Genomic DNA, 206759 nt, shown 5'->3' with positions numbered 1-206759 from the left:
ACCCTCTCTCTCTCTCCATCTGTCCTGCATCTCTCTCCCTCCATCTGTGTGCTTTATAACACTCAACATCCTCCTCAAGAATAAATACACATAGGTGTAATATGAGTGCAAAGCAGACAATGAACAACAAAGGGCTTTTCTTTAAGGACCATTGTCTCTGATGTCCACTTTAGTACATTTGAACAAAACATTTGATCTGCATTCTCAATATGCATCAGCATTCTGATCATTTGTTATGATGTCAATTAGAAAATGATTACATTTATTCATGTGGATAATAATCATATTAGAATTATTCAATAGTATAAAACTCAACCAAAGAGGAAGGCAAAATAGTTCGAGCTCAAGTTAAATTTTCAAGACCCTGTGATGTTGATCGCTTTGACAAACATTTACTGTATTGACCTATTTGAACACATTCCTTTTTTCAGGTAATAGCTTTTAGTTTACATCACAGACATGAACAGAATTTGGCGGTTGTTTTGGTGGTCACAAGTGTTGTTTTATTACCATCACTGTTTTCAATGCATTAGACAAAATGAGAACAAAATAAACACTTCATAATTTTATATATTGAGTCTTTGCTCTATAAATGTCAATACTTAATGAAACAAATAACTTCACAAGGATTAGATAAGAACAGCAGAAATAAAAGATCAAATCAATTATTTGATAGGGTCTTTAAGCCCAGAAGAGCAGTTTATCATTTAGTTCAATGTGCTAAAAATGCATCTAAAACATAAAACCGATGATTTTTATCTGAATACACTGGCAGTCTTACCGGTCAGTCAGATGTAGGCTACAGCTGCTCCATTATGTTCTTCTGGAACTTCTCATGCATACAGAAGAATCGCCACAAGAGTGTTTTTTACATCCATAAACTTTAAACTACAAGTTTAGAGTCCTATAATATAACTGTAATAAACAAAAAATGTAAACATAAAGCCTGCAAAAGTACCACAGTGACAAAGTACGGGAACCACCTGGCTTCTATGTTATCATACACTGAAATTCTATTGGTCCGTGTGAGGAATCCCTTCCCAGGATACAGCAGATTAAATTGGATTGTGGGGAATCTGAGATCATCCGTGTGACACAGTCTTGCTGTAAATCCCTGAATGACACGTATTTTCAGTCATATTTCAGACAGTAAGTGAATGTCAGGTGGTATAATGTGTGTTTGTTCTATTTATAAGATCAGGTAGGGATTATCTCTTTGTACCAGGTAAAAGGCCGGTTTCACGATTGGAAGAGGTGCATCATGGGAGTTTGAAGCAGACAGACATGGCTATAAATAATCCCAATCTGTAGACACCAGCAAAAACTCAGACACGTGAGCATTCACAGGTTCGCCTTTTTTTTGAGGGGCTATTTACACGGGGTCAAAGGTCAGAATAATGCTGTAATAATGTATCATAATGAGTGACTTTGTTTGGAATGAAAACTAAACTTGTTTTGGATTAACAAACGTTTATCTTTATTTGGGAGTACGGGTATCTAGCGCCATCTACTGGAGTGTCGCTTTACTGCAAGTTTTGACTGAGGGTTCATTTATTAAGCATATCCAAAGGTCATTTGGCGGAGAAATAAAAATAAACAGATACTGTAACAAAAACAAATATAATACAAATAAACACATATCTAATGTTAAACCGTTTAAAAATATGAAAGAACATCAACTAGTAAAGAAAGCAAACGTCAGAGAAAAACTTCATCCATCTAACTCTATATATATTTAGCCTACAGTACATACAGTGTCTTGGCATTTTAGATTGAGTTCTTACACGAATATAATTTAATCCTGCAAATATCCTTTTGCAGATTTCACCTAAAAAGTTTTACTTCTATTATAATAAAAAAGCAAGAACATGGTTAGACGAAACTATGGTTAGGCCTACTTTGGTGTGCCACTTTGCAAGATGTAAACACTGGTGAATAAGCATTTATTATTTTAAATCTTGCGTATAGAATTAAATACTAAAGACATTGGTTTAACATTTTAAATTGGTCATAAATATTATGTTGGATGTATTCTGTTCAAACATTTGTTTAAGTTCATCTGGACCAGCGTTAAACAAACGTTGATGACGTCAGTGTTTTCGTTAACATGTTCCAAGGGAAATTGTGTCTGAGAATCCCAGAATTTTGTGTTTTTTACTCATTTGGCAAGTTGTATGGCAATAATAAAGATAGTAACTATAAAGATTCCTCTCATTTTCATTTCATTAGCCTTCCATGGAAAAAAATAACTTGGTGTGGAAAGAATGACTCAAGATAATAAACAATAAATGTCATATTTGGTTGATTAACAGTCAAACATTTCAAAATGATTTCAAAGTGTAATTTATTTAAGAATAAACAGAATGATCCTCTGGAAATTAATTTCGCAGTGGAATCTTGAGGAGCTGATGAGCTAACAGGCCTAAACTCTGAGAATTACAACATTTATCCTATGTTTACTCTTCAAGAATACAGTCAGCACCCACAAATCAAAGCTGGCAAGACTTCAAAGATTCTACTTCAAATCTGCTCCAATAAGCTTTGCGTTATTTATAAATTCTAAAAATAAGCTACATTTGTCAAAATCAAAATTCTTCATATTTAAAATGTGTTGAGCATTATTTTACATTCAGGTTTGGTTGAAAACATATAGCATTATACCAACTCAATCTGACAGCTAACACCAGATATCAGCCTATTACTTAGAGAAAATTTAGATGGAAATATTTTTGTGTAAAAATGGAATTGCTTAAAATATGATTGGGATTGTACATGATACATTGAGTGCTTATAACCAAACAGATCTCGACACCCATTGATTGCCGTAGTTGGAAACACAAAATACATTTGGAAGAATTGAGGGCAACAAACAGTTCTGGGGCACTTTTGACTACCATTGTTTTTTTTCCTACTACGGTTGTCAATGGGTGTTGAGATCTGTTTGGTTATAAGCATTCTTCTAAATATTTTTCTCTTTGTTCATCAGAACAAAGAAATGCATACACATTTGAAACAACTCAAAGGTGAGTAAATGATGACAGAACTTTCATTTTTGAGTGAAGCATCCCTTGAACTAGCTGAGCGATGAGGTTTTGTGCTTGTGGGAAGTCCCGAGTCCCAGCACGGTGTGTAAGTAAGACACTAAATGGAAGTCTGTTGAACGATAATAAAGAACTTTTATATCTTCATGGTTCAGATGTAATTCAAGCATGACACTATTGAGTGAAATCTTGATGGTGATGATGCTTTAATTTTCAGGGCTGTCTCTCACTAACCCAGGGACCGCTAGCTTGTCAGGCCAGGACTCTTCTATCTGTCAAAGACCACAAACAAAAAATGTATATTAAGAAGATGGACTTGAGACATCTGAAGATCATTTAAATGTGTGGAACAATGTACAGACAGGGTGATGTTACCATGATGTCATTCCTTATTTAACTCCTCCCCCTCCACGTTCTCCGAAAGGGTCTTGTGCTGACTGTCTTGCTCTGTTTACCAACACATACAAACAAAATCTCAAAAGATGATTGCACAACATGTTATATTCTCTATTCTGTTCAATTCATTTACTAAAAGACATCAAGTGAATATTTACCTGGTGGAGGCCCTTCTACATCTTCCAGCAGATTAATGGTGGAGGTGGCGGAGCCCATAGTGGGAAAGTCAAGGACAAGATTAACTATAGGAGTTTGTGCGACATCATTTAAGCATGGCTACAGAAATAGACTAAAATATACCTAGAATGGACCTTGAATAAAAAATGCACTGAACAATGCATGAAAGTCGCAACAGCTTGTGAGTGACCGTCCAACAAAAAAGAAACAATGACAAACAGATTTGTGGTGTTGATGTTAGATGTTGAGGATATGAATGGTGTTTGGGTGGAGCTTTCTTTTTGGACTTCTTCCTTCTTGTCTTCTCAGAGAAAGACCTAGCAATCTCAAATAGCTTCTTTCTCGTGGCTGCAGGGAATAACAACATGTGGTCAGAAATAGGTGTGGCATTTCCAAAATAGCTCCACTGCACACAAAAAATTATTAAAACAGCTGAATTAAATATTCTTAATCAAAAATCTCGAACTCTCTTTTATATGTATTAAGGATGCACCAATACTATTTTCTCGTAGAGAGTACGAGTTTTTTCACATATTTTTATGTGAAATAATTTAAAGGAATAATGATGATATGTGACCGTCACAAACTTTCAAAGCAAATTTCACAACAAATTTCAGTCAATTCTGTCACAAGAGGTTTAGGTCTGTGGTATACTGATATCTGTGATCCCCTAATATGTATAAATACTTAGTATCACTTTAATTGGGGACATATTAGGAAAAATGTTCTGCGTTTCATATTACACGAGAAGAATAGAAATCAGTACAGAAGAACGCTATTGTATAATCTTATAGGCAGGGGCGGACTGGGAAGCAAAATCGGCCCTGGCTAATTCGGTCCAGATCGGCCCTCAACCATTTCTGTTGACGGGGGGGTTGTGGTTCGGGTGCTGTATGAAACGTGTCAGTGCATTACAAGCATACGTGTCCAAATCGCTAATGCCTTCGCCTTGAATGCTTTTCGCGTTTATAATATGTAGGCCTTCGGTGGGATGCCCATTCTAGACCACCCCTGCTTATAGGCCTGATAGAGAAGTTGATGTGTGTTCAAGTCCTGCTGTGTTTTTCTTACATTTTCCCATGTGCTTGAGTTTCTCCAGGAATAAGGCATCATCAGAGACAGACGAGCAAGCCTCCTCAGAGCCAGAAGCACAATTATCACCTAAATAAAGAGTCATACTGTTTGCACACAACAGAACAAGATGGTTGTCAATCCTGTTTCAGAGATCTAAATGCAGTTACATTCACACACAGCGACCAAACTGACAGCCTTGCATTTTTAGGAATCACATATGTGCTTGTTTTTATGTGGTTTTAAGTTAGAGATTAAGGTAAAAGATTTAACAACGTCCTGCATCAGGTATGTAAAATGATAACAAAAAGGAAATTCAAATCTTCGATATTTTATTTAGTGGCTGTCACTAAGGTAACAGATTCACATTTATCATGATAAAATAAAGGGGTCTGACACTATTCAAAGCTCTTCTGTAGCTGCTTTATGAAGAAAAAATCTAAATACACTGTTCATATATACCCGTGCAAACAAAGTCATTCTGCAAACCCTGAAGGATTATGTGTTATTGTCTGCGTGGATGCACTGACTAGTTTAAATGAAGGTGGCAAAGCAGACCACGTGGCCGATGGATGAAGATGAAAGGAATCTACCTTCGATGGAGTTCTCCTTGCAAGCGGATGAGTGACCGCACTGTGTTTTCTCGCACCTCTGACGATCTAAAACACAGCAGGTAACAGCGTCACTGACAGCAGAGATGAAGTTCAGCCACTCCTGAATGAGCAGTGTGTTACATATGAAAGCCGTTCACAGACATACACGCAAACACACAATACTGCAGAGCATGACGTACATGTAAAAGAGATGATGGATTTGACTGAAATGTTGTTGCATTTCTGCTTTCCTCACTTTGAAAATAATATTTCATCCTTAATTGAAGTGATGAAATATTTATGAAAAGTGAAGCAAATGACTGTGTGTGACTTTGGCGAGTGAATAAAACAAAAAAACGACTGCTAATTAAATTTGCTTAAAACTAACCTAATAAAACAGCAACTTCAGTTAATGTAAATGAAGGTTGTAGAAGTGTTTCATATTATTTTAAGTTTACCCGAAAAAGCCTTTTAGAAGTATTTACTGTTAATATTCAGGTGTGTGGCAGTCTGCACTGTGCAGGTGTGGTTTACCTATCTCAAGAGCTATGAGGAAGTCTCGGTTCCGCTGGAGTTCTTTCATGAACTCTTGATTCTGCAGAAAAAGAGCGATTCGTTCATCTCCCAAATACTGCTTCAACTTTCTGTCCTGTTCAGATGACCATGTGCCACCCGACGGGACGCCGCTGCTGGACGAGAGCTTCGTCAGAGATGACAGTGAGGAAGAGGACGAGGACGAAGGCTGGGACAAAGTGCTTTGAGATCTCTGTGAGAAGATAAAAATCCCAACGCACACTGTTACAGACACGACACGCAAAAGAGTTTTATATAGATCAAACCTGATGTGCTTATCTTAAAGGGACAGTTGACCCCAAAATGTCATCATTTACTCATCCTCAAGTTGTTCCAAATCTGTATACATTTCTTTGTTCTGATGAACACAGGGAAAGAAATTTGTAGGAATACACGTAACCAAACAGTTCTTGACCACCATTGAAAATAAAAATGAAAATGGAAGTCAAAAGTGCCCCAGAAGGGTTTATTTTTCTACATTCTTCAAAATGTCTTCTTTTGTGTTCAACAGAACATAGACAAATGTGTAAAGGAAACAAAGAAAAATGCGAAATTCTAAAAAAAAAGAAAAAGTATTGTTGTAGTGGACGTCAGAGGAAAATGGTTAATTCCACAAAAGTGAATAAACCTATTAAACAATTGTAATTTACAGTGAGGCTGTGACCGCTGGTTAATTCTTTGACAACTAAGTAAAATGACACAGTTGTGTTCTGGAAAAACATCCTATATCTACACGAATCATAAATCTACCTGAAGACTCCCTGACTGCTGAGGCAGGATCCGCAGGAAGTCATCGGGCAGGTTGCCTAGTAACGGTGGATTCCAGTTCCTGTATCTGCCAACCTGCTGATGCCCGGGAGGGGGATAGTCGTGGAACCTACCGACACAATGAGTATATAAAAACCGATCAAAAGAAAAACACTTTATATTGTTTCAGGTTGGTTCAAATCACAATTGGTGTTGTTATTTTAGAATAAAGGGCTTTTACATCCCTAAATAATCAAAGAATCTGCTTTTCAGCTACATCCAGGTAATTTTCTCAACAAAAGCAGCAATTTAACATGTTTACACTACTAGACTGACTCAGACTAAAAAAACATTTTAACAGAGGGAACTTTTCTTTTCGAGGAGACACAACATCTCTCAGAGTGACCAAATTGTCTGCCTTCCGTTTTTATTAGTCATTTCCACAAATAGAAAACACAGTTCAGCTTGCCTAGGAGGTGGAGTGGACGGCACATCTGCTGGATGTTTTCTATCGTAGATGTGCATGTCATAGGAGGGTGGGGCGTAGACGGGTGGGGGCTCCTCATCCGAGCTGTCCGGCTCTAGCGTTCTCTCGAGGATCTGAGATGAAGTTTAGAGGCCACAAACATAGTTTGGCAATAGCGTGACATGATTCACACTTACAGGAAATCCATTTAACAAGCAAACAAGCTCGGATCTCTCTCCTTTGGTTTCTAGACTGACCTCTGGAGGAATGCTGTCGTCAGAATCCGAGCTGTCATCTGTGGTTTGGCTGTCCAGGCTCATTTGCAGGAGCTGGTCAATGGTGGAGTCCACGGCGCCATTGTTGGCCCTCAACACACACTCGATAACTTCATGCTGCATGCTGGGAAACATCGTCTTAAAGTCGTCCATAGCCTGGCTAAACTCAAGCCGTCTGACTTGACGGGGAGGTCTCCTGTTATTAGGCTCCGACGAGGCAACGTCGCTGTTGCCATGGTTACTGTTCGCGTTACTTCGGCGAAAAAGGCTGGTCATCACTTACGGAACCTCCCTGACTCCTCCCACGCAGAACTGCCCCGCCCCTTATCCGCTCATAATGGCACTGGAGCTGAGCATCAGTATATAAAGAGGCAACATGGGACGAACTTTTACACTGCTGGTGCTGGCGGAGACACATCCAGGGCGGGGACTGGGATTCCCAGAATGCCTTGCTTTCACTCTCACCCTCAAGGCAAAGTACGAACTCAAGGCAAGCGGCCCACGCTTGACCTACATCACAAAGAAATGTTAACTATTGATATTTCAGTAAAAGCAATGATGTTTCTATATGAGCAGTAAGATTTTAGGTTGAAATAATTTGGAAAGATTGGAACAGTTTTAACAGGTATCTCAATGTCAAAACATGTCAACATGTTTTGAACTATAATATCACCTTCACGTTCATTTAAAATAGCCCTTCAAAGGGACAAACACCTTTTCTACAGTACAACTATTCTATGTAGTCTTTCAATAAATTATGAAATTAAAAGGAACATGTACAGTAATTAGAATAAAATCTAATGCTTTTAAGGTCAAAATGTAAAGACATATCAACTTTCCAAATATAAAGAAAGTCATATACCCATTTATTTTAGAATGACATCACTTGGTACATAAAATATAAGGCAATGGATTTCAAACTGGGGTCTGAAGACCACCAGGACGTTCTTAGGGGTCCTAAGAATTTTTTTATTAATTTATCTCTTCTTTCTTGAGACATGAGTACTTTCCAGTATTTATATATGTTTTGTATTTTTCTTGCAATATTTACTAGTTCACTTTATCTCACTCACTGGCAGTCTAAGGCAGTATTCTCTATGAAGCTTTATTGTGAAAGGTGCAACAGTGCAAATACATTTAAATTGAAAATGTTTTTCTTCAGGTTTATACATCCGACACCTTTGGACTTATGTATTAATGTGAAGAGTTTTATGCAAGAACATATAACTTCGTTTTTAAAACTTTCAAAAATATATTTTTTTATTATATTATCATGTTTTGCTGTGTTTTATTTTGTTAGTTAGCTGTTTTTTTGTGTATTATTACTCGATACAAACGCAACTTGATTGATATTACATGGAAAGCACAATAAATAAAATTATTTGAAAAAAAAAACCTCTTCATTTGTTGTCTTCCTAACACAGTTTGATGGTTTCTTTATACATAATGGTATATATTGATCCAAATTTTAATAGGGGGTCCCTAACAAAAGGATCATCACTGGGGGTCCCTGGCATCATAACATTTGGAAAAACACCAATATTAGGGAATCAAACTGCACATATGATGATAAATAGTATTGAAAATAAACAGGTTTCATAGACAAGGCTTAGTTTAAGCCAGGATGTTTCCTTAGTTAAATTAGGATCTTTAAGTCGCTTTTATTAAAATGCCTTAGATAAATGCATTACTTGTGTGCGTCTTGAGACAAAATAATGGCAATTACATATTTAAAGATGATTAAAGATTTTTTCTTTCATTTTAGTCTGGGACTAGTCCTAAGCCTTTTCTGTGTAACCGGGCAACAGTGCTTGACAAGTTACATCAACCGAGAAAAAAAAGACATGTAACAGGCTCAAAACAAACGTATTTAAACAGTGTCAAACTGAGGTATGTGCATGTAAGAAATATACAGTATATTTGTTAATCACCACAGACACACACAAAGTACAGCATGAGTCATTCAGTGGTTGTTCCCCCTAGGAATTCAATAGATCCGGGTCACTACCAGAACAAGGTTTCCCATGCGTGAGATTGTATTAAGAAAAAACCCTTTAAAGTAGACACATTCATGAAATACATCCTCTTAAATAAAGAGCCTCTTTCAAGACCGAACACAGTGCCATAAATATCATGAAGTCATAAATGTACAGAAATACATATGCTCATATATGTGTATTAAGTCTCACGTATTTCACACTGACCGTCTGTCTACGCAGAAAAAACAAGCTCACATCAAACGGTCCACCAGGAACCAGCTACAGCCAGCCGGGTAAACCTTTAACTTCCATCATAGGCTGCGGGTTGCTCCGTAAAATCCATCATCGGAGTGGTGCGGATCTCCCTCGCTCCCATTTTCATCTCTTCACATTAATCTGCACCTAAAACCAAACAGGCAGCGCTAAATTTAGCCACATACTCAGGCGCAGTTGCACTGTAGCAGCTTAGTGATGTGTTTCTGAAGAAGGGCGGATATGCCCTTCCGATTAACATACATAGAGCTGACGTCATACTTGGCTAATACAGCCACTGAGCTGATATGAGCAGGGGTCCGTCTGACCTACTGAGATGGATGAGAGCCAATGAAACCACAGGAATGCCGTACAGCGTCTACGGGATGTGATTGATATTTACGAAGGGGATCAAAATGAGGGCATCTGAAAGGATAACAGTCGTATAGCTTTCGGTGCAGCACGGGGAGGCTTGTTATGTCAAATTACGAGCATCACCGACAGCCAGCGTGATGCGAGTCCTGCCTCCCGTCTCCATGGCAACCACAGGGTTTATCAATCTAGCTGTCAGCGGTTCCTCTGAGCAAATGATTTGTTAAGGAGGTTCAGAATAAACAATATAGTGCGGTCGAACCATCTCGACCCATCAATATGAAACCAATTAAACTAGGTCAAATTGTTCGCTATTGGTCCTAAATCTATAAAAGTGTAAAGCTTTTAAAAACACAAGTGAATCTGAATGAATTCAATGAGATGAAGGCCAAATCCGGGTTTGCGAAACCGCTCACACTTCAGCACATTAAATGGATGATCAAATTGTTACTGGCATTTTTTGGCACAAGGATCGAGCGTCACGCTGGCATGTACACGACTGCCCCGTCATTTAGAACAAACATCCATAAACACAATTTTTAATGAAAATCTCAAAGTTGCTACTGCCAAAACCGTCAGACTTCGCTTTTCTGTGTTACTGTGCCAAATTATCATGCGTGTCTGGCCTATGCAGCCGCCAAGTGGGAAGTGAAATCCAAGTGGGCAGATTGTGGCGTCTGACAAGGAGAAGTGTTAACACTACAGGAGTTTTCTGTGGGTTAGTGATAATGTCAGAGGACTCGCCTGCTGTCTCTGTATAAAAGTAGCAGCACATTCACAGGCACCTCTTAATGTTACGCTATCATTCGCTGTAATGGGGGAAAGCAGACGGTCCAGTATCGTCAAATCAAATTGAATTAAGTAAATCCATAGCCACCTCTTTGTGATAAATGGTTCGCTGTGCTACATAGTAAATATTAAACAAGGCTTTTTGAGTTCAGCAGAAAGGAGAACAGTTGCACCGTGTGCGATGAACCAGGACCAGGGCTTTGGATAATGTCCTTGTTTTTGACCTGGTTCTGCTGAGATAAAATGAGCAGGCAAAGGATAAGAGTACAGCTGAGCTGAGAGACAGTAAACTGTGTGCTTTAACCGAAACTTACAATGATACAAAAGATACATAAATCACACATACACTACACACTATAAACACACACAAGGGAGAAAACGGCTCCTGTCCCATCCCAGAATGCTTCGGAATGAAAGGCATCAGTTCAAATACATTATCATTCCTGCTTGAACATCATATGCAACAAAAGTACTGACAGCACTTATATACCCTAATAAGAAAGCACTATGGGAGTAATATGGCACAGGGACAGAAAACAAACAAACATCATGATCATAATAATATGGTATTATTATAAATCTATTACTTTTTCTTTGTGTACACAGTCCAGCTCCTAAGCAAAATAAACATGGGTATGACGATCTATTGAACTGTAATGTGTAAGAGATATTAAAAAACTACTGATGATAAATACCTATGAAAGCAGCTAAACCATTGGTGAAGGTGAATGTGCCCATCACCTGTCGTCGAAAATTCCAGACTCACTTTGACAACAACAGCACCAAAGCACGTGCATGATACATAAAGACCCACAAAATGACGCAAACAACAGATCATTGGTCTTTTTTGTTAGAAAATGTATTTCAAGAAACATCTACAACAATTTCATAAATCGTGCATTTGAGTTGAGACTATATGAGATTCAGCATACAGTGGAATAAGGATGAGTGAGATCTTACCAGATGAACGATCTGCCCTTTACACATTAATCGACTCTTCTCATGCTGTTAATACATTAATGACGTTTACAGTAGCGTTTCGATGTCCAGATGGGTCTTTGAGCGCTTGAGCTGTGGGCAGATTATCATCCTCTCACCGTGCCCGAGAGCTTCCTAGTGGATACCGGCGAGTAAAGCATCTGACGTCACACTGAATTCATGTAATGACCTCCTGAAAATAAATAAAAGATAAGGCATTGGGGTCTAGGCTATTGTTTGTTATTTGAAACCATAATTACGTCATTCAGTATATTTTAAGACATACAGATAGACATTTGATCATCCTTTCGTTATTTGAACGCACGTCCTTTTTTTAGGGGTCCCTTGACCCCAAGCAGTTCCGCGATGCTACTGCAGGGGTCCTCTAATTATTGATATCAAATTATTCAAAAACAAATTAATGAATAAATTAGGCATGCAACAGAGTTACCACATATGTATAAATGTATAAAGCTTATTATAAAATCAATTAAGAACAATTAAAATGTTTTCTTTATAATGTAAACATCAAAAGTAGCCTAAGTAAACCGGTTATATGGTATTAGGACAGGCTTAAAATTCTCAATTTGATCAAGTATGTTAAATATATTTCTCTTTAATTTCTCCGTTATCGTGTTCTTGGCTTAAAAAATTTGGCGACCTTTTCATATTATATCATACTAGTATAATATATTAGCCTATAATATAATGACAACGGTTGCCTAGCAACGGTGTAAGTGATATATTCTGTTTTACAACAGCATGATAACTAATTATAATTTTAAGTTAGCAGTTATAATATAAATCTATATACAATCTTTAAAATAAATGTCTGATGAGCATAAATGAATGTCACCACAAATCTATTAAGAAAAATTAAAATGTTTTCTTTATAATGTAAACATCAAAAGTAGCCTAAGTAAACCGGTTATACGGTATTAGGACAGGCTTAAAATTCTCAATTTGATAAAATATGTTAAATATATTTCTCTTTAATTTCTCCGTTATCTTGTTCTTGGCTTAAAAAGTTTGGCGACCTTTTCATGTTTTATCATACTAGTATAATATATTGGCCTATAATATAATGACAACGGTTGACTAGCAATGATGCAAGTGATATATTCTGTTTTACAACAGCATGATAACTAATTATAATTTTAAGTTAGCAGTTATAATATAAATCTATATACAATCTTTAAAATAAATGTCTGATTAGCATAAATGAATGTCACCACAAATCTATTAAGAACAATTAAAATGTTTTCTTTATAATGTAAACATGAAAAGTAGCCTAAGTAAACCGGTTATATGGTATTAGGACAGGCTTAAAATTCTCAATTTGATAAAATATGTTAAATATATTTCTCTTTAATTTCTCCGTTGTCGAGTTCTTGGCTTAAAAAGTTTGGCGACCTTTTCATGTTTTATCATACTAGTATAATATATTAGCCTATAATATAATGACAACGGTTGCCTAGCAACGGTGTAAGTGATATATTCTGTTTTACAACAGCATGATAACTAATTATAATTTTAAGTTAGCAGTTATAATATGATATAAATGTATATACAATCTTTAAAATAAATGTCTGATTAGCATAAATGAATGTCACCACAAATCTATTAAGAACAATTAAAATGTTTTCTTTATAATGTAAACATGAAAAGTAGCCTAAGTAAACCGGTTATATGGTATTAGGACAGGCTTAAAATTCTCAATTTGATAAAATATGTTAAATATATTTCTCTTTAATTTCTCCGTTGTCGAGTTCTTGGCTTAAAAAGTTTGGCGACCTTTTCATGTTTTATCATACTAGTATAATATATTAGCCTATATATAATGACAACGGTTGCCTAGCAACGGTGTAAGTGATATATTCTGTTTTACAACAGCATGATAACTAATTATAATTTTAAGTTAGCAGTTATAATATATAAATGTATATACAATCTTTAAAATAAATGTCTGATGAGCATAAATGAATGTCACCACAAATCTATTAAGAACAATTAAAATGTTTTCTTTATAATGTAAACATGAAAAGTAGCCTAAGTAAACCGGTTATATGGTATTAGGACAGGCTTAAAATTCTCAATTTGATAAAATATGTTAAATATATTTCTCTTTAATTTCTCCGTTGTCGAGTTCTTGGCTTAAAAAGTTTGCCGACCTTTTCATGTTTTATCATACTAGTATAATATATTAGCCTATAATATAATGACAACGGTTGCCTAGCAACGATGTAAGTGATATATTCTGTTTTACAACAGCATGATAACTAATTATAATTTTAAGTTAGAAGCAGTTATAATATGATATAAATGTATATACAATCTTTAAAATAAATGTCTGTTGAGCATAAATTAATGTCACCACGAAAAATTGAGGATAAATGACCCGTCCGTTGTTTTTTATTCTAATAACACAATTTATCGTGCTAGATGTCCTTCAAAACGACAGTGTTTTCTGAAGGCAAATGTGAGAAAAGAAATGCTCCTCAAACTAATACAGCTGTCTGTACTTACAGACACAGGCAGATGGTGAACAGCGGCGCGCTGGAGAAAAAGAGCAATTGTTCTTTCAATGGAACTCATTGTCTTTTTTTCCCCGTTGTGAGGCGACAGTGAGGGGTGAAACAAAAGAACTTGAACCCGGAGCACCTGCTCACGGACACGAGATTAAACCCCGGGCTGATTGTATTGGGATCCCGGGGGCGCGTCACGCCTGATCAAATGATGCGGCAAGCGTGAGGCCGTGAACGCGCACCAATGGAGCCAATGCACATGGAAATGAGCCCTAACGACCAATATGAGATTTCTCCAAGAAATAAAGGCAGCACATGAGATTAGGGACCGGGGTGGGGGAAGGGAAGATTTGAACAGGGCCAGATGGAGAGCCATGAATTAGAGATGAAAAAGGATTTTTGGGGGGTTGAGGGTCATGCACATTGAGAAACCATTTACTTAGTTTAAGTTTTGTTGATGTGAAACTGTTTGTGTTGAGCAGATTTGTAGACCGAGAGTGTTTCTATTGGTTATGGCTGATTTCCAGACATACAGACAGACTTCCAGAAAAAGATATGTTGCTTCGGATCCAGATGTCAGAAGTTTGTATTTCCATGATAGTTAAACATTTTCTATTACTAAAACTGGGTCAAATCTGTTCAAACATTCATTGAAATAGTTTTACGATACAAAATCTTACAGAAAAATGACCTGTTTTTCAATGCAAAAACAACTATGATGCATGCACATTAACTATTATTGTGAACAAACAGAAGTGCACCAAGTCATGTTTTACAGTTTACTTTTATTTAGACAACCCAAATAAAAGGCACATAAAACATTGCTCATGTTTACATAAGTATTTCTGACAAACTTACATTTAAAAAAAATGTAGGAATGTTTTTTTTCCTTTCTGCTACTCAGAAAGCCTAGTCTTCGTATATACAAAATTACCATTGTTAATGTACTAATACAAAAGTTTTATAAAAGGTTATTCTGCTCTTTTTCGCTCACGTGTCTATCTGTAATCTAGGTTCTTCCAGCTAAACAGTTCTGTACAAACATATACATTCAACCGCTTTCACAGGGGCTCCAAAATCATCCAGTCCAACAACTGAATTAAAACGACATCAGACTCAATTATAAAACGTTCACTTGGTTGGATTTCATTAATTGGTTTGAATTTGGCAAACATAAGAGGCAATTGCAATGCATCTACTAAAGAAATGCATCGACACGCCTTCTCATTCTCCAACAAACTAAGGAAAGATGCTTTGTTCTGGTGTGATGGGAGACAAAAATGCTTCACATGCACACATGGGTTCATCGTGTTTGACCAGGAAAAACATCTTCCTGAGTCTCAGTGCGGGCGAGGACGGCATCCGTTCACAAGCCTCAGACCGTCTCAAGCTTCAGAGGCTGTGGCGGGAAATCTACCCATAAAACTGCATACAATTCAATCAAATATTTAGTGTTTTTAATTAGGGCTGTTCAACGATTAATCACGATTAATCGCATCCAGAATAGAAGTTTGTGTTTATGGTGATATAAGTTTGTGCACTGTGCATGCTAGTTATGTATTTATAAACAGATACACAAGTATATACTTATACATGATAAGTAAAAAAATATAAATGATAAGAATTGATAAATATTTATATATAATTTAAATTATATATAAATATATACATGCAAGTATTTCCTAAAGATATACATGTATGCGTTTATAAATACAAAATAAGCATACACAGTGTAGAAATGTATAATATAATCAAAAACTTTATTTCTGGATACGATCAATCGTTGAAAAGCCCCATTTTCAATACAGCGATCTCTTCTCACTGGGACGAGCGAAGTATGTAGAGAAAGTGACTGAAGTAACGTACCTAAAATCAGTCAGGTGGGCTCTTGTTTTGACTCACAGCTCGCTCATTCTACTTGTTCTCACTAACACACACATTTTAACTCTAAACAGACCAGCATGTGACCAACACAGTGTAAAAATTTGGCCTGTAAACATTCATTGTTTCAAGCGGAGGAACATTTTTTTTTACACTATATCTGTGGGCTTTAGCTACAGGAGAATACTATAAAACCACTATAGCAGATCAACGTTACTTATTTAAATGTAGTAATGAATAGGCGGCGCCGTCGATCAAGATGTGCCAACTGAGAGATGTCTTTCTACTTCCACTCACTAAACGAAAACTAAACCAAAAAGGTAAAATATTTACACACAAACATGAATTATTCGAGGGTCATGTCATGGGTTCCACACGCAGCCTTTAAAAACGGAAAACATGGAAATTAATACAATTTTACCAGACTACTCTCTGCACACTTCCTGAGCAGAATTAATAAGAACAGGGTTATAAAAAACTTTCACCTACAAACTAACTTAAAACTTCATGGTGCATCAACGCAGGCCTCAAATCATTTTATAAGCTGGTTATCGAACACTCGCAGGTCCTGTCGCAAATGTGCTATAAACGCAAGCATTTAATAGGATGACTTACTTTCTTCTGCAGTACACAGAAGAAGATCATTTGAAGAATGTTGGTAACCGAACAACATTGGCCCCCATTGACTTCCATTGTATGGACACAAAATCACTGAGACATTTCTTGAAATATCTTCTTTTGTGTTCCACAGAAGAAAAAGTCTCATAAGTCGGTCTGGCACACTGTTGGCTTCTTTACAACACTGGGCTCCCAAAAATGCCCTTGTGAGTCACACTTTGGTGATGTAACGTGGTTTAGACTGTGGGGTAGTAGTCGGCTTTAAAGTCCACACCAGGCATAAAGGTTCATCGAGGGCACATAATTGTGGACGTGGAAACGCACGTATACTTTACAGACACACAGGTCATGCATATCAAAATATTCACTCATTAGATAATACTGACTCTTTAGGGAAATGCGTTCAGTGCAAGACTCTTTTCTCTATTCCTTAAGAAAAATAAAACCTATGACACCGTAAAAATAGCCACGTAAACAATAAGAGAACAAAGACGGCCTCTGCTCACAGAATAAAATAACAGTTGTAAACAGTGTCGTGACAAACACTATTCATAAAGAAAACAAAACACGTTCACAGCTGATGGTCAGACAACTGTACCTCAGCAAAAGTCCCTCACACGCATCTATGAAAAATCCCCCAAAAAAACGTTTGTTTACAAAAAATAAAGAAAAATATCATCTCTCCCAATGGAAGCAGTTGTCCCTGTCGGACTCATTTCCTTAAATACTGATAGCAGGTAACGCCTCCATAAAGTAGGATAATCCATCGGCCCTCTGCTCATTTAAAAAAAAAAAAGTTCAAAGATGCACGTCAATTATTGCATTTGTCTATTAAAAACTTGTGAAATGCCCTGCTACCGAGCTCACCATGTGCAGAAAACGCAATGGTACAAGTTCATAAATCCAAGGATGGGTAAATCAAGCCAGGCAAATCTTCCTAGTGTTGCGATGCAGCTGAGTGATGGGATTTCTCGCAACACACGGGCGTCAAAGGTCAGTGTGAAAGTCAAATGGATGTCAGGACAGTAGGCTGGTCGGTTCACAGTTGCTTCTACCAGGGCGGAGAAGATGGCAAGACCTGGGACAGGAAGGGCATGCTGTCCATGGATCTCATGGCGATGTTGAGCGGAGTGCCGATGTTCATAGACATGGGCGTGGAGATGGCCATGGGATGGGCGATATTCACGGGCCCGGTGATGGTAACCGGGTGCTGCAGGCTGATGGGAGATGTGATGTTAACAGTGTTGGTGGAGATGTTCATCTGGGCTGCTATGGTAACGGGGTGGCTGGAGTTGCCACGGTTCATCGCCGAGGTGATGGGGGCTGTGGCTGTGACCGGTGTGGAAGAGCCAGAACTGCAAACATCCGTGTTGTCTGTTGAGTAAAGAGAGAGAGATGAATTAGAGTGATGAGGGTTTGTGTGTATTGTGCTCCCGAACTCTCTGGTGTCTAGACTGATGTGTTATATTTATTTGTAATATATGGTCTCTTTGTTAAGGATTAGCATCACCTATCAGCTGATCATTTTAATGTTTGTGACATCCCCTAGATGACCCTGTAAATACATGCCAGCATTTGGGATGTGAACTTCCCTTTCGACTGAAGAGACAAAATTTTGTTGAATTGTGTGTGTATCTACTGTTCCACCTGGGGTTGTTTTGTTCCGTTTTTACCTTTTCGGAGCCCTGAGTGGTTCCACTGCCAGTCTCCTATTTAGAAACAGATAGAGGGTTATGACGGGCAGGCAGATGCCTGCAGTGATGCATCATGGGATGCTTTTCATCGCAGCGTTCAATGTGAATTCAGACATAACTATCATTTCTAAATCGTAATATATTTCGGCCTCTTGTTCCAATACAAGGGAGAATCGAAAAAATATAAAAACAGATAATTTATCAATGTAAATACAACAAACATAAAATATTGAGCTAGTAACTAATAATGGAGCTAAAGAGAGGGAAGATGTGATAAGACTAAACTACATGTCAGAAAAAGATGGATCATGACTGATTTAGAGGTGGGCCAATCGGGTAATCAATACATTTGTGCATTCAGAGAATAATCAGAGAAAATACTAGATTAACAAAAGTGGGAAACGCAATGGGACCTACCACTGAATAGCACATATGCTGAGACTTTGTGTAGAGATCAAAATTAGTACTGTTTAATTGATGAATCGATTCCAAAATGAAATGAGTTTTTGTTTATATATTATATGGGTGTGGCATGTATATTTCTATATAAATGCACACACATACATGTGTATATATTACAACAAATACTTAAATAAATATAAATAAATGTATATTTAAATATAATATAGGCTATATATATTTATATTTCCATGAATCACAATTTGACTAGTAAAAACATTTTTCAAAACGTCCCAGTTGGGCCTTTATAATTCCACAGGTTGAGGGTCATGCCCACCATCTGCCATTTGTTTGATAGCAATATATGGACGGAAATCTTGGTAAACAACAAACTATCATAGCCCTTAAACAAAACAAATGACCGAAACTTTTGTCAAACATAGAGCAATTTAAAATGCAAGTTAAATGCTTCAGTACCCAGGTAGTGATTCGTACAAATCATAATTTCATAATAATCATAACTGCTTAGGTTAGCTAACGCGTTAGAGATCACAGCCAAATATGAGGATAACACAAAGCTCAAATCTTTGTGTAAAAATATATTGATTTTTCTATTAGAGACGACGTTGAACAACAATAACACAATGTTAAAACAACGTCAAAACAGCTACTCCATTGTCCGGAACGGTGCACTAAAATACAGCATAATAATCTCAGCTGGGAACTGTTTCAAGATCAGTAAATCTGAGGAAACTGGTTTGTGGTACTAAATAAGTAGCAAAAACTCTAGTCTCAATTTGGCCTCTGTAACACCAGAATAAGTGGAACAGCCTGAGGACGGAGTCACCTCTAATAAACCAGAGAATTTGGGAGCTGACAAGACAGCAAAGAGCTCTGAGATTTAGAAGAAGGAGGACAGAATGAATAGAGTATTAGTAGAATGATGTCAGCACTAGTTATAAGAGCCACCCGGAGGGGTGGGCAGAGTCGTCGTCCGGGCTGGTTGCGGATTGGCCGTCGGGTCGGCCAATCACAGTTACCTTTGTTACAGACGTTGTTGTTGAAGTTGCTCTGGCCGTGTGTTTTTAAATGGCTGGTGATGTAGGCGGCGCTCAGCATCTTTCCGCAAACGTTGCAGGTCACTTTCCCCTCGTGTCGTATCATGTGCGACCGAAGTCTGTCTTTGGTGGCGAAGGCTGATGTACAGGCCTGCAATGAACATGAGAAACACAACATCATTACTAACAAGCCAATCTGAAATCTGATTGCATTGATCCACATTTTCCAGATACCTTCATCTCCAAAGAGATTCACAGAACATGCAGCAGTGCTTTGGTTAAGGGGTCTTGGGGTTTGAAACTACCATCTTTCAATAATCAGCACAGATATTTAAGCACTAAGCCATACCGGTTAGTCAGATCTCTGTAGAGGCTCAATTTCTTTCATTCAAATAAACAGGTTGTGATTCTTACCGTTACTTGGCATTTGAAAGGTCTCTCCGATGAATGAACATGCTTCACATGGCAGCTGAGATGATCTGGCCTGAGAAGATAAAACAGTTTAAGATCTCATTTCATTTCTGTGACAAAACTCAAATTATAAATGATTATATTATAAATTAAAGGAGCAAAGTGGATATTGTTGGTTCGGAACAACACAACGTGTGAAAACAAGCCAGCAGTGAAGGGGAAATAATCCAACCCAGATCCAGTAAATGTGAATTTGACACGACTTTCAAAGACTCTGTCTGCCAAAAGAGGGCTGTACATTTTGTGCTCAGGTGACATTCTCAGAAACAGTCAGAGCTCTAAATACAGCTCTTTTTCATCTCTGTGCTTTGACGTGTGTTGCTATCCCTGAAATTAATCCTCAGATTGATTATTAGTCACGCATTGGCGGTTACAGAAATAGGATGCAGTCAGGATACCTATGTGACCCAACTTCTCTGTTTAAAAGGATAGTTCACCCGAAAAATCTTTGATTAATTCCTCATCCTTAAGTTGTTCCCAACTTTCTTTTATATGCACAACACAAAATAAGATATTTTGAAGAATGTTGTTAACCAAACAATATTGGCCACCATTGACTTCAATTGTATGAATACAACATTTCTCAAAATACCTTCTTGCATAGGACGAGTCACTTAGGTTTGAACAACATATGGGGGAATAAATTATGACAGATCTTTATTTAAGGTGAAACATCCCTTTAACTGAGCCCAAAAAGTTGTTATAAGACTAGCTTGGACCGACTTCCAAAGCAGCCGTGTGTATGAGGCCCCTGAGTGACTCAAAGGAAACCCCAGTGCTGATCCTCTAAGACAGAACAAACAGGAGGGAAAAAAAGGAATAACAGCGGAACAAGGCCCCCCCTCTGTTCACGCAGACCCTCGGCATGCTGAGCTCTACAAAGGCAGCCAGTCAGATCCATTCACAGGAACTATAAATCAGCCAGCGGCAGCCAATAGGAACGAGACGACATTAACATCATCAGAACAGCAGATGGTGGATTCGGCTCGAGCTTTGAACACATATTTTAAGAGACAGTATTAAACACACTGACATCATCACAATCAGACAGAGCTTTGTGTTGGATGAAAAGCGATCTTAAACACTTATCATCTGTCGTTTTTTTAAGCATTTTTAAGAAAGATGGAAATCTGTGAGATTGCGAATAGAAAATAGAAAATTGTTGATCAGAATCATTTTCATTTTTCAAACAAACTGAAGCCCAAAGACTAAGTTTTACTAATGTACAGCACACTAGGCTAAAATCCTTGCTATTGAAACTAAAGCTGGAAGTATGGTCCGCCCATACGCTAGCCGTCCGCATGACGCAAATTTCGTCATCAGAAGGGTCAGCGGTCAGCTGCACACCCCGTCCGCTTGCAGCCCATTTCTTGAGACCGCACGGACATGCCGCATTCAACAGCGCATGCGCAAAATAAGTGACCTAGTCCACTAGGGGTCAATACAAACACAGAAAGTATGCAGTGTGCCATTGTCAAAGAAGGAGGATACAAAACCAACAAGCTGAAACCAAGAACAGTAAGCTTAGAAGCATATCCTTCTCCAAACTGTTTGGTTGTAGTTCGCATTGGCGAAAACCCTTCCTCAATCATTCATTTTCAGTATGTCTGTAAATGACGCGACTCAGCGTTGCCCTCGGACGGTCTGGTAAAGCACACATCCGCGCTTAACCCATGATGAGTATGCGCAGGAAGCTGTGCGGACACGTTTGTGCATGAGACGGACAAGGACAGTCAAGTATGCCATGGCCTTTAAGCATCACAGCAACTTAAGCAGAGATAACACTACAGGACTGCGAGACTACTTTAATTGCTATGGCGCTTACATTACACAACAAGGTTTCTTGTCATCCTCCAACTTCTTGTTGTAGCAGCACGCACACTACAAAACACAACGCAGACAAAGTGCGCTAACAAAAAGACTTTGGTCAAGGACCAACAGCGAAAACACCTCCCACATCGTGAAAACTTCCAGTTTGATGTTTACGCCATACACTGGAATGGAGTGTGAAAAACTAAAGTGTTTTCTATATTCCATTATACAGACTTGTTGCTTTAGGATTGTTTAAAATAGCTTTATGTCTGTTATACTGGCCATTTATCACGCTCTGCAATGTTAACGAATATATGGCGGCAGTTTTTAATTCCTCCACGCAATAATTTGGCACAAATCTTCTGATTTGGTGATTACACATCTGCCCAATTAACCGAAAATATATATCACTGGATTTATGCACAACTTATGAGTGATGTACGGTAAAATGCTGCTGCATCCGAAAGCCAGAGGGTGCTCTCGTGCAGAAACTCCAAATACGCACTGCAGAAGATTACCATAACACACTTAGTTCTAGGAAATGCCTAAGGACATGTTTTTATCACTGTTCCTCAAGCCTCCTCAGGTATTTTCATGATAATAAAGTATATGTATAATGATCATGTTTGACGGGTGTAGCTTTTTTAAATGCACGTTATAAGCGGCTCAAACTCGCACTGCCTTTCGATTGAGCAGCATTTCCTACTGATCCCAGAGCCGTGCTTCACGGACAAGCTACGCATAAATAAAATATCAAAACCTTGCATTATCGCAGCCAGTTCGGATTCAGCGGTACCCGTGATTAATCGTGCACAAGTGTATATTGCCGATCAACAGGTTTGAAAATAAAGTAGCTTCTGGGATAGCTCGAGACAGGTCCAGATCACATTGATGACCTGCTTTTACTTAACAAGCTTCCATGACCGAAAAAAGCACCGATTTGGTTGCGATCCGGAGGTTTTGTCGCAGACCTTAGAAATCTGTCCGCAAAATCCAGCCAAAAATCACACAGCGTGAGCTTGCCATTAGTTGCAAATTTTGATCTGATGCACAACTACTGACCCAAAAATAACCACTGCTTGAAAAGAAATATACAATATGAAATGGCTTCAGATATGTCTTATGACTATATTCTATATTGCATAAAACTCACTGATAATTTTTTATAAGAGCATATTATTCACATACCTCGAGAAGCCCTTTCCGCACACGGAACAGACATACGGTTTGTGCACGCCTCCATCGTGCGAGCGTACGTGGTACGTCATGCGATCTTTTCTCTTGAAACGCTGCTGGCATATGGGACATTCGAACGGCTTTTCGTCCGAGTGAGACAACTTGTGGCGGTTCAGGTGATAAACATCCCGGAAAGCTTTTCCGCACATTTCGCAACCGTGATTCTTCTTCACAGGCTTGGGGGGTTTTTTGGGGGCGCTGTGCTGGGTCACATTGGACATGGATGACAGGGACATGACGGTGGACGAGGAGGATGTAGAGGTGGTCGCCGTGGAAAACATCCCGGCAACGGTGGAGATGTAGGAGGGGTCTCCCGAGGTCTCGCGAGACATCGTGGAGATGAGCGAAACCATGGTGGGTGCCGCTTGTGCCGTCTTTTTGGGTCTGGACACCATTTTGATGCCGGTGTGGCAGGACTCGTGGCGTCGCAGGTGGTAACTGTCACGGAAGGCTTTGTTACAGTAACCGCAGATGAACGGGGTTTTGCTCTTGTGCTCCTTCTTGATCATGGGCATCTGGGAACCGCCATTCCCGCCCCCTCCTCCGCCCGCCCCGCTGACAACGTTGTCCTTGAGGAGCTCAGCAACACTTACGGGGGGTTTGTGGTCCAGCAGAATGGGCATCACAGGTTTTTGGTCGGGTGGCTCAGAGTTGAGAAGAGGCAGCAGGCTATTCGGAGCCACCTGGTGCTGGTGGTGAAGGGCTTCATTAGCCTGCTGCAAGAACAGGACAGGGATGTTAAAAAACAAGTATTGCAAAGTATGATTTTTTAACAAAATATTATATATTTTTATCAGGACTTACCACAATGCCAACTCGGAAAATTTGAAAGTCTTAAATATTGTTATTTACAGTGTTGCTTCATTTTTATCTTAATATATTTTATATACAAGTACATTTTTTATAACAATGGATTTTATTGCTTTATGGATATTACTGTTCTTTTATTTGCATCTTAATCAATTTTTATTTATAACTGTCTTAATCGTTTATACTTGAACAATACGTTTTTTTTTAAGTTGTCATTCATGTGATTAAGAGGACAAAACTGAAGTTGTTCAACCCGCTTGTGTAACACAATACTGTAATAATATGGCAGGCCACACTAAAAACGTATTGCTTATCATGATATGAAAAGTCAATACCATCACAAACCTACTGAAGATGGTGGGTTATTCTTAACCAAGGGTTGGGTTAAAAGCAAGAGACTGGGTTAAATTAAAACAACAAAATGTTTATATTTGAGATTTGACCCAACAAAGCATTTATGTTGAGACAACCAAGAAAGCATACATGGATTAATTTATAAACAGTAGGGTTTGTACCTTTTGACCCGGCAAACACATGAAAAAACAAATAAATTGTAGAGTCCGACGTAACAAAAAAAACACACAATTTCCTTTTTTAAGACATAAATTTAGACTTATTTACAAATGAAATGTATAAAAACACACATACTGACAAAATGTATATCTTTAAACGCAAGTTGCTTTAGATAAAAGCATCCGCCAAATGCATAACGCTAATGCAGCACTGCTGGAAAATAGTTATGATTTATTGATAAATAACAGCCCTAGTTGACACCAAATCTCAAGTTACTTAATAGAGAGAGAGCGAGAGATAGAGATAGAGAGAGGGCCATCTATTTGATACAAAGATGTGTGAGCGATATCAATGGACCACACAGCAGGTTTAATGGCAGTGAGCTCAACACCTCTGTTGTGCCAGAACATTACAACTCTGACCTCTGTAATACAACACTATTCTATAGGCCGTCTGAGTTAAAAGTGTTCTGCGTTCCGCACTTCCGCCAGCCTGTGGGATGACTAACGATGAGCAGAGGTTGAACACACACGTTACATACATGCAGACACACACACTCAAATGCTGGACAGCTGGCAAGAAGAAGAGGCACTCCATTCAAAAACTGAAAAAACCCATCTCATTAAATCACATGAGTCAAGCTTCCCCACTCAGAGCACAAAACTTTACACTGGGCTAATGATTAGATTCCGAACTCATTCAACATGATTCACGTAGTTATTAAAAAGTGTCATTTGGAGCCCAAACTAATGACACGGATCTGGTGATTACGCAGCAGTCGTGTTAGAGCACACGCCAGTACACAAGTAAAGGAAACGCTGCCGTAGAATCTAAATCTGTCCGGTGTAAACCAATCTGCCGACACGCTCCCGCTTCGTCATGTGACTGTGAAATTAATCGTATCTGAAAAGAGATGATTCAGCGGGACGGGCCTGCGAACAAAACTACACAGACTTTAGCTGAGAGAACAGAAGAGAGAAAAATGTCATGGAGTATTTGACGGGGGAGTGTTTTACAATATGGGTCAGCGATTTGTATTTCTGAAATCAAAACGGGACCCACATGTCTAAAATTCTCAATACCCCACAGTCCTTACAACAGAGGTGGGTGTTTGTTTGTTTACTAAAGCTTCTGGGAGGCTGGGACGGCATGCTTCAGTTCTCTCTTACATCAACCACAAGTTTATAAAACTTGTTTCACCGCAACTCTCCATCAGAACCACCTGCACCAGCAGACGCCGATTTCTGCCAATTTTAAGACATACCGTCCAACCAAAACAAACATCACATCAGGACAAAATAAGAGGAGCCTGACTACACAGCAATCACAAATCTGCTAAAACGAATTGGATGCTGGCAGAAACACTCGTCTTGCACCCCTTAAGAGAACTAATAAGTGCAGCAACCTGGTAAACTATTCACCCGCTATTGATGTTCAATGGAGCATCCAAAACATGCACAGCCCCCACAAACCAAGAAACAGCCCCAACGCAACAAAACCCTTAACCACCCCACATCTAATGAGCAAGAATCTTACATGGATTTCAATCCGGAACAGCGAGTCAACGAGAGGTCAAGGCGGTGTTATTAGGGCTTGACCCCTGAGGCCTGTGTCTTCCTGTGCCTTGATAAGCCGTCAAGACCTGTCATTCCTCATAGTAAAGAGAAATGCACACAAACACACATAATCTTGAAGGAACGGGGATGGATGACTAGTCCCCCAACAAACTATTTCATTATGTTTGCATTTAAAGGGATACTTTACCCAAAAATGAAAATTTCTCGCATCATTTACTCACCTTTGGGTTATTCCAAATCTGTTTAAATTCTTTGTTCTGATGAACACAGAGAAAGATATTTGGAAGAATGCTTATAACCAGACAGATTTTGCCCCCCATTGACTACCATAATAGTAAAACTGTTTATCACTTTCTTGTTCTGCTGAACACATAAAAAAGACATTTTAAAGAATGTAGGACAGTTCTGGGGCACTTTTGACTACCATTGCATTTTTTCCTACTATGGTAGTCAATGGGAGGCAAAATCTGTCTGGTTTTAAGCATTCTTCCAAATATCTTATCTGAAATGTATACAGACTGGGAATAACTCGAAGGCGAGTAAATGATAACCGAATTTTCATTTTTGGGTGGAGTATCCCTTTAAGCCACCTATATAATAGTTGTTTGCCAAAATTGATGTATAGCTATAGACATAAAGGGATAGTTTGCCCCCTCAAAAAATTACTCATCATTTACTTACTCTTATGTCATTTCAATCCTGTATGACTGACTTCTGAACAACACAAATTAACATAGTTTGAGGAGCCCACGGACATTGGACCCCATTGACTTCAATTGTATGGACACAACACAGCTGAGACATTTCTCAAAATCTCTTTTGTGTTCCACAGATGAAAGTTAAGTCATGATATAAATGGGCCATAAGACATTAAAATAGTTAAAACTAACAAACAAATAGTTAATAGCAAATAATTGCATCTACTGTTATGTTTCCAGACCCTAAGAAACACTTCGTACTATACAGAGTTCCTCCGTTTCATCTAAAAACTAGTCAATATAAAACAAGTGTGCAATAAGAACAAGAAATAATGTTTTTCTCTCCAGATACTGCAATAAAGAGGATGCCGCAATTAAGATGCGTGCGCTCTGCTGCAATCACAGAGAGGGCGAGGTTAAATACCTGACCCCTTGCATTCAGCGTCATCCATCCATCTCGCGGGCCTGACCGCCGCAGACGCAGGACAAGAAAAATGAACGCTTCTTTCTGCTCCTTATTTCATCTGCTCTATTGTGACGGACATGAATCTGAGCAGGGATGCCCTCGCGGAGACGCAGGGGGTCTTTGTGAGGGAGTCTCGTCTGATTTGGTTCCTCTATTCATGAGGAGCACTGCATATCTCCACACACACACCTGCTCGTTCACTTCCTATAACATCCCAAGTTTCTGGGTATGTCTACGGGACGTCTGGGGCTGTGAGTCTAGACTGTGTGTGTGCGCGCAAGTTTGTTAGTGTATATAACTCGCAAATGTGTGCGTCACAGAATGACCGTAGCCCTACTGCGTTTTCACGCCGCTCTGACAATTTTGATACAAATTGGCTCTGAAGGCTGAGGTCAGTGTAACGTAAATAACAGAGAAAACGAGTGCAGCGAGAGAATAAGAGTTTTGAAAAGCCAGCGGTTGCACAATGGAGATCCCGCACCGGGCTCGGGCTGAATGCTGAAACACATGGTAATTCATCTTACACTAAATCTTTCTTAAATTTGAATTTGAAAAGAAACGGCAAAGAGGACAGTATTATTAAACGGGCAAAAAAAAAAACATGACAAAGGAAACAGGGCGCTTGTGGGAAGGACAACAGCTCATAACACACACAACTCAGCCGTTTACAACTATTAGACCCTTAGGGACAAAACCCAGCACATAATCTCTCCTGCGGTTCACACGTTTTTCTCAGGCGCTCTGACTTTTAAAGATGGCTCATTGATCCAGACTATCTTGATGTTTTCTTGCATCTTAGCTACAAAACAGCCTTTTAAAACCCTCTTAGAAATGTTACATCTTCAATCTCAAAGGTATTGAAACAGACGATCAGTCATCTCTAAGAGCGAAAATACATAGCTCCTCTTATCCATAATGACTTTATAAAACAAATCCATGCACATGGATATCTCAATGCAAACATTTTCCCACCAATTTGACCACTGACTCCAGAAATACTCCTCAAATGAGCAATCCTTGTGTCACAGATTGTCGGACGTCACCATATTCATTCATCATAGACAGTTCCTTCGACTTAAAATGAGAAGGAAAAAAATAGGAACGAAATTCCAAGTCTGTTCCTCCAGTTTTAACTGAATGGTTCAGAAGGGGCTTCATTTGATAAAGAAACGAGGGACGTTTTTCATGAGTCAGCGGCTCATGAGTCATAAACCAGCCTCAGTTCGGTGATAAAAGGATTACAGGAATTTACACTTTCCCCGGTCAACAGGAACCCCTTGAAATGACGACCACTGAATTAATGTGATTCACTCTCAGACTCTGTTTCTCATGCTGGTGTTTAAAGTTCGACTGAAGAACTTAAACACCACATCATATCCTTGACCATAATGAATCACAAAGACCCAGACTGGATGTATTAAATAAGGATAAGTAAATAAATTACGGCACCAAATACCCCCATGAAAAGAATTTCTGACCGTAACTTGAACTGTACGTCACTACACGCAAGACAGTTGAGAAAGAGGTACTGAAAAGGACAAAGACAAATAGAGTAAAAATTGGAATAGCTTTCTTAAAAAGATAGAAACATACACATCACAAAAAGACTGCATGCGTCATATTTAAAGGACAACAATTATTTAAAGGACAAAATAACTGGGAATCAAACAAATCAAGACCAAGTTGTTTAACCAAATATTAAAGAAAACTATTCATTCTTAATCAGCAACTCTGGATCGAATCACAATGTATCGAATGATGTGGCTTACACTAGTAGAGTCTATAAACAACCTATAAAGAATACAAAGTAGACCACCGTTGTGTATTAACCATGCAAAACCCACCCTGCTCATGGATCAACAATGCATGCATCAACCCAGTTTATAAACCTATATATTGCCCCAGATTAACTATTGCCAGTACAAACAATAAGAACCATCCTATAAACAATAAAAAAACGAAAAAGTCTTTGTAAAACACCATAAGGAACAATGAATATTGTGAGGATCAGCCGAATAAGATCACACAGAGAAATCCATTAGTTCAACTGGACATTTATAAGTTTTAGAAATCACTGGGCAAAAGTTAAGAGGAAAAGCAAAAGTTAAATCCTGGAGGATATAGGCGATTAAGTAGCGACACAAACACCTCATGAATTTCACTTTACATGTGAACTAATCCTCAAGGTTTGAATCACTATAGTGGCTCATTCATCTGTGTCTGACCCGGTCTGTCCCACAAACTCACTGATAGGGACAAACAGAGAAGTATAACGGGTTATATACAGATACTGACTAAATAAAATTCAGGAGATCCAAATAGAAAGACTGCGGGGTAAAAACAGACTGGAAAAGAGGTAAATAAAGTAACGTGAAGTAACGTTAGACCGCGAACGAGCGATCTAGAGAGGGAGGGAGAAATGGAGGCAGATATGGAGTAACAGACAAGAGGTCTAAAGGAGGAGAGATAGAGTACATTACAAGATAGTGAGATAAAGGAGTTATTAAAACAGTTAAATGAAGGGATATACGTACATAAAAATGATAGAGGGATATGCACGTAAATAGATGGTTAATAACGTTTAATCTCGGAGGGAGCGCAGCTGGGCGCCAGGAACTCATGTACTATTGTTTTGCTCCAACTGCTCAATTTCAAAAATCTCCGCTCATAAAGCCGTCTGAAGTAGACACACGGCCAGCATGAGTTGAGCGACGCGTTAAATGTGTTTAAGATATATCGGGTGTGTGAATATGAGAGAGAGTTTCTCACCTGGAATAAGAAAGAGCTCCAGCTCTGCTCCATCATCGCGACTCACTTACAGAAACAAAGCGCTCAACATGGCAGAGCGAGACTTCCGCCACCCCGCGGAACACACCACGCGTGAGATGGGGGAGGGCAGTATCGGTCGGAGTGATTTACTTTATAAAATTCCTCTCAGTATTATAAGAGTCTAGTTGATGTACATGTTTTTCTGTAGTTTGTGAATTTAAGTAATATACCGATGATTTGGTTGTAGACGAAATTCAAATCCGAGTTTGTTTATTTTAAGATCGCCCCTATTTTCGTCTCCTGTTTAATAGACTCTCGGGACGCTCGAAAACAGGAGTGAAGTTGATGAATAGCCCGCAACTGTCGCGAGACTAATCACAGTCGCTATCGCTACACGAGACTACTGCGGGATTTATCTGCGTCTACCAAACGTGTATTTTCTGCAGTGTTAAAAACAGAACTAAATGATACGTAAATTACACGTACATCAAAAATGTCGACAAGTATCAATTAACTGCTTGGAGATCTATAATTACGTATCTGAACTGTAACCTCACGCATCTGTTCGGCGCGGCGCTAAAAAACAAGCGAGGCATGGCGAGAGACCGCAAACCTGTTTATGGGATAGTTGTCTGCAAGATTAGCAGCTTCGTATTAAGTTTCCCTTCCGTTTTTCAGAAATAATTTGGTCGTTTTTGTTGACTGGCTAAAGTTACCGAGCAGGATTACAACTAACTATCTGTTTATAAACACTCTTGCAGAAAGATGAACGTAAAGAGGAGTGTTTGTTCTGATGAAATCAAAAGAAGTACTAGTAATACTCAAGGTCCTATACCATCCATATTTGTTAACAGATTATATTTGGTTACATCATATTGCCTGGAAAATGTCCTCTTAAAGTAATGGGTGACGGATGATAAAAGCGAGGTCAGGCTTTGTGCAAGTTACGTTAGCAAATATAAGAGGCTAGTTAGAAAGAAGCCATTTTCTGAAAACGTTTTTTGGTTATTGCTTAAACATGTTTAAAATGTCGTAATGAATCCTTTAGTTTGGTCTGTACCTTTAGTATCTTTTTTTTTTGAGATTTTTTACTAGAAGCGTTTTATTACTTCAGTTAGTCCTAGTAGGCGTCTCTGCAGGTTGGAGAAATGGGCGTGTCGAAAGGTAGGGGGCGTGTCGAGAGGTTTTTCATTGGACAACGGTGCTCTATCTTCAGCTTTAACCACACACATACGTCATTTCTTAAAACTGCATGAAGAGCGCAGTAAGGTGTGTGATGCAAAGGTTTGAAATTGTGAATTTGTGATCATAAGCCCTTAAAAACGTGTTTTTGCTTAATTGTTTAATAATAAATTACAGAAAGTAGGCCTAAGTAAATAGCTCCAACTCATCTAGAAGCAACTGTTGTTATGTTTTATGAGTACTTAACAGTCTTTTTCCGAATGTTGATACAAACATACTAAATCATAGTTGTACTAAAACGGTAGAAATGCCTTTTACAGTATGACCTGTTGTTATTCTATCATGACAAATTATAACGAACTTATATATCGCTAGTGCAGTTGTAAGTGTTATTATTTTAGAGACCTTTGTACCACCCTTTAAATAATAATTGTGATTCACATTTGATTGTGAAACTTATCAGGTGTCCTATTTCTAAATAGTTCAAATCAAATATGTGCGTCCCTGAACCTTCATTTTACATTTGCAATAAAACACATGACATTAACACCTGCTTCTTTTCGTTTTTATTTTAAATACGATTAAGGTGATGCGATCATTTTCATTTTTAATCAAATACTAAAAAAACATTTTATTGTTAAGTGTAAGAAGTACTTTGCACAAGAGGGAAAAACAATATAGTCAAAATAACGTGAAAGAAAGTGACAGTGACCTGTATGTCAGATTCGGTGCCAATTTTAAAATAGGCTCCAGTTTCTTTATAAATATTCTGCAGATTATAGTTTCATTTTTTAAAATCTTCGATACAAAAACACCACAGTGAAAAAGTGGCTTTAGATGTAGGCCAATAGCGTTTAAGATGATGTCGAACAGGCAGCTTTCATGTCCAATTGAAAAGACATTTCGGCACGCCCCTACCTTTCGGTACGCCCAGTTCTCCACTGCAGTTACCCCTGCTTCAACAGAATGGCAAAAACGTTTTACAAGTATAAAGGTTTGTTGTCCAGAGGAGGGCGCTATGACCCCAAAAATTAAACAACCCCAAATGAGCGACACAAGAGAAGAGCTATCACTAACCAATATGTTTGTGAACTTAAGTGTTTATACATAACAAGAGTATGTTGTATGAGTGAATTCTTAAAACAGGTTTATAACAGACACTCGTATATAAATTGATAAATTGATTGCAGCTTGCAGAATAACTTTTTGTTAATGTGCACCTCTATGCTGACATACGTAAATGATATACATATAAAACACGTTTAACTTTGATGTTGCATTCAGTATGTCAACCAGAACAATGAACAGTATTATCAAGTTTCCAAAGCACCTCAGTCATGCAGAAGAGAAACTCATATCCAGCAGGGGTCAGTGCGCGGGTGCGCGCTCAGCCGGTGAGCGCGTCCCACTGAGTGACCGTCAGACGCTCCAGAAGCGTTTCCACCGGACCGGTGCAGCAGTCTATTGCGCACCGGGTATCGCCAGAGTGTTCCAGCACTGTTTCAACGGTAAGTTTTTTTTTAATCTTTATCAACCATTGTTTGTATTCCTCTGTACAGTTGAACAGATTGTCAGTTGGGTGAATGCGGAATAAAGAGGCTTAGAAGCGCATTACGAGAAGCAAAACATTCCCAAAGCTAATTTATGTGATATATTCAATACAAGATCAAGGCATTATTATATATATATATATAAATGCCAACATGTCATGTAATGCAATAGTGGCATGAATGCAGATTTATATTGAAAGCTAAATCAGTTCCATGTAGTTTAACACGAAGCGAAAGTCCAATAAAAGAGCGGGTCTAGTGAGATCAACAGTTCTTTCACCACAGATGTACAAATGAAGTGTTAAATACGGTTTTGGTTCCGAAATAAGAGTTTTAATTTCAGTGAATGAGGAAGACAGGGTGCGTTTCGGCGTTCAGCTGGAGATGAGTTTCAGGAAGTGACTTATTGAACTCGCTTTGTTCGGATGAACATTGAAAATCATCGATTTAAGACCGCTGGAGATACTCTTATATTATATAATTGCTATTTCATTGATTATTGGATTTAGTATTTATTGTTTATGTTATAACCTCTCTGACGTTTTCTCTATAGCTTACCTGTTGGGAAAGGTGGGAACCGCCAATGACAGCGTGAAACGTCACGCGCAATCTTTTGTCAAGTTTACGTCGATGTTTTTTGAATAATAAATTATGTTGTTTAGTTTATACAAGCACAACCTCCACAGTTTCACAGAGAAACAAATATCGTGATGGTTTAGGTGATTTATTTATGTACTTATTTTTGGGAAAGTAAAGATAAAATATATAAAGTTTCCATAACTATAAATATATTACAATTTGCTGGTACAGATAATACGCGTTCAATAAAAATGTATTTTTGTTTTATATTGATTATTATAAATATGTGTTTTATTGCAAACGAGTAATGTTTTTTGTCCAACAGGTGGGCTTCAGCTGTTGCCGATGTGGTCTTGTTGATGTTGACGAGGTGCAAGGAATGACTGAATACCAACATTGATTGTCAATACTAACATCTCATTTGTGGATTCCCTATCTTGGTCAAATCATGTTCCATCTGATCAAAAAAGACAAAGATGGCGCGAAAAAGGAGAAAAAGGAGAAGAAGGAAAAGAAAGAACGGATGTCTCAGGCTGAGATGAAGAGTTTAGAGGAAATGAGCGTCAGGAGAGGTTTCTTCAACCTTCATCGCAGCACTTCTAAACGGGAATCAAAAGGGAAGCTGGAGATTTCCAGTCCCATCCCAATCAATGTGGTGAGAAGCACAGAGCTCAGCCTGACAGATGTTGACACCGGGAAGGTCGGATCTCAAGGTCACATGTCTGCCGCAAGCTCTGTTAACTCTGTCAATGACATCAAAGGGGAGAAAGATAGCCACCATTCGTCATCTATCAAGGAAAAGTTGGCCAAACTTGGATCCCCAGCAAAGCAAAACTCCCCAGTCGGCCAAATCATAAAGCGGTTTTCTTTCTCGCAAAAAAGCAAAGAGCCAAGTCCCTCCGGTTCTACCGCACCATCAGCTCAGAACTCTGCCAATCCCTCACCTCTCGTTGAGGTCAAACCATTCAATCCACAGCTCCTACAGGTAAATGCGTTCCACCAAACTTCCCCTACTAAGAAGGTCCAGATCCCTGAGACGGGGGAGAGAACATTCGCAGCAGATCTGCGCCTACCTGCTTTGGCACCTCCGCAGGTTCCCGTGCCCAGAGAGTTGGAACTTCAACGACGCAACACGGGTGATTTTGGCTTTTCTCTCCGTCGCACGATTGTGGTGGACCAGCAACCCGATGGGTCGCCCTCCCGTAGGGTGGTCCACTTTGCAGAGCCCGGCACTGGGAACAAGGACCCCACTTTGGGTCTGGTGCCAGGTGACCGTCTCGTAGAGATCAACGGACAGAACGTGGAAAGTAAAAACAGAGATGAGATAGTAGAGATGATCAGGCAGTCTGGAGAGACGGTACGTCTGAAGGTTCAGCCTATCGTGGAGTTGAGCGAGTTAAGCCGATGCTGGTTGAGGAACACCAGAAGCCGTGACCGGGAGATTTGCGAGGTGAGTGTGTACCTGAGATATGCAAGTGTGTGTTGCAGTTGTGTCTGTGACCTTGACAGTTGAGTACTGCTACTTTCAGGTGAACTGATTTCCTGAGTTTATGGGTATATTCTGTATGATCAGAAACGTCTCAGGCAAGAGATCGGTTACATCCTTGAGGTATTCTGTGAATTGAGAGCAATATGTTGCTTTCCTGTTGAAACTGAAACGGCCGTTGCTGTTGATATCATCAGTGTAGAATTTCACAGAGTTTGCCTGAAGGGTTGGTCTTTCCTTCCCATAATGCATCTGCTTCTGTGTAGAGCCCTTAATGGAGGATTGTATGAACTGAACGTGACAAATAGATCAAACACTATAGATAGAATATCTGTCCGTACTGTTAAATAGACCACTATGTAAACACTGTACCAGAAGAAGCATTTAATTTCTTTATTTTACTTTTTAAAGCTTACATATACAGTATACATCTTAAGATAAAAGGATAAGAGAAAATAAGGCCACATCACAGTAACAAAAAATCTGATGTAATTCCTTTGCTCCGTTTCCTGTTCAAATACTTGCACATTTTGGTTTGGCACTGTTGTGTTGCAAAGTCCTCTTGAATGTTTTGATCTTAAATATGTCTTTGTTATTATATACATCAGAAGGTCGGATACTTTGGGTTGAGGCAGACCTGTGTCGCCAGCTCTGTCTGTTTACTGATCCGTCTGTCATCAAGATTCTTCTGATATTTCAAGACTTCAGCTCCCATTGTCTCATAAAGTACATGTTGCAAGCTCACGTTGAATGCCACAATGATGGTTACACTTGATTTAGTGCTTGACATTTGAGCAAACAATGGAAAAAAGTAAATTGATCTAAAATCGTGAAATTGTGTTTTTTAAAATATACATATGTTTTAAGACAACAGTGAGGGTTATTGAGACGGTGAGGATAGGAATACAGTTTAAAATCTAATTTTCTCATCTCTTTTAGAATTTCAGTATTTTGATTTAATTATGTCCTGGCTGAATAACCAAATTATAATAATCTTCTCAAATAGTCTGTGACGTCTAAACCCTGTTCGCTTGATCAAGCTCAACACAGAACCAGAGCACTATGTGAAGTCAAAGTTGTTCAAAGGGAACGTTTTGGTCAAGCCAATCAAATGAGTCTGGGTCACATGACCCCAGCGCTGGTCTGAGTCAGTGATCACTCCAGCTAAACCTGTTGAAGTGGTGGTTTGCTCATGTTTGAATGGGTGTGTGTGTGGACAGATCTCGGCTCTATACACAATCTCTGCTAATGGATAACCAGAGAAATATCAGTGTCAAAGTCTGTGTATTCTTTCAGAACACCACCCATACGGGACTGGATCTCACTTTTATGTGTTACTAGGTGCGAAGCAGGGCAAATAGCTTAGGCTAGATATTACAATTACAAAATGTATACGCAAATAAGAACCTTTTTGGCCTTAAAGAATCTTTAACATCTTTGTTGTGGAAAAGGTGTTTTTGGAAAGAAGATTTGATGACGCATACAATAAGATTGGATTTGGTTTATAGCATTTCAAATGTGTATTAATATAAATATACTGTGTTTATTTTATTTCAAAATACATTAAATATGTATAACTGAACAACTCTGTGTTAGAAATACATGACCATAATCTAAACGCTTTAAAAGTTGAGCTTTTCATGTTAGCTTTTGTAGTTACTAAGATTACCCTGTTTTGAAATATCAAAGAAAATGTTGTTTTATACAACACATTTTATTTACAGACCCCTCTGGTTGCGAAATCCTGGGCCTTAATCATATAGGCTAGTAACCTATATGCAGAAGCATTTATGAGCCCTAGATTTCGCCTCTGGCAAAGAAATGAGAACACATCACATAGACTAGAAGTGAAAAATCTGGGGCAATTACATTTCTTAAAAGCACTAAAACCCAATATTGATATACACAATAAAATGATTTAAAATGTCTTCAGCTTTAGTTTAATGATGTCATCGTGACAGGGGTAGGAGACATCAAACCTGCCTAGTGGGCCCAGTTTGTGGAGGGCAGGAGTCCCGCTGGGGTTTTTACTGTCCCACTTTAAAGCATTCTCACTCGGAATACAGAAAAAGACCTGACATATTTGGGATTGGCCTAGAAGCACTTACTCTATATAAAGATTCAGCTTCTACAGAAATCTAAAGTGTGCCACTGTGGAAGGCTGAATATGTTACTTGTTGAAATGAATGTTGTAAGTGAAAGGCCTTCATTTCCAAATTTGAACACAGGGGTCTCAAGATGCGTTTTCCATCACAGAATACAGAATCACACGTCCTGTAAACAGCCTTTTGTTCCTTAGACGGTTTAACAAACTCAATTGAAAACTGATTTCTGTGGGTTGAAAGGCAGCCAATGTTTACTTACAGAGAAGTTACATCAACTTTAGATAATGTAGACAGATGTTACGAATGTTTGTGATTAATAGGCTTGTTTAATATAATTATATATTGTAATTGACTTTATTAAAAGTATAAATTATGTCACAAACCTGTTTATAATCAGACATAGAAATCAATAGCAGGTGCTCGTATGTCATTGAATGCCTGTGGCTGTGTGCCAATAGTATGTCAGGTATTTTTCCAATGACAGGACAGCTCTCAATGAGACGTGAAGTACATGTGATTTTTCTTAACCTCTTTTGAATGCTCGTGCTGATGGTTACCAGATGAACGGGTTTCAGCTGCATTTCTGTGAGATTAACAACACTTAAGAAGACACCGTATCACACTCACACCCTGTCCGGTCCTCTTAACCGAGGGATTGGTCTCCTACTGAATGAATCTGTGTGCTTTTATCTGGCTTTTGTATGTGTGACTGTTGGGAACTATGATGCACTTAATGACAGAGAGGTACTGGATGAGCTTGATTTAAAAGAGCCATATCTTGGAAAAGCTTATTTGTTCTTTTTAAATGAGGCGTACTGTAACATGTGAAACAAAGCTCACTAATCTGCAAAAATCCACCCTGGTTTATATTTCAACATCTATTCATAAACATAACCCGCCCTGATGATTGACAATGAACTTTGGGTTCAAAAGTCAAGCTTGGAAATCTAAGATTCAAAATCGAATTTAACCTCGCAAACAACCTGAACGTTTGAGGATTTCGATTAAAAGAAATAAACAAAGAAAGAGGTTCAATGACATATGTCACTAATCAAATAGATCAGGTTTTATTGGTTTCAATAAAGCACACAAAATGTTCTTTTAAATATTTTCAGGTCATGCTGGAATGACAAACTTATTTAGGTTGTAATGGAGTATTTGATTAGTAAATGCTGTGAAATGGCCCTTTAAATTTGAGGTTGGCGTTTGCATAACATTATGCATTAAGAGGACTACACTGCATTTCACAGACCAATTCATGAACAGTCACTCATCCTCTTTACCCAGCATGCCTCTTTTCTTAATATCCCCCATTGTGTTTCTGCAAAAACTGTCCTGTGCGATTTTTGGGGGGCTCTGCGGCTCTCTTTTCAGGGTCTTGGCAGCCTGCAGACTATGAATGTCCTCTAACTGCTCTGAAACAATCCGTCACTGAATGGCTCTATTAGATTAGATTATGTAACGGATTAACTTGGCTGCACGTCATCCACTGAATACAGGAAGTGTCTGTCCACTGTCATCAATGTCTGCATGCCCTTCATCTCTGTCATGTATCCATTTTTGTCTTGACTTTTTCCTGGCTGGTGACCCAGAATTCTTTCTTTGGCTGTCAGTTTCCCACTAGTGCTCATTTGAAGAAGTCTAGCATAGGTGCTGGGCAGTGGGCAGACTCGACCCTCCACGGGTGTCTAGGCAGTGGCTTCAATTCAAGCCAGAGGGCGACGATCAGCCTGATTTGGATTGCCGGGTTGGATCTGAAGCTCAGTGCGATATCCAGTTGATGTTTTTGAGCTGATTTGCGCTGGTATTTGGCAGCGGGACTGTGCAAAGCTGTGTTTAGCAGGTTGGAGCTCTGGCTGAGCGCATTTTGGAGGTTGGCACAGAGGATTCTATCTCTGCCAGTTTACCAATACATGAATAATTTTTCAACCTCATGTCGTTCAAAATCAGTTTTCTTTTTTCTTCTGTGGAACAAAAGAAGATATTTCGAGAAATGTCTTGGTGGTTTTTCGTCCATACAATAGAAATCAATGGGGGGGGTCAATGTGAATTTGTTGCCAACATTCTTAAAAATATCTTCTTTTGTGTTCTGTTGAAAAGAAGTCATACCGGTTTGGAATGACATGAGGGTGAATAAACGATGAATGAATTTAAATTTTTTGGGTGACTTTTTTCCATTTGATCAGAATATAGCACATTTTTTGGCATATCTTGACATACATATTGCTTCTTGTTTTTAAAGACTAAAATTACATACAATTTTATTATTTATCCACTATTTTGATGTCTACATTTAGCATGGGACACATTGTAATCTGACTTTTACATAACACGCGCTTTCCTCAAAGTCATAATGTAAATGTTATGGAAATCACTGCACCGAGAGAAGCAGCGAGACCAGACATGCTCCTTTTATCTGTCCGCAGGGCGACGCCCTCCGGATGTTTTTGAGAGAAACATCTGTTTTTATGTATCTGTGTGCAACACTGTACAAGCAGGTCTTTAAATTGGTCTGTAGTTCTCTGAAAAATGTTAGATAGTTCTTCCACCTTCTGTCGTACCGTTGATGCCCTGGGCTTTATTGCCATCAGAGTTTATATGTATACAAAGTCCTCAAAGTCAGTGGTTCTTTGCCGTGCTTTGACCTGTCTCCGACTATCCAAGATTTTATATCATTCTTAATGAACGTCCACAACATCAAATGTTCTTTATCATGCTGTATGGTTTCATAAAAATGTTTAACACCCATATATGATTCTTTTAAAAAATGGTACTCGGTGAAAGATGCATCTACTCACTTGAAAAATATTTGAAACAACTGGTTATTTTAAGAACCGTTGATTTTTTGGATATTTTGGGAACAAGAAAGGAACCCTTTTAGAACCTTTTTTAGGAGTATATGGATGTATGGACTTTTTTGTGCTGCATTAACATTTGGATTAGCAAGAACTGCCAAGAATAGAATCATCCAGGCTTTAAAAAAGGGCGGTGCTACAATTCATTACCATAGCAACGGTTAGGCTACTGGGCGGGGCTTAAATAGAATTTAGACCTACCACTGTGTAAAATTATGCACTTGTTTGGAGACCCTCCTAAACTCCATACTTCAGCACGCAGGTACTGTACATTTTGGTCTGTATATGTTTAAGTGCACCTGTAATATATAACATTAAGTCCCATCCCCTCTGATCATAGTGCCTGAAGTTGAGAAATGAGGTTGGATGGAATTCATGTCAGTCTTTGATTGTCTAATATATGAATATTGCTTATTGAATGCTGTTTAGTGAAAGCAGGCCCTAAGAAATGAACATGTACTTTCTAGAAAGTCCACTCAAAGATCCATCGGCACAAGAGAGATAATCAGATTATGGAGCCCACCACATCACCACAACCTATTTCTATCCTTTATGGGAGAGCTGATATGATTGGCCGAACTCCACCAGTGTTTAAAACCTCATTGTGGGTCTGTGTTTTAATGGACCATAGATATGTATTGTGTGTGTTAGTAGATTTTCACATTTTGTAATGTCATTGGTGTTCAAAGACTTGCTATTAAATGTTGTTTCTTAGAAGTGATAAGATGGTGCTTCTCTGCTGATACCAAATAGAAACCATCCCAGAAATTCTAATAAAGGATTTAATTGGAATTGTATTGGTTTTAATGGAAACTATTATTGTCTCTATTGGTAGTGTGTAGGGTTGTATTGGTAGGATGTTATCTTTCAGATGGGATTTTGTATGATTTTACAGTAATAGTTTCCCCCTCTAAATTAAGATTCTTTCATCATTTATTCACCCTCATGTCATTTCAAACCTGTAAGACTTACTTTCTTCTACAGACACAACAAAAGATATTTTGAAGGATGCTGAATAAATACATTGGACGCATTGACTTCAACTGTATCTGAAATCTGAAAGATTTCTCAAAATATCTTACTCTAAGAACGAGTCCTATACAAGTCTGAATGACGTGAGGGTGAAAAAATTTGTTCTAAATTGTATTTTCATTCAAATGTTATGTTCTGGGGCCAGATTCACAAAGCAGTTAATAAGACCAAATATAAGATTGTTCTTAAGATAAACTATAGGAAGCTTGTAAGAACGTTCCTTCTACGGAAGCTCTCAAATATTATATATCTGATCACCTCCTCTAATCCTCAGTCATCCCCGTAGCAACAATGAGCAATGAGTTCAGTTCATATTACTAAACATATTTATGAGTAGTAATGCTTGTGGTTTGACTCTGCAAACACAACTAATTAAGCTTGGCCAATAAAACGTCACTTATCAAGAGTTGTGCACATACTGCCCTCTGGTGGATGTGTAAGCAACAGCATGTTTTTTCCCAGTTTTCTGTCTGCCCTCTTTAGGTACATTTGCGCTTGTATCTAAAGTATGAGTGCATTAAAATGATACATTTTCGAGGCAAGTTTGTGTCTTTGATGCTCATTTGTCAGTTACAGTGAAATGAGACAGTGTGTGTGTTTTGGGTGGGGACGCTCTAGGGGTATGGGGTTATTTATAGCCTTGGTGTCCTGCAGCAGCTGTTGCCCACCCTGCTCTGCTGCTCAATTTCTCCATTGTGCTGTTCTGCCTCGCGTTGAGTTGGTTTACTCATGGATGACTACCTGACCAACTGCTTTACCTGACAGGGGATTTGACGTGCCCACTTTGTGTTTGACAGGTATCAGTGAGAGTTTGAAGGCATTGGACAGACATTTGTGTGTGTTGGTTTCTTCCCAGTGAGGCCTCTTCACATTTAATCTATTTATAGGGAATGTTCTGGCTTGTCATGAAAGCGTACTTAGAATCGGCTGTCGTCCTGACCCGCACTTTTACACCGATTGTTTTTGCATGAAAGGAGGTCTGCCAATAGTTTTAATACATCAATACAGTAGCTTGATTTACTAATTTGAAGTGATGTTTTGTGTGATTGTTAAACAAACTCACTGTTGTGCAATGTGCCGCAGTGTTTGAGGCAGGTTGTTTCTTGATTCCAAAGCCTGCTCTCTCTATTTGCCTATAGTTTAGCCAAGAAAGTTCAGATACAAGGTGTTTTAATTTTAAAGGGAATAGTTCATTATAACTTAAAGGGATAGTTCACCCTTTCTTCTGTGACACAAAAGAAGATATTTTGAGAAATGTCTGAGTGGTTTTGTGTCCATAACATGGAACTCAATGTTGTTCAGTTACCAACGTTCTCCAAAATATCTTCTTTTGTGTTTGAAGAAGAAGGAAAGTCAGACAGGTTTGGAATTACATGTGGGTGACTAAATGAGGATAATTTTGGGTGATATCATTCAGTAAAAACTTGCCGTTTTTAATGTAATGCATTTTAGGCACGTGAAACTCTTTCTTTTTTGTCCCCCTGTCTTGTTTTTTGAGTGCCACAATGTGAGTGTCGTGATCTTTCTGTCCATCTAACAGATCTAATCTTCATCCCTATTTGTCTTCTCATAGCAACTCACACACCTGTTTACCGCCAGTCCTAACACCCCCAAACCTCAGTTGAGAGGACCTGCTGATCTCTTTGCCTCCCTCTCCTCCCATCTTCCCCGCCGCCTCCTCTCCTGTCCTCTTCTTTCCTCTTCTTCTTTTCTTCTTTCCTCTCATCACTTGTAGGTTCTACCTGCTGAGGTCTTCGTCCTCCAATGGCATTCTCGTCTCGTTTCTCATTTTGGGAGAAAAAGGAAAGTACAATTTCCTATATGTCCGAAGTTATTGTCTTCACAAGTTTTTAAATGATTTCTCCACTTTCAGTATAAGTTAATTTGGCCTTTTAAGGAGTCCTCAGTCTGACAGGAATATTGAAAGCACCAGTCTGATAGAGGTCAAAGGTCACTTCCATTAGAACATCAAAGAGGATCTGATCTCTTGTTTAAATGTATCTTTGTCTGGATCTGCCTCCCTACAGGTGAAAGATGAAAATGTACCGAGTGCAAAAAGCTCCAGTGTAAGTGTTTGAGTGACGTTTTTGATGCTCAGATTTCAGATGGGTGTCTGATCTGAGATCAGATGAGCTCACGTGTCCCAGCAGTCAGCAAAGTTTGTTATTGCGATGTGTGGTTTTACTCCTAAAGACATGTGGCTTGTTTTCATGTAGCATCAGGAATGTTCAAGACAGGGTTAGTGAGAAATGTGCATTTGTGTCTTTATCTTCTGGACATCTGCTGTATATAAAACGTCTCTTAATTCCGATGAAATCAAGCTTTGAAGATAAAGTTACTGGGAAAATAATGTCTATGAAATGTGAACTAAGAATCAAGCTTAATAAGAGAATCATGAAGGTGAGAATTATATACTTGGATGTTGGTGTGTGGAGCTGTACTGATGCTTACTCCAGTGGGCGGGGCCTGATGACATCATGGTCTGCCCTCTTCTTCCTATCACGGCTGTAGTGGGAGGGGCAGCTGAAGGGGAAAAGAGAGCGTAAGAATGATGCTGAGCTGAAGATGTTTGTGTGTGTATGTGTGTCCGAAGCAAACGTGTGAGGTTTGCAAGTCATCATGGAGTTCCCGGGCTGGAGGCCGGTCCGTCACTCTCAGAGCGCTTCTGTGGCTCACGGTTGCACAAGGGATGCTGTGCACAGCTGGAAGAGTACCAGTGTCATCACCTTCAGGATAGACATGAAGGTCTGTCTCATTTGCTTGGGTAACTTTGCTGATAAAGATATTAGTTGGTTTGTATGTGAGAGTGCAGGGTCCACGTGGATGTTCTTGCAGAGTTGTGTTTGAGGGCTTTGAGCCAGCAGTGCACTGCAGTGGCCTTAATAACTGTCAGTGTGCTAAGAAAATATTTTTACAGTACCTGCTCATGCGTAAGAAGCGAATTAAAGAGTTTTTCATGTTTAAGTGTTCAATGCGTTCAGAACTGCTACTGGGTTCAAGAGTGTCTGATATTCAGAACAGCACCCATCGGAAATCTGTCATCTTTTTGGAAGTTTATTTTTGTGTGTGTGGCAGCCAGAAAGGTTCTCTATATTCATTTTCGTATTTTCTGGTCTCATCTGTATGTTCTGGGTCATGTAAATAGTCGGACAGTGAGAACAGCACAAGTCAGACATCCGATGCAGCAGTAAGTGGCGCAACCGAGCCACGGAGAGGGCCTGAGCCTCCGGCGGCACCAAACAAACAGCGTTCTCCGATCGTAGACCAGAGAAGCAACGGTTCCACAAATACACGTAATGGCACTTTGGAGTCCGACCCGTTTGCAAGAAGAGGGGTAAATTTGGTTGCACAGAAGACCGAAGAAACAGCCACTTCGGTTCCTAAAGCAAGTCGCCCCCTGCAAACCGGCAACACTGTGGATGGAGACGACATATCCGTCGGGCTCACCAGCCTTATGGGTCGTGCGAGAACGAAAGAACATCGCTTGCGTGTGAGGGCTGCCGAACGCAAAGACACGGTGGAAAGCCAACAAAGGAATGAGGAAAGTGAAGAGCCAAAAGAAGAACCCAAACCATCCTCCCCTAGTGACGCGTCTAGTCCACCTGCTTCTAAAGCTGACCCTCTTGCCCCTCCTTTAGGCTTCCTGCCTCCAAAGCCACATTCTTTGAACCCTCCTTCTGGTTCAAAATCAGCCGCCAAGCCCAACCCATTGGCTCCGCCTCCCGGGTTCATTCCACCTCCCAAACCCAACCCTTCCACGCAAGCCATGCCCAAAACTGATCCCCTGGCACCGCCGGTGGGATTTATGCCACCCCCAAAGAGAGACCCGTTCGCCCCGGTGGCAGGGTTTATCCCCAAGCCCAAAGTCGACCCACTTGCGCCCCCTGCAGGCTTTATTCCAGCTCCACGAATCACGGCTGTTAGAAAGTCAGAGGTACAGACCGCATGTTTCTGATGGATTGTTTCTAAAGGCACGTTTGCTCAGTGTGGTCAGTGGATAAATCTGCATAGATGACATCAGAACTAACTTCTTAATTCAACCCCATTAAATGGATGCCTCCTATAACACAACATGTAACCTTTATAGATAACTCCTGATGATTGATAAGATCGTTTTTGAAGTGTTGGGTTCTCCTTTTAAACAATCTGCTTGCTAATATTGCATGAGCGTTGACCATGACCTAAACTTGAATATTTTGGTGATGTACTTGCTGTCAAGTGATGTCAGGATTCATTGCTTTACGGGTTTCATTGCACGTGAGGGGGTTTTGAGTGATGGATGCTCACCTTAGATCTTTCTAAAGTGGTTGTGTAGTTCATGGTTGTGTTGTTCATGGTTATGTTGTTCGTGTGGGAATGTTTCCATGCAAGCATACTGACACTTTATGTGCGGTGTCTGTGAAGGTAAAGGGACTACCGAAACCTTCTGCTGCTCCTGCTGGGAAACTTGCATCCCAAAGTTCCTCTGCTGCAAACCCACAGGTGTGTGTCTCGTAACAACCAACCTTTGTGTGATAGAGACATTCAGATGTTGTTTTCAGAGTACGTCTGGAAATGGAAATCACGATTGCGTTCACTTTGTCTATCACTGAGCCTCTTTGACTCCATCTGTAGGGTCCACAAGTGATGCCTAACCCAGAGAAACCACAACATCCAGAACAGAACGTTACCGCAGGAAAAACACCTGTAACCAAAACTTTAGTTCTTTCGTTCATTCTTCCTAGTTATTACCTGCATCTATCTGTATTTGCACTGTGAGGATTTATATATTTATGACATAAATTGATGTCCTGATCTCTTGGTTTTCTCCGGCATTCGTCAGGCTAAAGCACCTGAGGATCCTGTGGCAATCCTGCAGGCTTCCCATGAAGCTGCCAGTTTATCTAAGGTTTGCCCACTGCTCTGCCTGTCTGACATTCTGTGTTTCAATTTATTTAATAACCCAATTTTTTTCTTCCATTCTGTCTCAGTGAAATGTCTTTTTTCATGTGTTACTATTTGTTGATGTTTGTGTTGTATGAAGTGTGTTTGTATTAGTCCATAGTTGGTCTCTAGGCTTCAGTTCAGTTTGCTAGTCAGTGTTGTTGTTCTGTTATTTTACGTTGAATATTGATGTGTAGATGTGTTACATTGCTGGAGCTGTTTGGTTCTGAAGATGTTTGTAGAATGGATGGATGTTTATGTATGCATCTCACAGAATTTTTTTCTTTATGGTGTTCAGTTTTAAAGTTCAGTTTTCACAGTGTATTTCAAAATAAAGTGTCACTAGACATAATGTTGCTAGACATTAGCATTGTTTTCATCTCGGTGGCCGTCAAACATACCTTAAGAGATAGTTCGCCCAAAAACGAAAGTCATCATTTACTCACTCTCATGCCATTTCAAACATGTGTGACTTTCTTTGTTCTGCAGAACACAAAACAAGATATTTTGAAGAAAGCACTAAACAAATGCAAGACATTCTTTAAAAAAGCGTACTTTCTGTTCTACAAAAGAAAGTCATATAGGTTTGAAATGAAAAGAGGCCGAGTAAATGATGACAGAATGTCTATTTTATGCCTTTTAATGTTTCAGTAAGATAGATGCCTGTGTGTGTGTGTGTGTATACGTGTGTGTGTTTGACTTTTTTCTCTGTTTCTGCGGCAGGTGAAGACAGAAGAGCAGCTTATAGCAGAGAAGGCCTGGTACAACACTGAGAAAGTCTGGCTAGTCCATAAAGATGGCTTCTCTTTGGGTTAGTATTTTATCAGTATACTGTAATATGTTAAAATACAAAATCCAACATACGACTCCATCAAACAGTTTATTTAAAGCTTCTGAATTAAGAATAATTACTACACAGATCTCTTGTATTGTTGATTCAGTTTTAATTTGTCCAGTGGCGTAACTTTAAAAAAAAGAGGTGACAAAAACAATACTTAAATTGTTTCTGTAATAACTAGTTGGGAATATTTATCATATATAGTTCATTGGCTAATCTGCTTTTTGACTCCAGCTCTCACCATATGTTGTTTCCAAACTGTCCTTTGGAGAAGGTCACTTGGCTGTTGCAGTGCATTACACTTTAAAACAGTTTGACTAAAAATGTCACTTCTTCGTTGGTTTTCGAAAGAGTGTGGATGGTGCGCAGATTTTTATACCGGCTGCGTTTCTGTGGTCACGTCTCTCTGTCTTCTGCAAATATAACTTATGAGTGTGAACAACGTGAGATGGTTAGAAAGTGGTGCATCCTGCGTTTTCCACGGGTTTTAGATGTTAATCGCCCCTAAACAATACACACCTTCCGCAAGCATTTCTTCATTTCTTGTCCCACCTGTCCCACCCGCAAATTACGCCTATGAATTTGTCAAGTTAATCAAATATTTCAAACCAATACTTTGTGTCCTGTTACTTAGGTTTCATGTTGCTTACTTTACAACAGAGATGGTTTATAAACTTTTTAAAGTTTATAAAGTTTTTTGTTTTTGTTTGTGTAGCAACACAGCTCAAGACGGAGGCAGGGTCTCTTCCAGAGGGCAAAGTGAAAATCAGACTGGAGCATGATGGGACATTGCTGGAGGTTGACGAGGATGATGTGGAGAAGGTGGGTGGACATTTCTGCATTTTGTAGACACTTAAGAAAGTTTGATTTGAATAGTTTGTGTGTTTACTGGGACTCCTGTCCATCCGTCTGTCAGGCGAATCCTCTATCGTATGATAGAGTGGAAGATCTCTCCTCTCTTCTCTACCTCAACGAGTCCAGCATCCTTCACAGCCTGCGTCAGCGCTACGGCGGAAACCTGATTCACAGCTACGCCGGATCCAACCTGCTGGTGATCAACCCCCTCAGCACTCCTGCCATGTACTCGGAGAAGGTACAAACCCGACACAACGGTCCTACACTCACTTCTGTGTTTTTTTAAGAATTGAGAGGGTCTGTTGTCTGTCTCAGGTGATGCAGATGTTTAAGGGATGTCGCAGAGAAGAAACGGCTCCTCACATCTTCGCCATCGCCCAGTCTGCGTATCGTCAGCTGTTGACCACCCGGCAGGACCAGACTATCGTGATGCTGGGGAAGAGTGGCAGTGGAAAGTCCACCAGCTGCCAGCATCTGCTGCAGTACCTGGTCACCATCGCTGCCGGCAGTGGAAAAGTCTATTCAGGTGATTTTTTTGGTTGGAGGTAGATATGTATCTTTGAGTTTTATGCCTGTATCAGCCTACAATGTTGTGAACTCTCTGTCCCCACAGCTGAGAAATGGCAGTCGGTCTACACGGTCCTGGAGGCGTTCGGGAACTGCAGCACGGCCATGAACGGGAACGCCAGTCGCTTTTCACACATTGTTTCTCTGGACTTTGATCAGGCGGGGCAGGTGGCCTCTGCATCCGTTCAGGTAGACCGAATGATTACTTGTGACTATTCATGAGGGGAGTAATGTGTGTTTCTCATGGGTTTATGTATTTTATTCAGACCTTGTTGCTGGAGAGGTTCAGGGTGACCAGACGACCAGAGGCGGAGTCGAGCTTCAATGTTTTTTACTTTCTGATGGCAGGAGCAGATGCATCTCTAAAGTGAGTGGACTTCGCATTTTATTTTATTTTATTTTATTATTATTTTATTTTATTTTATTTTATTTTATTTTATTTTATTTTATTTTATTTTATTTTATTTTATTTTATTTTATTTTATTTTATTTTATTTTATTTTATTTTATTTATTTATTTTATTTTATTTTATTTTATTTTATTTTATTTTATTTTATTTTATTTATTTTATTTATTTTATTTATTTTATTTCATTTTACAATGCTATCAGTCAAATTCATATTTTGTGTTTACTCTTTATGGCCATGAATCACAAGCAAACTAAGTTTAGGGATGCCGGGAGAGAGAGTTTGTAACCGGTCTGGCAAAATGTTGAATTGGTGATGAAATATTATCGATATTATCATCATGTTTATTATTATCACAGTGATAACGGTAATCATAGTATTTAATTTTGCGATTATTGACAATACAGTACAAGTATATTGTGACACCACTAATCAGATATATCAGAATATAGCAAACTAAATTGCGTCTGAAATGTATTATTGCTTAACTTTTAGCTTCTGTTAGTCAAACATTACTTGGCCATAATTTCTTTTGTCAAAATCTACGTTCCTCCTCCTGGAGACCTGCATATGGTCTACCAGCCTGTTAAAATCCATGAGCCTGGTCTATTTTGTTGGTTTTGAAGAAGTTTATAATAATGTAATATTTATCTCTTGCAGGACTGAACTTCACTTCAATCACTTTGCTGAGAACAGCGCATTTGGGCTTCACCCTCACTCCAAGGTAAAATGCAGGTTAAATAACGCTCTTCTGATCATAAAATGACAAACCTATTCTTCACACTCGCATTGTGTCTTTTTTGGTTGTGCAGCCTGATGACAAGCAGAAAGCCGCTCAACAGTTTACCAAGCTACAAGCAGCCATGAAGGTCCTGGGCATCTCCATTGAAGAACAGAGAACAGTTTGGCTGATTTTAGGGGCTATATATCATCTGGGTGCCGCTGGGGCCACCAAAGGTAAAACCACCATCTGCTCCTGAGTCTAAAGCAATGCTAATGTCTCTGTGCATGTATTACAGAGAATAATAGCTGCGTAAGCTACTTTTGCGGTACTGTATTCAGAAATTCATTTAAAGAGACGTGTGCTCCATGCACATTGTTGAGTGTAACTAGTTATAAAGTCAGTAGTTATTGTAATGTGATTACATTCCCCTTGAAAAAGTAAAGTAAGGGATTACTCTAATTTTGTCTTTATTTTAATTACAGTTATTTCTAATGTAATTAAACTAAATGCTTTGTGTAATATATGCGTGTGTGATAGTGGAATTGACATCGAAATTCTAAGTCTAATTTTACAATCAGTGCTTCAACGTATGATTCTCACATTCGTAACACTTTGGTCATTTAATTATACTACTTTATGTAGTTTTATATTAGTTATGTGAATGAATTAAATTAGCCGTTTTATGTCTATCCCTGAATCACTTAACTAATCAAGGTTGATATAGGATATGGAAAGTTATAAGTAATGAATAATTAAATACTTTTGGAGAGAGAAATTTGTGCAGTAATCTAATTACACTATTGGAAATGTAATAAGTAACTAGTAATTAATTACTTTTTCAGAGTAACTTGCAGAAAACTTTCCATGCAGCACACTGCAAAAAATACTGTTGTAGCAAGTGTATTTTTACTTCTGTCCACTAAGAGTCAGTAGAGCCTTTCCAGTCATATGACATAATAAGCATTTGAGTTTTTGGCCGTGTTTTAGATTTTTATGATCATGCATCATTTATTCTTTAGTGATTAACATCATTTGTCTGTGTCTAACAGTTGTTTTTTGTTTAACCACTTTAATTGTTTTTTTTATTGCAAATGTTGCATGCTGCTTCCCTCATAACACAGAGGCAGACACAGGTAATCTCTCTCTCTCTGTCTCTCTCTCTCTCTCTCTCTCTCTCTCGTTTTCTCTCTCTCCCTTCACCCTCTGTTATGGACTGACAACGGGTGGTTTTGTTATTTTATATTTATTTTATATCTTTTTATTTATTTATCATAATTCCATCTACCTTCCCGCTTGAGTCTGTGTGTTTCCCCTTTCTGGTGTTGAATGCCAATACAATTGTTAGTTGTCTTTTATCCTCATTCCATTAGATGAACTTTTCTCCTAGTTCTCTGGAAACTTACCCAGAGAGTTTTCAATAGCTGTAAACTTATTGCAGTTTTTGCTATACTTGTGTGTCAAGTAAGTTTTGTGGTGACACTGTAATGTCTGACCTCATCAGCGGGACGTAAGCAGTTTGCTCGGCACGAATGGGCGCAAAAAGCTGCGTATCTCCTGGGCTGCTCTCTGGAAGATCTCTCGTCCGCTATCTTTAAACCGCAGGGCAAGGGCTCCCTTCCCCGTTCAGCCAGCGTGCGGCCAAGTACAGATGATACGGATATCTCAGGTATCAGATTTTATTTCATTTTCTATTATGTGATAAATACGTTTCATACTTTAAAGTTAAAAAGCAGTGTTTTGGTGTGTGTCCAGCATCCAAAGCGACTGCAGCTGAATGTTTAGAGTCGATGGCGTCTGGTTTATACTCCGAGGTTTTCACGCTTCTGGTGTCCCTTATTAACAGGTTAGTGATCTACGAACACCACAGTGCACCGCAGTCTGTTTAATATAGACAAAACACTCATTGGGTTCTCTCTTGATGTATCTTCAGAGCTCTGAAGTCCAGTCAACATTCTCTCTGTTCTCTGCTGATCGTTGACACCCCCGGATTCCAGAATCCACGTCAGGTGAAGAACCAGCGCGGTGCCACGTTTGAGGAACTCTGTCATAACTACACACAGGAACGTCTGCAGATGCTTTTCCAGGAGAGGACTTTTGTACAAGAGCTGGAGCGTTATAAAGAGGTAAACGATTAAATGTAAAGAACTTCTGATAAACAGAATCTGGTTCTGGTTGTTTGTTCATATGATGTATGGATGTTGTCCGTGGTTAAAGCTATGATCTGTTCTCCTCTAGGAAAACATTGAGATCACACTGGATGACCTGGAGCCAAGTCCTTCTCGATCGGTAGCTGTTGTTGATCAATCCTCTAGTCAAGCCCTGGTAAGACGGCCTTTATACACTTCCATAGGCTTGAAAATCAGTGTGTAGAAGAGAAAGTCTTTGTGGTGATAACCTAATTGAAACTGTCTTGCTGTCATTTTTGTGTGTGTGGGTCAGATACGCACCATATCCCGGACAGATGAGGCGAGAGGTCTGTTCTGGCTGATGGAGGAGGAGGTTTTGCAGCCGGGAGGATCAGAGGACACATTCCTGAAAAGACTGTTCAGCTACTACGGCCCTGCAGAAGGGGAGAGCAAAGGTCTCTCTCTCTCTTTCTCTCATGCATTAAAATAGATAGTTAAGTACTGCCCTAGACCAATGGATGTGTGTCGTCTCTGCAGGTCACACAGTGCTTCTGAAGAGTGAAAACTCAAATCACTTCCTGCTAGGCCACAGTCATGGGACAGATTGGATAGAATATGACACGAGTGGTTGGCTAAACCTCGCCAAGCTTAATCCCACACCTCAAAATGCGGCCAGTCTACTGCAGAATACCCAAAAGTAAGATTTACCCACTAGATTTACACTAATAAAAGAAATAAGAACTGCTTATAATAGCTTTGCATTTGCATTGTGTTTTTATATTCCTCGTAGCACTTTACAGGATTAAATAAACAGAAAACAGACTGAAGTTTGTTCTTTGGTTTTGACAGGAAGAGCATCAGTGCGATGTTTGCGGGCCGCTCTAACAGCTCAGCGGTTCTAACCGGCTCCATTGCTGGACTGGAGGGGGTCTCTCAGCTTGCCATGCGTCGGGCAACCACCATGAGGAAGACCTTTACTACAGGCATGGCTGCTGTCAAGAAGAAATCCCTCTGTCTTCAGATTAAACTTCAAGTGGTGAGAACATTGTGCCCTAATGCAGAGACGGAGAATGTTTGTTGCATTGCTTTGTGGCCCCCAAATAAAGACTTATAATCTTAAACTTTGAATTTTAATTAAAGCAAAAACATATCCAGTTAAACAATGCTGGAACATCAATTCTTTTGGTTGGTGGTCTTAGTTTTCTGATGTTTGATTGCATAAAATCGATGATAAATTTCACAAAATGCCACAAAATCTCTGCCCCCGCTGGATCCATCTAAGGGCCCCCCAGGGGGACCACGGCCCCCAGGTTTGAGAACCACTTAGGTACTAATAATGAACAATACTTCTACAGCATTTATTAGTTCAATTTCACGTCATGTTGATTTCGGCGTTTACTAATACCTCAAACGTTGTACTATTAACATGAGATAATGCACCAACTAACATAAATAATTGTATTGTGGTAATCTGATAATTGGTAAGAGCATGGCGCTAACAACGGCAAGGTCGTGGGTTCGATCCTAGGGGATTGCACATGCTTAGAAACAAATGTAAAGGATAATGCAACGTAAGTCGCTTTGGATAAAAGCGTCTGCAAAATGCATAAATGTAAATGTAAAAATGTAAATATTGACATTAAGTAACATGAACTGTATTGCTCATTGTTAGTTAATGCATTAACTTAACAAATATGACCATTGTGAAGTGTTACAAAATAATAAAATCAATATCTTCCATTTTCCATCAGGATGCACTGGTGGATACAGTACGAAGATCCAGGGTCCACTTTGTGCATTGTCTCTTACCCCAAGCAGATGCCCTGCGGACCGCCGGATCCCCGGAGACCTCTGGGGAAAGTGACCTTGGACTCATGCAGTTGGATGTGGCATTACTCCGGAGTCAAATTCGTGGCTTCAAACTGCTGGACAGCTTGAGGATATATAGACAAGGCAAGAAGAGCTAATCACAAACACCATATTATTCCTAATTTTGACATTGGATTTAGTTTTGTTTTTATAGCGAGAACTGAAGCCAACGAACTGAACCATGGTCTGCTATTTGCAGGTTACCCCGATCACATGGTCTTCTCTGAGTTCCGGCGACGCTTTGATGTGTTGGCCCCTCACCTGACCAAGAAACTGGGCCGGAACTACATCGTGAAGGACGAGAAACGAGTGAGTCTGTGTTTATAATATTAATAATAAGCATGCGAGCAATAATTCGTGGAGAGCTTTAGGAATGACAGAAAAAGTGCTTACACTGTTGTGTTGTGAGTTTGACTAGGTTATTGTGATGGGTTTATCGAGAAACCCCAGCTGGGCCTCTGACTCGAATCAATACACACAGAACAGACATGAAAAAAATGTAGTAATTGCTTTGGGCTTTAGTGCTCGCTAAATGCCCAAACGTAGCGCAATTATCAGCTTGAAAGATGACTGTCCAGGGGCCTCCTAATCTCATTTTGGCCCTATGTTTAGGGAAAGGGGTGTTTTATACAAAAACCAAATTGTAATATGGCCCTGGGTGTGTAAACTGAAGATAGGCTTCCAAATTCACAGTTGCCGAGGTGGTCTAAAGGGACAGTTTACCTACAAATAATAACTGTGAAACACAGAATAATTCTGAGAAATGTCTCAGTGGTTTTGTGTCCACACGATGGAAGTCAATGGGGGTCAATGTTGTACCAACATTCTTCGAAATATCTTCTTTGTGTTCTGCCGAAGAAATGACATGAGTGAGGAGGTCAGTCTCGAAACTCCCTTGCTGAAAAGTGAAAGATGCAGAGAAAGAGCGGTACCCCTTTTCTCTCGTATCAGCATCTCAGAGGAGGGTTTCTTTACAAACGGCTTCAACAATGACTCTTTAGTTGTCAGGGGCCAGTTTCCCTTTAGTGCTGTAATATAGATGGGGCCTTTCAGATAGCTCAAGTTCTCAAGACCTCTCTGCGTGAGAGAGGGGTCGGCCGGACAGTTTGGGGACTGTTCAGCTGTGTGTGTTCTGTAGATCTACACAGAGGTCAGTAGTGTTTTAGTCGTGTAGACTAATGTGAACTACATGTGCGAGGTGATGGTGTGTGTGTTGTTACAGGCAGCAGAGGAACTTTTGGAGTCTCTGGAACTGGAGAAGAGCAGCTATCACATGGGCCTGAGCAGGGTAAGCACACAGACACACACTTCAGTTTGTTCGCGTAACGCATCGTGGTATGCAGGTAAGTCAGAGTTTTATTAGTAATGGATGTTATTATTTTATTGTCCCAGTTTTATTATTTAAAATCCTGTTTTAATTTGATCTAATCCATAAAATATCAGACACTTTACCTCAAGATGATTCACAAGAGTAGGTTTATAATAATAATTTATAATTTGAGCTGTTTGGCACGATGCAATTTTTTTTGGCAGTTGTCACTTTGGCATCCGACCTCAACCAATATTAAATAGAAATGCAATGATATATCGGCCAATAATCGGTAGCAATTTTTCACACTATAGGGAATCGTTGTAAAATGCGATGAATTTGTGCTCTGTATATAGAAAATGTTAAGAAAAATCACCAGTTTGATGTTCGATATTAAAAATCATCTTATGAATTAATAACATTCAGAAAGTTAAAAAATGATAAGTATTAGTATTGGTGCATCTCTGATGTGAAGGATAAGCGTCTAAAGTAGCCAGCAGTTTTATGTTTCAAACACAGATTGCGATAGAGAGGCAAAAGTTACCTTAGTTTAGTTTAGTTGTCTTTAGTTTAGTTGTATTTTATGTAGATTTATAATTGAATGAGAAACCCTCATTGTTTATGCGTCATAATGCTGTAATAAAATAAAATTGTGTTTTAGCATTGCAGAAATTGTACTGGTTTCCATTAGAATGCCATTAGCTTTTTCCATCAAAACCATTACAAAATTCATTTTTGTAGTGTTTAGTGTGTATCTGGCATTATGCCATTAGGATTTATCTGCCAGATAACATCCAACCAATAGAATTCCTCACATACCAGTAAGACACTATTATAGTTTCATGAAGACAATTCCCATTATAACTATTAAATGTATTACATTTTCTATTGTGTTTTGGGCAGGGTTCCATTGCTTATTCAGCAGGGATTTAGTGTTTTTTTAAGTTATATAAATATTAAATACATATTTGTATAGGCATTAAATGACTTTTCTCTTTTAAAAGGGTATCTACAAATGATTGGCCTGACTGTAGGATAGTTACATTAAATTGACTCTGTCGCTTGTCAAACTACAAACTACAAGCAATTTAAAGCACACCACTGTGTTGTTTTTTTGACCAGACTCAAGAAACCCTTCATCCCAGCGTGAGCTGTTTTGATTGTCCGTATATTTTGTTACAATTTTTTCTAGTTTTATGGCGTCCTGCTACGCCGCTAATCATTCTGAACAGATGCTGGCACGCCGCAGTTTAATCCCATCAGCTGGAAAATAACGGACTCCAGAAAAAAAACATGAGCATGTGTAAACAAGCCCCGCCTGACACACTCCCAGAAGAATAGGGATTTATTTGACCGTATAAGAAGTTGGAATAGTTAGTAATTATTTTGTGGCAGCTGCAATTGGCTTCAGGATTTGCGGCAGCTGAAGCGTGCTCAGAAATGGATTGCAATGTCAAGGACCCTTCACGGAAGGATTCGGGCAACCAAACAAAGCGATTTACAATTCTTGTGACATCGCTTGTCAGTTTTGCTTGGCTTCTGCTGTTATTCACGATAAAATAAGCTCAAAAACACATTAAGTGGACATTGATTTACTGAGTTTGGTCATATTGTGTATACAGCCTGTATCACATAAATGAAGAACAATAAAATATGTCACCGTTTACTGACAAAAAAAATTGGAGTCGTTTGTGCACAATTTGAACTTTAACAGCCTTTACGAAACAGCCTCTTTTAGGGAATGTGATGCTATGTTTTGTTTATACATACTTTTAATTGTACACTGGCATTTTGAGAGTATCATGTATGTGGTTGTTTTTGTGTGTCAGGTGTTCTTCAGAGCTGGAACAGTGGCTAAACTTGAAGCTCAGAGAGATGAACACACCAGACAGAACATCACATTGTTCCAGGCAGCCTGCAGGGGCTTCTTGTCCCGACAGGCCTTTAAAAAAAGAAAGGTAAAGAATGTAAACATTAATCTCTCTTGTATTTGTTATTGTACACTGACAGCTATCAGTGAGATTTGTCTTTTTGGTTGATGTTTTAATGACGCTGAGCGAGATCCTGAATGATTAAAAAGTGCATGAGGTATTCCTCAAAAATCTGATTTTAAAGGAACAGGTCACCCAAAAATGAAAATTCTGTCATGTACTCCCCCTAATGTTGTTTCAAATCTGAACAATTTTCGTTGAAAAGAAAGATATTTGGAAGCATGCTTGTAACCAAACAGCCACCATTGACTACCATAGTAGGAAAAAAATATATTTGTAAATTTCTTTGTTTTGTTGAACACAAAAATTATATTTTGAAGAATTTAGGAATGCAACAATTGTCTATTATATAACCGTTATCATTTTTAAGGTTACCATTGTCATTTTCCTACTATGGCAGTCAATGGTGGCCAAGAACTGCTTGGTTACAAGCAATCTTCCAAATATCTTTCTCTGAGTTCATCAGAACAAGGATATATTATACAGATTTGGTTCTCGTAAATTAGTAAATGATTCCTTTAATCAGGTTTAAATATCGAATTTCATGTTTTTCTCTGTCTACAAAACAACTTGGAAGTCTTGCTTTTTAATTAAAGCCTCCAATTCTTACATTACGTTGTGATCTTTCTGTGTTTGCGTAAGGAACATTGATGTTTTCATAGAATACCGAACTGTTTCTGTATCTGTTATCGTATGTAGATGGAGATCTATTTCATTAGCCTGTTTGTTTGATGTTCGTTCTGAACCACATAATGCTAAAATGTAAATCCCCAGATATAGACCCTCTCTCATCCTCTCTCCCTTTCTCTGAGCAGATCCAGGACATGGCCATCCGTTGCATCCAGAAGAACATTAAGAAGAACCGTGGCGTGAAGGGCTGGCCCTGGTGGAAGATCTTCACCAACGTACGGCCTTTGGTGGAAGTTCAGCTCACGGAAGAACAGATTCGAGGAAAGGATGTGAGTCCTTTGAGATGTTTTTATTTGGTAACTTGGTTTGTTCGCTATGCAGAGCTTTGGAGAGCTTATGAATTTTTGAACAGATTTTAAATGTAGTCCTGTTTATTAAGCCAGGATATATTTTGGTTAGTTTTCTGGTCCCAGGCTTGAAACTCAGCATACCAGATCTGGCTGGAGATGAGGAAAGTGAGAGTCTTCTGTCTTTTTGTGTGTTTGCCTCAAAGATGACATGATGTAAAGACTTATTGCATCAGCTCTATACCTGAGACATTCCTTTGATTTCTGCTCCGTCACATCTCAATCTAAGCTCAAAGTCTTTGTTTTATAAATTCTGCATTGCTGTCTGGCCCGTTCCTGAACTCAGCTGAGGCAAATAGATAATCCGATAAATCACAATATTAGCTGAACAAAACTTCTTGTTTTACATATTTAGCGATGTTTGTTTCACACCGCTTACTCTTGTTTCTCATTGACTCGTAGGAGGAGATCATGCATCTGAAATTGAAGCTGGAAAAGGTGGAGAAGGAGAGAAATGAGCTGCGACTGACCACAGATCGGTTTGAGAGTAAAGTAAGAGATGAATCACGTTTGACTTCGAATTGCAGGTTTTGACAGAAAAATCGAGCGAAGCAGAAGTGAATTTTTGTGTTCGATTTAGTTTGTGTTTTAGAGACAAAAATGTTCCCCAAATGTGACAAAACTTTCCTTTGAGAAATCCTGAGGCCCGGACAATCTAATTTAGGAAAACATGGAGCAGGGGGGTAAGAGACCCCATCGTAGCCACCTTATTCATATAATAACATCAGATGTATAGTAGAGAAAAGCAAAACTCCGGGTCGACCAATCAGAATTAAGTACTCTAGAGAGATGTAACACTGCTTTCAAACTAGTTTTTGAGGTTTGAGTTAATGTTTGTCTGTATTTTTATATGAAAAGAATAAATTCAATACTATGTACTCATTTGCGATAGATGATGGCATAAATAATGTTTTTTTTACATAGATAACAGAGCTGACAGCAGAGCTGTCGGATGAGAGGAACTCTGGAGAGTCAACATCACAGCTGTTGGAGACGGAAACCAGCGAGAGATTACGTCTCGAGAAGGACATGAAGGAAATGCAGGTACATCAACTCTCAGCTCAACTTTGTCGGAAGCTCAGCTTCACAGCAATGGGAATTTATCAACAGCTGGCAACATTTCACCTGCAGGACGTTACGGTGTAACCAGGCTGCTTGTTGAAAACGCCTCATTTTATCTCATTATGAAACGTAGGTGAAGTTTGACGCTGTGAAGAAACAGATGGAATCGCTGGACATGGAGATCATGGAGGCCAGACTTCTCCGAGCATCAGAACTCAACGGCGAGATGGACGACTGTGATGATGATTCTGGTAAAAAATAAACAACTGTGTGGAAATAGTACTCTAAAATCTAAATTCAATTCAAGTAAATAAGAGTGGATTTGTGTAGTGCATAATCTACAATAAGGATTTTGTTAACAAAGGTAAGGAACACAAAGAATGGCTATTTGTATTTACATTTATGAATTTGATGTTTTAAAAAAAAAAACACTTGTAGTCCATTCAAACTGTGTGTTGTCTCAGAAACCTGCTCAACACAATGAAACAACACATGTATCTGTTTGTGTTTGGATCTGTCAGGGGGTGAATGGAGATTGAAATATGAACGTGCTATCAGAGACGCAGAATTCACAAAGAAAAAACTCCAGCAGGAGGTGGATGACAAGCTGGAGACGGAACAACAGAATAAGAGACACTTGGAGAGAAAAGTTAGTCGAACACACACGTAAACAATTCACCAGAATCAGATGTTTAAAATGTTGACCTGTAAAACTGTAAAAATGTATTTTCTCTTTAAATTCCATTTCAATTCATTTATATAGCACATGCAGTATACAACAGTCTCATGACCGACCAAAGTGCTTCACAGGGGTAAAAGCAGAGTAACATAGAATGGTTAAAAACAGCACGAAACATAATTTTGTCTTTTTTATGTAGTTAGCAGATCTGCAGGCTGATCAGGAGGAGACTCATCGATCAGTCCAGCAGCTGAAAAAGAAATGCCAGCGGCTGGCAAATGAACTTCAAGACACCAAACTGCACCTGGAAAATCAAGAGGGACGCAACCATGAACTAGAGAGAAAACAGAGAAGTAAGAGCCAATCACACACACCTGTTTGTGTAACCTAGTTACCTGCAGCATTATAATTATTCAGATTATTGTTTACCTTTATGTTTGTTTACTGTTTATTGTGTGCAGTTTGTTTCGTGTTTGGTTGTTTTTTGGGTTGTTTGTTTGTTTGGCTTTTTGTTTAATCTATTTTTTGCTTGATAGTTTGCGCTGTTTGTTTCGCGTTTGGTTGGTGTTTTCGTTGTTTATTTGTGCTGATTGTTTGGTTGTTTTGTTTGTTGTTTGTTTGATTGTTTGGGATTATTGTTTAGTGATTGGTTGGTTTGTGTGTGATGGTGTTTGTTTGTTTGTGCTGATTGTTTAGTATTTGATCAGTTTGTGTGTATTGTTCTGCTGTTTGTTAGTGTTGGTTGGTTTGTGTGTTGTTTGTTTGGGTTTTTGTTTAGTGTTTGGTTGGTTTGTGTGTTGTTTGTTTGGGTTTTTGTTTAGTGTTTGGTTAGTTAATGTGTTGTTTGTTTGGTTGTTTAGGCATTTGTTTACTTATTTTTTTTTTAATGTGTTTATTTACTATTTGATTGTTCTTTTTGCTTGTTTACGATTTTTTTTACCGTGTGCTAGTGTTGTTTTTTGGGCTATTTGTTTATCTTTGGTTTTGTTGTTTAGCATTTTTTTCTGATTAGCAGTTTTTTAAGCTCAGGTGAATTCTTAAGCAATAAAATAACAATATACATGAAGCTAATATGAATGAGAACTCTAGGTGACCTCGTCTCCAACAAAAGTGAAAGCAACATAGATAACAACTCTGATCATGTGAACTTGAGCTAACAATACAGATTCATGTTTGCAATCTGAAAGTCCTGAGAACCACCAATCAGCAGCAAGACTTCAACAGACAGAGGAAGTTCACGCACCGATACCTATTGATTGAACTTCTCTTCTGATAGCAGTTTATGTCACATATGAGCAGCATGTTATGTTTCTTCTATCATACTGCAGTTCACACGGCTCAGTACCTGTTTGTCTTGTTTCCTGCAGGTTTGATGTGGAGCAGAACCATGTTCATGAGGAACTACAGAGAGAGAAGAACCTGCGAGAGAAACTCAACAGAGAGCGAGACATGCTGACCGGCGAGCTGTTTACAGTCAGACAACAGCTTCAGGTGTGAGCGTGTGTGTGTTTAATTTTGACTTGTGGTCGTGGGTTCGAATCTCTCACGGGCATCTGTTTAACAAGTATTTAGTATTAAGGATTTGTATGTGTGTGTGTGTGTGTGTGTGCAGGATAAGGACACCGAGTTGTGTGCGGTCAGACTAAAGGTAGAGCAGCTGGAAACGGAGATCCAGGACCTCTCCTCACAAGAGACCAAAGACGAGGCCTCACTCTCAAAGGTTAAGAAACAACTCCGTGACTTGGAAGCAAAGGTCAAAGATCAAGAGGAGGAGCTTGATGAACAGGCTGGAACCATTCAGATGCTGGAGCAGGTAAAGAGGGAGGGGCTTAAAGTCTGATTTATGAAAAAGTGGATATAGCCTCTCATATGATCCGTGTTTGTTTCAGACGAAGCTCCGTTTGGAAATGGAGATGGAACGATTGAGACAAACGCATTTAAAGGAGATGGACAGTAAAGATGAAGAGGTGGAGGAGATCAGACTGTCCTGCAGCAAGAAGGTGAATAAAGATGAGAACGCTCTGCACAGTGCTCGGCTCTCACAATTTCAGACATTTCTGTTTGATGATGGCTCTTTTGAAATGTGTGTGTGTACAGCTGAAGCAGATGGAAGTGCAATTGGAGGAAGAATATGATGATAAACAGAGAGTTCTGAAAGAAAAGAGAGAACTTGAGTCCAAACTGATAGCGGCTCAGGAACAGGTACTAACACAAGCAACACAATGCTCCACAGTGCCATTTAACACACACAACACCTACACAAAAGGAGACAACTCAACATTACCAAACACTCAGTACACATAACAAAATGCAGCCCAACACAGCTTAACATTATATAACAAAATACACAACTCTAGAGAGCATAATATAACATGCAAAAGAAAAACTTTTACACAGCATACTGTAATATAGTGCACAACAATATTGTAAATACCTGTTTGCAGCACACATCCATTGTAAACACAATACACAACTATGCAATGCACAATATAACACACAACTCTAGCACGCAGAATATAAAACACAACCAAATTAACTGTATGCACCAAACAAGCACAATTATACAATGCACACCACACACAACAAAATATAACCATAGACAGCACACAACCACTGTACACCTCAATGCACAAATGTAGACTGCACAACACAACAAATACTTGCAGCACAGAACTATTGTGTGAAACAATATGACACAACTTCTCAACACAATATAAAATGCACAACAACTACTGTATCCAAACAACATATGGCCCATTACGTAACATCACAATGGGTGTGTGTTTGAATGTGTGTTTCAATGCTGATGTGTGTGTTTGTGAACTGAATGCAGGTCGGTCAAAAGGATGTCGAGACTGAAAAGCGTCTCAGGAAAGATCTGAAGCGCACAAAGGTTCTGCTGGCTGATGCTCAGATCATGCTGGACCACCTGAAGAGCAACGTACCCAGCAAAAGAGAGATCTCCACGCTCAAAAATAAGGTAGAATCTCTAACTGTATTTTAAGATGACATTTAACGCTCCTTGCTGGCTCAATGGAAGAGAAAAGGGAGTCAAATTTAAGAACAGTTTAGTCTGAGTATGCACATGGTTTTTTGGTTCAGTTGGAGGAATCCGAGTTTGCCTGTGCGGCCGCTGTTAAAGCGCGCAAGTCCATGGAGCTGGAGATCGAAGACCTTCACATTCAGATGGATGACATCACCAAAGCCAAGATGTCTGTAAGTCGAACTGCAATCTTTACTCATACACAAAGTAGGTGACACAATGTGGATGCTGGATGTTTTATATCTGAGAATGTAGTCTGTGCATTATACACAAAATTAATATATAAACACACATACTAACGTAAAGAAGTAAGAACTAAATTGAATGGATGCATTATTCCATTTCCTCTCATGGAATAAACCACATTTTTAGACAGCAGACAAGTTTAATTTAGTTCCTCAAGTTTTTGAGCAGTCCACTGTGTGCTATTGATCAGCTGTCATTATAGACAACATGATTCAAAATGTACACAGGAGAGGATTTGCCTTCCTGCACAACAAAAGAAACATCTTTTGATGGGAATCAGGCTGAACAAATAGATGAGCAGAAATAGATGAGGAAGCTGTAGTTCTCAGGCTGAAATATTATTCAGAACAAATATTCAAGGAGATGGAATCTTAAACCGGATCAAGAATCCCTTAATCATATCAGTTTCACTTTGTCCTATCACGACCAATCTATCGGGTTAAAACCGTATCTGTTCTGTTTCAATCTGAGGGTTTCAAATCAGCCCTGACCACCTTCTGTATCACACTGGTTAGCCCCACCCACATTGAAATCCTATTGGTACAAAATTAAGTTCTGAACAAGTTTGGGAATTGTGTGGAAGTCAAAGAGTGTCATTTTAAAATGTCTAAACAACTGACTGACCAGTGGCCACCTGGTGACAAAAATTGTGATAGTTGCACCAAATAATATGATTAATGATTAATAATAAAATAAACCTTTGTGTTTTTAGAAAGCTTGCTACTCAATCCATGTTTCTTCTTTGTTAGCTGGAGGAGCAGGTGAGCCGCCTGCAGAGAGAGAAGAATGACCTTCAGTCTCGCTTCGAGGAAGATCAGGAGGACATGAACGAACTGATGAAGAAACACAAAGCTGGAGTTGCACAGGTGACCTCACATCCTGTTACCAATTCTCGCACCCACATACACACAGGTGTTGTCTATATCTTTATCTGACTGTGTTATGTGTTTGTAACTGTGTGTCTGTAGTCTACCAGAGATCTGGCACAGATTAGTGACCTGCAAACACAGCTGGAGGAAGCCATGAAGGAAAACCAAGAGATCCAGGAAAAGGTACCAGAGAAAAAAACACTGAACAGCTGTTACCTAGTGAGCTAGCTTGTTGTGTACTGTCTACATAGAAAATGCTTTTAAAGGCTGAGAAAGGTCAATAAAGGTCAAACATGAACGTGACCCTAGCGTGTTTTTGTATGTTTTCTACCTGCAGCTTCACTCGCTGCAGTCACAGCTTGATTTTCAAGAACAATCCATGGTGGAGAAATCACTGGTTAGTCGACAAGAAGCCAAAATCCGTGAGCTGGAGACCAAACTAGAATACGAGAGGACCCAGACCAAACGTCTAGAGGTGAGGCATGTAGCACCCTCTACTGTTTCATATTTTGATCTCATTCAACATTTTCTTAATTTGTTCTCCAGAGTCTGGTTACTCGTCTGAAGGAGAACCTGGAGAAGATAACAGAGGAACGAGACCAGCGCATCAACTGCGAGAACCGGGAGAAAGAGCAGAACAAGCGCATGCAGCGTCAGATCCGAGACATAAAGGAGGAGATGACCGAACTGTCCAAAAAGGAAACAGAAGCCAGCCGTAAAAAACATGAGCTGGTGAGTTCCACGACGCCCCCTTTTGACTGGACATATGCAGTATTTATTTAGAATGACTGTAACGTTTACACCAATAGTTACTATAGTAATAAGGAAATGACCTTTCTTTGAACTTTGATTGGTTGACCCCGAAACAGCAAATGGATATCGAAAGTCTTGAAGCAGCCAATCAAAGCCTTCAAGCGGATATGAAGTTGGCCTTTAAGCGGATTGGCGACCTTCAGGCCGCCATGGAAGATGAAATGGAAACAGAAGACGATGAGGATCTCATCAGCAGGTATGAGGATTTATTCTGCATTCGGAGGCAGCGGTTGCCATGGCAACTGTTTTCTATAGTTTATCAGGAGCTGATAGAGATGACCACTGTATTACTTGCATAGGCTATTTATTTTCTAGTTCTTCACTGCCTTTATCTTTTCTGTTTCTCATCTGTGCCAAACTCCCAAGTTTTTTTGAATATTGACTCCTCCTTTTTTCCTCTGTTTCATCGTTTGGAAGTTTGCAAGACATGGTGACAAAGTATCAGAAAAGAAAGAACAAAACGTGAGAATATCGAGTGGTTTTTGTGCATCCCTTGTTGTTGGTTTGAGTTTTTTGTCTATTTTAGATGATAGTGTTGTGTTGTCGAATCAGCTGTGATCTCACATGTCAAGCGCCATTTCAGCAACTGAAGTATTTATCCAAGAAGTCATCTGACTTTAAAGGAACAGTTCGCCCAAAAATAGACATTCTGTTTTCATTTCCTCACGCTCGGGTTGTTCCAAATCTGTATATTAGTTTTTTTGTTCTGATGAACACAGTGAATGATATTTGGAAGAATGCTTGTTACCAAACAGTTCTTGGCTAACATTGACTACCATAGTAGGAATAATGACAATAGTAGTCAAAATTGCCCCAGAACTGTTTGCTTTACAAAATATTTTCAAAAATATCTTCTTTTGTGTTCAACAGAACAAATACATTTATAAGCAGTTTTCCTACTATGGGAGTCAATGGTGGCCAAGAACTGTTTGGTTACAGGCATTCTTCCAAATATCTTTCTCTGTGTTCATAATAGCAAATTTATACATATTTGGAACCCCATCATCATGCATGTGTCACCATATCTTCATCTATCATATTCAGGATTCCTATGAACAACTAGAAATATAAAGGAATTGTAAAAAAAAAGTGTTAACATCTCAAAAGGTTATACAATATACATTATAAATATATATATATATAAATATATTATAATATTATGGATACATTATGACGGTTTATATACGTTTTCTTATACAGGTGTAATTTCTTTGATAGTAGTTACCTTCATTTAATAAAAGAGTAGAATATGACTAGAATATGGCTGAAATGATCTTGAAAAATCCTTATCCAGATAATCTTATGAAGTTAATCTCATTGTAAAGTTTTAATTCCTAGAGGATCTTGCTAAAATTGTTCTTAACTGGGATCTGCGATCATCAAAGCAGATTGTAACGGTGGATCAGTGTTTGATGTGAGCGCCGTGTTTGTAATGGTTGCCGCTCTCATGACTTCTGGGAACATGTGAGAAGTCATGAGGTTTTGTTGGTGTATTTTTGTTTGTGTCCCTTAACATAATGGCATCGTTCTGCTAACAATGCTGAGACTATTTGAGGCTATGTGATTGTAGATATATTTCCATAGATGCTTTGTTATTAGCTTTTTCTATGGGCTTCTACACCTAAAGCAAAAACCATGTGTGGTACTAACAGCTACCTAAAGTGTTGTCTTGTTCTTGTCCAACCAAAATAAATTCTGTATTTTCTTGCTATATCTGAGTGAAATTCTGTTGTTTTCAGTGGTGATGACTCTGATATGGACTCAGAAGTGGAAGACCGGGTAGATGGAATAAAGTCCTTGCTCTCCAAGAGTAAGGGATCCACAAAGACGGTCTTGGATGAGGGCAGTCAGAAGACAAGGTATGTATGAAGTATGAAGCTTTTTTAGTTCCTGGAGATTCATCATAAGAGTTGGACTCACAATTGAAGTCTCCGCAGCTTGAGAAATCTACTGTACTTTCTGTGATTATTATAAATAAATCTTAAAGGGATAGTTTACAAAAAAATAAAATTCTGTCACTTATTTATCCTCATGTCGTGTAAAACCTGCATATGACTCTTCTTTGGAACACCAAAGAAGATATTTTGAGAAATGTTTTAATGAAATTGAAGTCAATGGGGGCCAGTGTTGTTTGTTTAACAACATTCCTCAAAAAATATTATTTTATAGGAGATGCGAAAGAAAGACATACAGGTTTGAAATGACATGATATGCTATGCTATTAAAAGACTTAGCTTAGCAAATCACGATTTCTGTCATCATAAATTGGTTACCCATTTAACTTTCTTTCTTCCACTGATTGATTCACAGATAAATCTTTTAAAGTGTTATATATAGTATAGGATTAGTGTTGGATTCATTACACTAGTATTAGTATGGTGCTTTAATGTAGCCGCCATTAGGAGAATAATCCCTTTTATTTCTGTCTAAATTACCTCTCTGATCTCTTTCATTCCTTGAATTCCTGTCTATCTCTGTCACGGCTCCCATGCTTTTATATTATGTGATCGTAATCAAATCTGTCAATGTTTTCACGGTTTTTTACATCCGCCATTAGACACTCCAATGCTGCTAATGCAGATTCGAAAAATTATAAAGAAGGGAAGGAGGGAAAAGAAGAACTAAAAAAAGATTCAGACGAGAGCCGCTCGGTTTCTGTGATGAGCTCGCTTAGCTACAGGAAGCGCTCTCATCAGAAGGACTGGAATGGAGGTGCAGGGGACGAGAACTCCCTCTTCAGTGCCCTTCGGGAGCAGTCAGACGGTCCGGACCGGCTATCGCTGCGTAAAGCTAGGAGCAAATCCACCGATAAGCCTCAAGTTGACGATGATATGGATGACCGTAGTTCTGTGATCTCTCAGGCGTACTCTGAGGCCTCCAACAAGGCCAGGAAAGGCCTGGATCGACGCTGGACCAAGAGCAGTCCAGAGTTTGACAAAGAGTCTACGGTGTCCTCACTGACCCCAAGCCGGGTTTCCATCCGTCGTGGGTTGGACCCGGACGAGGATGCTCGGTCGGGTGTGAGCGGCTTCAGTTTGCGCCGTAGTACCTCATGGATGGATGACAGCCGGAGTGAGTACAGTACAGGTTTGAGCCAACGATCTAGAAGCCGCAGTCCCGGGAACACCAGCGTCAGTTCTCGAATCTCTCTGGCGCGTAGCACTCGGCTCAGTGAGTTCGGAGTTTGTGATGATGATGAGGATGATGATGACGTTGACTCTGTGAGCGTGGCCGCGTACAGTCCACACTCGCTTGGCCGAAGTCTGTCAACCTCCGCACAGCTGCAGTCCTCTGAGAATAAGCCGGATACCTCTGACATTAAACCCGTGAGTCATCGCAACTATCTAGACCCGGATCTGGAAAAAGCCATCAACGAAGTTTTAAGCTTTAAGCCGATCAAATTCAAACGTCACAGCCTGAAAGACTCGGATGAGGAAGAAGATGCTGCAGGAGAGGATCAAGACAAAAAGAGTTTGCTAGAGGACAAGGATGATGAAGATCGGAGTCGTGCTGGATCCAGCCTAAGACGTTCTGCTTCAGATTCAATACGGTGCAGCAGCTCGCTCAGTTCCTTAAGCTCAAAGAGCAGCAAGAAGAAGAACAAGAAGAGCAGACGCTCGGAGTCTGACAGCTCTGCTTCTGAGGGTCGTTCTCGGCGACGCTCCAAGCAGAAAAGAGCCAAAAGCTCAAAGAAGAGGGAGTCACGATCGTCCGAGTCGGAGTCGGAATCGTCTTCAAGCTCTGCATCAACCGTCTCGCATCGTAGCTCGAATAGCGTGAAGAGGATGCCAGCCCAGAAGGCTTCCGACGGAGATCCGGACAGTGCGGAAGAACGGCCCCCGAGCAAAAAAGAGATGAAGAAACAAAAGAAGAAGGTGGACAGTTTGGTGATGAAGTATCTCTACAAGCCTGACAGTGATTGAGGTGACGATGGAAGAGTGGTTTTATTAACATGTTACTTCGGACAAACCAGAATGAAGTTTGCTAAAGCATTTCTCTAAATGCATGTTGTGTTCCACCTCCAGACTCCAAACATGAGGTCAAAAGAAAGTCTAATGACCCCCAAAGGCATGCATTGACCATGCAGATAGATTCAACCCACATACTAACACGCATCTGCTTATTGATTTTTTGTGAAAGTGGTTTGAATGTTTGTGCATTTGTGACTGGTGAAGGACCTTTGCCATTTTATCGATCTGTGCATGGGATTGTGCCCATTTGACCTTTCAATGTCATGTTTTATCCTTCTTTTAATTGAAGCATTGTTTCTAAAAAAAAAACGTTTTGTCTTTTCCAGCCACATTTTGTATAGATCCCACACATTGCAGGACGGAGCCGATGCTGGATTGGACAAAGAAGCAACACAGACTGAGAAGACGCTTAATGATGGGGATGGTGATGCCCGGCCTTCAGAAAGCGCAGCATAGATCTTATCATGCACTGAAAACGTGTTTACATTTTCCCCGGTACTGACACTTTAGTCTGTTCATAACTAACAATGAGCGTTTTTCTGCTAGTCTTTATGAAACATCATGTTTATTCATGATTTCTGCAGCTTATATTTATTTAGATCTCAGTCTTCATCAAAAACGCCTCCAAGAAATGAAGTAATATATTGTGAAAAAGGTCATCTTTATCTAATATGTATGTTTATTTTGTTTGATTTTGAGACATTTTGCCTTGAATTTGCTTGAGTGAACGTGTAACGCTGTCTTGGTTTTAAATTAATGAAATAGGCCATTTATCCTTCTCTGTTTTTCTCTTCAGACATCTTAGAAGTTAATTTAGCACTGGTTTACTAAATGGCAGCATGAATACATTTTATTATATTGAGGGATGCATCATGTTTTGGCCTTAAATGACATTTAAGTTAAGGCAGCAATAATTAAGTCATACATATTTGAACTCTGCCAAAGTACAATATATTATTAATGAGAGTCTAATACTTTCTGACGTTTTGTTTGTGTGTGAGTGGCGTGTATGTGTGGTATGTTATGTGTGTCCTCTCTTGGTTTTCTATGCATTAAATGCGACTTTTATTATGGAAATACCATGCAGACAAGATACTTTTATCTGTGCAGTGGCTTATGCAGTAACAAGAATATATAAGAGCGATATATACTGTATAAATGCAAGTTTTGCATTGGTTTTATTGTAAATAAAACACATTGACACGTTTTAAAGGTTGTAATGTATTCTATTTTTTTTGATTCAATAAATAAATAGACTTGAATTACGTACATTATAAAAAATCTAACACTTTTAAGCCTTCAATTTTTAGGTTAAGCAAAATTGACTTGTAACAAAATATTAAGTTGGCTGAACTAGTTTTTTTAAGTTACACAAAATGCAACTAGATTTTAATGTCAGTTCAAATTTGTTTAATTTCAGTGCCTCTTAAAGCTTTCAATTCGTTTTAAGATTTTGTGTAGCTTTCAGACAAAGGTTTTTTGAGGTAGGTGAAATTTGTCCTGTTTAACTTTTACCAGGTTATTTGTATATTTTCTTTAAAACAAGATTTATTCACTTTGGTCACTTTCCTTGTCAAGTAATTGTCTTTTTGTTCGATTTTTTTACTGCAAAACAAAAATACTAAAAGAATTTTATTTATAAAAGAAGTTTATTTTTTGCAGCGTAGTAAACAGACTCAATTCCTTTTACAATTGCTAAACTATCATCAATCGCTGTTTGGAAAGACAATGGCGTTCATTTGGATTTAGCTTCTTTTCAACGGTTTAAAAGAACATCTGTCTGGCAGACTAGAAAGAACGCAGTGTGCAAACACAAGAATAGCATTTAATCCCTGGAGTCTCTAGGGGGTCCTGGATAAACAGTGCGATATGAATGCACAGGAGAGGCATGCTGGGGTATTGAACTCAGTATGAGTTCGGCCTGTGTCTAAAATTTTATTTCTCGTAAACACCGGCTTGGCTAGGCTTTGCGTCCAGCTAAGACCACTTGGTTTAGGCAGTTTGCATTCAGCAGGTTTCTTTACAAGTTCTAGAGAATCCTTTGATTTAACACCTGTCTGTTGCCCTCCACTGACTGCCAGACTCCCAGAGTTAATTAACATGTCCCTCTCTGGACTTACAATAGATTTCTTCTGCTTTGGCTAATGGTCTTTTAATGTGGCTGTTGTCAGACCAAGTCAATATAAATTCACTTTATTATTCCCTTAATAAATAGGCTCTGATCTTCACGCTGCGTGATTCCCGCTTGAAGCCGGTGTTGGGAATGTCCATTATGTGTTGAGTGATGTCACTGAGACTTGGGACAAAGACCATTCCAAGCTGATAATAGTTTTTTAACAGCTTGATTTGATTGTAACTAGAGGGCTCAGAATATGTTCATACTTATACTGATACTAAACTTTATAAGTATAAGAGTTATACCGACTAAAAATAGTTTTTCAGTATTTCGATTATAATGATCTCCACAGTATGCAAATCATCAGTCCCCCAAAGACATACATTTCAGAAATGCTTAAACTGAAAATTAATTATCCATTTAATTCCTTAGTTCATCAGCAGAACAGATGGAATTAATTCTGTAGGGGAAAAGATGCATTTGCCTGCAAAATACCTCAATGCACTTCAATTTGATAAGATGACAAAAAATTCTTCATTTTTATAAGATGACAAGGGCTGATTCTGAGAATAAAGTAATTTTTGATGCAAATTGAATAAAACATAATGGTGCATTGCAAAACATGTCTTTAGTTCTGAACACATACTCCCATAAAACATCTGTGCTGCTGTAAATCTGTCCTTATGTTACTGAAGCTGTACATTGCAGAATACAATGACAATGAACGTCGACTCTCCGCATCCTACGCAAACTGCACAAATAACTGCTGACAAAACGTTCCATTCAGATTTTGTCTAGTCCTGCAGGCAGCGTGCCAAACCTTTCCCACAAATATCAGCTAATTAAAAAGCTGTTATGATTGCTCCTATAGCCACTTCGCACATTCTCCAAATAGCAAAACTCTGATTAATAAAATATTAAATTAAACATTTTACTGCCCTTTGCAGCAGAAAATCCTCCAGTTTACAGTTCGTACAGTATAGTGATAATTTGTGAGATTTCTGACACTGTGAAGGTCATTTTTAATAGAGCGGAATTCTCTTTTGGTAAGTGAATTATCAGTGCTATGCCATCACTCTTAAATGAATCTTGGAATTATCTTACAAAAACTAATAATGCCTATCCAACCGCATGTCACATGTCTTGTGTTTCCACAAAGATCATTGTTTTTGCAACCAACCACAACACAAAACTAGATGCTTCTATGTAAAGTGATGAAATTTTTACAAAGACAGAAAACTTTTAAATGTATCCAATAAAACAGATTTGCTACATAGGCTTATGCCTAATTCTACGTTTTATATAATGTGATATACATATTGACATATATAGTCCAATAAAGCTACTTCCCATAATGTAATAAAGCATACATGCAATACATGCAACCCAAGGATAGTGTGGATTATTGTGTTATTGTGAGACTGCTTGTTTTTCTAGCTAGAACAATCTGGTTTGCCTGTATATTTCACTGGATCCCTGAGGTAACATTTTTTTTTATTTCATCTTGTTTCATCATGTTTTCATATTTTGAAATTGCCTTGATGAAAAAATAATTATTTTCCAATCAAAAAATTCTGTATTGCTACACTTTTAGTAACATTTTCGTTAATCAAGTGAAGTCAAATGAACGCTAAAACAGGGAGATGTTATTATTTGACTGGGTCTTCTGTAGGTCTGTTGGAGCGATTACAGGGACTGTGTGTCATGCAGATATTCTGCTTATTAATGCCAATGCAGGTCTGCTGCAGGCCCCTGGGTTTAACTGAACGCTTATGGTGATGGGTGCTCTGTTTGCTCTTCATGACTGTAACCTGAGGGAACCCGTGGGTAAATGTGGGCTTTATTCTCTTTAGATAAGAACCCAGAGAAGAAATTTTAAAAAAGGGGATCACACTTATTAGGATTTATACACATTCTCAGTATTTATAACTAGACGGTAATTATTTTGAACGTCTTTATACCACGTAATGATTGAGGTTAAATAAACTTTGCTGGAATAGCATAATAACAAAGACCATTATGGGCAGGAAAGTTCCGAAATAAATTGCGTTGAAACATGAGTTTGAGCTACAGGAAGGCGCACGTTCATGAGCAGCAGTCGCCTGCTAAAAATGTTGCTTTTGTCAGATGAGTTTTGTCAATCGCAGTGTAGATATAGTATAAACTCTACTTCAACCAGAAGTTCAATTATAGTTTTTTTATAGACATCAGTCACGTACACACACATGGCTATACGCACAACAACAACAACTTTAGTTTGATTGTAAGATTTGTTGTCATCTGAATTATTAATATGCTATTATAATATACACGTGACCGCGAACATGAACGTTGGTTTGTTGCTTATTCCACATTAGTTTTGTTGCAACTTTAAAGTGTTTTGTTGTTGTCCAAACCAACCAATAGATAAATCATAATATTTGGCTTGAGGCAGAAAATGTAGGCTACATAAAAAGTTACTTCTACTGTAGGTCGTTTGCTAATTCAATCTATGATCTCTGGGGTAGTGTAGTACTTGAGCAGGTAGGCATATTCTTAAAAAAAATTGATTCAATTGTTTTTAAGTCACACTTAGGCTCGTACACAATTAAACATTAAAAATCTTCTAAGAGTCTTTGACATTAGTTTACAGAAAATCGTCAGAATTATATAGGTGGAAAATCATTTAAAAGCAGAAAATGCTATTTGAATATAAGAATATAACTATTATACAAATAAAAGTTGAAATATAGAATGTCACATTGCTGAACGCTGCTCGAAATGTCATGTCAACTCACCATTTGCTATTAAAATGACTTCTTAGCAGTCTGAGCTTCAGTCCTCCCTCATGAATATTAATATTACCACCCCTACATGCAAACAGTGTAATGTTTGTTCTTGCCTTCTGAATAATTTACTCTGTCTTAAAATTGGTCACAGGTGTGTGAATATGTTCTGAGATGCAGAAACCTTTAAAATCATGCTTTGGACCCCAGAACTGAACTGAAAAAAAGTCTTTATATAGAATCATAACACGTCTGTTACACAAGCTCATGCGAATACCATCTCAATAGATTTTCTAGAAAGCGCACAGGCTCAAAGATAATGGAGGGTGTCATGAAGGTAAAGAAGCGGAGTTCAAGTATGCTTATCTCAGACATGTGGCTTTCCTTGATATATTTTGTTTTGGTACACGTGAGGGATCTCAGCTTACCTCTGAAAGAGAACAGAGAATGCTGCATTTGTGTGTATCTACAGTATCTGATTTTGCCTACAGTGAGGGAACATGGACATACATACTAAATAAACCGAAGTGCAAAAGTCTTTGTGAGAGGTTTACGAACTCTTTTAAGTTTATTAGGAAAATATGAAAAGTGCATTTTGATTGCATTTTGCATCTTCAAATTCAATATCTCAGATTAGGTTAATGCAGAAAACCCTTTACAATAACATTGTTTTTCTAATGATTAATATATTCTGGTTATGAATAGACCTGTAAATAAAAAGTCATCCAATAAACTATAGATTTATACATAGAAATGTTAAACTGTAGCTTATTGTCTGTGTAATATTATCTTAATGGTTATTTAGTCAGCATCATTCTAAATTATTTAAAGCCTGTGAGTTTGATGTTGGCGTCATTGCCTTGACACCGCGGCCACTGTATTTCACAGCCTTGATTTTCATTAGCCAGACAGACCGACTCAGCAGTGCTGTGGAGCTGAAATCACTGGCTCAAGGTCTGAGCAATGAGTTACAGGCATTTGCCAAACAACACAAAGTGTAAAATAGATCCTGCTGATGCAACTTAAGGATCTCCTTCATGCTTCAGTTTTTCTTCTTGTGTTTTATTGCTGTTTTCGTCTTACTTTCGAAGATCTCCTGTGGCCCCAAAAGTATTTAGCTATTTAAATGTTTGGAATTCAGTGCATTGTATGACAAGTTTATCACACCATGTGGCATCTGCTAATGCTTGAAACCATGTGGCATCTGCTAATGCATGAAACCATGTGGCATCTGCTAATACACGATGCTAAATCTTTTCCGTTCCTTCGCCGTTTTCACTTTTGCAATTAACCAATTTTTGTGGCTATGTTTACTGAACTGAACCCAAGGTCATTTTAGTTGACGTACAAAAAAAAATGTTGGTGGCTGACACAGAACTAAGATGTCGTCGCGTATCATTTCTTTGCCAAAGGATATACACATTTACAAACCGCCGTTTGTTCCTTAGGGCTACTGTAGAAAAAAATGGGGAATTCCATGCAAGGATGTTTGTAGATAGAAACAACTCATTCTAAGGTAATACAAACAACACAACGCATCATTATTAATGTCTTCATTCACCTCTGAACACATTGATATTATATTGCATTTCTTTCAATAGATCCTCCAAAAATTGCACACTTGACCTCTAAGATTTTGATGTTTCATCTTGATGCATGTACGATTGAAAAATGCTTAATGCTCACCAACTTGGAATTGCTCAAACTCAACCAGAACTGATTTACTATAAGTACTGCTGTGACTTGAAGTTTGCATACTTTTTGGCTGCTTTTTTGTTTATAACTGTGAAGCTGCTTTTTCATGCAGTCTGTATTATAAGGCACTGCAAGTGAAGGTGGGCTCACTTATTTTCTAAGTAAATCCCTTTCGTTTAATGATATTCAGTGCAATGATATTAATACATTTTGTGTTTCTTAAATACACAGAAAACTTATTGTCACTGTGCATTGCTGCTGATAACTTGAAAACGACCTTCTCTTGATTATTATAGAATTGAAACAAAGACGTTGGATATCTTTCGTCCCCATCCAACAGCGCTGAAGTGTTACTTTGTCTTCTTGTTATATTAGGAAAGCATATCTCCTCTCTCTATCAGATGGAATACTGCTTTGTACCTCCCCGCACACAAAAGCTGATGTCTAACAGAGTCAAATGACGCGCTGCTGGATGATCGCCAGGCTGCTGTCCGAAGTTTCCAGCCGTGTCGCGGTTGACTGGAGTGCGGATGCGGTGGAGCTGTCCGTGGTGCTGAACCTCTACATCGATCAATCCGCTTATAGCAGCCTGAGATACATTCGTACTCTTGCAGCTCTTACCGATTTGTAGGCTTACAATACTTTACGGGCATTTTATTTGACCTTTGAGTAATTCCGATTGGATTGTGTTACGTCAGGACATGTTATACAGTGTTTTCAGGAGTCGTTGCAGAATGTGCGTGCGGATTGTGCTCCAGAAGAACTCACTGTTTGTGCTGCTGGTTCTGGCCGTCTCATTGAGTCAAACGCGTTGTCAGGGTAAGTCGTTTTAGAGTTTTAGAGTTGTTCATCCAAGTAGGCTGCACAGAATTTATATTGACATTTACATGTTTAAGTAATCTCGTTGCAACCCCATCGTTACGATATATCGGATATATCTCAAATGAGCAGAAACAGACCTTTACAAGTCAACTCTTGCGTTCAAAACCGATAGATGTAACGAAACGGTGCAGTTCACACGGAATGTCTTTGACAAAAGTTTACCTGTTTAACTTAACGCGCCGTCTTATAAACTCGACTGGAGACACTGAAGAAATAACAGCAAGACGCGACGTCCATCTGACGCATATGTACAATTGAAGAAGAAAAACACTGAATGCTTCTTGTGTAAATAACCCACATTGTCATATCGGATATTTAAGCGTTTTCCAAACACTGAATTAGTACAATTTGATGAAAACAGTTTGTTTAAATCGTTTATGTCACCGTAGTGCTATAACAGAACAGAGTCCCTCTTGCAGATAAAGACACTAATCCTTGAGATGAGATTATCGTCGTACCGTATACAGCACTGCTTATGAAACAGTTGTTTTCACAGTTTAAAAACGCAGAAAGTCTGTCTCGGCTTGTTCTTAAAAATAACGAATATACGACAGATGGGAGCTTTTTTAATCCAACGTTGTTGTTTTTATTAATTAAGTGACACAGCATGTTTGGTCCATATGTTGAGCTTGGATAATGTACTGTAAACTGTTTTATCATGTCTTACAAAATATGGTGAATTGAATGCACAGAGTTGAAGCAGCATATTGGACTCAAATATTATTTCAAGGTGTACCTACCCTTGTAAAACAATAGTACTTTAAATCACAGCAGAGGGCAACAATGGCATTTATTTAATAAGGTGGTAGGTTTACTATAATCCCTATTTAAGTTAATTGCCTCCATTTTCTAGATTTTATAGAAAAGCAAGGAACATTTTTGTGTATGTCTCACGTAAAGCCCATGGGATTACAGGTAAAAATGTGACATGTAATACATGTGTGATCACGTGGAAAATGTAAAATAAAAATGAGATTTTCAGCGATTTTATCGCTTCTGTGTATTGCGAATTGTCTGACCAGTGCTTTTGAGTGTGTGATCTCTTTGTTTCTCTCTGGCTGTTTCTCACAATGTGATCTTAAACGATCTTGCGTCCTTGTGTTCACGCTTTATGTCATCATGAACCGCCAAAGTCTGGTTCCAATGTTCAAGAACAGAGAGCCCATGAAAGTACACAAGTGTGTTCTTGATATCAAGGATGCATTAATGCAGACTTGCTCGTACCAAACCTGATTGACATCCTAGAAGTCATTGCGGCGTATCCATCCAAGTTTCTTCTTCCAAGGTTACCCCGCAAGAACGGACTCCACAAGTCCTTTGAGAAAAGACCTTTGACCTCAGTGTGTCACATAACACTTCAGTGATAATTCTGTGTATTTTATTATTGTATATCATAATGTAATTTCACGTTTGGTCTGTTGTTGCCATTTCTATGGCTAGTCTTATTTTGGGTGTCCTCATGTGTATTTCTGCTTTATTTATCACATCTATCAGCTCAAATCCCTTCTTTGTTAGTCAATGCTTTTTGAAGATAATGAAATTAGATTTTTGTCATAAGAAGGCAAATTTAGTTAATATATAGAGGGAATTTTGCATACAGTAGATGACTTACTGAGCTCTGAATCAAAGCAATTAATGCGTGTGCTAAAATGTTTCTGTAAAGCTGCTTTGAAACAATGCACGTTGGGAAAAGTGCCATAGAAATTAATTTGAATAAGAATTTCTAAGATGCGTGAATGAGTCAGAATTATCCAGTCTCACATTCAGCAGTTCTGTAGTGTGTGTTGTAGTGTTCATCAAGGTCTTGAGTGTCTATTTCTGAACTCGTTTTAGCGTTTAGCTATCAGATCTATTCAAAATTTCATGCAACATTCATCCTCTTATTCTGGCTATTCAAATACAGAAATCGAATGAGGTTTTAATTTCCGCCTTTCATAGCTCTGATTTCAGGGGCGGGGTCTGAAAATGTTCTACACCTGTTTTACTGGTGATTAGCTTGATCAAGGGCTGTTCACAAGCTGCTAGTTGACATAATTAGTCTGGCTCTTTGTCGGTTTATGGGTTATAAATGGGAGACTTTAGCACAGAATGCTCTCTGATAGTCTCGTGTCTTATCCGTGCAGCTACAGCTGGGATATTAACCTGTGCTTTAGTGTCTCTCAAAATCAAAGTCTTTGTGAAAGATTATTTGAAACTGAATGTTTCAGAGTGGCTTTGGGTTCTTTCACGAGAACTTTATGTAGTTTATGCACGTATATTGTTCGGCATGTGGTCAGATAAATGTGAAACTTTACAACGTTACTGTCTGCCGCTCCTGCAGAGCTCGGGCAAGAACTGCAACTGTTGAACCGGTGATATCTTGTGCAAACAACTGATATCTTAACATCCTGTTTGTGTCGCCGCTATATTGATCTCCTCAAGCATTCGTGTGTGATATCTTTTTTTTGGGGGGATGCTAGACCACTCGCAGGCCTTGGTATACAGATCTGTTGGCTGCAAAATAAGTTTCATCACAGCGATTATGCACAGAGGTTTTGCCCCAATAGCGATGGTCGGTTTATATTAGATTCTCTGTGTGTGTAAAGAATACAGCTAGGCTATAGATATAAAGATGTGAAAGAAACTGTTTACTGAAGCTTTTTAGAATAGAGTTGGGTCTCTATTGGGTCATACAATAACTTGGTGTTGAAAAATAAAATGAAGAAACAGGCACTGAAGATTTGTGCATGTTTATCTCCCTAAAAATAACACTCTAGAAGAAAAAGACCAACAAATATAAACATCAACTTTTAAGGGTAGACCGTTTTAGCTTTAAATTGGAGTCTTTAAAGTTCATAAACTGTGGTGTAGTAAAATATGTGGGATCAAGTTTGGCTTGTGTGATTTCCCAAACCGGTTTCTGTCCTTTACTTCTCATTATCAATAAAAGCCACAAAAGTCTCAGAATATCTGATTTAAAACACTATTTAATCCGTTAGCTATGCAATGTATTGATTCCTGCTGTCTTAATTTTAACGTGAAGGGTGGCAACATCGATTTTCTGGGCATCAATAATCCCTGATCATCTGAAAGTACGAGTCGATGCTCTTTTCATGCCTGACACCTGCGGCCAAAATACCATAAAATTGGCATATTTAAGTCGAAGATTACAAGCTTACATTTTGAATTTTAAAAGTTCACCGGCCTCCTAATCCACCTCTCGTAATGTGTGAGACATTTCATTATTCAGTAGGATGATGGTTTTCCTTTGATTTCTTCTGAAATAGCACCCTGTTATTAATACACGTGAATCAATCTAATCTTCTCACATTAAACATCTCACCAGCCCTCAAGCTTTGATTGACATTTGCATAGCATGAACAAACATCTTATTGTATCGTTTGCTATGGCTTTTGCAGTGCAGTTTACATCAGTCATAAATAATGACAGAATTTGTTGTATTAAATTGGAGTTTTGCCATTTAGAAACAAGGCATGTTTTTATAATAAAATACATTGTTTATACAATGTTTCTGAATCAATTGAATTTTAAAACGTGCATTTATATTAACGTTTGCACTCTGCAGGAAGCTTGTAGCTAAACCTATAATTATATGCCCTAATTCTAAATAAAAAAATAAACCAAAAATGTTTTTTTATATATTTGGGGTAGCTGGAATTGAAGTGTACTTATTTTCTAGGATTAGATAGGGTTTGTGATGATCACCCTGAGAGAAGTTCCTATGTGTCTTTAAATATCGGAAATAAATTGGCAGGAAATGGTGTTACGCGGATCCCCTGAGCTCCTTTGTCAAATAAAAGGCTCAGTGTTTTGGCAGGATCAGAGCACAGGGCACTGAGCCCTCAAAGGCACCAGGACAAATGGAGGTTTCATGGCGTCCCTCTCCCGCAGTGCTCTGTGCAGCTGGGTTTATTTGAAACAGCTGCTGTGATAGTTGAATGTGGTAACAGGAATCTCAATTGAATGATGGGTTTATCCGTCAAATGTTGATGTAGATAATTATGAAATTTGTAGATCAAAATTTAATAGAATTTTCTCTTTGTGTTGCTCCTTCGGAGGGACAAAAACTGAAAACTGATTGCATTGTAAAATAGTAAAATCTGAATACAGCATACCAAAACGTTTTTTGGTGACTTGTCTTCCGATGCAGTAATGTAAGCAGGATTTAAAGCGGCCATTCCCTGCGATGCCAATTTTCAAACTCTAGTTAGTTGCTGTTAGAGCAATGTTACTTTAACATTGGCTGTGAAAGCTGTTCTGTGTAAACACTGATATTGTGTGTGTGTGCCCATACCTCCAAAGCACTTCTGTGAAGCGTCCTTTGAAGTCCTGCTTGCAAATGTCTCCTGGTCAATCTGCTTGTTTTATTATCCAACTTGGGTCCAATATAAAAAGGCAAAACTAGCTCTTCTGTTATTAGTCTTAATTAATATAACCGGGCTGACCCAATGGGTCCGGTGTCATTTCCCTCGCTGTAGTAGGAAAAAATGTGATCTCTAACTAAGATTGAGGTTTGCACATGCACTAGCAGACCTCCGTTACACTTCAATAGATCCGCATATGTTTAACTGATGAAGTGAAGTTGATGCCATTGTTACTGTTTATTGCTAAAAGCCAAAGCTTATGAATACACGCACTGAGAAGGGGACCGACCAATCACAAAAGCCTGAGAAGCATAAGCTCGCTGATATGGTATGGGTGGGACATCTTCAGACACACGCTTTAAGCGGGTAACCAAACACGACAGACCTGGTCAGTTTTGACAATCAGAGCGTTTCAGAAGGTGGGCTTTTATATGGAACGGAAGAAATCCAGTCATTTTGTTAGAAGAGAGACAGCGGTGAACAATAGACTTGAAATATAAAGCGTTTTTTATACTAGAAACATGAACATACATTGTTAAACACCAAGAAAACATAATTAAAGCTTCAAAAATAGCAAAAGAATGGTTCCTTTAAATGATGTACAAAAGAACAGAGATGAAGAAGGACAGTTTCAATCAAGTTTTAAGTTCTTAAATGCACATGTTTTGTTTAGGTTTAGGTAAGCTTTAGGTTAAAATTGGTCCTTAGTAGTTCAATCTTTTTTATTTGAGAGCAAAACAACCCTTAAAGAGTTTTTTTATTTAGCATATAACGTGATCCATTTTAGAAATTGACTACAAATTATAATTTAAGGAAACGCTTCATTATTTATGTTCATAAATAATACTATCATTTGTTGCTTATTTCACATTTTTAGATTTATAACTTTATATTTTAAGCATGTTACTTACTCATTTATGTAATTACTATTAAAAATGTTAGACTTATTCCACCTTTAAGCAGCAATAAAGACTGGATTGACAGTTTTGACATTACGTTACATTTTACAGCAAAACCACATTCATATGGAATTGTGAAAATCACTATAAAGTGCACTTTAGTAAGAAACTCATGGGCGTTTCCGACGTTCAGAGATTTCAGTGCTAAAAGCAAATATGGCCAGTTAACAAATCTGAGTCATTAGGCTCTGTTAAGGAGGAACTCGACTAACATGGTGAACGTAATCCAGGCAAGCTGCTGTTTGTGAGGTTGAGTTGTTGTGTTGTTTACATTTGCACTGGCGTAATTTGGCAGGACAGCGAAGGCACTCTCAGATGTTTAAAGCTCTGCTGTTGCTATGGGAGACGTGTTGCCAGATGCCACGTTGACGGCTAACTGAATTTGACAGAGCTGTTTTTCCGCACCAGCCCATTCTCTCTCATCCGATGAGGAGAAAGAAATCTGTTTTAGATGAGAACTGTGAAGGCTATGACTGTGTACACAGATTTATTTAAAATCTGTACTTAAAATGTCTGAATTAAAGATGAATCTTTATTTTGTCTTTAAATAAACTGTAATAAACTGACCTTCAAAATGATGATCACATTCTCAGATCTTGATGTGAGTATATGACATTTTGGAGTTCAGATAAGCACGACCTAACGGTTCTGATATGAACGAGGTTCGATCGCAGAGTGAATTGGCAGTTAGGGTCTCTGTTGGGAACCTCTGTCCTGGTTCTCCATGCTTTTGCTTGCATGATTGCATGGACAAGAGAAGCTGATTAAAGAATGGAGAACTGAGTCAATGCTTCCAATCACAGCTGGGGTTCCTCACATCGCCTAAAGCCAACGAAAGGAATGAAGAGAGAGACTTAGTGAGCTGATTACTGAGGCAGCATTTTAAGTATCATACATATGCTCTTGACACTTCACTAACTATTTTTTTTATAAATTGATTGTGCCATTTTAAAGGAACAGTTCACCCAAAAATGAAAATTCTGTCTTCATTTATTCAACTTCAAGATGTTCCAAATTAGTATACATTTCTTTGTTCTGATGAACACAGAGAAAGATATTTGGAAGAATGTTATTGACTTCTATAGTAGGAAAACCTTTTTGTAAATTTATTTAGCTGGTAAACAGTGAAACGTATCCAAGTATTAATCATAGCACCTTCGCTCACCCAAAAAGAAATCAAAACACTTACCTTCATAATGAAACCAGTACTGTTCAACAAAGAATTTGTATCCTTTATCTAGCTTTGATCTTGTCCTAAGAGAAAATTTGTCCGCAAGATGTTGTACATAATCTAGCCGTATTTGTGGCAGCGATGCAAGGGACTTGGTAAAGACCATTCTGAGGCGCTAGCGGAAGTAACGCTACACTGCTTCGCGGCAGAACGTAAGATGCGTGACGTCATGTGAAAAGGGCCTGTTATTCATACTATATGAATAGTAATAGTAATGGTAACTATATTACTTTATTAACCAAGGAGTGGGCCAATTTAGTCCCATGTAGTATTGAAATAGTACTGGTACATTGATATTAATACTTACCACATAATGGATACTTAAAATATGCTAAATATACTAGGATACTTTTGTTTTCTAAGGGAAGTGAACACTAAAAGTTGAATATGTCTTAATGTATTAGATTTCTTGTATTTTACACAGCGTACAGTTTTCAGTAAGCTTTAAGTGATATTGCTTTGGTGTAGGCCTATTTATTTTGAAAGTCTCATCCGAGGCTAAATGAACTTTCTCTTTTTTGACTTGTAGCACTTAAGGACTGCCTGTTTGAACAAACATTTGCTTGAAAGCATGTTTATTTCAGTTCAGACAATCTGACCGGTGTTCCTTCAAGTTACAAAGTGTCCCGATATTTCGAACGGTTGTAAAATTAGTTTTCTGAATACTGCCGCAGCTTAAGTCCTTTCATTCTCATATTTTTAGTGAGCGCTTGGTGAGCAATCTGTGAGTCGGAGTGTTGCAGTCAATCTCTTATTTGTTTCATATTTATGAAGTCGGTGACTTCCTCGCCTGCCATGACCTATACAGCGAAATATCTGTATGTTCATTAATCATTATTCATAGCATAAATTGAAAAGATCCGGCAGGGACGTTTCTTGAAGTTGTTTCCATGGTAATTCAGTGGAGAAGAGGCGCCCAGCGGGAGCTCGGAAATAAACCGTGAAAACTTGAGAACCTAACAAGACACAAGGGGAATACAATCTACTCCATTACCATCACTTTTCATTCTGTCTTTCTGTCTCCCTCCCTGTCAGTTGTCTTACACTGTTTGTGAATGAAGATTTGGAGAGATCAATACTTTCTGTGTGGAAAGAAAAGAGCTTAACTTCTTGTGTTAGACTGTGCCCTTGCTGGACCGTAACGGTTGAGTCAGATATGCAAATGCAAAAAGTTTGTTGTTTTGCTACTTTAACATCAAGCTAAGCCACCTCTTGATCCTTATCCTCAGTTGGACGTAAATAGAAGTATTTTCTTGTCTACGGAATTCAAGGGACTGAACAGTAAACATGCTGGACTGCAGGTCCTAAATCAGAAACAACATGATTTTATTCAAAATATATCATGTGCATGAAGTTTAGCCGGGCTCAGAGAAAATCCTTCAACTTAGTTAAGGTACTATTGAGAGACAGCATACTAAAATTCTGTGAAAACCTCAACGTATATTTATGTGTGTAATATAGAGATTCTTTTTTTCTTGTCTGTAGTTTTCACTCTGGATTGTTCATCAGAGACCAACGGGGTTAATATGAGAGAACTAGATATGGAGCAAAGACTTCTGGGAATTTTGAGCTCATCAGAGAGCATGTAATCAACCGCACTGTCTTTCTCTCTAGTTTTAGTAACCCTGACCTTTCTTTTGCAATAAAAACTGTCAATCACACATGTCCATCATCTCAGAAGAGAAGGGCAGATAAACTAAAATACAGTACAAGGACTGATAGATCAAGCCAATGATTCATACATCTCTCTCTCTCTCACTCTCTCTCTCAGATATACACAATTAAAATGTTGAATACTTCAGGCTCTTCAGAGCCACAGTCTTATTTTAAGTTTTACACAATCACAATAATATTCTTGGAGTCTAATGCTCCAGAAAATTTAAACAGAAATTGAAAACATGATTCTTGAAATGACAACGCGAGCAATAAACATAGATTGACTCACGAAGGAACATGTTTCAGGGTTTTTAGTGACCCTCTCTGACATTTAAATTAACACTGTCTGCATCCATATTGAGAGAGAGCGAGAGAGAGAGATAGAGAGAGAGTGTGTGTGTGTGTGTGTGAGTAGGTCAGGATGTTAATGGTCCTGTGCGAAAACAGTCTTAAGGACCCAGTAAAATCAAAATGAATGTTTTTTATTTTATTAAAAATGAGTCGGCCTTAAGGATGTCAATAAACTCATGCTATTAAGCTCTGACAAAATTTGCATTTAACCGTTCAAAACTGACAGTCTTGCACGTGCGCTCAAACAAATCTAAAAATTCCATGACATCACGCCACACTTCAGCCTCTCATCAAAGTTCTTGTCAAATCAAATCCGCATTAGAATCCGAAGAGTCCCACCCCTTCACTAGCGGAAGTGGCGCGTTATATCAGCCACTAGTTCGACATTTGTTGTGTCCTACATGGTGAATGACGCACTAGACGGGAGATAGGGGATGATCCAGACAGTGTAAACATTTACACTAAAGTCTTAGTTTTGCATTAGTGTCACGCAAGCAGTTGCATGTGAGTGTGCTCCAGTTAAGAGACATGAGAGCTGATCATATGCGGAAATCCGCCGAGAAAACAAAATGCATCTGACCCTGTTTCAAGTCTATACAGTGTGTTGAATGTTAAGACTCTATGGAAGAGATCAGACAAAACAGCCTTCGTGAGGAAAGGAGAAGAGAAAGGGCAGTGTCACTCACCAATGTAAATAAAAAGCTTAATGTAAACATAACGCTATTGGTTATTTTAAAAGGGGAAGCATTTTTCTGCATTTTTCGTAAATAATGCTGCACGTTCCAAAGCGATTGAGTGCATCCTTATAAATTTTTGAGGATCTAATGGCAGAAATTCAATATAATATACATAACTATGTATAGTCTTCAGAGATGTATAAAGAGCTTACATAATGAAGCGTTATGTTTTTATCAGAGGTGGGTAGAGTAGCCCAAAATTGTACTCAAGTAAAAGTACTGTTACTTCAGAATAATTTGACTCAAGTAAAAGTAAAAAGTAGTCATCCAAATAATTACTTGAGTAAGAGTAAAAAAGTGCTTGGTTAAAAAACTACTCAAGTACTGAGTAACTGTTGAGTAACGTCTGATTTATTTTTTAACAAGCATTCAATCAGACAGACACAAATACTGTGTGTGAGAGAGAGAGAGAGAGAGAGAGAGAGAGAGAGAGAGAGAGAGAGAGAGAGAGAGAGAGAGAGAGAGAGAGAGAGAGAGAGAGTGTGTGTTTGTGACAAAAAATGCAGAAACAAACAACTTCACAAAAGAATTACTCAGTGATGTCTATTAAGCTTCAACAGTAGTTGGTTCTCAAGGTTCTTGCTGTGAAGCTGTGATCGTTTTTCAGTGAACAGGAGTCCTTAATGACTGAAAAGTCTAAATTAAATTAAAATAACAATTAATTTGAAAGTTAATTTGCTACATTTCAGATTAATATATTTGTTTTCCTTAAAATTTTATTTAACAGTAACTTCAACACTTTGCAGTTTGAATGATGTCCTGCATAAACAAAATGATGGAAAATGTTTATGTTTCCACTGTTCGATCTTACCCACGCCTCATACACACACACACAGATATAAGTAAACACTTTGTGACTTTTCGATAGCGCCCACGTCATTCTCTCTCTCTCTCTCTCTCTCTCTCTCTCTCTCTCACACACAACATACTAAAACATTGCAATGCAAACGCAGCCTGCTTCAGAGCTAAAGCGGGACTACAGATTAAGTGTCCCTAAAGAACCCACGTATCTAACAGTAGTTCTGCATTATATTAATTAATTTGCACGCGAGTTTTATTTATTTTTATACCGTGTAAGTTATTTTCTGTGTTAGTTAAATGTATGCACCGAACCGTGACGCCCATACCATTTCGGTTCAATACAAATACATGTACCGTTACACACATAATATATATAGGAAATGTTTAAAACATATGTAACCTAAAAGACAAACATTCGTCTATCCACAGCAAAAAAAAAACGATTTTAGAACACAAACCGCTACATGTTTCCTCAAATTAGATGTTGAGTTTTTGAATGCTGAAATGTCCGTTTGTTTTGGGAGACACAGAAGACACCGCATAATGTAGCTGCTGTTTCGCACTTTTATTAAAGTAAACATGCTTTCAATATGAGGCCAGGGGTGTTCCTCCTCGCCTGTGTCTGCATTGCCGATGGTTGATTGTGACATTTTAGTTTTGCTACGACTGTAAACTAACCCGTCCCGCCGAACACCGCTGAGATTGAGTATGGTCACGTGACGAGACTGCGCAACTACGTTTGATTGGAGAAACACAGTCACATGGTAGAGCCTTTGGCAGAAGACAAAATAAAACAATGACGCGTAGAATTTTAAAGAGGTCAAAAGAAAAGTAACGAGCTTATTGTAGCCTAATGTAGCGGAGTAAGAGTACAGTTTCTTCTTCACAAATCTACTCAAGTAAAAGTAAAAAGTATAGTGATTTAAAACTACTCCTAGAAGTATAATTTTTTCAAAAAGTTACTCAAGTAAATGTAACGGAGTAAATGTAACTCGTTACTACCCACCTCTGGTTTTTATTACATTAGAACGTCTCGTAAATACATGATCTCCTTCCGCAAAGAAGCAAAAATGTGATGACATCTCAGTCCTGTGTCAGCCACAGTAGTGTTTCGAAAGTGAGGGAGGAGCGTTGGAGCGAGCCGTTGGTTGCAATTCGCAACCTCATCGTGTGTTTAACTGTGCAACTGTCAATCTCCAGTCACTAACAGCCTTTTAGAAGTCCCTTAAATATACAAGCAGATATAAAAGACATGTACGAATTCACAGATCCAACAACTGCAGTCTGTTTATTTTCCTGCAGTTTCTTTGCTGTTGCGCCTCATGTTGTGGTATCTTCCCTGTGGTTGTGTCTATTCCTGACAAGCTGTCATATTCTCCCAGGCCTTTGTTCTTTCAAACTGCACGAATTGTGCTCTCTCTCTCTCTTTTATCTCCCTCTCTCTCTCTCTTTGTCTCCCTCTCTCTCTCCGTCACTCTGATCAGGTGTGATCTAAAGAGTTTGGTGCTGAATGAAAGTGTCTTTAATGAGGCTGCCAGTGCGAGTTCTCCTAAGATTCCAACTGTTGTTAGTGAGAAACCTGTAAAACTATTGATCACAAGACACCGATATTTTATTATACATCTTAGAAAAAAGCTAAAAGACCAGTTCTTATTGTTAATGATCCGTGGCCGGTTTTTATATGGGACTCATTATTTTAGTTAGATATGATGTTTTTTTTTTGGTTCTGATCATACTGTCATAGTTCACAGTGCTTTGCTGTTTAATCCGTCTGTGGGTACAGATGAAAGTTACAGCTTTAAACAATAGAGGGAAAAGAGAGAGACAGACAAATAGAGAGAGAGACCTTGAAATAGAGGGGAATTTTTTTTCCAGTAATTCTGATCTTATAACAATGTTTCTTTGGATCTTCAGATAATTGTCACCATGGCTCAGGAGACAGACGGACAAATTTGATCATTACTATTTCCTTGGACCTGTTCTCTCCCAAACTATAGCTCACATGCGGTCAAAAACAGTGTCAGTGTATAGTCTCTTTGAGAAACAATTACATTGTAAACAGCCCATACAAATGTCTGACATACTGTATGGAAATACATGTCAAACATTACTGTATATAATTAGTTCATTTTTTTATAATTTCAAGTTTTTGTCTATTTTTCCTTTATGTATGAGAACTACGGTCTACTTATTACCAGGGAACACTTTGGATAAAGGTATCTCTATGTAATATAACGTTGGCGAACTGATGATGGACCAGCCTTCATATGTTCAACAGAGGGCAAAAGTCCATCAAACTGCCTGATTTTAACTAGTTTAGGTGATACAGAAAGGGGGTGACCTCTCTATTCTGCACGTAGCCGAATCCTGCCTTACAGCAAGATAATGCATCACTTTAACATATTCCACATACTGCAAACAATTAAACGAAGAGCTTTCAGCTATAACGTTTCTTTCTGCTCAGCTAAGCTATGTGTCACAGAAATGCCACTGACGGTATAGGAGTTCAGTAAATGCCTGCTGTTGCATAATGCACACCCACACACACACGCTTTATTTTGTTTGCTTAGGCATGTGTCACATTTTGCCTGCTGGCTGCTGCTCATCTCTGACCTCCGAATGTGTTTGATTATGAAATTTTAACTTTTAAAAAGTTTCTTGACGCATCCCAGTTCTACCAATTCATATCGAGTATGTACTGTACACTTTTGCAGTCTTCATTTTTACGCAATTTTGACTGGTTTCAATTATTGTTTAGCGTAGCATCGCTAAACTCCTCCCTCTTGCAATAAGTGAGAAATAGAATGTGTGGAAGTATAGAATCTGCACTGAAAACTAGAAATAGTGGTCTGTCTGGGTACTTTAAGGATACTCATATTAACAATTTAAATATGCTTTGGAGCTTTTGATCTGTAAATTCCATAAAATGTGCAACTTAATATATTATTGTGAGCAATGCAGTATACAGTATATTTAATATTTATCAGTTTCATTTATAGTGTGGACAGACAAACTGCTTGTTTCCTTGACACTTGTCGCATTGCGTCTGCTTGCCAGACTGTGAGAGCAGGCCGTTCTTTATCTTAGTAGGCTACAGGTACAAAATGTCCCATGTCTATCCTCTCAAGGCTTCTATATTCTCAACAACCTGTAATCTGAAAGGACCCATTAAGATCTATGGGTCACTGTCTTCATCCCGGGACTAAACAATCATACAAAGTCTGTCACCCACTCTTTTTCTCTCTCTCCCTGCGGAAGAATCGAGAGCTGCAGCTATCAGACCTGCTCATGAGGTCTCATCCATCACTGTCGGCTGTGATGTTGTGTTTCCTGCTGATGTGCGTTGGGCTGGTTGTGCGTTTGTTTGGTCCGTTTATGTTTCGAGACATGTTGACTAACGGCACGCTGCACCCTGACACCTGCCTGCCAAAGCGAATAAAAGCAATTTCAGACTGTTTATGGGATTTTCTGCATGATTTCTAACAGGATTGACAGTATATCATTTATCTTATAATGTGTACGTGAGATAATCTGTTGCATTGGAACAGCTTAAAACAGTAAGGACATATTTTAAACCATGTCAGCAGGGTGGAAAAGAAATCTGCTTATAGTTAAAGACCTCTATTAAATTGTATCCTTTATCATTTTTTATTGCTTTTCGTCAGTCTCTAATTCAAAGTCTCAGACGTGTTTGAGAGGTTAATGTCAACCTCTGTTCCAACTACATAGAGCTCAATTGTCTTATGCACTGAAGGGCAGTTTGATTGAAGAAGCACGCATGGATTAGTCTGCTCTTATGAAAATATCTCAAGACCGCTGAATGGCCTCATTTAGAGATTCATGACTTGTCTTCGGTCTGCTTGTCTGACGTTGTGTGGCTTTGTGAAGCAGCGGTTCATTGCCATTAGAATGATCTGTTCCCACTTTCATTTTACAGAGTGTCATCCTGATAAATAAGATTCGCACTGGACTGACATGTGCTTTGTGTGCTTTTAATGGAACAGTTTGAGGTCAGCGCTTGAGATTCAGAGCTATTTTCAGACCTGTGCGTGATATCAATAGAGAGATTTCAGCCTTAGCACAGACAAAAAGGTCTTATTTATCTGTGAGCATTTGTGACAGCGTGAGGAATCTTGATCTCATATATTCACCTGGTTTTATCTTGTGATGTATGGTCAAGAGTACAACATTTTAGTCAATGGTTGTGCGGCTGTAACGACATGTTTGAGCAAGTGTTCCTGTAATGTTAAGGGAGTTGCTATCGTGTATCTTTCCTGTGAGAAGACAACATGGAAAGCTATGTTAATAAAATGTGAGAACATTGAAATAAAATAAGACAGAATGGCAAATTGCACATAACTGGGGGACATGAAAATTCAAGGTACCCAAATGGTACCCTCAGGCATTTTGGTCTACACTTTGCCTTATGGACCGTTCCCTGATTACATCACTAAACTCAACGGCCAATTTAAAATTCAGCCGTTTTCTCTTTTGTAAAAATATGATTGATCTGAACGATTAGTTTAAAAGCTGAAAAGCTGCTGCGATCTCAGAGGAATGTTTTTATAAACAGACAGATGATCTGACAGAGGTTTAGTGTGGTGTTTCCAAACATGTCTCAATAATCAACATTTTCTGCCAGATGCATCAAAGAACCAGATGTTGTTTTTAGTTTGATCATTTTAGATAAAAACGGGATTTCCTTAGAGAAATAGTGAAATATGATTAATCCCTAATGTTGTTACAGCATGTGACTGAGGAATAACAGCCAATAACAGAATTTATCGTTTAAAGCAAAGAAACGTTGGGTATGAAATGACCAATCTTTAATGTGTGCTTTGTTATTTTTTTATCTTTAACAATGATGCACATTTATAAACAATAAATTATTTTAAAAATGTATTTGATTCAGATGAGATCATTATTCTTGCAGTCCAGAGTCAGAGACACAAGAGCTGCATAAAACTGTGTGCTTCCACCTCAAACATCCTCATAATGACTGTGCTTGTGATCAAACTAGACTTTATCTTTTGATTACATAGTAAATGAAGAATGTTTGTATATAAATGACTCATTCCTCTTAGTGTAAATGAGGTCTGTCTTTATCTCATCAAGTCAGAGGCAGAGTGTTCAGATGTGAAGTGATGGCTGTCAACAGACATCTTGCTCTCCCTCTCTCTCTCTCTCTCTCTCTCTCTCTCTCTCTCTCTCTGAACTCTTCTAAGAGTTTCCAGCACTGCGAGGTGTGTTTATCTGCAGGAGATGAAAGAAGTTTGAAAGTGAAAGTGCCTTTGCTGCTGTTTTTTGCATATCTTGTGTCACTCTTACACTTCAAATAATTTAAATGTCAAAAACAATCTGCAGGTTATATTACATTTTTTCAGGATCATTTTACACCACAAATATTACCCTTCTTTTTTGCCATTGCATTTAATGTAATTTAAACTCTGATTATATACAGTTGCGAAAGAAATAAGTCAACATTTTCATTCAATCGACATCTCTATGTATTGTGGTCATTCAGTATCACAATCCTCAGGAGTGACAAAAAGCCAACCAACAGCAATGTGAGAGACTGACAGCATGACAAGACTTATGAAAACTGTGATACAAATCAAGATTTTTTTGTGTAAAGATTTTTACTTAATCTCCAATATAAATATTTCTTTTGTATTGCTTAAAAGTGACATGCTTGTTTTCTTCGCAGTATATGAGGTCTGAAAAAATACAAAGAATCATTTCTGTTATTTCTAACATTATATATTAATAATTTAACAACAATTTTTTCCAAAGAATGAAACCATCATTTCACTGCTGGTTGTATATTGTCTATATAACTGTATGTGAAAAATAAAATCTTGACTTTTGATGCATTCAGCGATTTCATATTTTATCAATATATGTATTCTCTTGAAAATTAAAACCTATGACCTTGTTTTTATTTCTATTTTCATCCTCCGCCATATGAACTAAAGGAGCAGTTTACGAAGCCGGTGTAATCTTGTTCTAATACTCAGTTTATTTTTTAATTTGCAGAGGATGAAGCACAAACCCAGAGAGGAGGAGAATCAGAATCAGAGAGGGAGTTCAGCCCTTTCACCAGCAAACAAGTCCCACCGACTGACATCCAACAGCTCACAACAGATACTGTACCAAACCTCACGAACCTGAGACTGCTAAAGCTACACGCGGCCCTGCTGACCAAGAGCTTTGAGGGGGATCAGAAGTTCTTAAAAGAGGCAGTACAAACCGTGCCAACCTCGCCTAACTCATCATCTGACAGTGAACTTTTGCATCCAGTGCCTGATGAAGACACCACTGAACCCACCACTGCGACCGTGACCGCTGCCACTCCTTTAAGGTCAGTCACTGGCAGCTCTGTGGGCCAAAAAAAACACAGCAAAAGCCGAATGTCGAAGATTGTGTCGACGACCAGCAAAGCTCAACAAGCTACTTTTACTACGGTAAAAGACAACTTTCACCGTCAGAGAACGTTGGACAGGGAGACTACTTTGTCACCACCGTCTCTGTCAACTTTACGTGAGAAAACCACAGGATATCATTTTGACACACCAGGTATGTCTGTATATATTTGTATTTCATAAAAAACATTACATTATATATTTGCCTCCACTGATTTACCTAGTTTGCAAAAATTCTGTCAAACCCATGCAGCTACTCACATTCACTCTCTCTCTTTCTTAGCTGAGTGCAATATGAACTTCACTGATGCCGAGGGTTATATTGAGATTCCCCCGGACATCTCATTTGATTCCCACATAAATTGCATCTGCCTTGTTACTGTATATCCGGGCTATGGAGTTGAGATTCAGGTCAGTATTTTTCATCTGACGCATTTATGATATGCAGATTAGGACGAGCATCTTAAAATACATTATTGTCTCTCAAGGGCACCAGAGATTTGTGCTGATTTCTTTGGCTTTACTACTGAATAGGTACACAGAAATGATAATGCTCCTGTATAGTCTCATTCTTTTTCAAACTGGGGCCTCCAGAATGTTCTAAGATAAATAAATAAATATATATATACTGAGGATTATTACAATTTAATTTCTACAACCAATATGTCGTCTCTATAATATCACACTTACAATTTACAACAGTTAAAATGCTTCTTTATACAAAAAGATATGTTTTTTTTAAAGGGGGCCCCTTTGCAAAAGGTTCAAAATATTTGGGGGTCCCTTGCTTTACAGAACAACCAATTATCTCTAATGTCTATGATCAAAATCACATACAAGTCAACAAGAAGAATAACTTCGGTGCCACTCACTGCTTTTATTGACATACATAAGAATATCAAATATGGAACATCAGATATGCAATTTGCAAGACATTTTATACATTTGAGTATTTAAACAAGGAATACTTTTGAGTATGTTGAGTTTATGTAACATGAGCTATAGGGACAGGATAGCATTAGGCCACATTGTTTAGAAATAAATATATTATCACAAACAAAAATTTTAATGATAGAATATAATTATCCAACTTTATTAGTCAAGCTACACAAAGAACAAAATCTTTATCCAGAGCCATTGAAGCTTTGCAGGGAGGATGCTGCATGTATTGTGAGTTTTATCCAATCAGACGGAACTTGTTTTCGTACCTCTCGGAGGTTCAGCTCGATACGGATCTATTGACTGCACGGCAATTTCTCACAGCCCTAATTTTGCATTGATCAGCAGAGAGAGAATAGCGTCTAAACAGATTCCGTCTCTTCTCTCTCTGAATACTGACGTTTTAAAAGTTGTTCCAAAAGCATTTCCAGGCGGATGTTCAATGTCCTTGACTGCTTTGCAGCTGTTGTTTCAAATAAAACAAACTCTATTTCAAAGATGCAACAGAGGAGATGTTGGTTTTCTCTGTGGAATAAGAAGAGAGATTCTCAGTTTTTTAATGCAAAACTTATGCAGTAGCGTCCCACTGAGACTTTCATTCTGCTGGGTTCTGTGTTGAATCATAGATGTGATGCTCACTTGACTTTTTGAGTATATGAGATGTGATGGCTCCATCAGGATATGTGCACTTTTGAAGCAGTGTTTACTGTATTCTCAATGCTGTTTTGCATTCGATGACAGTTTAGTTTCGAGTTATGATATGTTTGCATTATTTAGCAAAGTTTGACTTCTTTTTTTATTTATTTGTAAAACTGATGCTAAAGCTTTTTTACTCGGTTTGACTTTTTTTATCTGGGGAAAAGGAATTCACTATAGCAATGTACGTTAATGCCCGTCATGAACTCTTTGAATGAAGTGAAAGTGAAAAAATAAAACATAACGGACTGAATTTTTCCTAAGAGTTCACTTTTTAATGATTCTTTTTCAGTTGTTTCCTCCTGAACTGCCAACCTGTTGTTTTTATTTCTCCAAGTGACCAATTTTGAGCAAATGATTTCGAAATGCGCACCGTCTGGATGGGATGCTAAAGGCATTCTGGCTGCATGTTTGTTTGAATATGGATGTTGTTCTCTGTGGGCTCCTCAAAATATTGGAATTTTTTATGGTAATGCCTCATATCTGGAGGCTCATATTTTAATACATTTTCATACGTAGACACAATTAAGACAATTTTTATCATGCAATGCAAGTATAAAGCTAGAAAAATTATGTTGATGAATGATCTCATAAGATTTGATCAATTTTGAGTGTAGTTATTGAGACATTATTAGATCTCTTCTTAAACTCTAGATGAAACATGTGTACACATAAAGCTGAAGTTTGAATTCATTGTATTACAAGAAACTAAGACTAGTAAAGAAATGGTCTTGGTTACGGATGTAACCTCAGTTCCCTGATGGAGGAAACGAGACGTTGTGTCGAACCGAACCCATCTGTTGGTTCAACACAACATCGAGAGACAGAAAGGAAAGTTATGTTTTTTGACACATCGGTTTGCTGTAATTAGAAGCACGGTACCATCAGTGTTTTCTCTCCAGGGTCTTGTGCCCTGACTGCTAGACCCTCATTAACTTTACAAAACCTGGTCTGCTGGAGACCACACGGGCCCTGTGAAAGGTCACGAGTCATTAAGATTCCCGACACTGTTTCATGTAATTGCTTGTTGACCTGATGACCATGATGGCTTCCTTTATACAATGCCCTGATAACTGTCGTCTATTCAGAGGTCAGAGAACATTAACCCATAACATCTAATGAAGATTTTCAAGGGTTGAGGTCCAGGTTATGGGAATAAAGATGCAAAGAAGGCCTTTAAATACTACTTTAATTTTTATTTTCACTAATTTATTAAACATTATATAGATAGTGACTCGTTTTCATTAAAACCATCTTTACTTTACTCACTGGGGTCAATATAAAGTTGCTATTGAACTATATTTATTTTGAAAATTGCTGTACAATTTGAAAGATGTAGAAGATGTACGTCATTTTGTAGTATAAATAATGTGAGAAGTGCGTTCACAATCGAAAATTCTCCAAAAAGAAGTGCACTAAAAGTACCAGGATAAGGCGCTTATTCAACCAAAAATATAAAGTGTGGAACTCGACGCTTCACGTACTTGGTGACTGAAGTCATGCTGGGCAAATCAGATGGAAATTACATAAAATGTACAATGTACAAATTTATTTTATTGACACACATTGTGTTGCGCGATTGGCGTCATTTGCCTTCGTCTGAGAAACAGCATATATTTCCAGTTAGAATAAAAGCAACTAGTATTTCATTTTGGACTACGCTACCCTTCCTAAATTCCCACACTAGATGGTTGAGTGTATAGTGCATAGTGTTCACAGTATTATGCCATTTGGGACACAACTATAATTCATCTAATATAATGTGATCTAATGTTTCATCATATCCTCTATATGAAAATATGTATGAAGGCCCATTCATATTGATATCCACATGAATGGGTCATTATACATGAAAATATACATTAAAAATATATTAAGCTGGCTTTATTTTTAATGAAGTTAATCCCATTTGGGGATCGCTGGCATTATACATTTAAATCCAGCAAACTGTGAGTATTTGGGTTAGTACTTCAGGTTTTGTACCGTTTATAATACTGTGATCTCTGGGGACAGACAAAACTGAATTAATAAATGTCACTAGTGTCAAAATGACCCACAATCCCGATTTTCAGTTTTAATCACTGTTCTGTCTTTAGCACTTCCCTGCTGTGTGCGTCAGGGCTCATTTGAATTCTCATGAGATCTTATTGAAATAAATGTGATAATAATAGCTACAGTTTCAAGCTATAGCCATCCAGAAGCCGGGTGTTAAAGTCTGTGAGTTGGGTAAATATGGACTGATCACTGTCGCAGTTCTTTAAAGATTTGGAATCCAAAATAAATGTATGAATAATTGTCATTTTTACAGATTTGCAGAACAAAACCTTACATTCAATCAACCTACAATACAACTTAAAGGCACAGTAACATGATGACACAGAACCTCAGATGTTCGGCACATGTTTGCATTTTCTTCACATTGACTGTTTTCTTCTGTTGCAGGTGTTGAATGTGAGTGTGGAGGACAGGGCAGAGGTGTTTCTTGAGGATCTGGGTGGATCTGTGCCCTCTGTCCTGGCCAACAGCTCTATGTTATCCAAAGGTCTGGTGTTACGGAGCTCCAGTAACCAAATCTCTGTACGCTTCAGCAGCGAACAGGCTAATCGACCTGGTTTATTGCTACTGCGCTACAGAGGTGATGTTTAAATCTTTCCTAAAACAATAATTTTTCTATATTGCAAAAATTTTAAAGCAAAATTGTGTGAAAGAATACTGTTTTTAAAGAATGCATTTTCTACACCATTGGCAAATAGTTCTTTTTTTACGTATAAATCCAAAATTCTGTATTTAGCCAGTGGGGTAAATATGATTTATTCTGAGTCACAGGTTGACAGACAGGTCATATAATAACTCCATGAAAAACCATGACAGAAATATAAATAGTTAGTGATGAAGTAATCCAAGCCTTTGATTCAGTTCTCCTTAGTGAAAGCATCCTTCTTTTACATTTACATTTATGCATTTGGCAGACACTTTTATCCAAAGCGACTAACATTGCATTATCCTATACATTTATACATAGGTATGTGCAATCCCCTGGGCTTGAACCCACAACCTTGCGTTGTTAAATGCTCTTACCACTGAGCTATAGGAAAGCTATTTTAAGCTTTTCCACGGTTACAGCCATCTGTTAAACTAAAAGATATTAAAAGATATTCATTATAGACATTTATATTCAGGCAGACAACTCATAGAGAGCTGTATTGTTAGATGGATGGCACTTTGCCCGGTGTAAAATCATATAGTGATTGACCTTGACAATGAACTGACAGGCATAGGGGCGATTCACATTTTGTGTCTTTTGCGCACGCAAGTATGTAGACACGCGGCAGGCGCGCGCAAACAGGGAGGCACATTTTTCTGAGTAACGTCAGTGCCCGTTGAGATGAAAATAGTTCAATTTTAAAGAGTGGCGTGCATCATGGCATTGGTCATTTGACTAGAGAAAGCGGCACATAAAACATATTAAGAAGTCACTTTAGTGCACATCCTAGTAACATCCTTAGACATCCCAGCGTCCTTTGATTTTGGCAGCTACATCATTTAGAGAGTTTCAAACCAAATGCCTGTTGAGTTTTAATTCATTTGAAGAACACGTGAACTCTACTAAAGAGATCAATAGCGCTTCTTTCAGAGAGATTAAACCAGAGAGAGTCATAATGCATCGCTGTGCTCTATTGATATTTATGTGCTGCAGTTAAATGCTTCTTTCAAGCGGTCAAGGGCTCAATAAATTCTATTAAAGTCAGAGAGACGAAGCTCTGGACCACGAAGAGCACTGACACGCTCACCAAAGCAGTCAAATTAATGAAGCGATTGGCACTTGGTGTCTTCTCCATGATGGCAGCATTTTAACAGGCTAAAACAAGGTGCAAATCTAAAGGACAAATTCGTGAGCCCGTTAGAGTTTTGCAGTGTTTGAAACGGCATCTTTATTATCCTGAATTAATTTATCAAAATCACAAACTGCATAACATTCGGTGCCTTACATCAACTCTTCAATATAACTTACTGATACTGATGTTCAGGGGACATTTCATGCTTCAATACTGATTGTCACTTTTTGAGATTTAAGTCTCCATTTTTTTTAAAAGTCAGTTTGTTCTGCACACACATTATTTCATTCTTACAGCAGATATAAAATTGCAAATCGCTCTAATGCAGAGATCAGCCAAAGGAAATGCATCGACTTCCAAAAGCAGACCTCTATCACGGACCATTACGTTTCTTATTGGACCGACCCTGAGAGCTTCCATCCCCTGTGATTTAAAATCTCTGTAAAATCTAACAGTGTCCCCCTGTTCGCTGATAGACAGATTGGATTAGCGTTATATAAAGTCCTGGCAGATCTGTTGGCCGTAACCCTCAGCCACAGATCTGCCCTGCTGTGCTTGAACTGAGTCATTTTTATTAGTACTAGCTAAACAATTGGGCATTATGGAACACTAATCGCCATGGAAACAGTGATGAGGGGACTGGCCGGATGTTAAATGTGGTTTCAGCACAGTCAGCCATCACTTTAACAATTGAACGAAAAGAAGTCTATCTCAGATTTGAGCAGTTTTTATTATCAACCTCTCAGGGGACAATGTTATTGCTCAGAGTTTGCTCTTTCGTAGTTCGGGAAAGTTGATGGAGTTCATTTGTGTTTCATTTCACCTTGTTTCTCCTAGAATTACTTAGGAGAAATAAAAACACAAAGAAAATGAGACAATTGTTATAGAGTGCATGAAGGGATGGAGGTGTAAAATAAATGTTCTCTGTATCTCTATCTTCAGCTTTTGTTCTTAGTTGTGTCTCTCCACTGACTCCTATTAATGGCGACATATCAGTCACTAGTCTCAAGGTAGGGGGCGTGGCTTATTTCTTCTGTCTGAATGGCTATCAGCTCCAGGGTTCCGCCTCCCTCACCTGCAAAAATGCCAGCACGCCATTCTGGAGCGGCAGAGAGCCCACATGCCAAGGTATGAGATCAACCCAAACCTTGAAGTTCACTTTTAAAGCAGTTTTTCAATGTTTCGCCTCGAGAATTCTTCACGTCAGAAGGTTCATTTAAATGAACCGTTGTGACTCCTCCAGTCTCATTAGTTTTTGACAATCTGTTGGCAATTTGTGTCAATGCATAATGAAATAAATGGAAATTAATGCAGCAAATTCACAGCAGTTCCTCTCTGTCTCTTGTCTAGTTGCTTGCGGGGGAACGTTGAAGAATGCCACTCAGGGTCGGATCATCTCTCCGGGGTTTCCTGGAAACTACAGCAACAATCTGACGTGCCACTGGGTACTTGAGGCCCCTGAGGGCCATCGGCTACATGTTCACTTTGAGAAAGTTGCTCTGGCAGAGGACGATGACAGGCACGTGCTCTGTGTGTGTTTTCTTTGTTGTACTTTGAAAACAGAATTTTCCCCAGACATTAAATCTAACTTCTGACAAAGCCCCCAATGGTGAATGGTGTTTTTTACATGAAAGAAATGCAAAAGTATGGTTTGAATTGAAGTTGGCCTACTGTCATTATTATTAAAATAACAAAGTCTATTCATCTTTTAATAATAGAAAATAACAAAAACATACATTGTGGGATGATGTCTGTTGTTTCAATAACAATGAAAATGTATAGATCATATTTGTAAGTAATGCATGACTTCAAGGTTTTGTTGTTCTCAGGCTGTTGATAAAGGACGGGATGAACATCGAATCTCCTCCCCTCTATGACTCGTATGCAGTGGAGTATCTGCCCACCGAAGGGGTGACCAGCAATGCCAGGCATCTGTTTGTGGAATTTACCAGCGACGAATCGGGCACATGCACTGGCACGGCCATCAGATATGAAGGTACGAGGACCCATATAGATTTTCTGAAGGCACGAACATGATCAAAGTAATGCACAGAATTCTTGCTATTTCATTTTTTTTGCGAACCTCATACGCTAGAGATTTTTTAATTTCTGTGTCCTACAGCATTTGCGGAAGGCAGCTGCTACGAGCCGTTTGTGAATTATGGAAATTTCTCCACGAGCGATCCGGTGTTTAGTGTGGGGTCTGTGGTGGAGTTTTCCTGTGAACCGGGTTACACACTGGAGCAGGGCGCTGTTATTTTAGAATGCGTCGACCCCAACAATCCCCGGTGGAACGAGACAGAACCGGCCTGCCGAGGTAACCGTGCATGTGCAGCTTACAGAATTAAAGCCAATTCATTTTTTCGTTCATTTGTGACAACAAAAAGTCGAACAAGCAAAAGCTAAACTTTGGGTCTTACGTGTTTTACAGCTGTGTGCAGTGGAGAAATAAGCGATTCGGGTGGCTTGGTGCTCTCTCCGAACTGGCCTGAAGCATATGACAAAGGTCAAGACTGTATCTGGGGTCTGCACGTGGACGAAGACAAAAGAATTATGCTAGACGTCCAGGTGTGAGTATCAGTCCTTAAGTATCAGGAAGTGAAAGAAATCCATACAGTGATTGAACAAAAAAAGTACAAACATATTCAATTCACGATTGACAGAAATGCAATATAATATGCATAACTATGTCTTCAGAGGTGTATTAAGACCTTACATAATGAGCCACCTCAGTCCTTAAAAAGGGAGGGGGGGGGAGTGAGCCCATGGTTGCAATTTGCAATGTTACGGCTAGATGGTGCTAAAATCTCCACATTGCTCCTTTAATATCTGACCTGCTCTTCTTTAAACATCCTGATCCATTATGACAACAATTTAAGTGTTTCTGATAGAGGGGGTGTTTAAACCTGATAGACATTATTTGCATGTCTGCATGTATTGACAGATGGCAGGCTGTGTATTTTCAGCCAGACTGTGTGTTGTTGTGTGGAAACCTGTTTTTCCTCTAATGAGAATGCTTTCGCTTCTCCATTAGCATTCGGTGCAGTTCACCAGCTTTCAATTACAGGGGAACGGTGTGCATAATGACAGCAGATTAATTGATTTAACACAGACATGAAGCCACCCCCGGACTCATTAACACTGAGCGGTAATGGGCCGGCACACAGGTGACAGACTGTGCACCTGCGCGGACGGCGTCACACCTGCACATGGTCCTCCATGAGAGGGAGGCTTTCTTAGAGGGATAATTTAGTCAAAAATCATTTATTTACCCTCATTTTGTACACCTGTATATGACTCCTCTTTCTTCAGTGGAACACAAAAGATAATTGGAGAAATGTGGTTTGTGTCAATATAATGGAAGTCAATGGGGGACAATGTTTTTCTTTGAAGTATTGAAAAGAAAAAACAGCATATTTGTATTGTTCAGACATTCAATCCCCTCCAAAAGTTAAATCCAGACATGTAACTCTAGTCACTAAGCCAAAGCTTCCCAAAGCCTCTATGTCCCAGCATGCATCATTAGCACAGATGTACTGGCTTCAACACAACAGCATCTTCTAACACACCTGACAGTAGTGTCCTTCGGCTTGATTGTCTTAGGTCCAGTGTGTAATTTTTTGGAGGATCTATTGACAGAAATGCATAACTATGTCTTCAGATGTGTATAAAGACCTGGCATAATAAAGCGTTATGTTTTTAATACATTAGAATGAGCTATTTCTATCTACATATACAGTGGGTCCCCTTACATGGAATTTGCCATGTTGCCCTAAATGGACAAACTGCTCAACAGAGCAGAGCAACAGAGCAACAGAGCAGATAACGTAAATACGTTATCTCCTCCAGCAAAGAACAATAACATAAGGAAATCTTTAGTCCTGTGTCAGCCACCGTAGTGCTTTCAGAGGGAGGGGGAGTGAGCCGTGTGATACAATTCGCAACTTAACCACTAGATGCCGCTGAATTAAAAAAACGTGTTAAAGCACCTGGCCTTCTCAACTGTTGATCATCTTTCTTGTTTAATTCACACGGTTTGAATCCCTCTTCATTCCTTGAGAGAATCAGGCTTGTCTTTTCAGGATTTCTACATCTGTGTTCCTCCCACTACATTAAATAAATCTTGTTTCTTTGCAGAAAGTCACCAACTGGCTAAACGCAGGCCCCCGATAGATGAGCGAATCTAAACGTTGTCCATTATTGCCATTTAGCATGACAGAATGCAAAACATGATTGATTCTCGGCGTGAAGACTGCATAATTTGTTTTTCCATTGCATTAGGCATGTTTGTTTGGAAATGAAGATGAATTGCAAAAGGACATCGACAAACCATCTGGAGAGAACGGGGCTGGTCACATGATGCCTCATTCTGCTAGAAATGCCTCATACCTCTCAATTAAAGGGATAGTTCACCCAAAAATGACCCGGGGTACAAGTATAAACACAACGTGTTAAATAATATACATGCATGTGTGTTTCTATAAGTCTTCGTCTGGGAAGGAATGACCTGCTCACCTTTTATGATGGGGACGACCTGACGGCCAACATCTTGGGTCAGTACAGCGGTTTCCTTCCTCGATTTAGACTCTTCACCTCTACAGCCGATGTGACCATCCAGTTTCAGTCTGATCCGGCTTCTAACATCTACGGATACAACAACGGCTTCGTGGTACATTTCTTTGGTAGGTAACACTATAAAGACTTCTTGTGAAAACCGTGATTGACATATCTGTTTAGCCAGTGCTTGTATTTCCCTAAATGAATCATGTCTGAAAAGAGGGATGGGCTCTCGATGATGAGCCCCCAGTGTAATGGAGATGCCAACCTGCTTGGCAGTGCCCATCACTGGCACAGACTCTGATGGATAACTGTTGTCTCACAGCAGCTTTATTTAGATGCAGAGCTGAAAAAATGTGTTCAAAGCATTTTTGCATATTGTTCTCTCCTCATTACCCGAATATTAGAAGTGCCACGTAATGACACCTGCACAGAGATTCCGGAAATTCCTAATGGCTGGAAGAGCACGTCTCATCCCGACCTGACCCACGGAACCGTGATCACCTACCAGTGTTACCCAGGGTTCCATCTGCAGGGCTCAGAGATCCTGATGTGCCAGTGGGATCTAACATGGAGTGGAGACGTACCCTTCTGTGAGAAAAGTGAGAGCTAACAGTACATTTAAAGGTCTCGCCAGATCAATAGTGCCTCATTCACACTGGGAAAATCTTAATGATGTGATTTTAATTGCTGCATAAAATTACAAGCAGTTTAAATGCCACCTATTGGTGAAATGCGGTAATAACAGCTCACTTTTAGAATAGATGCTAAAATACATACACTTGGCATCATACACTGCATCAATATCATGACATGCATGGAAACATGCCTTAATGGTTTACATGCTCTTACATCATATATTTAATCTCATAATTTATAGTAAACTCTTACAATTTGTACAATTGAAGAGTTCCAAAATGAGATTTTTAATTTTAACCAAACTGCAGTTGGTTTGCTTTGATTTAAGTCATATCACAAAAAATATACAGCTAACTAACACTATAAAAAACAATAAAAACATGATAGCATAATAAAAAACGTAAAAACGGAGTGATGGAACCAAACTCTTTACTTTTACCCTCCAAATGACCTTTATGCAAGTCACATAAATCTAAGTCTCTTGGGCTCTTATATTGAGTTTATTGGGTCTTGTGTTCTTTCTAAATGTTTAGCAGTGTTGGGTATGGCTAATTTATGAGTTTTATGATACGTTTTTGTTTATGATGTCAGTTATGTCATGCGAGGATCCAGGGCTGTTGGCGAACAGTCGCAGGCTGGTGAGCGGCTCTCGTTTTGCAGTCGGGTCCTCGGTGGAATATATCTGTAATAAAGGTTACTCACTTTCTGGCCCTGGAGTTCTCACCTGCTACAGTCGAAATACAGCAGACCCCAAGTGGAGTGAAAGACTGCCCAAATGTGTTCGTAAGTGAATATAACGTGGCATACATACTTATTAGTGCTGTCTTAAACAATGCTATGTGGTTGTACAAAATCTGATCCAGCTCAGAAGCTTAAACAACCTAAACTTTATTTTTCCAACTTCAGTTTTTAATTTTACTGCCACCTAGTGGACTTTAGGACTTTGAGGATACATGTTGAACCGAATGAGATCTCTGTTTCTTTTCTAGCTGAGCGATATGAACCCTGCAGTAACCCGGGTGCCCCCTCCACGGCTATCCAGAGCACAGAGAAAGCTTTCTTCCAGACGGGAGAGACTCTGAGTTTCACCTGCCGTAAAGGCTATGAACTTCAGGGTGAATCTACAATTCACTGCCTCCCTGGACATCCCTCTCAATGGAGCAGTATGCCCCCTATGTGCAGAGGTATAAAGTGCACTCTTTTAAATCCTCAGGTCATCCTTAATTCCCATTAATGAAAGTGAATCTTGTAGGAGATTTCATCTCTCTTTGTAAATGCTAATGTCTTCCTAACCTTTTATTTTTATTGGTCCTTGTTATTGCCGTTTTGCAGCATCGTCTGGAAACACAGATGAATACAAACTAAATGGTAACAGTTTTTAATTTCATATTAAGTACTATCCATTGATTTAAAAATACATCACATCCTTTAATGTCTCAAACTAAGTGGATCACATTTAAAACCTTTGGTGTCATTTTCACTCTATAGCAGCTGCAGCAGAATTTGGGGTGGAGGGCATCAACATTGCCATCGCGGTTCTGATTCCTGTAGCTGTGGTGCTAATACTTCTCCTGGGCGTTTTCTTCTGCGTCTCAATGTATGTTCCAATTTAGGTTTCGAAGAACAGATTTTTTGCTTGATTTTGGTAATGAGGTTGTCTTTGTCTCTAGAACTCAAAGCAAGACCCTTCAACCCCCTGGGTCTTCATCTCCACCGTATGACAACATGACTGAAGAATCAGCATTTGACAACCCAGTTTATGAGACAGGAGTAAGTATGGACGACATGTACCTGAGAGATGTGGGGTCACACAACACCATCGTCCTGTCTTGATCAGCCCTGCATGCCATTCTGTCATTAACCAGCAGAGGGAGCCATTCTGACATTAACCAGCAGAGGGAGCCATTCTGTCATTAACCAGCAGAGGAAACCATTCTGACACACTGCCCTACCATTCCATTCCATCATATACCGTCCTGATTCTCCTCTCTGTGGAACCAGTTGTGAGAAACAAAAGAACAACATTTCAAACAGTTAGATGGCCTAACAGAATATACAGAAAGTTTAGTCTGGTCTTTGTTGCTATCCTGTGAATTATCTGATAACACTATGTGATCATAGTTTGAGTGTTATATAAAAACAAACTACTAAGGGGAACTCTATATTTATAAGATATTTATTAGAATGTCCTTTCATTTCTTAATGTTGTTCCTTTGTTTTCAGTTTTTTGGGGTTTTAATTATTTTTCCAAATAAAAAGCTACAAAATACTGTATTGTAAAATAAATCTGTAAAGCAGATGCTGCATATTTCTCAACATACGCTTTACCAAGCCTGAAGATCGTCCTTAAATAACGGGACTAGATCTGTATCTTAAGGACCTAATTATTATTTTCTAAATGTATTTGTCTCATTGAAACTCATTTCATGTTTGCACATTTCATTATGATGTTGTGCATTTTTATTCAAATTTTAATGAAGTGCAGTTTTTTATATTCATGTTAATGAATATGATCTAGAAATATGTATTATTTCACCCTAAACATTTTATTTGTCTGCCAAATGCGTATTTACACTGTTCTGACAGCCGACTGTACACTGTACATAACTGGACGGTCGTGTAATAATTTGTTTATCTTTCAGGATTCAAGGCAAAACGAGGTGTGTATGTAAATCATCTGTCACTTGAAACCTCTCCTCGATGATAATATCTCTACATTCCCTTTTCCTGCTGGCTCCTGTATTGTTTCTCTAGATGACTTTGGCCAGCACATAAAAGATAACGGACAGTATGATGTTATTTCTGTAGCACATCGGAGACTGGGCCCTGTTCTGTACTCTTTTCTTGTTTGGTAAAACAGCCCAAGGCTCATGCTTTGAGCTTGGACATTATCAGAGTGTGCTGGGTTCTTTGTTTCACATTGGGGGACAACGAAGGTGAAACCTGTTTTTATCCACATGCAGCAAAACCCTTGGGACTCTGGAGGGGGTGTGGCTAGAGGTTCAGGATGGTGATAAAGCCATTGGAGGGTAACACTAGCACTGATGATTGTAACTGCATGGGGACTTCTTGCAGAAATCTTTGTAAATAAACTTTCAAATTACAAGATTTCTGGTGTTTGTTTATTATGGAATTTTGAATGTAGCCATCATTACACCTGAGAGGCAACAAGTCAATTTGATCTTTTTTATATTCTGCTCCTAGTTGTATAACACTATATCGCATTGTCAGTTTGGAATAATAGAGTAAAAATACTTGATTATTTATATAAAGAAATTAAGATGAACAATGGACATGAATGAATGAATCTTGCCTATGATCCCTAATGGTTTTAAACATATATTTTGTAACTAGTCCAGCAAAACAATGAACGATAAACACAACAGTTTTAAGCATTGCATGCATGCATCTGCTTCAAATTTTGCTCGATTTCCTCCCTTTCCCGTATTGGTTCATATCCCACCGGTAACGACACGAGCCAATCAGTAGCTAGAAAAACACCACAACACAAAGAAGCTCGAACATATAAACAACATGGACAACCACCTCTGTTTTCAATCATGGCCGGCTGACTTGTTCAAATGTGCCTTAATTTCATAAAAACGAGACATCACAAGTGTCCAAAAGTGTCCAGAAAACATCGACCCTGCTGTTAGACAAGATTTAAAACGGAGAAAATACGCAAGATGGCTCCGCTGCTGACTGGTCGAGTAGTGACGTCTGGCTCGCGAATGAGTCGTTGTTTAGAATCGGCTCTTTTTAATGATTCGTTTGGATCAAAACTCTCACATCTGCATCGTTCACCATTAATGTAAATGTTAAAGAATTAAGTAAACTAAAATGCCAGAATACGGATTTACACGAAATTAAAAAAGTAATACATTAATTCTATGCTTAACTATGTTTCTTCAAAAAGTGTAATTTGTCAACCGAATCTTTTGAATCATACCGGTTCACTGAAACGAACTGTCCAAATGAATCAATTCAGAGTCCAAACTCTTCAGACTGGGCGACGCATGCGCACACAGCTTCGTGCGTCAGTTAGCGCGAGCGTTTCTTCATCACAACAGAGACGCTCCTCCGTTAAATCCGCTCTTTCACCGGGAGAAAACGGTGCTTTTCTGCCGCTGCCAGCTCTTTGGAAGAGTCGTTCTTAGTTTCGCTTGATGCTTGACGTTCTCACATCATGGGTTCGATGAACCATTACGTGTTTTTATTATTCTGTCTCGTAACGGGCCGGAGTCTCGCTCAGCACCGGAGATAGAGGCCTCTCCGCGCCTGCTCGATTAACGGAGAGCCCGCGCGGAGCGACGAGACGCACGGCGGGAATTCTGAGGCGATTATTTGAGACTCTTCTCTCCTGACAGGAGTCTTAAAGGCCCCGGTAACGTAAGACTGTGTGGAACGACCGAAAGAGTCGGAACCGAATCGACGTGCCGGTGTTGATGTGGGGTAAAATGGAGACCCCGACGATCATATACGATCTGGATACCTCCGGCGGGCTGATGGAGGTAAGAAACACACATAAACACTCGATTATTTCTCTCCTCGAGTGCTTCTATCAACAGGTTTAACGGTTAACGTAACGCTTTATAACCGTTAGCTTGCTGTCGCTCCGAGTCCGTAATGTCATCCATAGATGCCCCTCACATCGGCTGTCATATCACTGTGAACCCAAACCGGAATTTCCGTTGTAACGTATGGCGCGCGCACAGAGCCCAACAATGGCACGAGAGCGCGGTTGATGTGATGATGCCAGGCGCGTGCAGATGTTCACTAATGACTTTCTGAATCTCCCGCAGCAAATCCAGACTCTTCTGGCACCGCCCAAATCTGAGGATGGAGAAAAGCGGAGTAGGAAACCGGACAGGAGCACCAGGAGAGCCGGCAGGGCCACCAATCACGACACCTGCGACAGCTGCAGGGAAGGAGGAGACCTCCTGTGCTGCGACCACTGCCCCGCTGCTTTCCATCTGCAGTGCTGGTGTGTGTGATGTTTTGTTGGTTTGTGGGTGATGCTTATGGCAGGCTGGTGCTTTTCTTGAATGAGTTCCTGTAGGTTCGCTGTACCACTAGGGATAGAGCATTGTCTGAGCATAACAGAGGTTTGGGTTTTGATCCCAAAGACCACGCAAACTGATTGTTATGCAGCTTGAATACATTGTCAATCGCTTTGGCTAAAAGCAGTTGCATAAATGGAAATGATAACGGAGAAGGGTTTAGCTCTGGATAGGAGCTGATTAATAAACATAGCATGCTGTGGGCCGTCACCATATACCACTATTGACAATAAGTATCCTGCTAAAATCCAAAATTATCCATATTGTGGTAATTCTACACTAATGGTAAACAATTCAGCCCCCATTTAATGCTTTGCCTAAAAGGAAAAGTTCATCCCAAAATGAAAATAGTGTTAATAATTACTTGCATGTTCAACATGTTTTTAGACCTCCCGGCTTCTTCGGAGCACAAATAAAGATATTTTAGGTGACATCCGAGAGATTTCCAGGCCTCCTCATAAGCATCATGGACATAGTTGTTAAGGTCGCTAAAGACATCGTTAAATTAGTCCATCCACTCATAGTGGTTCAATTGAATTTTTTTGAAGCGAGGACAATACTTTATGTGCAAAAAGCAAAGTAAAATAAAGATTACAATCAATATATTCTCTGTCTTGTCAGTCTATGGTGCGCGTTCAAGAGAGATGTCTGATGATTTCGATATTGAGGAAGACTTTTGCACATCCGTAGTAACGGAATGTGCATGTGTCGAAGTGCTCTCGTGAACACGCAGCATAGACGGAAAAGACAGAGGAGAATATATTGATTAAAGTCATTATTATAAAGACTATAAAGATTATAAAGACACTATGAGCGGATGGAACAATTTAACAATGTCTTTAGTATAACTATAACCTTGATGTCTTTGAGGAGGTCTGGAAATCTCTCGGATGTCTCCTAAAATATCCTATTTGTGTTTCGAAGACATTGCGAGAACTTAGTTAAAAGAAGTTAAATGTCATGTGGGTGAGTGAAAAATAACACAATTTTGATTTTGAGATAAACATTTCCTTGTCTAAGTGGTAACAAACTCTCTTTCTCTCATTCTTACACCAGTATTTTATGTTATTTGTTTTGTACACCAAATTAAAGGTGAATTTTAACTGATATAATTATTTGTTCACTTTAAAAAAACATTTACATAGATACTGTGATAATATTGTTACTGTATTAATTTGGCCATGATAACTTTGAAGTGGAAAATCTGATACTATGAAAGCCCTTATATGGTCCGTTGTGATTTTGTCATTTTGAATTTCGTGTTGAAGTTTCAACCATACATATTTCCTCATTGTTTATTCTGCTCTGTGTTTGGGAGCTAAAATGATTCCATGTGTGTTTGAGGGTAAAGGCATGCAGCTGATGCTGTGCGGTCAATGGGTTTGTAGAGTCTCACGATATCGGTTCTTGGATTGACTTTATTTAAGTAACTACAATGTCTGTGGTCTGTTTGGACGATTTGGTGAATATTGCATTGTGGGGAAAGTTACATTGATTAAACTGTAGGAACAATTTTCTTTGTTTAGGATGTTTAGTTGTAGAGAATATGACAGCCTGTGTTCTGTGTTTGCTACCCTCGCATTGCTTTTCTTTTCTTTTGAAGCAATGAGGAGATGGGAAGAGCAAAAGTGCTTTGTGCATGGAACATGTGTGCATACTATAGTGCATTAGAAAACAAAGATGCCTTTCTTATAGGGTGGAGTATTGATTTACCCTTTGAAGCAGTTAAAGTACCACTTCCTCTTTGCTAAAGTATGCCTGACTTTGGAAGCTGTCACATAGAAAGTAATTTTTCTCACTCATAAAATGGAATATAAAGGCCTGCCTGCTGTTTATCTACTCGTGTGTTCACGTCTTGTTACATTCAATTGCTTTTCTTGCCACTGTGTAACTGTGTTAGCCGAAGCCTGTAACCTCTGACTTTGTTTACATTTCCTCAGTAACCCGCCATTGAGCAGAGAAATGCTGCCCCCTGGTGACTGGATGTGTCATCGCTGCTCTGTTCGCAAGAAGGTTGGTGCATCTATGTAACAACTATTTTGATTGTTCTAGATTGCAGAAAGGTTTTGAATTGGAATTCTTTCTACAGAAAAGGGAACAAAAGAAGGAGCAGATAAATGGTCTTTTAGAGCATCAATTGTCGAAGCAGTCGCCATCTCCAGAGCCAGACTGTGGTACGTTGCGTCTAGACCCCACCTTGGGTACGGGTGGCACTGGATTACAGGCCGCCGTTGCTAAGGTTCGACTCCTTGAAAGACCAAGCAGTCGACCCGCGACTCCCAACTCCAACACTTCTTCCACTGACACGCCCACACCGTCCGAACAAAACGACATGGAGGAAGACCTGATGGACGTGGATGACGAGGCTCAGGGTTCTGATCCAGAGCTCTCGACTACGCCAGTTACCCTCAAGAGACCTTTTGACCTCTTAATCGCAGCTGCCATGCAGAGGAACCCCACGCAGTTCCAGCTTCCAAATGACCTCACCTGCACAACTGCACTTCCAGGTATAGGAGAGGCTGATTTGACTGAGGAAAATGGAAGCTGATCGTCAGTGTTGTGTGATGGCTGCATATGTTTTTTTCAGGCACCAGCAAAAGAAGACGGAAAGATGAGTTATCGGGAAGAAACGTGAAACGGCCGCAGCATGAGCTGGACCATTATGGACTGGTTCCACTGCCAGTAAAAGTGTGCCACACATGCAACAGGTACAAACTAAGCTCAAACTTAATATGGGGGTAGTGTAGGGGTAGTCGTGGTGTAATGGTTAGAGAGTCGGACTCAGACTTTTCAGGGCCGGCGGTTTACTACTGAGGTGACCTATAGCAAGGCACCTTGACCTTACCCCCACTTGCTCCACGGAAGCTGCAGTGATAGCAGCCCACTGCTCCGGGTGTACGTGTGTTCACTACTCACTGGATAGGTTAAATGCAGTGATCACATTTCGGGTATGGGTCACCATATCTGACAAATAGGTCACTTTCTTTCATGTACTGACTATTCATTCTTGTGGTTCGACCTTAAAAATAAGTTAAGAAAAATTATATATATTTTAATACAAGATAAATATGAAATATTGTAACATTTAAATAGTAATGGTCAGTGGTTGGTTTACAGAGTGTACATCCACAGTCTTAAAGCTTTAGGTCAGATGATTAGCTATATATATATATATAACGTTGTTAAAAACGAACACTAAACATACATTTTCGCTTTTTCCCAGGAGCTGCAGGTTGGCTCCATTGGTCCAGTGTGATTATTGCCCTCTCTTGTTCCACATGGACTGTTTGGACCCGCCTCTCACTGCCTACCCTACAGGCAGGTGGATGTGTCCCAACCACATCCAGCACCTGGTAGTAAGGAAACTTTGCATAGCTGTTCTGTATAGTGATCTTTCACACTTAGGTTGTGATATTTATACACAAAAAATAATCTGAACTTACATTCTCACACAAGCACACACCTCATTCATTCTGTGTTTCTGTTGCTCACAGATGAACCAGAGGAGCCTGACCCTTAGCAACCGCTGCCAGCTCTTTGACCAGTTTCAGGACTGTATATCCCAGCACGCAGTGAAGCTCGACTTTTTGCAACGGGTACATCGCCAACACCCACCAATTCCCCGAGCGGGTCACGCTCAAAGCAGGAGGACTCTGAAGGTCATATATGTTCTTATAAAATTACCGTATAGCATCAGTGATCAGCAGCAGTGAATGCTCATTTAGATTTTCTGCTGACTTCTTTTAGGTTCCTGATGCTATAAAGTCACAGTACCAGAACCCACCGGTCTTGATGCCAACCACGGGGATTCGTGATGGGGAAATGATCTGTACTGGTATTCCAGACACTGTTGTCCCACAACACGTAGCCAGTGAAGAAGAACAGCGTCAGGTGCGTCTATGTTTTCCGATTAAGTATTATTTCTAAACTTTTTGTGTGATTGCTGTATGTGAAGTTGATGGAATATTTTGTAATGCTTTGGTGCAGTGGCTCACAGACGTCATCTCGCTGCAGTGCAGCATCATGAGACATTTATGGAACATGCAAAGTTCTCCCTGGGATTCGGAACAGATGGAAAAGACTAATGACAGAGACTCTTGTCAGAGCACGCAAAACCTCGGGCCCAAAGCAGTTTGTAGCTCATGTACTGACGGACTTTGTCAGAACTGTCGGACAACCAATGGCCCTGTAGATGGTTTGGTCAAGCCCAATGGGATGCAATGTCCTGTTAGAACCTCAGATAAAACCACCTCTGCTCCACCCAACCACGCCAGCTCCAATGCTTCTATTAGGTCGGAGGTTTCCATCTTAAAATCCTGTAAAGCAAAAGACGTTGTCAAATCTGAGCCCACCACTCCACCATGTGACCACAAGAAAACTCCGGCACCCTCGGACACCCATTCATTAGACAAACTCACAGCTTCTTCTGTAAGTACAGGAGTACATATTGTAAAGCCACCGAAAACGACCGCAGACACTGGGTCTGGCCACCAGAAATCTTCATCTTGTGGTGAGGACATACCGGTGTCATTTTTGTTTGATTCACCTCCCACTAAACGTAAAGAAATACTGAAGCGCTGTTGTCTTTCCTCAGATGGAAAGACTGGTTTCAATTCAGCAATAGCAGGAGATAGGGAAGTGTTTTCTTGCACAGATCTACCTAACGTGTCAGAGCTGTCAAGCTGGATAAAAAACACCATGCAGGGCAGCGGAGGTGTGTGTTTAAGAGAAATCATTTCTGTTTGACCATTCAGATTCAGTCAAATCTCTTGGCTGCAGCATTCTGATTCTTTTAAAACACTCATTGTTGCAGAAGTTGAACTCGGCTCTTTGGATGAGAAGTTTATAAAGCTCTTGGCCTGGCAGCGGATTCAACAACTCTTTGATTCCAAATCCTCCCCTGTTCAGAGTAATTCTACGCTGTCTGTGTCACACGCTCATAAAAAACACAGTGAAGGTATGAAGCCACTAGTCTTGCTAACAACTGCTTTTCTACTCTGTTCATTGTCTTGAATAATTCTAAGGTTGCTATACAGGTATACTGTTAGCTGTGTGGTTCAGATACAGTGTATTTGTTTTATAATTTTTTTTAAATCAGATTGACCAATAATGTTTGAATGTTTTTGTGTATAGCACAAAACAAGGAGGTGCAGGCGAGAGCTTCATTTTGCTCAGTTTCGGGAAAGGGAGCTGTTGTCAAAATGTGCTACAGGAGTCTGTACATTGGGACAGGTGAGAATTATTCTCTGACGCACTTAAGTGCTGCAGGAGATGCTTCAACTTCACAGTGTTTGCTTTTCTCTCCACAGGTGCTGATATGGACGTATGCCTTACAAACTACGGTCATTGTTACTATGTTTCAGGGAAACATGCCTGTATTTTTTATGATGAGGTATATGTTTAACATTAAACTGATATAAAGAAGAAGGATAATTGTTTTTGAGTTATTAAAATTGTAATTCTCTTTAAGAATACAAAGCAGTATGAGTTGCTGAACTACAGCGAACACGGGACGACTGTCGACAATGTATTATATTCCTGTGACTTCTCTGAGAAGACGAGCCAAAACCCATCCAGCAGTCTGCTGGCCAAAGTACAGAACATCATTCGTAAGTTTTTGTTTTTAACTAATTGTAAATCAAAGATCATGAATATACAGAATAGTAGGCAATAGTCAGTGCACACTGTGCAGTAAGTGCCATACCATAGTTACATTATAATATGGCCATTAATGCATGTGTGTTTGCAGGCCGCTGCCGAAAAAAAGAGCAGCAAGACTCTGCGGCAGAGGGCGGAGTTATGAGGTGCCAGTCCCATGATGCTCCCAATCCTCCATGTAACTGTAAAAACAGTGGCTCCAGTTTTATCGGAGGTAGCAGTGCCGGATGGGAAGGTACTGCGCTCCTCCATCATGGAAGTCACATCAAAATGGGCTGCTTGCAATTTGTCTTCAGCATCACTGAGTTTGCCAACAATCTGCCCAAAGCAGAAATCACCACCTGCAGCCTCGCTCCCACATCTGTCCAACAGGGAGAGCAGCTGAGCAAAGCCACTCCACTCCAACACAAGCTTGTAGCTTAAACCCCTAAAGCACCTACCAGCCTCTTTCGCAACCTGTACATGATGTAAACGGTGTGCTAATTATTTAATTGTTTATACACTTGCATGAAATTACGTTTTTTATATATAACTGTATATATATATCATTTCATTTGGCAGGTTGCACATAGATTTTGTGTTCATTTCAATTATGAAGTTATTGTATCTTGCGTTTTTAAAGGGAGACTATCATCACTATCTATGCCCGCAGAACCAGAGCCGTTTTCATGTGTAAAAGAATTCTATTTTGTGCCAGTAACGATAGTTTTTTATATGAAAATGCAGTTTTTTCCATGAAACTGAAGCTTTTATTTATGTACTCTATTGGGAGTATAGTCATACCTGGTGTTTCTGTAGCTCAAGCAAAGTCACACGTGTAAATATGTGTATGTATCCTTGTAAATAACATGAGAACCACTTGACCCCGTGACATAAGTGCACCAGTTTGTATTATTTCTGTTAGTGCGTCATTGAGCTGATGTCCAGATTTGTATGTTTGTTTAATGTGCCGTGTAAATACAACTTTCAGCAGGTTCTTGTGTCAAACCATGTAAATACAAAACAGATTTTAAATAACATACTTAAAGCACTCCTGGTTCATGTTCATTCAAACTTCCAGCGCTTCTAAAACTTTTTTAAGTCAAGAATTGCCATTGTTTTTACTATTTTAGGGCAGTTCTTACACTTTTCTTCAAGTATTAAATGTAGGTGCATCATATGACTTAATTGGTGGGTGAAAAATCAATTCGATTCAAACTAAAGGAGGGACCAGAAGTAATCACGAGAGTGACATATAATCGTAGGCGTTTTCTTCACAACAGTGCAGATATTTATCAATAACCAGCAGTTGAACTAGGGCGGGTTTGCATTGACTTGGACGGGATTTTCTCAAGTAGATACAACGTTTAGAGATCCATTATAATACAATGTTTTTACTTATTTGCGGAGGAGTCGTCGCCGTTTACCTGCTGTTATGCGTGACGATTTTAAAAATACCCAAATGTAAAAGCACAGCCAAACTGCACGGGAAGACGGTTATTGTGACGGGTAGGTGCTTTTGTTTATTCTCGTCAAACCGGCTCCTGCCTTCGTTTACCAAAAGAATGTGTTTTAAGCAACTCTTGTAAATCATTACAGATCTTGTCAACAGAAGTGTTGCACATCGCACAAGTTGCTTAATTAGATAGTAAATTAAACTCATGTATTCGTGATAATCTGAATAGATCACATGTTTTAGGTGCGAACACGGGTATCGGCAAAGCCACAGCGTTGGATCTGGCGAGGAGAGGAGCTCGGGTGATATTAGCGTGCAGGAATGAAAACAAAGCCCAGTCTGCGGTCGCGGACATACAAAGGGTAAAACCAAAGACTTAAAGCTGTGTCTGATTTTGCCCTTTATCTCTTATATATAGTGCACTCTATTGGGTGTCCGCCATTTTGTAGAGTTGTCCGAATTCAGAAACTGTCCCAATTCGGGGGCTGCAAACGAGGACTTTGTCTTCATAGGACACATCCTCAAAAGTCCAAGAAGCGAACTGAAATGAGACGGCCTAGACTCCCGCAGGATTTATCAATTGCGTCACCTGCTGCTCCTGTTGAGTGGCGAGAGCAGAGAGGTTTCTGACTTTTTTAAACAAACACTGAGCCAGAAAAATTCTATCTTATTTGAGAGAATATGACACGTTTATGTAGATTAAAACAGCCCGACAGTTTTTTAAAATAAATCCCCATAATGCACCAATGTTAAAGAACAACATCATATATAAAATAAAACACTGAAATTGACCGTTTATTTAATTACATACTTTATTTAACTAAAGTTTTTAATGTTTATTTAAAAATTTACAGGCGCGCAATGAATACCGTCTATCCTTAATGTAACTGTCACCGTCCCGTGTACGGGACAACTAAGTTTGCGTCGATATTGTGCATGTCATTTCTTATCGAACCATGACAAACTATATATCATTAAACGGTTTAGGAGATTAGAATACAGATTATTTGGTATTTTTCCAATCATTTATTTAGGAAAATTAAGTGTTTCTTTTTTATAAAGAGTTTGCTTAGATTTTTTTGTCCTTTCCCGTATTCGGGACACCCAAGTTTGCTAACATATTTTTGTGAAAATTCTGATCTAATCATGACAAGCTATATATCGTAGAAAAAGTATGAGACTCTAAAATAAATTTTCAACAGTGTTTTATGAAATAAAGTATCAAGGAAGTGTAATTGATTCATAAATGACAAAAATAAATTGATCCTGCGGAACACCTACATTTACTTCAATACTTTGCTTGTAAATTCTTATCTAATCATGACAAACATTATATCGTTGGAAAAGTCTAAGACTCTAGAATACACATTTGATCGGTGTTTCAAAGAATAATCCATTTAGGAAGAGAAATTGATTCATACATGATAGTTGATTCATACATTTGTGTGCATCAAAAGTATAGTTTCATACAAATTGTCTGTTGTGGTCAAATTTCAGACCAAGGGGTAAAACCAATGGAAGCCTATGAGCCCCCTAGATGATTTTGGTGGTAGAGCGGTTAAATAACTCATAGAGCCCTCAAAATTTGGTGTATAATGACACATTTGTTTTTTTTTTACAAAAAAAACATTGTGAATTGGGACACAGCTCCATTGTGAGTCACACTGCTATAGGGGAAGGGGCTCTGTACAGTGGCGAGTTGTGCAATTTGAACTTAAGAAATAAAATGTATGGTACAGTTGTTGACAAGTTTAATTATTGGTCGAAATCGTGTTGTTTTAATGTAACCTTAGCCAGCAATTTTAGAGACATCGGTTTCCCCATTTTTACCAGATATGACTTTGCCTTGTATTAGTGAAATAGCTGCCGGATGTGTTGCAAAAAGCCGCCAGGTGCGGATACTTTGCTTAGAGGGTCTTTCCTATTCTATGTATAATAACCATTTCCAACACTAGGGGGCGCATGTCGGTTACGAGATGAATACGCCTCCCGAGCATAATTGAAATCCTTTTTGAAAGTTTGTAACAAGGTATTCTCTGTAAATAAATATATTAATTTAAATATTTGGTATCTGATATATAATATCCTTATTGAAACCGATCATACTTGAGGCAACGTCCGGTCTAGTTTTTTTAAATGCTTTGTAAATGCATTACCTTTTTTGATAAATTTACATTTAGTCATTTAGCAGACGCTTTTATCCAAAGCAATTGGGTCAAACATTAGGACAACAAAAAGCATAAGAGTAATTAAAACATGTCTCACAAAGCCTACTAAAGTGTACAGAGCCTTGTTTAGTTTATCTAAGCTTAAATAAGCATGCAGTTTGTTTTTGATAATGTAGAAAAGATAATGAAATCACAGATGATCAGTCAGGTGCAGACGGAAGAGATGTGTTTTCAGCCGATTCTTAAAGATGGCAACAGAATCTGCTGATCTTGTAGCTGCAGGCACATCATTCCACAAATGTGGAACCGATCCAGAGAAGGCTCGTGAGAGCGATTAATGCATTTGATTTGATGTGCACATAGGAAACAGGAAACAAAGAGGTGTTGTATATGCACTTGGATCTGGAAAGTCTGCAGTCTGTGAGGTCATTTGCTGAGAACTTTCTTAAGAAAGAATCCAGATTAGATATCCTCATCAACAATGCAGGTATGTGAATATCTTCTTTTCAATGATACAATTACTAGTATGTTTTGTAGCATTTTTGCAAGCGTTTTTAAAACCGTCTCATTGTGTTTGTAGGACTTTTAATGGGCGGCAAGACTAAAGATGGCTTCGGAATGATCTTCGGTGTCAACCACCTCGGTCACTTCCTGTTAACTGTGCTGCTATTGGATCGTCTAAAAGAATGCGGCCCCAGCAGAGTTGTCACTGTTTCTTCATTGGCTCATCTGTGGGGGAAGGTTGACTTTAACTGCATCAGCACTCATAAAGATCTTGGATTAGGAAATTCAGATTTTGCCTTGTTGAGGATGTACAGTCACAGCAAGCTTTGCAATATACTCTTCACTCACGAGCTGGCCAAGAGACTCAAAGGCACTAATGTCACCTGCTACAGTCTTCATCCAGGTTTACACTCATTTTTAACAAAGCACATGAAGTTTTTGTGTTTCAAGACTCATATGTTTCTATTGCTGTTTTATATTCAGGAGCCATCAAAACTGACATCAACAATAACAGCACCCTGTTGTGGCGGCTCGTAATGACCCCAACTATGCTGCTCTTCTTTACCGATGTGGATTCTGGAGCTCAGACGTCTATTCATTGCGCAGTTCAAGAGGGTCTGGATCCCCTGAGCGGATCCTACTTCTCTAACTGTGCCGTGGGTAAGGTTCCCGCTAAAGCCAGAGATGATGCCACGGCCAAAAAACTTTGGGAAGTCAGCGAGAGGCTCTGCGGTTTAGCATAGGCTTACTGTGTGCCACTTTATGTCCATTATATAGAACTGCATTTATTTGGAGTTTCATGTGTAAATCGTCAATAAAACAAACTTTATGTCTCATTAAATAATCGTGCACAAATTGCGTACTTTAGTCAGAGCGGTAGCCTAGTGGTTAGCACTCCACACACGTATACATGAGCTGTCCACTGTCTTTCGGAGAAAATCCCCCCACCCAAAAAAATACGTACTTTAGTTATTTTGCGAAATGTTTGATCTGAGTCGCAATAGGTATGCACAAAAAATTGAACATCTTTCCACGAAACCTCCACACACATCTATTTGTTATTGTGAAGTGTGAGCGGGTCTTTGCATTCTCTAAAGATGAATTTGAGGGCAATGTCTACAAATAGTCAAATGGTAGTTTTTTTTTCAAAACCACTTATACTTATAGAATGTCTTATATCAAGTCAGACTATGCAAAGTCAGATTCAATACAGTTTTATGCAGAAACTTTAAAAAAATTCAGTTCAAGCTATAATGCATTCTTTTTCTCAGTTACTTTTTGCAGAGTCACCTAATTTAGCGATTTCTGAAATACATGAATACATAAATATTTTTGGTTAATTCTGTGCTTCTGAGATCACATGAGGGGTTTATTTACTGTTGTTGTTTGTTCATAATATGTACTTCATAGTTTTAAGCACTGAATAAAATTATAGTGTTTAGTAAAGGTTGTGTGCGTCTGACATCCGGATGTGAAAGTAAGTAAATAAGTGTGCTTTCTATTGTACTATTGATAACCTTTACATACAGTATGCTGCAGTACTTTTTGTTCAATAAAATACAAGAAATGCTCTTTTGTCGTACACATTGTGTTCGTATGATGTGTAACTTGTTGAAACCCCTGGGTTTATGTATTAGTTCATGGGTTTATGTATTAGTTTGTATTTGTAGATTCCCACTGCAACATCAAATAAGGTTGTTGTCATACCAGAGTGTAGACTAACAGGTGAGGTCTTTGCTTTGCTTAATGCCACCTCTCCCTATCCAAGAATTAGATAATTATGGTGATCCACTTTGTCAAGGGAACCAATTTCTTCTGGGTTGCATCTCAAAGAATGCCAACAATTCAATGAATTACTCAATATGCAAGACTTTAAATAGTTTGGCATTGAGTAATATGGTGATGGCACATCAGCTTTGCATCCTGTTTATATGCATGTAAGAAAACATTCAAAGAACATTAAATTAGTAATATTCTTAATATCTAATAAGAATGAAACACTCTCAAATACTGAAGTTTCTTAGAATAGTAAACTGTGGTAAATTGTAGAATACTACGTTACATTTACATTCATGCCTTTGGCAGACGCTTTTATCCAAAGCGACTTACATTGCAGTAACCTATACATTTATACTTAGGTATGTGCAATCCCCAGGGATAGAACCCACAACCTTGCGTTACTGAGATAAAGGTAAGCTAATAACGTTAATTGATCAAATTAATACTTTGGCACGCTTTTATACATATTTACTAAGGTAAGGTTCAAAACAATATTGTTTCTTAAAATTTCACTACATTTTGGTTATTCTAAGTAGGTGCAACGCTAGCCAAATTTTGATGGTGACCAATTTAGCTTCCTATTCGTGGAAAGTGTTCTGAACACAAAAAAAAAACACGTAAAGACAAAACATCACTTGGCGGTCTTTTGTTCGCTCGAGCACGCGCAAACCGGTCCGGTGAGAGCGCGTGGCGTGATGGAGAAACCGTCGACCGGTTTATCAGGCTTCGAGTCAGACGGAGCGCATAAGAAGGGCTCGCCGATTCGTCACTGACTCCTGCAGCAGACCACAGCCATGCTTCATCTCATCATCGCCGCCGCTCTTATCGGAGTTCTTTATGTCGTTTTGGTGGAGACTCTGTTTAAGAAATCGAAATGTAAAGGGACCGCCGATGTCACCGGAAAAACGGCTATAATTACAGGTGAGAATTTAAATCAACTTTATTTAAAAGTCAACATCACAACACACCTGTTCCGGTGCGCGTGCGTTTGTCACGCTGACTTGTCCTATGTTTTATTAACAAAGCTCAAAAATCGCTGATTGTTGAACCTGTTTGTTTATAGTTTATTTTATATTTCATTTTCGTTTTGTTGTTTTAGGTGGAAATACAGGTATCGGTAAGGCCACGGCTATGGATCTGGCTGGCCGTGGAATGAGGGTGATACTGGCTTGTAGAAACCAGCAGAAGGCCGAAGCCGCAATAAACGATATTAAGAAGGTGAACAAAGCATTTCATCACGCTGTTTGTTTGATAATATAAAGTATCGGCTGTTTGTTGACATTGTGACAATATAAAGTATCGGCTGTTTGATGACATTGTGATAATATAAAGGATTGGCTGTTTGTTGACATCGTGTTTGTTGTTCAGGCCACATGCAGCAACGACATCGTGTATATGGAGCTTGATCTCGGGAGCCTAAAATCTGTGCGATCTTTTGCGGAGACTTTCCTCAAGACTGAGTCCAAACTGGATCTGCTCATCAATAACGCAGGTCAGCCAAACCTTACGCTTTATATAAGAACTGGGCTGCGAAAACATGACCAATTCTAATGGTTTACATTACAACGGTAACTTATCCATTAAACGCATCACAAAATAGCTTTATTTAGTGCGTCTTGGGCCTTAATTATTCCAGAGAACACCCCACCAACAAAACCCATCGCATTACAGCATAGAAACCAACACACCCAACCAGAACTACTGTGATGGTTTCTATTGTTAACATAATCCTTGGCTTTTTCTGTGTAGGTCTGGTGGCTGATGGTAAAACCACGGATGGCTTTGGAATAGAGTTTGGCGTCAACCATCTCGGTCATTTTCTTCTCACCTGTCTTTTGTTGGATCTTCTGAAGGAGAGTCCTGCATCCCGAGTCATCACACTGGCCTCCATGGCTTATCGCTGGGGCAAGATTGACTTTGATTCTCTTATTTCCACGAAAGATCTGGGATCAGGACGATACAGTTGGCAGTTTTTCCAGGCATACTGCAACAGCAAACTGTGCAATGTCCTATTCACTCATGAGCTGGCCAACAGGCTGAAGGGTTCGAATGTGACTTGCTACAGTGTTCATCCAGGTAAACCGCATTTATGGGACAATGTCATAGAACACAGATGTCTGAAGACGTTTCTTATTTTAACAGTTCGTGTCGCTGTATTTCTGTCTAAGTATTCTCTATTAAAGAGGTTAATCACAATTTATGTTTTGGGAATAAAGGCGTGTACAAATTTTAGATGTCGAAACGAGGTTTGCGGTCTTAAAAGTGCTTATTCTCTTTAAAGTGCAAATATGTAGCGCTTTTTTTTTTTTTTTTAGTCAAAAAGGATTTTTTCTGTGCAATACATATTTGAAGGAAAGGCGTAGAAAACAATAAGATGCTCCAGCAACTTAGCAGCATTGTTATTGTATGATGCATACCAAACACAAATTTACTATAAATATCACAAAAAACGGGTTTTGTTTAAATATTGAGGTTCATTTGTTGACTATTATTGAGTTACTCTTCCTTTTTTTCTTACACATTTGAAGCCACACGAAAGCATCTAACCGAATCCTCTTTGAACCCCTGTGCAGGTGTCGTGAAGACTGAGCTGTCCCGCCATGTGAGTCTCTGGCAGAAGGTGTTTATTGAGCCGATTGCTAGACTTCTTTTCCTGGATCCAAAGACCGGAGCCCAGACGACCCTCCATTGTGCCGTTCAGGAAGGAATCGAACATCTAAGTGGACGTTATTTCTCATGCTGTGCTGTGGAGGAAGTCTTTGCCAATGCCAAAGATGATGCAGTGGCCAAGAAACTCTGGGACGTGAGTGAACAACTCTGTGGACTGTCGTGAACCTGTCGAAAGCATTTTAATTCTTGTGGATGGAGACCCTGTACACAAATGTACTCCAAGTATGAAGTGATGAAAGCGATTTCGAATATTCTGTCTATTGACACATAATTGTTATTTACAAAGTTTACAGTGTTTTAATGTACTTGTATAGATGTTGTGTTGGCGTTTTTTATTTTGTATTAAAGTATGTAATGAAATCATCAGTATCCTTCTTTCTTTAATTTTAAAAGTATATAAATTGTGACACAGTGACAACCGAGGAATCTCACCTAAGGATACAACTTCAGGCTCGCTGTATGCGTAAAAAAACGGGTAATATACAAAATCCACTTAACAAGTTAAAAAAAATCTACATTAGATTGTATCTCAAACAGGTCTTTCCAGATTTCCTATTTCCATGCAATCTCTTTACAAACTCATCCCCACAAGGTGTTGACTGGTGAATTCTGCAGGTTTATGAAACGCATGTCCCACTACGTGTGGAATGAAAACATTTCTTAAAGTTGAAAGACTTTGCATGCTGTAGGATTGACAGTGGCTGAGCGTGCACCTACCATCCATTTAATTTACATTTATAGTCTCTTTGTTTTTCCTTCGAAGCTACAAATTTCCCAAACATTTACTAATTTTATTACTTTGAGTGTTGGATTGGAACAATGCTGAAGATGCATATTGCAGTTTTTGAACCACACTGATAAACAAGACCTAGAAATCTGACAATTCGGAAAATTGTAAGCATCGTCCTGAGCAAGCGGGAAAAAGTAAAGCTCTGAACTTTTATGACACATAAAATAACTCGCAAAACATACACTGTAGAATTATAAAGGTTTTCTGTCTATTATGGACCGAATAAATTACACTAAATAAGTGAAAAAATTAAGCACGCTTCATGAACTAAAAGATAAACTAAGTGCTTGTGTTTTGCATCCTGGAATATTCTACAACAGAACAGGAAAATATTTCTTTAAATGATAAGACTTGAAAGATCTCGAATGACTCGTGTAAAATACTGATTTGTGTGAAACAAACAACTTTATACTACTACATATATATCGTTTAAGTGCTTGCAGAAAACTTTGCAAGAAAGAATTCATAATATGTATACATTCTAAAATGTCTATATGTTGCTATTTTAAAATTGCCACTTCCCTTATGAAGCCAACATTTCCAAAGGCTTTTTGTTTATATCTGCCCAAAGTCCAAGGTCTAAAGTGTTAAGCGGTATTAACATCTCCACGTCATGGCGAAAGCTGGGTTGTCTCCAGAGAAATTACCCTGCATCCAGTATCTTTCATCTGAATTTCAACAACATCAAATTCATGCATTCTATCATGTCATCCTTGTAAATTCCCCCTTTAGGACGGCGCTCACACCAGTGTAATCTCCACCTCTTCTCTCTTCTGTACCTGGCCCTGCGCCTGCTGTTTCGGTGGGAGAGGTGCAACTCGTACCTGGAGAGGGCAAAAACATCCATAAGACCTCATACCAAACTGGACCTCAGCATCATAAAGGACTGTGTATTCTTACTGGTCTCAGAGCGCCTCGCCTGCCTTCTGCTGGAGATCTGTTTGATGGTGTGTGGGCGTGGCCTGCGGAGAAGACAACAGATATGATTGGAGGAGCTATGATTGGATATGATTGGAGCTTTGCTGTCTTTTATGTGCTTACTGAGGCTTGAGACTACTGGGGTTTGGAAACCATTTAAAGTGTGTGTGGTAGCGAGGGTAGACAGCGAGTGGGATACTGGGCTACAGGTTGGAAATGGTGGACAGGGTGGAGGATCCTGAACTGATGGAGACACCTAAGAAACAATTACAAAAAAGATATTAAAGCATTAAACGTTTTATAAGATTTCTCTGATTCTTCCTTGAAAACCAGCAGAACCTGCACACTGAAGCTCCGGTGCGTCCGTGGACACTCTCGTCCACACGTGTCCTCCACTAACACCGCAGGAAAGACGCCCACCGCACCATTAAACTCGCCCTCCCAAAACCCATCATCCTCCTGGTTGTGTTTGCTGAGGATACGAATAACTGCACCTTCAGGAAATGACAACTCATCCTCGGTCTGGGCTTTGTAGGTGTATAGAGCCCTCGCCAGGTTTATAGCTGTGTAGCAAAGCAATAAATCTGAACATTTTAGGAACACCGAGTTTAAGGCATAAAGAGATAAAATTTATTTGTCTGTGTAGGTGGTCTCACCGCTGGATGGACTGTTCGGGCAGCTCAGGTTGAGTGTCTCTAACTCTGGCTCGGGGTCCGCAGAGGTGCCGGAGGTCTGTGACTGGGCGTCCATACTGGAGAGAGACTGGAGCATGCTCAGTACAGAGTTGGAGGACGGAAGTTGCAAGTATTTCTCAGGCACATACCCAACCTGCCCTGCTCCATTCCTAGCCTGAAAAACGCCAGCTGGTCTATTATACGACAACAACGTGACAACGAATATGTGTGTTTGGATGCAAACGTCTGCTAAATGGAGAAATGTGATTGAACCTTAACCCAGTCCTCCATGTCACCATCATCAATAAGCTCCAGTACTTCCTGTCCCTGGATAGTGAGCTCATCAGGTTGGGACGCCTGTGGAACAGCTCAAGTAAATGACAGAATGATGAATAAGAATACGATGATGGTAATGGGTCTTGCGTGACCGTGAGAGCGAGCTGTACCTGATAAGAGTAAAGCACAGAGCAGGTCAGGGGGTAGGTTCTGTGAGTGCTGGAGGGGCTTGAACTGCTATCATCAAGGGTCTCTGTGTCCTCTTCATCTTCTCTGTCATGATTTACAGAGGGCTGCAAACACAAGAAATACAAAGTTGTTCTACAGAACCTAACATACTTCACAATATAATATAATATAATAATTACTATTCAACTGTGGTTGACGTGTACTGACTTACAGAAAATGAAGCATCATGGGTATTGAGAGCAGCCCATTTCTCATTCTCCAGCTCCTCCATCACTTGATTCATGGCGCTCTTGAGCCAGACGTCTACAGCCACGCCCACGTCTCTGAGCTGGTTCAGACGAGCCTCTGCTTTCAGTTTCACTGTCTACAGGAAGTGAACACATCAACTTCCTGTCCTGCTGCTCTAAACCTGCATGATGTTTGTTTGGATCTTTCCAGCAGATGTAACGGGCAAATTTAGATCTGGATATATATACCAAAGTGTAAACACAATTCACCTCTGATTTACGAATGGATTCTCTCGCATCGTCCATTTTTATTTCCAGCTCGTTGTTATTCTGGTCTTGCTGATGCGATTCTTCATAGTTTGACAGAGTCTAAAATACCACCAAACACATCAGGTTACACTAAACAACCACATCTTTAACAATACATGCTGCATGGCAAGACAATCCAGTTTTCAAGTAAGATTCTCTACCAAAGTATGACATGCTTGACCAGAGTTTGCGGTGACCTCTCACCTTCTGCGTGAGGATGATGTTCTTGTGTTCTTTCGCCACACGTGTGGCCCACTTCCGTGCTTCTTTATTCAAACCGTGCTCTTCGACCGTGCCAGTCTCACTTATAAGCTCAGTAACCTAATGAGAGAGAGAGAATGTTGATGTTTTTTTAACACATGAAATTAAGTTCTGTTTTGCCGTGTTCGATCACGTCTTCTCATGTATATGCATTGCTGCATGTCAAAAGTAAGATAAAAAGCAAGACTTACGGTATTATGTCTGTAAATATTGAGCAATGAATTTTAACTACTGAATAAAATGATGTGGGTTTATAGAACGGCCCCTTTTCACCATAAACTGAATGTTATGACTATTTCTGGAGGAAATGGGTTCAGCGTTATACAAATTACTAAAGCACCACATCATCCATCTCACTTGAAACACAGAAATACGCTTGTTAAACACAGCACGCATAGCAACAGTATATAGCTCACAGTCATAAAAATACATCGTTCTTTACTGGTGTAGCGCTGCAACACAAAGATCAGGGGTTCGATTCTCAGTGAACACAAAAACGTATACAAACAGCAAAAGACCAAATGTAAAAAGAATAAAAATAACATTTACTTTTGAAACTAAAACTAAGATGTAACTATGTTCCTCAATTGTTACGGCGTTGGGTTTGCACAAAGATTGTGATTACTGTAATTGTATTAAAATCAAGTATTTCCTGTTTTTAAAGCTTTACATTTTTAAGGACAGGGGAATGTTTCAGAGGGGTGTGGGCAGGGTCACTTCTCAATGCCCTCTTTTCATAGGGCGTGCTGCTTCCTGTCCGTTTTTTCTCAGCCCTTCCGCCCCACCAGCGCCGAGGGCTGCATCTCTAATGTTTTTATTAGAAACAGACTAATGCTTGTTTGATGAGGAAAAACAAAAAGAAAGCAAACAAAATAGCCCCTGTGCTGGTGAGCTGAAGAGCGAGAGCAAACATGAGCAGCAGGTGGCGCTGTTGCACAGCTGAAAAAAAACAATGGCACAGTCATAAAAAGTCTCTTTATTTTTAGCATTTTTCTTCATTCTGTTTTTACCTAGTATATACTTTTGCTTAATTTTCTTTTTAATTTTTGGTCGAGATTAATCATAAAACGTAATGTTTAGCTGCAAACATCATTGCAGTCATACAGTGAATTGCTTGTCACGTTCACATTTGTAAGTTTTGGATTGGCGTGTCCTAAACGATTAGAAATAAATGTGTGTGTATATATGTGAAGGTTATACGTCTTGGGTTAGGACTGTATGTTTTGTTAATATAAGTAAATATTTATTTATATATTTACAGTTTTACTCACCAGTTTGTCAGAATTTAAAAAGCATGTAGTATGAGGAAGGAGCTATTGATGTGTATTAGAGATGTGTGTGCATTTCATTTTTTGTGCAACTCTTTCAAAGGTTGCGCTGTTGAAAGCAACATACCGAATCGTTTTCACAGGGCTGGTACTGGAAAGGGGCGGCTTTCTGAAACACAGAATTCTCTTGAATGAAGAGCTCCTGGTGAATATCCTGAGTCACCTACAGACAGGCCACACAAACACACACAAAATGACTTTAAAAATTAAGATGTCATAGTAACACAATATAATAATCTCTTAACAGAAGGAACTGCAGTCTATCAAGTCAAATCAAATTCATGAACAGTCTGTGTGTGCAATGTGTGCTGTAACTTGACGCTGAACCAGAGACATTTAACCTGAGACAGTGTCTCATGAAGGTGAACGGAAACATTGTGAGAATCATCAAATTACAACAACAACACAAAACCACAAACAGACCTAAACATTTAGCGTTATTAGCAACACACTTTTTAAGCATGCACTTTTTTCTGATTGACATATTTATGCATACTAATGTCATTTTTTTATTTATAAATGTAGCATCCTTCCGATATTTTTACCTCAATAAAGCTTAAAAGGCAATCTTCACTAACACAAAGGTCTCTAAGGAATCTTTTAAAGCGCCACAGAGCAGGTAAATTTCTCTTTTTCTAGCTCTGTATTGAATGCTTGAGCTGGGATTTGATCCAATAACCCTCCAGTGGCAGATCACATTACCTGCTCTACATTTGGCTGCTGTGGTTCAAGTGTTTTTCCACAGCGGTGTATACTCAAATGTGTGTGACTCACTCCACTGGACGTCTCCTGCAGACACTGGAAAGTGTCCCGAATGCTTTGAGATGTCTCGAGCTCCATCTGACACAGCGAGATCAGAAAACTCTGTACGTGATCGTAGAAACCTCCATCTAGAACCTCAAGACCAACACATGTTATTATTAGACATCATGGAAAACCAAAGTTTTGCTTGAAACCAAAGTTGAAGAATGTTGAGGTTTTACCTTGATGCAGTTGATCAGATCTGTCTGATAATATCTGTTTTGATGTGCGTTAGCTGCCGCCAGCGTTAGCAGATAGTCGTTCCTCGCTTGAGTGGCTTTGGATTTCCATTCGTTTCTCTTGGTTTTGAGCTTAAATGCATAAAAAACGCATGCGTGTGTTGTCAAATTATGCAAGATACCTTTGTATGAAATTCAGTGTATGAAATTTAGCGCCATATAGTGGTGAGGTTGCGAACTGCAACCAACGGCTCACTCCACCCCTCCCTTTTGAAGCACTACGGTGGCAGAACTAGGATGTTGTTACGTTTTCGCTTCTTTGCCGAAGGAGATAACGTAATTACAAAATGCGTTATGTGGAGCAGTTTGTCCATATAGGGCTACTGTAGAAAAACATGGCGCATTTCATGCAAGGGGACCTGTGGTATATTTAGCTCCTTTTAATGTAATAAAAACATAAGGCTCCATTATGCAAGGTCTTGATATATCTCTGAAGACATAGCTATGTTATATTATATTGAATATCTATCTAAATCACACATTGGACCTTTAAATAATAACCTTCATCATATCATACTTTTCATTTCCACTTTTTGTGTTTTGCACAAGTCATTTGGAAATGTTATGGTACTAAAATTGACAGTATGTTTTTGTAGTATACAGCATGTAGCAGAAATACATTTTGTCTGCGGTTTTGTGCTGGGTAACCACACCCACAACAAATCATGTTGTGTTTGTTTTGGACACGTGTAACTCTTACCTTCAAGCTAGCTCTCTTTAAACTGGACCGTGATTGGAACAGGCTGAGCTTAGACCTTGCAGGAAATAGCATGAAAAAAATGAAAAAGAAAACATCTTTAAGACTCTGCCCTGTTTCTGGGACAAGTGACATCACTCACTGTGCAGGTCAGCGAGTACATACTTGGCTTCCATGTCAGCTTTCTCTCTCACGGCCTGCGCTGTCTGTTCTGCCTCCTGGTAGGTCTTTCTGGTCTTTGTCAGGTCTCTGATGGTGACCTGCAGATCGGCCTGAGCTCTGGCCAGCTGTTCACAGCACTGAGTGACGGAGCGCAGATGAACAAACATTTTCATGCACTGGGAAAACTGGCTTTCAGCTCTATACATCTGAGGTCTGGTCTGTTTACCTTTTTTAGTTTTAGATCTTTCTGCACTCGCAGAGTTTTAACAGGATCTGAGATTTGATTTCTGTAGTTATCACATCCGTTGATACGAGACTGGCTCACTTTCATCACACCCTCCAGATAGGACCTCCATAGAGCCCAAACCTTTCTGTACACAAAAACACGCTTGTGAAGGAACAAACTCAGATAAGTTCACTAAAACTAGCTGAAAACCTAAGCGCTAAGGTTATGGGTTTGATTCCCGGGGAACACAAATCCTGTTTAAAATGCATTTATTAAATTGAAAAACTGTAATTCCCTTCAGATAAATCTGACAAATGCATAAATAAAATGTTATGTACTCTTTCTTTTTGTGGAGTTGTTAGGTCAGGTCCCCATTTATAAAATGTTAGTCTGACCAACAAATCGAGACTCAAAACGTGAATTTCTTACTAAGCATGTTCGTCTTGTTCTTAGTACAAATATCTAAAACGCCTTAAATCCACAGACAAGGAATGTGACCTACGACATAAAACAAGTCTTGTTTCATGAAAGAAAATATATTTTTTAAAAGCATCATAAAAGACCAACAAATGGAATTAGGTTCCTTGAGAAAAGAGTAAAACTAAACAAATTGGCAGATTGTTTTGACTGTTTTAAATATAAACTTAATTCTTATATTTTATTTTATAAAACAAGACAAAATGTTGGTTTTAAAGTAAATGTATCTTAAGATTTTTTTATATTTGTACTAGAAAACAATACTTAAATACTTCAGAAAAAAATCATTCATCTTTGAGTCAAGTAAATCAAGCTTATAATTGATTAATTTTAGTTCACGTTGTTGCAGTTTTCAGACCTGATGTCTCTTGGCTCTTCTGAAGGGGCTCCGGACCACTCACGCTTCAAATACTGAGAAGCAAGCTTATGCAGTCCCTGCAAATGAAAATAAAAAATAACACATATATCAATATCATATAGATCCATATGTCATGTCATACATCTTGATTTCTGGTCGGGGGATAATATTAGTAAAAATATATATATTTAGAGTCTCCCACTAGTATTTTACATTTTCACTCCCACCACCACAGCTGTTGAGTACAAACACGACAGAACAAAAACAGAAGTGAAAATGGAAACAGAGCCAAAACTTTCTGTAATAGATCTTGTCCCTCCAACTCAGTGCAAATGTAAAAATCATGGAGAATGCTTTTTATTTTTTAAATCTGAAATCTTAAAAAGTACCTCTGCCTGTCAGCTTGATGTTTGAATCTGACACATACCAGACAGACAGCATTGCCAAAGTGCAATTTTATAAGTGAGTAAGCAAAGCTTGCATGTAAGGCCAAAGAAAGTACACTCGCTTTCCCTTCACAAACAAACCAGCAAATCACACAATATTTGACTGATCCACCAAATTCATGCAAAGCATTTCTGCAAACCAATTCTGTTTTTCTATTCTGGACCATAATAACTAGGTTGCTTATAGGAATGCAAATACCCTTCTTTGACATGCCTAAAACCTTTGAATGCCCGATAAGTGACATTGTTGTAGCTGCAAATACACACATTTTTCAATGCGAAACCCGCCATCACCACAAATAAGCATCTGTCTAGTGTGAGTCCACAACAGTCTACTAACAAACTTCAGCAAACTTTAAAGATGAACAAATATCCTTAAAATCCCAGAGTTTCAGAAATGACTCAAAGGAAAGACGCGACTCGGATTCTCTAACACACAGAGAAGCCCGAATCCGGATGCCTCCTGACCCATACACCACAAGTTGGCATTGTCACACAAACCTATGGGCTGCCAGCTCTACTGATTCGACTCAATGACTCTGAGGAAGAGAGACGGATTCCTGTTTTCACGAGCCAATCAGCACGCAGCAGCCCTGCAGGTGCACAAGATTCAGATCCAACAGCACAGAATCTCTCTCTCTCTCTTTCAGACAGCTGGCCTCGCTTACTGATCTCTATGATCTTTTGAATATCGCTCTAAAATGCTCCATCAGCATATTAACCTGCAAGTACAAGCCCTAGGTTTACAATTGCTCACATCCCATATTAATATTTCATACTTTATGTAAATCAGGGTTTGCGGTATGTTCATTTACTGTATAAATATGTTTTGAAAAGGATGTTTTAGAAGTAAGCTTCAGTTAACATGCAAAAATTAACATCAAAACACAAATAAATGTGGTCAACGGCTTACCTGAGAATACTCTTTCTCTATCAGAGCTTTCTTCTGGCTGTAAATCCTGGAGGTGACACAATAAAACTGCATCAGATTAGACACTCAAGCAGTTTAACGACACATATGGCTAAATCTGAATACACGTTTAAATAGTTTTTGATGGATATGCCAACTAGGCTGAAAGATGAACAGTCAAATAATTCAAGCTTTGTACAGATATACCTCAAATCTTCTAGAAATTCCCAGTCTGTTTGATGTTTGAGTTGTAGTCTGTTCAGCTGCTCTGTGTGAGTTTGTTTGACCTCCTGTGTGACTTTTGCCTGTAATACACACAATCACACAATATTTACAAGTGATTCTGATCTATTCATCCATCCCTCCATCCACCCATCCCTCCATCCATGTGTGTGTTTATTAAACAAGTAAGCAAGCCTTCTGGCTTATAAAAAATATATTTACAAAAGACAAGAGAGATTTTAGTATTGTATTATATACATATAAAATCGACCTACCTTTCTTGGAGGAGGAGGCTGCATGTCTACTTTAAGATATAAACAGGAGAAAAGTTTTGGACATCTGCAGGTCGGAAAAACTGAGCTCGAATACTGCTCATGGAAACAGAGAAGACAGCTGAACGTGTCGGTCGACCCAGCCGCGCACACGCACTTTAGTGAAGCACAATAAAGCAGAACAGCGCCATCCAGTGGCTGGATTAGAATATATCAGTATTTTTAGTTTTCTCTATTGCTTTGGTGCAATTCTTATTAAAACAACATTAGCGGATTACATCAGCTATATCGCTAAACATTTTGAAGTGCTATACCTATTTTTTCAACACAAAAAACCCTTGGCTACTTTTGGGAGATGAACATTAGTGTGTAGTCAGCTGTGTTAGTGGTACTGTTTGAATTACTTGAGAAATTGCTCTTATTATTTTGTATATATCAAGCATGATTCGATAAATGCACCAAAGCAAATGAGGAAAATGTAAATGCTCTCCATTATTAAGAGATCTCATTATGTTTATTGGTGACACGACGCCCTCTAGTGGTAAACTAAGGGCTCAATGAAAGAGAGTCCATGCACGGTTTTACAGTTTTTCTCAATCGTTTTGGCTCATCTCTCGAAACTAAGTTCAATCGTCACAACTGTTTGCCGGAACATCAAAGCTCAATTTCATGTCTGCAAAATTCCGCGACCTTAAAGGTTGCAGCCCCTGAATTGGACACAGCTATTGAATGCTGCTAAAATGGTAAACCACATCCATCAATCTATTGTATTGATATATTCAGCATGAAAACGCTGCTGTCTTTATAGTAGAAGTAATTTATACAGACAGATGAAAGCTACAGAAAAGAGAAGCAAACAAGACACGGTGATTTACAGAAACAACTGGAAATGAGAAATAGCAAATGAGAAAAATGCTAATGCTCTCAATGAAGAGATCTCATGATGTATACACACTAACGTGCACCTGGAAATGTTGTAGGAATGGTTTAACTGATGTGGTGATTTCGATGAAGTGTCATGAGATAAAACAGTACACTGGGAATTCGTCAGTTAAAATAAACCTCAATATCATTATGCAGATTTAAAAGTATTGTTATTGCAGGCCTCTAAACAGGTTGAGACGGATTATGATTGTGCACAAAAGAGCTGTGATTACAATGGCACATGCAATTGTTTAAAAAAATGAAATGTGTGTGTATAGAATGCAGAATTGGTCATTCACAACGACAACATTTTTTGTTTGTCAAGAATATTGGACTATCATCTGTGCTGGTGGTCCAGTGGACTGTGCGCCGAAATGATTTTGAAAATTATATTTCGACTTTCAAAGCTGTCAAATGTTGTTTGAATATAAAAAAAAAACTATCAAATCTGGATATGGAGAGCCAGCACCTGCAGGAGCATGTCTAAGTTATTTGCATATTTGACACTTGTGTTTTGAATTCTTTGGCTACAGAAGGGTCATGATAAAAGTTTAGTTCCTCTTGTAGAGGCAGGCATTGTAATGATAAAGGGAAAAAACAATTGGCAGGAGAATAATCTATGATAGAAGTAAATAAAAATACTGCATGTGGTGATTTCGATGAAGTATCATGAGATAAGACAGTACCTTGGCAATTCGTCCAAAAGAGTTAAAGGGATTTATGGTATTAAGCCTCGCCCTCACGCAAGCAGCAATAATTTTCAATATTCACAATTAATTCATGGTGCAATACTGACACAATTCAGAGGAGTTCATGAGACTGCCTAGTAAACTGGGCATGTTTTGAGCTGTACAGGTAATTATTAACATCGTAGACATGAGCAATCCACCTAGGAATTATTTTCACCAGCATGCCATATACCCAGACATTATTGCAGCAGCTATCTTATTCCAAAGATCAAGGGCATGATTTCACAATGACATTATACAGAAACACTTTTATGATTAGTTGTTCCGTGGTATAGGCTCAGGCTGGACCAAACTCCCAATTGGTTGTGCCAGGCTAAACCTGGTCCCCCTTGGATCCCAGCCTCATTAATAGACCCTACTCAGCAGCTCTAACAGATTCCGGCACGAACATTTTATTACCTCTAGTTAGATTAGTTATAGATTTCTTTAAGTCAACCATTTAGGCACAACCAGCCCTCAGGAAACTGTGTGGCTGAAGGCGTTTTGGATCAACGCTGTTGCACAGGTGAGCACCCTGAAACTCTTTATACCCTGACATTGAATAATGTAAAACCTTTAAAATAATACCTTTATTTCTTTTAATTGTTTCTGTAGTATTAAAATGAAAAGTGCATGACCCACTGTTAAATCAATTTCTTTAAATAAAATTAGATATCAAAATCAATAATAGACTATACAATAGATAGACCACTGCAAAAACTGCACATTGGATAGACTTTAAAAAAAAAAAAAAAAAATCCCTACAAACAAGTTTATTTTATTGCAATGAAAAACTCATGGTTGACAAAAGATATATTCTCTTTAGGTCCAAAGAACTCAAAATGATATACTTCAATTATTGGTTAGTTCAACAAATCAAAACTAAAACTGTATATTTTTGGGCAATAATTCCATCATTAAATATGCCATATCGATCTATCCAATTATTTAGCAAATATTTAATAAAAATACATTTATTGTTTGAAACATGTACAACTAATTTTTTTCATGAAACTTTCATAATAATAGTCTGAATTTCAAAATGCAGGCTTTTTAATGAAACAGTTAAGGTACTTTATTAAACTTGTATTGTAACTTTAGAATTTTATGTGTAGACAGCAATGTAAAGAAGCTTTTTTTCACAGTTTGTGGACTCTTAACAGTGATAAGGTATAGACCAACCTTCCGAAATGTCTGACTTACAGAATTTAACTAAGAACGTTTTGGGAAACACATATTAACGATAAGGCACTCAAAAAAAAAGGACTGTCACTGTTGTTAGTTTTACCAAACCCATCCTTGTTCACAGAACAAAGAATGCAAGTAACTAGATTAATGTAAGTTAACTATGTTATTTTATACTAAAAATGTATTACTGTCGACTTTACTAAACAAGTGCTTGACTGGTCAACTTAACAATGTTGAGTAAATGCATAATATCGGACCTATTGTTGAATAATATCGGACCTATTGTTGAGTTTACTCAATATGAACAAGTTAATTCAACACGACTTGTTGAGGAGGGTTTTAGTTCCCAGTATGCTTTGCGTAAGACCAAATTTAGGCAGGAAATTTCAAACCTTAGTGTTATATTAAGTGTTTTTCAGGAAAGATAAAGAATTGTTTGTGCTTAATGTTCATTTATGTTTGAGGTTAAAAATAGTTTGTTGTACTTTTGGGTTTTAGGGTTGGTACATGTGCTTAGTGTGTGAGAGGTTTCAACGCAGTAGTGATGTCTACTGCATCATTCAAGAAGCATTGACTGTGTTATTACCAGTGTTGAGATGCCTCATCTGATTTGCTCATTGTGTCTCATTGTCTTTTTATACATATTTTATGTATGACCATAAAAGGTAACATTGAGAAGGATAAATATTGAGTTTAATTAACTTAAAATTACTGGTTCAATCTGAATGGTTTGGATTTTCCCAAATAATATTTGTCAACTTTACTCTTATTTAACTGAAGGATGTTTTGACACATCCCGCTATCAATTATAATAATGCACTGGCAATTGGATGTGGTCATTTGGTGTGAGGCGTAAGTAGATCTGAGTGTCATCTTCATTGCAGTGGTAAGCAATTTAGTTATTTTTGATTATTTGGCCAAATGGGAGTGTATACAAATTGAACAGGAGCAGAGCAAGAATTGAGTCCTGTGAAATACCACATATGATGGATGTCCACTCAGATTAATGGTTGCCTATGTTCACATAGGAACCCCCCCCCTTAAATGTAAGACCTGAACCATTTAAGGACCAATTCAGGTTTTCCAGCCTATGTAGGAGTATGGTGTGATCTACCGTTTCAAAGGCAGCACTGAGATCTAGTAATACCAGAAATGATATCTTGACTGATTCAAAATATAATCAAACATACTTTATTATCTTTATGCATCACTGTCTCCTTGCTGTGATGCTGATTTAAACCAGACTGATAATTGTCCAGATAGCCATACGAGAATGAGATATTAAGAATTTAGTCAGCTGATTGAAAACAACATTTTCAATGATCTTACCTATAAAAGGAAGATTTGAAATTGGTCTGTAGTTTCACAGTAAGTAATTTTCTGGATTGCTCTATTTTAGTAGGGACTTGACAACTGCAGTTTCTATGGAATCTGGGAAATAGTTGGGGCTTTTAAAAGTTGATATTGTGAAATATTTTTAACAATAATAACAATATTTTTTAACAATGTATTTATATATTTATGCAAGAGTGATGGAAATGTATATTTACATTTTGAAGATTCTTTCGTTCTCCATAAGATTCAACCATCCCCCTTTAAGGAAACCACTTGGCCTGCCATTATAGGGGTTGTAAGGCACCTTGGCACAAAACCAAATTTTGTTAAGATTCGAATTATAGTTTAACTAAAATTCTATTTTTAATATCTTACCACACACTTTGCAGTCTTTAAATTGGCAGGTTATAATTAATGCTATTCTATTTTCCATCAATATTAAATACTGACAATTGTTTAATGTTTTAATGTAACAGAAAATCCTGAGTAATGGGTGTCCAGGTTTCAGTCGTGAATCAAACGCCTTATGCATGGTACTATGACAATCAGGAGAGAAGAGGGGTAAGAACTTTTGCTGCATCCACTAAACAAGATAAACTATAAAATCTATAATAATAATATAATATACATACAATGATATGCTTATTTCCTAACATGTCTGGTTGTTGTAAAACTGGTTTTACAATAAAAACTGATGTAGCCAATAATTCTGCTCTCCAGTACACACGTGTCAATCCCGGGGCCACACTCACTTACAAGGACAACAGAGAAATCCATCGCTACATCTACATCAAATATGAACATCACACATGGGATAGTTTTAGGTATGAGTTCAACACCCATAAAGGCGACACCTCCTTTATCTTGAGGGAAACCTTTGACCGTTCACAGATTCAGATGCACTGCACATCTGAGGGTGGCACTCATTACTGTTCCAACTATGGTACGTTCCTGCTTATCAGTTCTGCACAACACTTCACAGCCAAAAGTTGTTACCATTGTTTAAAAGCTTTGTGTTTGTGTTTTTTTCCAAAATACTCTTTATTTTATTGTGTCCGTTTTAAGGAACCATATTGATACAGCTATTAGGCTACTCGATTCAAAGTATAGCAAAATAAGTATGTCATTAAGATATCGCTGTTCCCATAACTAAATTGAGTAGATATAATATATTTACAGTTTAGTATATTAAGTTCACACACACTCTTATGGCTGCACTACAACATGTTCTTTAACAGACAGTGAAAGAAATAGAAAAGAAAGTAAAAATGGAATAGAAGTCAGTATCTTATCGATCAGGTGCTGACAGGAGAGATGTGTTTTACCAATCGTACGAATCATCTAAGACTTACGTACTGTTTCCCAAAAGCTTCGTAGCCTAAGTAATTGAAAATCGTTGAAGATGTATGGGTATCGTATATCGTAAGTCTTTTCCGCGTGTATATTCGTTATTTTGAGATCCGTGGCAGGCACACGAAAATAGGGGACATATATTTCTAGGAGCGTCTGCGCCACATCGAGATGGGAAAAGTTCAACTTTTCGGAGAGCCACGCACTCACCCCGGGTCATGTGAAGGGAGAAAGAGGCACAGCTAGCATTTTTCCGCGCCGTTTTAGACGTGAAAATTGATTTAGACCTTACAAACTTTCATTTAAATATCTTTGTTTGTGTTCAGCAAAACAGAGAAATGTATAGGCCTACAGATTTGTAACAAAGGCAGAGCAAATGATTAGGGATGTAACGATTCACTCATCTCACGATTCAATACGATTCACAATTGTGAACTTTTTTACAGTTTACAGCAAATAAAAAACGAACAACTGCCCATTCATTATTTCTCAAAAGAAATATATCTTTAATATAAACAAATGACTTTGTCTGTTCTTTTCCTGACTTTAACTTTTAAAAGAAATATCAGTTTATCCGGAATCCAGCAATTACATGTTAATCATAACTTTCTTAAATAATGCTCATTAATGCCAGGTCAGACACAATAGATGTGTTGTTGTTACCAAGTTAATGCCTTCTAATCAAAGCTACATTACAAATTGTTTTCAGTAAATCTGTTCTAAGGAAATGATCTAGTCTTCAACACAATGGTTACCTCCTACCAACATAACACAAACTTCAACACAAACTCATCCAAACTAAATACTTAATATCAACAGGCCTTAAAACACAAATTAAAAAGCATTTTCCATCAAACAATTAAGGCTTACACCAACTGTTCCATAACTTTTGTTTTGCTTAAAAAGGTGCGGTGCCTCTTTCTCTCGTCAAATGATCGGGGGTGAGTGCGTGGATCTCCGAAAAGTTGAACTATTTCCATCTCGATATGGAAATGTATTTCGCTAAAACGGATGCTAATGTATGATGATGTCCTTAAACAGGAAAAATGGCAGAGGATGAAAAACGGAGACAGCAAGAAGAGGAGCGCAGCGAGGAGGCATGACGTCTTGATCGTTTGGAACGTGAGCAAAGAATTTAACAGGAGATGGACAGAGAAGGTGAATCGTCCAGACAAAAGCTTTATCGAGAAACAGAGCGCCTTCGTGAAAAACAGAGCTTTGGTCACCAGATTATTTGATTATTCCAATCAACACAACTAAGGGGAAAATTTCGATATTTCGTTTATCCGTTTTTCTGTAGGCCTATGCACATTTTTTTAAACGATGTTTTTCTTATTATTTCATCTGAAAACGGGAAATCCAATAAATAAATAAACCAAAACGAAATAACGAACCTAATTCTAACGTTTTTTTTTTCATTTTTGGGAAATTTGGCACGGACTTCTGCGTGTGCACGCTGCGTGTGCACGCTTCCATTCCAAATCATAAACATCTTACAGATATCTTCTAGATGTCTATATGACGTCTGACAGCAGACATATCCGAGACGTATTGCAGATGAGCAAACGATGTATTGTAGATGTCTTGCAGATGGAAATGCAGCCTTCAAATAGACGTAAACCAGATGTATGTGTGCTGTCAGGGTATGATCTCTGGGGAACACTGCAACATTGTTATGGTCCGGTACAGGTTCTGGCATATTACCTAAAAACAGTAGCCTAATGCAAGCAAAATTATTCCCTAGATATAAGCAGATGACTACAATCATTACTAGGTTAATTTAGCTAACACTTATGTAATGTCATAATGCAAATGACTACATAAAAACCTCACAGTTTCAACACAAACTGAATAATTTTATGAATTACACCATAGCAAAACTGTAGTTTTTGCTGGGGGAACCTAATGAACTCGGTCGATTGAGGTTAGTCATCACATATAAATTACAACCATAATTTATGGATTTACACCAGCTGGCAGCTGTTATAAAATGTGGCTAAGTTCACTTAAATGTCACATATTAAAAGCAATAATGCTAACAAACGTCGACTGTAAGGTCTGGAAAGTATTGTTTGTGAACGTTAGGCATTGTTCAACATTATATTGTTTAGATATTTTCCTACGTCATGTCCTCCTCTCTCAGTGTGACTCTTTTAATGGGAGTGAAAAGTGAAAACGAAGCATATGTAAATGCATGCATTTCGAGCTTCGCAAGTTCGCATGAAGCACTTGATGCCGGTACTTCACCCTAATCCACAAACCCTAACCTAACTTTAACCATATAAACTACCTATGATTGTTAAACTTGCCAAAAAACAGTGTTGCGTGGTGACGTCAGACTGGAAACACCAAGGATTTAGTGAGAGCCGATCACGGTAAATCACCCAAAAATAAAAAAACAGATATATCGATTTGGTTTATTTTCTTACTCGATTTCCCGTTTAGAGCTGAAATAAACATCGTTTTCCCCCAAGAAAGTGCATAAAGAAAACAGAAAAAACGAAATATCGACAGTGTTTTCCCCCCGTTTGTTGTATTGAATGGAATAATCAAATGGTCAGATAATACACGGACCGCACACAAGCTCTCCATCAGCAAATAGAAGATGATGCTGCTGCGAAGAACCATCGACAAAAGATTTAATTCTACGTGAGAAAGTGAAAAATTAGATGAGTGCTCTAAACAAGTATAACCACTGTCTGCCCTACCTAATAAGCGATATAGGCAGTTGCATGGGGCCTCCGCGGCCACTAGAGGGCCCCCTGCCGTGCATGAAAATGCTCGTTGTGTCAGTGTCAATCATCATGTGCGTTAGCTTTAAACTGTGCAAAGATTAAAAATGAAAAGGCGGCACTATCAGTATGGTGCAGAGAAGATGAAAGAAGACGAGAAAAGAAAGGATCAAGAAAAGGGTAAGTTTTCAATTAAAAATTTAATCAATTTAAACAAGACGCTGTATATAAAACATTGTTGAAAATAAGCTGTGTATACTTGTAAAGGTTCTGTACAAGGACTATCCGCTCAGTAAACATACTAAATGAAGTTTTATTTTTAAATAAAATATGCTTAATTTGTTCCGTGAGGGTCAGTGTGGAAGGGGATAATAATTTGAACAATGTGCGTGTGTGTTTAGGTGTGTGTGTGTTTTTTCCAAAGAATGAACTTGCAGCTGGTGAAGATGCAGGTCAGTTAAAAAACTTTGTTATAGATCTCACTTAATTGAAATACAACCAAAATAGCCTTTTTATATAAATAATACTACTTGTACAAAGGTTTATTAGTAAAACATATTATACAAATATTAAAATGAACACAAAAGTACTAAATTATCATCATTTACTTCTGTTTTTCCATCTATTTTGTGCAGCAGCTGCCTCCTCCTCACATGACAGTCTTGGCCCTGTCTCAGCCTACATTGGCCTTGCTTCCAGCTTATCTGTTGCCTCCACCACATCCTCCAGTGTCTTTGGAATTTTATTTGAAAGATTAATTTACCAATTCACAAATACAGTAAAACTGACTAAAGTGCATGTTATTACTTTTGATGTTCTGCTTGTAACCTCTATCTTTTGAATAAACTGATTGCACACTTTAAGCTTTCTAAATTATGTTGTGTGTATTTACAAATCAGAATTTACCTTTATGCATTTGGCAGATGCAAAGCGAAGTACATTAATTGCATTATACTGTACATTCTGTGTATCTGCAATCCCTGGGATCGAACCCGCTATCTCCTTGCTAGAACCATGCTGTAACCACTGAGCTGCAGGAAAGCTGTAAATGGATAATATTGTGCTGTTAATTTGACATTGTCAGATTGTCAGTGTAATATTATCTGTGTAAGGTTAGTCAGTTGTGTACATTAGATGATGGGGGGCCTCATTTTGTAATCAGTTTAGGGCCCCGAAAAAGCTAGGTCCGGCCCTGATTATGACTGTTATTTCGCAAAAAATATTAGACGGTTTCATCGGATGCACACGCCTGGCCCAAATCTATCTGTCTAGTGGCTATATTTCCTGTAGCTAGGAGGTAAAAGCATTTGCGTTAACAGTGTTGGGTAAATAACTCTGAAAAAGTAATGAATTACTAGTTACTCATTACATATTCAATAGTGTAATTAGATTACTGTCCAAATTACTCTGTCCAAAAAGTATTTAGTTACTCATTACTGATTACTTTCTATATCCTACATCGACCTTGATCAGATTCAAGGATAGACATGAAACGGCTTATTTAATTCATTCAAATAAATAATATTATTAACTGACCAAAGTATTACAAATGTGAGCACAGATTTTAAAGTAAGACTTTGAATTTTGATGTCAATTCCACTATTGCACACGCATATATTTCACAAAGTATTTAGTTTAAGTACATCAAAAGTAACTGTAATTAAATTACAGAAAACATATGAGTAATCCCTTACTTTACTTTTCACGGGGAAAGTAATTAAAATACAGTAACTAATTACTTAGTAACTAGTTACACCCAACACTGTGCGTTAACAACGCAAGGTTATGGGTCCGATCCCAGGCGATTGCACATACAAATGTACAGGATAATGCAATTTAAATCGCTTTGGATAAAAGCGTCGGCCAAATTCATAAAAGTAGATGTACAAAATGTAGTAATATAACAATATATACTATATTTAATTTATTTTTACATACATTTCTATTAATATTTTATTATATATTAATTGTTTAAATAAATAAAAAAATAATTTCATTTTAAATTAATTGTTTTACATTTAGTAATTTAGCAGGCGCTTTTATCCAAAGTTCAGGGAACAATAAGCGATATGTCATACAGAGCAATAATACAATAGGTTCTAATAAAATATTCTAGGTTAAATAAACAATTTAATTTGTTGAATGGGTCTTGAAACCTTGTCGTATTTAAATTTAGCCAAGTGACGGTTCTTCTACTGGTAACCCCAAAAATAATGGCAGGACATTTCTTTAAATATGTAATTGAATTGTTATTTATTTTGCTTGTTATTAGAACTAATCTACATGGATTCTATTCTTTGCGGAAGGTTAGCGGAAGTTAAATTTGGGCCACAAAAGTGTGCATAGCTTTCCTGTAGCTCAGTGGTAAGAGCATTGCGTTAACAACGGGTTCGATCCCAGGGGATTGCAAATACCTACGTAAAATGTATAGGATATAGCAATGTAAGTCGCTTTGGATAAAAGCGTCTGCCAAATGCCTAAATGTAAATGCATGCACATTAATGCTTTGAAACTGCCTATACCTTCTTTTACCCACATATTTTAATACAATAATAATAAACACTGCTGCAGTGAAAGTTTGAGAAGGATGAATCAATGCAGAATCAACTGAATTTAAATTATTTATATAAGTTAAAAGATCAAAAGATAATATGTATGCTTCATTACTTTAAAATGCTTTATATATTGAAGTTTGTTTTTATACAAATATAGTTATATTAATTTAATTGCTATGTTTAATATCAATAATTAATATTGATTATCAACTCATATATCAGTTTTAAAAGTAGAAACACATAACAGAATTGAAGATAAGTTAAATTAAAGTATTCCTCTACACCAACCCGGGACAAAGACACTGTCCCAGGCACGGCAAAAAGAGAGTGAGAGGGAAATCACGTGAATTAGAATGTGAATCAGCACGAGACTGTCTGCTTTTATCACCACATTTATATATACTTTAAATTACGCAAAATAACTAACAGATCTGAAATCATTTGCTGACAGCTTGGTCCCCCCAGTTAAATGAGCAAAATCTCATCAACCTCAATCAGAAGCTTGCCAATATAGTTAAGAGTTAAGTATTTCTCTTGTGACCTTAATACTGTTTAATAAGAGATTACATTTAATCTAACACCGTGACAAGAAACTGTGCAATTTAAACTGTTCTTGACTGAGTAAAACTTGAATGCCCAGAGAGAATATTCCAGCGCAGACTCACCCAGACCTATAATCTGAGATTACTGGTGAAGTGAAGCTGTTCACATGATTAGAGATTAGAGAAAGAGTCATCAAACTCTTCCAGTACTTCAGAGTGCCGAGACTCTCACAAACAAACTCACCAACTTTGCCTTCTCATCCAACAAACACACCAACATCAGGAATATTATTCCAAACTTTCTTTGATCAGTTGGCTGGTCAGACCAATGAAATCTGGCTGGCTCTGGAGACAATGTAAGTTTCAGAAACAGGTATTTAAACATAGGATAGCATAACCTTTCAAAGTAATGCTGTAACAGAAACACCACTTTTACTTCCGTTTAACCAGTGAGTTTATACATAACAAAATATTGAGTAAAATAATTAGCTATTGATGCGGATGGTTTCAAACATACTACAGAAGGGAATCAGCAATACCAAAAAGATGAGTGGATATGAATTGAAAAAGGAAAAAGATTAGAGATGTTCTAGAAATGTGTTACCAAACTCAAGGACCTGAGACTGTTTACGGTAATCCTCTTACTCACAGTGTTATTATAGTACAGTAATGGTGACTCAAGGGTGACTTCACCTATAGAGACTCTAAAAACACAAAAGAAGAGAGAGTTGTTCTTGTAGTTTACTTGGTAGAGGATTACACTATGAATTCAAAAGTCATGCGCCTGATTCCATAAAAATGGAATGTAAGTCCCTTTGGATAAAACTGTCTGGCAAGTCCGTAAGTAAGATACATTTTAAAAAAGTGTTCAATTTTGCCATGATATATACAAGACATGGTATTAAAACAGTAGTTTCACAATGATCAATGGAAAGAGACAATGAATCATTTTTTCAGTTTGTGAATAAACCGTGTTCATAACAATGTAACAATCAAACAAATGTCCTCCCTCAGCTTCAGTTCTCAAACGCTGGAAACTAAACTGGTGTTACCTGTGATAAGGATATCAATGGGGATCATAGACAGGGACTCAAATCCCAGGCCGAAAGATAAAGATAATAGATAAAAGGAGAGAAGAACGAAGGACATTCCAAAGCTGGAAGCATTTCTGCACTCATGAGCTTGTAATAGGGAGTCGGTCTGTGGAAGGAGTTTATAAACAATTTTTAAAAAGAAAAATGTTTCTAAATCTGAATAATACAAACATGCTGCACAAAACAAATGCTGCAATGAACTTTAAACGCAACTCCCAAATCCAAAGGAAATATGTCAATGAATGCACAAAGAAACACAAGCAAAAGAGAAAAAAAAGAGATACAATACAAAGTCAAAAAAGAAACTGTTGGAATGACAGATGTTCCTCTTCCTTAAGTTTTACCGTCGATGATCCACACTCACTTGTGATGTCATAGACCACCACAGCAACCATAGAGTCCCGGATGTAGCTGGGAATCAGACTGTGTAAGTGCTCCTGTCCCGCCGTGTCCCAGAGCTGCAGCCGCACCTTACCGATCATTTAAGCACCAGAGATCCAGCGCGTAGAGAGAGGAAGAGAGGGGGGGGGGGGGAACGAGGAGAGGCAGAGGTAAGAGGGCAAGTGGACAAACAGCAGGTCTCAGATACCTACTTGTGATGTCGTAAAGTACAACAGCGGCAGCAGAATCTCTGATGTAGCTGGGAATAAGGCTACGGAAACGCTCCTGTCCTCTGTGTCCCAGAGCTGCAGCCTGATCTGTGTGCGTGGACAAACAAAAGAAAAGGAGGAGAATAAAAGTGCTGTCAAATGTTGATAAAAATTGAAAAAAGTTTTACCAAACTTGTTTTATATGGAATTCATTTAAAAAAGAATCAAATCTAATTTTCAGAAAGGATATTAAAATAAAGAATCCATTAATTTCAAATTCTCCAAAAGCGATTACAGGCTTGCCGAAGCCAAGTGAACTAGCCGGAGCCTGCACAGGCTGATTAGGCTTGCAAGACCCTACACATTTTTCCAGATGCCTGCACAGGGCTTGCAAAAGCACAAAAAGAAATCATAAAACAAACAACATGCATAAATAACGACTGAGCCTGCAAAGGCCAATATGAGCTTGCAAAAGTCAATGAATTTTCCTGGAAAACTGCACAGGCTGCAAAAGCACAAAAATAAATTATAAAATAAACAACATACATACAAACGACAGAGCCTGCAAATGCTGATTGAGGCTTCCCAGAAGCCACTGAGTTTTCCGGAAGCCTGTACAGGCTGAATGGGCTTGCACAAGCAAACAGAATTTTCCAGGAGCCTGAACAGGCTGAATGGTTTTGCAAAAGCCGACAGAATTTACCGGGAGCCTGCACAGGCTGAATGGGTTTGCACAAGCCGACAGAATTTACCCTGACGAAATTTACCCAAAGCATATCAAGGCTGAACCACCACCAGTAATTGCAAAGTAAGTACCTTATGCTTGTTGAGAACACCTGCTGAGCATCCAGGATGGTTTTAGAATCCAGTCTTATATAGGATTCTAATGCCATAGCTATGACCATCTACCCAGGACCTTAATAGAAGGAGTCTGAATCCCACAGTCAGCTGCAGAAGTAGCTGCGCCAATCCTAAATGATTGCCCGGTGTAAAGTTGTGAAGACTTGCCACAACTCTCCACAGCTCCTGCAAGATGATTCCTGAATCACTCTTTTGTTATGGGAAAGCCATTTGATAACATAAATAGGGGGGATAGTTTATCATGATCGGGGCGAGTTTTGAGGTATCTAATCATGGAAGAGAAGGGGGAAAATTTCGCATAGTGTGTCGGTCTTTGAATGTTTAAGGAAAATAGTAAAGGGATTTGGTGAGAATGAAATATCTGAAAAGGTTAAGTCTCTGGGTGGGTCGAAACTTTGAGAGTCATTAGTAAATTCGCCTGGCCGCATAAAGCCTTAGAAGGCAGTTAAAAACACAGCTTCTAAGAGAATATTAGTATAAACGGGAAATAACCCTTTGCGCAGTGAGTAAACCAGATCCTTTAAAATGGGAATAGTAATAGGAAGGTGTTTATCCATGATTTTCTGCATGTCTTTAGAAATACCTTTCAGTAGTAGCCGTATGGAGGGCGTGGAAAATAGGAGGGAGGAAGAGGAATCAACAGAGGAGGAATAAACGGAAGAAGAGATGGAGGCCATGCTGGAGGTAGAGGTAGAAGGTGCTCAAAGAGGACCGAATCAGACAAATGAGAATAGACCATCAGGTCTCAACATCAACACTGTATTCACAGGTATGTATTCACTTTAGCAGTGTGATCTTGCATGCTGTCTCATAATCTTTTACTGTACTGTAATATGTATACTAGATCTACACTGAACTACACAATTTTGCCTGAGACTGTTCTTCAGGGAGTTTTATGAATGGATGGAGAGGGGATCCAGCATGAGTTCATTTACATAGATGAGGCTGGGTTCAACCTGACAAGAACACGAAGGAGGGGAAGGAACATCATTGGCCACAGGCCTATAGTCAATGTCACAGCGCAACGTGGGGGTAATATAACACTCTGTGCAGCCATTACACAGAATGGGGTCCTCCACCGACATGCCCATATGGGCCCTTACAACACAGCACTCATACTTACATTCTTGGACCAATTGCACAACATAACAGCAGCAAATCAAATCGATCATATGCAATACATTGTTGTCTGGGACAATGTGTCTTTCCACTGCTCTGCTCTGGTTCAGAACTGGTTTCAGCAACATCCACATTTCATCGTCCTGTATCTTACACCATACTCTCCATTCCTCAACCTTATTGAAGAATTTTTCTTGGCATGGTGGTGGAAGTTATATGATCTCGGTCTCCAGGCTGAGGTACCCCTCACCCAAGCCATGGAGGTGGCCTTTGACAAGATGGAGGTAGCAGCAATGCAAGGACGGATTTGTCATTCAAGACGTTTCTAATTACAACATTACCTGCGATGTTGATGAAATTCTCTGGCCAGATCCAGCTAGGCGAAGAGACAATGTCAAGGTTTTTTTTACAGTAAACTTACAGTACAATACGTAAAGTGACATTTTTTACAGTATAATGAATCTCCATATCAAGATTTTGGCCTGTTGAGAAATAAATGAGTTTCTTCAGTCTGCAATATTCGTCTTTTGTAGTGTTTGGTGGATTTACATTAAATTTGTACTGTGTTGATGGTAGCCCACTCTGGGCTAAAAGTGTTTTAGGTTAATCATAGCAGAGTGTAACTCGTGCAAACAGAGTATAGTAATACGAAACGTGTTTGTTTCATATGGTAACAAAGTGTGGTTTTTATACAGAAGTGTATAGATTTTACAAGAGTGTTTAATTATGCAAATGATCTGAAGTGTTTTGCTAATTGGGTGTGTGGTTGTGCTAATTGTGTCTAGTGATTTGAAAACACGGGCCCTGTTCTGAAAATCGTGCTTAAGCAATCCAAAAAAACTAAGCAGAAATTCAACATGACAATTCAACGGTAACTACACCCCGAATTGTTGTAGGACTGGTTTTATTGATGTGGTAATATCGATGAAGAATCATGGGATAAGACACTAACTTGGGAATTCGTCCTAAAGAGTCAGCCCCACGCAAGCAACAATAATGCATCATGCACCAAGATCACTATAAACAGATATAAATATCACTAAACACAAAATAGAACATGTGTTGAAACAAAGCATCTCATGTCTACATTACAAAAAATACTAATGTACACAAAAACTCACTGCAGAAATCATTTTCAAAACTCACAATTAATTTATTTGGCAATACTGACACAATTTAGAGGAGTTCATGAGACTGCCTAGTAAACTGGGTATGTTTTGAGCTGTACAGGTAATTCATGACATTGTAGACATGTGCAATCCACCTAGAGAACATTTTCACCAGCATTTCATATACCCAGATATTATGGCAGCAGCTTATCCCAAAAATAAAGGCCACGATTTCACAATGACATTATACAGAAACAGTTTTGTGATTGGTTGTTCTGTGGTACAGGGTCAGGCTGGACCAAACTCCCAATTGGTTGTGCCAGGCTAAACCTGGTCCCCCTTGGATCCCAGCCTGATAAATAGACCCTACTCAGCAGTTCTAACAGATTGCGGCACTAGCATTTTATTACCTCTAGTTAGATTAGTTACAGAAGTCAACGATTTAGCCACAACCAGCCCTCAGGAAACTGTTGCTGAAGGCATCTTGGATGAACGCTGTTGCACAGGTGAGCACACTGAAACTGTTTTAACCTGTGTCTCATCTCTGTCACCATTGGGTGTTTCTGTTAATAAAAGAGCCTTAAAGGATTTCGTGAGTAACCTGATATTGAATAATGTAAAACCTTTAAAATAAAAACTTTATTTCTCGTAAAAAACCAACTGATAAATACATTTCTTTAAATAAAAGTAGAGATCAAAATTAATGATAGACTATACAATAGATAGACTACGGTAAAAATGGCACATTGGATACACTTATTCAATAATGCATTAAGTAGTTTTTATGAATTTTTTAAGTAATCCCAACAGCCAAGTTTAGTTTATTGTAAAGAAAAACTCATGGCTGACAAAAGCTATATTCTCTTTAGGTCCAAAGAACCCAAAATGATATACATAAATGATTGGTTAGTTTAACAAATCAAAACTAAAACTGTATTTTTGGCAATAATTTAAACATTAAATAAGTCATTTCGATTTATCCAATTATTCACACACAGTACAAAGAATGCAAGTAACTAGATTAACGTAAATTAACTATGCTATTTTATATGAGTACTGTCGGTTTTACCGAACAAGTGTTTGACAGGTCAACTTAACACTGTTGAGTAAAACGCAAAACCCTATAATATTGGACCTATTTTTGAGTTTAATTAATATGAACAAGTTAATTCAACACGACTGGTTGAGGGGGGTTTTAAGTTCCCAGCATGCTTTGTGTAAGACTGCATTTAGGCAGAACGTTTTATGTAGTGTTATATTAAGTGTTTTTAGGAAAGATAAAGAATTGTTTGTTAATGTTCATTTATCTTTGAGGTTTAAAAGAGTTTGTTGTACTTTTTATCTAAATTGTTAATTGTAGAAACAACTCTTAAGGTATAACTAAAGGCTTAAGGTATAACTTAAGAACAACGTGGCGATAAGAACATTTCAGGAAACGCTGCACAGATTTTTGGGTTCTGGTCAGAATCCAGGCAGTAGCGTTTTTTATGAGCTGCAGCTGTCTGGTGGACTTTTTAGGAAGACCTGTAAGGAGTCCTTGAACTAATCCACCCTGCTGGTGATGCAACATTAGATACATGGGCGCCGTAAAGGGGTGGAAGGTTAGGACGATTCTAAGGGCCCAGGCTGATTTAGGGCCCAGAAGAGCAGACCCCCTTAGTTTCCTTTAGTTTCCTATTTATTTTCTCTTTTTTTATACATACATTAAATGTGCTAGGGCCTCTCGTGCACTAAATGTTTTTTTTTTCCGTTTTGACCATAGATTTAAATATGTCTAAAACAAATAATGTATTTACTGTTTCAGTCACACCCCTCCCTCTTACAATGGTTCATTCCACCTGCGCTGTCCGAGCTACGATCGCTAGTGTAGCGTCTCATGCTTATTGGACTTATGATGCAGCGCAAACAGTGACATCAAAAGTTAGGGCATCAAAAACGGAAAGAAAAGAAGGAAAGAGAAGACAGAGAACGCCAAAGTCGACAGTATTTCACACAGTTTTTCAAAAAGAAATGTAGCTTTCCCTATTCCTGTATTCCAAAACTTATTTTTGTTGCTACATGACCTGCTTTTATCCAGCTAGCTAAGTAAAATAATTACTGAATTATGATTTACATCCAACAATAATAACATCTCTGCTGTCTCCGGGACGGGTTATCATGTCTCGTAGACACAGATTCAGCGGCTGCTGCACACCCACGTCCTCCTTCCCCCACGTCCCCCATCAGGGGCGTCGCAACCGTGGGGGATGTGGGTGTTAAAACACCCACACGTTTCCCGTTGAGAGGATTAAACACCCGCACTTTTTGTGCAGTTTTTCCGCAGTTTTGTACAAACGCCTTACAGCAGTCTGTCCTCCGTTTCTCTGTCCGCTCTGTGTCTACGCTCGTTGCGGCTGCTTCCTCTTCTCTCCCCTCCCAATCAATCAGAACACCGGCTTTGAGTGTGACCGGATGGTGATTGGCTGTTCTGCCTTAAGTCCCGCCTCTATTAGTGTGTTATCGGTCAGCTCGTGCTGAGGAGGCGGGATCTTTTGGTTCTTTACGTCTCCCTTTTCCAGCGACTTTGAATGAGTGTTTATGCTTTCTAGGTTTTTAAATAACCTTGATAGGTGTTTGGGGAGATGTTCTGTTTATGTTTAGTTGATATGTCGAGTGTTTTCTCAATTATATTTAGTTTTTAGACTAATGCTAATTGCAAATTGGGATATTGTTCAGAAGCTAAATTCGTTTATTTATGTGGCATTTATTGTATAAAGTAACTGTGATGAAGAAGGCAGGGAATTGATGAGGAGGAGGGACAAATTGTCCTCCTTTTTTTGTTTAGCTGAATACTTTTGTGGGTACTTACCTATTATGTTTGATTGTACCTGTTGAAGAACTATGAACGAAAAGTGTATATTATTTTAATGTTTAAAAACATAAAATTGTTACATTATTTACACCACCAGAGAAAAAGCTTTGTGTGGCGTTTTTTTATATCTCCCCTTTTCAAGGTGCAAGTAAGCAAACTTTAGCGGCCACAGTGTCAGACCCATGTCACTATCAAGTTTACCACAAGTTTACCCTTTTCCCCCTGAGATTATTAAAGTATTTCTGATTCATTAGCAAGTCTACTGTTCTGTATTTTCACAACAAAGTTTTGACTTATTTTCTGTGTGTTCCGAATGTGTTTTTATACTTTACTAGTATCACACATTTAAATGGGAAGCTTTTTATATCTTGGATGTTATACCTTTTGTACCATTCTGTCATTACATTCAACATTTTCGTTGTTAACAAACAAAACATCCATCCCCCGCACTTTTGAAAAGCTTGCTACGCCCCTGTCCCCCATCCCCCGTCTCAGCCGAACAATTAAGGTGAGCCTAAGCGCGAAACTTCGCGAAGATTGAAGCCTCTAAACACGTCTCTGTTCGCCACATGATGATAACTTTGCAAAACAAAAAGTAATCTACATGCTTCAAAAATTACAAAATCAGTTTGCCGTGTCGTGTGATCTGTGAAGTGACGGTGCTGCTGCTACGATCGATGCTGTCAAACTTGACGTTCTTAATATGAATAAAATGCCCAAGAAAAAAATAATATAAAATTGAATAAAACGTGTAATTGAGATAATAAATGTTCTCCCTTTTATGTTAAGTGTTAAGTGTTAAGTGAATGTTAATTTTTTTCTTGTTTTTGTAGGCTTTGTAGGCCTATTCATCTTTAGATATTTTAACTATGCAATGTGCTTAGTATCTTTTTTTAAGTATACAGGGCATGTTTATTGGGTTAAATTGTATCTGTATAAAATGTAGGGGGCCCAGACATTTTAGTTTCCATAGGGCCCAGAATTTCTGGCAGCACCCCTGATTAGATATGTGTGTGTGTGTCCGCGCGTGTGTCTGTGCGTGTGTGTGTCTTTGTGTGTGGGTGTGTGTGTGTGCATTTGTGTCTTTGGGTGGGTGTGTGTGTGTGTGTCTGTGTGTGTGTGTGCATGTCTGTGTGTGTGCGTGTGTGAAAGAGAGCACAGAGGATGGGCTGCTGCTTGCTGTCTGAGTCAAAACATGCTGAATGCCCCTTGAGATGACAGTGAACTTCACGTCATGAAGGTTCCCTCCATCACCCACTCCCCTTACCATTCTCAATATAATTGTGATAGAACAGATTTTAGGCAACCTATCTCCACCATGAATATTAATCACATCCAATAGTACCTACATGTTTGAAAGTGCAATATTTATGCATGCAATACGGTTTATGTTTATCTAAGTCAATTATGTGTATATTTGTAAAAAGCATAGTTTACACAGTTTTGTCATACTTTGCATTTCTATTATTAACTGTCTCTCTTACCTCTTATGTAAATTAATTATTTTCATCATTGATATATTTTATTTTTATTCTATATATTTATTTTTTCAATTTTTTATCAGAAAATGTTCTGATCCATTGCTCTTGTACAATTTACAGTTTTTTCTTATGGCTTACACACGTTTTCAAAACTATGTCACCTTTTCTCAAAACTCTAAACACAATTCCCAAAAATGAACACACAAAATGCAAAATGCCTCACATCTCCTTCAAAATGTAACACTGCATTCAAAATACCATAAACACATGTCAGAATGAAGCATTTGCATCAAATGGCAAACACTTCTTTCATAATACTGAATAGTTTCGATATACCATGTAAACACTGTTGTTCTTAATTTAAAGGTCTTTGGTCTTTCATGGGTTTATATCTATATTTCAATACAATGTTCAACAGTGAAAGTAATCCGCTGAGAGTGGTAACAAGTACACTGTAAACACAATTGCAATGTACCAACAGAAAATATTTATTAGGCCAAAGATTACTGTTTTATACAGTAGAATTCAACAAAACCATAAACATCTGTAAACAAGCGTCTTCGTCCTCAGGATATCTTTGCCTTTCCACTCTGTACAGAATTGAAACACAGTATGTGTTCAGCATAGGAACTTCAAACAACTTACAAAACAAACTGTAGTACAGCATGATAACAAACCTCATTCATTCAATGCAGTGCAGTGAATGGATGGTTTAGAATTACAAATGTTTACGCAATACTATGTAGTCATAGGTATTTTTACTGTACATTACTTTATAGCTAAAATAGTCATTAGATAGTTCCACACCTGTTCTCATTTCTGAAGGTTCGAATGATTGACGCCACTGTAAATCGACTCAAGTTGGGCTGGACTCTCATTCCAGCCTCTCTCATGGTCAAACCGTGGTTGATCACATGATCAACAAGTGTTGCCCTAATCTCATCAGAGATTGCTCTCCTTCCTTCTCTTCTTTGCCCTCGCCCTCTTCCTCCTCTTCCTCTTCCTTCTTTTCCTCCTCTTCCTCTTCCTTCTTTTCCTCCTCTTCCTCTTCCTTCTCTTCCTCTTCCTCCTCTTCCTCCTACTTCTCCAACTCCTCCTACTCCTCTTGCTCTCTGTCCATTGTTGGCATCCATTGTTCAAAACAGGTAATATGACCTTCGATCTATTTATAGGCCAATACTACCATCAAGCAGTGATTGGATAGTGATCAGTTAAGCAATTAGTGTTTCCACATGTGAGGAGTGTGTGTGTGACCTGGTGAATACGTGTAGAATTTTGATTGGTTGTGTTTGGAAAAGGCAAGCAAGTCACTTCCTGTTAGATTTTTGTGTTTTAGGTAGAGAATTGTGTGTAGTGTTTTGAAAAAAGTGTATTATGCAATGAACACTGAGTCAAAGGCTGAGAAATAGCTTATGGTTTTGGAGATTTGGTGTGTAGTTTTGCACTTTGAGTGAGAGGTTTCAAAAAGCATGTGACATGAAAAGATTTTGTGTGTAAGCAGTTGGAAAAAACTGTATTATACACCTGTTGGTCTTAGCCAGTGTGTTACACACACATTATATTTCTATTATGTAGTTACATGTATATAGATTTATGTAAACTTTGTCACTCGTTGTATGTACAGAAAATGTCCGAACTGTGTTTTTATACAAGTATGTCTTTGATGGTGCGTTCAAAGTTCCAAAGCTAGGTTATACCTTGTTCTTATGTCTACCGTCATTCAAGATAACAGACATATTTACTGAAGCATTTTTAAGTTATGAACCCCTGATTTTGGCATATCTCACAGTACTGTTCAATGGGCCTCCGTACTTATGGGACATTTTGAGTTGCTACATCTTAAAAAACCTTTAAGGGTGCGATCAAAATTCTGGGAAATAGTTGGGGTTTTAAAAGTGGATAATGTGAAATATTTCTAACCATTATAATTTTTTTTATAACAATGTTTTCATATATTTATGCAAAAATGATAATAATGTATATTTAGATTTTGAGTATACTTTAATTTCCATAAGATTCAACCTGCCCCTTTTAAGGAAACCACTTGGTCTGCCATTATAGGGGTTTTCTAGGTGTAAGGCACCTTGGCACAAAACCAAATTTTGTTAAGATTAGAATTATAGTTTGACAAAAAATGTATTTCTAATATCTTAACACACTTTGCAGTCCTTAAATTGGCAGGTTATAATTAATGATATTCTATTTTCCATCAATATTAAATACTGACAATTTTTAATGTTTTGATGTAACAGAAAATCCTGAATAATGGGTGTCCATGTGTCAGTCGTGAATCAAACTCCTTATACTTGGTACTATGACAATCAGGAGAGAAGAGGGGTAAGAACTTTTGCTGCATCCACTTAACAAGATACATTATACAATTCTATATTAATAATTTAATATAAATAGAATTACATACTTATTTCCTAGTATGTCTCTAATTAATTCACTGGTTTTACAATAAAAACTGATGTAGCCAATAATTCTGCTCTCCAGTACACACGTGTCAATCCCGGGGCCAAAGTGACTTACTGGGATTACAAAGAAATCCATCGCTACATCTACATCAGATATGAACATCAAACATGGGATAGTTTTAGGTATGAGTTCAACACCCATAAAGGCGACGCCTCCTTTATCTTGAGGGAAACCTTTGACCGTTCAAAGATTCAGATGCACTGCACATCTGAGGGTGGCACTCATTACTGTCCCAACTACGGTAAATTCCTGCTTATCAGTTCTGCACCACACTACACAGCCAAAAGTTGTTACCATTGTTTAAAAGCTTGGTGTTTATGCGTTTGTGAATTTTGTCTTTTTTCCAAAATACTCTTTATTTTGTTGTGTCCCTTTTAAGGAACCATATTGATACAGATATTAGGCTGCTCGATTCTAAAAATAACAAAATAAATATATATGTATATATAAAATAAATATGTCTTTAAGATATCGCTGTTCCCATAACTAAATTGAGTAGATATAATATATTTACAGTTTAGTATATTTAGTTCACACACAGTCTTATGGCTGCACTACAACATGTTCTTTAACAGAGAGCGAGAGAAATAGAAATACCACCAATACTGGAAATAGAAAAGTAGAAAAAAAGAAATAGAAGTCAGTACTAATCGCTCAGGTGCTGACAGGGGAGATGTTTTTTTAGCCGCTTCTTAATGATGACTATAGAATGTGCTGATCTTGTAGCAGCGGGCAGATAATTTCACAGTGGTGGAAAAGATCCTGGCACATGCAAATAGAGTTAACATATTTCTAGGAGCGTCGGGGCCACATTGAGAGGAAAATAGTTTCAGAGAGCGACGCACTCACTCGGGACATGTGAAGAGAGAATAAGGATTCACTCATCTCATGATTCGATGCGATTCAGGATTGTGATCTCACAATGCAACTCCATTTTTTTACAGAATGATAAAGAAATTAACATCTGCCTTTTCATTAGTTCTCAAAAGCTGCAAATTTCTTTGTAAAATAAAAATACATTTATTTTAAAACAAAATCAATAGAAAATAAATACTAGAAAAGTATCTTTAATATAAACAAACGACTGTGTCTGTTCTTTTCCTAACATTTACTTTTTTAAGAAATATCAGTATATCCACATATAACGAGTTTGCAGAAAGGCAGAGACCCCCACTGTTCAAAACATGTAGGCCTACTGCGATTGAAATAACATCTTAACCAACTTGAATCATCATACAACCAATTTTCAAATGGCTCACGGTGAAGCATCCCTTAGACGTTCTTACATCCCTAAGAATGAGGACAAAAACATTCTCTTTTGGGTGAACTATTCCTTGACCCTGACTTCATCTTAGCAGCAACAAACATTAGCAATTACATGCTAATCATAACTATCTTTAATTATGCTCAATAATGCCAGGTCAGACACAATAGATAGTCGTTACCAAGGTAATGCCTTCTGATCAAAGCTACATTACAAATAGTTTCAGTAAATCTGTTCTAAGGAAATTATCTAGTTCTCTTTCTGTCGATCTCCTGACGTTGTGTCGAGAACGACAGATGGGGTTCGCCCTTGAGAACCAATTAACTCTGACTACTATAGAAAAGGCAAATGAAATTTGCATGCCGGGCTCCGCCCCCGGATATCAGATATAAAAGGAAGCCGGCGTGCAGAATTCATTTACCTTTTGTTCTTCAGAGCCTTCGCTCATGACTACAAACAGAACGAATTCAATGAATTCTTCTTCTTCTACATTGCCTGATCTACGACGTGTTGCAGCGGATCGTCCCGTCCTGGAGCGACCTTCCCCTGGCCGTCTCGGCTGTGCCGGAGGTGTTAGAGATTTTTTCAAAAAAAATGTCCTCTTCAGGACTGACTCACGGACTGTTCCAGTGAAACCAGCTCCGGCTCTTGGATGGTGGGGCAGCCAAGGACTACGTCGAGATCCTTCCGGGGACCCCCCGCAACAGATGGTTAGCTCCGCCAGCCGACCAACCACCTCCGTGGGAATGATGAAGCAGACCGTCCCCTTGGTCACCCTGTCACAGTCCCTGGGAGCTCGAGAGCTGCCCACACTGTCTCGCTGACCAATGCGGGCTGTCCGTCTTGGTTAATCAATCCAGTTCGCCAGAAACTCTCCCAAGTTTCGGGGCATCATCTCTCCCTCTGTCAGAGGCAGGGATGCCTCCCTACTTCGGGTAGAGGTCACCACCCTTCTGGCAAAATAGGTATCGAGTTCGTCCCTCAAAACCAAGATGTTCTGTGGGTCACGACCCGCACTTCTTCGTTCCCAAGAAAGACAGCGGGTTGCGCCCCATAGGTCTGCGTGCCCTGAACAAAGCACCTTCACAAGCTGCCGTTCAGGGTGCTCACGCAGAGGCGCATCCTGACATCTATCAGGTTTCAGGATTGGTTCATGGCAATCGACATAAAGGACGCTTACTTTTATGGCTCGATCCCCCTCAACACCGGCCGTTCCCACGGTTTGCGTTCGAGGGGCGGGCATATCAGGACAGAGTCCTCCCTTTCATTGTGTCCCTGTGGGTACTAAACTATCTCGACGACTGGCTTATCTTGGCACACTCGCGAGATCTGTTGTGTATACAGAGGGACCTGGTGCTCCGGCATCCAGATCAATTTCAGGTCAACCGGGGAAAGAGCAAACTCTCCCCAGTGCAGATTATCCTCTTTCTCGGTATGGAACTAAACTCTGCACCATGACGGCGCAGCTGTCCGCAGCACGCACTTAGTCAGTGTTGAAGTGGAGGCTCCTGGGACACATGGCATTCTCCGCGGGGGTAATACACCTTGGTTTGATGCACATGAGACCATTTCTACACTGGCAACAGAGTCGAGTTCCGAGGACAGCGTGGCACACCGACAGCAGGCGCATGGTGATGTCCCCCTCTTGCCGATACACCCTAACCCCTTGGTCTTCCATGACCTTCCTCCGGGCGGGGTTCCCCTCGGGCAGATTACGAAGCACGTCGTGGTGACGACGGATGCCTCGCTGCATGGGTGGGGTGCAGAGTGCAACGGGCACGCAGTAGCGGGCACTGTGCAAGGTCAGGGAAGAGGAGCACCAAGTGTTATTGGTTACACCGCACTGGTTTAACCACACTTGGCTTCAGAGTTGATGCTCTGGACAGCGACTCCCCCTGAACCATTCCCCTGAGAGAGGACCTTCTCTCTCAGGGGAAGGACACGTTCTGGCATCGCAGATCATACCTCTGGAACAAGTCTAGTCTCATGACGGGACGAGAAGATCCTGAGATGGCTACTCTCCCTCTACAGCAGAGACCATCACCCAGGCTAGGGCCCCATCTACTAGGCGGTTACACGCCTCTAGACGGTGCCTCTTCTCGTCCTGGTGTCTCTCTCAGTAAGAAAGACCCACTGAGGTGCTCGATCAGGATTGTGTTGTCCTTCTTAGGAGACTGGAGACAAACATCTCCCCTCCACACTGAAAGTGTATGTAGTCGCTAACGCCACTCATCACGACCCAGTTGATGGAAAGTTTCTAGGGCAACACGATCTGGTCACCAGGTTCCTAAGGAGCGCGAGAGGGCGGAATCCGCCTCATCTCCGCTCCATACCCTCTTGGACCCTAACGTGGGTCCAAGAGCCCTTCGGAGGTTCCGATCTTCCTCACCTGAGTAAGACTGTTGGCGCTCAAGAGCGTAGGGGATCTACGAGCATTCTCTGTGTCCCCGGATTGCCTTAAATTCGGCACTGGTAACTCTCACGTCATTCTGAGACCCAGGCCCGGATACATGCCCAAAGTTCCCACTACTCCCTTTCGGGACCAAGTGGTGAACTTGCATGCGCTCCCTATCAGGGAGGAAGACCCAACCCCATCCGTGTTGTGTCCTGGACTGCACGCAGAGCTTAAGTAGCTCTGACCAGCTCCTTGTCAGTATTGGAGGACAGCAGAAGAGGAAGGCTGTCTCCAAGCAGAGGCTGGCGCACTGGGTCGTGGATGCCGTTACGATGGCATTCCGATCTCTGAATCTCCCATGCCCACTGAAGGCTCACTCCACACGGGTTATAGCCTCCTGGGCACTGGCCAGAAGCACCAATCTAGCAGACATCTGTAGAGCTTCGGGTTGGGCTACGCCCAAACACCTTCGCAAGGGTTAACAACCTTCGCGTAAACCCTGTGTCAGCCCACGTCCTGCGTGCCAACATGTAGAACTGGCATCCGGGGGGGCATATGCCTGCGAAAGCACCTTCCAAACCTCCAAGAGGTTGGGTCAGTGTGCTATCTACCTTCCTTCTTACCCAGACGCTGGTTAAGAACAGACATTCCATCCATCACTAAGCAAGCACCCCCTGAGGGTTGGCTGGGCAGAGCAGCCTTCCCCCTTAGGCCGGGACACCATATGAACTATCACAGATAGTTCTAACCGGCATTGTGCTATCAAACACAGTAACACCCCCCCGTGGGCTGTTCCGTCTGCTATACCCTCATGACAATGGTTCCCACACATGGTAACCCATGAGCTTCCCCAGGTGGACCTCCAACTCGACCTATCCACCATATTCCACCATATAGGAGGTGGCCTCTGCAGCGCTTCTCTGATTGAGAGTTGCGCTCACCCGGTGTAAAGCCGAGAAAGGTTACCGGCCAGGGCTGTACCCTTCTTTCACCAAGAAAGCTCTGGGACCCCCGACCACCACACTGGAAGGTTACAGTTTCACGAAGCTTCGAGCTGACACACCCAGGCTTGTTACCGTCGCTTCGCTGATATTTTGACGCGATACAGCGTTGTGGCGTTTTCCATAGCCACCCCATCTGTCGTTCTCGACACAATGTCGAGAGACCGACAGAAAGGGAATGTCTTGGTAACGCATGTTGCTTGATGGAGGGAACGAGACGTTGTGTCCCTTATGCCACAAACACGTATCGTATTCTGCTGCAGTCGTGAGAAGCTCTCAGGCTCTTCAGAACAAGAGGTAAATGAATGCTGCACGCCGGCTTCATTTTATACCGGATATCCGGGGGCGGAGCCCGGCATGCAAATTTAATTCGCCAAATTTCATTGGCCTTTTCTATAGTAGTCAGAGTTGATTGGTTCTCAAGGGCGAACCCCATCTGTCGTTCTCGACACAACTTCTCGTTCCCTCCATCAGGGAACTGAGGTTACATACGTAACCAAGACATTTTCAACACAATGGTAACCTCCTACCAACATAACACAAATTTCAATACAAAAGCATCCACACAAAATACTAAATATCAACAGGCCTTGCTGGCAAAACCACAAATAAAAAGCATTTTTCCAACTAACAATTAAGGCTTGCACCAACTGTTCCATAACTTTTGTTTCCTAATCTTATAGTTTGCTAAAACGTTTCTAATCTCTGATGATGTCGTTAAACAGGAAAAATTGCAGAGGATGAAAAAAGGAGACAGCAAGAAGAGGAATCAAGGCGTCTTGAACGTTTGGAACGTGAGCAAAGAATTCAACAGGAGCTGGACAGAGAAAGTGAATTGTCCAGACAAAAGCTTTCTCGAGCAACCGATCGCCTTCGTGAAAAACAGAGCTTTAGAGGTATCCAGCAATATCATGAACGCACACAAGCTCTCCATCAGCAAATAGAAGATGATGCTGCTGCGATCGAGAGGAATGAGGTATGGTTTTAATTTAGAGTGACCTAAATTACAACATTACTTACATACAGCATGTTACAAAATATCACATTTTACTGAGCGCTATTTTTGCTTGGCATATTTATGTAGGTTACTGATGTTGAAGGAAAATTCACAGAGCTTTTGTTAAAGTATGAGATCACAGAAAACAAAGAGATACAGAACCATAAGATTTGGGATAGGATTAAGACACTCCAGAATGAACTTGCAATTCAATATTGTAAAGAAAAAAACCTGCCATTATGGTCTCAGTTTACCTTTGACGATGCTCTGGGATACAATGAACTGTCTCTCACTGAGCAGCTCACAGTTCTTGAGGCATCTCTACAGTTCATTCTTTACAGTAACACTGAAGATGCTAAAGATGATGGAGATCAGCCACTCGGCTGGGAGAAGAAGTACGACTTTCTTTTCGGTTTGGTGGAGCAGCTTCACACTGGAAATGCAACTTTGGCCGAACTTATTTTAGTTAATGTACTTGACATGATTTCAGAGCTTTCACCACAAAGTAAAGAAATTTTGGGCCAGATGTTGTTCAACAAAATCTGGGCACCAACAGAAATAATGCTCTTCATTTGCAAAAGTCCGGCTATCAAATGCGATCAACTCGACTCAGTTCTTCATACAGCACAAACCTACCACCTGAACTGCATCCTCGTTCTCTCTGCTCTTAGGAATGAAAACCCCTTAATGTTTCTTCAAGAACAAATAAAATATGACAAGGAAAAAGATGCTGATACAATTGTGAAGGAACTTTGTGATGCAAACTGTCCAGAAAAAGTCTTGGTGATATTGAAAGATGTGCTTAGATACATGGAGTCCGAACTCCCAAAATGTAAATCGGTGGACCTTACCAAGGAACAACTCAACGACTTGATAAGGAAGATAAAATCTCTTAATCTTGCAAACCCAGAAATCACCATTCTGAAAGATGTTTTAATCGGAATGTCAAGAGCAGTGCAAGACTGCTCAACAAACATCACAAAAGACAACAAGAAGACTCAAGGTTATTTTCCAAGACGTACACAGCTAGCATCATTGCTTTTGCTCCTCTTGGCACAGCTGACCGAAAATAAAGGATGTCTTCTAGAGATTGGTACAGGTGAGGGCAAGTCCTGTATCTTAGCCATGTTTGCAACAATTCTCGCCATACGTGGAACAAAAGTGGACATTGTGACAAGTTCTCCACTTCTTGCCCAACGAGACCAAGAAGACTGGAAGAAGTTTTTTGAAATGTTTGGTGTCACCTCATCTGTAGTACCTCCACATAACTCAAGCGCCCAGTCACCAGAGGAACAAGAGGAACTCCTTAGAATCGCTTACAGACAACCAATAGTATATGGCACAGTGGGAGTCTTTGCAGCAGACATACTTAAACAGGAATTTGAGCAGAGGACTACTCGTGATAAAAGGCCATTTCAGCTTGTCATAGTGGACGAAGTAGACTATATGACTTTGGACAATGGAGTTCAAGTGACATTCTTGTCTCATGAATCTGGCGGATTTAGGCATGTGGATCAAGTGCTTTCCAACATATGGGCAATGATTTCTTGTTGTCAACCAATAGAAATGTTTGAAACAGGTGAGATAAAATGGGCGACGAGGATACAGTACTTTCACAAAGCTGCAACATCAGCCATTATGGGACTGGAGACATCTGATAGCTTTTCTGCAAATGAAATCTTGTTGCCTGGAGTGACTTTGGGGTTCTTCACCGAGAAGGATGTTGAAATGATAAATCAGGCTCAGAGCAAGAAAGAAAATACAGCTGAGGATGCAATGTCTGAAGCATTATCTGAAATCATGAAGAAGCTTGGTGTTACACAACAGTTTGATCTTCTGAGTATATTTGAGGAGGTGCTGGAGAACAGCGCAGTCTTTAAGTGCTATTCTTTAGAGAACAAGAAAGCCAAACGATTTGAAGCTCGGGAAAAACAAGGCAACATTAATGTTGAAATGTTGTTGCTGGAAGGGGGACTGGCATGTGAAATCATGTCTGAGAAATCACTCATTGATGCAACTGTAAGCACAATAAAATCATCTATCAAGTACTCTGATAACCTTCAAACTGCTAAAGAAGACAACAACTTCCTTGTCATTCCTGTTTTCTTGAAAAACTATGTTGAAAATCAGTTGCCGGTATTTGTGGAGAATGCACTAAAGGCTGTTCAGATGTCACTAGGCAGAGAATACATGATTGACGCCTCATTGGCCTCTGAAAGAGATGCTACTGCCAGTAATGACAAACACATGCATAATGCAATAATTCCGGTAGACTTCAAAGCGAGCGGTGTTTTGGAGAAAAACAAGAAATGGGGTAATGGTCTACAGCAGTTTTTGGAGTTCAAGCACCAACTTGCGATATCACCAATATCCTACGTGACAAACTACATGTCCAATTTTCATTTTTTCAAAAGGTACCTCAGTGGAAGTGGTATATTTGGTGTTTCTGGTACATTAGGAGGTAAGGCAGATTGGGACTTTCTGGAAAGACATTATGAAACAAAGAGCTACACTGTACCTGCACATCGTTATAAAAGAATGGTGGAGCTTCCAGTCATCGAGGTGAAAGGTGGGAATCACCAATGGATCCAAACTATTTGTGAAACTACATGGAAAGTAGCAGAGAGAGGACAAGTTGTCTTAGTGATTTGTGAAGATGTTAAAACAGCAGATGAACTACATGGAAAAATGCAAGATGGAGGCAGAGTTAAAGCAGAAAAGATCACTCTGTACACAATCAGTGAGAAGCACAACATTGAAAAAGAGAATTTCTGTGGAGGCAGAATCATCATTGCAACAAATCTCGGAGGACGAGGAACGGACATAAAAGTGGATGAAAGTGTGAACAAGCAGGGTGGTCTTTTTGTACTGCTTAGTCACTTTCCACACAACCGAAGAGTCGAGAAACAAATATTCGGTCGTACGTCTAGAAAAGGCAATCCTGGGATGGTCCAGGTAGTTGTAAATTGTGATCACCTTGCACCAGCTTACCAAGGTCAGTCAGTGGAAATCATGCGTCAGCTGAGAGAGCATTATGAAATTAAACGAATCCTCGACATGGAAAAGGATGAGCTGGTTGGAATAAAACTCAAGGAAAATCTCTTCTCCACATTTTGTAGATTGTTGAAAGACTTCGATGGACATTATACCCAAACAGAAAAACTGAATCCCGTGCAAATGCAGCATGAGAAAATTCCTGATTGCTTTAAACGTCATCAGACTAAGTTAGATTATCAGCCTGCCATTAACGCTTTGAAAGAATCTTGGGCCTTATGGTTGACCCTACATGAGGATCACATCAATAGGCATGATGACTTCAGTCAACTTGAAGCAGACCTTATCAAGACGATAAACGGAACAAGGGAAAAGCTGCTGCAAGGACAATCTGATAATTTCTATGATCACATCAGACAAGCAATTGTAAGAACCGATCTACACTGCAAAAACAAAACCAACAATTCATATGGGGCTGAATCCTACTGGCAAAAAGTTGTCAACTCTGACCCTCACTACAGAGCTGTGGCACTCTATAACCAGGCGTACATCACCATCAACCTTGGCAAGGGTGACTATAAAACAGATGCCTTGAAACTGCTGGGAGACGCAAAGAAATCCATTGACGTCTACATCTCAGAAGTCTCAAACACAATGATCTCATGTAATTTATCAGTCACCGGTAACAAAGATCATAGCACAGACTACAACAACTTTCAGAATCAAATGGAGGCCAGAATGAACATCTTTAGTTGTTGGATGAAGTACGTTGATAATGCTATGCTTAAACTTGAAGAGCTGGAGAAAAGCAAAGATGATGCCATTACAGAGGAGTGTTCAGTCTACATGCTGTCTGAAGAAAAGAACTTCATCATCACTAATGAGCTGATGTCATTGTACGACTTCGGCCTCGGGATTGTGTTTGAAGTGAAAAAGAAGCCCAAGTTTTGCATCGACGCTTTGATATGCTTCATACTCGGCGTGGTTCAGGTTCTCGCAGGAATTCTTATTTGTGCGTTTACGCTTGGAACAGCCAGTCAGTTTGGAATGGGTCTGATTTCAGAAGGAGTGTCTGACATGATCAGTGGAATAGAGGGGATGGTAAAGGGCACATTCGATTGGGTGTCGTGGGCGATCTCCAAGAGCATCAGCATCGGGCTCGCATTAATAACGGCTGGCTTTAGCGCGATCAAGAAAGCAGTTACCAGCGTATATAAGGTGACGAAAAGTCTCCTGAATGGAACAAAATCATTCTCCTCTGTTGCATCTGAATTCATCAAATCAGGAAAGGCAGCATTTACTTCATTCAAAGGAAGCATCAAGTCTGGTTTATCGTCCGTCGGTAAGGAATCTTTTAAGTCTGCTATGAAAAACATGACTACTTCAGCAGCACTTAAACAGAACTTCAAACATGCAGCTAAATATGCCGTTCAGGAAATCGGGAAAAAGTCTGTGATCACTGCCATGAACTACGCAATCGATGCGGCACTTCAGGAAGTCTTTAAGAACATTTTACAAAACAGTTTTAAGAATGTTGTTACTTCCTCAGTGAAGCAGAACAGTAAACTGGATCAGACTCTCGTTGAGTTCATCAGCTCAGGCGTTCCAAAAGCTGCCTTGAAAAAAGAGAATTTCAAGATTGACTCAAAATATGAGAAGCAACTGAAAGAATCTGTTGGTTTGCTTACTAAAGAGACCATTCCTATGCTTATACTTGACTGTACCAAAGCACAGGATGTTATCAGCAAACTCTCTAAGGTGTGTAACGCAGCGACAGAGCTCATGGAAAAAGCAAAACTCTCAGGTGTGCTTGAAACAGCAAAGCTGGTTATGAAAGTAGCCGAGTGCTCAACACGTCTCTGTCAAATATTGGGTACCGTACCAACAAAGGAGATAATAGACCAGAAATTTGTTCCTCAATTTCTGCAGAGCATCAATGAGCTTCAGACAGAAATGACTAAGTATGACCAAGATGGACGACACAAATTAAATGATGTCCAACGCCTTAAAGGAGAACTTCTACAGGAAATCGCTCAGAAGGTTTCTGACCAATTCATCAGTTCCTGTTCTAAACATATGACTTCTTTAATGACCAGCTCATTTAAGAGTCAGTTAAACAGTGCAACAGGAAAGGCAGTGGACAAAGTTATGTGCAGACAAAAAACTCAACGTTTCTTCGATGACCAGAGAGAAAAACACAACAAGAAATCTGCGAGCCACAAAGAAGTGCAAAAGCTGCCTGATGAGGATAAAACAAAACTGAAGCAGTACACAGAAGACATATGCAAAGCCGATCGGCCGACTACAGCCCTCGATGTTTACGTGCTCACAAAAAGTAACCTACTGGATGGAAAAGGAATTCATATTACTATCGTTGATGAAAACGGAAAACAACTGACTGAGGACCGTCACCCAGGAACTAACAAATCAGCAGGCGATATAAAACTGAGATTAACCAAATCTGCCAAAGACCAACATGCATCACAGTAAGAGATTATACATACACAAAAATAAATACATTTCAGTGTTAGTGCTTATGAACTTTGTGTATTGTTACCTTTTTACAAACAGAGCTGGATCACAGCTGTACAGTGGCCGTTTTGATATCATGCTGGATGACGGGAAGATAAGCAAAGTCAACTCGGATGATCAGAATGCTTTTTATCATGCTGTAGCACAAGCAACGAGCAGCCTGACAGAAGACCCATCGACAAAAGCTTTAATGCTACGTGAGAAAGTGAAAAATGAGGCGAGTGCTCTTAACAATTATAACTATTATTTATTGAAAAACATCAGACGGTTTCATCGGTTGCACAAGCCTGGCCCAAATCTAATTTAAATTAATAAATCTAAATTAATAATTTATTGTGTATAATTTGTTTAAATAAAAATTTGGTGAATTTCATTTTAAATTAATTGTATAACATGTATTCATTTAGCAGTCGCTTTTATCCAAAGTACAGGGAGCAATAAGCGATATATCATACAGGAGCAATAATAGAATAGGTGGTAATATAATATTACATTTTTTGAATGGGTCTTGACACCTTGTCATATTTAAGTTTAGCCAAGAGACGGTTCTTCTACTGGTAACCCCAACAATAATGGCAGGACATTTTTTTAACTTGCTATCTAATTTAATTTTTATTTATTTAGCTTTTTATCAAAAATAATCTACATGAATTCTATTCTTTGCGTATGTGTACCGGAAGTTAAATTTGGGCCACAAAAGTGTCCATGCACATTAACATTTGTTTATGTTGTCACTCTGAAACCGCCTATAGGGCCTACATTCTTTTACCCACATCTCTCTCTCTCTCTCTCTCTCTCTCTCTTAAAATGGAAAAATAACAGAGCTTATTCAGAGCTGCTCGATTATGACAACATGATTTCTCACTGACTTTCGAAACAACATAAAACAAACCTTTAAACAAAGTGTATAGCACAGCTGCACCGATGTAAAGGATAGAGGTGCGCTGTCATTTTATAACAGAAGAAAAAGAGAGTATTCTTTGCAAAATGGAATGGAATGTCAATTATTTTGTTTTTTTAATAGTTGGAGGCCAAATTGGCCATTACGATAATTATTTTTATAATTGCACAGCTCTATTGTCATGTTACTGAAAAAAATGCAAAGCAAGTAATTACATTACTGACCAATAAGTCCACAGTGTTTCTATATAATGATTGTGTTTAATTTCACTCTTCATTTCTTCTTAGATCCAGACAAACCTTGAATTGTACACACCCCAACTTATTCTCCAGAGAGGATATGACCTTTCTGACAAAACCCCTAAAATATACACCCTAACTGGAGGAAGTAAAACGGAGACAAATAATTCACTGCAGGAATATTTAAAAAGTGTTCAATTTATCAAAAGTGACGAACGAATCATCATCAAAACGTACCATCTTGGATTTGTTGGTGTATATACAAGGTAAAATAATCTGACTGCTGTGACTATCATCTGTCTTTTATTACAGCACTGTGTACGATCCGCTTGATCAGAAAAATGGCGGTTCGTCAGCAGCAGCTCGTTAGTTCTAACACTCCGCTCACTTTAAATGGGACGCAGAGATTGAATCAAATTATAAATTTAACCTTATAACATTTACTGAGAGAGAGAGAGAAAGAATCACCTGCACTAATCGATTTCTCGATTCCATTAATGGAATCAATTCCTCCTTATTTGTCAAATACAAAAACCAAGTAAAAGGAAACTATATTTAAATACTCTCTCTCTCTCTCTCCCAACTTAGTTATCCCAGCAGGTCTCCCATCCAGGTACTAATCAGGCTCAGCCCTGCTTAGCTCTAGTGGGCAACCAGTCTTCACTAATTTTAGTAAATAAAACACCCGAGGAAGATTATTTATGATATTATGAATGATACAATGAAATTAATGAAGTTATGAAGTTATGAAGTTACGTAAGAACGAATGTCCAGGGCTGCTTTTCAAGCCTGTTTCACACATACCCCAGATGCGATGCAGCAGTGCCGCGATCGTTTACGCATCAAGTCTATTTTTCTGTACAGCACGTACTGACAACTCTACAATGGATTTTTGGCTTTAACTTAAATTGTTCCTGTGCTACTTAATACTGGTTTTGTGATCCAGGGTAACATTTATGAAAATTCCAATGTACATACTTCACTACTAAAGCAACACTGGGTTAAAAATCTGTTTTAAAATACATAACAGAATGCTGTCTGTTATCCCAAGTGGAAAACAAAAATCTTTCCTAGTGGTGAAGCTTTAGGCTGTTTCTATGGTGTGTCTTAGTTTTACAACATATTACACAAGAACATACCACTTTATCTGTGAAAGGAAGTGAAATTGAAAGCAGAAGATAGAACATCTCAGCATTGATACCTTACAAATGGCGGCGATAACCATAATGCAACTCGATTCTCGGGATTGTGACCTCATCTAACAAAGATGATCGATAGCCTTAATAATTAGACCTCGTGTTAATTTCATACCAATAAATTGTCATTAATTCTCATTCTCTCTGGACAGTGTTGTAAGTGCTCGAATGTCGAGTGTAAAAAAAACTGGGACTCTCAGCACCAGCCATATTCCACCGAAAGACTCCCTCAGACTAGCACAGACGTTCCTAGAAAACCCACAGTCAGCGAGCAAACTTCAAAATAAAGACCTGGAGCTTTATAAACTGATCAGCCGAATAAAGACTGACAAAAATGGACAGAACCTGATTGCTATGGAGGTTCTGGGACAAGATCACATACAAGCTTTAACTACGGGTCCAAGCAGCCGGTCACAGGTGGCCAGGTAACATTCGCACCTATGAACAAACTCCTCATCCCTCATGCTAAATAATACAGAATACCAATAATGTTTTTCAAATGTTAAGCCGCTGGTTTTCTTTAATAAATGAAAAATGCTAAATTTGCTTTTAACTTTTCTTTTTTAAAGAAAACTTCTGTCAGACACCATGATAAGTGGAGACGCAGAGCTTCTGCTGAAACACTGCATGATTCTACATCACCCGCTTACCTCAAAAAAGCTCAGATCCGCTCTAGGTAAGAAACTCAGATGTGTTAATCAAGACAAAATATAATAAACACAAAGCAGAACTCAAAATCTAAGGGTAAAAGCTGCCCTGCTACTGCATTTAATATTTTTGTTTAATTCCAGGTGAAAACATTCAATCTTCATATACCATTTTGTCTGATGATGGTATCAGAGGCTACTACAAAGCAGGATACAAAAACCTGGTGTCAGAGTATAGTCGCATTGGAATCCTGGATCAGAACCAGCGTGAGCGTCTGGTTAAGTGGGTGTCACAGGATAAGCACGAGGAAACAAACACAGCAGAATACAGCCAGGTTCTGGAGGGACTAAAAAAGGAAGAATTAAAATGATAGGATTGTCATAATGATAACTGCTGAAAGACATGATGTACGTATCTCACTGAAATTGCAAAAAAAAACTAATTTAGAATGTAACATCTTGATCTATTGGTAAATTGTTTGCTAAAAAAAAAAATGTATTCATGGTACTTTGGTTTGCATAATAATAATAATGGTTTAGTGTGTGTGTCTTAATAGGTGAAGGGTCAAAATATTACAATGTAAGCATCAGTGGTTTTGAATGGTGTTGGGTATATACATTTCCAAATATACATTTAAAGAAATTAAATACAAAAACCATATTTCATTTTTTTCTCAGTACTCACATTAAAGCTCTTTATAGTGTAGAACAGAGATATGCTCATAGTTCATGTTTCTGTCTTTTTAAAGTTAAATTTGTAAACTCTTTGGTTTGCATAGTAATAATGGTTTAGTGTGTGTGTCTTAATAGGTGAAGGGTCAAAATATTACAGGGTAAGGAAGCATCAGTGGTTTTGAATGTTGTTGGGTATATACATTTTCAAATATGTATAAAAAAAGCCTTATTTTTTTCTCATTATACACATTATAGCTCTTTTCAGTGTAGAACTGAGATATGCTCATATTTCATTCATTTGAAGTTAAAATTTGTAAACTCTTTACCCATCTGCTGAATTTATAATCAAATAATTTTACATCCTTAGTAAATATAGAAGTGTTTTTAGGAGAGTTCTGAGCACATATTTTTACACAAACATTGTAAAAATGTTTGCATGATGCTGAAAAACTACTTCATACTTGTAGCTGATCGTGTTATAAGTTTTGCCAATAAAATGTTATCATTTTATTTTTGTGTCCGTTCTGTTTCATAAAAATGAGAACATCACACATTATATGATGTGAGGAAATAGGTAAGAGATAAATGTTGTGGAATTGATCAAATAGACCGAATGTGAAAAATTAATAGGAACTACCACCATAGTTTACAGCAAAGTGTATTCCTGTTTTGTGTTGAAACGAAGTTTCACAAAGCGAGGTGAATGAACACTGAGTTGCAGAGTAAGTTTTGAGTTGACAAAACCAGACAAACCCAACCTTGTTTAATTCAGGTTCAGCTGTAGCACAACGCTTGGTATAAACATTCTCTGTCAACTCCTAACCATTAGGCCACAACTGCCCCTAATATATCTACCGCTTTTGACATCACATCTTCCCGTCGACCCTCAGGGCTATCAATCTCTCTGGAACTGTACTACAATGGTTCAACTCTTACCTCTCAGGTAGGTCATTTAGGTGGTGTTTACTTTAGCCCGTTGTAGTACAAAGACGGCGTTTTTTAAACTAAAATAATCCTCGTTTATACTTCCATTTCAACCTGCGTTTTAGAAAAAAATCTGCTTTGACACTACACTACAGATAACATGTCACATGACCATTCAGACACGCTGGGCATGCGCACTAAATGTAAACATTTGCATAAGGATACATAAATCGGTTGTTAATGACAGTTGGATAAATTACGCAAAATAACTAACTGAGTGGAAATCATTTGCTGAGTTTGGTTCCCCCAATTAAAAATCACATCTGCACATGCCTAATCTCATCAACTTCAACCAGAAACTGACCAATATAGTTAAGAACTGATCCGAAGAAAGTTATTTCTCTTGTGACCTTAATACTGTTTAATAAAGAGATTCAATTTAATCTAACACCGTGACAAGAAACTGTGCAATTTAAACTGTTCTTGACTGAGTAAAACTTGAATGCCCAGAGAGAATATTCCAGCGCAGACTCACCCAGACCTATAATCTGAGATTATTTGTGAAGTGAAGCTGTTCACCTGATTAGAGATTAGAGAAAGAGTCATCAAACTCTTCCAGTACTTCAGAGTGCCGAGACTCTCACACACAAACTCACCAGCTTGCCTTCTCATCCAACAAACACACCAACATTCCATTCCATTTTCTACCGCTTATCCGAACTACCTCGGGTCACGGGGAGCCTGCGCCTATCTCAGGAGTCATTGGGCATCAAGGCAGGATTACACCCTGGATGGAGTGCCAACCCATCGCAGGGCACACACACTCACTCATTCATTCCCTACAGACAATTTTTCCAGAGATGCCAATCAACCTACCATGCATGTCTTTGGACCAGGGGAGGAAACCGGAGTACCCGGAGGAAACCCCCGAGGCACGGGGAGAACATGCAAACTCCACACACACAAGTCGGAAGCGGGAATCAAACCCCCAACCCTGGAGGTGTGAGGCGAACGTGCTAACCACTAAGCCAACTGCACCTTCAATTTAAAAGTTATGTTATTATCTACATACCCTCTTTTCATTTCAAACCTGTATGAATTTCTTTCTCATGCAGAACACAAAAGAAGGTATTTTGAAAAATGTCTGGTACCATTGGTTCCATACATTAGAAGTTGATGGGGACGGACACCAACATTTTTCAAAATATCTTCTTTTGTGTTTTTGCAGGAGAAGGAAAATCACACAGGTTTAAAGACAACATGGGTGGGTAAATGATGTCTATGATGAACTATTCCATTAATACGCAAAATCAGCTATCTAGATCAAGTGTACCTTTTATTTGTGAGATAACAAAGGAAAAACATCTAGCATATTTTCCATGAAGTACGTTAATAAAATGTTACCTGTTGATGAGTTAATATAAAGTTGACATTTTCTGTGGCCAGGTGTTTGTCCACCTGAGACTCATCCCAGAGAGAATCTGCTAGTGGTGTATCTGAAGAATGGGTTTACTCTAACCCTGTGTGCCAATAGTGAAGATGAGGCCCTGTAAGTCTTGGCTTTCTAACCTAACCCCTCCCACCATGAGTGAAGCCCCACCCAATGTAGAGTAATTGATTTCTGTCCTTTTGCTTTTTTAGCGCCTGGAAGCTCACACTTCTGGAAGAAGAAATCCTGTAAGTTATATGTGGTTTGTGCATTGGTAGAACATGACTCTTGAAACATCAAGGTCATAGTTTCAGTTCTCGGAAATACAATGTAAACTGTGAATCACTTTTTATATAATCTTACAGTACTTTTTTGGGCCGCAGGTTTTCACTTACAATCCCTCTGATGATACATACCAGACCGTTCCAATTGACAGCCAGAATGCGGTTCACATCATGCCAGGAACAGGTTGTGGAGGTAAAACACTATACTGTCAAACAAACACACACATAAAAATGTATGTATTCTATTAAATTTAACTGCAAGCCACACATCTTTATTCCACACAGAAATAGTTTAGTGATATAGAATTGTGTGATCTCCTCATATAGTAAATGTTGCCTAAAAGGTGCTGTGTGATTTTTTGGAGGATTTTTTGACAGAAATGCAATATAATATACATAACTAAGTCTACAGAGGTGTATGAAGCCCTTACAAAAACGTTATGTTTTATTACCATAGAATGATCTCTTTTCTATCTACATACACTGCGGGTCAGAATTCAACATGTTTCTACAGTAGCCCTAAACGTACAAACTGCTTTCCAGAAAACGTTTTGTAAATACATTATCTCCTTCAGCAAGAAGCAAAAACCTGCTGAGATCTTATAGTTCTGTGTCACCCGGGAAGGGGAGGAGTGAGCCGTTGGTTGCAATTTGTATCCTCACCGCTAGAAGCCACTACACTTCATACATTGGACCCTTGAGCACCAAAACCTTTCACCTGGTATGAATTGTCCCTCAAAATGTGATGTGCTTCTTTGCAGGGATTCAGCAAGTGTGGGTGCACAAAGACACTCACAAGAGAGAACAGATCGCACTGGGTCTCCTGGCTGGGATGGCTGCAGGTGCAGCGATGCGCTCACTTCTATGGGTGCTCTTCTGGTTCTGCTGAAGTCCAATCAGACCAAACTGAATCATCACTGAAGTACCAATAGCACCAGAAGACAAGAACAAACCTCAGTGACAGTAAACTTCCGTCTTCCTGAATATAAACATGAGCTTTTAACGCAGTAAACATCACGGCCAACTAATGTTTTTATGATGATGATTTAAATGAATAAAAAAATAAAGTACATTAAAGTACAAATATGGTAAAACAATGGCTATAATTACGTTGTCAAAATGTATGTTTTAGCACACACCTAAATACAGAATTAACATTGTCCTGCTGCTATTATACTTTTTTGTATATAATTTATAGTTTATAGGTATGTATCATTATTATGTTGCTTAGTATTAAGATTTAAATAGGTCCAGGAATTTTCAAGTTATAAAAAATATACATTTTTATGTTTTATAGCATGAGGTTTGGGGATAGCTACCACACCTTTGAATGCTCTTTAAAAGTAAGATTTTAAGTTTCTAACTACAAGAAATTGAGAAATATGTATGTCCAGTTCTCAGGATTGACCACTAGAGGGGGGCAGAGCAGCATCGAGACTGCACTACTGAGTTTGCAGTTTCAAACTTTTATGCACCTTCAGTATGTTAAAATAAATGAAAGCTGCTTGACATACACAAGTTTGAAAGATTGCATTTCCTATCTATTCTAAATAAGAAGCTGTTTTGGGCCAGAATATCTAACATGTCTATATTTATGATTTACAGTATGCAAACTATACAGTGTTCAAAAATAAAACCACACAGAAAACATATAAATAGTAGCGTTCGTGATCGATTCAACAAATCATAAAGAAAAACAAGCTACATCTAGTTTATCACAAATCAAACTTTACATTACTAATCAACAAAACAAAGCCAGTGGAAGCCCAATAAAACAAAACCCTCAAGGCATGTCTGCATATTATCTGCTAAACTGGATCTGATAAATCCCTCAATATGTCTTTGTAGTAACGTTTTTTCTTTAAGACTAAGCTATAAGCTTTCTAATTTTCAAAATCAAAAAGATAATAATCTTGATAAAAATGGCATCCAAGATACAGAAAATAGCCGATAGAAACCAGATGCTTTAAAGGAATAGAAAGCTAAAATCAGCTTTCCTAAACTTATCATCGGTTTCTACACTTTCCTTTCTCATGTCTCAAGACGAAACATTGCATCTTTAACGGATTGAACACAGCCGCATGTATAAAATCTAAACTTGGATAGTCCCAAAACACGCTGTAAACATTTTGTCTATCTCTGCACTGAGAATGTAGTGGCTATGTCTCACATATTTGAATCTAGATAATATGTCCAGATTAGTTGTGTATTTATTATTTATTTAGCTCAATTTGTTCCTATTCACATCATGGTTACATTAATAGAAGTATTATTTGAATTCACTTTAAACAAAATGTGGATCTCTGCAGATGCAGAAGAATAAACACAAACAACACTTTACAAAAAGTGTTTTGAGTCTCAACAAAAACACCACAAAAGGTCCAAGAATAATAGAAAAAGCAAAAACGTTCACACAGATGACAGACATAGTTATGTAATATTATATTAAATATCTAATTAAATTACACATTGGACCTTTAAATAATAAGCTTAATGATATCATACTTTTAATTTCCACTTTGTGTTTTGCACAAGTCATTTGAAAATGTTATGGTGCTAAAATTGACAGTATGTTATTACAGTATACAGTATGTAGCAGAACTACATTTTGTCGGTCATTAGGTTTTGATTATTGCGGTTTTGCGCTGGGTAACCACACCCACACCAAATCATGTTGTGTTTGTTTTGGACACGTGTAACTCTTACCTTCACGCTAGCTCTCTTTAAACTGGACCGTGATTGGAACAGGCTGAGCTTAGACCTTGCAGGAAATAGCATGAAAAAAATGAAAAAGAAAACATCTCTAAGACTCTGCCCTGTTTTTGGGACAAGTGACATCACTTACTGTGCAGGTCAGCGAGTACATACTTGGCTTCCATGTCAGCTTTCTCTCTCACGGCCTGTGCTGTCTCTTTTCTGCCTCCTGGTAGGTCTTTCTGGTCTTTGTCAGGTCTCTGATGGTGACCTGCAGATCTGTGAAGGAACAAACTCAGATAAGTTCGCTGAAATTAGCTGAAAACATAAGCTCTAAGGTTGTAGGTTTGATTCCCAGGGAACACAAATCCTGATTTAAAATGCATTTATTAAATTGAAAAACTGCAATTCCCTTCAGATAAATCTGACAAATGCATAAATAAAATGTTATTTACTCTTTCTTTTTGTGGAGTTGTTAGGTCAGGTCCCCATTTATAAAATGTTAGTCTGACCAACAAATCGAGACTCAAAACGTGAATTTCTTACTAAGCATGTTTGTCTTGTTATTAGTACAAATATCTAAAACGCCTTAAATCAACAGACAAGGAATGTGACCTACGACATAAAACAAGTCTTGTTTCATGAAAGAAAATATATTTTTTAAAAGCACCATAAAAGACCAACAAATGGAATTACTGACTTGCTCGCAGTTTATATAATGTTTGCGCAAGAACGCGCATGTGGCTCTACCTCTCGTGCACATGACTGGGTGCTGAGGAGGGAAAGATGTAGGCCTATTTTTATGTTGTTGCTAGTGTGTGATTTCTATTGTGTTACAAAATTTCTGCCATAATACGATAAGATAGAAGTGCCAGTGTTGGAAAAATATCATGTATAATGGTACTGCCGAGGTTGTTTGAATAATAGGCCTATTTTTATCATTATTAACGGCTTTGCTTGTTTGTTGTTCTAATACAGGTTGCCGTAAATGTGTTAGTGTCATAGAAAGACTATCAGGAATAATGACCAAATTATTTCAATGAACAGTTTAAACTTGCTTGTTAATCTTTTAGTAATGTCCATTGGCCTACACAGCTGGGAATGTGCTTGTGCTGTATAGTGGTGACATGTCGCCCTCTAGTTGTCTCTGTTTCCCTACACTTAAATTAGTGTTGTTTTACATTAAAGTTTTTTCGTTTTCATGATTCAATGTTTAAATTATCCTAAAATTTCACTGGAAAGTAAAGGATGTTTAATTAAAGGACGTCAGTCAGTACACACTATAACATTCCAATCACTGTGTCATTATGTGCATTAGTAGTCATGAACAAGTGACTGATAATGGGATGAACAAAAAAAATCTTAAAATAATATCTAAAAACAGGAGAGGAAGGAATACGCATTGCAGATTCACCCGGTCCTATAATCTGGGATTACTTATGAAGCAAAGATGTTCACGTACAGATTAGAGGAGGATTGAACTCTTCCAGTACTTCACAACACTGTCAGACAGCTGAGACTCTCATAAACAACCTCACCAGCTCTCTATTCTCATCCAACAAACACACCAACAACAGGAATATTTTTCAGATTTTTCTTGGAGCAGTTGGCTGGTCAGACCAATGGCTTTGCTGAAATCTGGCTGGCTCTGGAGACAATGTAAGTTCTAGAAACAGATATTTATACATAGAATAGCATAAAAACATGTCATACAGGAACGGCAATTATATGTCTTCTTAACCATCGAATTTCTACAAAACTAAATACTGATATAAATAATTAGTTATTGATATGGACAAAAGGAATTTTCAAACAAACTACAGTAGTGAATTAGCAATGCCAAAAAGAGCTCAGTGGATATGCATATTAAATGAAAAAAAGAAAAAGACGGTTCTAGAGATATGTTATGAAACTCAAGGCCTGTTTACGGTAATCCTCTTACTCACAGTGTTATTATAGCACAGTACAGTAATGGGGACTCCAGCCTGACCTCACCTAGAGACTTAACACAAAAGAAGAGAAAGTTGCTCCTGTAGCTCACTTGGTAGAGGACTACGCTAGCACAGCGAAGGTCACGGGTTCAATTAAAAAGACACGATTTGTATAAACTAAATGCAATGTAAGTTGCTTTGGATAAAACTGTCTGCCAAGTGCGAAAATGAGAAGTTTTTAAACGTAGTATTATTAGCTATGACATACAAAACGTGCTATTAAACAGCAGTTTCACAAAGAAAAATGGAAAGAGACAATTATGAGTTCATACTATCTATGAGCTTTATGAATTGGCTGTTTAAATAACAATGTAACAATCTGACAAATGTCCTCCCTCAGCTTCAGTTCTCAAACGTTGGAAACTAAACTGGTGTGACTTGTGGATAGACGGGAGCTTCATGTTTTACAAATCTGAAAACAGAAGAGACTTTGAGACCAGAGTGAGTCTGAAGACCATCTGTGTGAATGTGAAGTCTGGTCTGGAGTGTGCAGGTAGGTGTATTCAGAAACAATCCTTTGTTGCTCCACAAGAAACAGATGCTTAAAATATCTTTCTCTTTTCTACTCTTTCAACACACACAAAAAAAACTTTACAACTTAGCTCAGTATACTGTGGTAAGTTATAATATCGCTTTGCATAAAAGGTTTTGCTAATGTAAATGTAAAATACAAAATGAGCAAAATGGATCAAGTGTCCCCTAAATTTTCGAGTTAGGAAATGGTAAACATCCATCATATTTTCAATGGAATACGTAAATAAAATATTGCATGTTGATGTTTTAGTATAAATTTGTCATTTCTGTGAGGAGGTGTATTTCCACCTGAGACTCATCCCAGAGAGAATCTGCTAGTGGTGTATCTGAAGAATGGGTTTACTCTAACCCTGTGTGCCAATAGTGAAGATGAGGCCCTGTAAGTCTTGACTTTCTAACCTAACCCCTCCCACCATGAGTGAAGCCCCACCCAATGTAGAGTAATTGATTTCTGTCCTTTTGCTTTTTTAGAGCCTGGAAACTCACAGTTCTGGAAGCCAGAAGAAATCCTGTAAGTAATATGTGGTTTGTGCATTGTTAGAACATGACTCTTGAAACATCAAGGTCATGGTTTCAGTTCTCAGGAAATACACTGAATCACTTTTTATGTAAACTTACAGTACTTTTTTGGGCCGCAGGTTTTCACTTACAATCCCTCTGATGATACATACCAGACCGTTCCAATTGACAGCCACAATGCGGTTTACGTCATGCCAGGAACAGGTTGTGGAGGTAAAACACTATACTGTAAAACAAACACACACATATACTGTATATGTATTCTATTTTGAAAAGCATTTGTCTATAAAAATTGAACTGCAAGCCACACGTCTTTATTCCACACAGAAAATAGTTTGTGTGACCTCAGTACTCATATATTAAATGTTGCCTAAAATGTGCTTCGTGTAATTTTTTTTGGAGGATCATTGACAGAAATGCAATATAATATACATAAATATGTCTTCAGAGGTGTATAAAATACCTTAATTATGAAGGGTGATGTTTTTATTACCTTAGAATGAGCTATTTTCTATCTACATACACTGCGGGTCATAATTCAACATGTTTCTACAGTAGCCCTAAACGGACTAACTGCTTTGGAAAAAAACGTTTGTAAATACATTATCTCCTTCAGCAAAGAAGCAAAAACGTGACAACATCTTAGTTCTGTGTCACCCGGGAAGGGGTGGAGTGAGCCGTTGGTTGCAATTTGTATCCTCACCGCTAGAAGCCACTACACTTCATACACTGGACCCTTGAGCACCAAAACCTTTCACCTGGATTGTCCCTCAAAATGTGATGTGCTTCTTTGCAGGGACTCAGCAAGTGTGGGTGCACAGAGACACTTACTACGATGGCATTGGAGAACAGATCGCACTGGGTCTCCTGGCTGGGATGGCTGCAGGTGCAGCGATGCGCTCACTTCTATGGATGCCCTTCTGGTTCTGCTGAAGTCCAATCAGACCAAACTGAATCATCACTGAAGTACCAATAGCACCAGAAGACAAGAACAAACCTCAGTGACAGTAAACGTCCGTCATCCTGAATATAAACATGCGCTTTTAACGCAGTAAACATCACGGCCAACTAATGTTTTTATGATGATGATTTAAATGCATACAAAAATACAGTACATTAAAAGTTTAAATATGGTAAAACAATGGCAATAATTATGTTGACAAAATGTATGTTTACTTTGGCTGTCATGAAAATAATAATGTATAATTTTATATAATAATATGCAAACAAAAACATGTCCATATTTCAAGCTTCTAAATTAAACGTAAACAAATTAAATCATTTTTATAATCAGTTAAATGAGATTTTTGAATGCATCATAAAATGGTTACTAATCTTCTTGATACTGGATATAGATTGATATGTGTTAGTTTTAAATATACAGTTAAAAATGACTAGCTAATTATGTTTGTATATAGTTATAAATTCTATAAGTAATAACTATAGATAATTTTACATTTTAATTTTATCAAAAGACAGACCTACAACATTGCCAAAGCTTACAACCCAGTGTATGTACTATAAATCAAACGTGATTTTTACAGTCCACAATACAACAACATTACAGTATTACTTCACAGGTTTAATGCACTGTAAAAAACACGTAATGTACTGGTATTATTTTATTCTTTTAATTGTTTCAAATATTTATATATATATATATATAGTATTAACTATGTCACATAGGAAACATTTACGGTACACATGAATTTAAGTGTGTAAAATTCATCTTTTAATATGATGTATAATAAAAGATATTCCTGCTGATAGCTGTCTTGTTAATGTTTACTGTATAAAACAGTATATCACATGAGCTCTCAGTGAGAAGGACATGGAAAATACTGTATTGCGCATTATCTCAATGTGTCACCCCCTCCTGTCTCATGCTGATTCCCTCTTTTATTCTTTTTAATTTGGTTTTCATGATAATAATAATGTATTATTTTTTTATATTAATATGCAAACAAAAACTTGTCCATATTTCAAGCTTCTTACTTAAACGTAAACAAATTAAATAATTGTTATAATCAGTTAAGTGAGAATTTTACATGCATCATAAAATGGTTACTAATCTACTTGATACTTGTATGGATTGATATGTGTTAGTTTTAAAGCTGAATTTATTTTACAATTAAAAAGTACTAGCTATGTTATGTTTGTATATAGTTCAAAATTCTATAAGTAATAACTATAGATAATTTAACATTTTAATTTTATCAATAGACCTACAACATTGCCCAAGCTTACAAACCAGTGTATGTACTATAAATCAAATGTGATTTTTACAGTCCACCATACAACTACATTACAGTATTACTTCACAGGTTTAATGCACTGTAAAAAACGCGTAATGTACTGGTATCATTTTATTCTTTTAATTGTTTCAAATATTTATATATTTATATATATATATATATATATATATATATATATATATATATATATATATATATATATATATAGTATTAACTATGTCACATAGGACACATTTATGGTACACATGAATTTAAGTGTGTAAAATAAATCTTTTAATATGATATATAATAAAATATATTCCTGCTGATAGCTGTCTTGTTAATCTTTACTGTATAATACTGTATATCCCATGAGCTCTCAGTGAGAAGGACTGCAAAATACTGTATTACACATTATCTCAATGTGTTACCCCCTCCCGTCTCATGCTGCTTCTCTGTCTTATTCTGTTTTTCACTTTCATATAGCTTTCCATATACCACCGTCTTTACCACAGTGTGACTTTTTATCTGTGTGACACAAAGGTCAAAAGTGCATAACCGCTTAGTATATGCTGAATGTCACGTCTGTCCCCAACAGATAAGACAAAGTGAAGTGTACATTAAGGCTACACATCTAATTTGTTTAGCCAAACATGGTAATCTTTATTCTTATGGGTTATTCATTGATATGCAAGATATAACCATTAAAACTAGCAATACTTTGTCAGTGCTTATCTTTTCTTTTCACAGCCGTAATCATTCCTGGGGACAAATTTCCAACAGAAACAAACTACATTAATTTCTTGTATGATAAAAATACAATTTGTTAGAAATTACAGTAAAGGTGCCTTTAGAACCGGGCATGAACTCTATGCCATGCAGCACTTGGTTTACCATCAGAGACCATTGCCTCACCAATATACATTTTAGATTTTGGAACCAAACTCTTTATATATATATATAATATTTACTATATCACGTAGGACACATTTACGGTACACATGAATTTAAGTGTGTAAAATAAATATTTTAATATTATGTTCATAAAAGATATTCCTGCTGATAGCTGTCTTGTTAATTTTTACTGTATAAAACAGTAAATCACATGAGCTCTGCGTGAGAAGGAAATGGATAAATACTGTATTGCGCATTATCTCAATGTGTCACCCCCTCCCGTCTCATGCTGCTTCCCTCTCTTATTCTGTTTTTCACTTTCACATGGTTTTTCTGTATACCACAGTCTTTACCACTGTGTGACTTTTTATCTGTGTGACCCAAAGGTCAAAAGTGCATAAGCGCTTCGTATAGGCCTATGCTAAATATCACGTCTGTCCCAAACAGATAAGACAAAGTGGGAAGTGCACATTAAGGCTGGGGACAAATTTCCTACAGAAACAAACTGTATTCATTTCCTGTATTATAAAAATACAATTTGTTAGAAATTACAGTAAAGGGTGCCTTTAGAACCGGGCATGAACTCTATGCCATTGAGCAATTGGTTTACCACCAGAGGGCATTGTCTCACCAATATACATAATGAAATCTCTTGGTAATGGAGAGCATTTTATATAATTTTAAAATGAGCTCTGTTGCATAAATTTCATTCTGACATACACTGTTAAACCTTATTACAGACACCATGATTAGTGGAGACATGGAGCTTCTGCTGAAACGCTGCATGATTCTACATCACCCCCTTACCTCACAAAAGCTCAGATCTGCTATAGGTAAGAAAAAAATATGAATAGGGTTCAATAGACATGCATTAGACAATACATAGTGAATAAAAATTAGAGGAAGGCAAAGTGGCAAAGCACAACTGACAAGACAAAAAATGCATCATGAGATGTGGAATATTGTACAACAAAAGATAATAAATACAAAATATAACACAAACTGATAGTGTAATGGTGCTGTTCATGTTGCTGCATTTAATTATATTCTTGTGTGTAATTCCAGGTGACAGCATTCAGTCTCAGTGTCCCATTTTGTCTGATGATGGTATCCGAGGCTACTACAAAGCAGGATACAAAAACCTGGTGTCAGAGTACAGCCGTATGGGAATCCTGGATCAGAACCAGCGTGTGAGTCTTGATAAGTGGGTGTCTCAGGATAAGCATGAGGATACTGATACTGTGGAGTATGGACAGGTTCTGGAAGGATTAAAGTGAAAGTGTCTTTGTTTTTTAACCTCGTTATTCAATTTCTTTAGTGCCTCATTGTGATGATGATGATGGTAATGACAACTAGAGAATGTTAGATGATAAATAATTGATTGATTGATAAATGCCACAGAAATGTGTGATAATATGTTTGTAGGAACTATGAAGGAGGATAGAATATGATCATTTAAAACTCCAAATCAGTCAAAATGTCTAGAAATATTGTGTTCTGTTAATTTTCGATTTTCTGTTAATTTTGTTCTGTTTTTACTTTGGCTTTCATGAAAATAATAATGTATAATTTTTTATAATAATATGCAAGCAAAAACATGTCCATATTTCAAGCCTCTAAATTAAACGTAAACAAATTAAATATTTTTTATAATCAGTTGAGTAAAAATTTTACATGCATCATAAAATGGTTACTAATCTACTTGATACTTGTATGGATTGATATGTGTTAGTTTTAAAGCTGAATTTATTCTACAATTAAAAATTACTGGCTATGTTATGTTTGTATATAGTTCAAAATTCTATAAATAATAACTGTAGATAATTTAACATTTTTATTTTATCAACAGAACATTGCCAAAGCTTACAACCCAGTGTATGTACTATAAATCAAACATGATTTTTACAGTCCACCATACAACTACATTACAGTATTACTTCACAGGTTTAATGCACTGTTAAAAACGCATAATGGTATTATTTCTTTCTTTTCATTTTTTAAATATATATATATATATATATATATATATATAGTACTAAGTATGTCACAAAGGACACATTTACGGTACACATGATTTTAAGTGTGTAAAATAAATCTATTAATATGAGCTGTCTTGTTAATGTTCACTGTATATTACTGTATATCACATGAGCTCTCAGTGTGAAGGACTGCAAAATACTGTATTGCGCATTATCTCAATGTGTCACCCCCTCCCGTCTCTTGCTGCTTCTCTCACATGGTTTTCTGTATACCACAGTCTTTACCACTGTGTGACTTTTTATGTGTGTGAACCAAAGGTCAAAAGTGCATAACCACTTCGTATATGCTGAATATCACGTCTGTCCCCAACAGATAAGACAAAGTGGGAAGTGTACATTAAGGCGACACATCTAATTTGTTTAGCCAAACATGGTAATCTTTATTCTTATTGGTTATCCATTGATATGCAAGATGTAACCATTAAAACAATACTGTGTCAGTGCCCTTTTTTTTACAGCCTTAATCATTCCTGGGGACAAATTTCCAACAGAAACAAACTACATTAATTTCCTGTATGATAAAAATACATTTTTTTAGAAATTACAGTAAAGGTGCCTTTAGAACCGGGCATGAACTCTATGCCATGCAGTACTTGGTTTACCACCAGAGACACCTCACAAATGCATTTTAGTTTTTTTTTACAGCGTTGTCTTATTTTGGAACCAAACTCTTCATAAATATTTATATATATTTTTTTTAATATAATATTTACTATGTCACGTACGACACATTTACGGTACACATTTACACATGTAAGTTTGTAAAATAAATATTTTAATATTATGTTCATGAAAGATATTCCTGCTGATAGCTGTCTTGTAAATGTTGACTGTATAAAACACATCACACATCATCTAAGCCGTTAATAATGATTAAAAAAAGCTCAAACACTGGCACTTCTATCTTATCGTATTATGGCAGAAATTTTGTAACACAATAGAAATCACACACTAGCAACAACATAAAAAAAGGGCTACATCCGTCCCTCCTCAACACGCAGTGCAGTTATGTGCACGAGCGGTAGAGCCACATGCACGTTCTTGCGCAAACATTATATAAACTGGGAGCAAGTCAGTAGTCACAGACTTTTACACAACAGGTGTTGGAGACTGAAGAATTCTCGGATGAATGCGGTTCTCCTGCGAGGTTAATGTAAAGTTACCCAAATTACTCTTTCAACGTTCATCTCATCTGGCTGTTCCTGCAATAAAAAGGAGAATCAACAATTATTGCCTTAAAGAAGCACGTGAGCAGTCATTTTTAAAACCTCTTTAGTTCACATTTGTAATTTTTTATAAATCCTTAAGGATTGTGGCTTTTATAAGCTTGATGCAACCAGATCTCGTAACATTTCGACTTTAATCTGGTAACATTTCGACTTTATTTTCGTAACATTTCGAGTTTATGCTCGTAACATTTCGAGTTTATGCTCGTAACATTTCGACTTTATTTTCGTAACATTTCGAGTTTATGCTCGTAACATTTCCAATTTAATCTCGTAACATTTCGACTTTATTCTCGAAATCTTTTTTTTTTTTTACGTGGTAGCCTACTAAAACGCCGTCGTATAGATGTGCTGCTCTTTGCTGCCTCCCTGAATTTTTTCTCCCTCTCCTGAATCCGCCTCTTTTAAGTTGGTATCTTGGCTTCAAACAATACCCAAAATAGTGATAGCATTTAGGCATTTAACCTTTTTGGATAAAATAATTCATGTGATGCATTACTTCCATCATTCATTCTTCTTGCTAAAACGAAATGTGAGAAACTAACTATCAGCAAAAAAATAGTAGCCTATATCTGTCTTATTATTTAGGCTAAACGTGGCAAACTCAGCGTGGATTTATGAAGATTTTATTTCATTTAACAAAACTTGATGATGATGATCGTTCGTTTGTTATACATCACAAATTCACCTTTTCTGACAACGTTGAGTCGTCTCACCCGACAACCGCGACACTCTCCTTTGTCCTTTGCCCTTCCTCTACTGACTTTCATTTTCGGTGCCCGAATATTAAAGTGAATGAGTCTTTGCGTTGTTGTTTTTTTATCTAGGCCTACGTGAATTTCTGCATTCATTGTACGATTTATTTTTTTAGGGCAACGTGAGTCGAGAAGGGCATATGGGCAGTTGCCCGAGCAACCCCCCTGTGCACGTCCCTGGGTTACATGTATATATTTAAATTGGCCCGTTTAATGTTTTAATTTAAGGAACAGTCTGTTGCCACAAGTAATAATTTGGAACTGAAAAGAGGTTTTTACAAACAGTAGATTACTTTTGAGGTGAGGTCTGTCAGTAAACATAAGTAACATTGTAATTGCCTATCTAATTTGATTGTATGCTTTTATTTCTTTATCTAAAGGTTTTATGCATGTGTAACATGTTGCACATTTTTATTTCTATTTATTTTAATTGAGATTTTCTTTTTAGATTTTTTTCAACACTTTTCATTTTTGTTCAAATTTTAGATTTGTTTGTGCTTTAACTGCAATATACTGAGCAATGTTTAATGTGAACAGAACATCCTGAATAATGGGTGCAAAGGTTTCAGTCAAGAATCACACTCCTTATGGCTGGTACTTTGACACTCAGGACAGAAGAGGGGTAAGAACTTTTGGTGCTTTCATAACATAAGATTAATTACGGGATTCTGTTTTCTATATCCTGCTTCATGCTGCTCTGTTTAGCCAAGTATAGAACGATAGCATAACATAATAATATTTTTTTTCTCTGTTATTTGTTCACTGCATTTCTGATGGACACTATGAATCATTCTGTTATCCAGTATAAATATGTTGGTGCTGGCTGCACAGATACTTATGAAGAGAAGAAATTAATCCATCGCTACATCTACATCAGATATGAAAAACACACATGGGATAGTTTTAGGTATGAATTTAACACCCATAAAGGCGACACCTCTTTTATCTTGAGGGAAACCTACGAACGTTCCCAAATTCAGATGCACTGCACCTCTGAGGGTGGCACTCATTACTGTTCCAACTATGGTACGTTCCTGCAAACATAGTTCTACATCATATTATGCAGCCAAAAGTATGTTTACTGTACCATTACACTCATATGCGTGTTGAACATCCCACTGCAGCTGTATTTCCCCTTTGCTGTTATATTAAGTTCCACTCTTCTGGAAGGACTCTTCAATGGATTCTTGAAAATAAATGTGTGAATTTGCAATGTGCTTTATAATATGGGGATAAAATGATAAAGGCTTTCCAAAGCAATGCAACTTAAATAGCCTAAACATTATTGTTTCTAATCTTGTGGTGTCTGATGATGTCTTTAAACAGGAAAAATTGAAGACGATGAAAGACAGAGACAGCAAGAAGAGGAGAATAGACGTCTGGAACGTTTGCAACGTGAGCAAAGGATTCAACAGGAGCTTGATAGAGAAAGTGAATCGTCCAGACAAAAGCTTTCTCGAGCAACCGAGCGCCTCCGTGAAAAACAGAGCTTTAGAGGTCACAAGCAACATCATGAACGCACACAAGCTCTCCATCAGCAAATAGAAGATGATGCTGATGCGATCGAGAGGGACGAGGTATGATTTAAATCAGATAAAGCTTAATAAAAACATACTGTATATGCAGAAATATATATATAAATCCTACCCAGCTTTCCTGTGGCTCAGTGTTTAGCGCATGGCGCAAGCAATGCTAAAGTCATGGGTTCAATCCCAAGGGATTGCACATAATCAAAAGCAAATTAAATGTAAGATGTCTGATTTCTGCCAAAAAAAAAGAAAAATGTAATTAAATATCACTTTTTTGAGTGCCATTTTTGCTATGCACCAATATTTAGGTTTTTGATGTTGAAGAAAAATTCAAAGAGCTTCTGATAGAGTATCAGATCACAGAAGACAAAGACATACAGAACTATCAGATTTGGGATAGGATCAACACACTCCAGAACGAACTTACAGTTCAATATTGCAAAGAAAACAACCTGTCATTATGGTCTCATGTCATCTTTGATGGTGCTTTAGGATTCAATGCACTGTCTCTTACTGAGCAGCTCACAGTTCTTGAAGCATCTCTACAGTTAATCCTGCACAAGAGCACTGAAGATGCTAAAGATTATGAAGATCAGCCGCTCGGCTGTGAGAAGAAGTATGACTATCTCTTGGGTTTGGTGGAGCAACTTCATGCCACCAATCCAACTTTGGCAGAACGCATTTTATTAAATGTACTTGACAAGATTTCAGAGATTAACCCACAAGGTAGGGAAATTTTAGGTCAACTATTGTTTAACAGAATTTGGACACCAACAGAAATAATGCTTTTCATTTGCAAAAGTCCGGAAATCAAATGCGATCAACTCAATTCAGTTCTCCACACAGCACAAACCTATCACCTGAACTGCATCCTCGTTCTCTCAGCTCTTATGAATGAAAACCCCTTAATGTTTCTTCAAGAACAAATAAGAAATGACAAGGAAAAAGATGCTGATACAATTGTCAAGGAACTTCGTGAAGAAAACTGCCCAGAAAATGTCTTGGTTGTGTTAAAGGAAGTGCTTAGATACATGGAGTCTGAACTCCCAAAATATGAATTGGTAGACCTAACCGAAGAACAAATCAACAACTTGAAAATGAAGATAAAATCTCTTAATCTATCAAACCCCGATATCAAAAATTTGAAAGATGTATTAATCGGAATGTCAATAGCAGTGCAAGACTGCTCAACGATCAGTAATGACAATACAAAGATTCAAGGTTTTTTTCCAAGACGTACACAACTAGCATCGTTGCTTTTGCTCCTCCTGGCACAGCTGTCAGAAAATAAAGGATGTCTTCTGGAGATCGGCACAGGTGAGGGCAAGTCCTGTATCTTAGCCATGTTTGCAACAATTCTTGCCATTCGTGGAACAAAAGTGGACATTGTGACAAGTTCTCCAGTTCTTGCCCAACGAGACCAAGAAGAGTGGAAGACGTTTTTTGAAATGTTTGGTGTCACCTCATCTGTAGTACCTCCCCACTACTCAAGCGCCCAGTCACCAGAGGAACAAGAGAAACACCTTAAAGATGCTTACACACAACAAATTGTGTATGGAACAGTGGGAGTCTTTGCAGCAGACATACTTAAGCAGGAATTTGAGAAGAGGACTACTCGCGATACAAGGCAGTTTGAGCTTGTCATAGTGGATGAAGTGGACTACATGACTTTGGACAATGGAGTTCAAGTGACATTCTTGTCTCATGAATCTGGTGGATTTAGGCATGTGGAGCAAGTGCTTTCCAACATCTGGGCCATGATTTCTAGTTGTCAACCAGTAGAAATGTTTGAAACGGGGGAGATAAAATGGGCGACAAGGATACAGTACTTTCATAAAGCTGTGACAGCAGCCGTTATGGGACTGGAAACATCCGAGAACTTTTCAGCAAATGAGATCTTGTTGCCTGGTATGACTTTGGGATTCTTCACCCAGGAGGATGTTGAAATGATAAATCAAGCTGAGAGCAAGAAAGAAAATGAAGGTGAGGATGGAATGTCTAAAGCGCTAGCTGAAATCATGAAGAAATTTGGAGTTACACAACAGTTTGATCTTCTGAGTATATTTGAGGAGGTCTTGGAGAAAAGCACAGTGTTTAAGTGCTATTCTTTAGAGAACAAGAAAGCCAAAAGTTTTGAAGCTCGGGAAAAACAAGGTGACCTTAAGGTTGAAATGCTGCTGCTGGAAGGAGGACTGGCGTGCGAACTCATGTCTGAGAAATCACTCATTGATGCAACTGTAAGCACAATAAAAATGTCTATCAAGTACTCAAGTAACTTCCAAACAGCCAAAGACTCCAACAACGTCACTGTCGTTCCTGTGTTCTTGAAAAACTACGTTGAGAATCAGTTGCCAGTTTTTGTGGAGAATGCACTTAAGGCTGTTCAGATGTCACAGGGCCGAGAATACATGATCGACACCTCATCGGCCGCTGAAAGAGACGCTACTGCCAGTAATGACAAACACGTGTATAATGCAGTTATTCCAGTGGACTTCAAAGCAAGCGGTGTGTTGGAGAAAAACAAGAAATGGGGTAATGGTCTGCAGCAGTTTTTGGAGTTCAAGCACCAGCTTGCCATTTCACCGATATCCAACGTGACAAACTACATGTCCAATTTTCATTTTTTCAAAAGATACCTCAGTGGGAGTGGTATATTTGGTGTTTCTGGTACATTAGGAGGTAAGGCAGACCGAGACTTTCTGTCAAGACACTATGAAGCAAAGAGCTACAATGTACCTGCACATCGTCATAAAAGAATGGTGGAGCTTCCAGTCAACCAGGTGAAAGGTGGGAATCACCAATGGATCCAGACAATTTGTGAAACTACATGGAAAGTAGCAGAGAGAGGACAAGTTGTCTTGGTGATTTGTGAAGATGTTAAAACAGCAAATGAACTTCATGGGAAAATGCAAGATGGAGGCCGAGTAAAAGCAGAACAGATCACTCTGTACACAATCAGTCAGAAGCACAACATTGAAATAGAGAAATTCTGTGGTGGCAGAATCATCATTGCGACAAATCTCGGAGGACGAGGAACGGACATAAAAGTGGATGAAAGTGTGAACAAGCAGGGGGGTCTTTTTGTACTTCTTACTCACTTTCCTCACAACCGAAGAGTCGAGAAACAAATATTTGGTCGTACGTCTCGAAAAGGCAATCCTGGGATGGTCCAGATGGTTGTGAACTGTGATCATCTCGCACCAGCTTACCAAGGTCAGTCAGTGGAAATCATGCGCCAGCTGAGAGAGCACTATGAAATTAAACGAATCATCGACATGGAAAGTGATGAGCTGGTTGAAATAAACCTCAAGGAAAATCTGTTCTCCACATTCTGTAGATTGCTGAAAGACTTTGATGAACGATACACTCAGGCAGAAAAACTGGATCCCATGAAAATGAAGCTTGAGAGTCTTCCTGATTGCTTTAAACGTTATCAGGCTAAGTTTGATTATCAGCCTGGCGTGAATGCTTTAAAAGAATCTTGGGCCTTGTGGTTGACCCTACATGAGGATCACATCAATAGACACGATGACTTCAGTCAACTTGAAGCAGATCTTTTTGGGAAGATAAATGAAATGAGTGAAAAGCTGCTGCGAGGAGAATCCGATAATTTCTACGATCACGTCAGACAGGCAATTGTAAGAACCGATCTACACTGCCAAAACAAAACCAACAATTCCAATGGAGCTGAATTCTACTGGCAAAACGTTGTTACCTCTGACCCTCATTACAAAGCTGTGGCACTCTATAACCAGGCGTACATCACCATCAACCTTGGCAAGGGTGACTATAAAGCAGATGCAGGGAAACTGCTGGTAGATGCAAAGAAATCCATTGATGTCTACATCTCAGAAGTCTCAAACACAATGATCTCATGTAATTTATCAGTCACTGGTAACAAAGATCATAGCACAGCCTACAACAACTTTCAGAATCAAATGGACGCCAGAATGAACATCTTTAGATGTTGGATGAATTACATCGATAATGCTATGCTGAAACTCGAGGAGCTGGAGAAAAGCAAAGATGATGCCATTACAGAGGAGTGTTCGGTCTACATGCTGTCTGAAGAAAAGAACTTCATCATCACAAATGAGCTGATGTCATTGTACGACTACGGCCTAGGAATTGTGTTTGAGGTGAAAAAGAAGCCCAAGTTTTGCATTGACGCTTTGATATGTTTCATACTCGGCATGGTTCAGGTTCTCGCTGGAGTTCTTATTTGTGCGTTTACGCTTGGAACAGCCAGTCAGTTTGGAATGGGTCTGATTTCTGAAGGAGTGTCTGACATGATCAGTGGAATAGAGGGGATGGTAAAGGGCACATTCGATTGGGTGTCGTGGGCGATATCCAAGAGCATCAGCATCGGGCTCGCTTTACTAACGGCTGGCTTTAGCACTATCAAGAAAGCAGTTACCAGCGTATATAAGGTGACGAAAAGTCTCCTCAATGGAACAAAATCGTTCTCCTCTGTTGCATCTGAATTCATCAAATCAGGAAAGGCAGCATTTACTTCATTCAAAGGTAGCATTCAGTCTGGTGTATCATCTGTCAGTAAGCAATCTTTTAAGTCTGCTATGAAAAACATGACTACGTCTGGGGCACTCAGACAGAATTTCAAACATGCGAGTGCATATGCCATTAAGGAAATCGGGAAACAGTCTGTGATCACTGCCATGAACTACGCAATTGATGCCGCACTTACGGAAGTTTTTAAAAACATTTTACAAAACAGTTTTAAGAATGTTGTTACTTCCTCAGTGAAGCAGAACAGTAAACTGGATCAGACTCTCGTTGAGTTCATCAGCTCAGGCGTTCCAAAAGCTGCTTTGCAAAAAGAAATTTTCAAGATTGACCAGAATTATGAGAAACAAATGAAGGAATCAGTTGGTATGCTCTGTGAAGAGATAATTCCTCAGCTCATACTAGACTGTACCACAGCACAGGAAGTTATCAGCAGACTCACTGAGGTGTGTAACGCTGCAACAGAGCTCATGGAAAAAGCTAAACTGTCAGGTGTGCTTGAAGCAGCAAAGGTGGTTCTGAAAGTAGCCGAGTACTCAACACGCCTCTGTCAAATATTGGATACCATACAAACAAAAGAGCTAATAGACGAGAAATTTGTCCCTGAATTACTGGAGAGCATCAATGAGCTTCAGACAGAATTTAGCAAGTATGACCAAGATGGACGACACAATTTAATTGATGTACAACGCCTTAAAGCAGAACTTCTACAGGAAATCGCTCATAAGGTTTCTGAGAAATTCATCAGTTCCTGTTCTGAACAAATGACTTCTTTAATGACCTGCACATTTAAGACCGAGTTAAACATTGCTGCAGGAAAGGCAGTGGACAAAGTCATGCGGAGAAATAAAACTCAACGTTTCTTTGATGACCAGAGGGAAAAACACAACAATAGATCTGCCAGCCACAAAGAAGTGCAACAGCTATCTGATGAGGATAAAACAAAACTAAAGCAGTATACAGAAGATATATGCAAAGCAGATCAGCCCGCTACAGCCCTTGATGTTTACGTGCTCACAAAAAGTAACCTGCTGGATGGAAAAGGAATTCATATTACTGTCGTTGATGAAAATGGAAAACAACTGACTGAGGAACATCACCTGGGAACCAACAAATCAGCAGGCGATATAAAACTGAGATTAACCAAATCTGCCAAAGACCAACATGCATTAAAGTAAGACATTATACATACACATATAGAAATACATTTCAGTGTTGGTGCTTATGAACTTTGTGCATTGAATATAGTTACCTTTTTGAAAACAGAGCTGTGTCACAGCTGGACAGCGGCCGTTTTGACATTGTACAGGATGATGGCAAGATAATCAGCATCAACACAGATGATCAGAATGCTCTTTATCATGCTGTAATGCATGCAACTGGCAGCAAGACAAAAGACCCGAAGAAGGAAGCTATGATGTTACGTGAGAAAGTGAAAAATGAGGCAAGTGCATTTCATTTTTGGCTCAGATGTTTTGGAACAACATAATACACATCCTGAAAAAAACAACTAAAATGTTTTAGTTGTAAATAGCAGGTTGTGCTTCAGAAAAACATACAGAAAGATGACAGATGTGTTTAATCTCACTCATGATTTTTTTTCATAAGGTCCTGGCAAACCTTGAATCGTACAAACCTGTTCTGATTCTCCAGAGAGGATACGACACCTCAAACAAACACCCTAGTAAATACAGCCTAACTGGAAGAGGTAAAAAGAGGACAAACACTGGACTGCAAGAATATTTCCAGAGCGTTAAATTCATCAAAAGTGATGAACGCATCCTCATCAAAATGTACCATCTTGGATTTGTTGGTGAATATAAAAGGTAAAGAAATGCACACTAAAGAAAAAGTGTTTAACAAAAATTATAATAAATACATTTTACATTTACATTTAGTTAGCAGACGCTTTTATCCAAAGCGACTTACAGAGAGTTTAGGCAGCAATAAGCGATATGTCATAATACAATAATAATACAATAGCAATAATACAATAGGTGCTGATACAAAGTTACTAGTTTCAACAAAACCCAGACCAATACCTGTTGAGAGAAAGAGAGAGGGTAAGGTTTTTTAACAAATAATTATAAATTAAATATTTAAAATAGTAACAGCACACTTTTCATTCTATACAGCAAAGGAGCTATAGATCTAAAATGACTAGTGACAGTTTAAATAAGTACATTTCTTGTTAATTTCATTCAGACTTATTGTCAATAATTCTCATTTTGTCTTGGCAGTGTTGTAACTGCTCGGAGGTTGAGTAAAAACACCACTGGGACACTCAACACCAGCCATATTCCACCCAAGGACTCCATCAGACTAGTGCAGATATTCCTTGAAAATCCAAAGTCAGCCAGCGAGTTTAAAAATAAAAATCTGGAGCTTTATAAACTGATCAGCAGCATAAAGACTGACAAAAATGGACAGAACCTGATTGGCATGGAGGTTCTGGGACAAGATCACAGACAGGCTTTAACTACGGGTCCAAGCAGCCGGTCACAGATGGCCAGGTAACATTCACACTCGGTTATGGGCAAGATCTTATAGGCAATTATATTCCAGTTAAGTTGCTTACAATGTTTTTCTTTTTTTACAGGAAACTTCTAGCAGACACCATGATTAGTGGAGACATGGAGCTTCTGCTGAAACGCTGCATGATTCTACATCACCCGCTTACCTCACAAAAGCTCAGATCTGCTATAGGTAAGAAAAAAATATGAATAGGGTTCAATAGACATGCATTAGACAATACATAGTGAATAAAAATTAGAGGAAGACAAAGTGGCAAAGCACAACTGACAAGACAAAAAATGCATCATGAGATGTGGAATATTGTACAACAAAAGATAATAAATACAAAATATAACACAAACTGATAGTGTAATGGTGCTGTTCATGTTGCTGCATTTAATTATATTCTTGTGTGTAATTCCAGGTGACAGCATTCAGTCTCAGTGTCCCATTTTGTCTGATGATGGTATCCGAGGCTACTACAAAGCAGGATACAAAAACCTGGTGTCAGAGTACAGCCGTATGGGAATCCTGGATCAGAACCAGCGTGTGAGTCTTGATAAGTGGGTGTCTCAGGATAAGCATGAGGATACTGATACTGTGGAGTATGGACAGGTTCTGGAAGGATTAAAGTGAAAGTGTCTTTGTTTTTTAACCTCGTTATTCAATTTCTTTATTGCCTCATTGTGATGATGATGATGGTAATGACAACTAGAGAATGTTAGATGATAAATAATTGATTGATTGATAAATGCCACAGAAATGTGTGATAATATGTTTGTAGGAACTATGAAGGAGGATAGAATATGATCATTTAAAACTCCAAATCAGTCAAAATGTCTAGAAATATTGTGTTCTGTTAATTTTCGATTTTCTGTTAATTTTGTTCTGTTTTTACTTTGGCTTTCATGAAAATAATAATGTATAATTTTTTATAATAATATGCAAGCAAAAACATGTCCATATTTCAAGCCTCTAAATTAAACGTAAACAAATTAAATATTTTTTATAATCAGTTGAGTACAAATTTTACATGCATCATAAAATGGTTACTAATCTACTTGATACTTGTATGGATTGATATGTGTTAGTTTTAAAGCTGAATTTATTTTACAATTAAAAATTACTGGCTATGTTATGTTTGGATATAGTTCAAAATTCTATAAATAATAACTGTAGATAATTTGACATTTTTATTTTATCAACAGACCTACAACATTGCCAAAGCTTACAACCCAGTGTATGTACTACACTGTAAAAAAACATGTGAAATCTACAGTAATTCACTGTGTTCATGCACTGGAAATAATGTATTGGGGGTCACAGAGCATTAAAGTATATTCAGTGAGAAATTACAATACTGATCAAATATTGTGAATATCACATTAGAGGAAAGTGCTAGAAAAAACGACTTTGTTAAGGTAACCAACACTGGCCTGTAGTAAATCAAAACAATCAAGCATGAATGTTCATAGTTCTTTATTATAAAAGGTTTAAATAATTAAATTAAATATTTTACCAGTTCACAGGTATTACAGTTAGTCTTGGAATTGAGAAACTTTTGTGTGATATTCAGGGCACCTCTGAAATGGGACATAATCCAAAACTAAGTATGGTCATTATTTAAGGATACAAATGTCTTGCACAAGCTTTTAATAGCTTTTTTTCTCTTTTGAGTCTAGCACAACTAGACTTTAAACATTGAACTGTTTTATAATCTTCTGTGAACTGATAATTAAATATTTTTGTGAAAATAGACGTTTCTGAAATAAATAATTTATTGATTTGTGATGAGGTTTCGTATACAAGCAGCAAAAATGCATGGCATTGACACAGGCTTATGACGTAGGCTACTGGTGGTTCTACCCGCGACGTCAACTTCCTGCAGCCTTAACCCTGATCAAACTCACCTGTTTGTAACTCCCCAGTAATGACTTAAACGTTATGCAGCGCTGCGCAAATCCGATCACAGAAATGACAGCAAAATACCGTGACAGGGGAATCTGAGTGCAGCATGTTCCGTAACTATTACAATATGGCGTCCCTTTCGGTCCAAAACAATAACTACCCAGCACACACACGTCTCACTCAACGCGACGTCTGCGTCTTCCGAGCGTATGGAAAGCCGTTTGGGTCATATTTCGCCATCAACCAGACGCCTGGTGTTCAGAAGACGCCTGCTTTTACGGCGTTTAAGACATACAGACGCCTGCTTTTACGGCGTTTAAGACATGCAGACGCCGTAAATTACGGCGTTTAATACATACAGACGCCTGGTGTTCAGAAGACGCCGTAAATTACGGCGTTTAAGACATACAGACGGCTGCTTTTACGGCGTTTAAGACATACGGACGGCTGCTTTTACGGCGTTTAAGACATACAGACGCCTGCTTTTACGGCGTTTTAAATGCAATGTGAAACGCCGTTCATTTCGGCGTTTGAACTTCCATAGTACGCCGTAAATTACGGCGTCTTTGTTACACGGAAGCGCCGTAATTTACGGCGTTTTCTATAATATTAAAATCAGCCCCGCCTTTTCTACACAGTCCCGCCCCTCCACTGAACAGAAAGACATGTGTAGTAGAATGTCGATCTGAATAACGTTTCCTGTTTTTAACTTTATTGCGAATAATGCTTAGACTTTCATAATGTGATATTTTTCCATTGGACGCGTTTATCCTCCTTTTCGTTTATCATATGTGTACGAGCGGCATACTTCAGAGCGAGTACGTTCATGACACTTCGTGCGTTTATGTTTGTGAAATCAATTGACTTCGTGCGTGTTGTTGTCATCCTCGGTGGCGTAGTGGACAGCGTGCTCAGCAGCGGAACTTCATCTCTTTCAACGATTGGAGTTCGACTCCGCGATCCTACAATTTTCTTCATTCCTTTTGAATTGTTCTATTGAGTCATGTCTTTAAATGTTGGAACACTACCTGTTGATGGCAACTTATTAAATGACAAGAAACGCTTATTACAAGCCAACGGTCTAAGGCCTTAATGCATGCAACAGCTGCGGGCTAAGTCTGCTTACTGTACTGTGGCTGTTGTGAGTATGTTTTTATTGATTAAAAATGATTTCCCATCTACGAACCCGTTTGTATTTCCATTTACATATAGACTGCACATGCTGCATGCATTTAGTATAAACCCCTATAAGCATTTGACGATCAAAAATCTAAAAATGGAGGAGACTGTTCACATACAGAAACAATAAGGGAAATTCTGACCAAAAAACATATTGTTGGGCTATTATTTTATAGCAATTTTTAAAGGAAAATATGGGCCTGTTTTATAACTTACTTATTGGTAAATACAGAACAACAAGCAAAAAATGTGCAATAACGAAAGTTATAGCCTACGCATAGCCATCTTAAGCTAAATTGTCAAACAAAAATTAAAGCCAATTGATTAGGCTGTTTAATGCACATTTACGGATTCTCAATTACAAAAAACTAGAAATTAAATTAAAAAAAATGTACACACAGTCGCCTAACTGCAGAACGTAAAAGGTATGCAACACAAAAGCACTGGATATTTAGGTTATAATATACGCTCCATCCACATCGAGCTGAGTTTCTTTATTGAAAAAATAGGTGCTTTGACGAGTAAAATAAATCATATCTAAATTAAAGTTTGTTTCTCATTCTCAGTCTGTTGTTGTCGGCTGCGGAGAAACGGCTGACTACATAAATACTGCCTTCTTTTAGAGGTTGCTAAGCGATCATGTTTGTTAAAACGTTTTGTATTTTGGGATGGCTATTTTGACGAGGCAGTCGACGCCGCGTTCACTTATCTTAGATTTCGTGTGGGACTTATGCATAACTGCATTATGTAAGTGATTTTTATTCATTTTCACGAATAATAAATAACTCCCTTAACTCTTATTTGCTTTACCAAATTATTTAGCCTTAATTATGCGTGCGTGTTGTTCTTTTCAGGAGGGTCATGGGCTTTATTATATTTATATGGGCTATTTTATAATAGATGGTAATGTATTAATATGATCAATTTATAAATGATTGCAAAATTTAGATGTTTAATTCAAGATGTTTGGTGTCAAACCAAGAGTTAGAAAACTTGTTCATCATCTCCAGCAGGGTGGATCCCTGTATGGACTGCTCACTGGCCCTCCCCAAAAGATCATCAGACAGCTGCAGCTGAAACAGAACGCTGCTGCTAGGATTCTGAATAGAAAATCTGAGCACGTCAGCCCAATCGACAGGTCACTATATTCCGGTTACATTTAGAATCATTTTTTAAGGTATTTTTAGGCTACTTGACTATACGTCACTCAATGTCCAATAGAACCCAAATGCATTGCAGATATGCGCATTATAAAATAACCAACAGACTACTCAGATCATTAGAATCAAGTCAGTTAGAGATAACAAAAGTTGACTCAAAACAAGGTACGTCAGCGTTAAGAAACTATATGCCACCTGAACCCGCAGGCATCAGATGCTCTTCAATATTAGCTACTTTTTCATCCAGATTAATTAATTGAATTAAACATCTTAATTTTGCAATCATTTATAAATTGATTATATTAATACATTACCATCAATTATAAAATAGCCTATATAAATATAATAAAGCCCATGACCCTCCTGAAAAGAACAACACGCACGCATAATTAAGGCTAAATAATTTGGTAAAGCAAATAAGAGTTAATGGAGTTATTTATTATTCGTGAAAATGAATAAAAATCACTTACATAATGCAGTTATGCATAAGTCCCACACGAAATCTAAGATAAGTGAACGCGGCGTCGACTGCCTCATCAAAATAGCCATCCCAAAATACAAAACGTTTTAACAAACATGATCGCTTAGCAACCTCTAAAAGAAGGCAGTATTTATGTAGTCAGCCGTTTCTCCGCAGCCGACAACAACAGACTGAGAATGAGAAACAAACTTTAATTTAGATATGATTTATTTTACTCGTCAAAGCACCTATTTTTTCAATAAAGAAACTCAGCTCGATGTGGATGGAGCGTATATTATAACCTAAATATCCAGTGCTTTTGTGTTGCATACCTTTTACGTTCTGCAGTTAGGCGACTGTGTGTACATTTTTTTTAATTTAATTTCTAGTTTTTTGTAATTGAGAATCCGTAAATGTGCATTAAACAGCCTAATCAATTGGCTTTAATTTTTGTTTGACAATTTAGCTTAAGATGGCTATGCGTAGGCTATAACTTTCGTTATTGCACATTTTTTGCTTGTTGTTCTGTATTTACCAATAAGTAAGTTATAAAACAGGGCCATATTTTCCTTTAAAAATTGCTATAAAATAATAACCCAACAATATATTTTTTGGTCAGAATTTCCCTTATTGTTTCTGTATGTGAACAGTCTCCTCCATTTTTAGATTTTTGATCGTCAAATTTTTATAGGGGTTTATACTAAATGCATGCAGCATGTGCAGTCTATATGTAAATGGAAATACAAACGGGTTCGTAGAAGGGAAATCATTTTTAATCAATAAAAACATACTCACAACAGCCACAGTACAGTAAGCAGACTTAGCCCGCAGCTGTTGCATGCATTAAGGCCTTAGACCGTTGGCTTGTAATAAGCGTTTCTTGTCATTTAATAAGTTGCCATCAACAGGTAGTGTTCCAACATTTAAAGACATGACTCAATAGAACAATTCAAAAGGAATGAAGAACATTGTCGGATCGCGGAGTCGAACTCCAATCGTTGAAAGAGATGAAGTTCCGCTGCAGAGCACGCTGTCCACTACGCCACCGAGGATGACAACAACACGCACGAAGTCAATTGATTTCAAAAACATAAACGCACTAAGTGTCATAAACGTACTCGCTCTGAAGTATGCCGCTCGTACACATATGATAAACGAAAAGGAGGATAAACGCGTCCAATGGAAAAATATCACATTATGAAAGTCTAAGCATTATTCGCAATAAAGTTAAAAACAGGAAACGTTATTCAGATCGACATTCTACTACACATGTCTTTCTGTTCAGTGGAGGGGCGGGACTGTGTAGAAAAGGCGGGGCTGATTTTAATATTATAGAAAACGCCGCTTTTTACGGCGTCTTAGTTACACGGAAGCGCCGTAATTTACGGCGTACTATGGAAGTTCAAACGCCGAAATGAACGGCGTTTCACATTGCATTTTAAACGCCGTAAAAGCAGGCGTCTGTATGTCTTAAACGCCGTAAAAGCAGCCGTCTGTATGTCTTAAACGCCGTAAAAGCAGCCGTCTGTATGTCTTAAACGCCGTAATTTACGGCGTCTTCTGAACACCAGGCGTCTGTATGTATTAAACGCCGTAATTTACGGCGTCTGCATGTCTTAAACGCCGTAAAAGCAGGCGTCTGTATGTCTTAAACGCCGTAAAAGCAGGCGTCTTCTGAACACCAGGCGTCTGGTTGATGGCGAAATATGACCCAAACGGCTTTCCATAGATATATGCACAGAGAACGTGCGTCTGCCAAAACGCCTGGAGAACGTGCGTCTGCCTAAACGCCTGGATAAACTATATCTTGTGACAATTAAACATGTTTTTTTAGAGTAAGAGTAAAGTAATTATGATTTTTGGTTTAATCTAAAGTTTTAAACCTAGTAATTGTTACACTCCCTGAATTTTAATAATTATTCAACAATAAAATAACGATTTTTACAATTTTTCAAAAGAATAAAAAGTTACAGCTACAGAAGACCTCATTGAAATTGTGTAATTTAACGGTTCTCCACTTCATCTCTAATGACTTTGTGATATACAGAAATTTTAATAATCACTTGTAGGCTATGTGTTCCCAAATCTTTGTTCTCTCAGATCGCAAGCTAGTTTAAATAGTATTTATTTAAATAGTATTTATTTAAACATTATAAACAATAAAGCCAGATATTCTTAGAATTTAGATACCAAACGGCAAGACTCAATAGAACATTTTTCTGTAACACCAGTGCCCAACAGCAGCCCAGTCCTTCCTCCTTTTTTGCGGTGAAAGTGATTTGGTAGTCCCATATAACTTGTTGCTGCTGTCATGGCAATATCAGCTACCTTAAAAAATATTCAAACTGAAATTCACCCTGAATGATTATAATACATGATGACAAAAGCCCAAAATGTCAGTTATCAGTTGTTATCATGATAAACACTTATAAACCCTCCATATCTGAGTATTGTATTGATTGCAAGAACATGCTCCTAAATTGAATGTTAAGTGTTTTAACTTTCAAATTATGCTTAGTTTTTGATGGTTGATTAGATATTAAAACAGAGGAAATAACACTATATACACTTTAAAAAAAAACTCTGCACGTATAAAAAATGTCTTGTCTCCAAAATTACTTAACAAAATTACTTTGTTACTTAAATTAATTTATTTAATTAATTAACTCCTGAGTTTTTTGAGTATTATTCCAATAGGATTTAACAGCATTTGGAGTTGACATCACAACCATTAATTCCATTATTTTGTATTGTTTTTTGAGCGGGGTTCTATTCCTTTTTTTCAGTAGGCCTGGTCTTATATAAAAGTAATAAAATGTACAATATATATATTTCCGACCTAGTATAGTAATAGTAACTAATGATAGTAAAGGTAAAGATGCATAAAATGGAAAAACTCAATAAAGTAGCATGTAAGCTAGAACTATACCTCAAATGTGTAGGCTACTTAATGGTTGGATTTCAAAAGTGATAGAATAAAACTTGACCATCCAAAATGAGCTGTATGTATCATAAAATTTGCTGATGACTTAATTTGATCATTTTATTTTGCACTATTCTGTAAAAAAAATTTCCAGTTGGCATCTCAACCCAAAATGTCGCTACATAAGCGCCTCCTAGTGGCTGATATCCTAAAAAGCACCCAAGGTTCGCCTCTGGTTCTCTACTGTATCCTCGTTGGTTATGGTAATGGGGATACATAAAAAAAGAAAAACGGAAACAAATATGTCACAGTTAGAAGGAAACTATGAATGGCTCCAATTACAAGTCAGAAAATGTTCACACTGAACCATCTATTCGTAGGAAGAGGAACGGGATATAACCTCAAATTTCCACAGATAGGTTGTGTAACATCTAGGGAATGATTAGAAAATATTCCAAAATAAAGAATGACCGATTTTTATCCAGAAATCAAAAGTTGGTCAAAATTATTTAATGAATAAAACATATAGCCTAATATGGTTACTGTAGTAAAGCTTTGCTTTTGATTCACAGACTTTGGTTAAACATGCATTTCTCCAATTTTTGCTTTCTAGTGTGACAGTAGCATAATAGTCTTCACTCTGATTATAGTCAAAAACACGTTAAGACGAATGAATGTTGTCCACACATTGGCGAGTCTGTAAGCATAGCTAGTTTAGACGTAAAGACGCACGTACGTTCTCCACACGCATGTGTACACGCACGTCAACACATCGCGCGTTCTCCACACGCATGTCTACACGCACGTCGACACGTATGTGAGCTTGGTCAGTAAAGGAATGATACAAAAGGAGCGCCATATCCGAGCGCCATAAGTAGACGCTTGACACACTGCATTGAACCGTGTATAGGAGCGTGTTACAACACGTGTTAGCAAAAATGACAACAAATTACTTCACTGCTACACGTGAATGACACGTGACGCCTAACTGGACGCTTCACTGCTGCACGTGATTTACGTGACGTCTACGTCACGTCAACGTCTCGTCTGCGTCTTGAATTCAATGCAATAAATAGCAGAATAAAAAAAAAGTTAAGACGTGGAGTTAGACGTTCAGTGAGACGAATGTGTGCTGCAAAGTCATGTATTTGGACCCTTAGGAACGCCATAGACCGAAAGGGACGCAATAACAAAGTAGACGCTTGACACACTGCATTGAACCGTGTATAGGAGCGTGTTACAACACGTGTTAGCAAAAATGACAACAAATTACTTCACTGCTACACGTGAATGACACGTGACGCCTAACTGGACGCTTCACTGCTGCACGTGATTTACGTGACGTCTACGTCACGTCAACGTCTCGTCTGCGTCTTCAATTCAATGCAATAAATAGCAGAATAAAAAAAAAGTTAAGACGTGGAGTTAGACGTTCAGTGAGACGAATGTGTGCTGCAAAGTCATGTATTTGGACCCTTAGGAACGCCATACTTGTGAGTCTCGTTTGCTAATGATACAATCCGAGCGCCATAGACACACTGCATTGAACCGTGTATAGGAGCGTGTTACAACACGTGTTAGCAAAAATGACAACAAATTACTTCACTGCTACACGTGAATGACACGTGACGCCTAACTGGACGCTTCACTGCTGCACGTGATTTACGTGACGTCTACGTCACGTCAACGTCTCGTCTGCGTCTTGAATTCAATGCAATAAATAGCAGAATAAAAAAAAAGTTAAGACGTGGAGTTAGACGTTCAGTGAGACGAATGTGTGCTGCAAAGTCATGTATTTGGACCCTTAGGAACGCCATAGACCGAAAGGGACGCAATAACAAAGTAGACGCTTGACACACTGCATTGAACCGTGTATAGGAGCGTGTTACAACACGTGTTAGCAAAAATGACAACAAATTACTTCACTGCTACACGTGAATGACACGTGACGCCTAACTGGACGCTTCACTGCTGCACGTGATTTACGTGACGTCTACGTCACGTCAACGTCTCGTCTGCGTCTTGAATTCAATGCAATAAATAGCAGAATAAAAAAAAAGTTAAGACGTGGAGTTAGACGTTCAGTGAGACGAATGTGTGCTGCAAAGTCATGTATTTGGACCCTTAGGAACGCCATACTTGTGAGTCTCGTTTGCTAATGATACAATCCGAGCGCCATAGACACACTGCATTGAACCGTGTATAGGAGCGTGTTACAACACGTGTTAGCAAAAATGACAACAAATTACTTCACTGCTACACGTGAATGACACGTGACGCCTAACTGGACGCTTCACTGCTGCACGTGATTTACGTGACGTCTACGTCACGTCAACGTCTCGTCTGCGTCTTGAATTCAATGCAATAAATAGCAGAATAAAAAAAAAGTTAAGACGTGGAGTTAGACGTTCAGTGAGACGAATGTGTGCTGCAAAGTCATGTATTTGGACCCTTAGGAACGCCATATTACAATCGCTCTCGCGGTACTTTGATGTCACACGTCGTCCGGGTGCAGCGCCGCTGTCGCGGACGGCCAAAGACTATAGATACCAAGAGCCAAAACTCAATACAACGTTCCATTGCAACACCAGCGCCCTGTGATTTCCGCCGTTTCGGGTTGAAAGTGACTCGTCTTTTTTTCTTTCTCGATAGCAATATGAGCAGCTTTGTAAAACATTGAATCTGAAATCCAACCTGTATGATGATAATACATGATGACAAAAACATTAGCTCGCCAGAAACCATTTAAGTTAAAATCATTTTTACCCGCAAAATGGCGGCCGCACTGTTTGCCAAAAACACCAGAATTTTGCCTCTTGGTATCTATATTCTTTGGCGCCGCAGCACATTTTAACGCGACCAAGTTATCCGACCTTCAAGCAGCCTGTGATTGGAGTGTAGCTGCACAGATTGTGTAGTAGCGGTAAGTTTCTTATGTTTTCTTTGGACTAAACTTTGTCACTTCATAACAGTTACAAAAAAGTAGTAAGTCGTTGACAGTGCAGGTGGAAGTTTTAACGTTAAGGTGTCATCGTGGTTTATACGTGTAAAGAGTCTGAGTTCAATGCAGCTTCGATTTCTGCATTTATTTATCTGCATATTAAAATTCACAGAAATCTTGCAAACATCAGATATCAGTGTGGGCATGCAGAATGTCCTGCTGCATTTCATTGTCAGGATTAATCCAGAGTCCAGCAAGTCTAGTGCCAAGGTTCAGAGAAGCCAGAAAACTGGAAAGTCAGTACACCAAAAGAGGTCATACATGAAACCACGTGTCATTTCCTTCATCACAGACTTCACAGAGTTTGACTGGCAAAATAACTAGATTGAGGTCAATATTTATTTAATCTAAATATTTTTTAAATGTATATTTCATAATTTACTATTTTGTTTTTCAGAAATCTTCATGTGGAACAACCCGTTCAGCTGTGAATTATTATTATGTTTCTTTATTATATTTTAGCATTTTGTTGTTTGTTTAGGAAATGTTTTCAAATTGTGTTTTATGTTAAAATAGAGACAATGTATTTGTCAAACAGTGTGATCCACTTAAATAAATCCAAGCATAAAGTGCTTGAACTCCATTGAATTTGTACCGTGTTTTTTTTTCTTCATAGTATTATTCTTACAGTCAGAAACTCTAAGTCGTAAAGATACCAAACCAGAATAAGTGATCTTTGATTCATTTCCATTTTGGGTTTAGGTTCACTTTTAAGCAATAATCCTAAGAAATTAAGTAAACTAAAACCACATTAATAATTATATTTTAAGGGTCTGTTTCCAAATCATCTACATTATCTGTAAAAAAACACAGTAACTAACTGGCAGCCATTGACAAGTAACTTAATGTAAAAAACAATCACAGTAACTAACTGGCAGCCATTGACAAGTCACTTAATGTAAAAAACAATCACAATTACTAACTGACAGCCATTGACAAGTAACTTAATGTAAAAAACAATCAAAGTAACGAACTGGCAGCCATTGACAAGTAATTTAATGTAAAAAACAATCACAGTAACTAACTGGCAGCCATTGACTAGTAACTTACTGTAATAAACAATCACAATTACTAACTGACAGCCATTGACAAGTAACTTAATGTAAAAAACAATCAAAGTAACGAACTGGCAGCCATTGACAAGTAATTTAATGTAAAAAACAATAACAGTAACTAACTGGCAGCCATTGACTAGTAACTTACTGTAATAAACAATCACAATTACTAACTGGCAGCCGTTGACAAGTAACTTAATGTAAAAAACAATCAAAGTAACGAACTGGCAGCCATTGACAAGTAATTTAATGTAAAAAACAATCACAGTAACTAACTGGCAGCCATTGACTAGTAACTTACTGTAATAAACAATTACAGTTACTTAATGGCAGCCATTGACAAGTAACTTATTGTATTATTAAATACAGTGTATTACTTGTCAATGGCTGCCAGTAAATAACTGTAATTTTCACAATATATTTCTTACAGTGTATAAATCAAACGTGATTTTTACAGTCCACCATACAACTACATTACAGTATAACTTCACAGGTTTAATGCACTGTTAAAAACGCGTAATGGTATTGCTTTCTTTCTTTTCATTTTTTAAATATTTATACATATATATATATATATATATATATATATATATATTATTGGGCCAACGCCGTTAACGCAGTGAGACTCTTATCGCGCGATAAAAAAAATGTCGCCGTTAATCTATTCTCAAAGTTGGGTTGGGAGCTGGGTCTATACTACGCAAGCTATGATGATTTTCACCTTGATATTTTAGCGTGGATGTATACCAGCTTAACTGCACTGTACGGGGCGAGAACGAGATTTTTCAACTCGCGTGGTTCGCGTCATTCGCGGAAGCAGAAGCCGCCTAATCATCTCATGACCAGGGCTTCATTCGCGAGATTCGCGCAGCAAGTAGGTCTATTGGCTCTTTGCATTAACATATAAATCACTCGCGCTTGACACGCCATTCGCGTTTGGACGGAACACAACATAACGTTACTGTGAAATTACAGCATCAAACGTGACGTGCTAACATAGATGCAGCTATGAAGCCGCCGGGTTTGCTTCAGGGAATATTCATTTTTAAGAAGCTTCCCAATAGAAACATCGACAAGACTAAGGTTGTTTGCCCCTTGTGCAATGCGGAATTGGTTTAAAAAAAAAACTTTTCTCAACAGGTAGTGGT

At 38.5% G+C, this 206759-nt stretch overlaps 10 protein-coding genes, 1 long non-coding RNA gene and 1 pseudogene across 19 annotated transcripts; 9 read left to right on the top strand and 3 right to left on the bottom strand.

Moving 5' to 3' along the window:
* Nucleotides 1–2327: 2327 nt before the first annotated feature.
* Nucleotides 2328–11828, bottom strand: cuedc1a (CUE domain containing 1a). Of its 5 annotated transcripts, none has more exons than XM_056735837.1 (12): nucleotides 11692–11828; nucleotides 9544–9720; nucleotides 7322–7849; nucleotides 7068–7198; nucleotides 6602–6728; nucleotides 5813–6044; nucleotides 5279–5344; nucleotides 4686–4775; nucleotides 3870–3962; nucleotides 3596–3655; nucleotides 3417–3488; nucleotides 2328–3313 (listed from the first exon to the last, which is right to left on the bottom strand). In XM_056735837.1, exons 3-11 carry the CDS (start codon nucleotides 7613–7615, stop codon nucleotides 3424–3426), a joined length of 1158 nt encoding a protein of 385 aa, XP_056591815.1. In that variant the 5' UTR covers nucleotides 7616–7849; nucleotides 9544–9720; nucleotides 11692–11828; the 3' UTR covers nucleotides 2328–3313; nucleotides 3417–3423. The 5 variants fall into 5 exon arrangements, with proteins under 5 accessions (XP_056591815.1, XP_056591816.1, XP_056591818.1 ...); XM_056735838.1 differs by lacking the exon at nucleotides 11692–11828 and adding an exon at nucleotides 9835–9914; XM_056735840.1 differs by lacking the exon at nucleotides 11692–11828 and having other exon boundaries at nucleotides 3404–3488; nucleotides 9544–9812.
* A 3174-nt stretch (nucleotides 11829–15002) lies between these two features.
* Nucleotides 15003–30315, bottom strand: vezf1a (vascular endothelial zinc finger 1a). Of its 2 annotated transcripts, XM_056736885.1 has the most exons (6): nucleotides 30237–30315; nucleotides 23356–24119; nucleotides 20299–20368; nucleotides 19867–20035; nucleotides 18407–18442; nucleotides 15003–18107 (listed from the first exon to the last, which is right to left on the bottom strand). In XM_056736885.1, the coding sequence occupies exons 1-6, from the start codon at nucleotides 30270–30272 to the stop codon at nucleotides 17785–17787; spliced, it is 1398 nt and encodes a 465-aa protein (XP_056592863.1). In that variant the 5' UTR covers nucleotides 30273–30315; the 3' UTR covers nucleotides 15003–17784. The 2 variants fall into 2 exon arrangements, with proteins under 2 accessions (XP_056592863.1, XP_056592864.1); XM_056736886.1 differs by lacking the exon at nucleotides 18407–18442.
* A 2466-nt stretch (nucleotides 30316–32781) lies between these two features.
* On the top strand, nucleotides 32782–69565 carry myo18aa (myosin XVIIIAa). Its single transcript, XM_056736257.1, has 41 exons — nucleotides 32782–32926; nucleotides 33873–34997; nucleotides 46672–46759; nucleotides 47502–47608; nucleotides 47703–47879; nucleotides 47957–48167; nucleotides 48255–48397; nucleotides 48475–48575; nucleotides 49277–49340; nucleotides 49429–49573; nucleotides 50842–51006; nucleotides 51093–51183; nucleotides 51271–51463; nucleotides 51576–51662; nucleotides 51780–51921; nucleotides 52004–52163; nucleotides 52316–52502; nucleotides 53218–53419; nucleotides 53535–53644; nucleotides 54558–54623; nucleotides 56474–56602; nucleotides 57451–57594; nucleotides 58075–58164; nucleotides 58597–58716; nucleotides 58868–58985; nucleotides 59256–59383; nucleotides 59613–59766; nucleotides 60756–60904; nucleotides 61026–61226; nucleotides 61303–61413; nucleotides 61511–61615; nucleotides 62247–62393; nucleotides 62516–62629; nucleotides 63452–63568; nucleotides 63671–63754; nucleotides 63909–64046; nucleotides 64118–64303; nucleotides 64441–64580; nucleotides 64802–64846; nucleotides 66124–66243; nucleotides 68682–69565. Exons 2-41 carry the CDS (start codon nucleotides 33996–33998, stop codon nucleotides 68809–68811), a joined length of 6111 nt encoding a protein of 2036 aa, XP_056592235.1. The 5' UTR covers nucleotides 32782–32926; nucleotides 33873–33995; the 3' UTR covers nucleotides 68812–69565.
* A 5919-nt stretch (nucleotides 69566–75484) lies between these two features.
* sez6a (seizure related 6 homolog a) lies at nucleotides 75485–106098 on the top strand. 2 transcript variants are annotated; one of them, XM_056735729.1, is made up of 17 exons: nucleotides 75485–75750; nucleotides 91949–92488; nucleotides 92618–92745; nucleotides 96412–96604; nucleotides 98748–98933; nucleotides 99156–99324; nucleotides 99635–99801; nucleotides 99928–100122; nucleotides 100237–100375; nucleotides 102291–102487; nucleotides 102770–102964; nucleotides 103593–103784; nucleotides 103991–104185; nucleotides 104334–104369; nucleotides 104490–104598; nucleotides 104672–104771; nucleotides 105644–106098. In XM_056735729.1, the coding sequence occupies exons 1-17, from the start codon at nucleotides 75633–75635 to the stop codon at nucleotides 105671–105673; spliced, it is 2889 nt and encodes a 962-aa protein (XP_056591707.1). In that variant the 5' UTR covers nucleotides 75485–75632; the 3' UTR covers nucleotides 105674–106098. The 2 variants fall into 2 exon arrangements, with proteins under 2 accessions (XP_056591707.1, XP_056591706.1); XM_056735728.1 differs by lacking the exon at nucleotides 105644–106098 and having other exon boundaries at nucleotides 104672–104981.
* A 951-nt stretch (nucleotides 106099–107049) lies between these two features.
* Nucleotides 107050–114740, top strand: phf12a (PHD finger protein 12a). 2 transcript variants are annotated; one of them, XM_056735897.1, is made up of 15 exons: nucleotides 107050–107512; nucleotides 107804–107985; nucleotides 110002–110074; nucleotides 110151–110568; nucleotides 110649–110769; nucleotides 111285–111414; nucleotides 111556–111720; nucleotides 111809–111952; nucleotides 112049–112571; nucleotides 112656–112775; nucleotides 112875–113018; nucleotides 113195–113293; nucleotides 113371–113453; nucleotides 113532–113670; nucleotides 113811–114740. In XM_056735897.1, exons 1-15 carry the CDS (start codon nucleotides 107447–107449, stop codon nucleotides 114140–114142), a joined length of 2739 nt encoding a protein of 912 aa, XP_056591875.1. In that variant the 5' UTR covers nucleotides 107050–107446; the 3' UTR covers nucleotides 114143–114740. The 2 variants fall into 2 exon arrangements, with proteins under 2 accessions (XP_056591875.1, XP_056591874.1); XM_056735896.1 differs by having other exon boundaries at nucleotides 111285–111417.
* A 231-nt stretch (nucleotides 114741–114971) lies between these two features.
* Nucleotides 114972–119398, top strand: dhrs13a.1 (dehydrogenase/reductase (SDR family) member 13a, tandem duplicate 1). The gene is made up of 5 exons (XM_056735900.1): nucleotides 114972–115207; nucleotides 115398–115516; nucleotides 117686–117809; nucleotides 117903–118229; nucleotides 118310–119398. Exons 1-5 carry the CDS (start codon nucleotides 115087–115089, stop codon nucleotides 118567–118569), a joined length of 951 nt encoding a protein of 316 aa, XP_056591878.1. The 5' UTR covers nucleotides 114972–115086; the 3' UTR covers nucleotides 118570–119398.
* A 785-nt stretch (nucleotides 119399–120183) lies between these two features.
* On the top strand, nucleotides 120184–122638 carry dhrs13a.2 (dehydrogenase/reductase (SDR family) member 13a, tandem duplicate 2). The gene is made up of 5 exons (XM_056735899.1): nucleotides 120184–120526; nucleotides 120705–120823; nucleotides 120974–121097; nucleotides 121355–121681; nucleotides 122179–122638. Exons 1-5 carry the CDS (start codon nucleotides 120400–120402, stop codon nucleotides 122436–122438), a joined length of 957 nt encoding a protein of 318 aa, XP_056591877.1. The 5' UTR covers nucleotides 120184–120399; the 3' UTR covers nucleotides 122439–122638.
* Nucleotides 122639–123052: 414 nt separating this feature from the next.
* si:ch211-176g13.8 (F-BAR and double SH3 domains protein 2) lies at nucleotides 123053–132189 on the bottom strand. The gene is made up of 20 exons (XM_056735898.1): nucleotides 132061–132189; nucleotides 131771–131868; nucleotides 131567–131612; nucleotides 130208–130284; nucleotides 129373–129517; nucleotides 129150–129283; nucleotides 128988–129042; nucleotides 128231–128359; nucleotides 128022–128144; nucleotides 127315–127410; nucleotides 125863–125979; nucleotides 125620–125718; nucleotides 125334–125486; nucleotides 125104–125226; nucleotides 124931–125014; nucleotides 124640–124832; nucleotides 124323–124546; nucleotides 124107–124239; nucleotides 123966–124027; nucleotides 123053–123889 (listed from the first exon to the last, which is right to left on the bottom strand). Exons 1-20 carry the CDS (start codon nucleotides 132082–132084, stop codon nucleotides 123806–123808), a joined length of 2199 nt encoding a protein of 732 aa, XP_056591876.1. The 5' UTR covers nucleotides 132085–132189; the 3' UTR covers nucleotides 123053–123805.
* Nucleotides 132190–168681: 36492 nt separating this feature from the next.
* On the top strand, nucleotides 168682–173361 carry LOC130411450 (uncharacterized; annotated as a pseudogene).
* Nucleotides 173362–176699: 3338 nt separating this feature from the next.
* On the top strand, nucleotides 176700–179327 carry LOC130412089 (pleckstrin homology domain-containing family B member 1-like). Its single transcript, XM_056737220.1, has 6 exons — nucleotides 176700–176825; nucleotides 177498–177650; nucleotides 177968–178070; nucleotides 178163–178202; nucleotides 178330–178423; nucleotides 179007–179327. Exons 1-6 carry the CDS (start codon nucleotides 176789–176791, stop codon nucleotides 179141–179143), a joined length of 564 nt encoding a protein of 187 aa, XP_056593198.1. The 5' UTR covers nucleotides 176700–176788; the 3' UTR covers nucleotides 179144–179327.
* Nucleotides 179328–184488: 5161 nt separating this feature from the next.
* LOC130412201 (uncharacterized) lies at nucleotides 184489–195683 on the top strand. 2 transcript variants are annotated; one of them, XM_056737381.1, is made up of 10 exons: nucleotides 184489–184624; nucleotides 185896–185980; nucleotides 186162–186384; nucleotides 186685–186935; nucleotides 187196–192585; nucleotides 192678–192855; nucleotides 193020–193237; nucleotides 193652–193924; nucleotides 194011–194117; nucleotides 194350–195683. In XM_056737381.1, the coding sequence occupies exons 2-10, from the start codon at nucleotides 185909–185911 to the stop codon at nucleotides 194559–194561; spliced, it is 6924 nt and encodes a 2307-aa protein (XP_056593359.1). In that variant the 5' UTR covers nucleotides 184489–184624; nucleotides 185896–185908; the 3' UTR covers nucleotides 194562–195683. The 2 variants fall into 2 exon arrangements, with proteins under 2 accessions (XP_056593359.1, XP_056593358.1); XM_056737380.1 differs by having other exon boundaries at nucleotides 184489–185980.
* A 7799-nt stretch (nucleotides 195684–203482) lies between these two features.
* Nucleotides 203483–205139, top strand: LOC130412030 (uncharacterized). Its single transcript, XR_008905151.1, has 2 exons — nucleotides 203483–204810; nucleotides 204954–205139. It is a non-coding gene; the product is annotated as an uncharacterized LOC130412030 (long non-coding RNA).
* Nucleotides 205140–206759: the final 1620 nt, after the last annotated feature.

Source organism: Triplophysa dalaica, chromosome 22 (genome assembly GCF_015846415.1).
Source record: "Triplophysa dalaica isolate WHDGS20190420 chromosome 22, ASM1584641v1, whole genome shotgun sequence".
NCBI lineage: Eukaryota > Metazoa > Chordata > Actinopteri > Cypriniformes > Nemacheilidae > Triplophysa > Triplophysa dalaica.
The sequence above is the reverse complement of the archived record's forward strand: the minus strand, read 5'-3'. Positions and strand labels throughout refer to the sequence as shown.

Coding starts and splice junctions, on each gene's coding strand:
- dhrs13a.2 (XM_056735899.1), top strand. CDS start 120,400: ATGCTTCATCTCATCATCGCCGCCGCTCTTATCGGAGTTCTTTATGTC. Junction 120,824..120,973: donor CAATAAACGATATTAAGAAG/GTGAACAAAGCA, acceptor TTTGTTGTTCAG/GCCACATGCAGCAACGACAT. Junction 121,682..122,178: donor TTGCTACAGTGTTCATCCAG/GTAAACCGCATT, acceptor ACCCCTGTGCAG/GTGTCGTGAAGACTGAGCTG.
- LOC130412201 (XM_056737381.1), top strand. CDS start 185,909: ATGGGTGCAAAGGTTTCAGTCAAGAATCACACTCCTTATGGCTGGTAC. Junction 193,238..193,651: donor TTTGTTGGTGAATATAAAAG/GTAAAGAAATGC, acceptor TTGTCTTGGCAG/TGTTGTAACTGCTCGGAGGT. Junction 193,925..194,010: donor AGCCGGTCACAGATGGCCAG/GTAACATTCACA, acceptor CTTTTTTTACAG/GAAACTTCTAGCAGACACCA.
- sez6a (XM_056735728.1), top strand. CDS start 75,633: ATGTTATACAGTGTTTTCAGGAGTCGTTGCAGAATGTGCGTGCGGATT. Junction 75,751..91,948: donor GAGTCAAACGCGTTGTCAGG/GTAAGTCGTTTT, acceptor TTTAATTTGCAG/AGGATGAAGCACAAACCCAG. Junction 102,965..103,592: donor CGTACCCTTCTGTGAGAAAA/GTGAGAGCTAAC, acceptor TTATGATGTCAG/TTATGTCATGCGAGGATCCA.
- si:ch211-176g13.8 (XM_056735898.1), bottom strand. CDS start 132,084: ATGCAGCCTCCTCCTCCAAGAAAG. Junction 125,980..127,314: donor AGCCCTGTGAAAACGATTCG/GTATGTTGCTTT, acceptor CTCTCTCATTAG/GTTACTGAGCTTATAAGTGA. Junction 125,719..125,862: donor ACATCATCCTCACGCAGAAG/GTGAGAGGTCAC, acceptor GTGGTATTTTAG/ACTCTGTCAAACTATGAAGA.
- myo18aa (XM_056736257.1), top strand. CDS start 33,996: ATGTTCCATCTGATCAAAAAAGACAAAGATGGCGCGAAAAAGGAGAAA. Junction 53,420..53,534: donor CTTGAGGATATATAGACAAG/GCAAGAAGAGCT, acceptor TGCTATTTGCAG/GTTACCCCGATCACATGGTC. Junction 53,645..54,557: donor TCGTGAAGGACGAGAAACGA/GTGAGTCTGTGT, acceptor GTGTTGTTACAG/GCAGCAGAGGAACTTTTGGA.
- phf12a (XM_056735896.1), top strand. CDS start 107,447: ATGTGGGGTAAAATGGAGACCCCGACGATCATATACGATCTGGATACC. Junction 110,075..110,150: donor GCTGCTCTGTTCGCAAGAAG/GTTGGTGCATCT, acceptor TTCTTTCTACAG/AAAAGGGAACAAAAGAAGGA. Junction 112,572..112,655: donor CCAGAAATCTTCATCTTGTG/GTGAGGACATAC, acceptor GTCTTTCCTCAG/ATGGAAAGACTGGTTTCAAT.
- vezf1a (XM_056736885.1), bottom strand. CDS start 30,272: ATGATGGAGCAGAGCTGGAGCTCTTTCTTATTCCAG. Junction 20,036..20,298: donor CTTTCAAATGCCAAGTAACG/GTAAGAATCACA, acceptor TGTTCATTGCAG/GCCTGTACATCAGCCTTCGC. Junction 18,108..18,406: donor CCACTCAGGGCTCCGAAAAG/GTAAAAACGGAA, acceptor TTTACTCAACAG/ACAACACGGATGTTTGCAGT.
- cuedc1a (XM_056735837.1), bottom strand. CDS start 7,615: ATGACCAGCCTTTTTCGCCGAAGTAACGCGAACAGTAACCATGGCAAC. Junction 6,729..7,067: donor CCGTCCACTCCACCTCCTAG/GCAAGCTGAACT, acceptor TTGTGTCGGTAG/GTTCCACGACTATCCCCCTC. Junction 4,776..5,278: donor CAAGGAGAACTCCATCGAAG/GTAGATTCCTTT, acceptor CTCTTTATTTAG/GTGATAATTGTGCTTCTGGC.
- LOC130412089 (XM_056737220.1), top strand. CDS start 176,789: ATGGCTTTGCTGAAATCTGGCTGGCTCTGGAGACAAT. Junction 178,071..178,162: donor AATAGTGAAGATGAGGCCCT/GTAAGTCTTGAC, acceptor TTGCTTTTTTAG/AGCCTGGAAACTCACAGTTC. Junction 178,424..179,006: donor GCCAGGAACAGGTTGTGGAG/GTAAAACACTAT, acceptor GCTTCTTTGCAG/GGACTCAGCAAGTGTGGGTG.
- dhrs13a.1 (XM_056735900.1), top strand. CDS start 115,087: ATGTTTTTACTTATTTGCGGAGGAGTCGTCGCCGTTTACCTGCTGTTA. Junction 115,517..117,685: donor CGGTCGCGGACATACAAAGG/GTAAAACCAAAG, acceptor ATGTGCACATAG/GAAACAGGAAACAAAGAGGT. Junction 118,230..118,309: donor CTGCTACAGTCTTCATCCAG/GTTTACACTCAT, acceptor TTTTATATTCAG/GAGCCATCAAAACTGACATC.